The sequence below is a fragment of the Petromyzon marinus genome, chromosome 5 (genome assembly GCF_048934315.1).
Source record: "Petromyzon marinus isolate PM22_M1 ecotype Great Lakes invasive population chromosome 5, UKy_Petmar_22M1.pri1.0, whole genome shotgun sequence".
Classification (NCBI taxonomy): Eukaryota; Metazoa; Chordata; class Hyperoartia; order Petromyzontiformes; family Petromyzontidae; genus Petromyzon; species Petromyzon marinus.
In genome coordinates, this window is record NC_133671.1 from 13,466,553 (window position 1) to 13,672,452 (window position 205,900).

The 205,900-nt window shown below is 47.4% G+C and overlaps 4 protein-coding genes across 11 annotated transcripts; 1 reads left to right on the top strand and 3 right to left on the bottom strand.

Moving 5' to 3' along the window:
- Nucleotides 1–20,775: 20,775 nt before the first annotated feature.
- PPM1F (protein phosphatase, Mg2+/Mn2+ dependent 1F) lies at nt 20,776–58,046 on the bottom strand. 2 transcript variants are annotated; one of them, XM_076061649.1, is made up of 8 exons: nt 57,908–58,046; nt 57,031–57,376; nt 34,189–34,310; nt 31,751–31,950; nt 30,245–30,445; nt 29,843–29,986; nt 27,474–27,567; nt 20,776–26,881 (listed from the first exon to the last, which is right to left on the bottom strand). In XM_076061649.1, the coding sequence occupies exons 2-8, from the start codon at nt 57,267–57,269 to the stop codon at nt 26,367–26,369; spliced, it is 1,515 nt and encodes a 504-aa protein (XP_075917764.1). In that variant the 5' UTR covers nt 57,270–57,376; nt 57,908–58,046; the 3' UTR covers nt 20,776–26,366. The 2 variants fall into 2 exon arrangements, with proteins under 2 accessions (XP_075917764.1, XP_075917755.1); XM_076061640.1 differs by having other exon boundaries at nt 57,031–57,382.
- A 24,643-nt stretch (nt 58,047–82,689) lies between these two features.
- Nucleotides 82,690–137,248, bottom strand: TLCD3B (TLC domain containing 3B). Its single transcript, XM_032946989.2, has 6 exons — nt 137,029–137,248; nt 135,265–136,021; nt 124,856–124,942; nt 92,108–92,384; nt 89,131–89,226; nt 82,690–86,111 (listed from the first exon to the last, which is right to left on the bottom strand). The coding sequence occupies exons 2-6, from the start codon at nt 135,381–135,383 to the stop codon at nt 85,689–85,691; spliced, it is 1,002 nt and encodes a 333-aa protein (XP_032802880.1). The 5' UTR covers nt 135,384–136,021; nt 137,029–137,248; the 3' UTR covers nt 82,690–85,688.
- Nucleotides 137,249–141,333: 4,085 nt separating this feature from the next.
- On the bottom strand, nt 141,334–179,730 carry LOC116939080 (polymerase delta-interacting protein 2-like). Of its 3 annotated transcripts, none has more exons than XM_032946997.2 (11): nt 179,507–179,730; nt 174,756–174,837; nt 170,086–170,183; nt 168,264–168,363; nt 166,319–166,388; nt 164,841–164,948; nt 162,230–162,366; nt 159,275–159,301; nt 156,074–156,199; nt 151,015–151,094; nt 141,334–142,810 (listed from the first exon to the last, which is right to left on the bottom strand). In XM_032946997.2, exons 1-11 carry the CDS (start codon nt 179,698–179,700, stop codon nt 142,696–142,698), a joined length of 1,137 nt encoding a protein of 378 aa, XP_032802888.1. In that variant the 5' UTR covers nt 179,701–179,730; the 3' UTR covers nt 141,334–142,695. The 3 variants fall into 3 exon arrangements, with proteins under 3 accessions (XP_032802888.1, XP_032802887.1, XP_032802889.1); XM_032946996.2 differs by having other exon boundaries at nt 162,194–162,366; XM_032946998.2 differs by lacking the exons at nt 170,086–170,183; nt 174,756–174,837; nt 179,507–179,730 and adding an exon at nt 169,559–170,026 and having other exon boundaries at nt 162,194–162,366.
- On the top strand, nt 179,557–205,195 carry LOC116939079 (aldehyde dehydrogenase family 3 member A2-like). 5 transcript variants are annotated; one of them, XM_032946993.2, is made up of 10 exons: nt 179,557–179,664; nt 188,766–188,952; nt 189,510–189,741; nt 191,515–191,600; nt 192,417–192,625; nt 192,930–193,047; nt 196,269–196,410; nt 197,488–197,654; nt 198,498–198,597; nt 199,112–201,472. In XM_032946993.2, exons 2-10 carry the CDS (start codon nt 188,791–188,793, stop codon nt 199,405–199,407), a joined length of 1,512 nt encoding a protein of 503 aa, XP_032802884.1. In that variant the 5' UTR covers nt 179,557–179,664; nt 188,766–188,790; the 3' UTR covers nt 199,408–201,472. The 5 variants fall into 5 exon arrangements, with proteins under 5 accessions (XP_032802884.1, XP_032802883.1, XP_032802882.1 ...); XM_032946992.2 differs by lacking the exon at nt 179,557–179,664 and adding an exon at nt 185,288–185,467; XM_032946991.2 differs by lacking the exon at nt 179,557–179,664 and adding an exon at nt 185,289–185,483.
- Nucleotides 205,196–205,900: the final 705 nt, after the last annotated feature.

Consider the following 205,900-nt stretch of genomic DNA (forward strand, 5'->3'; position numbering starts at 1 on the left):
CTGTCTCTCTCCTCGCTGTCTCTCCCCTCGATATCTCTCTCCCCTCGCTGTCTCTCTCCTCGCTGTCTCTCTCCTTGCTGTCTCTCTCCTTGCTGTCTCTCCCCTCGATGTCTCTCTCCCCTCGCTGTCTCTCCCCTCGATGTCTCTCTCCTCGCTGTCTCTCCCCTCGCTGTCTCTCCCCTCGATATCTCTCTCCCCTCGCTGTCTCTCCCTTCGCTGTCTCTCTCCTTGCTGTCTCTCCCCTCGATGTCTCTCTCCTCGCTGTCTCTCCCCTCGCTGTCTCTCTCCTGTCTCTCCCCTCGCTGTCTCTCTCCTCGCTGTCTCTCCCCTCGCTGTCTCTCCCCTCGATGTCTCTCTCCCCTCGCTGTCTCTCTCTTCGCTGTCTCTCTCCCCTCGCTGTCTCTCCCCTCGCTGTCTCTCTCTTCGCTGTCTCTCCCCTCGCTGTCTCTCTCTCTTCCTCGCTGAACCTTAGGAGGATGTTTCTCAGGACCTTGAACAACGAGTCCAGGCTCTTGCACTTCACGTATTGGTGCGCCACCGTCTCCACTTTACCGCAGACCCGGCACTCCGGGGACGTGTCGGTGAAGCGCGCCAGGGAGGCGTTGGTGGTGACGGTGCCGTGGGCGATGCTCCAGCTGAGGTCGCCGATGCGGTTGTACGTCGGGCTGGGGTAGAGTTGCCTCCAGCGAGGCCTCTCCGGAGAGATGCAGGGCAGGACTTTCCTCCAGGCATGGTCCTTGTGACTCCTCAGGGTGTCCTGTTGGTGAAACCGGACCATGTAGGAGTAGAGCACCTTCCTCTTTACATTTGCGAAGGCCACCTCCGGCAGGTCTTCCAGATGTCTCTCTCTCTTTCTCGATGTCTCTCTCCTCTCACTGTCTCTTGCTTTCTCGATGTCTCTCTCCTCTCGCTGTCTCTCTATTTCTCGATGTCTCTCTCTTATCGATGTCTCTCTCTTTCTCGCTGTCTCTCTCCTCTCACTGTCTCTCTCCCCTTGCTGTTTCTCGCCTCTCGATGTCTCTCTCCTCTCGCTGTCTCTCTATTTCTCGATGTCTCTCTCCCCTCGCTGTCTCTCGCCTCTCGATGTCTCTCTACCCTCGCTGTCTCTCTCCTCTCACTGTCTCTCGCTTTCTCGATGTCTCTCTCCTCTCACTGTCTCTCTCTTTCTCGATGTCTCTCTCTTTCTCGATGTCTCTCTCCCCTCGCTGTCTCTCTCTTATCGATGTCTCTCGCCTCTCGATGTCTCTCTCTTCTCAATGTCTCTCTCCTCTCACTGTCTCTCTTCTCAATGTATCTCTATTTCTCGATGTCTCTCCCCTCGCTGTCTCTCGCCTCTCGATGTCTCCCTCCTCTCACTGTCTCTCTTCTCAATGTCTCTCTCTTTCTCGATGTCTCTCCCCTCGCTGTCTCTCTTTCTCGATGTCTCTCTCCCCTCGCTGTCTCTCTCTTATCGATGTCTCTCTCCTCTCACTGTCTCTCTCTCTTTCTCGCTGTCTCTCTCCCCTCGCTGTCTCTCTCCCCTTGCTGTCTCTCTTTCTAGATGTCTCTCTCCTCTCGCTGTCTCTCTCTTATCGATGTCTCTCTCCTCTCGATGTCTCTCTCCCCTTGCTGTCTCTCTTTCTCGATGTCTCTCTCCCCTCGCTGTCTCTTATCGATGTCTCTCTCCTCTCACTGTCTCTCCCCTCGCTGTCTCTCTTTCTCGATGTCTCGCTCCCCTCGCTGTCTCTCTCTTATCGATGTCTCTCTCCTCTCGCTGTCTCTCTCTTATCGATGTCTCTCTCCTCTCGCTGTCTCTCTCTTATCGATGTCTCTCTCCTCTCGCTGTCTCTCTTCTCAATGTCTCTCTCTTTCTCGATGTCTCTCTCCCCTCGCTGTCTCTCTTTCTCGATGTCTCTCTCCCCTTGCTGTCTCTCTTTCTCGATGTCTCTCTCCTCTCGCTGTCTCTCTCTTTCTCGCTGTCTGTCTCCCCTCGCTGTCTCTCTCCCCTTGCTGTCTCTATTTCTCCATGTCTCTCTCCTCTCGCTGTCTCTCTCTTATCGATGTCTCTCTCCTCTCGCTGTTTCTCTCCCCTCGCTGTCTCTCTCCTCTCGCTGTCTCTCTCTTATCGATGTCTCTCTCCTCTCGCTGTCTCTCTCCCACGTCTATTTTCTTCTCTCCACACCTCACAGCCGTCCTCCTCTTTTATTTTCTCTCTCGCTTATCAGACGAACTTCAATTTGGATAAATTAACTTCATTCAATAAAAAACACGTAACCAAAGTTTCCGTCGAAATTACAAAACGACTCGCCCAAATGAATGAGTTTGTGAAATGTGTTTATGTTACGCTCTTTTTGAAATTAGGTGCGTTCATTGTTCAAGTAACGATTTCCAAATAAGGTTGCAAGCATTAGCGCGATAACTCTCGAAAGGATGATCGAATTTGAAATAAAGTCGATTACAAAGTAGCTCTGATCTTACAGACTTTAGGTCGATGTTAAAGCAACCGAGGCAAACGCATCATTACATTTAATGTGCTATGAAGGACCATAGCCCGAAACGTCGCTTATTTCATATTTGTTTTCATTTCAGGGCCACGGTGCTATTGACGATTGCGTTACATTTTATCAACGGATTATTTTAAAACTCGGCAAAAAAAATGGAATCCAAGCCGCGTCCCATTAACTTTATGCAAATTGGATGACGTCACAGCGCCCGTGACGTCACCGCACGGCAGGCCCGGTGCCCCCGACACCCAGGCCTGCCTCGCCTGGTTGTCCTCGCCGGGATCCCCGCGCCTCCACCGGGCAAGCGAATCTAGGAGAGCGGCGGGGCGGGGGGGGGTGGCGGTATACCAACGCCGCCTCTTTATTTCTATACCCAACTTGACGTCTCTGAGGCGCGTCTGTTGCCTCATCCCTGAGTGCGTTGCAATGCTATATATTGTAAAAAAAAACTAAACACGACCCCTTGCATGTATCATCATGCCTCTTATCCACTGCTACAGGGCGATCTCTCGTCCACGTGGCCGCCACGTGCCGCCTCTTCTCGCTCTCTCGACGTTCGCTGCATTCGCCCACGAACGTTTTGGGTTAAGTGGCGACGCTTTCGGTCGCGGGCTGAACGATTTCGCTAAAAAAATTAAACCACGCGGTGTGGATCCGTTGGCAGACGAGGCCCTTCTCTTCCAAGCACAGTGGCCAAAAAGGATGCCCTTTTTATCGTTGATAAAAGATTCGCCTTTTCAAACGTACACCGCAAATCCGCACTCAGTCTGCGCCTATTTAACGTCTGTCCACCTTCAGCGTAACTCGCTCTGTGGGTTGTTTCTCGCTCTTAGTTTTGTCTTACAGTCGCTATGTCCGGTGTCCGATGCGCTATGTGTGCCATAAAATATCACCGCGAGGATGGAGTAACGCATTTGTAATCTTGTGATTTGGTTGCAATGCTTTTTGGTACTTTCGGCAAAGTCACGTAGGTATAACATTAAATAAATCACGACGTGATTCGATCGCAACACACAAGCGGTTCCAACTGCTGGATTATATTTTTTCGAAAGAACCAAAGAGTATGGATGGATTCCTGCAGTCACCAAAAGCTACAGATCAAGATTTTGGTTTCAACTTCACACTCGTTAGCACGGTTAGGTGAAGGTGGGATGCGCGTACACGCGGGTGCATAGAAGTACGGTATGACAACGTCTTTAATTTTGACGCAATGCCCTCTGTTGCCCACCACATAACTCCGTGCTTATTCAAATAACATCCGAGGTTTTTCGAATTTAAGACTTGAATAGGACGACTTGGATGAGTGGCTATTGAAAAACAGCCACGCAGAATCACTAATTGGCGCGTTGCAATGGGAGCATCATGTCGAACGGCGACAATAAGCCACATGCAAATAAAATATATATTGTAGTCAATCTTGATTTGAAGCTTTCGTGACTGAAGGAATCCATACTCTTTGGTTCTTTCGGTCAAGTCACGTAGATAGAAAAATAATAGTTCACGATGTTTCGATCGCAACGCAAGCGACCGTCATCAGGCGGGACAAACACAGCAGGCAAACTGCTGACGCTGGAGTGTTACGATCGAAACATCGTGATCTATTAATTTACTATCTACGTGACTTTACCGAAAGAACCAAAGAGTATATATTGTAGTCCATCAGCCTATTTGGCTTTTTTTTTAGACGAACTGTAATTTTATCAAGCAGAATGTGTCTAAGCAAGCCAAACGTGGGACCTATTTTGCTGGTGAGACCCGGAATGTTGAAACCGGTCCAGAGTTTTGCTTGCTTAACCCCCCCCCCCCCCTACAAACGCTGCTTCACGTTTGGAAAGCCAATAATAGTCCGACGGACTGAGAACTATGTGCACGTGGAGACAGAATATGGGAGCCCTGTTTGTATTTGGCTAAAAACAGCCCACGGAACGCGTCACCCTGAAGCATTGCGCACTTTGGGCGAACAGTGGACAGGACGATGAATCTAGGAGGCGTTTCTGCCCTCATTGAGAGAGCTGGGAAGAAATGAAAACCTTTTTTTGTTAAGTGGTAGGAATTTGAAGAAGCGGCCCCCCCACCCCACCCCACCTCATCCACCTCCCCACACTCCCCACGCACACGCGAACTTAATTTACGAGCTGGGTGGGAACCGCGCATTCCGCTCGGGTCAGGCGAGCCGCGTTCGCCCGGTGCAGCGAGAGGAGCACGTTGCATTGATTGGGGGGAAGGTGGAGAGATTAAAAAGCACAGCCCTGCAATTGCTTGCTCATGCCACACTGCTGGTGGAAGGGCTTCCGCCAGACGGAGCATCTCCAGAGAGAGTCCGCGTCGGGAAACCGAAATGGCGACCTCTGGATTTGCAAGTCCAACGTGCGCACCGTTGCTGCACCACGGCATCATTATCATCATCATGATGAGTGGCGAGAATGTGCCCGACAGGATGTATGCATGTTGAATTTCTTTCGCGCCGTACGTTACCAACCGTCTTGACCGGAGGTGCGGGGGAAGGACAACAAACTAAAACTTTCAAAAAGCAGTTCTAAAGAAATGGAGTTTTCAATTTAAATTATTTAAAAGCGCACAGCTTTAGTGACGAGCTAATATCGGAAGGAAGAGCGTTCCAGACGGCCGCGGAAGTGCACCTAAAAGCGCGCGCGACGCAGTGACCTGTTTGTTCGATGGCTTGATGACCACCACGGAGATGGAGGGATGAGTTCAGCTCGCGTGCTGGAGCGAGACGGATTGTGGCGAGGATCCCCAGACGCGGTGGGAGAGGCATTTTCCCATCAGTGGATAGACCGTGACTGATGACGACGCGCATCATCATCATCATCATCTCTTCCTGAACCTTTGTGTAATTCCGAGCATGCATCTCTCCATATTTCTCTGCACGCTTTTGAGCTCGTAGGATCACTGCGCCCCACCGCACTGGCCCACTGTAATGATCGTGTAATCCTTACAGCTTTTACGGATATACCGTGAAGCGACAAAAGTTACGCGGATGTCCATCGACTGCGGCGTGATAATTAAAACATACAACGTGCGATGCATTTGCCCAGGAAAGTCTCACCCGTCCCAATATTCATTTTGAGGAGCAGCCCGCGTTGGAATGTTTCACCATATTTTTTTCCCGGAGGTTTGTGCTTACGCGACCCCCACTTTCAACGAAACTTGAGTGTAAAGTTGCGTTGCTAGGAAGGACTCATCCGAGAACGAACCGGCCACATTTTGATTAAAGTTTGAGTTTATTGTATTTGTTACATGGATGATCCAGTTTTTTTGCCAGTTGCTCGTCTATTTTACAAGGGAGATTCGTGGTGCGTGAGCACAGCATCAACAAAAGAACGTTAGTTAGTATTGCAGAGAACGAGTACGTGGTCATATTCTTTCGGTAAAGTCACATACAGTGAGGGAAAAAAGTATTTGATCACCTTTTGATTTTGTACGTTTGCCCACTGACAAACAAATTATCAGTCTATAATTTTAATGGTTGGTTTATTTGAACAGTGAGAGACTGAATAACAACAACAAAATCCAGAAAAACGCATATCAAAAATGTTATAAATTTACAGCATTAGACCTCCTTTGCCAGTACGAAAATATAATAATAAGGTTTTTCCCCTTTTTTCTGGCAACAAAACTGAAACCTTTTGGCGTCATCTGGTCGAGCACCAATTGGGTCGAGGCTCAAAAGAAAGCCGTCCCTTGGTGTGGACCAATCAGTTTCAAGGACAATGCATATATTATCATAGTATGTTTTTTGTTTGCATTTTGACTGCAGGTATTGTGGTTAATGCAGACATGAATCCTTGTAAAAAGGTTTCAGTTTTGTTGCCAGAAAAAAAAGGGGAAAAACCTTATTATTATGTTATAAATTGATTTGCATTTTAATGAGGGAAATAAGTATTTGACCCGCTCTCAATCAGAAATATTTCTGGCTCCCAGGTGTCTTTTATACAGGTAACGAGCTGAGATTAGGAGCACACTCTTAAAGGGAGTGCTCCTAATCTAAGCTTGTTACCTGTATAAAAGACACCTGTGCACAGAAGCAATCAATCAATCAGATTCCAAACTCTCCACCATGGCCAAGACCAAAGAGCTCTCCAAGGATGTTAGGGACAAGATTGTAGACCTACACAAGGCTGGAATGGGCTACAATACCATTGCCAAGCAGCTTGGTGAGAAGGTGACAACAGTTGGTGCGATTATTCGCAAATGGAAGAAACACAAAAGAACTGTCAATCTCCCTCGGCCTGGGGCTCCATGCAAGATCTCACCTCGTGGAGTTGCAATGATCATGAGAACGGTGAGGAATCAGCCCAGCACTACACGGGAGGATCTTGTCAATGATCTCAAGGCAGCTGGGACCATAGTCACCAAGAAAACAATTGGTAACACACTACGCCGTGAAGGACTGAAATCCTGCAGCGCCCGCAAGGTCCCCCTGCTCAAGAAAGCACATATACATGCTCGTCTGAAGTTTGCCAATGAACATCTGAATGATTCAGAGGACAACTGGGTGAAAGTGTTGTGGTCAGGTGAGACCAAAATGGAGCTCTTTGGCATCAACTCAATTCGCCGTGTTTGGAGGAGGAGGACTGCTGCCTATGACCCCAAGAACACCATCCCCACCGTCAAACATGGAGGTGGAAACATTATGCTTTGGGGGTGTTTTTCTGCTAAGGGGACAGGACAACTTCACCGCATCAAAGGGACGATGGACGGGGCCATGTACCGTCAAATCTTGGGTGAGAACCTCCTTCCCTCAGCCAGGGCATTGAAAATGGGTCGTGGATGGGTATTCCAGCATGACAATGACCCAACACACACGGCCAAGGCAACAAAGGAGTGGCTCAAGAAGCACATTAAGGTCCTGGAGTGGCCTAGCCAGTCTCCAGACCTTAATCCCATAGAAAATATATGGAGGGAGCTGAAGGTTCGAGTTGCCAAACGTCAGCCTCGAAACCTTAATGAAAAGAGGAGTGGGACAAAATCCCTCCTGAGATGTGTGCAAACCTGGTGGCCAACTACAAGAAACGTCTGACCTCTGTGATTGCCAACAAGGGTTTTGCCACCAAGTACTAAGTCATGTTTTGCAGAGGGGTCAAATACTTATTTCCCTCATTAAAATGCAAATCAATTTGTAACATTTTTGACATGCGTTTTTCTGGATTTTTTGTTGTTATTCTGTCTCTCACTGTTCAAATAAACCTACCATTAAAATTATGGACTGATAATTTCTTTGCCAGTGGGCAAACGTACAAAATCAGCAGGGGATCAAATACTTTTTTTACCTCACTGTAGATAGGTGCAAAGAAAATAACAAAAAAAAACCTCCGACGTTTCGATCACAATACAAGCGATCGTTATTAGGAAAAAAATATGACGATCGCTTATGTTGTGATCAAAAGGTCGTAGTTTTTTGTTATTTTTTTGTTATTGTCTTTGAACCTATCCACGTGACTTTACCGAAAGACCCAGAGAATATTAATTCCTGCAGTCACGAAAGCTTTAAGTCAAGATTTGAGTACTTGGTCCTGAAGGAATATTGCACGACGATTCAAACGAGGTACAGTATTTAACGGTCGTAAATAAAACTCACACGCAAAAAAAACCGATGCACACACAATGTGGTGCTAGCAAGAGCACCCGGAGGAAAAAAAAAAGTTAGATACATTTGCAAGTAAGATATGTGTTTTGGTTTAATGCGGAAATAATGAGCGGGAGTGAACCGAGCGGCCATGGGTATTCCAGAAACGTGGAGCAAACAACGTTTTTTCGAATGGAATGTTAAGCAGGACTACTGAGACACTTGTGAGGCTACGGGATGGAGGAGTTGGAGGAACACAGAGAGTGTGTCTTCCGCGACCTCCACGGCAGAGCAACGATCCGAACCTCGGTTGTCTCATCGCGGCCTCTGGATGTAACCGCTTTGTTGCGTGAGCGCCTCCGTTATTCCGGCTGATTAAATTCATCCAGGGGACGCACGCTTGGTTGGACAGCGCTATGGGATAACTGGCACAGTTTTGATTCGCGAATTCCAAAGTACCCGGCCACGTGCGACTCACCGCGCGTGCGAGGAGATATAAATACATCATCTCCGCACACATAGATTCAAGAATCCATTCGCTACACTGCTATCTCCTGGCCACCTCGCGGCGAGGTAGTGATGGAGGGAGGAGGAAAGAGCAGGAAGGGGAAGAATTAATTATGGAGAGAGTGATAGCGGGAGAGATCATGGAGGAATGGAGTGTGGGATGGGGTGATGATTGTGGGGGATGAGGCTTGTGTGATTTTTGTGTGTTTAGTCTCTCGTAATTCCCCCCCCCGCACCTCCGATTAGCACGGTTGGCTACGTGCGATGCGAAAGAAGTTCAACGTACGTACATACCCAAAGGCTGTACCGGCTGGCCCTGAGGTTCCATGTTGGCTCTGGGTCTCGGCTACTTCGTCCCGGGCTGTGCTCTTTCTCTCTGCCGCGTTCCAGTGCCTGATCGCCCCCCACCAAACACCGCTTCCTATCCCCACACTCCCCCACACACTTCTAGCCCTAATGCAGTTTTTCTTTCATTTTTGTGAAGCGGCTTGAGATGCGATTGCATTTAGACGCTATATAAATTCAAATTGCTGTTGTTGATGGTGATGGGGTGAGCATTGCGGGAGTGATGATGGAGTGACTGAGGGATGGGGTGATGGAGTGCTGATGCAGTGATAATATAGTGATGATGGTGGTGGATAATGGAAATGATGTAGTGATGATGATGGTGACGTAGTTATTACGATGGAGTGATGTTATTAATCTACCGATGATGATGTTAGCAATGATGTAATATAGTGATGATGATTATCATATAGTGACGATGACAGCGATATATTTCTGTTCGTGGTCTAGTAGTAGTAATAATAATGATATAGTGATGAGGTTAGTGATAGTGATTATGATTATAGTGGCATTATGACGGCGATGATGGTGATAGCATATTCTTGGTTCTTTCGGTTAAGTCACGTAGCTATAAAATCAAAATCAAAATTGTCGTGGGTTTTTTTTGCTTTTAATTTACATTTTGGTTTTCTATCTACGTGACTTTACCGAAAGAACCAATAATATGAATTCCAGCAGTCACGAAAGTTTTAAGTCTATGGTGAGAGCAATTTAGAGATAATAATGATGATGATGATGCTGGTGATAGTGTTATCGGGATGATGGTGATGATGGTGACGATGATGGTGATAGCAATATAGGAATAATGAGTATGATGAGAGTGATACAGGAATGATGATAATGGTGGTGATGATGATGATGATTATGATAGTAATATATGGATAATGGTGGTTGTGGTGAGAGTTGTATAGGAATGATGATGATGGTGGTGACGACGGTGGTGGTGGTGGTGATGATGGTGGTGATGATGGTGGGAGATTGCTCGCCTGCTCTCCACACGGCGCGGGTGGCCTCCCCAGCGGAATGCTTCTTTTCAACCCCGAGATAAATGAACGCGCCGGGCCCCGCCCGGGGAACAGGGTCGCGTCCAGGGGCCACAGGGGCAGGGCCCCGGGTTACTGTGGGGGAAGGGTAGGGAGACGATGGCGGGGTGGAAGGAGGAGGAGGAGGGGGGGGCGTTAAGAGTTCGGAAAGGACGAGAGCGGTGGGGGCCGTGATGGGTGGTGGGTGATGTGGTGCGACGGGCGAGCGGGGGAGACACAGGACACTGGGATTCAGAAGACGAGCTCTTGGAATGCGCGCACTTCAAACGATGTCTTCGACTCGGAAGATTTGTGCGTCCTCCGTTGTGGATTTTTAAGGAGTCCACAAGGGATGATGGGGCGATGGGGGGGGGGAGGCGCGGGAATGGTGGGAGAGAGGTTGGTGGTGGTGGTGGTGGAGTGGGGAGCGGTGGTGTAGCGGTTTGCACACCGCGTTTACGGGCTCGGCCACCCGAGTTCGATTCCCACTCACAGGCAACACCGGCGACGATTATCTGAACCGGTCCTGGGCCTCCCCTAGGTCGACTCAGACTCAAATGAGTACCTGGTGCGGTGTGTAAACATCGCCACCGGGGAGACAAAGGTGACCCGGCGTGGTTGCTGGCCACCCACCCCCTCGTGTGCCGTGCCGGCCTTCATAGGTGCTACTCGCTAACAGCCCTTGCCCCAACAGTCTGTTAAGGCTACACGTGGGATCTTTTTTGCCTTTGGTGGCGGTTGAGATGGTGGTTGTAATGATGGCTTGTGGGGGGTGGTGGTTGTGATGGGTGTTGGAGATGAAGGCGCTTGCCCGGGTGCACGCATCACGGGTTGTGGTTTTCTTTCATTTCAAAGTTCCCTCCGCGAATCGCAATTGGCGAGGATGGATTTGTTTTACGCGTGGAATTGGGGGCGAGACTAACCAAATATAAAAAAAAAAACTCGGACGAGATCGCATCGGTGATAGCGGAACCTACACAGCACGACATAGCTCAATTACTCTGTAATACAAATATAAATAGTCCCCCTATAGCCTTCACAGACTGTTGGGGCAAGTGCTGTTAGCGAGCACCTGTGAAGGCCGACACGACACACGATGGGGTGGGTGGCGAGCAACCACGCCCGTCCGCCTTTGTCTCATCCAGTGGCGATGTTTACACACCTCACCAGGTACTCATTTAAGTCTGAGTTGACATAGGGTAGACCCAGGACCGGTTCAAATACTCTAACACACACACACCAACTACAGACGCGTAGGGGCAGATCGATGCACAGAGATGAGATTGAGGCCTCCAACACGGTAATCAATATTTTATACAAATCACAGCACAGCTTAATAAGTATTATTATATATTACACACAATACACTGGTTAACGGTTTCAACCACATGCCAGTGTTGACTCAACGTTGACTCAACGTTGGCATGTTTCCTGGGTATTTAATAATCCGAATGTTTTCCTATTTATTACTGGAGGAATCCGATGAGCGATCGAGCTCTTTTTCACAGCTGTCCGGTAAAAAAAACACGTCCTTTTTGACAAACCAGAATATCATTTTTTTTGTTTATCCGCAAACCATCTCCGAGTAGGCGTCACTTGAAGGCATGGGATGTGTAGATTATGCGAAGTGGAGATTACGATTTTATTTTAATGTAACGCCAACTCGATCATCCCACCACTCTTTCGGCCTCGGCGCTTGCTCGTCTGCTCTCCAACATCCCTGCCCGTGACGCGAACCTCCGATGAAGAATCAATACAACGGATGTGTTCGAGCGCAGCGTTTCATCTCAGCCCTTGTGATTGATCGATGGCTGAATTACAATAATTTAAGCGAACCGCACCACGCGTTGCGTTTGGTTTGTTTCATTTAATAATTGTTCTGTTGTTGATTTAATTACGTGTGAGTTTTTTTCTTTTCTCATATAATTATATAATTATAATAATCGTGAATAGAGCAAAGGCGTGAGAGCTCACTGTTGCCTATTAGCCAATAGGCAACAGTGAGCTCTACACTGTAGCCTATTAGCCAATAGGCTACAGTGAGCTCTACACTGTAGGCTATTGGCTAATAGGCAAGTGAGCTCTGTAGCCTATTGGCTAATAGGTTACAGAGCTCACTGTTGCCTATTAGCCAATAGCCTACAGAGCTCACTGTTGCCTATTAGCCAATAGCCTACAGAGCTCACTGTTGCCTATTAGCCAATAGCCTACAGAGCTCACTGTTGCGTATTAGCCAATAGGCTACAGAGCTCACTGTTGCCTATTAGCCAATAGCCTACAGAGCTCACTGTTGCCTATTAGCCAATAGCCTACAGAGCTCACTGTTGCCTATTAGCCAATAGCCTACAGAGCTCACTGTTGCCTATTAGCCAATAGCCTACAGAGCTCACTGTTGCCTATTAGCCAATAGCCTACAGAGCTCACTGTTGCATATTAGCCAATAGCCTACAGAGCTCACTGTTGCCTATTAGCCAATAGCCTACAGAGCTCACTGTTGCCTATTAGCCAATAGCCTACAGAGCTCACTGTTGCCTATTAGCCAATAGCCTACAGAGCTCACTGTTGCCTATTAGCCAATAGCCTACAGAGCTCACTGTTGCCTATTAGCCAATAGCCTACAGAGCTCACTGTTGCCTATTAGCCAATAGGCTACACAGCTCACTGTTGCCTATTAGCCAATAGGCTACAGAGCTCACTGTTGCCTATTAGCCAATAGGCTACAGAGCTCACTGTTGCCTATTAGCCAATAGGCTACAGAGCTCACTGTTGCCTATTAGCCAATAGGCTACAGAGCTCACTGTTGCCTATTAGCCAATAGGCTACAGAGCTCACTGTTGCCTATTAGCCAATAGGCTACAGAGCTCACTGTTGCCTATTAGCCAATAGGCTACAGAGCTCACTGTTGCCTATTAGCCAATAGGCTACAGAGCTCACTGTTGCCTATTAGCCAATAGGCTACAGAGCTCACTGCGGCCTATTAGCCAATAGGCTACAGAGCTCACTGCGGCCTATTAGCCAATAGGCTACAGAGCTCACTGCGGCCTATTAGCCAATAGGCTACAGAGCTCACTGCGGCCTATTAGCCAATAGGCTACAGAGCTCACTGCGGCCTATTAGCCAATAGGCTACAGAGCTCACTGCGGCCTATTAGCCAATAGGCTACAGAGCTCACTGCGGCCTATTAGCCAATAGGCTACGGAGCTCACTGCGGCCTATTAGCCAATAGGCTACGGAGCTCACTGTGGCCTATTAGCCAATAGACTACAGAGCTCACTGTGGCATATTAGCCAATAGACTACAGAGCTCACTGTGGCATATTAGCCAATAGGCTACAGAGCTCACTGTGGCCTATTAGCCAATAGGCTACAGAGCTCACTGCGGCCTATTAGCCAATAGGCTACAGAGCTCACTGTTGCCTATTAGCCAATAGGCTACAGAGCTCACTGCGGCCTATTAGCCAATAGGCTACAGAGCTCACTGTTGCCTATTAGCCAATAGGCTACAGTGAGCTCACTGTGGCCTATTAGCCAATAGGCTACAGAGCTCACTGTTGCCTATTAGCCAATAGGCTACAGTGAGCTCACTGTAGCTCACTGTTGCCTATTAGCCAATAGGCTACAGTGAGCTCACTGTGGCCTATTAGCCAATAGGCTACAGAGCTCACTGTTGCCTATTAGCCAATAGGCTACAGTGTGGCCTATTAGCCAATAGGCTACAGAGCTCACTGTTGCCTATTAGCCAATACCCAATAGGCTACAGTGAGCTCTGCGCAAAAGGGCCGACGATAAATATTTTGTGACCGTGTTTTATTTAGTTTGTACGATTAAATAAAAAATGTAGCCAAGATATCTTCTTGAATAAATATACGTAAAAAGCAAGGATAGACACAGAGTACGTACAAATAATAGGCAGAGTCATGTCGATGGGGGGGGGGGAGGTGGGGGTTCATAAGGTGAGAGAAATTAACACGGGAGATGTGTTCATTTGCAAAAATGGTAATGCGTGAAACAGGCGGAGTAACAACGGGAGCAGAAGTGACATGGGACAGCAGCGGGAGCAAATACAGAAAGTTATCACTGAAGGCCAACGAAAGAGAAACACCAAAGGGCCCACAAGGATCTTAATGCGGCCCACACTACGGAGTTACAGATTCATCCTCCGACCGTTTCACGAATTTTTCGCGTTTTGATTCAACTCTTTTTTAAAATAAGCATCGTGACAAATTCAGCGGCCTCTAGTGGCTGCATGGGGCGCGTGAAAGTGCTACCTATACGTATTGTAACGACACCAACAAAAAACACTCTAAGCATTCGTCAATAACACCTCATTAAAAAGGAGGATATATGAAATGCGACGTTTCGGGCAACGCCCCTTCTTTATAGCACAGACGCAGCCAAAACAATAACGCGTGCACAGGACTGAAGATCGGCCCTGCCACAGCGCCTCGCTTTCCAAGCGATAACTCCGAACCTGCGTGTGTAATGCACGCAGCTCGACATGAGTCTCCAGTTGTTAAAAATCTATGTTTTTCATTCCTGGCAACCGATTTTTTTTAAGGTAAATAACGGTTACCGGTTCGCCACACATGTTGAGAGACGTCCAGCAACACACGTAATTGATTATTTCATTTTTTTACTAAGAAACTAAAGGGGGGGTGGGGGAGCTGGCGATTTTTTTTGGAAAGTGAAATTCAACTGGATGTGTGTTGTTGAATCTCATTTTTGTTCGGGCGCGGCGCGTTGAAACAATGGAGCGAGTTTCTGACGTCTCCCCCCCACGCCTCTCTCCGCCCAGCAGCAGCAGCAGCGTAAACACCGCAGTCATCATCATCGGTCGATCGCGCGTGGTGAGGTTAAGGCGTGGGTCGTCCCACACCTCTTCCGAGACATCTGTTCGGCGCAGGAGGAGCAGACCAATTTGGCCTCCATGACTGCCTGCAGTGCCCCCCATCGAGTGGAAATCCTACCGCCAGCAAGTGGTTACCGGTTTGCTGGTTATCGTTCGACAACTCCGTCCGAGACGATCAAGCTTCAACATTGCGGCCATATCTTAAGTCGCGTTTGGGCTGGGGAAAAAAAACAAACGCTTTCGACCAGTTTTTCACCATTGTTAGGAATCATCAGCACAGCATGGCCATAATTGCCGCCTTGTTTTAGACAACCAACTCAAAAAGAGTACAAATTGTTGCCACTTCAACTCTCATTATGCAACTTCGTGTGCACGATTCTCGAGAGACGCCGCTGCCACGTAATGTTACGTAACAAGGGGGGAGAGGGGCCGGGAAGGAGGGGGAGGGGATAGATGGGTGCAGAAGGGTCGAGAGGAGTAGATGGGGGCGGGTGGGGGAAGAAGAGGCGTGGACGGACGCATGGTTGGTTGGGGGGTGGGGTAGAAGGATGGTGAGGAAGAAGGGGGTGGGTGGATGGAGGAGGGTGACGAGGATGAGGAGAAAGAGGAGAGGATGGGTGGGTGGCGTGTGGGGGGAGGATGGCGAGCAGGAGATGAGTGGGTGGTGTGGGGGGAGGATGGCGAGGAGGAGGAGGGGCGGTGAGTGGCGCCGTTTTGAGTTTCTGGAGAATGGACAGCTCAATGGTGGAGTTGCCTCCCCCTCCACGCACACCACGCACACACACACATTGCCCCTCCCCACGCACACACACACACTGCCCCCTCCCCCACACACACACACACATTGCCCCTCCCCACACACACACATTGCCCCTCCCCCCACACACACACTGCCCCCTCCCCACACACACACACATTGCCCCTCCCCACACACACACACATTGCCCCTCCCCACACACACACACATTGCCCCTCCCCACACACACATTGCCCCCTCCCCACACACACACACACATTGCCCCTCCCCACACACACACACATTGCCTCTCCCCACACACACATTGCCCCCTCCCCACACACACACACACACATTGTCCCTCCCCACACACACACATTGCCCCTCCCCACACACACATTGCCTCCTCCCCCCACACACACACACATTGCCCCTCCCCACACACACACACACATTGCCCCCTCCCCCCACACACACACACACATTGCCCCTCCCCCCACACACACACATTGCCCCTCCCCACACACACATTGCCCCCTCCCCCCACACACACACACATTGCCCCTCCCCCCACACACACACACATTGCCCCTCCCCACACACACACACATTGCCCCCTCCCCCCACACACACACACATTGCCCCTCCCCACACACACATTGCCCCCTCCCCACACACACACACACATTGCCCCCTCCCCCCACACACACACACACATTGCCCCTCCCCACACACACACACATTGCCCCTCCCCACACACACACACACATTGCCCCTCCCCCCACACACACACATTGCCCCCTCCCCACACACACACACACATTGCCCCCTCCCCCCACACACACACACACATTGCCCCTCCCCCCACACACACACATTGCCCCTCCCCACACACACATTGCCCCCTCCCCCCACACACACACACATTGCCCCTCCCCCCACACACACACACATTGCCCCTCCCCACACACACACACATTGCCCCCTCCCCCCACACACACACACATTGCCCCTCCCCACACACACATTGCCCCCTCCCCACACACACACACACATTGCCCCCTCCCCCCACACACACACACACATTGCCCCTCCCCACACACACACACATTGCCCCTCCCCACACACACATTGCCCCCTCCCCCCACACACATTGCCCCTCCCCCCACACACACACACATTGCCCCTCCCCACACACACACACACATTGCCCCCTCCCCCCACACACACACACACATTGCCCCTCCCCACACACACATTGCCCCCTCCCCACACACACACACACATTGCCCCTCCCCACACACACACACACATTGCCCCTCCCCACACACACACACACATTGCCCCTCCCCCCACACACACACATTGCCCCCTCCCCACACCCCACACATTGCCCCACACCCCCCACACACACACACACTGCCCCCTCCCCCCACACACACACATTGCCCCACACCCCACACACACACACATTGCCCCTCTCCACACACACACACATTGCCCCTCCCCACACACACACACTGCCCCCTCCCCACACACACATTGCCCCTCCCCACACACCTCAGCGTGCACCCCTCGGCCTCGCACAGAGACAAACGATACCCGTGTAGCCTACGCTGCGTTGTGTTGTTCGCGAGTACCTATTAAGGCTAACACGGCGCACGAGCGTGGTCGTGTCGTCGGTAATCACCACCCCGGCCGCCTTTGTCTCTCCAGTGTTAACGTTTAGCGCAAAAGGCACCAGCTACTCATTTAAGGCTGAGTCGACCTACGGGGGGGGGGGGGGTGAGGCGGGGTGGAGAGATCCAGAACCGGTTCAGATCAACGCCACTTTATAATGTAAGCAACCGGCTGGAAATCGAATTGGATACTCCGGGTCCGCAGGAGCGCAGCGCGAGGACCACGAGGCCCACCGCTCCCCCGTGCCACGCACTCCCCACCTCCACCTCCTCCTCGCCTCGCGAGCCGGTGGAGCTGTACGGGGGGCCTTTGTCTTTGTGGCGGCACGTGGAGACCGCGTGCTCGGGGGTCTGGCTGTGAAAAATCTGGGCGAGCGCGCCCTCTGCTGACGATAGCAGCAGCAGAAGCAGCAGCAGAAGCCATGATTAATCCACTGCTGGATGAAGGCATCTCCGAGCCTGTGTGGCACTATCCCATGGTCCCGCGAGGCAACAGCACCGACAACAGCCGCCAGGTGCAACAACAAAGACAAAGATCCCCCGTGGAGCCTGAACAGACTGTTGGGGAAAGTGCTGTTAGCGAGCGCCTATGAAGGTCGGTTACGGCACACGAGGGGGTGGGTGGGCCAGCACCATACACGCACGGCCGCCTTTGTCTCCCCAGTGGAGATGTTTTTACACACACCGCGCCAGGCACTCAGGCACTCATTTGTGGAGTAGTGGTAAGATAACCACTACTCCACAGCACCCCCCCCCCCCCCCCCACACACGAGATGGTTGCATTTCCAGTATTGCATCTCTCCTTTAATGCTTCCTTGCGCACATTCCAGCGTGTGTTCCATTCTCTTTGTCAAGGAGCGATACACGCCACAGCATGTAAGAAGAGAGCATTGGCTGTTTGCTTGCCGGCTGGGTTCCGAGTTTATGCGATGCCTTGTGTGATTGTTCCTCCGCGCACACAGGAGCTAGACATGTGCATGTGGAGCGCTCTATCAAGCCACTGCTAGAACAGGGTCTCTTTCCCCCACGCATTGAAGCCGGCGAGGGTTGTTTGCCCATACTTCACCACAAGGCCGTAGCCATGGAGTCAATATTGGGGGGGACCAAATCTTCCAGGGGGTCTGGGGGTCCCAACCCACATTTTTTTTTTCAAAACTCATTTCCTGCCTAAAATATTAAAAAATTCACTAACACATGGGATGGACTTTTAATTATTTTTTTACAATAATGTCTAATAGTTTATTGTATTACATTGCTCTGTTTTTACTTGTTTACCATTTATTGTTTCATTGTATGTAATGTTTGAGATGAGGGATTAATAAAGTACAACCATAACCACAATCATATAAACAGAAATCTATGCATTGATTTATACGAAGACAAGTCCAGATATTGTGGCCAAGGTTTAGCAAATTGTTGTTTTTATTTACATAGCATAACAATTATCATTAATTTTTTATTTCTTACAGCAATATATTGGGGGGGGGGGATTTTGAGAACATTTGAATATAAATGATAATTACGGCCTTGCTTCACCACGCTGGTCAGTGCGGGTTGCATTGCAGAAAGCGAGTGCTTGAGAGGGTCGTAGACCACGCGTGGAAGTTACGACAATGGCTTTTAGCTGCACTGCTGCCCTCTACTGGTCATCGCCCGGGGGGGGGTCTGCGTGGCGGCTGGAAGAATAACCCGCGGCACACTGCGCCCTCCGACGACAAGATTCGGTACAGAGCCAAATGCCCCGTTCAACAACGTGCACACAAGGGTCCCTTTCGCTTGCCCAGTTGTGCGCATTTGTTAGAGAGTAAAAAAGATGGGTTGGAAAGTTAATGGCATCATCAATATCGTCATCGTTTTGCCATCGTCTCATCTGCTTCTGAATCGTGGCATCCCCAAACCGGTCCCGCAGTTGGTGGGCAGTGGCTTGCCCCCCCCCCCCCCACCCACCAAGACTCGTGTTTTTATCACAAGGGACATACTTTTTTTTTTACACGTTTGAGCCAAATGAACTCTCCTGCCCCGGTCTCCCTTTGGGTCTCTTCGTACGAAAATTTGCTACCGCACAATGTTTTTTCCTATTCAAGAACATTTTCGGCGATAAATCAGTGTGCTTTTGCACGGCATGGGGAATTAAAAAAGAACGGCACATGTTTGTTTTATTCACTTAAGCGCAGGGACGAGGGCCAAAGATTAATTTCAAATACCGTTGCCAGGCCACATTAACAAACACACACACACAACGCGTCACATTTGCCACTGCCAGACACAATTCAGTAACACAAGCGATTGGTAAAGGTACAGCCCTGAAATTACTCGCTTTACACCAACGCTAGCGGAAGGGCCTCCACTTGATAGAGCGCCACTAGAGGGTAACTGCGAAATGTGGGAGTACCCACACTTTACCCCACGACGCACCCTCACAATCAACAGTAGAATTGACCCGAGCGCATTTTAGAAGTGTTGCCAGGACTAAAATGTTCCCTTCGAGTATTCTAGTACCCCGTGAGACCAGCTCAGATGCTTGGTTCGACAGATCGTTTGCGGGCCGGTTTTAAGTGGCCGGTCTCGTGGGTCATAGCCACTCTGCGGTATTCCGGGTTCCACACCTCCTGATTGAACGGTAATTGGCACTTTAACGAACCGAGACGCGTTTGTGGTCAATGTTTCTTTAGGGTGGAGCGATGGCCCCCTGGTTGGCACATTGTTCTATAAACCCAGTTGACACGAGTTTGATTGCCGGCCAAGGCTTGCACCAGTGGCGAGTTTTATGCGAACGAGCGCGTCCTGATACGGGGCCCCCAATGTCGTTCCAACCTCTTCTCTTCAGAGCCTGGCGCCTGGGCCCAGGGGCAGTTCAAGAGACCCTGCACACCGCAGCGAGCTACGTCACTCACTGCCCCACTGTCCAAACTCGAATTTCATCCTGGGCGTGGGGGATACATCGACCATCGCAAAGCCTTCGGATTCATATTCTTGGTTCTTTCTGTAAAGCAGCGTAGCTGGAGAATAAAAGATAATACATTTAAATAAATAAAAATTGAAAATAACAAGCGGTCTTCATCAAGAAGACCGCTTGTGTTGCGATCGAAACGTCTTGTTTTTTTTGCTTTATTTTCAATTCATTTAATTATCTTTCATTTCTATTTTCTATCTACGTGACTTTACCGAAATAACCAAGAATATTAATTCCTGCAGTCACGAAAAAGTTAAGCCTTCCGATTCCTGCCTCGTGTGCAGGCCAGCACTCAGCACCCAGCACCGAGTAAACGTGACGGGCCACGAACACCCTCTTCACGGCATGCCGTCGCGTCCGCCAGTCATTGTTGCGGAAGGTCAACGTCAGTCAATAACCCCCGCACAGATCCTCGTCACAGGATATGGAGGAGGGGGGGGGGACTTGTACGAATGAGCCACGGGAGATGTATTCTCATTCTACGTGACTTTACCGAAAGAACCAAAGAAGATGAATCACACGGCTGTTGAATCGGCACGTAAGACCTTAATTGGGGGGGGGGGGGGCGCAGACACCAGCGACAACTCACGCAGCGAGGACACAACAACGCGGGTCCCAAGTTTCATATACATCGTTTATTTGTAGGAATTGAAGGTAATACTGTGAAGAACTTAAGCTCAGACCAGCAGAGGTGTTAAGGAGGACTCGTTTTAAGGAGTACAGTGAGTGACCCACTAGAAAAATACAAATAGGAAAACAGTAACCCCATGATTGAACAGGACTAAAAAAAAGGACAGCACTTGAAATTTAGGCTTGTTTATGTTTTTTGGTAAATAAATAATTCAACATAAATAAGCTTGTGTTTTTTTTTAATTAAACACCCGCTGCCACTAATGTACTATAGCATATTGATAATTCTCAAACTCTTCCCAAAAAAGCCAACATGCACCATGCTCTATTATTATTATTCTTACTAGTACACAAAAACAAGCAAGCAGTCACAAGCATCATTTGGCCATTTTCAGAAACAGACCTCACAGTGGGTGCATTTTAAACCAAACTTTCCCGTTCTAAATCGGTAGAATAGTTTTGCATTTAACACATAAATTCCAACCCCAAAAGCTTCATTGTAATGAACATCAAGTATAAAAATCATATATCCAAGGGAAATGATAAAGGTTATGCAATATAAGCTTAGTGTTGTGCTTCATGTACATAAGTTGGATGGACTATTGAGCAAGAAACTATTCAGTGGTACAGCTCTACGGGCAAAACCACTCCAGATTATAGTTGGTAGTCAAGATGAGAACACGTTTACTACTCTGGCATTCGCAGACGTGGTGGCACGTGAATGTTCATGGCGTTGTCACAACCGCAGCACCAAGATAGTTTCACATTTGAGGCCGAATTATACAAATCGGGGGATAAGAAGCCACAACCAATAATTTCATTAAACTTTTATTTTTCTCCCCAGTTAATTTTCACATCAAAATTCAAGTTTATTCAAGGAGATGAAAAAAACCCCACCTCCAACAGCAATAAAAACGATTATGGCCATATTATTGGGGGGGGGGGGGCAAAGACACTGGGAGGGCAATTCATTCCCGACAATTTAATCCACGCGGCGAGGGTGAAGTGCATGGACGACAAACTGGGCACAAAACGCCGCCTCCAACCCCACAAGGGTGGCCACGTTGGGATGTTGGTGCCTCAATTACGAAGAAGCGCAGACCGTTGACACACGGCAACGGGCGGCGCAGGACTATACACGCTCGTTAAGACGCTGATAAAAGCACAAACAAGGACCAGGCGATGCTGTCATTTCAGGCAAGATAAGGTCACAAGGCACAGGTGGACAGGCGCGTATTGGGTAACGATAAACCTTGCACGCGTTAACGCTTCTTACGTCCTGAAACCTTGGATGCAGTACAACTCGTTACCTCGAATGAACTCCCGGCTTCAGCAGCTCAATGTGTCCTGCAATGGACGTCTACAGAAGGTAATCCGTGCAAGATGTTCGCCGGAGCAAGAGAGCGTAACACTGAAACCGAAGCACCATAGTTCCTCAAAGGTCGGCCCCACGTGCGTGCACAAACACCAGGAACAGCTTATCGAAAGAGACCGAATTCTTACCACAGAGGTTGCGTGAAACAGACAAACGTTGCTGTAGTCTAGTGCTCAATTCTCCCGACTTTTGAAATTCGAAATGAAACTCTCAACCTTAAATAAACACGAAAATACTGCGTAGCATAATAAGACAACGGTATGTATTTTTTTTTTACAAATGGCAAAACGGTCATAATAATAATAAGAACGAATCCATTCCGCGAACCCATCAGCGATGGCGAACATCAATACCACAGCCTGCACACTGTAACAGAAGTCTCCCTTTTGAGATGCAAACAAACAAATATGAATATTTTGTTTTACTATTTTTTTTGTTATTTGACCAGGTAAGGGCCCATGGAGCTATGTAGCTCTTTTTCCAAAGCGACCCGACCACAAGTGATAGCTCAAGGAATTGGCTTACATGGAAATTTTTAGCAGCCAATTACTCTGAACGCATGTTTCTAAATGTGGAGGAAAGTCACCGGAAGACCTGGAGAAAAATCCACACGACCACAGGGAGAACATGCAAACTCCAAATATACAGCAGGCGTCAGGGGTTGAGATCGAACCTACGACCTCCCGTATACCAGGCGAGGTAGTTAACATCTCACCGCGGTGGCGCTCATATATAGTCAAAAAGCATGCAATTAAATGTGAACATCCACACACGCATCACCTCCTCCCTTCCATCCTCCACACCCGACCTAACAAGTTATTTTGGTTAACAAACTTGCACCGTTGTGTGGTCTGCACACCGCACTTGTCTTCTTATGTACACCATTTTACACTAACTCACTTTTATACATGTAGCTGCACTTGTTTACAAAAACACTCGCTTTCACCCCGACACAAACGTAGGAGGGCAATTTCAGTTTATCATGTTTCTGTAAGCCCATTAAACCCGACTCCTCTACAACTAAGCCCTTGTGTAACTTGGCAGGTAAAACATTATTATTCCTGCACAATGCAAAATCTGCACAAAAACTAAACAAACTTCTAGAACCACGCTCCCTGCTCATTTAAATCTGCAAGCAGTTTCGTTGATTCGCGTTAATTGGCAAAGTCGGCAAGGTTTACATCGTCATGGTGATAATAATGCCACTTGTTTCAAAAATGCGCAGATATTTACAGAGCGGCTACACCCTACCTACCCAAGTCATCCACGGTATTGTCAAAATGTAGCAGGTGTGCTCTGCTACATTTTTCCTAAAATATAAAGTATCCCTCTAATGCATTGCTGAAAACATTCACCGAAAAACGTTTTTTTTCTTAACTTTGGTTTGTTTTATGAAGGAAAGTAGTTTTTTTTTAAAAGGCGCAATAAGTGACGTTGGTAGCTTACGTTCAACTCGCCTTAAAGTCGGCGACAGCCCGAGACGGACACCGACGGAAAAAAAAATCCCCAACACTGACGAGCGTGCAGCCGTTAGCAGCGAAGCGAGAAATATTTTCTTCAGCTTCGATGAAAAGTAAAAGGCAGTAGTGAACTTATGCCACCAAAATTCAATCCGTCGGTCCTGCCAGCCAACTGCATAACATTGCATTTGTAGGTTTGCCAACGACCTGCATGGCTAGCCATCACCCAGCTGTCTAATGATACGTCATCTACAGCTATTGTATTCAAGTTTACCCCTCGCATAAAAAAAAGAAATATACCGTGTGCGACTTAAAGCTTTCAAGTCAATAAACGGGAAGTGGTGTCATGCTTTAAAGAGAAATGGCAGTCGTGTGCCCCGATGCCACCAAATGGAAGGACAGGTAACTGTTCTGTGTTCTGCAAATCACTTATTGCACCTTTTAAGTGTCAGGGGTGGCACTAGTAAATGTCATAGATTTAGTTATGGGGGGGGGGGGTCCAGGAAAGCTGGTTAGAGTTGGGAATGGGGCAGAAACGGCCATGCTTACACACACACACATCACCGTGATGGCGAAATGTGCGACAGCTGAACAGTTAAATGTATATCAGGGTCTGGACTCCCAATTTGACATCCTAGTACCATCCCCAAGACTGGAGACCTGTACCAGCAGAAGAAGTAATAGTCGTCGACTAAAGAGATGGCTCGATTGTGCTATCCCCAGAGAGAGCCTGAGTGCACGTCCGACGATTGTAGTTACACTTCCGCTAATGGCAGTCAAGAGCGCGTGTGTGCGTGTGTGCGTGTGTGTGTGTGTGCGTGCGTGCGTGCGTGCGCGCACGCATGCACTTGAAAAGGGATTTGCCGTGCACGACGTGGGCTGTCAACTTATTCCAAAATCCTCACGTCGCACGGAGGTGCGCGATCACTCCAAAGTAACTCTCACCAGCGAGCATCGTAGAGAGCGACTCAAAACACTGCACTGTCCCACGCGTGGGCTCGAATGTGTGTCTGCGACGTGCCAATAGCGGTGTTAGCGGCAGTGTGGGATTTGCTCCCGACTCTGCATCCTGAGACAAATCAACAATTAGAAAGGAAAAAAAAAAGTCCTCACCGATCACCAAGCTCGCGTCAAGTAGGGCCGTGCCGACATGCAACCTGCAAGGCGTCGGAGGTCTACGGATCGCATAGACAGGCAGCACGGCAACAGAGCAAGTAGGTTGCTCACGGAGGGCGAGTTATCGCCACGCATGGGTGGGTGTTCTCCGGGCACAATGGTTTGTCTCCCACATGCGCACAAAAAAAAATACTCGAGAAATACAGTCTAACGTCCCTAAGCAGGGTCTCTCTTGAAAATTAATATTGCTTGAAGGACTTGGGCTTTCCTTGGCAAGTCGTCACATTATTCTTATCCACCGCCGGTCACGCATTACATGATTTGAATAAAATTTTAAAGCCTATCGGAGACCCCAAGTTAAAATGTTCACACCATACATCGATAGAGACTTAATTATTATTTTCATGCCTGCCCCACCCCCAAACTGAGGGCAATTATAAATTCATTTAAGTGCTCCGTTTGCAATCACGCCAAGCTCGCAACGTGTACTGGAAACTGACCAATCGAAAGTCCTGCCGTTAACTCTCGCTAGCGCTGTAATTGCACAGGAAGGCCATCTCAAGTGCTGGTTTTCCCCATTCCCAAGCGGGCCACAAATTATTTCTACAGAGACCCGAGTCGCGCTGCTCACAACAATTCCTTTTAAGTGGCTGACCGCACTTCCTCCACCACTTTTGGCAAATGAAAGCGTGAGTATTTCTAACGGAGAGCTTCACAGAAACTTAGGAAAACTGCCAACGGCACCGATTAACGTTAAGTGCGAGACTCCCTGTGCAGGCTTTGATAAACTGGACACGTTACTAACCAGCGAGTCGATCCCCCACACCCCCGGCCCATCAATTGTTTCATCGAATGCGCAGAGTGCAGATTAACCTCCGATTAGCACCGTTGGATATGTACGGTGCGTAAGATGTTTGACGTACATACAAGCTGCACGTGGTGGGGGGGGGGGGGGGGTGGGGACTGATCAGAAAAAATCTAGAAGGCTATTCGAACTCCATTCTCGACCAGGCACAGCCCTAGCAAGCAACTGCTCCCATCCCCAAAACCGTTTCAAAGCTGCACCCTAGGAAAACGATTTCTGTCACCACCATGAAGTCAAAAGTTGCAGTAACCCTTGTTGTCCGTGGTCATCTTTCAAGATGGCCCACTGCCTGGAGAATAAGAAGGCAACGGCCCATTTCATTGAGCGACTGCAAAACTTAATGAAGAGGTGATATGGTCGGTTATTTGCAAAAAAAGGCACGAATGATTTCGCTTGACGCCGTAAGTGCATTACACTCAATTTAGGGAGAAAAAAAAACACGTAACTAAACCTTACTCTTAACGATGAAAACTAAGAAAATAATCAAACTACCAGCAGAAACGATGCTCTTCTTAGTGTTAGTCACTGCAGACAAAGATGCCCGAATTGCATCCCAACATCTTTTTTAGTAGGCCTGTCCCCAAAACACCCACCATTATAACACACAAAACTACTGTCCAATGTATCTTCTCTGCTGCACATGGGGTACTGCTGGTGTTTATTGCCCTGCCGTAAAAGAAAAGAAAAACAATGGGGCGAGCCTGGGGTAGTGCTCACGATTCATCCCCACGACCCGACCTCCGCTCGTGCCCTCGGGCTTTTACTCGCAGGCGCCAAGCGGAGCTGGGCCGCCACCGCTGCCCCCCTCGGACTCGGAGGTTCTCCGCGCCTCGTGGGCGACCATCCCCTTCTCTGCCTCGCGCGGTTCCTTCACCACCGCCATCTCCTCCTCCTCCTCCTCCTCTTCACCGCTGCCACTGCCACCACGGCACGGCTTCACTCCGTCCGAGTGGCCCGGGCCCGCCACGTCCACCACGACGGTGCCGGGATCGCGTAGGAACAGCACGATGACGGTGATGTTGTCACCGGAGCCGGCGTCACGAGCGGCCGTGACGAGACGTTGCGCCAGGCCGGCGGGCCGGCAGCCTTCGTCCTCCGCTGTGCCGGCATCCCGGCACTTGCGCAGGTGAGCGGCGGCCACGGAAACCGCCTCGTCGGGCCGCACCGTGTCGAAGAAGCCATCGCACGCGAGCAGCAGGTAGTCCTCCGTGCCGTCGAGACGCACCGATGCACTCTCGGCGTCGCCGCAGATGTACGGCTTGTAGTCCGCGTCGCCTGCGCACGAGGTGGAGACGCGCCCACAGGTATAGTTATTTGAAGGTTTGTGTTGCACCGCTGGTATTTTGTACGGTGTCGAACGTCGTTACGCATGCGTTTTTTGCACGTGCCAATTGATAATTTCATTTTGTATACTTGCAGTAATCGATTGAGAAATTCTCTTTCCCCCCCAAATGTATTCATGTTTGTTTCATGTACTTTGTTTTAATATTAGATGCTTAGCGCAGGCCTATTGGCATCTAGCAAAATATATGATGAGGATAATAACCATCCCCCCCCTTTGGTTGATCAACCTTGGATGAAGGCCTCTCCATGCCCTATTGGTCACAGGGGTTGTTTGACCATACTTCACCGAAACAGGTTGTTGAAGGAGGGCCGTGGACCGGTTAACGTTAGCCACACACGACAGATGCAAATTGAAAACGTACGCTAATTACGAGCACAATTCGATGCAGGTATGGTGAGAGCATCCGAATCTATTTTTCCATCGATGCATCATTGCAGACTTATCAGAATTTGTATTTATTTATATATGCGAGTGAAACATTTCTATTTTGTGTCTCCGTGCGGGAGTCGACGCCGAACTGACCGATAGCCCTGGACACAGAGAGGGTGCCATTGACTCGCCAGGCCCCGAACCACACCACGCACCCTCCTAGCGCTTCAATTCGCTTCTTCTCGTCCTGCACACAAACCACACAATGGGGCAAAACCCCCACACGGCGGTGAGACCTGCGACAACGCCGTGCGGAAGAGGTCACCGCGCAACAGGTCACAACCCCGGATCAAACGCAACCGATCCCAGCCACCCCAAGCGAATGGGCGGACTGATCCGCTGGCGGTGTGTCCATCTCACTGTGGGTGCTAACAAAAAAAATTGAATCTACCTGTAGGCGGATACAAAGTCAATGGTTTCATAGCTTCATTATGAGTGTTCATAGTCATCCCCCCCCATCTCTCATTCCAATTCTATCACTTCCATGGTTCCTACCCACTGCAATCAGGGTTCATCGTTCTCGTGAACTCCAGTCTCTCACTATCGTTCTGTTACCTCATTGTCACTCTTTTGTGGTTACTACAACTGTTACCAGGGTCAATGTTCTTGTTGGGGCGAGGCCATACGCCAGGCCATCGTGAATCGATGCAGACCCCCATCTGTCAAAGTGGGATCGACACGCTAACAGACTCGCCCACATAAATGCTCTACTGGGGAGGCGTGTCAAGCTTCTCGCGAGTACTAAATAAACTAAATTAAGTCTTTCCCTCGAAGGGATACAAAGTGCATTGCTTCACATAGTTTTAGCGCACGGGTTCGCCGATTCACGGCACTCTGTTGTTCAGTTGCTTCCTTGTCACGCTTTCACAGCCACTACAAATATTATTCTCAAACTTCATGCCTCTGGTGATGTGGTAATGTCAAAGACTCATGCTACCAAACCGATTCCTCTCGACTCTATGCTCAAACGATATATTGTGAACCCATTTTTCTCCTTCTTCCTTCATTGCTAGAGAGCGGCCTAACCTTGGAACTCCCCTCCCAGCGGCCCTTTTTCACAAGTTCCTATAACCTCGCTCGATTTCACGCTCGTAAACTCTTATCCTTTATCCCATCGTTGACAAGAGCGTTGCAAACAGCTCATGTCCAGATGCTGGGAACATGACAGATGGCAACACCTGGGGAAGACCATCGTCCAGCAGTGGATTGATCATGGCCGATGAGGAGGATATATTATAATGAGTGTTCTTAGTCACTGGCCGCCTTGCGTTACGGGCCAGCGGGCCTGTACCCGCTATCGGTGATGAATATTAAAAAAAGGGTACATGAAGCAAAACGCGGTGATTTTAAGCAGCGTACGCCATGAGCACGTACTTAAGTCATGCACAAGCACGTGTACAGTGCTTGCGTGGCTGGTCCTGGGTAGTCGGGCTGAGGTCCGGAGTAGACAGGATATGGGTGGCAGCAGATGAAGAGGGGGTTGCTGGCTTGAGTGGTAACATTAGCCCTGTTACACTAAACGCCAATATAAATAAGGGCTGTTTAGTTGGCAAAAACAAAGGCTGGCAGCCTTCCATTGCGCGCTGTTAAATGCTGACGGTGCACCAAAAACTGCATCCCAGACGGCAAGTAACTCGTCGATGCAAACTTTCATCCTCAACGGTAGACGTTTTTCCTTTCAGAGCAGGGTTGTACAATATGCATAACGAGCCGTCGTGGTGAATTGGGTTCTAAACAATATATATTTTTTAAACACCTGGGCAATTGATGCATTGTTAGATGCATGGTTACCACCCACTGAGCGGAGGAAGTACATTTATAAACACGCAACTCGTCTAACCTAGGTTATCATAAGTGCGCAACATTCATACATTGTGAGCTCTATTGAACAGTTCTATCTCGCATTTTCTACTGAACCGGTTAAGTGTCTGTAAAGTCTCGAACATCGTGCAACAGCAGCGGATTCCAAGCCTATGGACTCCTGAGTAGGCGAGTGGGCGAGTGGACGGATAGACGAGTTCCAGACGGATGGACCGCTGATCACGAAGCTTCGAATTCCAAATCTCGCTGTCCGAGTGTGCGGAAACGATCAAGGTCAAAAGAGCTGCTGAACGAATATGTCGACGATTAACAATGGAGAATACCCGGCACACACACGTGTCTGGGTTTGTGCGTGTGTGTACCGGCACACACGCATCCATCAGATAGCATGGACAAAATTGGTGTAAACACACGTATACGAATGTGCACAGCTTGTAATCAAATCTTTTGTTTAATTGGCAGCCAGTGAAGGACATCACAAATGGTCGGTGTGATTTGGTCGCATTTCCCTTCTTGCACAATCAGACGTGCAGCCGAGTTCGGAGATGAACCGCTGAAAGAGACTACGCCGTGCCGGCGAGACCGTCTTGCAGAGTGAACGCACAACGCGAAAATTGGCGATGTCGGTTTAGCAGCGTCACCTCTCGCTCGGGCTTGTGCGGAGTCATGATCTCGACGGGGCAGCCGTCCCTGACAAGCAGGGCCTGCGAGTCCCCGAGCCACGCCACGTGTAGCATGTCCCCGCGCACCAGCGCCACCACGCCCGTCGTGCCGCTGCGCAGGTTCTGTGCGCCACGCAACAGAAATGCACGGTTTCATCGCAATCGCACTCTCGGGCATCATTTGGGTTCACGGGACGTGGAATCCCGGAGCGGCAACAACGCTTCGTGTAGGTCAACGACCCACGGAAAGGAATACCACAGAGCTACATCGGAGATTCCTGAAAGTGACCCAATCCATCAGGCTCGAATGCAAATGGACGTTTAACAAGCGTCGGGGCCATCGTTGGTCACACGACGCTGGTGGCGGCGGGTGGCGGTTACCTCTCGGACGGCCTTCTGCACAAAGTTGCGGTCGGTGAGGCTGAAGGCCTCCCGGAGGGCACGAGCCGGGTCCCGCGCCAGCATCTCCTGCTGCAAGAGGTTCACGTGCAGGTGCGTGGCCGCGTACACTGCGGCCTCCACCCCGCCGTGGCCGTCAAACACGGCGAGGTACGTCTGCTGCTGCTGCTGCTCCTCTGCGTCCTGCACGCGCGGTGGGCCAGGGCACGGGCGCAGCGAGTGCAATAACACAGACGTGACGCGACTCATCGACGACATCCCCCCGAGGCTCACAAGACACTCGGTGCATCGCACGTGTGAGAACGGATTGTTTACACAATTCACACGATTGCCCGATTTGAAAATCCCGGCCATACCCCTTGCGCAGCAAGTGACATCTGAACAAGCCATAAGTCAACCGTGCCATTCGTTAGTTTAGCACGGTTGGCTAAGTACGGTGCGAAAGAAGAAGGTCCAACCCGCGCTGACGAGCGTGGGTGAAATACGGTCAATCAAATGGCAATGACCGACAGGGTATGGGGGAGAGGCTTCCAGCAGCAGATTGACAAAGGTGCTATTTTAATAAGAATTGTGATACATGTTGTAAAAAGTACGAGGCCCATCCAAAATTCACAAACCTGCACCGACTATCATGAAAGCGTCATAAAACAACCCCCAAATATGAACAGATAATTTTAGACGTCGGTTAACGGTACATATGAAAACTGTAGTAAAAACAGGACCGACATTTTAACAAAAATCTATTGTTTTAATCGAATCACAACCAATGAATGACGATAACTCATTACATTGCGAGAGAAGGGAGAACCGTTACAAGAATAATACAGTCGAGCAAGCGAGTTCATATTATTAGTGCGAATCATTGCGATAGCCATCGAATATCGATCCAGAGCCGAGCTGCAGTGCACTGACATAAATTTGGATTGCTGAACATGTCAAGTACTTGAGAAATTACCATCGAAGCCTCTTAATAAAGCTAATACCGCGATATCCTTTATGTTTACAAATGTATGTTTATATCTGGGAAACAACCAAATTGGGGGTGTTTACATTGGCATAAAATATTAAAGAAGCCAGTGATTTGCATCTCAAATGCATGATTAGCGCCGGCATGAAGACTGCATTGGCGTGGCTTAATTTATTTTAGCCTATTAAGTAATAAAAAAGGCCATTAATGAGAAACTAAATATTAACCATTGGCAAGCAAGATCGGTAATGCCAGTTTGATAACTTATTGCTCAACCACTTTCAATATTTTTTCGTTCATCGTGTATTCCACACTGATGATTTTTTGCAACATCAAGAGAAAAAAAACCTTAATAGCCAAATTCCCCATTATGTCAGTAACGGTTTTAAGCCAATTGATAAGGCATGTTCAGTCCTTGGCCAATCGACTGGTGGATGAAGGGCTTTCCAATGCTATGTTCAAGAATCAATCCGAATGGCACAAACCACTAGGCAGCTAACGTAGACGATGGAGAAACTCACTTCCAGGCCCAACAGGGCATTCAAGTCGGGCAGCACGACGTGCCGGTCTTCCATCTTGCGCCGGCTGTTCTTGACGGCGTGCAGTGACGTTTGGAAGTGGCGTGGCGATGTGCGCAATGGTGGGAGGTCGTCCAGCCAGGCTTCACACACCTCCCGCACGCAGTTGCACACCACACGCGCGAGCTTGTACGCGTCATACTCTGCAGGGGGAAGAAATTCGCAAGAGGGCGCTTTGTTAACCAGAAAAATAACGAAAGAGAAAACAGACTATTGCGGTAGCACAGTGCAATTATTAGCTTAGACTTTCAAGAACTAGATGGCTGGCCAAGCCGCTGAGCTGGCATTAATGAGATCCTGGATTCAAATCCAGGAAACCGCCTGAGATTAAAATGGGTTTCTCGAGTTTAGCGAGATTATGATCTCAGCCCGGTTCAACCAATGAGTGCACGAAGGAAACAATGTTATATTTAGTTCTAGATTTAATTGGCCAAATCTCTAACTCTGATAATTTAAATATACGAGTTTGTCACGTGGCAAACATTACTCTCTTATATGGCAGAGCAGCTGCAAAATAGCTGCCCCCTGTGTGTACCAGAGGTCACTTAAAAGGGAATCTCTGAGATAGCTTTGCGATATTTTCACTTCCGCGAGCTGTTCTCCGACATGAAAAGGGTTGCAGTTCTCCGTTAGACATCCGATTGATAATTTCTTCTCATTACTTTGTTGCCAATAGCACAATTAGGATCAAAATTGGGGGAAAGAAGTGTGAAAAGCAGTTATCTAATGATTGATGAGCCTTGAAGTTAATTAACGTTCCGACAAAAAGTCCAAGAACAGTATTCAACTATACATTTTATCCAAAAGTACTGTCGACTTTGTTACGCTTACGTTTGCTATGCTTCTTTATACGAACCAAGTTGCGCATTTTTCCGCGGACATTTTCTGCAAAAATGAAATCAGCAATCTTGTGACTCTGCCAACAGTAGGAAGAAATTAATGTGCGTTTTTCACTAATTATAGCCCAATCGGCCACATCCTGAATGCAGAAACGCATCATTACTCAATTTGAGGATCCCCTGTGGACTGCAAGACAGCTTTGCCTTAAATGATAAGAGACCAGGAAAGATGGATGCACTGCAAGCTTACACACACTCTTGGGGAGGCTCTCCACAGGCCTCGCTTACCCACCACACAAGACACAAGGGTCTTTTAGCTGGGGTGAGGAATGTTGCAATTTGCTCCGTGTCAGTCACCGGTTCAATTGAACCTCGGCGCTGGCTACAAGCAAAGTGGGCGCCATTACCAAGGTTTGCCATGGGATTTTTTTTACGATCATCAGGGGGGGCGCCCCGTGCCGAGACCGTCGAATTTGCTGCAAATGAAAACCCCTTTCATGTCCTTCTACCGCAAACGGCAAGACGGGAGCTCGAATCGGGAATTTCGGATGCGGCAGAGCAAATCGATACGTCAACGAGAATGACCCCCGCCTGTTTAACATCATCATCATTATTATTGTATTGGTCGAGTTTAAGATGATTTCTTTAACCAGATGAGAACTCAAGAAACCAGGTTTGTCTCATTTGTCAAAGTGAGCTGGGTCACCAAAAAGTAAGTTAAACTAATAAAGTACAGCAATGAGGCAAACAGATAAGAGCAAAAAGAAAACCTCACATGGGATATTTAAAATATTTGCACAACCATAAATCACTGTTAAATAATACATTCCCTGTAGCGCAAGTAAACTTGGGCAGATCATTTTTTTTATACTGATCATAGTAACATTACATTTAAGTTAAAGAAATATTCATTAAAAGTATGGTGACCATTGTACAAATATGTAAATTCGTAAGGATATATGTGAACCCATTATAGCTGGGGTTGCCGTGCTATGGTATATCGCAGAGAATAGGTCCACGAGAATTGTACTATCATTTTAGCAAAAGATAATAAATTGTGATTATCTTTACTCCAAAAGTGTTTTATAGCCCAAAAAATATTTATTAAAAAACAGAAAATGCCATAATTATGATTAAAAAAACTATTACCCATTAAATTTGTACTTTGAAGGACTAATAGACGGTATAATGGTTATATCACATTCGAATTTTTCTCGTCATTAGATTTTTTTAAATTATTCCTTGCATCACCACCAGCACTCAATTTCTAAGTGGCGCAGATTGTAAAGTCGCAGCAACACAAAGAACCTACGGCAGCTCACGTCGAGTGAACCCGTAACCGGAAGCATGTTCGTGTAACCTGCACTCCGACCTGTCAAGGTACAGCTAAGTGCCGACACGGGACCCCCCCCCCCCCCCAAAAAAAAAAAAAACCGGGGATCTAAAAAAACATACCGTCAAAGTTACAAGACACCGCTATCGCAAACGGTCACGTATAAAACAAAAAATCGCCCCCGGTTCGCGAGCGACGCGTTCACGTACGCCGGGGCTCTCCCTCTCCGTCGCACTCCCTGGCCTCGCGCTGGTGAGGGCCGAGGTCCTGCTGCGGCACCCTCTCGGCTGCGGCTCGAGCGATCGCCAGCGCCAACGCAAACGGCGCTTTGCTGCAAGCGACACGGACACACGGTGCTGCGTTAGCGACGCCGTCGCGTTGGATGTGGCGCACCGAGCGGCTTTTCCCAGCTAATTCATTACAGACAATACGGGTCCCGACTGAAAAGAAAAATCATATCGATTCTCGTACATTCCGATACAATGCATCCATGGTGGCGAGCATTTGGAAGCTATTTCAACTTCTGTTTTCAATGCGTCGTCGCACACACCGGCCTGCACGCGTAACAATCACGGTCTCGCACACCAGATGGCGCTGTGCTGAGATTGTGCATGTGCTGGACTTCATGTGAACCTTACGGCGGGACCCAGTGGTCCCCATAAGGTCCCCGGGCACTCGCACGAACCGCGTTGCGAAGTCATTTTACGTCTGCTGAAGGCTAAACATACGGCAATCTATTCCCCTCGACGAGCTCTACACGATGCGCTAATCAAAGATTCAAAGTTTTGTTTCTTCTGCGCATTCGTCCAAGCGGCGCGTGATGCGCGCCAGGTGGGTCACGGCGTTTATGTGCGCGGTGGGACAAGTCGCCAAAAATAAATTACGATTTTGACTTCCGTTTATTCGGGACCCCGGGGTCCCACCATGACGTTCATATGCATAAAATACACGTGTACTGTATATAAATTGTAACAATATTAGAAGTGTACAATATACTGAAGTAGAGCATCAAAACATTAAATTGCCCAAAGATATTTCTCCGGTGAAAACTCAACCACTGCCATCATTTTATGCTACTGTGCATTTTGCTTGACTTGAATTTGTACTACTTTTTTTTATCTAACTGCATTCTTACTCGGTGTGTTAACGATACAGATTCATGAATTTCAGTTCTTATAAGGACGATAAACACACTGAATCACGCAAGAATAAATTATTTTCAATGTGTGTACGTTGTGTGTAAACACTGGGTTCACGTGCCACTACTGGACGCTACATTTGCCACTTAACACAATCCAATTTATTCTCCAAATCAACTCTCAACTCCGAATCGGTTTATCGAATCGATAAATCGCACATGCACTGCAAACTAGCTGAGAAACAATGAATACCGTTTTCAAACAAACTCGATTATTGCTTCCAAGGAATCTAGAGTTCCAAGGAATCTACAGTCCCAAGTGAAATTTTGGCAAGAACTGTAAAAAAAACCCACAAGCCTCCTGAACATATGAAACAAAAACTGAAAGCGAATCGTTTGGCGTATTTTTTATGCTAAACATAGGCCTCGCTTAATTTACAGGTCTCAAAGGTCGGCTTGGCAAGGATGCGATTCTGTTAGAGAGAGAGAGAGTAAAAGGTTACAGTGCAACAGTAATAAAAAGCATGCTGGCAGCGCCGTGGCAGGATGCACGTTTTTCCGTGCAGCTGGAAAAGGCTTCTAACGGTACCACCCAAGCCTCCCGGTTGAGCGAGGGCACTGCGCTCGATTCCCAAGTGGGTTGTGGGACTTTAATCTGGACTATGCGAATTTATGGGTCTCGATGCACGCCCATGTACATCTCTCCATGCGAGGCAAAACGTGTATCTAAAACCGTGGACCACAGTGACGGCACTGCCCTGATTGTTTCACAACTCCTGAACCGGTCCACTGGCCCACTAACTCACCAAGTTCGACATTAAAATATACACATTGCTCATCAACTCGACATTAAAATATACACATTGCTTATCAACTCCCCACCGTACGAAGGACCCTTCTGATCCCCCCCCGTTCACCCCCCACCTCCGTTCACCCCCCCCCCCTCCGTTCACCCCCCCTCACCACCCCCCCCTTCACCCGTACAATCCCATCCTCACAGAATCGCTGCTTCCAGGAGGAAGAATACACGCGCGCGGCTATACGAGGTCACAGCTGTCAGCCATCACTCACGGGCCCTCTCCAGCACGGTGAAGAAAGGGGTGTGGTGGTGGTGGTGGTATGGTGGGGAAGGGGGGAGTTGCGGGGAGAGGGCAACACAAGAGCCTTCATTATAACAAAAAAAATCCTGACAGTAAATCTGACTTTTCCCTATTCCAGATATGGCACAAAAGCAGCTCTGTGACTGTGCCCAAGAAAGGCAGCTTCATGCCGGGGCCCTTTCAACAGAAAATTGCTTCTCAGTGCACGGGTGGCATTTCACGAAAATAATATTAACGAAAATGATCGCTCTTGAGATCTATATATATAAAATAAGATAGTGCATGCTCCGATTGCAGATTTTGCCAGAGCCGTAAATTAGGCCCAGTGTACATTTGCAGTGCTTTTCATTCACTCTCCGTGCTGGAGGAAGTATGACCATACTTCACCACGCTCGTCGGCGCACGTTAGCGAAGGAGGGGAGCATAGAATTACAGTATAACAACGGATTTCTGCACTGCCCTCTGCTGCCCACACAACGTAGCCCTGCACCGTATTCTATATGAGCCTATAGGGCGTCCAAGGACGGGTGTATTGAAGTAAATCTGAAACTTGCAAGCGAAAAGCAGACCGTGACGTGATATTCATTGCATCAATGCGTGTGCAATTTGTAAGGGCGCGGTGACACAGACCTATTTTATTTTAAGGTTATAATCCCTTGTTCATCATGACGCCCTTTTTACTTTGATGTCTCAACAGCGTCACGGAGATCACGTGACGTGAGGGTTCTGCCTTTTGTAGTGAGGGTTGTGAGTTGACGCTGAGGAGGGGGGAGGAGGCGCCCCCCCCCCCACCCCCATGTGGAGTGACGTCACCCGCTCATGATTATTAATGAGGGAAGGGGTGCGGCATGTGGAGTGACGTCACGCACGTTACACACAGACATTCTTGGCTCATATTAGTAATAATCTAGTCAATCCAAGCACTATCCAGGCTCAAGCCTGCTTGGCTTCTGAGATCTGACGAGATCGAGAGCAGTCGATGTGCTGTGGTCAAAGGCTGTAGTTATGCGCAATGTAGTAATACAAATGTAATTATAAATATTGAGTAACTTTCGTTCTTAAGCTCATGACTTTGGATGTAAAGATTCACCCCACCTTGAAAATAATGCAATGTCACAGTCCCATTGAGGAGACCATTTAAGAAATCGGTCTTTTTTTTTAAACCAATACAGCGGCAGCTACAATCACCACAATATTCAACGAAATATATCTCGTCCTGAATCAAATCGTGGAAATGTATTGAACCATGAGGTCAAGGCAAATCATGGAACTTCTGGTAACATTTAGCACCATAATTTGGTAACAAACCATAACGTCTGCTGCCGATATCGTCTTCGCCCTGCTGTGGCTATCGAGTGTACAGGCAGTGCAAATGCACCGGGGTCCTAGGCAGTAGGGACCCAGGCATCGGGCTACAAAAGCAGTGGTGGTGGCGGTGGGGGGGGGGAATGGGACACAATTCCATGCACCAGGGCCAGTGCCAATCGCGCTATACCCCTGCATCTTTGATCCTCACTTTGCCAGCTTTTACAACACACAAAGCTCACAATGTGCCGTCAGTGAGCCAGCAGCCACACCTATGGCAGACGCAATCGCCTGTCTGGAGCCGAGCTAAGGTGCAATACGATAAGGGAATGTTCCCACTATTTAAACCAGGGTACTTCAAAAGACGAATGATCTCAGTCAACCGCAATAAACCCATGCAACTGACAAGCGGTTTCATTATGATGTAAAGATTATAAGAATTAGAATGGCATTAAAAAAATGGGGTTGTTGTGGTGACCCAGGCTGAGACCATCGACTTGCTACCATTGGGCTGCTGCTGTGTGGATTCGAAAAGCCAAGCTCTCGGTATTGCTGGCCGAGAGCCTGGCTTTCGTGAATGATGAATACTTTTTTTTAAGCAAGCTCCATTGCAATGACACAGAATTGGCTTAATAAAAAAATTAACCGCCACCGTCGAACATCTCAATGGGCACAAAGCAGAATTGTCCTGCAAGACACCAAGTTGGTTCGGTTTTCACCTGCGAGTGTATACATATTTAATGCAGACAGATGTTGGAATGCTCTTGCGTTAAAAGCACACACGAATGGGGTTTCCAACGTGTGTTGCGAGACAGAAACTATTCACGTGCACCTTCATAACCAAACATTACGTTTGTTTAGCGTCAACATGAACGGGCGGACCGGGTCACTATTTCTACGTTTACCCAACAATGCGCTCCTAAAATGGTTCTCCGAATAATAAAAAAAAATTCATGCGGAACACGCTTTCGCAACAACGCTGCAATTTAATCATCACCAGAAGTGGAGAGGGAGGGGGGGGTGGGGGAACTCGCTGTTAAATACGATTGGCCCAAAAAAATACGACATTCAATGCGAACTTAGCCGGCAGCTTCCAGCTCAGTTAAGCAACAGACAATTTAATTATTTGCTGGGGACACGGCGACCAATGAAACAACTAAATACGGTAAACGCCGCGTGTCGCGCGCCAAAGCATTCGGACAAAACCAGAAACTGCTGCGTTGCATGGGCTCGCCTCTTTTTTTTTTGCCGAGCTCAACACGCTTGCAAACACATAAGGGAAGGGAATCAAGCAAGGTCACACGCTCGCCGCACACACACACACAAAACGCAAGCGAGGAACATGGCGCGTGTAGACCTGCCGCTTGTGCACGCACACGCGCGGCAGCGCGGCTTTTCTGCACGCTACGATCGCATTTCCTCTTTCGCTTGGCCACAGCCGTGTACAGTGCTCGACGGGCCGAGGGTTTCCTCTGGAAAAGGAAACTGGAGGGGAGGGAGTACGGCAGATTGTGACCCAGGGCTCAATCTCTCCCCCGCCGCCACCACCACCCTCCAACACCCTCCCCGCTCCCCCTCTTCCCTGCCTCGGCCAAATTGCGTTGATAAATGCTTGCACGCTACCCGGTCTATCGTCGGAGAGAGGTTTTGGACGAAGCGATTTATTAACTTGTAGATGGAGCACAATGTTTTTTTTTAAATAAATGTCCGAAATATGTCAGTGGGGTTCCGAGCTCATCGTAATCTCTCACGTGGGTTATCTTTCACCGTAAAAACCAGAAAGTGCGTTAAGACGTGCCCGGCGGAAGAAGAAAAAAAATAATCATTCCATCTGCTCAAAAAATAAACACCGATACAGCAGTGCGTGCAGTCGTGACAACTCGGGCAAATCTCTAACCATCCAAAGATCAACACGCAAACAAGGATTTTAATTGAGCAAACGCAACCCACTGCGGGCCAAAACGAACGCACGCACGCACGCGGAAGCTCGGTCACGGCTGATTGGATGGAGAAAAAAAGAGCCTGCACGGGGCTCATCGCAAACATCTCAAAACCACGACCGCAAAGAGTGGACCCCGTGGCGGGGAAGATTCCGTGCATACCAAAGCCTCCACCGCACCCCTCCCCCTCCCACGAAACGCACACACGCGCTCCCAAAACCTCGCTCGCCTGCTTTAAACGTTCACCGTGAAGATTGTTCAATGCAGAACCCCCAACCACTATTATTTAGGCAGAACAAACTTTTAATTTACAGGTTTAACCGACAGTCCCCCCTACCCCCCACTCCCAAGGTGTTGTTTATGAGACTTTTACAAAGCGAATCTCCATTTCCACCGCCCCCCCCCCAACTCACTGCTCCCACCACCCTTCCACTCCCATCCATTTAAAAACGGTACAAAAAACACACAAAGATCCGCCGTATATCCTTAGACTGTTGGGGCAAGTGCTGTTTGCGAGCACCTACTAAGGCTGCAACTGTACACGAGGGGGTGGGTGGCCAGAACCACGCCCGACCGCCTTCGTCTCCCCAGCGGCAATGTTTACACACCGCACCCAGGTACTCATTTGAGGCAGTCGACTTACGGACGGTCCAGGACCGGTTCATATAATCGTCACTGGGGTTTGGCCGTGAGCGGGAATCGAACTCGGGACGCCGGGTTCGTAGCGCAGCGCGTTGACTGCTACACTGACTCCCCATTTAAAAAGGGCACACAGTGAGAGAGTCAGTGATAAGACCTCGGCATTTCCTGGACACGATGAGTAAGCAGCCAACATGTGCGGCCAGATGCACTTGTCATTACGGTTATTTAAAAAAAAACACGCTGCAAGACAGAATTGCCCTAAATGCACCCGATCTTATTGAATCTCGGAGGATATGCGCAGGGTTGAGCCTGATTAGTAAATTGGATGGGTGACCTGGCGTTGTGGGCGTGCGGCCGCAAGACTGCCAGGAAATGGCAGTGTTAAGTTTGATCAATTACATGCATGATCAACCCGATTTAGGTAGGTCCCCTCCTGAAAACGACCCTTGGTTGGCATTGGACGAGCTTTCCCGATTAAATGAATAGCATAGTTACGCGGATAACTAATTTCTATATTCGAACAGGAGGCTTTATTATAATTTCTATATGTCAACGCATTCTGTAGGCGATTGCCAATTAAGGCCAACTTTACGGCAAGAACTGGCCCCTTACCATCAGATCGGTGCTTCGCAAATCCGCGGGGTGCCGCGGCACACACAAGTCCCCGGGTGAGCCGTGGTATTTTAGAGAATTATAAGGGGTAGGAAAGATCCTCGCACCGTTTGCCGGCGAGAGCAGGCGAACTTCACCGTGCTGTTTCAGTGGCCAACCCAGCACCCATCTCCCCCGGCCCTCCCCCCCAATTGGTTGCGGCGCAGTCCGCCAGACAGCCATCAGCTTTCCCAACCTCAACCGCATGGGCCGAACAGCGAGTTTTGGTTTTGTGCGCCAGGAAGATAAGCAAGCTCTGACGTGTGCACCGTGGCACGAAGAACGTTGAAGGGGCGCTGCATGGGACGGATGTTTAAAGTTACAAATATCGTCAAGTAAGGATGTACAAAAAGGGTATCGCATGTTCATAATGCAAATAAATATCCGACCAATTTTCGACTCGAAAACGGAGCAAGAACTTCAAGGGGGTGGTGCGACACGGACGTACGATTACACTGCGGTGTGATATTTACAGCACGTTCGAATATGACTGCAAGGGATCTGCAAAGCCATCCTCGCGCACATCGCACCATGCAGACGTCAAATCTCCGCACTCATCGTAGTACACACCAATCACACGCACGGGAATACACTAGACGGGGGGTCAAGGGTTAAAGGGCACCGACGTCACACGGACTCTGCGTGCGAGACCAGGAGGATGCGAATTGGGAACGAGGGCGGAGATGGAGAGTTTAAAAAGGGGCTGCGGGACGCCGTCTTCAGGGTTGGTTTTGGGAACGAGTGTGTGGCTGTGGACTAAAGAATAAACAAGTGCGTAACCAGTCGCAGACTCCTCTTCATAACTATCAAACATCGCATCGAACATTTTTTTTTAAAATGGCAGCCAATTGTAAAATATTTAATGGGGAAGAAAAACCATGCGCACGCATGGATTCTGCAAAGCTTCCCAACATGCGTTTGACCTCATGCAGCAATTGCTTCATAGAAGCGTTACTCGGAGCTGACGAACAAGACAAGGTCACACGGCGCATGACATCATGTGATGTCATGTGATGTCATGTAATGAGGACATGGGAGAGCGACATACATGCGGAGACCCTAGCACGAAACGGACAAGTCAGAGAGCCTCATCGTAGACTTAATGCTGGTTTTACCCTTTCACTAATTTGTCTATATTTTTCTGCGGGAAAGTCCCTAATATAAGCCAACGCAGCTTTACTAAAATTTCATTAATATCGGATCATCCTCACAAAGTTAAAGTGACCCCCCCCCCATATTACAGACAAGACAGACAGAAGGAATGCATTAAACGCATTCTATTTTAGTGGACTCTTTAACAACTTTAGTTGGAAAGCGCTAAAAAGAATACGCAGAATGGGCAAATGTACGAACAAAAGAAACCCAACTCGTAGAAAAACAACCCGCGGAGAATGAAAGCATCATCTGGATTTCATACGGCAGTTGCCGCAGCCATACAAGTGGCGTTATAAGCCCAGGGAGAGAGAGAGAGAGAGAAAAAGTTAAAACGCTCGTGTCAAAAGTTGGGAAACGCCAGCACAGCTGAGCACGCTTGAGACCGGGGGAGAAGCGGCCAGGCTTTAACGACCAGCGCCGGCTTCTGTTACAATCCGTGGGACGGCCCGCGCAGCTGAGAAAATCCGCCACAATTTGTACATGAAAGGAGACAGGTGTCAAGGAAATAAACGACCATTTGAAAACGCTGACCCAGGCGTGTCACTCAGCTTCACGGTGGTATCGATGTGCTGGCATTAGCAGGATCCTACCACCTGCAAGCCATTAAAAAAAAGAGTCGAGCGCTACCCCCTCCTCTCCTCTGCGATGGAAACTACTGGATGCAAACTTTCCCATGAGCGTTATTTTCAAAATGCGCATGCTGTGGTAATCTGGCGCTGTATCCAATTGTGAAGTCCATGCCATGTTTTATTCTTGGAGATCCCTGATTGTGAGAGGTGCCATGACGGAGATTCACCCATTAGCACTCTTAACTTCGCGATACAGGCATCGAATGTCATTGCGCGTGGGAACTTTAGGGTTTAATGCTAATTACGTGTGAATACAACAAGCAGCCGACAAAGGAGCACGTAACCCTATGGAAACGAGACTGAACGAGGCTGGAAAAACATGTCTTAAATAGCATCGCAACCCCAAGTCGCATCAGTTCACCATATCACACCCGCGCCGAATGCAACTGCTTCACACATCACTCCTGCAGGCCCAACATCAGGGGTCGGGCAACCCGCGGCTCTGGAGCAGCACGAAGCTCTTTAAGGACTGCTTCGTGACGTTACTTATTAAAAGGACCACTTGTATTCACATACATTGCGGCTCTTGAAATGGAGGGTTTCTTTGACTGAACTCAAAAAAATAAATGGCTCGTTATTTTTCTTGCCCACCCCCCTACCCCCAAGGAGGATCCACTGCCAAAAACCACAACGTTAAAAACATAAATCGGTTCTTGAAAAGAATCATAACTGTGAACTGCTACGATTCATTTAATTGCATAGTGGCAGGGTGGGGAGTGGGGGGGGGGCGGAGAAATGGTTACTGCTTCCGTAGTCAGAAGAAGTAAATTTATGCTCTTGGAAGCAGTTGGTGACCACACATTGTAGCGCTTCCTGTACGACGTGCAGCAGCAGAGCATGTGTACGTATGTTGAACTTTTTTTCACACCATATGTAGCCAACAGTGCTAATCGGAGGTGCAGAGCAACAGAAAGAGAGCGAGAGAGAGGGACCCAGAAGACACAGGCTGCCAACGGCCGGGCAGTTCGGACATTTGACACTTTGGAGATAAGGCAGATGGAAAGGCCACTTCTGGAGTTCAAAACATCGCTGCCAAAACACAATGTTCGGGGAAACCGATGTAATAACAACAAAACAGGCTGCGCAAAGGGCAGGCCGTCAGGAATAGGACATAACAGCTGCCCTCCATAAATCTTTACTGCCTCTCCCACTAGCCATGCGACCATCTTCCCACCCAACCATCCACTCGCCAACCCAAACACCCGTCCACAACTCCATCAGGCGCCTCACGTGGCACATAGGAGTGGGTCTCTCTGCTGCCATTTCCCGGGTGGCTTAAACCAAAAATGTTTGGGCACAAACACAGCATGAACCCTGCGTGGAAATGATCTGATGAAGATATCGTGGACTCTGTCGACTGCCAGGCACTCGAGTCATGACAACTGTGTGGACACTGGGATGCGTAGCACTGGTGGAGTGGGGTGGGAGTGGTGGAGGGGTGCCGTGGTGGTGAGATGTTAACTCCCTCTCTTGGTATGCAGGTTGGTCGTGGGTTCAGTCCCGACGACTCTATATTTGGAGTTTGCGTGTCTCTCCCTGTGGTTGCGTGGCTTTTTATACAGGTTCCCCCCCCCCCCCCAGTTTTTCCCTCTACATTTAGCATCAAGCACGCGTTTAGAGGATTTGTCTGCTTTACATTTTCCACATGCTAAGCCACTCGTTGATTTATCATTTGTGGGCAGGTCACATCTGAAAAATAGCTATGAAGCTCATTTGGCCATACCTGGTAAAATAAGTAGTATTGTAGAACACTCATTTTGCAGTGCGGCCAGAAGAATGTTTAAAATCCTTCGTCAAGTTCACACCCAATGCAAAAAAAGAATTAAGGGAATTGGCTGTAGATTGCAATTTACGATAGTCATTAAAAATGCATGAAGCTCGTAAGGCATTCCTGACTGAAGGACTTATCGTGATATTCCGCAAACGATTAAAATGTCAGAAGCCTTGGTGTAAAACACAAATCAAAATAACTCGCCATGTTTTTCATTAACACTGCCTTATAACAGAATAATTGAAAGCTATACAACTACATAGGCCCAAAATATTAGTGTATTACATATATTTCCATTTCAAGGCAATCTTAATGATGAATGTGGATACTGTATAGTTTTGTTGAGCAAAACACATTTTAATGCCTGCTTGATTACAGACAATGAGTAATATAGTGGGATAATTAAGAACAAAATCACAGTACATAGTTATATTGAAAAATGCTACATGTGAATAACAGTTATAAATTACACAAATTTGACTATTTGCCCTTTGATTTAATTTTTCTCCCAATTATAGTCCAACTGTGCCATCAGCATTAATCACACGATGCAAAGAACATTCCGTTCAGAACTCTTGCATGGAGCACACACACCAGAAGATAACTTCACACATCTTGTCAAAGTAAAGTCACGTCGGTAGGAAAAAATTAATAGATCCCGACGTTTCGATCGCCACACAAGATATCGTCTTCAGGTGAGAGAGAGTGAGAGACTGGCTGCTGAAACAAGTCCTTATATATGTAGAGCCGAGAGGGGGGGGCTAGAGATTGTGCCTAAGCGAGTGGGAAATCCAAAGATGGGAACCGAGATAGGGGGGGGGGATGACCTCCACGACGACGACGAGCTGAGGAGGTGGCCATTGTATCGTGAGAGATTAGCATGTCAATGTAAAGGAACCAACGCAACAGTGGCTGTGCTAGTGAGACATCCAGCTCGTTAGAAAACGAGGGAAACAAACGAGAGAACATCACATCGAGGGAAGGAGAGAGAGACACACAGAGAGAGACACAAAGAGAGGCACACCTAGGGAAACACACAGAGAGACACACAGAAAGACACACCCATACACAGAGAGAGAGACACACACAAAGTGACAGAGAGAGAGATGGACATAGAGATACAAAGAGAGACACACAGGGAGACACAAACAGAGACACACACAAAGAGACACAGAGACGTCGTGATCTATTATTTTTGCTACCTACGTGACTTTACCGAAATAACTAAAGAGTATGAATTCCTGCAGTCACGAAAGCTTCACATCAAGATTGACATCTTGTCAAGTCACTTCAAATCGGCCTTTAATCCTCAAGGAGGTGCTACAACACTGATTTGCCCTGCTCAGAGTTTTGCATTTGCCTGCCAATTCATCCATATTTTTTATAATTCGAAATTTAAAAAGTCAACCAAAGAGACAAACCAGTCATTGGTGACAGGGCTCAGACTATTGACTCCCTGCCCATGAGAAACCGGTTTAATAATAACACCCTCCGGCATGCGAAATTCCCACTAATTGAAGGGATAGTGACCATAACTGAAATACAAAGGTTGGTCATGACTCGCAGGGTTGATGCTGCAGCTGAGAGTTCAAATGGGGAAAAAAGGGTCAACGTTTAAATGTTCCAACTCTTTAGGGAAAGATCGGATTAACCAAAAGTTAAATATGGACGTATTACAAACACATGCTTGGACTTGTGCATTGACTATTCACACTGCTCTACGAACCCATCGACCTGAGTTTGATTTCTTGCCATGGCTAACATCAGTGGCGAGTGCTATCCGACCCTTTCCTGCCCTCCCCCCATCTTTACCAAAACACGTGCCATAATTGCAAAATGTTCAAGCAATCCCTATGACCGGTACGGAGTGGGGAGGGGGGGGGGCTTCATCCAGCAGTGGATTGATAAAGGGCTGTACATTACATTCATTACACACACACACACGAGAACACGCAGTACCAAATTGTAATCCTATCAATCGATTAAAATCAATGTTCATGCTCGCGCTACATTCTCATCCCAGCGATAACACCGACAGAGCGGCAGCAAAGAGGGAACGGACCAAGGAGGACATCCACTGCAGAAATGAAGCAATGAAATTCTCTCGTGTGCAGGTTGCTTCATGGGTCGTTGCATCGCTCGCCTGCGAGAGATGGCGGTGGTTTGGGGGAAGGGGGGGGGTGGCCTTCATCCAGTAGTGGACATGGCTGACGATAATAAAAAACCACACGAGGAAAAAGTTTTAAGTTGGTATCATTTCTGTCACACGTCATTAGCGCTTAGAACATAAATAGCAACGGGTGTGGTTTTGGAAAACCTGCTGCGAGCAAGTTCGATGGTATATATCGATGTGCTGATTAGGAGGTCACAGCGGGGCCGAAACGGACGTGGCACTTTTAACACAATGGTGCAGGTGGGAAAAAAAGACGTGCCCTGCGATCAAGTGCTTTGCATTTCAATTGGATAAGTGCACAGTTGTACTTTAGAATAAGATTTATTGCCATATTTACTACTCCGATGTTTTCGGGTTGTCACCGCGTGTTGTTCGGCATGCCCGACGTTTCATTCCACGCCCTGGGAGATTCTTCAGCAAATTAACTGAAGTTCGCAGCACACGGAGTGAAGGAGAGTAAATATTGTCTCAGCCTGGTCAGCAATGGCTGCACGTGTTAAACTTGGTTCGTCACTTAGTTTGGCTTATTCCATTTCAGAGAATAAAAAAAAAACGGATTTGAACATCATGCGGTACCACTATAAAAACCCATCGGAGATAAATTCCCTACTTGTCCTACTCTGCCAAAGAGTGTGGCTAACGTTAGCGATGGCACATGTATCGCAGTGCCCATTTCCTGAGAACCATGTGGCCAATTATTGAACACCATTCCAGCGAGAACTGTTGCAAAGCGTGGCTCAGCGTTTCATAGAGACTGGGGGCAGGGAACCCACAACTTAATTCCATATGGCAAGCGGTCACGTGAGGCCTACCGCTTAGAAATGGCCCACAAATAATAATTATCCACCATCATTAGTCTTTAGCCACACTACTTTGGATATGCCACACGACAAAGCGCTTGTGAAAGGAAAATCGGTTTAAGGCATCACATCAGTGTGGTATAAGGCGAGTCCTCAATTTTCACTTTATTATTGGAAGATGCAGAAGGTGGTTCCCAATGTGGCCACCAATGGAATTCGAAACTAGTACTTGGCCCACAGTAAGGGAAAAGTTTCCAGCCCGCTAAGAGACAAATCCTCCAAAATGGCAACATTTGTTGCGTCACGTTGCATGCGAGCAAGCTACTAATTGTAATGAGAAATTGCAACGGGATTGTACAATTGGTGAAAATTACATGGCAATTTTTTTGTGTGTACCGTGGAGCCAAACGCAAAAAAAATCTTCCGTGCAATTACCACTAAAATAAATGTGGATGACAGCGTACAGCGGCAAGCAGGCCATAACAGTACACAACACCGTAACATTAGTGGTCTTTCTACCTAAATATGCACAGAGCACATTCAAGTATGAAATACAAATAAGCTCAAAACATAATAGAAATATGATGTCAATTAACCTTTCCCCGTAACATAGATAATGTAAATTTTGATTTAAAGCTTTCGTGACTGCAGTAATTCATATTCTTAGTTTTTTCGGTAAAGTCACGTTGAAGAGAAACAACAAAATAACAAAATATATATAAATAAATAAATATGCCGTTTTCAAAATAAATTTATGCAAACCGACACACCTGATGATGACCGTTTGAGTTATGGTCGAAACGTCGTGAGAATTTTTATTGTTTTATATATATTTTGTTATTTTGTTGTTTCTCTTCAACGTGACTTTACCGAAAAAACTAAGAATATAGATAATGTAGTTAATTTTTTCAATTTTGTTTTAAAAAAACGGGCTCAAGAACCCTTGCATGAGCACGAGTGATCTTTGACACAAGAGCAAAGCGAACAACTGGCGTGAAGATCAATCGGGGGATGGTGTTTTTGGGCGGTGGTAAATTAAGAAAAAAAACGCATTTAAAAAAAAACCTGTGCGTGCAATCAAGAGATGGGGCCCCACGTCATCTTGCTGAAAATTGATGGCTTCATTAGCATTCCCTGCCAACCGATGATGACCTTACCGCTCATCATGGCCCCACGTACGGAAAAGGAAACAATCGGGAAGCCACTAACCGAATTAGTGTGCGCCCAAATTAAACTGGCCCTTATTCCGGCCCGCGTCCAAACCGCTGTGAATTTCACCGAGGGAAGTGCAGCGCCCAGTTGTAATTCAACGTGAACAGCGGCATATGCGGGTCCTCGAAATGTGCTCAAATAATATCGGAGGTGCACGTAACAACCTCGGTTTGCGTCGGGGACGCTGTTCCTGAAAAGGTGCGACGAGGAATAGATACGATGTAAATCGGAGCGATTCACGGGGGGTTGGTGGGAGAAAAGCCGAGAGGTGACGGATGCAAGAAGACCGACGATGCTGTCAGCGACACAAGTGTGTGTGTGTGGCTTGAGGTGACGTATTTGCGAAACGATGTAAAATCTGGGCACCACTGTGAGACACATCGCCTCGGCAAATTTTATAAAGTGTTGCGATCTAGGATCACGAAACAATTCAAGAATTCATTAGGGTTTTATGTTATGGTTTTTTTTAGTTGTGTTTGCTCTAGGCAGGCACAATATTACATCGTTAGCGATTTTGCATAAAACTTGCATATAGAATAAACAATGCTGACACGCACTACAGCATTTGATAATATGCAGGTATTGCGAACACACAAATCTTTTTTAATCCATCAAATAATGCATCATTACATGGCTAGTCAATAGGGGTGTAAATATGCATTCATTTCAAATTTAATTGTTTTCATTCACGACTCAAGCATCGAAACCTGCATTTGAGAATCAATTGTTATGATTTGCATACCTTGTATGCAATGGGTGAATGTGATTCCTGCAGCTGCTTAGGGAAGCTGTCCACCAATAAGAGACAAGAACTGATTCCTTGAATCGAATGGTTTTCCTGAATAGTGACAATTCACCTCGTCACTGGTGGGGATGGCAATAGCTGGAGTAGATTGAATCGTTAAACCTCTACAATCCAAGTTTACTTTGAATCCCAATTTTGTAAATCGATGAAGCCACATTACCGAGGGTCACTAAAATGTGTATCACGTTGTGAGACGTCATCAGTGGAAATATTAATTATCGGCTTGGCGGTGATAAAATGTCACTCGGGACCTCAAACATCATGGGCTTGACCTCCGCCCAATGCGATGACCGTGGCTTTGAATCGGTAACCTTTATCGACGGAACTGCCCAACACCCAGCAACAACGCAATGCATAATCTATGCTTATGGTTAAACCAACTTTTGACCTTTCTCTGCTCACCACACCTTCAAGGAGAGAGCCAATGAACAACAATGGGACGCGTAACAAACACAGCAGGTGGCGGCCAGCGATACTGTTCGGTCAATTTTAATGCGAGTGGGTGTGGGTGGGCAGGAAAAACAAGCCCAAAGATAAAGTTGAACCAATGGACATGGCCAATCCCCTGCACTTGTGGCTTACAAACTCAATTTGTATTTTTTTTCGCGTGGCCCACGGTGGCGAGATGTTAACTACCTCTCCTGGTATACAAGAGGTTCATGGGTTCGATCCTGACAGCTGTATATATGGAGTTTGCATGTCCTTCCACGTGGTCGCTTGTATTTTTTCTTCGGGTCCTCCGGTTAGTCCCCCTCTACATTTAGAAACGTGCATTTAGAGTATTTGGCCGCTAGAAAGTTCCACATGAGAAGCCACTTTGTTGAGCTATAATTCGTGGCCAAATCGCTGCTGAAAAAGATCTATAGCTCAGTGGGCCTTACCTGGTGAAATACAAAGTCCCACATGTGCAATTATTAAAATTCCATTTTGGCTCCGTTTAAAAATGGGGGATTAACATAAGTAACAATTATATTCTTAGTTTTTTCGGTAAAGTCACGTTGAAGAGAAACAACAAAATAACAAAATATATATATAAAACAATATTTTGTTGTTTCTCTTCAACGTGACTTTACCGAAAAAACTAAGAATATGAATTACTGCAGTCACGAAAGCTTTAAATCAAAATATAAGTAACAATTGTTTACGTTTTAACAGGACGGAATTGGGGTTATACATTTGCATTTCGATGACATCTATAAAGGGCTTTGGCATTTAAGGTTTTATCAGGGTTCTGGTTTAAAAATGTTAAATATTCACTTCCTATGAAAACGCCACAGGATGGGGCCCCCACTGCTCTGAAACTCCCAAATATATTGGTACCCCCCGCCTGCCAATGCTTGAAGCTACTACATACCTTTACACAAATCTAACAATATTTTACATCCATTTGTAAAAACATTGCTAGATGAAGGCCTCATCATAACGGAGGTTGACTTTACCGTACTTGACCACATCGCTCGGCGTGGGTTGGTGTAGGGGGGAAACCAGGACTGGTTTGGGTATCACTAAACACTTACGTTAGCCACGGCTCGGCATCAAACTCTCAAGTTGCCAGGTTCATAGCACGATGGATGACCAGACTGCGTCCATAACATGTGTTAAATGTCCATTTATCACATCGAACAGTATGGCCATTTTATGTACGACATTTTCGTCAATGTATTTTAAAGAAAACTATTCACGTTTGCTGGCTCCTCACCACGTCTTAATTATACAATGACCCTGCATCAAATGATTAACATTTATTCTTAAAACTCATGACATTCATTAGCATACGTAAGAATCCATGTTCTGAAATTCATACACGTACGACATGCAGCCACCAATAACTACATTCACAAGGTAACCAAAATATTGTTCAATTGAATGACCCCGAATCCCGTCAATTCATCTAATTGGTGGGTCAAGATGAGTGGTGGTGGCGGAGTGAATTGTTGCACCCTTATAGCCCAACAGTTTGTGAGTTTACATCCTTAATTGGGTAATACTTGAAACAATCATATGTTTAGGGTCAATACAACTATAACTGCTTAGTGGGATTCGGGAGGAAATTGGTTTGTTATTTATTACATATTACTGTGACGTAATGCATTGTAAAGGAGTTGGGATCTATTTCGAATTCAGAGGCCGTGGAGTCGATGTCAAAAACCCGGGGTTAAGAAGTGAGCCATGAAGTTTAAGCGATTAGAATTCAGGGCTAGTGGGGGCAAAGGCTTGGCAAGTGCGAGGGAGGAGGGGGGTGCGTTCTCAGTCAAGGGCTCAGGGTTAAGAGGTCAATCAGGGCTTCAGTGAAAAGGGGCCAACCCTCCTCCTCCTCATCGTCCTCCTTTTCCACAGCAAAAAAAACCACCGGCCACAAAGCCACTCTGGGCACAACGAACTTTTGTGTCCGAAAATTTACACTTCGAGAGACAGAGCAACGTAAGCCTATCGAGATCAAGATGTCATCATCATGGCCACAGCCACTTATGCCACTACACCTTGCCATTGCTTGCTTCCCTCTGCCAGCTCCCGCAGCTGCTTCTCAGTAGACGCGGGACCTCCCAGCTCTGCCCTAACGGTATGTCAACAAATGCCAGCTTACAAGGGCTACTCATTTATATGTATAGCCATATCTGTCAAACCAGCACTGAATGATTACCTCCCCACGACAGGCATGTTCGTTGGAATAATTCGACGACCCCTTCACCCTGCTAGTTGGTGCAAGTTGATGATGGCAGAGAGCACAGACTGACAGCGGAGTACAGTAACAAAGGATTGTACCACATCGCCCCCTCCGCTGCTCAAAATGTAGCACCGCAAACAGCCTATAGCAACCTGTTTGGTGCATGTGGCTGCTCATCCAAGCTCTATCCTGGTAATTGCCGATTCTTGCTTAGTTTGAGATGGGAAGAGATTGGGCGCATTCTGGGCGGTTTTGGTCAAAGGCGAAGGACGACTCATGTAAACACAATAGCTCACGGACAGAGCGGTACAATCATGAAGGAAAACACACCGAATGTCTTCGAGGCTTTCCTGGGTAAAAAAAAAAAGTTAATTCTCACTGCGTAAAAGCAATTTACACGAGCATCCTGTACTGCTGTCATTGTCAATAACACCGATGCAAATCGCTAAGTAATGGCTTCGTAATCTATTCGATTTTACATGCAAGATTTGTTTTGTACTGCACTTGTGTTCCCACGTCTATGCTCCCCCGTGCCACAACCCCCTTCCTTTCCCACCTTCACCAACTCGCACTGACAAGTGTGGTGATGTGTGGTCAAATAACCACCACAAACTGCGCAGCGTGGGAAGGTTCTCTTCCTACAGAGGATTGACAATGGAGCTGTACACACACACAATGAGTAATTTTTTTTCCGTAAACTGCGCAGCATAAGTAAACATTCCGACTCGTGTGCGTTTAATACAAAATAAACCACATTCAACAGACAAGGGGACCTGCTATGGATTTAAATAGGGTGCTTAGGAGCTGTGAACTTGCAGAGACAAGTCCTCCCGGACTAAGATGCAGCAGATAGAAAGAGCGACGTTCCAATTAACACATGGCCACAAGCTTATTTTATGTAATATGAAGCTGGCAATTCTTATGTTGATAGGATACTATTGCAATGCATTTGAGAATCAATTATGCTAATGCATTGATTATGAAAGATTTGTTCAAGATGGTAATTATAATAATTCTACAGTATGATAAGACTACTACGACTACAGTAATGCCCTTTAATGCTTTCATTTTCCAGGAAAGGAACACAGAGTCAATACTTTTTCATGAAGGTCCCGCATTGGGAGGTTTCACCAATTACGTTAATGAGCATTTGGCGTAAAGGAGGAAATTGGAGTACCTAAATTTTAAAAACCCATGTATACGTGGCGACCCTTAAGAGGTCCGTACAGACCGACTCAAGAATCTACTGCTGGACTGCCATCTCCAGGCCACCTCTAGGGCCGAGGCGCCAACACTTCACACTCCAAGGCAGCCTCCAATCTAAATGCTCACGAGGTTCAACCCATCTTGGCTTCCAAGACCTGACGAGATCGAATGCAGTCGAGGTTGATTTGGTCGCGATGGTGATCATCGTGTTCTTTAAAAGATTGTCGACGTAAAAATTGATGTTGTACCGTATCGCACTGTAGTTGAAGATAAAGCAACAGACCCCAGCAGTGGTGGTTGTACCATGGTTGTTGATGGTAGGTCCTGGCTGTTACGATGGTGGTTGTTGATGGTAGTTAAGATGGCAATTGTTGTCAGTGGTGTTGAAATTGGTGAATGATTGTTGGTAATTATAATTAATTGGTCATGCTTGTCACAGGTGGTGGTTACTATATTTTGCTTGTATTGGTAGATGTATTGGTTGATGTATCATTGGTGGCTAATGCTGTTTATTTTTGGTAATACTTGTTTGGTGGCACCGATGATTTTTGGTAGTTGATACTGGTGGACGTGGAAGATTACTGTTTGTTGGCAGTGGTGGTTATATTATTGTTAGTAGCAGGGAATGGTTTTTGTTGATTGTTTATCGGCTATTGTTAATACCTACTGTTGGGTACAAGTCGAGTACTGTAGTAGTTACAGGATGATACAATGGGATGGTTATTGTTGTTACTACTGCATTGCCCTTCATGTCACCCACTGCCTACCACCACTATCTGGGCCACTAACACAACGACCATCAATACAAATGGCAAAACCAAAAACACCAATGCTTATGACATCACAACCACCACTCACGACCAAGTTGACCAATAACCTCTATCCACACCACTTACTACAGCCACCACCCATTGCAAACCCTGACATCACCACCCATGCTACAAACTTCATAACCACCAACATCACGAGCACCACTACAACATTACCACCACCAACCACATTATCAACACCATCAACATCGCAACCAGCACACTGGCTAATGCCATCACCCTCATCAGGTACACCACAAACACTACAAAAATCACCATCAACCATGCACTTGCATACACTTACCACCACACACTAATACTACCACGAAAAGTAACAACCGCCACCACACAGCATACCACCATCCATACAAATACCACCACCACTAACACCACCATAACCTTCAACACACCTCCTACCACCACTACAATTATACCACGGTTAAAAGTGTACCACTATCAAAACCACCACTAACCACACACGACCACAAACCTCTACTACGGTACTTATACCAGCCAGTGCCGGATTATCCTCGTAGCAAAAGTAGCTACATATGCTACGGGCCCCGCACTTTCAAGGGCCCCGCGCTAAATGCTTTCAAGCTTTCAATTCCGGTTCAGTGATTCTGCACTTGCTCCATCACTATAGTACTATACCGTCTTCAACTTTTATGAACGACTGGGTGTTTAAGGTTAGCGATTTGTCGTATTATATGGCTGTACAGCAAATTAAAAAAATACAATTACTTTACTATGCAATTTAAAAATGTGTTTAATATTTACGTGTTTTTTTTTTATTTAGGGCCCCTTTATAACAGATGCTACAGACTCCACACTAGCTTAATCCGGCACTGATACCACCACCTTCACCAAATACTATTATTTATACCACACTATAAATAGTATTATTTATACCAAATACAGATCCTCTGGAAAGCCTGAACAGACTGTTGGAGTTAAGTGACGGGCCGCATGTTGCCCCAGTATTGGCGTTTCCACATCTCACCAGGGAGTTATTTGAGGCCGAGACGATCTAGGGGAGGGCCCACAAACGATTCAGAAATATCGTCACTTGTGTTGGTCGTGAGCGGGAATCGAACTCCCGTCACCGGGTAGATTGCAGAGCGTGCCAACCTGCTACACCACCGCTTCCACAATACGAATTATTATTGTTGTTGTTGTACTGCACCACCACGGTCACATAGAAAGACAAAAAATCTCCCCCCCCCCTGCCGTAACAGACTGTTGGGGCAAGTGAAGTGCTGTTAGCGAGCAGCAGCACCTGTGAAGGCCGGCACGGCAACACGAGGGGGTGGGTGGCCGACACCACTCCCGGCCGCCTTTGTCTCCCAAGTGGCGATGTTTTTAACACACTGCACCAGATTCTCATTTGCGGCCGAGTCGACCTCGGTGAGGCCCAGGACCGGCTCAGATAATCGCCACCGGTGTTGGCCGTCAGCGGGTTTCGAACTCGGCTGGCCGGGTTGTGTAGTGCAGCGCGCTAAGCGCGACACAACCCCACCACCTCACAACCACACACCACCACCATCACCACCTCACACCATCACCACACCACCTCACAACCACACACCACCATCACCACCTCACACCATCACCACCATCACCACCTCACACCATCACCACCATACACCACCACCACCATCACCACCTCACACCGTCACCACCACCTCACAACCACACACCACCACCTCACACCATCACCATCACCACCTCACACCATCACCACCACCACCTCACACCATCACAACCACCACCACCTCACAACCACACACCACCACCATCACCACCTCACACCATCACCACCACCTCACACCATGACCACCACCTCACACCATGACCACCACCTCACAACCACACACCACCACCTCACAATCACACACCACCACCATCACCACCACCTCACACCATCGCCACCACCTCACAACCACACATCACCACCGCTTCACAACCACACAACACACCATCAACACCACCACACCACCACCTCACAACCACACACCACTACCGCCACACCATCATCACCGCCACACCACGATGGCCATCACCGTCACCACCACACCATGAGCACCATCATCACCGCCACCACCACCACACCATCACCCATCTCCATCTCCACCACACCATCACCCATCACCATCGCCACCACACCATCACCAACCACCATCTCCACCACACCATCTCCACCACACCACCACCATCTCCACCACACCATCACCCATCACCATCTCCACCACACCATCACCATCTCCACCACACCATCTCCACCACACACCATCACCCATCACCATCTCCACCACACACCATCACCCATCACCATCTCCACCACACCATCACCCATCACCATCTCCACCACACCATCACCATCTCCACCACACCATCTCCACCACACACCATCACCCATCACCATCTCCACCACACCATCACCCATCACCATCTCCACCACACCATCACCATCTCCACCACACCATCACCCATCACCATCTCCACTACACCATCACCCATCACCATCTCCACCACACCATCACCATCTCCACCATCTCCACCACACCATCACCATCACCATCTCCACCACACCACACCATCTCCACCACACCATCACCATCTCCACCACACCACCACCATCTCCACCACACCATCACCACCTCCACCACACCATCACCATCTCCACCACACCACACCATCTCCACCACACCACCACCATCTCCACCACACCATCACCATCTCCACCACACCATCTCCACCACACCACCACACCATCACCATCTCCACCACACCACCACCATCTCCACCACACCATCACCATCTCCACCACACCACCACCATCTCCACCACACCACCACACCATCACCATCTCCACCACACCATCTCCACCACACCACCACACCACCACCATCTCCACCACACCATCTCCACCACACCACCACACCACCACCATCTCCACCACACCACACCATCTCCACCACACCACCACACCACCACCATCTCCACCACACCACCACCAACCACGCGCTGCCCCGCAGTCCCGCACTCACTGTTTGGCGGCGAGCAGCTGCAGGGCCGTGTCGAGGCTCTCTCCCCGGAGCTCGCCGTCCGTCACCCAGCCCGAACAGCCGGGCCTCACGGGCATGGTCGCCTCGTCTCCCAGGGGCGGGCCGAACTCCTCCAAGAAGCGGCGGAGGAACGAGGCGACGGCGGCCGACGAAGCCGAGGCGGCGCTGGTGGTGGTCGATGAGGTGACGGAGTGGGCCCCGCGTTCCGGACTCCCCGCCATGGCGGCCGGGCATACCCGGGGCCAAGCGAGCAGCGAGCGGCAGCCCCCTGATGCTGACCACAGCCCCCTGATGCTGACCACAGCCCCCTGATGCTGACCACAGCCCCCTGATGCTGACCACAGCAGCCGGGGGGGGGGGGGGGTGGTCGTCTTCTTAACTGCACCTTAGCCCGGCCAACGCCGCACACCGTCTTTTAAACCACACCGGCGGCCCGGTCTAACCACTCTAATTGGAGGGGGGGGGGGGGGGGTATAGCCACGGGCACAGCCCAAGCCAGATCGCGGTCTAAACCGCGATCAATGTAAAGCAGCACGCGAGCCCGGTCTAACCACACTCACGACTCGGACCTACACCTGAACTAGCCACGCGCTGGCTGGCTGCCTGGCTGCCTGGCTCGGTTGGTTGGTTGATTTGTCGGGTGAACTGTTGAGCCGACCGAACGGGATATCAGATTGGTTTGGTTTCTCCTCTAAACCCCCCTCCCCTCCACAACCAAACACGCGGCAAAGTCTTTAAGTAGGGCAGGCCCACCGGCTAGCTGGCTCGGTTGAGTACTGGAGTTGTTGCTGCTGCTGGGTGATGTGTCTCTCTCTCTCTCTAATTGTGATGGGGTGTGGAGGAAATAGGAGGGCTTTACCGTACAGCTCGGCGAGACCGCCGACGCTGCTGCTGCTGCCCCTACTACCGCTGGAATCCGCCCCGTGGTCTCCACGCCGCCGCCTCCACCACGCGGCCTTTGAGCTACGAGGCCACGCCCCGGACAGGTTGTACCACGCCCTTAACCACGCCCACGTCGTCCCAAACCGCGCCCACGTTACCCTGAACCGCGCCCACGTCGCTCTTAACCACGCCCACGTCGTCCCAAACCGCGCCCACGTTACCCTGAACCGCGCCCACGTCGCCCTTAACCACGCCCACGTCGCCCCAAACCGCGCCCACGTTTATCCGTAACCACGCCCGCGTTTACCCGTAACCACGCCCGCTCCTGATCCTGACATTACCACCACCACATTTCACCCAGAATCTGAATATTTATTTAGACTGGAGGAATCCGACGAGCTATCAAATAGTATTTGGTTCTTTCGGTAAAGTGGAAAATAATAGATCACGACGTTTCGATCACAACACAAGCAATCGTCATCAGGTGGGACAACCACAGCAAGACAAAAACTGCTGAAGTAAGCAGTCGGCCTACTGCTGAAGTAAGTCTACTTCAGTAGTTTTTCAGGCTGAAGTAGGCCTACAGCTGAAGAAAGTCTACTTCAGTAGTTTTTCAGGCTGAAGTAGGCCTACAGCTGAAATAAGTCTACTTCAGTAGTTTTTCAGGCTGAAGTAGGCCTACTACTGAAGGAAGTCTACTTCAGTAGTTTTTCAGGCTGAAGTAGGCCTACTACTGAAGGAAGTCTACTTCAGTAGTTTTTCAGGCTGAAGTAGGCCTACTACTGAAGTAAGTAAGTCTACTTCAGTAGTTTTTCAGGCTGGAGTAGGCCTACTACTGAAGGAAGTCTACTTCAGTAGTTTTTCAGGCTGAAGTAGGCCTACTGCTGAAGTAAGTCTACTTCAGTAGTTTTTCAGGCTGAAGTAGGCCTACAGCTGAAATAAGTCTACTTCAGTAGTTTTTCAGGCTGAAGTAGGCCTACTACTGAAGTAAGTAAGTCTACTTCAGTAGTTTTTCAGGCTGAAGTAGGCCTACAGCTGAAATAAGTCTACTTCAGTAGTTTTTCAGGCTGAAGTAGGCCTACTACTGAAGTAAGTCTACTTCAGTAGTTTTTCAGGCTGAAGTAGGCCTACTACTGAAGGAAGTCTACTTCAGTAGTTTTTCAGGCTGAAGTAGGCCTACAGCTGAAATAAGTCTACTTCAGTAGTTTTTCAGGCTGAAGTAGGCCTACTGCTGAAGTAAGTTTACTTCAGTAGTTTTTCAGGCTGAAGTAGGCCTACTACTGAAATAAGTCTACTTCAGTAGTTTTTCAGGCTGAAGTAGGCCTGCTGAAGTAAGTCTACTTCAGTAGTTTTTTTTCAGGCTGAAGTAGGCCTACTGCTGAAGTAAGTTTACTTCAGTAGTTTTTCAGGCTGAAGTAGGCCTACTGCTGAAGTAAGTCTACTTCAGTAGTTTTTTTCAGGCTGAAGTCGGCCTACTACTGAAGTAAGTCTACTTCAGTAGTTTTTTTCAGGCTGAAGTAGGCCTACTACTGAAGTAAGTCTACTTAAGTAGTTTTTTTTTCAGGCTGAAGTAGGCCTACTGCTGAAGTAAGTCTACTTCAGTAGTTTTTCAGGCTGAAGTAGGCCTACTACTGAAGTAAGTCTACTTCAGTAGTTTTTCAGGCTGAAGTAGGCCTACTGCTGAAGTATGCCGACTTCAGTTTTTTCTTGCTGTGGTTGTCCCACCTGATGACAATTGCTTGTGTTGCGATCGAAACGTCATGATATATCATTTTTCTACTTACATGATTTTACCGAAAGTACCAAAGAGTATGGCTTCCTGCAGTCACGAAAGCTTTAAATCAAGATTGAGCTATAAAATCTTTTGTTGTCTTTTTCTTTCACAGATGTTCAATAGGGGCAGGTCAGAATGTTGCAACAACAAACAATATAAAAGCACGATAGTATAGGAAATGTAAACACATCACTTTAAAAATATCTATGTACAAATACAAACAAAAAATTTTTCATCTTACCAGGTAAATCCCACTGAGCTATTAGCTTATTTTTCGGAAGCCACCTGGCCACAAATGATAATCCACCACGCACCCACACTGGCTGTGAAGCCATGACATTGAATAACACATTGTATGGGGATACCACTGCGTTGGCATCAGTGCACAAGCACACGCAAAAACCTTAACATTTACCACAGTGTTCCTTAAAAGCCAAACTTATATCATGTGCTATGAAGGGTAGGCCATTGTATTTCATTTTAAGGCCTCAGTGTTATTGACTATTGTGTCGAGTTTTTTTATTAGAAGTCGGCATGTAACAATTCACTGGAGTAATGGCGGAAATATTGATTGCGTCAATTAAATTCAAGCAAGAATCCATCACTTGTGTTTGTTTTTGCTGTCTAGTTCTGCACTATGCCGCATTCATTGACCCGAACAAGGCTTTTGACACAGTCAGTCGTGATGGTCTCTGGAGAATACCTTCCAAACGGGGCTGCCCTCCCAAGTTCCGTACCATGGTACACGTCGGACAGACAGGCCACGGGTCAAATACAAAGGAAGCATCTCAGACAGCTTCCACATCAACAATGGGGTCAAGCAAGGTTGCGGACTGGCACCTTACACTCTTCGCCATATTCTTCAACCTGATGCTCCAGGAGGCAAAGGAGGGGCTAACAGAGGGCCTCGACATCCGATTCCGGACCGATGGCAATATTTTCAATCTTCGAAATCTCTTTGCCAATAACAAAACCACAGAGCAATATGTTTTAAAACTGCTGTGTTGCAGATGACTGTGCACTTCTTGCACACACGAAGAAGGCCCTATACAGCTCATTGTGAACTGTTTATCTGAGGCAGCTAATGCTTTTGACCACTGACTTCGCCTCACCACAAAGATAAAGGTATACAGCGCAGTTGTGGTAACAACCCTTCTTTACGGCTCAGAATCCTGGGTCCTGTACAGGAAACAGCTTAGGCTGCTGGAGCATTTCCACCAGCGCTGCCTGCGTTTCATCATGAACGTCAGATGGCAGAACTATGTCACAAACAACATAGTCCTGGAGAAAGAGCTTAGACACCCAGCATTGAATCCATCTTGCTGCCTCATCAGCTACGCCGGGCTAGCGACGTCTCGTGCATGGAGAACAAGAGGATGCCCAAAGCGGTCCTCTACAGCGAGCTGTGTCATGGGAAGCGAGACAGTAGACCTTGCAGACGCTTCAAGGACCAGCTCAAACAGCAACCGACCACTGCGGGTATCGACACCCGAAGCTGGGGTCTCAGGGCATGCGGACACAGAACACTTGCGCTCCACAGCACAAGGAAGCGACTAAAATGGAGGACCGAACGAGGCATACAGCCTCAACAGAAAAACGGAGGCGCAGAAAGACTACCACCACGGACATGTCCCCCAAATGCACCACCTGCCACGAAATTTTCAAGTCAAGGATTGTCTTGTACAGTCTGTACAGCCACCAGCGCGCCTGCCAACTACACGGATCTTCGCAAGCGAAGAACCAGCCGCCGACGACGAGTTTTGCGCTATTCAGCTTCTTTTGTTACAATAGCCTAAATTTACATTTTCAGATGGCAATGTGTTCAGGAGCTAATTAACAGCAACATGACAAGATGTGTTCTTAAAATTGGAATGGTTAAAGACATAATAGCGAATATTTTTTTAAACCACCTCACATGCTGATAATTATAATAACCAATGGAAAGGACATGATACATGTATGGAAGAACCTAATAAAAAGGTTGCAATGTTGGCTCCATGATGAATGATACGCTATAAACAAAAGTAAGTGAAAATAGTTTGCTAAACCATTGAAAATCTATTGGTTGGGCACTCCTAGAAAACATCGGAGTTTTATACCTGGGGCACTTATTGACGGCGGACTGCGATGTAAATGGTAAGAGGAGGACACGAGAGCATATATAAGACCGTACTTGATCATGAAAAGCAACTTACCAATGTGCCTATATAACAAGTTTGTTATCAGTGGAAATGAGTGTTGTAATATGGATCAGCAGAAACGTAGACACTTACGAAGTAAATGGACCATACATAGGAACGTGAGGATCAGGGAACGTACCCAGGTCAGAGACGTACAATTGACTTAAGAAAATTAGGCTTGGGAAGGGCACATCGCTCGGAGAGGTGATGGCCGGTGGTTGAGTGTAAAATGACGAGACTGGAGATGAACACCGCATGAGATGGGGCGATGTACAGTACGTGTATATGTTTGTTGAACAACTTTCGCACCTGACGTGGCCAACCGTCATCTTAGGTGCAGCGGGGGGGGGGGGGTAAATTGTACATACAAAAAGTTATTTAACTAAATATTACCTTATTAAGAATTAACATTATCAGCCATCGGAATCAGAATCTTTTATATCCTGGAGAAATCCGATGAGCTATGCAGCTCTTTTTCACAGATGTCCTGTAGGGGTGGGTCATAAGGTTACAACAACAAAATAAAAATAAACAATATGGGTGCAAAGTACGCACACAAACAGCGATGATATAAGCTCGTGGATTGTTAACATCGTGTGACAGGTATGTAATCGCCAGGACCCTCAATCTGGAAGTGGATTGACCAAAGGGTTGTACACACATGGACGTTGGTATAGGGTATGGCATTTGCATGGCTTAAAACTACGCAGGTAACGAGTCATTTATTAAAATGTATTCTTAAACTGAAGTTAAACGGTTCAGTTGTCCGCGTTACTCTTGCTATATTTTTGTATTTTAACCTCGGTCTACAGCACCGAAAGCAGACTCTTCTACAGAGGAGTAGCTCTCAAAGTGTGGGCCCCGGACGGGCCTCCAGGTGGTTCTTGATGGGCCTCCACGTGGTTCCGGACGGGCCTCCACGTGGTCTTCAGCCTGTGATGCCAATGCAGGTTGATTAGTAAAGAATGACAACGTTAATATATTTTGGTTAGGACGTTAATAAAAAAAATATATATACTAATAACATTTAATGTGAAAATGAGGATAGGTAAACTGCCCTTATTAAACTACCCTAACACTGAGATCTAAATGCCACCACTTAAAAAAACGTAAGGCTACGTCAACATTTTTTTATGTTCCGGTAACATGAATAATGTTCTATTAGTGGTATTTCGAGACAGAAGTAAATGCGTTTTGTCACCACGGCTGGGTGGTCCGCGATTCAAAAAAGTTTAAGAAACACTGCACTACAGCGTGATCCAGATGTCTTGTGACCCTCGTTTCATTCTCTAAAACGTTTTTTAAAATTCCATCACAAAGCAGAGACACAAACAAATATAGACGTATTGGAAAGGCTGTACGCTGTATGGACTTAAAAACTACATTTCCTTGTACAAGAATACGGGTAAACCGGATGAGTTGACACGGTATGCGGTTATTTGACCATACTTCACCACGCGGGGGGGGGGGGGGGATAGACGTGTGAGGCTGAGTCGACCTAGGGGAGGCCCAGGACCAGTTCAGATAATCGCCACTGTTGTTGGCCGTGAGCGCTAATCGAACTCGGGTGGCTGGGTTTCGTAGTCCAGTGCGCCAATTACTACACTACCGCTCCCCACACCATGATCACAGCAACAACAACAGCCGTTATTCCCCACTAAGTGGCCTGTGCCAGGCCAGGTGCACACTGAGGCCACGTGAAGTGCCGAAGGCTCCGCTGACAGGAGGTCACGGGACAGACCCAGGAGCCATGGGTTGACTGACTGAGATGACTGGCCGATGCACCAGCCGTGTCCCCTGCTGTGCCAAATTGCCGTATTTTAACTGCCCGGCGCTCCGCTCGTTGTTGTGAGCGTCGCTCCTCGGTTGCTTGTTGTTGGAGGGCGACTGCCTACAACTGCCTGGTAGCGTCCTTCACACACGAGCCTCTTCCTTCATAGCCTCCTCCACACGCTGACACGCACGCATGAACACCCGACAACACCGCCTCACCCCTCTGCCATTAACCCCGCAACCCCACCCATCCCGTATCTCCCCCTCTCTCCCGAGGCAGACTCCCCCACCCCCACCGCGGCAGCAGCGGGCCCCATCCTCCCCGTGTCCCCCCACACACGCACAGACACCCACCCTCCCTGACGGCGGCCAAGTTCAGGAATGTGCGTGCGCGTGTTTGTGACCGGGGTGGGTCGTACCGCGGCGTCTGTGGGGAGCGGTGGCGCAGCGGTTAGCGCGCTGCACCACAGACCAGGCCACACGAGTTCGATCGCCATCTCACGGTCAACACCAGTGACGATTATCTGAACCGGTCCTGGGCCTCCCTTAGGGAGACTCAGCCTCGAATGAGTGCCTTGTGCGGTGTGTAAGATTATCGCCACTGGGGAGACAAAGGCGGTCGGGCGTGGTTGTGGCCACTCACCCCCTCGTGTACATGTTCAGGCCTTCATAGGTGCTCGCTAACAGCACTTGCCCCAACAGTCTGTTAAAATGCTATACGGGGGATCTTTGTCTTTGTGTGTATGTCTGTGGGGAGCGAGTGTGCAGCGGTTAGCGCGCTGCACTACGAACCCGGCCACCTGATTTAGAATCCCGCTCACGGCCAACAGCAGTGAAGAGTGATATCTGAACCGGTTCGGCGCCTCCTCTATTTATGCTCAGCCTTAAATGAGTAGACGATGCGGTGTTCTTTGTCTTTAGTTCGTGTGTGTGTGCGCGCGTGTACGTTTTGGTGCGCTGAGTTCATCACGGTTGCCGAGCACAGGTCCAAATGCTCAAAACTCCCGAAGCGGCCAGCAGCAAACAACACTCGTAAAAGTTAGAATGGATACGCGTTAAACTGTTTTAACAACTTGAAGATGAATAAGGGGGCAACTGACCACCCGGTGTGCGAGTGACTGGAGCGCATCTGATGTGTAATCATTTAATTCACACAAGTTGAATTCTATCGCGTGCGATGGGGGCGGCAAAGGATTCCAACTTCGGATGAATATGTGCTTTGTGTAGCAACAATAATACTGTAATTGTTCGGAGTTAAAGACGAAGGCTTCGGCATGGAAAAGAGAAGCAAACTTCCCTGATGCTTCATTAATCAGATTAGTAATACAGCCGTGAATGAGATTGTTGTGCCTAGCAAATTCGTGGTTTTACTACGGATCAGAATATAATTGTTACATATGATGGGAGGAAACGGTGGAGTTGCCAGTCTTACGTGATATTGTAAAAAAAAAATCCCTTGCTGTGGTTGTCACACCTGATGATGATTGCTTGTTTTGCAATCGAAACGTCGTGATTTTTCGTTTCACCTACGTGACTTTACCGAAAGAACCAAAGAGTATAAGTTACGTGATATATTATTGACTGGAGGTTTGTTAGAGTTGAACGTGACCAGGCTTTTTGTTGCCCCATCAGAAGTGGCATTCAAGTAATTGGTGACTGATGGTGAAGTATCCTGCGCGTTGGACAGCCAAGTCTATCACTTTCAGCTTGCGATTTAAATAACAGCAAAAAAATGTTCGAAGTGATTATCTACATTTCTGTTGAGCAGTAAACACGGCAGAGGAATGTAACGGAGGAAGGGAGAAACGGAGACGCTATCTCTGGTGAAATACACAAACTCCACCTTTGAACCAGAAAGAGTGAACAAGGGCTGTATGCTGGGGACATTAAAAGTGCATGAGGTCACATGATGGTGAAATTTGAGTTTCTGTGAGATACTGTCATTGGGAAGTAGGGTTATTTTTTAAGGTTATGATGAATTGATGTGATGTTACAGTTGATACTACGGATGTTGCGGTAATTCATATTGAAATAACTATGATTATTGGAAATTGGGAGCTTTCCTGTTCGCCGCAGTAGCCACAATCATGAACTGGTGCATCAGATGACGCCAGATTATCACGCCTGCTTATACACTTGCTGATAAGGCAGCCCTCCCCAAAGCGTGTCCTAAGGGTTTGGGTCGTAAGCCTGCGGAAAGCCGTTTCACTGGGGAACGCTCATAACTGGTGCATGGAGCTACCATGGGAGTACACGCTGATTACAGGCTACAACTACAGAGCAAAACAAATGCTGGATCAAGTGCCGGCCTGCAACCTCAACCAGGTATCCAAGCAGGGCGGTGTCCCTTCGGAATACCTGCAGTGAGGTGGTGGTACTCTCCCACTCAGCCTTTTAAGACACCTACCACCAAACATGTGTGTACATGTTTGAGGCTGGATGAGGGTGTGTGTGTCACTGTGTGTGTTTGTGTGGGTTTGTATGTGGGGAGCGGTAGTGTAGCGGTTGGCGCGCTGCGCTACAAACCTGGCGACCCGGGTTGGATTCCCGCTCACGGCCAACACCGGTGACGATTATTTGGTCCTGGGCCCTCCCCTAGGTCGACTCAGCCTTAAATATTTGTTGTGTGTACGTAAGCGATGTGTAAACATCAGCACGGGAGATACAAAAGCGACCGGGCGTGGTACCTAGCCACACCACTCCCACGCATCGCACCGTATGACTTTAATAGGCACTCACAGCAAACGCCCCAGCAATTAAGATGTCCTCAATGCGGGGTCATTCGGCGATTATTGCGTTCGGCAGTGGTAAACAAACACAAAGAAAATAAAGTTCAACACATTTATCAATAATACTGCCCTTAAGAAGGGCCATTGCCCGAAACGTTGCCTATTTTTTTTCCCTTTGTCTATACGGGGGTTCTTTGTCGTGGCTGTGAGTAGTTCGAGTATTGTGCAGTTGGAGGGGGATGGACGTTGTGCATTGTTCGGATGGCCGTTTGATGTTATTTTATTCCGCGTATACAGTTTTGTATATAGTTTTTATGGCTTTTTGGAATGTTATTTAGTTGCAATGATTTATTTTCAATCCAACACATTCGTCAATAACACTGTGACTTTAATGGAAAAATGTATAGAATCGGCGACGTTTCGGGTATTGACTCTTCTTCGTAGCACATACAATGTTGCTTGTTGTGCCACTGTCAACACAGCATCACCAAATAAACATGTGTTAAATCGTGAGCAAAAAAAAACCCAATTGATTTCCAAACATTTTTAAAATGTAGATGTAAATAAAAAAAATCGTCACTGATTTTATGACCCCCCCCCCTCACTGCCTCTAAATACATCTTTGTAGGATGTTTCGTTCTGACACAAGGAAGAATGCGATGGCGAGATGTGGTGGCATTAGCACTCGTAACAAAGCACGTGTTTACGTTAACTACATTTTATATACATTTTCTGTAAGTAGAGAATGATCATCAATGACTACTCTTTTTGTTACATTTACATTACTGTATATACAGAACTAGCCTTTTGCCCGTCTAAGGACGGGTGTATTGCAGTAAATCTGAAGCTTGCAAGCGAAAATCAGAGCACGACGTCAAATTCATTGCATCCATTCGTGTGCAATTTGTAAGGGCGCGGTGACACAGACTTATTGCATTTTAATGTTATAATCCCTTGTTCATCATGACGTCCTTTTTACCTTGACGTCCTAACAGCGTTACGGAGATCACGTGACGTAAGGGTTCTGCCTTTGTAGTGAGGGTTGTGAGTTGACGCCCAGGAGGGGGGAGGAGGCGCCTCGCCCCCCCCCCCCATGTGGAGTGACGTCAGCCGCTAATTATTATGAAGGGTGTCCATTTGGAGAACGTCATCTTATAATGATTATTAATTAGGGGGGCTATTCTATGTGGGGTTACGTCACCTGCTCATGATTATTGATGAGGGAGGCTGGTCGATGTGGAGTGACGTCACGAGCGCTCAGGACAGACATTCGTAAGTATACCCTTTATATTATTATTATTATGCTCACCCTTTGATTATTCAGAAAAGCCCCACTTAGTATCAACTCTTTTCTTCCATTCGGATAGTGCCCCGTTTTCACACGAGGAATGCCTTTTTGCTACGTTAACACCAGCTACGTAGATTGTGTATATATATATTTGCTATTTATTCTACCTATCAGAATGGAGTAAGAGGTGGCAAGGTGTGGGTCGCATCAAGGGCACGAGTTATTGTACCTTAATAAGCCTCCCGTGTGTGTACGGAGTGTAAATTGTTGACATATTACCTAAACATTTTTTTATTAGGGTAAGGTTTCGAAAAACGCAGGTCATCTCGACCTACCAGAGTGTCATCTCGCCTTTCTTGTTTACCAAATAGAGATGAGGTCGCCCCACGCTGCAAGCGCCTCATTAGTGCTAAACAATATTACCACGTGCAGTAAGGGCCTTGGTACAGATCGTATTCGCGTGTCCCACGTGCTAGAAGAGAACGCCGAGTCAATTCAAGATAGACTTGATTTGTGCGTAACTGTGCGTATGTGGGGAGCGCTCGTGTAGCGGTGAGCGCACTGCGATACGAACCCGGCGAACCGAGTTCGATTCCCCGTTCACGGCCAACGCCGGTCCTGGGCCTCCCTTAGGTCGACTCAGCCACAAATGAGTACCCGGTGCGGTGTGTAAACATCGCCGCTGGGGAGACAAAGGCGGCCGGGCGTGGTGTTGACCAGGAACGTGTGGTCAGGGGAGACAGAGCCTCACCTGTCATACTCCAATAAAAATAGCTGGTACGAAAAGTAAAAAAAAGAATAATAAAATAAATATTAAGATTTTCCCACTGATCTGTGTTATAAATGTCATTTCTGTACGATTCCAATCATTTTTTAAGTCAAAATAGCCAAATTTACGGAGCTCCGCTGCAAATACAGAAAAAGACGAGAGGTGAGGCAGCGACACGCTCAGCCTCCCCTCTGATTGCGCAACCCCTCAGTAGCTGGATGGAGCACGGGCAATAAGCGCGTGCCTTTTACTATCTCAGTATGTCACCAATGTAATGTTTGTAGACCCCTTCATTTCATGTCCTCGCCTTCCATACTCCAGGTAACTTATTTCACGTATGTGTATAAAGATATTTAGGCTCGCTGGTCTCGTCATGAAACTGCAATGCAAAACCACCAGGGGAGGCAGCTATCACATCTGCCTCACTGAGGAGCACGTGTCTAACACGCCCCCCTCAGTGAGGCCACGCCCCCCCGTGAGGCCACGCTACCTCCGTCAGGCCACGCCCCCCTCAGTGTGTGAACCTGGCTCTGACACTAGCCAGTGCCTCCCCAGCCATTGACCTCACCGCACGTCACTCGTGTTGACCACCCACCCTCTCGTGCGCCGTAGCGGCATTCGCAGGTGCTTGCTAACAGCACTTGCCCCAAAAATGTTTTGAGGCTATGGGTGGGGGAATCTTTGTTTGTGTCCCAACTGAACGCAGGGAGCGTACAATTTGAATATCTTGAATGTGATCTCTACGCCACGTGAAGCTATGTATTATAATAAATAGGCGCGCAAAGCGTGCAATGAATACACGTGCGTGGAAAGGCGGACCGTGGTGGGTCGTGAGGACTGGAGATTCGTAAACCCTTGGCGCTTTAACTTATTGCATTGCAGTTCTTATTTTATCACGGACATGCCTTGTTTTTGTGATACAGTACTACAGAAATTATGGACACACGAAAAACAATGTGTTTGATAGCAACTCCACTCTCGCGTGAGCAGAGCTGCTGCTAATCTCCAGCGAAACGTCGTGCAAATTTGTCAACATCTTGCTAGAAAATTTATTTTTGGCATTTTTACCCACGTGGTAACTCGAGTTGATTGGCTCTATCGGATGTCGGAGGGTATAGCTTGAACATTGGCGTTGTACCCACACGGTCAAATGCAAAAGTATATTGGTGATACTCTTTGGTTCTATTCGGTAAAGTCACGTAGGTAAAAAATAAAACAACAAAAATCACGACGTTTCGGCCACAACACAAGCGGCCTTGTTGTTTTATTTTTTACCTACGTGACTTTACCGAATAGAACCAAAGAGTATGGATCCTTGCAGTCACGAAAGCTTCAAATCTAGAATATATTGGGGATATCGCTAAATTCTCCTGTTTGATGAGTACTAGGTGCCTCGGTGAATGTATATACTCTGACTTTAACATAGCTATTTCTGTGACCAGTTACTAGCTAATCACTCAGTTATTTCAATGCTAAATTCGATGCTAATTCCTTTGTCAAGGGGCACCTCTGCGGATGTGTATACTTTAACTTAGCTATTTCAATGAGCCATTTCAATGCTAAATTATATGCTAATTCATTTGTCAAAGCCCGTGGTCTTCTTCTTCTCACACAGCTTAAATGTCGTGATCTAAGCGTGGCTTCTTCCACTCCAGCGCTGTCCTCCAGACAGGCTCGTCCCTTCACCTGATGAAGGCCGCTTGTGTTGTGGCCGAAACGTCGTGATTTTTTGTTATTTTAATTTCACCTACGTGACTTTACCCAATAGAACCAAAGAGTATGGATCCTAGCAGTCACGAAAGCTTTAAATCTAGAATTGGTTATGAAAGCTTGGAGTGTGAAATTGCAGTCGACCTCAGTTCACAATGCCTCCTATGTCAGAGTCAGAATATTTATTTATACTGGAGGAATCCGATGAGCTATAACGCTATTTTTCACAGACGTCCCACCAGCGAGGCTCTTTGATTCATGCAAGTTACGTAAAATCCACCAGGATACGTTATATAGTGTGCAATGTACGTACACACATTGGAATACCATTATGGAGGATACACTGTAATGTGCACATTGAAAGCAATGTCATTCAGTAATACCCCGATTTACGACGTACTATATTTTCGTTTCAAAAATACGTCGCCGCATTATTAACACCACTCCATGATTTGCGTCGCTCACAGAACCATCTGCCACTTCTCGTATCCGTCACCTCTCAGCCTTCGCCTCCACCTACTACCCTGCACATTGCTTTGATTCGCGTCGTTTCGACATTCGTCGTCGTCGCCCCTCGCAGGAACGCATCGCCAACCTAAACCGTGCTATGTGTCGGGTGCCAAAAAAGAAGTTCAAGATGCGCGCATACGTGACCACGCCTGCGACCACGTGCAAGCTTGCCTGGGCTGACTCGTGCGGGCAGACGCGCCAGGAGGGGAGGGGAGTTTCCCATCTGATCAACCGCGCTTGTCCGATACGACACCTCGACCGCAACAGCAACAACAACAAAATGCAGAACGCGCGCCCACGCGCTCGCTCGTCGCACGCGGCTCACGAGCGCAGCTCCATTTCGTTGCGCACCACGGTGACCGACGCTACTGCACGCGTTCACCCGCAGCGTTTCAGATATTTATAAGGCGTGTATGTGTTCGTGTGTGAGATAGTCTATGGGTGTATAAACTAGTCTATGAAACCAACCACTACCACGTGAGTCTATAAACCATAGACAAAGATCCCCCGTATAGCCTTAACAGACTGTTGGGGCAAGTGCTGTTAGCGAGTAGCACCGATGTTTACACACCGCACCACGTACTCATTTAAAGCTGAGTCGACATAGGGGAGGTCCAGGGCCCGGTTCAGATAATCGTCACTGGCGTCGGTCGTGAGCGATGACTACACTACTGTTCCCCATGTTTGACACACACACACGTGCATACACGCCGTGCACTTTCATTTGAGTCAGCGTCACGTGGTGCCTGTTTAGCCGTAATCAGGTGCATGCAGTGTGTAACTTAACGCATACTGTTTGGAATACAAATTTGATATCACACTTTTTGAAAACTCGATTTATTGCAGATACTTTGGGGATGAGTGTAACGATAAGGCCGATAATAAGTTGGATTTGCCAGAGGTAGCTGAGTGTGTCACATGCTCAATAAGGTGAGCTGACACAACCACTGGGTACTCTAGTGTAGAGTAGTGTGTTGATGGCCTCAGCCTGGTCACCAATGACTCCACCAAAAAAGCAAACTCGTATCATTAAATGTGGCTTTTCATTTAGATCAATTACAACTTTGGAAATGAATAATATTGCTTTGACTATCACAAGAATGCTCTGAGTGGCAGATTGAGAAAGTGCTGCCCCCTATTATGTGGACTAGAGATAATTGTAATTAATTTTAGGGGTAGTTCTGTGATATCTGCTTCTCTACTTCATCACACGAAACAATTCCGAGAACACAAAGTTGGTTAACCTTCGGGGGAAGGATGAAAAAAATATTAATTTGTCCAAAACTCACTACAAATTACGAGCAGGCGAAAGCTATGCAAACCACAAGGGGTTATTCATTATGTTCACTGCTAGGCTGGATTGGAGTCGCGATTAGTGACGTGCGGTACTGCCACCAGAGTAGACGGGTAGGCCTGTACTAACCCACAATTATTGTGCCCCACATTTCCACCGCTGCGGCATCATGGGGATAATTTTAGGCGAGATGGAAGTGGCTTCGTGCCAACATGATTCCCGAAAAAGCATCGCCGACCGTTCCAGGTGACATTAAGCACTTGCAACGATGACAGACGAGAATGTTACAAGGAGAGGGCTGTTTATTAAGATTATTTGGGGAGGGGGATTTAAATCCGTTTTTTAACATACGATAACCACTACGACAATTCAGTACAGCAAAGAACAGCAGTTTTTTCCCCCCTTGATATAGTCACAAATATTGCACAGCCTCAAGTCTTCGACAAGTAAAACAGCCGTTGTCCACGCTTCACAAATAAACGATTGCGCAAAAAAGGTTTATAAACAAACACAAAATTTGTTCTCTCTTTTGTTTTTACATACTGTGTATATCTAAAATAACTGCAAAAATCTCAAATAAAACACGTCTTCCACCGGCAGCACCTAGCCTTGCAATGACGAGCATTGCGTCACTTCCAGCTCACGAAGGTGTAAAATCCTCAACAGAGAAGGCTGCCCGAACATCGTCGTCTCTCTGACTTCCTTTCCATTCGAATGAGAAAGATAACAAATAAAGCGTGGCACATTCGCCACGGAAAATGTCAAAGGACGTGTGCGTAACGTTGCAAGAGTTGCTCTTATAAATGAATTAGGACACGACCGGAAATAGAATTGTGTGTTACATTGTCAGCCAACATTTTTAGATGCATCTATTTATCTCCTAATTCATGCACCTCTATGGGTTTAATGCCTGTGATTTTTTTGCAATTAGGTCCCATTTTGGGGAGAGGCACCTTAAGGGCTAAGTTGCGGAAAGTGCAGCAAAATTGGTTGTACTCTCTATGCGCCCGCGTTTATTATGCTACCCAGCATTCACCAACCCGCACTGACCAGCGAGGTGTCGCGTGGTAGTCAAATAACCCCCACGACCAGCACACCATGGGTGGGGGGGGGGGGGGCCCTCATCCAGCAGTGGACTGACAAATGGTCCCAGAGATGTACCTGTACCTTCAGAACATCGTAATAAATTATCAGAACGATCCATCCTTGCGTAGTCATGATCCAGATTTCATGAAGGAGACGGGGTAATGGGCTTGACCCGAGTTGACATCCCTTTGTCGTGGCTATTTGCCCGTCTGTTCTGGTTGCTTGCTGACCCCACTACTGGTGGTAGGGCCTCCACGAGACAAAGTTCAAGAGAGCTGTCTCTACAATCCAGAAGGTGATTTGGCCTACTTTTCCACGCTGGTCAGAAATCTTGGAAGAGGTGGTCAAGTGTCCACATTTTACCCCGCCGAACGAAATCTGCCGGTAGACTCACTATGGTGCCCCCCCCTCCCCCCACTTTGTTTTGCTGCTGCTGGGTGGACAGAGGCGCGTGTAGGGGTAAAGCAAGTGACCCAATCTTCTGCTCACACTTCCACATTTCACTCTGACAGTGACACCGTCACAGATCACTCAATGTACCATGTCACGTGTTTAACATTGTGGCATTCCCTTATCGAGCGATTCTTCATTTTAGGTGTGTGTGGTTTGGATAGTAGAAAACTGTTTTTTTTCTCTCTCTCTCTCAAATTGCGAATTTGTGGCTCTAGCTCACCGATGTGTTTCCGGGTAGTTGCCGCGTGTTTGTGCCACCGGCGGTGTCCTGACGCTTTGCTCCGCATGCCGGGCGAGCAGGAACCGTAACCGAGCTCCATGAAAAACACATCGTAGGGCTGTGTGCGGCACAACCACGGAAGACCCATATACGCAGTCGTACGAGTTGTGTCTCTGATTAAAATCCAATTCGAGCATCTTTATAGCGACGGCGGTGTCGTCGTGATTCGTTTGGTTTTAATAAAAAAAAAACAGAATAAAACAAATATGCGACAAACTAAAAACCTGACATCATCCGTAGACCTTGTTTTTGTTTCGATACACGTCGTTGGGCACCCATTGGTATTCTTGTTGGTGATCTACCAGCGAACTACGAACTTCCGGGTTTCGAGTCCTGGTTTTGGGTTAGGGCTAGAATGTTGTCATGCCCAGGTACAAAATTTCTCACTGAATATTTTCCGGCTCTCTAGTAAATCGGAGGTGGCACGTGACGAGTATCCACAGCCACGGCGAGACGTATACTGGACGTGGTGTGCCGGGTGCGGAAATATTTTCCTATGCTGCTTACCCAGATGGACGCGGCTGAAGTTTAGCCCTGGTAATGAACACGGCGAGGAACATGCGTACTTATCATACAAAGCTCGCAGATCACGATGCGCACAGCAGTATATCACTGACGAGAGTTATGCTTATACTTGTGTAGCTTTGTTTAAAAAAAAATCCTCTTGTTGTGTATTATGTATAGCCTACACAGCACTTATAATGTATGTACAACCCACAGTTTATGTTCCCTGCGCTCTGCTACATGCAGTACAGATCATTTCACAGAGTTGAAATGCTCGTGACAGCAAGCATTAGTCGTCGGGTTATTTAAGTATTCGGTAAGCTGCAGAAAAGTGACTCAAAGCACGCATTTGAAACAATGACAGTAGAAGCCAGACATACGCACACCTTATATAAGCACAGGTCTAGTGTAAGCAACGCATCTTTACATTACACAGGTGGGGGAGGTAGAAAATGGGCAACTTCTGATACAAGCACAGTTCAGAAATCTGATTAGCACAGTTGGCTACGTATGGTGCGAAAAGATCAACACACACACAACCATATCTTGTGGCCGGTTGCACAATACACCTTCAGCGAAAACCTCCCTTAATTGGCACCGATTTACACAGGAGTTAAGGGAATGTTGTACTCAAGTTATTTGATACATCTGACTTCTGACCTTAGCTCCCAATGGTCGTGCTTATATCGACCTTCAACTGAATCGCATTTGGATAACCTCACTTTAAAAAAAGGAAATATGGGATATTGCGCATTACCCACAGCTTCCTTAGTGGATTAACGTAACTCATAACCCCATATGCCCCAAAACAATTCAGTTAATAACACGTAGTCGGACATACACCGTTACCGTTAAAGGGCCGTGAACTATGTTAATGCTGCTCGTGGGAAAACAGTATTTCCGTGCAATTTTTCTACATAACGCTCATATTTCTATGTGATTTGAAACAACAACAAAAACAACTACGTTACCTGTTCAAGGTCTACTCCGGAGGCAAGACACAATGCATTGTGGGTTTTTATTTTATTTTATACATTTGCAGTTCCAATATATGACTTCAAAGCATCGGCTCGAACATTTAGTTGCTTTCGCAAATAAGTAAATACTGTATTAAAGTTACTGTCGTCAAAGTTGGTCGGAAAGCTAGCAACCGCAAAAAAAGAATGCGATTTTGAAACTTGCTTAAAATATTTTTTTGAAGGCTGGCAGAGGCATGCAGAGTAAGTACACAGACAGTGGTTATTTAAGGTGGGGGGGGGGGGAGGGGGGTCGGTGGCGTAGTGGTTAGCGTGCTGCAATATAAACCCGGCGACCTGAGTTGGATTCCCAACAACGGTAAGCATCGTTGGCGAGTGATAATCTGAACCGATCCTGCACGCCTCCCCCAACCACTTTGCCAACCTGCTCTCACCAGCGTGGTGAAGTATGGTAAAATAAACTCCCATGACCAACACGGCATAGGGGGGAGGCTTTCGCCTAGCAGTGGGTTGACAAAGGGCTTATACATTACTGTTTGAGATATTTGTTGGATGAACTTTCCATGACATGATATAATGTATGAATCTGACTTAGAAATGTCAGCTGGTGCATATATGCATTTCAATATATGCATATGGTACGTACAAACAATTCCAAAAAAGAAAATGTAATCAAGAATACTCATGGAACAGCTTCTCATATCTCAACACTGAGGCCTTACAAATAAGCCATAAAAAAAACATCAGTATATCGGACTTGCTAAAACATGGCGTTCCCAAACTTCCAAATGGACATAACTCGCATCATTACTTTAAGCCAACCGATACGAATACCTCATCACGCAGTATGGTAATGTCACGGTGACATGCAAGGCATGATCGGGCGATCGATCCTACGGTCATAATCGTGCCTATCGCCATCGAGAAAATCACCTCTGCGTCATTCCTGTCTTGAGAATGTGGAATTGGCAGAATCCACGTGGCCAATACGGAATCAAAGATTTATCACAAATCACGTCACGTGCTGTATTTTTTTTGTCTGGGGGGATAGTTTCAGAAACACCGTTAACTGTACGGACAGTTCTCTTTTCAAAGATACATTAAAATAAGTGTATATACAATACACACTGCACACAAATGCACATGCACGTTTACGGCTCATATTCGGTCATCCTTCCATGAAAAATAATATCCACAAAAACCCCTTTCTAGGAACTTCTCTCAGCATCGGGAGCAGATCCAGGGTCTGTGGTGGAGAAATTCAAGGGAGACGGTTTTTCAGAATCATAAATTAACTGCAAGCCACTCAGTCCCCAGAGATAAATCGGCTAGGACATTCTGTGTGTGTGACAAACAGACACGTAGCTCGTTCATCACTCCCCATGCGACCTCGCTGCCAAGCCCACCAGCTGTTCCTGGATTAGTGGACAATGTGCAGTGTGACTGGTCCTGTGTGTATGGTGTGTGCACAGCGGTGTTGCCAACTTCGTGATTTTGTCCCTAGACCCAGATGATTTTTTTGGAGTTTCCACAGCGATAAAATGTCGTCAAAACGACAAACCTAGTGATTTTTTTTTGGAACAAGAACATTGTGCACATTTAGGGGTGATTTCGGTTGTACGTAAGGAGCCTTGCATCAGTTTACTGTTCGTGACACTTGGACAATTGTCGAGTGACATGCATTTGATGACTTTGGAAGGTCGATATAGCGAATTTTAAGAATAATTTGGGGACTTTATTTTGCTTAACCGGGGTGAGCGCTCGAGAGACAAGGATGGTCTCATTTGCAAGCGTGACCAGGGCGGCTGTCCGCTTCCAGGAGCTGGCAACTCTGGTGAACGGCGCGGTCATCTCTAAGACCAGGTCGCAAGCGTGGTGCGGCGGTCTGGAACGTGGCGATTTGCAGACCGTGAGGACCGGGGAGGGGGGGGGGAAGGGGGGTGTCGAGATGTCAGGGCTACAAAGCTGTGCGCAAGTCGGGGAAACGTTTCCCCACCACTGTTGTACATCGTGGAGACGAGAGTAGCGAGCGATACGCGCTACGGCTGTCCGTCCGTCTGTATGTCTTGTTTGTCCTGTCGGGTTAGAGCGGGTCACACGACCCAGACACAGCCGTTGGATCTGCACCCAGCTCGCGATGTCCACGTCACAGCGTCCTTACGCGATTAGGCAACGGATATGATACAGTGGTCATTTTTTTTTTGCATTCATGCATTTATAACGTGACGCATCTCGAGTATAGCGCGGGCAGTGACACAGCGCGGCCTTTTTGTACCCCTGTAAAGCTACACATTATTGCAGATACAGCTGCACGTGTACACACGTCCGTGCACGCTGCTGGTTCTCGAGTTCAAATATTTTTTATATATATAGGCTATCATACAGTAAGTATATACGTGATCACTACCGGATTATACACAAAAAAGGTGTCAATACTGTGAGTTGGCAATTGTGTGCAACAATGCAGGCGGGCCTCAGCAGGTCTGCCCCACGCTGGGCCAGGATTTTCACGATCAGCGCGCTGGGATATTCTCGTTGTGAGAGCTGTTGAGCATCCACGCGTCACAGCAGGATACGGCCTCTAAGTAGGATTGCATATTTTGTACGGGTTGGAAACACGGACACCAGTGATAATACCGAGTGAACCCTGAATGTGAACAACGGAGAAGCCAGTTTAACACGTAGGCTTTCGCGACCAATATCATCCATAATAGAGGTTTTTTTGGGGGGGATGGGGGTTTAGATCGCGTAAATAATATATAAACGTCGTACTCTGATTGTAAATGTTGTGGCTTGGCTCTCCAATACACCGGTGTTGCTGTACTAGTGACAAACTGGCCACGCTCTGTTTACGTGACAACCCTTACTAGTTGGCCGTGTCGGGTGGTGGCGGGCTTTAACGACACAACATTTATATATTTACGCGATCTAACCCCCCCAATATAAAACACCTCTACAACGGAGAAACCGACGGTTGGTGCAGTGGCGGAGCATGGTTGGTTGGCATGGGCCCTGGCGCAAATAATTAAATGGGGCACTCACCCTGTCCAACATCTCCCCCTTTCTTAGCAACTGGCAACCTGTTACCCCCCCCCCCCCTTACCTAACCGCCACCCTGCCTCCCCTCTGAGCCGTAGACCCTGGTGCAGTTGCACTGCCTGCACACTCGACAGACACGCCGCTGGGTAGGTGCGCGAAGCGACGTGGGTATTTTGCGAGGTCTGGTGGGCTCTTTCACTCAAAACTGTCGCGAGACCACCCGCCCCAGGCGAACAGCCAACAACTCTCTCAGTCCGCATGCAGGCAACGCTCGCTATGGACGTACGAGAGATAGACAGAGGGACACGTGGATTCGAGACTACAGTACTGTATACGCAAGGTAAAAACGTCACGTTGACCCTCGAACCGGGGTGATTGGCCTTGGATAGGGCACTTAAACGACCCTGGCCGTTGGTCAAGGCAAATGAACGGAGCTGCGTCCAAAAGAGGCGATGAAATCCGCTCACGTGCAGAATCTCGATGGATTATTGCATCACAAGACCAATACGGATGGAGGCAGCTTCGGGGAGGGTCTTCGCCCAACAGTGGATGATTGATCGTGGCTGAAGATGATGGTGAATGCCAATTAAACCAGATTCTACAACTTTGCACCGAGCAGCGCAATGATAATCCAGATCAGCTGCATCGCTCGACCTTGCAGACTCTCCGGTATTTCAAACAGAATCGTGGATGAAGCAGATCGCCAGCATTACCGAACGCAATCGATGTAACAACAATATTCCAAAATGTAATCCAAGTAGCGCTGTTGTTACGCGATATTTTCTGGTTTAATTTGTCAGTGATGTCGGCCTTACTATAGATTTAATTTGGCTTCAACCAGATGTTGGCTTAAAGCAGTTGGGGGCTGGTCGGCGAGTGTTGCCATGGTCAGCATGCAGCACCATGAACCTGACGATCTGAGTTTTGTTGTCAGGCCACGGCAAACATCAGTGGCGAGCGGTCTTGGGCACACCCACTCCCAACCCTTCACCCCTTCCTAAAACCGCCAAGTATGGCGAAGTAATGGTCAAACCAACCCCCCCCCCCCCCTTTTACCGACACGGCATGGGTCCTTCATCCAGCAGTGGATCGACAAAGGGTTGTCCATTACCAGCATTGACACCAAAATTGTTCCTTTTAACCCCTTTGATTGGCAAACTTCTGGGTCACAATTCGATTCGAGGATGATTTACGTTCCGTCTCCTTTGTTTAACGTCGCATTTGTATTCTTCCTCGGTTTGTGTCGTCCCTTTAGCTCCATCACAGCCTACGCGCCCACGCTTAGCATTTCGACGTGCATACATTGCAAACCGGTGTACGATTACGCGTGCAAGAATCGACGTTCATCCAGGGAGTAGTTGCATACCCCGTAGAACGCCATCTGCGCAGAATTCCACGAGAAGTTAACCCAAGCCCATGTACGCAGCACAGGCTCGCGAAGGTCAATTGCATGATCGTTCACTCACGGTGAAGGCTTCTGGTGTGTCAAGATGATGTTTATCCACCGCATACATTTCGCACGCAATTATACACTTGGTACGCATGAGCTGTGGTCCAAAAGCGTGGTTTGGAATGCGTTACCAAAAACGTAAACATTGAGCCAAATGTACGGCACTAATTAGTTGTGCACAACAGTGTGTATACTGTGTTGTTTTTTTTAACAATGGCTGTGGAGCTCCGCGGGGGGGGGGGCAGCAGAGGGCAGTGCGGTAAAAATGCAGTTGTACAGGAGTATCTATGGTCCCACGTCCGCTCACCCGCCCTCACCAACCCGCACTGACCAGCGTGGTGAAGTATGGTGAAAATAACTCCCGCGACCCGCATGGCGCTGGGGAGATCATCATCCAGCAGTAGATTGACAAAAAGTCTACGACACGTGCGTATCAGGCAGTGACGAGCACAACAACACAACTGCGATCTTTTGTTAAGGGTCCTCTTTGTTAGCGATGCTTGCACGTGAACGGACTGTGGTTGGTCACAGCACTGTTGCATGGCTTTGGGAGGTGCTGAATGGACTAATGTCGTGGCAAGTTAATAATAAATCACCCTCCGAAAGTTAGGATGAGTATTTGCATATATTAAGGTGTTTAAATGTCACGGTAAGTGAAATGTGGTCGGTGGTTGTTGTCATCCACCGGTGTAAAAGCGATCCGCACAAGGGACACAACGTCCAAGAAACGTCCGATGCTTCTGTAGCCTGCCCACCCTGTCTCCCTCCTGTCGGTGATCGTAACCAGAGAACAGTCTGGCTTAAAACGACAACAACAACATTCGGTGTACGAATGATGTTCAGTTGCGTTGTGTTCTGGACGCCCCCCCCCCCCGTCTCGTTATGATCACAGGGCAGGAGGACTGAAGAGACAGGACCGGTCGCTGGGAGCAGCCTCGCTCACATTCGCAACGTCGCTCGCATAAAAAAAAAAACCTCATCCGGCTCGCCAACCTCGACGTCAACACTGAACGCTGCGAATCGCCCCGCCACACGCAGAAGAAGCAACTCAGAGCGCATGGGCTCCACAACTTATCCCTTGCAATGCCCCCTTCCGTCGTCTTGCCACGAGGTGTACACGGCACCGACTTGTTAGTGGGCATACGATCTGCCAGTTAAGTGGGGAAAGTTCTCACTCATAGGTCTCCAATCCCGCCCTTCGCCGATGTTGTTTTAGAAGCCGTGGAAAGTCGACGCAAACGCTCTGCGGTAGCATTCGCAGAACGTGCTCACCGTCCCTCTGATGCACGGACAGCGAAACCTCGATTCGACGTTGTGTCACGGGGGAAGCCAAATCAAATGTAACGTGAGGGGAAATGGTCAGTTGGAGCAGGTTGAGAGTGATCGTTGTCATTGGAAAGTGTGGACATTTGTCCAACATTTTAGGTTTTGGTTAAGAATGCATGGATATATAGCCTCACGTGCAAAGCAACATACGGCGGAACAAATAATTCAAGGGAAACACACGAAAGCAATTGGAGACACGGCTCGTGGAGGTGAATTTATAAATTCGCTTCGACGGGCGCTCAGACGCGGGGAGGAAGGGAAGACATTTTGGCTGCGATGATGATGACGACGATGGCCGTGAACACAATTGTAAAATATTCATCCATTCTAGCCTCACCAGCCCCGCCCGCATCTCAATGTAAAAATCCCAACGGACAGAATTGCTGCCGGATCACGACACACGCACAGACAATCGCGCCGCACTAACACCACCGGCTCTACGTGTCCCTCCTTTGTCTCCACGCACGCGAGAAGCTCGTAAGGGGTTGCCACCTCCCCTTGTTTTGTCCCGGGATAGTTCTCTTTTTTGTGGGGGGGGGGGGGTGGGGTGGTGGTGTAGGTGGAATGGGGGGTCCCTGTCTTGGGAAATCTTGTCAAGTCTTGTCGGGGACATTAGAGTCCCATATTTTACTGTCAGGTGCTGAACAAAAAAAAAGATCACTATACACAGACAACGCACAGTACATGCACTTCTCCCTTGGCAACGGAGCGATAATCTTGGTGTGCGCGCGACCTGTCTGTGTGGCTTGTTGCACCTCGCGGGTGGCAACCCCTCCCCCAGGGATCGATCGAGGAACTCGCGAGCACGGGCAGGGGCAGGAAGGCCTCTTGGGGCATCAGGTGTGCCAGCTGTGGTGGTCGTGGCGATGATTGGTGGTGGTGGTGGTGGCACACGCCCTTTTTTACTGCTGCGCCTCTCGCAACAATGGGGCAGCTGCGTCTGGGCCGGTGACCAGACTCGCTTACGAGAGGCAACGTTTTTTTTTTACTTTACAACTACCGTTGAAAGTGTGTGTGCGTTTTTGGTCCGTCTGTCCTTTCGTTATGGGAAGGGGCGGCACAATCACTCTCCGAATTATCCAACATGAAGGGACTTACCCAATTGAAAATCGTCCAAATTAATCACAGGATGAGACACAAAACTTTGGAGACCCAAACCGCTGCAAAAAAAATTCACAATTTTCAAAGGCATTTTTCCTTGGCAGCCACCCGCCCCGCTTCCGAACTGCGAATAAAACACACCCGAAGACACGTGTAGTCTCCACGATTTCCCCAACTCGTTTTGATTTAACTTCAAGACCTAATGCACGAGTCGGTACCAGCCTGTCATACGATGGGATGAATTCACTATTGTTTTACCTATCTTCTGGGTTCTTTCCGTAAAGTCACGTAAAATGGAGATAAAACAATAAAAATAATAACAGAATATAATTCTCACGACGTTTCGGCCACAACACAAGTAGCCTTCCTCAGGTGAAAAAACAGGACTGTCCGGAAGACAGCGCTGTCCGGAAGACAGCGCTGTCTTCAGCGCTGTCTTCCGGACAGTCCTGTTTCTTCACCTGAGGAAGGCTACTTGTGTTGTGGCCGAAACATCGTGAGAATTATATTCTGTTATTATTATTTTTATTATTTTATCTCCATTCTACGTGACTTTACCGAAAGAACCCAGAAGATGAATCCCTGCAGTCACGAAAGCTTTAAATTGTTTTACCTATGTCAAAGGTCATACATAGCTTATCATCATCATTATCATACGTTTCTGGATTCTTACAGTCAGAATGAGCCCTTAATCGATTCTGCGTGACATAAATTACTCGAGTACTGTGACTCGCGAGACAAACTCGCAAATGAACGAATTCATGGCTCTTACAAATGTACATGATAATAATCATCATCATAACGACGCTTTAATGCGTACTCAAGGAAAGCCTCACAGTCTCAAGTCTTACTTTTACGACGGTGTTGGGAATCGGCCGCTCGGTCAGTTTTCTTCCCATTAAACAAACGGCTTTCGTGCGGGGGAAGGTGACACGGCAGAGGCTGGAGAAAGCCCACGGACATCCGATTAGCACGCTCGTCTACATACTGTGCAAAGGAAGTTGAACGCACATAACACGACCCACCTCCCACACGCATGGCTCAAACGCCGACTCGCTCGGCAAGGGATCGGGCGTCTTGCTTCACGAGACGGCTCCGTCTCTGCGTGCTCCGCCAACCCTACACCCCATGCTGCTCTCCTTATCACAAACGTGCATGGACCACGTGCTTGACCGTAGACCGTAGCACGGAAATGTAACGGAGTGTAACGGCACGTAAGCGCGCGACGCTGTCCGGACCATGCACAGTAGAGCCATACGTACACGTGTACTGTATCTATATATGTGCGCATTTACGCGTAATCTATGTACAATGCATGTTGCGGCGAACATCACAGTCACTTCTGCACGGCGCACATTTCTGTTTCATCAGTCCTCGCTTTTCTTCTGCTCGTAGCGGGACACTCCGGACGTATCTTCTCGTTATTGTCAAGTGTCCAGTGATGGCGAAGTGACTCCCGTGTTTTTTAGTGTGTGTGTGTATATGTGTACCATAAGCCAAGCCAAGCTAATCCAAGCAAGCTGTCTTCCTTCTGAATATTTTCCGTTTCAATGCTGGAGGAGACAGCCAGATCGAGCACTTGCACGCGAAATGAACGTAAGCCATTCCCTCGCTTTAAAGGGGTGCCACAGTGAAAATATGTTAACTACTTCGCCTGGTGTACAGGAGGTCGTGGGTTTGATCCTGACCCCGACGTCTGTATATTTGTAGTTTCCATGGTCTTCCCGTGGTCCCGTGGATTTTCTCCGGGTCCTCCGGTTTTCCCCTCCACATTGAGAATCAACATGCGTTTAGGGTGTTTGGCTGCTTTAAATTTCCACGTGATAAGCCACCTTGTTCAGCTTCTGAAAAGGAACTATGTAGCTCAGTGGGCCTTTACCTGGTAAAATAAAAATAGTTCGTTTGTAGTTAGACAAAATCGTCCACGCCATAGTTTCGTCAGCCTGGAGATGTACATCCCACCCACAGGCCGGTGTAGAGTTGGCCTTGTGCCGCACAGGGACAGCTGACGCTGGGGGTGCCCCCCTCCCTCGACCCCCCCCCCCCTCACCAGCTATAGGCTGCCGCAGGGCACCTGAAGATGAGCTGCATGGGAGGCGCGATATGAATAGCGGTAAGTGGCGGTGACTGTGGGATCACAGCGGTGAGCAGCACCGATGAGTTGACCAGTCCACCAGGGTGAAGTCGCAGCTCGGTGGGACGCAGATGACCCCATGTTTCTTCATCAATCCGAAGCAAACAAACAAACGAAGAGGCCAATAAACCACACACGACATTACCCAGGGAATCATTTCTCACCGAATATAATCCGGATCGCTCGTAGACTGGAGTTGGTGGCACATGACGAGCAGCCTGAAGCCGTAGCGAGATGTATACTGGACGTGGTGTGCCGGGTGCGAAAATATGTTTCGTGTCGCCGACCCAGACTGGCTTGGTTTTAAAAAAAAAACAAAACAACGTAAAGCCCTGAACAAACCAGATACACGACCCAACTCAAGAGAACGACCACCTAAAACATCCTCCCATATTCGCACGATGCCATCCACGAGCCGTCGAAGCTCGTGGCTTCGTGGCGTGGGGCCGAGGGACGCTGGCGCCCCCTGCGTGAGAGACGAGTCGGCCTCGCCACTCGGCGGCGCGTTTCACCGTTCGGATGAGGGGGGGGGGTGGGGGACACGCGCGGTTCACCGTGACGGCAAGCGAGGGGCTCGCTCACATTGAGCGGGCGCGGTGCTGTGCTCGTCCACGACAGAGAGAGAGAGAGAGGGAGCCCAAACCGAGCAGGTAAATAAATATAAATAGGACGCGAAACACGCAGGCGTAGTGGTTTGTGTAAATAAAGAAAAAGAAACGCCGAATTATCCCGACGGCCGGTCGCCAAGAGTAACGATGGTGTGGCCGCCGCCAAGGGACGTTCAGCCACCGCTGCACAGACCGAGCGATGAAAAATCGGCGTGCGCGCAGTGAGAAGACGGAGATGGCATGGCGGAGGACTTCATCCAGCAGTGGATCGACCATGGCTGGCGATGAATATTCAAAAACAAAAAAAATTTATTCACGAAAATCGCACGAACCCCTCGATCATCTTACCCCGTGACGCCACCTTGCCGCAGACTAGGTCATCCTCAACTCCACCACGTCAAGGCTGCCATCACAGCCGCATCCACCACTTGCTCACTAGCCCACCAGCCAGTCAACCCACCAACCCACTGACCCTCCGACCAGCCGATCGACTATTTCACCAACCCATCCACCAGCCAACCTGTCAGCCAGTCAACCTACCAACCAACCAGAAAACCAACCAGACAAACCTCCACGCCAGTCGGTCAACCCACCAATCCGCCACCAGGCCAGCCAACCTGCCCACCAGCCGACCCACCAACCAGCGCTCTAACCCACCAGCTCGTCAATCCACCAAATCAACCGACCGGCCAGCAAGTCAACCCCACATCCCGCCCGGCGCGAGCGTGCCGACGCCACAGGCGCCGTCCGTCGGGCCAACCTCGGCCCGCCCGTTAGTCCATCGCCTCCTTGGCCTTGTGGCCGCACGGCCTCGGCACCTCCTCGGGCCGCTTGTCAGGACCGTTGGCGGCGGCGGCCCCCTCCCACGAGTCGGCGGGGGCCCCCCACGAGGCCCCGTCGGGGTCGACGGCGCCGGCGGGGGGCGGGGGCGGCGGGGGCCCCCGGAAGCCCTTGCCCTTGCGGGAGGCCGCGGCGCGGCAGATGAGGATGAACCAGTAGAGCTGCGGCGCCAGCAGCAGCGTGGCGGCGACGTTGCAGACGAGCGGCAGCGAGAAGGGCACGGCCCAGACGGAGAGGCCCACGCGCCGCCCGTACTCCCAGTACATGTAGGGGAAGACGAGCAGGCGGAAGAGGAAGAAGGTGGCGAGCATGAGCGCGCCGTTCAGCTTGAAGAGCAGCGTGCCCTGCTGCTTGAACTGCGCGCACGCGGAGCAGGGCGGGGGGAGACACACGAGGCAACGGCGGCGTTGTTATCGTCGGCGGCGTTGTCTTTACCTGCATCGACTACGGTTACTGTCGCCGTCCTCGTTGCTATGGTCACGGCGGTCCTCCGTTGCTATGGTCACGGCGGTCCTCGTTGCTATGGTCACGGCGGTCCTCGTCGTCATCGTCGCCATTGCCATCGTTGTTATGCCCATCGTCGTCATCGTGCATAAATTATCGTGAATGGAGTTGGCCGAACATCCCCAATATAGGACCGCAGAGCTTGGGTAAAATGTTGGCGACATTTTTCGGCTGCTTTCACACTTCACTGTGGTTTTTCCACGCAATTCCCCCCCCCCTCCCCTCACCCAGCCGTGTGAAAATATTGAAGCCTGTGGCGTTTTGAGATGCAGTTTTCATGAATGATGTTATGTATTTAAGAAAAATTATAATCAATTATCATCATCATCACGGCCATCATTATCATTGCAAATTCATCATTATCATAATCATTGATCACTGTTATCATCACCAACCATTAGTTGTTCCCCATAACTGAGCTGTAAGCCAGCATTGCCTCGCTGCACAAAGGCATTATCAAGGCTGTAACAGTATTGGTCGGGTTAGATGCCAATGGAAGTGAGTTCCAGTTTATCTGTGCCATGTTCTTTTGAACAACGCACGCGCAGTCTTTAGATGCATAATAATTCATCGATGCATATATTTATACCGATTGCCCAGGCTCACAAAACACACGCTGAATATTGCACACGTAAGAATAAGTTGTGTTACGATTCACGTGGCGTTGCATGTGACGGGTTCATGTGACCCCGGGCAGCCACTAGTGGCGCTACCTTTCAGTGCAATAAAACAATTATTCTAGAATTGAACCATGGCCTTGAGTGGCCTGCACTTTTGTGGATGACCTCGAGGGTTCTCCAACGTCCGCTGGGAACCAGAAGGGCACGTATTTTCACAATTCCTACACCCGCGGTTCTAAACGGGGTTGGGTGGGGGCAGGGCCAGATTAAGATTCTGTAGGCCCCTGGGCTACAGGTACTGTGAGCCCCCCCCCCCCAGTAATATTTTCAAAAGTAAAACAAAGTTAAAGAAAAAAATAAATGTATTTTTTACAAGGCTAACAACAAATACAATTCAGCATTCACAACTGAAATAACTTTTCACTTAATTCTCTGGAGGCCCTCCAGCTGGCAGAGGGCCCCTGGGCTCTAGCCCCTAAAGCCCCTCCGTGCCTTAACCCGGCCCTGGGAGGGAGGGGGGAGGGGTGGCAAGCCGCTGGCTTCGAACCGTGAAGCTCTCTGCAACAAACGGAGAACGCGCCACCGCTAGGCCATGTTACCGCAAAAGCCCGGGCAGTATTAACCTCGTGCATCAGAGCTCTCGGCTTTGGCACAGGCCGGCGTGGGCGGGGAGAGGGTTAGGGTTGCATGCTGCAAACAGCTCGCATCTGCTGACCGCGGTAGCTCGTGGCGGTGGTGTTTTGAGACGGCTGGGTCATGCCCCGTTCTTTTGCATCAGATTGCAAGTCGATGATTCCAATTACGGCATTTTGTACCCTCACCACTCGCTCGGCGTGCGCCATAGGCTAGAACTCTCTCTCTCTGCCTGCGAAGGGAATATGAGCTCGAGAATGCAATTATTAAATTTCCGGACGCGAAAATCGCGTTGGAAGGGGTCAATTTCACGGCGAATTGTTGCGTGTTTTTTTTTCGCAAGACGCGAGCAGCGGGGCAAGCGCATAACAAAATAAAACGACAAGCGGCAAACCCGCGGCTACAGCAGCAACAATGCTTGCGGTATGCGCTACGGGGCAAAAGACTAACTTCACCACGACCACGGGATGAAGGCATCGCCCCCCTTGAGCCAGTGGTCGGTCATCGGGGCTGTTTTTGCCACACTCCACCGCATTCGTTATTTACGGGCTGGTGAAGGGGGGTGCCAAGGACGGGTTCCGGATATCGCTCACCGCCGATGTTCGCCGTGGCTGTGACTCGGGGGCAGTTCACTGGGTTCAGAGCTCGTAGTCACCGTTCTCTACGCCACTGTTCCACCGATGTCAACGTGACATGACGATGATTATATACATCTCGTATTATCTGTGGCTTATTGGTTGGTACGCGTGCCCATGGACAATGAATTCAACATTTAACATGAAAGCTCATCCCCGTGATAATTATCTCAGGGTGAAATATTGTCCGAAAAGATCAGTCACTAGTCTAGAGGTGGCAAGATAAAATAGGGGGTCAGAACATTGAGCCGACAATGCTGAGATTTTTGTGTTTTAATCCGGTGATTAAACTGGGTTCTCAAGCTTAGCTAGATGATGGTTCCTGCCCGGTCACTGATGACTGCACACAAATAAAAGCCAGCACGCATCAACATTGGTTTCGATGTCCAAGCAAATATTTATCTCCGTCGCGGGATACGTGGGAAAGTCTGCCCCCTGGCGTGTGGGCAAGAAAAGGGTCACACGTGACGTGATCTCAGAAAACGTTCTGTGAAGCCAACTTGTGGGGGCTGTTCTCTGACACACGGGGTGGCGTTCACTGCTCTCCGACAGTTCTAAACAGACGCTTCTTGTTGGGACGCGATGCCGACGGGCACGATTGGAATATAATCGGGGAGAAGCACGAAAGAAGAATAAGAATAAAAAAGGCCATGTTCACTTCCCAGTTTGGTACCCATACAGTTTGGTACCCATACAGTTTGGTACCCATACAGTTTGGTACCCATACAGTTTGGTACCCATACAGTTTGGTACCCATACAGTTTGGTACCCATACAGTTTGGTACCCATACAGTTTGGTACCCATACAGTTTGGTACCCATACAGTTTGGTACCCATACAGTTTGGTACCCATACAGTTTGGTACCCATACAGTTTGGTACCCATACAGTTTGGTACCCATACAGTTTGGTACCCATACACAAACCAACGGCGACAGTGGGACAACGCGCGCCGACAAACGGGGCGAGGGGTGCGTCCAGTACCTGCAGCAAAATCTTGCCGAAGCACACGAATGGCGTGCTGACCTCGGCCATGAAGAGGCAGCCCTGGAAGAAGTCCCCGAGCTCTCCCCTCATCATCTGCGGGGCGACGCGGGGGAGTTCGCGGTTAACGCCGTTCGCTCTGCCACGCCGTTCGCTCTGCCACGCCGTTGATTGAGGATGACGGACGGAACGGGGTGAGAGGAGAGACGTTTTTGGGGACCTTGGCCGAACGGCGGCTGCCTGCGAGCGCAAGGCCGTGGTTTCTTGCAAATTTGGGGTTACGGTTGTCCCAGAGGAGCGTCATGTGAGACCCGCGGGGACTCGTAAAAATAAAAGAGAATTGCTGGGTTGTATTCACGCCAGTGCGGGCGCGAGGCACATGCGAACAAAGTCAACAGCTTAGGGCCCCAAGCATCCCAAGGGCCCTCCGCGTTCATGAAAATATATGGGTGCACAAAATGTCACCTCTAATTAAGATCCTCATTAACATAACACGCTAGTTAGCATAGCAATCGGATGAACCTCTTCTCATCTCAGCATCTGCCTTTAATAATCTCACGACACCCTAATATTGGTCTGCATCTCTCTTAACTCACGACTCCCGCATCTCTTATCTAAGTATACATCTCTTGTGTCATCTCACGAGGATTTGTGCGCTTTGGGCCCCCGCTGGGCCAGCGAAACCACCGATTATCTGCCCGCTGCCGGCAGAGACGGCTAGGCGGCGAATGGCACTCGCAAGGGGTTCCGCACGGCAGCGCACTGCTAGAGTGCGCAATTTGCTCCAGAAACGGACTCTTTATTTTGGTCAATATATTTGTTTTATTCCAACTCAACGTGAGCCTGATACAAAGCACCGATCACTAAACGGAGGGCGGGGGGGGGCGAACAGAAATTCCGTGAACAGCAGCCCGGGTTCGACGCGACAGGGCCCAGTGTCGGGGGAAAAAACTGGGCTCACTGCTCCGCAGTAGGGCTGAACAATTAATCGATTTCAAATCGCAATCGCCATTTGAAACAATGCGATTAGCAAATCGCAAAGGCTGCGATTTTTTTACGATTTGAAAAGTCCTATTACTTTCTTATTGGAATTTTTTTATTATTATAACCGTATTTATTTAACTTAACAATTATTCTATGTTTGATTGTTTTATTTAAAACTATTTTTTTAATAAATACATGTTGTGGAAGCAATTCATATCTTTCAAGTTCTCATCCTTGCATTAGAATATATGGAGCAGTTCATATTTGATGTTATCACGTGGTAATGCTCCATCACGTGTTTTAAATCTATCACAGTGAATATTGAACTGAAGCTTGACTTAAAATGTGTTTATCGCAAATCGAATCGCAATATCTGTCAGAAAAATCGCAAATTCGATATTTTCCCCAAATCGTTCAGCCCTACAGTCCGCACCCAGGCTGGGGACCACCAGCGTGGACGTGAAAGTTTATATGGCGAGGGTAAAAGGGTAAGGGGTGAGATAATTTACATACTGGGAGAAAGATAGGGACAGGGGAGAGGAGGGGATTGGAGGAACTGAAGCGGTGGGGGGGTGGGGGGGGGCAGTAGACTCCTAAAGGTATATTATTTTTGCCAAAAATGTCTATCATGTGCCGTAGATAGACTGAGTGGATGGAAAGGCGTTGCGTCTCTCTCGCTTTCGGTTCTCTCAATTAGCCCCGACATGTCTCCTTGAGTTTTTACTCCCAGTGGCCAATGGTATACAGCACCACCACACCCCCCCGCCCCCGAGCCCCCCGATTTACGTCTCACCCTTTTACGTCGCTTCGCGAGTAAGTCGTCAATGAATACCATCGCCCCGAATTGCGGCATCTCAACCCACACTTACGTCGCTGACAGCATCGTCCGTCCTTTCTCGGTATCCGTCGCCTGAGCCTTCGCCATCCACCCACCCTGGACATGAGCTACTTTTGATTTCAAGCTTTCGTGACTGCAGTGATTCATATTCTTAGTTCTTTCGGTAAAGTCACGTTGAAGGGATAATAATAAAATAATAAAATATATATAAAACAATAAAAAAAATTCTCACGACGTTTCGCGAGTCGAAACGTCGTGAGAATTTTTTCGGTAAAGTCACGTTGAAGGGAAACAATAAAATAATAAAATATATATAAAACAATAAAAAAAAAATTCACGACGTTTCGACTCACGAAACGTCGTGAGAATTGCACGTTGAAGGGAAACAATAAAATAATAAATAAATAATTCTTGTAATATATATATATATAAAACAATAAACAAACAATAAACAACAACAAAATTCTCAACGTGACTTTACCGAAAGAGCTAAGAATATGAGCTACTTTGCGTCGCGCATAAAGAAATGTAAAGTAGTGCGTCGTACAGTATGATGCGTTATTTAACGAACAGAATGTTGGCGATTGCTTTGATTTACGTCGTTTCGATTAGTCTTCGCGCCTTTCAGGAGTGCATCCCCGACGTATTATTGTGTTTCTTAAATTTCCTGAAGTACAGCACGTCGTGCACCGTGTCCTAAAAGGCGCTTTATAAATGCAACATCTTCTTGTTCTTAAAACATGGGCGGGGAACCTCCTCTCCGTTAGCGAGGGTCAAATCGGCCTTTCAAATACCTTCGGCGGGGCCACGCATTAACACGCATACACACACCTCAGCGACGTCTGTCACCACGAGAGGCCACTGCAGCGACCGAAGTGACTTGGCACAGTGGTCAAAAACATGCCCCTCTAGCGCCCGATTAGTGCGGCGGTGATGCCCGCGGCGGACGGACGGACGGACATCGTTTTGTGCGGGCCGCTGCAAAACCGTAGACCTCGCGTGGTCCGCGGGCCGTACGGAATGAAATATCGTGCCTGTGGAGGTGGGGGCGGTCGTAGGTTCGCCACCCACGGCACAACAACAACGACGACAACGACTTTCTCGTGGCTATAACGCGCGGCGTCGCGGGGGTCAAGGCGCGCGGTGGTCACGTACCGTGGACACGGGGAAGCAGAGCATGCACACCCCAACGTGGTGCATCACCATGAGCGTCTCCTTGGCCAGGAACTGCCGCGCCGTCTGCACCAGCTGATCCCACAGCAGGGCTCGGGACTTGGTCCGCCCGCCTCCGTCTGGTCCAGGGCCGTTACCGCGCGCGGCGCCGGCGCCCTCCCGCATGGCTCGCCGGTGCCAGTGGCACAGGAACATCGCGCAGACGTCGTAGAGGAAGTAGGGGGTGGCGAACCACACGTACCACGTCGCCAGCCAGTGCCTGACTCGCGCACAGCGACAGCGACAGTTCGATTTCGGGCTTTGGGGCCGTCCATAATTGACGTCACGCGATTTTGGACGATTTTTTGACCTCCCCCCCCCCACCCACCTCGTCACACGGCGTCACAAAAAGTCAGACCCCCCCCCCCCTCAAATATGACGTCACAAAGCTCTGCCCCACCCCCCCGCTCAAAACCATCTTTACATTTTGAAAATAAAGCATGCTTCAAAGCGCTTTAAACTATTGTCAATGTAGTGCGTGTTTAATGTGGCGCTGCACTCTGATATGTTGTAGGAGTGTTGTTATAACAATTCTATATTGATTTAAAGTTGCGCATTTTGATGTGACGTCACATTTCTCAAACCCCCCCCCCCCCCCTCGTCACACATCGTCACACATCGTCACAAATGTCTGACCCCCCCCTCCCTTCTAGGTGCGTGACGTCATTTATGGACGGCCCCTATCTTTCAGCAAATCTGACTATTTATTTACGCTGGAAGAATCCGATGAGCTGTAAAGCTCTTTTTCACAGTTGTTCAGTCGGGGCGGGTCAGAAAGTTAGAACAGCAAACAATACGAACACGCGATTGGAGTGTAGAGTATAGGAAAGTTAAGCAAATCACTAAAAAGACATACCTATTTTAATTTTACAAGGTAAAGCCCACTGTGCCATTGAGTTATTTTTCAGAAGCGACCTGGCCACAAATGACAGTTCAATGAAGTGGCTTATCACGTGGACATTTATAATAGCCAAATCATATACATAATAATCTAAACATTTATGGTCCGTGGGTCAAGGGCAAATATTTTACTTGGGATGGCAAAACTCGAGTTGTACCAAAATTGAGTGTTGAGTTTATTGCGATTTGTTATACGGATGATCCCCTTTAGCCAGTTGTTGCCCGGATACTTTTTTTTTACACGAGAGATCCGTGGTCCGCGAGCACAGCAGCAGCAGCAGCAACACAAAACAAAAACATTGGGTTCTTTAGCAATATTGCACAGCTTACAAACGGGGCATTTTTTTGTACGGTCGTAAGAGAAACACGTGAATTAATGAACACAAAAAAACCCTGCAAATATAATGAGAGCAAAGAGGTTCCAGTAAAGGTTAGTCTTAGAGTGATATGAACACACATGCGTCAAACAAGAGATTGCAAACATGTGGGAGGAAGAGGCGCCAATGAATGTAAATTATGCAATAACCCATAATTAACAAATATGTTGTCGCATAATCCACTTGTATCAGCCACATTGACAAAATAATCATTCGCATTTATTTGTAAGGCGCCTTCCACTAACCCCTTGAGACATTTGTGGTATCGATCAATATTTGCCATCACAGCGCGGTACTGAATTCTGCTGTGGCCCATGGATTAATTGTTGTTGCGTGCCAGCGATGCCAAATCGATGTCCGCACTTCTGCGCAAGTGTTCACGGCCGTGGCTCTCCGATGCGTTTTTCAGGGTCGTACCACGTGTTATCCACATGTTTGATGAAGAGCGAATTTAGTTGAGCAATCGAAATCGGATTTAGAAGAAGTTCCCGGCACGTGGAGTGAAACGTCGCACATCATCAGACATCATGCCGAGCAACGCGCAGTACAGGCCCACCCAGTTATATTAACGAGTGCTCTGTGGCAATCCAATGGGCAGATCCTGTAGTATCTCACTGAATCATGCATCTTATCGGTAACTGACAAAAGTCCGTTAATATTTTGTTGCGTACGGTTTAATCATCTTGTAGTTTGAGTTAGTGACGTTAAACCTCCAGCAACCGAGGCGTTATATTGGAACCCGAAATGAACCTTGGCAGGTCACTGTTTCTCCTCTGTTGCCCTGCGCCTGTCCCCCAGACATCCATGCTGTCGACTCCACCATGCCCCTGTTCCTGTCCTGACTCAAGAGCTGCCTCTTCTCCGCTGCATACGACTGACTGCCTCTCCTCTACAAAACATACCGTCTATACATATATAGCTACACCTCACGAGCATGGTGTACACATTTTACCGTGAAATGCGGGGCAGATATCCACGCCGCAATTTGGATTTACGCTTCATCAATCCAAATTGTATCAGACGAGGTAAATTACATGAAGCCATTTCAACCAACAGAACAAATAGCTCTGGCGGATTTGCACGACCCTGGCCGCTGTAATTGACTAAAGGGTAATAATAATTTGATATTTGAAGCTCAGCCGATCGCTATTTTTTTTGCGCGGACTTCCAACGGGAAGAACAAACGACGCTTTGAGCTCCCGTCGTGAGATTTTCTGCCGGTCTCGTGGATGAACGCCGGATGAAGGAGATTACGGCTCCAGCCCGCTATGTCTCACACCACGATGCCGGTGGCACACCGCGTGACGCCTTCGATGCATCAGGGGCACACATGTAAAGTTTACATCGGAGCATCGCCAAGGGCTCCACGTCAGATTTTATATAAATTATTACCAGGTCCCTTCAGATTGTTTATTCTTCTTCTCGAAAGGGAAGTTGTTTTTCCGTAGCGTCCATGGGTTCCGCCAATAGTCAGTTGCCCATGTTTTTATTTAGATATTTTTGGTTTTATTGTATTATGACTGGGTTTTTACTGGTGTGTCAGTGTTTTACTTCAATAAGATTTTTTTTTTACCTCTGATGTGCAGCGCTTTTAGAATACCAATTTGAAAAGTGCTCTATAAAACTGAGCTTATCTTTATTTTTGAAACAAACGTTATTTTTCCGACAAGGCTTTATCAGACCAGTGTGTTTTGAAATATGTGCAATCAGATATGGTGAACGCGCGCGTGCTCGCTCGCACGCTCGCACGTGCGTGCTCGCTCGCCCCACACAATACACAGAGCACAAATCAACACGCTGCAAAACGTCTGATTCCGTTACCGCAGTGGATCTGCCCCTCTGCTGTGTTTAAATGCCCATGCTCTATGGGGAGCGGCAGTGTAGCAGTTAGCTCGCTGTGCTACGAACCCGGGGACCCGAGTTCAATTCCCACTCATAGCCAAGCCCAATGAGTACCTGGTACAGTGTGTCAAAATTGCCACTAGGGAGACAAAGGCGGCCCCAGCAGTCTGTTAAGGCTACACGGGGGATCTTTGTCTTTGTACACGTGGGATGGTGGGTAGTGCTGCAAAATGCATTGCTGTACCGTGATTCTGTGTTCCCACAGCTATGCTCCACAGTCTTCATCAACCCATGCTGGCCAGCATCAGAATATTATTAATATTAAGAGAAGTGGTGTGACGATGTGTTGATTACTTAATTGATATCGATTCTCAAGGCTCATGATACACCCGTCAAATCGCATGTTCAAGTTGCACCAGTGCATTATTTCCAAATGCAAGCTTGGGCAAGGCAGCAAAACAACCACAACAAACCTCGACCACACCAAGATTAACACGGTTGTCTATGTACGTTGCGAAAGAAGTTCAACATACATACAATGTTTAAAGGTGCCTTTATGATTAATGCAAATCAAAGGCTAATTTTACATTTAGGCTGTCAGCACGAATTAAACTGCACAAATCAGACAGAAGAGAGCAATAACAGATCCAAACTCGATGGTAAAAACGAGGCGAAAAGTCGATTATTAAACCACATCATAGCCTTGATTTGTGTAAATTCATTGAATGGGAGATGGGTGTGAGCGGAGGGCGCAGAGGGGGTGTAAATTGTCGCACCCCTATGTTGATATTAACAAACAAAAAAAACTCAACACGTTCGGCTATAACAGCGTGGCCTTAACATAAAGAAAAAAACCCCCACATAGACTAGGCAACGCTACGGGAAATTTCCCTTCCTCGCGTGAACTATGAAGAAGGGGGCATTGCCCTAAAACATCGCTTCACGAAAATCAAAAATATATATTTCATTTTAACGCCAAATGATTTGCCCGATTTAGAAAGGGGGCATGTTCACAGCTGCACCAGCGTGCGGAGTGGAACGCGGTGGATGCGACTGATTGTTTGTATTTAGCTCCACACAGCCCCGCTCGATATCGAACCCTGCGCAAGCGACCCACTTGCCATTCACCCGTGAAAAAACAACGAAACAACCCCCACCACAACTCATGAATCAATAAACCCGGTTATGGTTGGGTTTAGGGTTAGAGTTTTGAGTTAGGGTTAGAGTTTAGGTAAGGGTTTATGTTTAGGGTTCGAGTTAAGAGTATGAGTTCGAGTTTAGCTTAGGGGTTCAGGTTGGGTTAGGGTTAGAGTTAGACGCAGGGGTCGGGAACCTTTTTGACTAAGAGAGCCATGAAAGCAAAAAATTTGGAAATTTATTTCAGTGAGAGCCATATAATATATTTTAAAAGTGAATTCAACTAAATGTCAGTATAATAAGCCTCTGAATTTATTCTTTTAAATAATGTTGTTATAACACTCACCATTAATGCGACTTCTGGTGCTGCATGGATTTGCTGATGTCTTTGTAGTCGGGTTGGTACTTGGTGAGGTTAAGCTTCATGCAAGCGTTGAGGCTTTCATCCGTTAAACGTGATCGTAGGTTGGACTTGATGTTTTTAAGATGTGAGAATGACTGCTCACATGCATACGTAGATCCAAACATGGTCAATACAGCAATACTCACACGCTGCAGTGTGTGGTATGTGACAGGAAGCGCGTTCCAAGTTTTGAGAATCAGCTGGTCTTCGGGTTGGAGTTTTTTCATTTCTGTCCACATGTGCTTGCTCGCCAACTCCGCTTTCTGTCGTGTGATTCTTTCCAAATCTTCATTCAGTGACTTGAACTTATTCACCCACATGTCTGAGGCCTTCAGGTCAGCCACTTCTGCTTCAAAATCTCTGACGGAGACACCAGGGATGTAATTCAGGTCGGCTGTGTTCAGTGAACACTCGTTTGGATGGGTGATGAACTTAAAAAGACGAGTGTGCTCACGAAATTCTCCAAAGCGTGCTTTGAAGGACTGTAGGAGACTGGATGTGCAGCCAGCTAGCTGGTGGAGATCAAGGTTTTGAATGGGCTCACTTGCTGTGCATGCATCTTTAAATTGGCTCAGTTTTTCAAAATGTAGTAAACGACCTGTTTCAAGATCCGTGATGAAAAGCTCCAGCTTGTTTTCAAAAGCAAATACAGCTTGTTGAAGGGATAACACTGTATTTCCAATGCCTTGCATTTTCACGTTGAGCTGGTTCAGATGTTCAGTCAGATCTACGAGATAGTAAAACTTGAGGAGCCACTCGGTGTCGGCTAGCTCAGGATGCCCGACGCCTTTCATTTCAAGGAAAGTCCGGATTTCGTTCAGGCAAGCCGCAAAACGGCTAAGCACCTTCCCTCTTGACAACCAACGCACATTGCTGTGCAAAAGCAGACCAGGATAGTTATTTACAACTTCATCCAGCAGTGTTTTAAACTGGCGATCATTTAAGGCTGGGGCAACAATAAAGTTGATCACACGAATGACCAGCGACATCACTTCGCCAAACTGCCTGTCACACATCTGAGCACAAAGTGCCTCCTGGTGTATAATGCAATGGAAACTTAGGATGGGTCTATTTTCATGTTCACGGAGAAGCGCCACAAATCCTTTGTTTTTCCCCACCATACACGGAGCACCATCAGTACACACTGAGATAAGTTTATCCATAGGTAGACTTTTTTCTTGAGCAAACTCCATGAAAGACTTGAATAAATCCTCACCTCTTGTGGACCCTTTTAATGGCAGAACAGCAAGACTTTCTTCGCGCAGTGTGTCACCAACAGCATATCTTGCAATCACGCTGAACTGCGACAAATGGCTCACGTCTGTTGACTCATCCAAAGCCAGAGAAAAGAACGGCGCTGCATTTATGTCCTTCACTTGCGTTTCCTCCACTTTGTTTGCCATCACGATGGTACGATCATGAACAGTTCTTGCCGACAGAGGCATGTCTTGTATCCGTTTGATTATCTTGTCTTTGTTCGGAAGATCATCAAAAAGTTCATTGGCTACATCCAGCATGAACGTTTTAGCATACTCGCCATCTGTGAATGGTTTTCCGTTCCTCACTATTGCTAAAGAACCAGCAAAGCTAGCCGAATTATAGTCACCTTGCCGGGTCCATACGCGGAATTGCTGCTGGCTAGCTTGCACCCTGCTCAGAAGCTCTTGGCACGCTTTCTTTCTGCTGTCTCCCGCAGGGTATTTTGATGCAAAGGTAGCATGGCGCGTGTCGAAGTGCCGCTTTACATTCGACCGTTTCAACGATGTAATTTTGTCATTGCAAATTAGACACACCGCAGAACCCGCTCTCTCCACAAAGGCGAATTCTTCGGTCCATTCGTCCTGAAATGTACGATACTCGTCGTCTTTTTTTCTTTTCGCCATCTTCTTCGTCGAAGGGTTAGCTTTGAGCTAATGACCGAGCAGACGCAGTCTCAGACTGATTCAAAAGGGGGCGTTTACCTGTTTTACCCAGCAACGGCAAACGTAGGCCAGTATCATCCAATTAAAATAATGGACAATTGCTCCTGCAGCCCTGAACAGGACATGCGCAGTGAAAAATCGATGGATGGATTAAAACAAGTGAGAATATTTTGTTTTATCTGCGAGCCATATGCAATCATCAAAAGAGCCACATCTGGCTCGCGAGCCATAGGTTCCCGACCCCTGTTAGAGGTTTGGGTTAGAGTTAGGGCACGGTCCTCGTGTCTACAAAGCACAAGGGGAGACAGAGAGAGACAGAGATGGTGGTTACGATGACAGTTAGATTTAGGGTCGGGTTTAGAAGGCATGTTGCTTGAACCGCACAGGGAGACATGGAGAAGGAAGATTTTGGGTTGGGGTTATTGTGTTAGGGCAGAGCGACAGCCGAACACAGAAAGGGATGGACAGCGATAGAGGGGGGGGGCGGGAGGGAGGTGGTTGAGGATTCGGCCATTCGGGCACGGCTCTTTGCACACCGAGAGAGAGAGAGACAGCGAGAGACAGGCTGCGGGAGAGGGGGATGCCCGAACTGTTCATCGCGCAGGACGTGCTCTGAACGACAAATAACCCAGCCCCGGCGATGCCACAGATCCTCTCGACCCACCGAGGCGATCTTCCCTCGTGACGACGCGAGGCCTGCTGAGGTGCAGCTGCTCGCAGTGGCTTTCCCATCGTCGGAATTAAACGAAAGCGAAGAATGATGCATGTACGCTGAACATCTTTCGCGCCGTGCTTAGCCAACCTTTGCTCATGCAGTGGCACACCGCTGGATATCTACGAGAGAAAAAAAATATCGTCACAGCCCATCAGAATCCTCCAGTATAAAATGTTGCGATTCTGGTAGCGTGGTGCAATTACGCAAATTAAATTAATTGGGCCCCCCCCCCACCCCTGTTACCCACGTGACAAGGGGGGGGGCCCTATTGTTGGCGAGCGCCTATTAAAAGGCCGGCACCGCGCACACGAGCGGACGGTGTGGCCAGCGCCATCGCTTGCGGCCACCTTCGATTCGTAGCACCACACCGGTAAAGAGGGTAACCATTTAAGGCTGAGTCGACCTACGGGAATCGTGATAATGGGATCGTGATCCTCGGTCGAGTTAATCGAACCGTGATAATCGAATCGCGTTGGGGGGGGGGGGGGAGGGATTGTTGTTTGGCTCAGAGCGTGCGTCGCTCTCAATGGCTGAGCACCTTCAACGACGCCAATTTCAACCCCCCCCCCCCCCAACTCCGATAAATATTGGAGAGCTGAATGGAGTTCAAAAGGACTCACAAAGAATATGTATTTAAACTGAAGGAATCCGATGAGCTATAAAGCTCTTATTCACAGACGTCCAGTAGGGGCGGGTAAGAACGTGACGACAACAAAAGACCAAACGCAGAAGATCCCCAAGGTTTGATCTTCCACGAAGATCCCCAAGGTTTGATCTTCCACGAAGCTCCCCAAGGTTTGATCTTCCACGAAGATCCCCAAGGTTTGATCTTCCACGAAGCTCCCCAAGGTTTGATCTTCCACGAAGCTCCCCAAGGTTTAATCTTCCACGAAGCTCCCCAAGGTTTGATCTTCCACGAAGCTCCCCAAGGTTTGATCTTCCACGAAGCTCCCCAAGGTTTGATCTTCCACGAAGCTCCCCAAGGTTTGATCTTCCACGAAGCTCCCCAAGGTTTGATCTTCCACGAAGCTCCCCAAGGTTTGATCTTCCACGAAGCTCCCCAAGGTTTGATCTTCCACGAAGCTCCCCAAGGTTTGATCTTCCACGAAGCTCCCCAAGGTTTGATCTTCCACGAAGCTCCCCAAGGTTTGATCTTCCACGAAGCTCCCCAAGGTTTGATCTTCCACGAAGCTCCCCAAGGTGTGATCTTCCACGAAGCTCCCCAAGGTTTGATCTTCCACGAAGCTCCCCAAGGTTTGATCTTCCACGAAGCTCCCCAAGGTTTGATCTTCCACGAAGCTCCCCAAGGTTTGATCTTCCACGAAGCTCCCCAAGGTTTGATCTTCCACGAAGCTCCCCAAGGTTTGATCTTCCACGAAGCTCCCCAAGGTTTGATCTTCCACGAAGCTCCCCAAGGTTTGATCTTCCACGAAGCTCCCCAAGGTTTGATCTTCCACGAAGCTCCCCAAGGTTTGATCTTCCACGAAGCTCCCCAAGGTTTGATCTTCCACGAAGCTCCCCAAGGTTTGATCTTCCACGAAGCTCCCCAAGGTGTGATCTTCCACGAAGCTCCCCAAGGTTTGATCTTCCACGAAGCTCGTGGGCCACCCTAAGATGCATCCACTGCGCAAACCATGGCAGCAGATGCGGATACCCTGATGATGCACAAATGAAAAACATTGAAAACTCTCCAGTGGTTGTGTGCGACTGTGGCCATCCGGAACAGACCGTGCGACGTAGAAACGACGAAATTGCCCGATCCACAAACACGACAGCGGACGACACCTGGCGCGGTTGTCTGGCTGGTCCACCTGAATGTGCGCTGGTAGCTCTGTTGCTCTGCGTCTACGTGAGCCGTGCGAAAGAAAGAGGACAATATTGAATGAGCGAATGATAAAGCCGCGCGGTGCGTTTCCTCGACCGGAACTGCTGTTGCTGCTTAATGTTCTCACTCGTAAGCGCTTTGTAGATTATTTTTCTATTCTTCTAGGACAAAAGAGCGCTATAACGAATCAACGTTTCACGGGGTCACACTAAGCGAGGTTTGCCTAGCCCTAACCCTACATATGTCTCTCCACACTGATGCGAATTATTATTTTGTGTTAAGTAGTTTTCAATTCACTTCTTCATTCGAGTAAGTGCAATTATATATAATACGAAGGTCGTTTGTTTAGTTTCATGTACGTGTAACAGCTCTTGTGTCAATCCACTGCTGGATGACAGCCTCCCCACGCTGTGCAGGTTATGGAGGTTTTTTTATTAAAACATACTTCACCATGATGGTCTGCCCGAGTTGGAAAATTATATTTCCCTGTACTGCCCTCTGCTGCCCACAATGTATTACCGCAGCAGCCTAAAAGACGTGCTCTATGCACTGCGCTGACTCATTGAAACACTTATCCAGGCCATCCGGGCTCAACGCTGCTATAACATATATGTTGTGCGGGAAGGGGCCTTGTCTGAAACATCGCCGATTATAGGTTTATTTTTAAGACCGCACACTGTTGGTTTTTTTATGTTTGTGTTTATTGTGCTTGCGTACCACTCCCAACGCAGCAGCGGCATCATCACCTACCAATTCTCCGTGACATGGATCAGACACGCCGCCACTGGCAGAGAAAATTGAACAAACGCATGCTGAGAATGACACTGAGAAACACAATGCAGAACGCATGGATCAGGGAACAAACGCTGAGTATATCCATCGAATCGACTACATGTATGTATGTATGTTGAATGTCTTTCGCACCGTACGTAGCCAACCGTGCTAATCGGAGGTGCGGGGGAAGGACAGCAAACTCATGGACGAGACTCGTGATGCAACGGCAGCCAATTAAAAAAAAAACAAGCGGGAATAATATCAGCTGATGTGCGGCGTCGGTTATTAATTTCAGCTGCAAACAGTCCGGAACGCCGTTCCAGATAGTATTTTGGGACACCATATAAAGCTTCCCTTATCTTGTCCTAAACCTGTGCATATGAAAATAAAGGTTCAATATTAATATTGGAATACTATCTATAGGCGCGCCTTATATTGTAGTGGTAGTGCCTTATGCCAATAACCTCCAAAAATCCCAGCCCAGACTCAAGCAGCACCAGCTTTCTGGAAAATATTGCGTGACAAATGAAACTCTATTCACGAGTTAAATGGATTGTGGCATTTTTGAACTGGTAGCATGAGGGTTGGTGGGAGGGGCTGGGGGGGGGGGGAAACCTTCATCCAGCACAGCAACGGAGATAATTTCTACCCCGTGACCTTGGTACTGCATATGAGTTCAAGGGTAAAGCCACCACACACAGTCAATTTGAATATAAGTCAAATCCCTTCAGAGGAGGCCAATCCTGCAACTTAAACTCGGCTCAGCTGCAGAGCGATGCCCCCCCCCCCCCCCCGGGCAGAGACATACAGCGGTGTCGTTTGGGGAAACAGGTCCGAGTGTCTAGCAGACAACATCATCAATTGTAACCCTCAAGGCAGCGGCGGATTCGCCGTCACCTTCACACGCACGCGCGTGCATGTGCAGGAGGGAACATTTGTCTTTTGCTTTTGTTGGCAGCGGTACCGTGGTAGTTGGCGCAATGGGCTACGAGCCGGGCCACCCGAGTTCGATACCTGAACACAACCAGCATCGGTGACGAATATCTGAACAGGTCATGGGCCTTCCTTACATCGGTAGTGTGCTAATTCACATACACTAGTAGGAAGTACTTTCTCTCTCTTTTATTCCGGCCTTCACAGCCTTAGGGGATAACCACATACCGGGTCGGGACAGCCAACATGCTGCCAGACCCACAGCTTGAAGAGGGCGAAGATCATCAACGACGACGGCACGAAGAGTTCCACTCCAGATCACAGCAGCCCCAAAGGTGAGTCGGAGCTCGCCTTTCGTCCCGCCCAGCCTGGCCAGGCTCCGCCCTCGGCCCCTCACCCCTCTGGATCACCCAGAGGGCCCCGTGCCTTGCCCACAGGTCCACGTGGTAGAACGCGCTGCTACCCCTAACTCCATTGTCTACCAATCTCCCAGCGGCACGCGCTACAGTGACTCATTTCACGTCACTACACATCGACTCGGCCTTCAAGGAGTAGTGTAGCTGCTGTGCGCGTGTGTAAGCATCAGTATTGGGGAGATTAATGGTGGTGGCATTAATAGGTTATCGCTAATAGCACTTTCTCCAACAGTCTATGTAAGCTACTACGGGGAATTGTCTTTGTGGAGTAGGTGGGGGCGGCGGGGAGGGTGACTTTCTGTACTGCGCACTGAACACGCCAGGCTCACCAATGCAGAACCTGGGGCCGATGGTGCAGCACCACAATCATGTAATCCATGCAGATTTGGTTAAAATTGAATTCACGAAACGGTTACAAATGCAATTAGCTGTGAGAAGCAGATTTGCGATTTATTTATTTGCAAAGTAATTAATATTACCAATTATGCACTTGCTGGGGACATGACATTTATTTAGAATTTATTTATATAAAAAATGTGTTAAACTTTCCACGTAGAAGAAAATGTTACGTTAATCTCAATGTGATATTTACAACATAGCCTTTTCACCATCGTAGGTATCGTTTGACTCGACGGTGTCCTCTTAGGGCTAAGCTGCACATTCCTATTTTTAGGAGAACGCAATTTGCTGGAGGTGACTCAGAGGGTAGAGCACTGACCTGGCACCACTGACAACCGAGGTTCGAACCCAGGTAGTTAAGCCACCTGTGATTATTCCGGCCTCTCAAGTGTGGTGAGGCAATGCGCGCGGCCTGGTCGTCAATTGATAACTCGCATAGAGAACCACATACGTAGAGACTCAAAGATCGACACACTCATATACTCACGTAGTGACGCACGTACGGAGAAAACCCCATGGCATGACATAGATACCCATATACTGCACTCACACAGCGGGCCATATTCTTCCATAAAAACCCATAGACTCGTATAGAGACCCACATGCTTATATAAACACCCATAGACTCACATCGAGACGCGTAGACTTCGATATATACACTAGGTTGTCATTAAACCAGGTTCTCAAATGTAGCGAATGGATGGTCTCAACTGGCCACTAATGACTGCTCATCATATTACATTTGGTGCGTCACTTAATTTGACAAAATTCCTGCTTTGAGAAATTAAAAAAAAAACCTGTTTATTGTTGTGCAACGTGCGCTCATTGCAAATCATACAAAAGGTGCCCCTAGTGTGGATAATACAATTAATCATCCTGAAGTGACTTCAGGCGGAGTTTTAAAATCTTAATGTACCGTATTCCGAAGCTGTTCTCTCAACACGGCAGGGTAGCGCCTTGCACTGCTCCCTGGGAGAATTTCACAAGGCTATGCCTGCATGTGACAAACAATTGGAGTACTGCACATAACTGGAATGTAAATTGCAACACGTGTGTACGCGCGTGGGAATCAGAAGGGACGCAAACATCTCGTTAATTTATCGTAGCGACTGGGTTGCAGGCCCTTGCACAGCAGCTGCGCCACTCACGTTGATTAATCGTTCATCTTCCAGACCCGCGATCAACACTGCCGGGCTGCCAGCTGAACGTCCCTCGTGACAAACCGCGCACTCCGCTGAAATTGCGCGTTCCACGGTTTTCGTGGTTTAACGCCGCCCGCTCACGTGATTTTGGGGAGGAGGATCTAAAAGATACTTCACAACCGTGTCATTTTTCCGTCTGGCTGGTTCATTGCACGAATCACTTCGCGATCACGTTTGGGGAAAATGTCAGCATCTCCTCCCACTGGATCTCACAGCAACGACAACAACAACAATCCTATTCACCAGGGATTCATTTTAGCCGGGCATGTTCGCATCGACTACACAATACTCTTTCAGAACCCAGCACACCACATCCAGTATCTCTCTCTCTCGTTGCGGTTGTGGCGAAAAGGTTACCAGCGGTCCTGGTTTTCCCAGGATTGTCCTCCTTTGGAAAATATAAAAGTCTTTACTTGGACCTTAAAAGTTCCAGGTTTTGTCAGTTGCATAATAATAATGTACAAATACACCGCTGTAGACAATGCATTCATGATTCATAACTGATTTTTGGGATCAGATCGCGTAAGTAAAATGTGTGTTGTAAACCCTCCTACACCCTACACGGCCAATTAATAAAGTTGTCACGCGATCAAATGTGACAACGTGTCACAGCTTCAGCACTCCGTGTGTTGCTGGACAGCGATCTCACAACATTTAACGATTGGGTTACGGGCGTTTGGCTGAAAGTTACAACCAACATCGTCAGGCAGTTTCCACAATTCTGGCAACTTTATTCATTGGCTGTGTCGGGTGGAGGAGGGTGTACGACACACATTTTACTTTAGCGATCTGACCAAAAAAAGATTATGAATGATATTGTTCGCGAAAACCTTCCAGCTTTGTGAGATAGTTTATGGGTTTGTGAGATCGTCCTCTTCCCATAATACCAACAAAAAAAAACCCCTTCACGGTTCCCATATGTACAGGTGGTTTTTATTGCTACCGCAGAGGCACCACGTGATTATTATTATTATTGATATCTACCACCTAGTCCGTGAGAAATGAAGCCGTGCCGCTGCGATATTTGGCGCGGCTCCGAGAGCCTCTGCACTGGCATTCACCGCGGCCTGCGGTTCCTGATTAGGGCCAGGAGTGCGGCACGCGGCCATGGGGGCCCTACCAACACAATCTCCTCTCCCGCCAATAACTCTTCCCCCCTAGGCGCTGCCGTCCTCCCACACCTTCTGCTCCTCCACCTCCACCGGGGGGAGCCGCTGGCTGCCCACGCGACGTAAATCACGGACGAGGGGTTGCAGCACCCACGCCCAGCAAGCTAGCGCATGCCCCACAAGACAAAAAAAACCCCACGCTTATATATATAGAATTATAGATACATTATAACACATGCATATATATGTGTGATCCTGTGTATATTTCAATTGTCTGATATTTGCGGTGCAATTTGAACACGTGTTTCTCTGGTGTGGGACTGTAAGATGATGATGATGATGATAATTCACTCGCCCTGGTGTCTCTCTCCGCATGTCTCCCGTGCCCTGTTGTCTCACTCTCCCCGTGCCTCCCTCACTCACCCAGCGACGCTCACCCCTAGCTCACGAGGAAGAGGGGGATAGCGGGAGGGCGTCTGGGTGAGCGACGCGTGGCTGCCGCGTGACACACCGCGGCTTGATTTACTCCGGCGTGATTCATTTACTCGGTTTAATGTCGACGCGACGAAGGCATGACACGCGGGCAAACTGCTTACCTCTGGTGTCGTTGATGAGATTAGAAGACGCTTATTATAGACGTTGGCGAGAGACGAAGGACGCGCATCAAAAGGTGACTCCCCCCCCCTCCCCCGGCCCGAGAATTAATTACCTACGATGGGATGTAGCCAGTATGCAAATGAGCGTCAGCTGGAGAACCATTGGCTGATAGGAAAACGCGGTCGGGAATCGGTGCGGCCGGAATGGAGTAGGTTCAAGGCATTCCCCGAATTTTAAATGTTATTCCGCCCGCCGAATTTAACCGCGTTACACACCAAAGCAAGAGCGCAGAGAAGAGGCAATTTATTCTGTCTTGATAAATTATTCGGCGTGATCAGCAGTTGCGGCAGCCAAGGAGCAAATCCACTGCCGGATTAAGTATGGCCTGTCCAATAATAAATTTTAGTTTATCAGCATATTATATTTATTGATGTTCCACAGACGTATGCTAACTAGACAACATTTTTTTAAGCAAGAAAACTTCTGCACCGGGTTCGCCCTCCTGCGAGTCGCGTGTGCTAAATAAACGCTGCAGGACCTGTCAGGACTTAATAATAGGGTTTTTTTCCCATATTCTTGGTTCCTTCGGTAAAGTCACGTTGAAGGGAAACAATAAAATAATAAAATATATATAAAACAATACAATTCTCACGACGTTTCGACTGCAACACAAACAGTCATCATCAGGTGTGAAAAAACCAACGGCAAGAAGCATTTGAAAGAAGTGGCGGTTTGTATTTATTAATTTATTTTCAAGCGTTGTTTGTATTCATTTATTTTAAAACGGTTTTGTATTTATTTATTTTAAAAAACGTTGGCACCACGGATAGCGATTTGACAGTTTGTTTAGAAGGACGAGTCCATCTATGTTCGGAAAAGAGGAGGGGGGAGACCAAAATTTAATGTATGCTGTCTGAAAGCCACCGTAAGCATGAACAATCAATTAAGACCCGAAATGGTTTAACAAATCCTTCCAATGATTGCTAAGCCAGAATCCATCTTCTCGGTTGAAATTGTTTCTGTGTTTGTATATGTGGATAGCTTCATGAACGAATCTCTCATGGTAGCCCGATGGCTTGCAAAGAACCTCTGTCTTGGAGAAGTCAATGTCATGTGAGCCTACTGAATTATAACAGTGATCTGCCACGGCCGAGGTGTTGGTCCTACCGTGTTTAAGGTCTGCTTTGTGTTCACGAATGCGGTCCGAGACATGTCGTTTGGTTTCTCCAATGTAACTACTACCACAGAGGCAACTTAGTTTGTAGACACCAGGGTACTGTATGTCCGGAATCACATCTTTTACAGACGGAACCAGATCACGGATTTTATGTAATGTGTTGAAACGGATCTGGATCTTGTGTTTATTCAAGATTTTGGAGATCTTTTTTGTGATCCCCGCAATGTAAGGTAAAGTGATGGTTTTGAACGGCTCCTCAAGAGGGTCCTTTTTCATGGTTTGAGTGATAGCTTTGTGGATTGTATAGTTGGAGTAACCATTAGCCTTAAGAGCTTGGTGTACGTGCTTGAATTCACTGCCTATGTGTTCCTGGTTGGATATGCATTGGGCTCTATGGTGCAGAGTCTTGATGAGAGAATTCTTCTGTGATGGATGGTAGTGGGAATCCGGTTTCAGATAAATATCCATATGGGTAGCTTTCCTGTAGACAGAGTGGCTCATTGAACCATCAGGTCTCTTTTTTATTAGGACATCCAAAAAAAGTAGCTTGCCATCTTTTTCGACTTCCATGGTAAATCTGATGGCTGGGTGTATGGAATTGATGTGGTCGAAGAATTGGTCTAAAGCAGGCCGGCCATGTGGCCAGATGACAAAAGTGTCATCCACGTACCTCTTCCATAAGGTTTGGCGCAGAGTGGCAGTCTGGATGGCGTCAGTCTCAAATTTCTCCATGAAAATGTTGGCTACAACTGGAGATAGGGGGGAGCCCATCAGTTTGTTTGTAGAAAGTTCCATTCCAAGTGAAGTATGTATTGGTTAAGCAGTGTCTCACCAGGGGGGGTACCTCAGTGTTTAGTCCTTGATGAACCAAGTCTTCAATGATTGCGATGGTGTCAGGTACAGGAACTTTGGTGAATAAGGAAACTACATCAAAACTGACAAGCAGGTCGTCTGGGGACAGGAAAATACCCTTGATTGTCGATACTAGGTGAGTATAATTTTGTACCGCAGAGGTGGTTTTTCCAGTGAAAGGCCGCAGGATTTCAGACAGAAAACGAGCCAGTTTGTAGGTGGGGGAGTTGATAGTAGAGACGATGGAACGAAGGGGTGTATCTACTTTATGTATTTTTGGTAAGCCGTATAATCTTGGTGGCCTGGCAGCAGAAGGTTTCAACGAAAACTGTTTAGTTTGATCAATTAATGCGGTTGAATCAGAAATTATTTTGTTGGTTTGTGTGACGAGGCTGTCGGTGGGATCTCTTTTTTTATTTTTGTATAGCTGCCATCGTCGAGTAATTCTTTAATTTTGTTGTTATATTCTATTTTATCCATGATGACAGCAGCATTGCCCTTGTCGGCTGAGAGGATTACAATGTCATCCCTCTTTTTTAATTTATATAATTAAAAACGCTCATCTTTGCTGAGCGGACATACAGTACCCTGGTGTCTACAAACTAAGTTGCCTCTGTGGTAGTAATTACATTGGTGAAACCAAACGACATGTCTCGGACCGCATTCGTGAACACAAAGCAGACCTTAAACACGGTAGGCCCAACACCTCGGCCGTGGCAGATCACTGTTATAATTCAGTAGGCTCACATGACATTGACTTCTCCAAGACAGAGGTTCTTTGCAAGCCATCGGGCTACCATGAGAGATTCGTTCATGAGGCTATCCACATATACAAACACAGAAACAATTTCAACCGAGAAGATGGATTCTGGCTTAGCAATCATTGGAAGGATTTGTTAAACCATTTCGGGTCTTAATTGATTGTTCACGCTTACGGTGGTTTTCAGACAGCACATTAAATTTTGGTCTCCCCCCTCCTCTTTTCCGAACATAGATGGACTCGTCCTTCTAAACAAACTGTCAAATCACTATCCGTGGTGCCAACGTTTTTTTAAAATAAATAAATACAAAAACGTTTGAAAATAAATTAATAAATACAAACCGCCACTTCTTTCAAATGCTTCTTGCCGTTGGTTTTTTCACACCTGATGATGACTGTGTTGCAGTCGAAAACGTCGTGTTGCAGTCGAAACGTCGTGTGAATTTTATTGTTTTATATATATTTTATTATTTTATTGTTTCCCTTCAGCGTGACTTTACCGAAAGAACCAATAATATGAATCACTGCAGTCACGAAAGCTTTAAATCAGGATTTTCCCCCTCTTTTCTGGCAACAAAACTGAAACCTTTTTACAAGGATTCATGTCAGGACTTATTGGTAGGTGGCCTCTCTCAACACTACGGGCTCTCAGCGCGATCAATAAGTAAATACTCACTAAGTACTCCAGTGTAGCGTTCCGTGTAACACAATAAATAATGTACGTATTTAATGTAATTACAGTGTGTGTGGGGGGGGAGGGGTACTGGAGAGCGGTGGCACAACGGTTAGCGCACTACGCAAATAAACCTGACGACCTGAGTACGCACGTGCCGTTTAAATGGCTACTGTGGCCAACCTCATCAGCGGCGAGCGATATCTGCACCAGCTCAAGACACCACCTTCACCAACCTGCACTACTAATGACCAGCGCGACGACGCACTGCCTGGTCGAACGACAACAACGCGCCCCGTGACTGACGCGGCACGGGGGAGGCCTTCATCCAGCAGTGGACAGACAGGTGTCCGCTAATGCGTGGGGCTCGCAACCAACCCGACCCACGCGGCCACGCAGAGCACGAACCGGTGGCACCGCAATCAGCCGAGACGACATTGGGGCATTCGCATCTCGGCACGAAGGGAGGGAAGAGAGGACAATCATCCCTCAATGACCTCTCGTGGCACCACCCATGATAAGCTCCAAACGCCCACAGCTCGTGAAGGTTCACGCCCCTTGGGTGTCAAGCTTGGGGGAGGGTGCGCTGCCAGTTACAGGCGTGGTTACCACCACCACCACGCCTGTCTGTTAATGTGGGAACGCAGGAGGTGAGCCCAAGCCTCCAGCCTGAACGCTGCCTCCACCACGTGTTTATCAATAAAAAGCCCTCCCTCCTCCCCCTGTTCAAATCCATTCTATCCTTGCGCATGTTGGCAGCAGCAATATCCTCGATAGCCAGGTGCCGATGTCGAGGTCTGCGAGTCACCACGAGAGGGCTTCGGGAGGGAGTTGTAGTTTTGCCATTTCTCCGTGGTAGACACCTACTGCGGTGCGCCACGTGGTCCATATTTTGGGTTGCATTGCCACGGTCGCTCTCCCGTGGCTTGTGGCTTTAATTTTCCATCCATGAGGGAGATGTTGCACATCGGGCATGTCGATGTTTTGATGCGGTTGATGGTTACACCGCCGGTGCCTTCGATCAATTGCGGAGACAGGATTTTCAGGTGGGTGGGGGGGGGCAACCCCTCCAGCAATGAAAAATTATCGAGGAGTTGTTAGTAAATAAGGAGTTGTTAGTAATAAGTAAGGACTGGTCCCTTGCTTTTTATTAGACGCGTGTGCGGCGATGGCGTAGCCATCGATCGAGGGTCGAATTCGAACCGCGCTGTGTGATCGGCATCACGCTCGCTGAAGGTGAATGCCTTCAGGGAAGTCGTGTCCTGTATACGCAACTGCGCACAATTCTGTGAGTCACTTATAACTGCTTTGCCGTTACTTATTGCCAATTATGGCCTCAGACTATTGTCCTATCATCTCATAGAGTCCCTGGCCACGTAATAATATGCTACACAGTGGCAATGGGGGTCGCAAAATGCCGATTTATTACTAATAAACCCCAATGATCCGATCGAAATTAGGGATTTCGATGCGATCATTGGGGGGGGGGGCACGTACCACCCCACCGCCCCCCCCCCCACCACCCCACTGGCTCCGCCAGTGCCTTCGATGAATGTCACCGTCTGGAGGTTGCGATGTTTGGGTCTCGAATGAGGAGTTTAATTCCGGACCTCCGCGTTTTTTCCACTCTGTTCGCCGTCCGCGTTCTTGCTGATGTGGCAGTGATTCTAGGACGATGGCTGCACTGCTGGAAGAAAGCCTCCCCCCCCCCGCCCCCCCCCCCCCCCCCCACGCTGTGTATGCTCGTGCGGGGCTGGCTGATCGATCTTCACGACGCTGGCCGATGAAGGTGGGGGAAGAGCGGCTACGTCTCAGTATTTCAAGACGGGAGACGCGATTGGTCTCAATGGCGGTAGTAACCGTCGTGGTGTGCACATATCAGCACTGGGGATACAAAGGCGGTCCGGACGTGGTGCTGGCACAACAACCACCACCACCCCTTTGTTACTCCGCGCCGGCCTTCACAGGTGCTCGCTCACAGCGCTTACAGTCTGTTAAGGTCATATGAGGGAGGCGGGGATTTTTGTATTCGTCCGTAGGAGCTGCGGGAGGTGTGAATTGTTACACCTCGAGTCGCCGTATGGGGAAAAGAAGGTGGAGCGCTGTGACAATGACCCTTTCCTTCCACGGCCACGCGGCGAGATTCGCACGTCGATGCCACGGACAAACCGCACGGGGAACACCGATGCCACCCGGGGTCCGCTGTGTTCCACGGGGCTGGGATTCAGGCAAACAGTGGAGGGAGACCATTGGCCCAGGGACAAAAACCTCATGCAGAGTGGCCCATGACACAGAAACAAAGACAAACCAACATGACATTTCCTCGTTACGTCAGTTGATTGTATCGTCATTAAGTGACGTTTAATTAGCCTGCCTTAATCCCGTCTGGATGGATGTTTACCCTGGGAGGCCATGAGCGATGGGAGACGGCTTTGGGGGAGGTCTTCATCCAACAGTGGAGAGTGGATCGATCATGGCAAGCGATGATAAAGATGATCGCTATGATGGGTGTACCTCTCTGGTATGAAGTACTTCCCCCGTTGGCTGCCACCCCATGGAATGCCTGCATCTCATAATCTCACATGACACTCGTAGCACAAATATAAAATAATTGAGAATAAAAAATATATATATTTCTAAAAAACACATTCAAAACGTAGAGATAAGTGACACATGTGGTCTTATTGGAAGCAAAATGACCGTCGAAGAGTTATAGGAACGTCAAATCGCTTCATTGACTTGAGCCTTTGATGTACTGCATATTCAACTTGAAAATAATGATGCATAGCTTCAAGAAAGGGTCCTTGGCCTATGCAGTAATTGGTTGTCCGGTCACCACCAATGATTCAAGCAATTAACCCTGTCTCTGCTGATAAGACACTGGACGTCTAAACCCAGGTCACTCTTGTAAATTAGAGCATTCTGGCTTAATTAGTTTTCACACCTACAGTTATAGTCCACACACTTGAAACTTGAAACCGCTCCAGAGTTTGTGTGGAATAAATATTGCTGAAATGTTGTGTGCATGCTTGTTGAACTGTGTTTCGCATCGTGCGTAGCCAACAGTGCTAATCAGAGGTGCAAAGGACGCAGGGGCAATGGATTGTGTAAGGATACTTTTATATTTCGTATGGAGAAATAAACATTTGAAGTAGAGATATTGTCTGATTATATAAAATATGCTCGTTGCACTCCCTAGCATTAGAATTGTTTAGTTAACCATTTAATTAATGGCTTCATTCACTGCCGAGTTTCTAACTATAGATGCCTTTCCAATTCTAGAAGCAAATATATTGTGAGTTATCATGCCGCTATTGATTTACTCAAAGATGTTTGTCTAACATCCTGAGAACTAAAATAGTATAACGATGAGAAATTACGAGAAACCTACACATACACATTTTTTAAAAAAAATGCATGTTTGTCCTTTGTGATAGAGCAGCCAACAATGTTTAATGATGAGAACTAAACAGCTGGCAACCACCACCTCACTGCCATCTGCGAGTCGCATAGCAACAAATCTTGAACTAATAATACCCAGAGAGTGTACAGCAGTGCGTTGTTTGATCAAGGAGAAGATGACAGAACCGGGCTAGCAGGCCAGTCGTCCTTCCAGTGCGGCGAATGGACGACACCTGCGGATAGGTCCGAGGTGAGCAGACTGGCAAATCTGCAAATCTCCTGGGCCGTGAAACAGTCGCAGTTGTTTGTCAAATGCACAATCCTACGCCACTCGAGACAATGCATTTGCACGTCGCGTTCAGCGATGCTACTGCGTTGTGCGGTGGCGCACAAGAGCAACTAGGACAAAAAGAAACACTATCTCACGTAAAACTGTTTTTAAACGTCAAAAAAATAATGCAATGGGCAACGTTCAGGGCAATGGCTCTTCTTCAAAGCACACACCAATGTTCAGGTGTTGTCATTTCAACAGAGCTCTCTCTTTCACCCCCCCCCCCCCCCCGTCTTCTGGTTTCGTGAGACGTTATTCTTCCCAGCAAAATGTCCCTGCGTTGTTGGACCTTCGGAGGTGGTGCAGGGCTCAAAACGGCTGCGCCGCAGCCGCCGCCGCCGATCGATGCCAAGACGCCCGCCGAGTGAAGCGTCAGCGAGACGATTCAGTTGCAGGCCTTTTGCACGGCTGTGGAGAACAAACTCGCGCGAGTGGCGATTTGTCGCGAGATCTACCGGTTATTATTTGGTTTTAACGCGTCGGCCTTCGCGGCCAATATTATTCACATTAACGGGGTTTTTTTTTTTGGGGGGGGGGGGGGTTAGATCGCTTAAATATAAATGTGTCGTACCCCTCCACCGCCCAGATACAGCCGGTAAACAACGCGCCAATTAATGACTACTTCAGCCCACCGGCGGTGTGTTGGAGAGCAAATCCACAACATTTACAATTTGAGCACGACGTTTCGCTGGTAACTACATCCAGCACCATCGGGCGATTTGGCAGAACGGTTATTTATTTATTTATCTCATGGGGGGCAATGGGGGGCGTTGGGAAGGTTCAAGCTAAAGAAACACGAAGTAACAAACTTGATTTGAAGCGTTCGTGGCTGCAGGAATTACTCTTTGGTTCTTTCGGTAAAGTCACGTAGAAAGAAAGTAAATTAAACAATAGAATAGGACGTTTCGATTGCAACACAAGCAGTCGTCATCAGGTAGAACTAAATTTTGAGAGAGAGACAAAACACAGACACGGAGACACAGACAGACACACAAGCAGAGAGAGACACACACATAGACACACAGAGAGAGACACACACACAGACACACAGAGACTCAATGCGTCTGTGTCGTGGCCTTAAATATATATCTGTGTGTCTCCGTGTCTGTGTTTTGTCTCTCTCTCAAATTTAGTTCTACCTGATGACGACTGCTTGTGTTGCAATCGAAACGTCGTATTCTATTATGTAATTTATTTTCTTTCTACGTAACCCTAACAGAGTAACAAACCCATCGTTCTGCGACAAAGACAACGGTGCGAATCTGGGAGCGATTCCATCTCTGCATAAACCTTGCCGCGGTGAGCGAGATGTTGACTACCTCGCCTGGTATGCAGGAGGTTCGTGGGTTCGATCCCGACCCTGACGCCTGCTGTACATTTGGAGTGTGCATGTGTATCTCTCTCTCTCCTCCCCCCGTGGTTGCGTGAATTTTTTTTCTCCGGGTCCTTCCGGTTTTTTTCCCTTCACATTTAGAATAAAGCGTTTCGACCGTATTTGGCTGCTATACATTTCCGCACGGTAAGCCACTTTGTTGAACTGCCATTTGTGGTCAGGCCGCTTCTGAAAAAAATAACTATACAGCTCAGTGGGCATTACTTGGTAAAACAAAACAAGTAACGTAGTTAAAAGTTGAACAGGAGCTGTAATCCGATTTACTTGTGCGTGATATTCGGTAAATCGCCCAGCGACAACATTTAAGGAGTTGGTGACTTTGTCGAGGACCCGGTGAGTCCAAATGCGATCCGTAATCTGACACAGACGTCCTCCAAAGACAAAGATCCCCCGTGTAGCCTGAACAGATTGTCGGGGCAAGTGCTGTTAGCGAGCACCTATGAAGGCCGGCATGGAACACGAGGGGGGTGGGTGGCCAGCACCACGCCCGACCGCCTTTGTCTCCCCGGTGGCGATGTTTGCTACACACCGCACCAGGTACTCATTTGTGGCCGAGTCGACCTAGTGGAGGCCCAGGACCGGTTCAGATAATTGTCACCGGTGTTGGCCGTGAGCGGGAATCGAACCCGGAGGCGCCGGGTTCGAAAGCGCAGCGTAGCGCTAACCGCTACGTCACCGCTCCCGACGACGACTCCAATGCGATCCGTAATTTGACACACACGACCTCCACGCACGCACGCACACACACACGACGACACACACGCGCGCTGCGAGTATATCTCACATTGTGGCCTGTATAAATAACGCACCCGTTCACTGTAACACTCCTGGCATATCTAAAACACGTAATGGGGGAGCGGAGACTTTCAGATGCATTAAGGCAACAGCGTTTGCGTGCTTGTGCGTGTCACTGTTGACTCGTTGGAATGCCCAGGGGCGAATTAAAAACGAGCGATATTGAGGCCAGTGGCGCGCAGTGTGTGTCTGTGTCTCTTTGTTCTGGCGGAGGGAGCGTAATGTAGCGCTGTGAACCCGGCAAACCCCAGTTCGATTCCCGTTCACGGCCAACATCGGTGACGCTGATCTGAACCGTTCCTCGGCCTGCCATAGGTCGACTCAGCCTCAAATGAGTACCTGGTGGAGTGTGTAAACATTGCCACTCGGGAGACAAAAGCGACTGGGCGTGGTGCTGGCCACCCAACTCCTCGTGTGCCGTGCCGGCCTTCATAGGTGCTCGCTAACAGCACTTGCCCCAGTAGTCTGTTAAGGCTATACAGGGATCTTTGTATTTATACACAGGGATGGTGGGTAGTGCTGCAAAATTCATTGTTGTACTGTGATGCTATGTTCCCACATCTATGCTCCACAGTCTTCAACAACCCATACTGGCCAGCATCAGAATCAGAATATTTAATTATACGAGAGGAATCTGATGAGCTCTTAAGCTCTTTTTCACAGATGTCCAGTAGGGGTGGGTCAGCAAGGCGGAGGTTGCGGGGGGGGGGGCACGGGAGGGCAACCCCCCCCCCAAACTCCGATCGAAATCCCTCATTTCGATCGGATCATTGTGGTTTATTAGTAATAAATCGGCATTTTGCGACCCCCACTGCCACTGTGTAGCATATAATTACGTGCCAGGGACTCTATGAGATGATAGGACAATAGTCTGAGTCCATAATTGGCAATAAATAACGGCAAAGCAGTTATAAGTGACTCAGAATTGTGCGCAGTTGCGTATACAGGACACGACTTCCCTGAAGGCGTTCACCTTCAGTGAGCGCGATGCCGTTCACACAACGCGGTTCCAATTCGACCCTCGATCGATGGCTGCGACATCGCCGCACACGCGTCCAATAAAAAGCAAGGGACAAGTCCTTACTTATTACTAACAACTCCTCGATCATTTTTCATTGCTACCTGAAAATCCTGGCTCCGCCATTGCTTGAGCGGTGACCTTTGAGTGGGCAAACGATGGGGCGCAACGCAAACGTCGATTCACTGATGCTCAGCTCACGATGCCGGGGTAAGGATCAGCAAGCTCTTGACATCGCTCGCCGGCCCAGCTTCGTCTGCATGTGTCAGTGTGACAACAACGTGCTCTCGCCAGACCGAGCGCTCGTAGATCAGCGCCACCGTGTCCTGAAGCGAACAGGTCACCCTGACTCGGGTCGCTGAGCATCGCACAATTCGAGGAGAGGTGCGTATATGACACGGATTATGCTCACGTGTGCATCGCACGCTAACATTAATTGACCCTTTAAAACCGTCTGCCTCAGCAGCAGACCACGCTTTCCCTCCTTGATGATGGACGCTTGTGTTGCGCCCGAAACGTCGTGATTTATTTTATTTTATACCTACGTGACTTTACCGAAAGAACCAAAGAGTGTGGATTCCTGCAGTCACGAAAGTTTCAAATCAAGATCCCTTATTCATCCCAAAAGATGATTCAGCCGCGTGATGTACCTCGAGTATTTACAGGGGAGATCTGCACGCAGTCGTCACACAGTGACGCAGCTATCACGAGTTTAGTACGTGGCAGGCTTTCGCGACCAATATCGTCCATAATAGAGGTTTTTTTGGGTTAGATCGCGTAAATATATAAATGTGTCGTTAAAACCCGCCACCACCCGACACAGCCAACTAGTAAGGGTTGTCGCGTAAACAGAACGTGGCCAATTCGTCACTGGTACAGCAACACCGGTGTGTTGGAGAGCCAAGCCACAACATTTACAATCTGAGTACGACGTTTCCCCAGTAATTACAACTAGCTTCATCAGGTGACAGACAGATTTGTGGAGAAGTCCACCTGTTTCGGTCCTTATATAGAGGCGTCGATGTGGTGACCACGCTTCTGCGCTCTTGTGCAAGGGGTGGGGGGGGGTGATGAGTCAACGTACATCACGCGAGCCCTTTGATCTTGTCTTTGTGTTTAGGTCACGGTTAACCGTGGCCCAAACCTATGAGTTATCACTTCGTATGCAGGGCTTTGTCAATCCACTGTTTGACCATACTTCTTCACCGCCGGTCAGTGCTGATTGGTAAAGTTGGGGGGGGGGGAGTCCCTGTGCGCCCCCCCTCCCCCCACGTCTGTCGGAGTACCCCCCTCTCATCACCGTTGGGGGGGGGGGGGGGGCACTGACCGTGCTGGTCTCTCCACGTGCAAGCGCTGGGAAGCTCCCCCCTCCCTTTCTCCCTCGCGGTGTTTCTGTCCCCCCCCCCTCCCCCAGAACAATGCACCCAGCGCGTTGTACCGGACGTGTGTGTCTGTGTGTGTACATACCTCAATAAAGAATTGCTACAGTATACGTATGTACTGTAGGCGAGCGAGGAAGGGGGTGCTGAAACTCGTTCAGGTATCACTCGCCGCTGAGGTTAACCATGGCCGGAAACCAAACTTAGGATACCGAGTTCACAGCGCAGTGCGCTAACCACTGCACCACCGCTCCCCAGACGTTGGCGTTTGGGTGACGGCAGCATCTCAAAGTGCTTCGTTGTCACTTTTTTTTGGCACGTTTCGTCACGGTCACTGCAAGATCCGACCGTGTCCGTCAAGTGCTCGCTGCGCTGCATTGGCTTCCGGTCGCTGAACGAATACAGTACGTTATTATTCGTAGCTCTTTCGATAAAGTCACGTTGAAGGGAAACAATGAAATAATAATATAATAATATAATATACAATAATAAATAATATATAATAAATAATAATGACATAATAATTATGTAAATAATTATATATAATTGTTATGCATAATTATATATTTATTTATATATAACGAAAGCTTTAGATCAAAATTTCAGTACGTTATTATGAGGTCGCACTCATTAAACGCAAAGTGCTTGCCACAGATGAACCACAACACCTTGCTTGCTGATCTCGTCAAGGAGCATAAACCATCACGTGGACTCTCACGGTCATCCTCGCAGCAGCAGCGGTTTCTGGCTGCAAGCCATCGAACAAAGGCGGTGGTCGCCGCATCGCGCGCTTTCAGATGCGCTTCCGCGGCCGTCTGGAACGCTCTTCCTTCCGATAGTAGGAGGCCACTGGAGCTGTGCACTTTTAAAGTTGGATTGAAAAATAATTTCTTTAGAACTGCTTGCTGTGTTTAGTTTTGTTGTCCTTCCCCCGCATCTCCGACGAGCACGGCTGGTTACGCGCGGTGCGAAATGCGCTCAACGCACGCACGCACGAACGCGATCTCCGCTGTCCACCTTACAGGAGACAAACTAGCGCGGCGTCTTTGCCATGGGCCCTGGTGCAAGGAATTAAATGAAGTGGAGGTGGGGGGGGTGCCGGGTCCAATCTCCACACCTCCCACCCCACCCCCCAGCTCAGCCCCATCTCCTTGGCCCGGCACCTGAGCCCCGGCACAGCCGCTCCCGCCTGCCACCCCACGGGGCTCGCACGACATCGAGAGCGCTGCCTGGGAAACCACCGCGCAAGGCGGCGGCGGGGGGGGGGGGTCCTCCGTGCGTCGCGACGGCGTTGAACTTGGGGTGTTTGAAGAGGCGACGCGCTTGCCGTCGGCAGCAGTAGCCGCAGCCGCAGCAGCAGCGCGTAAGGCGCCCCCCCTCTCTCTCCCCTCCCACGACGCGCGTAAGGCCCCCCCCTCTCCCCTCCCACAACGCGCGTAAGGCGCGCCCCCCCCCCCCTGTAAGGCGCGCAGTGCGCGTCTCGTGCCGCCCGTCTCGCCCCCCCCCCCATACTGAGACCGCACGTAGACAACACGGATACCGGCACGATTCTGTGCTTGCGTCTGGCCGCTTAATTGTCGCGATGTGAATGCCAGCGTCGAGGGCTGCCAGCCACGACGAGAGGGGGCTTCGGGCGAGAGTTGCGGCTGCGCCGTTCCTCGGCCCGCCGATGGAGCACGGGGCGACAACCAGCGTGTGTTGAACTTCTCTCGCACCGTACGTAGCCAACCGCCACGAGTCGGAGGTGCGGGTAGAGGGGACAACAAACTAAACACCGTGGTTCACGACAACGGATGTGATAAACAATCTCCCCCCCCCACCCCCTCGGGCAGTCAAACGGCCACCACCAGCAGCAACAACAACAACAACGGCGACAACTTTCCGAAGCGAAGGTCGCCGAGAGGAGGTCAAGGGTGGCCATAACGCGGTCCCCGTTAGATGTACTCCGTGCCGCTCCACCACCACCTCCACCACCACCACCACCTCCTCCTCCTCCACCACCACCTCCACCACCACCACCTCCACCACCACCTCCTCCTCCTCCACCGTCACCCCCACCACCACCTCCACCACCACCACCACCACCTCCACCACCACCACCACCACCTCCTCCTCCTCCACCACCACCTCCACCACCACCACCTCCACCACCACCACCTCCTCCTCCTCCACCGTCACCCCCACCACCACCACCACCACCACCTCCACCACCACCTCCACCACTACCTCCACCACCACCACCACCACCACCTCCACCACCACCACCACCTCCACCACTACCTCCACCACCTCCACCACCACCTCCACCACCACCTCCACCACCACCTCCTCCACCACCACCTCCACCACCTCCACCACCACCACCTCCACCACCACCATCACCACCACCACCTCCACAACCACCTCCACCTCCACCACCACCACCACCTCCTCCTCCACCACCACCTCCACCACCACCACCTCCACCTCCACCTCCACCACCACCACCACCACCACCACCACCTCCACCACTACCTCCACCACCACCACCTCCACCACCACCACCACCACCACCTCCACCACTACCTCCACCACCTCCACCACCACCACCACCTCCACCACCACCACCTCCTCCACCACCACCTCCACCACCTCCACCACCACCTCCACCACCACCATCACCACCACCAACTCCACCACCACCTCCACCACCACCTCCACCACCACCACCACCACCACCACCTCTACCACCTCCACCACCACCACCTCCTTCTCCTCCCCGTGAACAAAGAGAGGCTGGGATGTGAAGACGTCGAGGGGGGCCTCTGAGGAATTCGCCTCCAGCGCCTCGCTCTACTGGATCCCAGCGTTCGTTCAGAGGAAGAAGGTTGTTAACCCCGGCTACGTTTGTTCATTTTTTACGCGGCTGTTCAATCGGTTGTTAGGAATGAGGAGTCGAAAAGTGAACCGCGCGGCGTGAACCGCGCGGCGTGAACCGCGGTTGCGGTGACGTTGAAGGTTTGGCGATAACGAAATAAATGTATCAGGGGGTGGGGGGGTAGGGGGGTGGAATGAAATGTAAACATCGATATTTTTGCCATGAAGTCTGCAGGTAAATGAATGACGGTGAATGACGTATGTAACGACCAATCGATTCAGACATTAATATTGATTTGTTATTGATAATTGCTCTCACAAAGCACACGTTTAATGCCGTCTGCGAGAATGTATTATTTAAGATTCGTGAAAATGAGATGTTTCAAACAAAAACATACCCTCGCGGTACATGCAGAGTCACGGAGCGAGCCGAGAGTTGTAGACAGGGCAGGGGGGAATAAAAAAAAACGATAAACGATACAAACGAGACGATGGAAAGCCGAGATGAAGAATCGAATCATAAAACCCCTTCGATAAATGACAATTCATTGGAACCTCTCGGAGTGGGCGTTGAGTGCGTTACTTGTCGACTGTGATGACAGCGCCTCGTTTGCTCCACTCAACCGGGAGAAATATCAGCATTCTGCAGATGGGCGAGGCTAGGAGGTGTAGTGACACTGTGTAGATGGGCTAGGCTAGGAGTTGAAGTGATTCTACAGATGGGCTAGACTGAGAGGTGTAGTGACACTTTGTAGATGGGCTAGGCTAGGAGTTGAAGTGATTCTGCAGATGGGCTAGACTGGGAGGTGTAGTGACACTTTATAGATGGGCTAGGCTAGGAGTTGTAGTGACACTTTGTAGATGGGCTAGGCTAGGAGTTGTAGTGACAATTTGTAGATGGGCTAGGCTAGGAGTTGAAGTGATTCTGCAGATGAGCTAGACTGGGAGTTGTAGTGACAATCTGTAGATGGGCTAGGCTAGGAGTTGTAGTGACACTCTGTAGATGGGCTAGACTGGGAGTTGTAGTGACACTCTGCAGATGGGCTAGACTGGGAGTTGTAGTGACACTCTGTAGATGGGCTAGGCTAGGAGTTAAAGTGATTCTGCAGATAGGCTGGGAGGTGTAGTCACACTGGAGACGGGCTAGTCGCCCCATGATGGCTGAGAACCCATAATGAAAGCTCGCGTATTAATGCACTTGCAAGGCCGTGTGGAAAACGAAAACAGCTGAGCAGCGCTCCGAACGCCTTTGCGTGAGTGTAGCTAATGGCTTGGGCAAAGAGGCGATCAAGAATTGTCATCATTATCGCGCGCAACTCGCGTGGGACCTCTCCCTTCACTCCCATCCCGCTCCAAAGTACCCGCACGGAAGACTCCGAAAGCAGAAAATAACATCGCCAGCTCCACGCCACCGCACGACAGACAGCCGCCACAGGGCTGCGCACCACACGCTATCGAGGCGTCGTTGACAAATTGTCCGATTTGTTGTTGCTGTTGCTGCTGCTGCATCGCCAACAAAGGGGGATATCTCCGTTGAGCCATTGAGCCGGCGAAGCCGAGTTTCGATTCCCAGCCAGTGGTGAGAGAACGTGTCTCGGACTCAGCCCCGGGACTGGACTCTCACCAAGCCACCAGCGTGGTAAAAGTGCGCTCGGACAACCGCCACGGCCGACGCAGCACCGCAAGGGAGGAGGCCTTCATCCAGCAGTCCATTGACGCTCCATAAATCAAAATTGTCCATGATACAGGGTTTTTTTTTGGGTTAGATGGTGTAAATATATAATTGCGTCGTTAAACCCGCCACCACCCGACACAGCCAACTAGTAAGGGTTGTAACGTAAACAGAACGTGGCCAAATTCGTCACTAGTACAGCGACACTGGTGTGTTGGAGAGTAAAGCCACAACATTTACAATCTTAGTACGACGTTTCGCAGTAATTACAACTAGCTTCATCAGGCGACAGCCAGATTTGTGGAGAAGTCGCGAAAACCTACGTGTTAAACCAATACATATGATATTGCGTTTATATGGCATTGTATGTACGTGTGTGTGTGCTGAACTTCCTTCACACCGTACGTTGCCGGGCATGCTCGTCACACTCGGAGAGACCGGGAGTATTTATTTTATAAGAGGTAAAGAGGCAGTGAGTCATTGGCAGAGGGAAAATAGATCTTGACGAGGGGCAGGTAAATCTTGACTTAAAGCTTTCGTGACTGCAGGAATTCATATTCTTGGGTCTTTCGGTAAAGTCACGCAGATAGGTTCAAAGAAAATAACAAAAAAATACATTTTTAAAAACTACGACGTTTCGATCGCAACACAAGCGATCGCCTCTCCTGATGACGATTGCTTGTGTCGCGATCGAAACGTGGTAGTTTTTTTGTTCGTTATTTTTCTTGTTATTTTCTTTGAGCCTATCTACGTGACTTCACTGAAAGACCAAAACGAATATGAGGGGGGCAGGTAGTCAACAGCACGGACGGCTGGGGGGGACGGGAGCTCTGTGGGGGGGGGGGGGGTGGTGGTGGGGGGTAGCGGCGTAGGAGAATGAGCGACCTTCAACGGAACCATGGGACAAACTCATGGGGAGAGAGAAAGAGAGAGAGCACGCGTCCGAGATTCGTATAAACGAACCACACGCGACGCTCACATCGCCAGCTCCTTGCACTTGTGGCAAGGCAGACGGAAAATCCAGACTGAGTGGGGCGAGCGGGCGGGCGGGCGGGGACCGAGAAAGATTTCGCCTAGGGACGCATCAGCTCACACTCACCCGAGATTCAATGAATTTTTGGGTCCCCAATCTGGACCGCGATTCAAGTCAAAGGGTTGATTTGTGTCGTCGTCGTCTTCTTCGTCGTTCAGCCTCGTTCGTACAGTGCTGTCTCTTCCACACTTTGACACCGTCACACAATTTGCATCTCATTTACATAGAGTGCAAGAAAACCAATTTGCACCACGTGCATTGTTCGTTGCGTGCATGCAGAGGGTAAATAAATTAATTTCATCAACTCAATTGAAGCGTGGGTGTGAAGCGGTGGTGCAGTGGTTCGCGCACTGCGCTGCTAACCCGGCGACCTGAGTTCTATTCCCGGCCACAGCGACCGTCAGTGGCGAGTGATATACCAGAACCGGTCTGGTGTCTCTCCCGCTCGTCACCAATCCGCATTGACCAGCGCGGTGAAGTATGGTCAAATAACCCTTCATTACCGACATGGCATGCGGTGACCTTCGTGTAGCAGAGAACTGACAACAGGCTGTAAATTGTTATAGAAAGTATTAGTTTCATGTAATCGATGCATCATCGGGTGCCCAAGAGGTTTATGTGGGACAGGAGTCAGTGGCGGGGAGACCGACACGGTGGCGCTGGGAATTGATGGGCGGTGGGAAGTGTGGAGGAGATGAGAGGGGACAGGACAGGGTCACGGAGCAGGCAGGGGGTTGGGAGGCAAGAGGAGAGGAAGGGGTCACGGGTCACGGGTCACGGTGTGGGGGTGACCTCTCACCGGTCATAGAGGACGTCCTCTTGGCACATGCACACGATGATGTATCCGGACGCACTGGCCATCAGAGCCTGCACCACGGACACCAGCCTGGGCACAACAACAACAACAACGGCATCATCAACATTGTAACCATCATCATTAATCGTCATCAGCATCAACAACATTGTCACCGTCATCATTATTCTCATTGTCCATCATTGTTTACTTCTTTAGCATCATCGTCAATATCATCATCCTCATCACCAGCACTGTTCTTATTCTCGATCGTCGTCGTCGTCATCATCATTACAACCGCCCACGGAACGGTCCGGCACTCTCTCACAGCCGTTCTTAAAGCGCACGCTTCCAGATCCAAATTTCTACAAAATCTCCGGTAAAAAATTTTTTTGTTCGAACCATGCGTCCATCAGCGTATAAGCGAACTCACCAGTTCATCATGACTACGGCCTTATACCCAAACGCTGCATTGTTCACTGAATTTCCAGGTCGCTGGGAGATTGGAGTAGGTGTCACCACTGGCACGTAACTATAAATCCACGGCCATTGTGAGGAGGACACCACGGTGGGCGAGATGTTAACTACCTCGCCTGGTATACAGGAGGTTGTAGGTTCGATATTTGTAGTTTGCGTGTCTCTTTCCCTGTAGTCGTGCGGATTTTTTTTTACCAGTCCTCGAGTTTTTTCCCCCCCCACATTTAGAAACACGCGTTTAGAGTGTTTGGTTGCTATACATTTCCACACGATAGGCCACTTAGTTGAGCTATCGCGTGTGGCCTGGTCGATTAAAAACAAAAGCTATATAGCTCAGTGGGGCTTACCTGGTAAAAATTTTAAAAAATAGTTTGGTATACTGGACGGATATATATATATATTTTCCGGGACACGGACAGTGACAGACCCAACTGAAATGAAGTCGTGTTGCTTGTAACAGAAACATTTTAGAAACAACATCAGAAAGGCTACGGACGAGCGGGCGGCTCCTTGGTCCATTTAGCTCGCGATGGGCCAGAAAGCACAGTGAAGGCGGAAGGCAGCCAGACACCTGGCGCCAGCAGTTGCTGGAAATATGTCTCTGACGTTTTGGGCAATGGTCCTTCTTCAGCGAAGAGTGAAAGAGTGAAAGAGAGATGCACCGTGGGGCCATGGGAAAAAAAAAACTTGGGAGATCTTAATAAAAGTGCGAAATGTTCTTGATAACTTTTTGACATTTTAAGGAATGTTAATAACCACGCTCGTTTTGATTCAAAGCTTTCGTGACTGCAAGGATTCACATTCTTGGTTCTTTCGGTAAAGTCACATAGAAGATAAAAAAATAAAATATATTTTTATTATTTCATTTAATATATATTTTTATCTTCTACGTGACTTTACCGAAAGAACAAAGAATATGAACCAAACTCGTCTCAGGGGGAAGAATCTGCCACCCCCCCCCCCCCCCCCCATTAGCCCAGCATCTCGAGATGGTTCACGTTTGGACAATTTATAAACACCGGAGTTCTATCGAACGGGGGATATTGCGTTAATGTACGCTGACAAAGGAGCGGTTCAGAATTGACATATGAGCAGTTTCCTATGAATAGACAATGATCGAATAGGCACGAAGATGCGCACTGCGGAGATGGAGAGAAGAGGTAGGCTCTCCTGTGCACGTGCTGGGGGAAATTGTTGCATCGCACGACTCTGATGGAATGGCGACGGCTTGGTGGGGCGTTCATCCAGCAGTGGATTGATCATAGCTGATGGTGATGATGATGATCAAATAAACCCTCATTATAGAGTACAAATTAACACATAACCCAGTTTGAATGGGGGCGCCGCGGTGGCGAGATGTCAATTCCCTCGCCTGGTATGCAGGAGGTCGTGGGTTCGACACTGACGCCTGCTGTATATTTGGAGTTTGCATGTTCTCCCCGGTGGTCGCGTGGATTTTTCTCCGGGTCCTCCATCCACATTTAGACACATGCGTGTCGAGTATTTCGCTGCTACAAATTTCCACGTAATAAGCCACTTCGTTGAGCTACCATTTGTGGCCAGGTCGCTTATCAAAAAAGAGCCATATTGCTCATTGGACCGTACCTGGCAAAACACCAAAAGTTGTTTCATTAATCGTAATTAAAAAAAATATATAATGTAGAGCAGCATCGTTACGTCGATGTCGCGTCTACCTGTGCGAAGCCAAACCCAATGATCTTTAGCATCCGAATATTGTGGTGCTGTAATGTGCTTCCGGTGATTGATGATGCACACGCCGATGAGGATCAATACAAGCAGCCGGCTGCACTGCAGGGGTTAAGATCGAAGGAACAAGATTTGAAAGCCTCGAGCGGTATTCGTTTCATTGTCCATCCACTCTCCCCTGCACCCTCACTGGCACAGCACTAACCGGCGTGTTGGAGAGCCAAGCCACAACATTTGAAATCTGAGTACGACGTTTCGCCAGTAATTACAACCAGCTTCATCAGGCGACAGCCACATTTGTGAAGAAGTCTAACTGTTTCGTTCCTTATATAGAGGCGTAGATGTGTTGACCACGCTTCTGCGCTCTTGCACAATGATGGGGGGGAGGGGGGGATTACTGAGGCAACGTGCATGATGCATTATGCGAGCCCTTTGAACTTGTCCTTCCTGACTATTGTGTTTATTAAAATAGCCCTATACATGCGTCGTTTTAAATGTGTCGCTTTAACTACACATTTATATATTTACGCGATCTCACCCAAAAACCTCTATTATGGATGATATTTGGTCGCGAAAGCCTGCGTGTTAAACTGATCACAATTAATTCTGCACACACGCACTGAGACCAGCACTTTGCTCCGCATTGAAAACGTTGCTTTAACCGCTATCGTGCAACCGCAATGTACGGTGTTGTTAATTCTTAATAATTTTATGACACATAATTATAAACGTCTCCCATTTCAAGTACTAAACCAGACTGGGCTCTGCTTTGCTGCCGAGATCCGACACATTCAGGTTCATTCGGTCGTAAGCCAACAGTCGAAGGCATTGCACGCTGTGTCCGCAATATGTTCAGTGTATTATTGTCTTCGTGAATATTATCATTATGCTGCTATGGGAGCTGTTGCACTGGTATAAGAAAGAGCGCGGTGTCTGCAGCTGAGTTAAAGTCAAAGTCTTTCAACGCGGCATTCACGTCACTGCGAGGATACCCACGCTTTGCCCCACCACGCGCGATCCATCAAATCCAGTGACTACAAAGCACTTATTGCTGGAGTGGACAAACGCATGGGTTGATGAATAAATTAGAGGTGTAATAAATCACCCCTACACTCCGGCGATACTATGAGTTATTAGATTCAAGGAGTAGGTTATTATACTATTTACATCTTAGTGAATAGAGCGGCCTCTAATACCTGGGATAGAACCCACACCAGCATGCACGTGTTGCTAATCCCGGAGAAGAGGGCAGTGTTTCCATGCAGAAGCGAATATGGCTCACGATCAGATATGTTTTGCAGTCAAAATCATTCTCATTCTGGGATTTGCAAGATTTTTTTTTTGGGGGGGGGAATTTGTTATTATAATTTTTAAACAACTTTGTAATTATCTTAATTTGCCTGTGATCCGCATAACTCAATCTTATTTCTGGATGTGAAAAAGAGCTTCAGAGCTTATCAGATTCCTCCAGGATCAATATTCTGATCTTGATCATTAAACCAGCACATAATCCACATCACTCACTCTCTTCGCGTGCAGCCCTTTGTCGATTCACTGCCGGATAAAAGCCTCTCCAGTCCCCACGCTCTATTGGTCGTGGGGGTCGTTGCCCATACTTCACCGTGCTGGTCGGTCTGGGGGTGTTGAATGGGGGGGGGGGGGGGCGGCCCGGAACCGGTTCAGTTTTTACTCACGGCCAGAAATTGAACTCATGTTGCCAAGTTCACAGGAGAGTGCGCGAACCACCCCCGACCCACATCACTCAAAGGCTCGCACTGATCGTTACTCTTCTAGCAGATCCAAACGTCGTATGGCAACACACAGGCATTATGGGGGGCAGGAAGGTCGGCTGCCTTCACTGTCACGAGGGTAGAAATCCATATTCTATGCCCCCTTTATGGGCCCTCTTGAGCTACTCCTTTAAGTTGTGTCATATTGGACCACCCCAACAGTGTCTCGGACCCCGGTACAAAGACCTCCGGCTCGCGGGCCACGCCTGCACACTCAACAGCTACGACATCGTCGCCCAGTGCCACGTGACCACCCTCTAACCTTCACAATCGCTCCCACGCGCCCCACAGCCGTCAGCTTCCACACAACCACTGGGGGAGCCAGTGGGGGGGTGGCATGTGCCCCCCCTCCCCCCCAATGATCCGATCGAAATCCCTAATTTCGATCGGATCATTGGGGTTTTTTGCGACCCCCACTGCCACTGTGTAGCATATTATTACGTGCCAGGGACTCTATGAGATGATAGGACAATAGTCTGAGTTCATAATTGGCAATAAATAACGGCAAAGCGGTTATAAGTGACTCAGAATTGTGCGCAGTTGCGTATACAGAGTCCACGACTTCCCTGAAGGCATTCACCTTCAGTGAGCGCGATGCCGATCACACAACGCGGTTCGAATTCGACCCTCGATCGATAGCTGCGCCATCGCCGCACACGCGTCCAATAAAAAGCAAGGGACAAGTCCTTACTTATTACTAACAACTCCTTACTAACAACTCCTTACTTACTAACAACTCCTTACTTACTAACAACTCCTCTATCATTTTTCATTGCTGGAGGGGTTGCCCCCCCACCTTACCTGAAAATCCTGGCTCCGCAATTGCATTGCCCTCCACGAGCCTCCACCGCAATTGGCAGGTTGGCCACACACTGGCCCTGCGAGAACGTGGTCTGCGAGTGTGGGCGCTGCGATGACCGCCGCGCGATGAATAACGACACGGCCGGTGCCCACCACGCCGGGGCTGGCTGGCCGGCACGAGTGCCTTGGTGAGCCATAAACTCGACAACGCACGCGCTCAGCACTCATCACTGGACGGGCATCACGTGTGGTTTTTACAGGACCCTCTCTCGCTCGCTCTCGCTGTGCAGATTAAATAGATGGAGGGGCTTCGCTCGTGGGTAGTTCCACTATCTCGGACGTGTGCTTTTTGTTTTTTTTTATTGTTAGATCTGAGATGCTCAGCTGCTCTCTCCGTGCGATGTGAAGTTTGGTTTGATGTCGCGTGTAGACCCAGGTGGACCTTGTAACAGAGACTCGGAGTCTCGGTGAGTTCTCACCTGGGTTGGTTCTCACCTGGGTTCATTAAGGCTATGCGATGATTCAACCACTCTCTCTCTTTCTCTCTGTCTCTCGCAGTTCCATACATTTGCATAATTGAAGGTCACGTTTCGATTCCAGAACCGACGATCGTTTTAAATTGCGGCCAAACTTAGAAACCTCCTGCTCGTGCGTGTTCCACGTGAACTCAGTACGTGGACACGTGCACGATTCCGTATATACGGAGCAGACACTTGAAAAGATGCAGGCGACCATCAGTATAATTGTAAGTTGCTTGTGCACTCGGTCGTTGTATGTGTCAACCAATTGGGACTGAAATTATTCAGATATAAATAATAATGTCATCCTCCTTGAAAAGTGAGACAATACATCATCAGACAATACACCTCCTTCCCGTATCTGTCTCCCTACATGAATAGATTATTTATTTTTCACATCCCATCATCCACACGGCTTTTCTGAGAGTCCATAATCAGAATATTTATTTAGACTGGAGGAATCTGATTAACTATAAGGCTCTTTCGCACAGATGGGCAATAGGGATGGGTCAGCAAGTTGCATACACAATTTATAAAAAAAAATGATACAAGAGTAAGACGTAAAGAAGTTAAGCAAGTCAACCAATATATATAGATGTAGCATGGAAGAATACATTATAGTCGTACATAAATTTGAGCAGATGTGTCAAGATCAAATATAAGCTTGGGCAAGGCATCAACACAGCAATAACATCAATCGAAGACCAGCAGCAGTGGTTCAACACAAGCAAACCTGTGGGGCCCGTTTCGACATTCAGTGTCTCATCAGCAGGGGACTCAGGCTGATTATTTGGATGAGTTTGATAAGAGAGAAACTGACCTTTTCATCCACACTGCGATGGGTGAACGTTGCATTTCAGCTTTTTGTTTGCTGTCACAACAATGACACGTTTCACAAGCGAGCCACAATTGAACCGGACTTCCCAAATTTGTGAACTGTTCTTGTGTCTCGACCGTTTGTCGTGCAAACGATTTCTGATTCTCGAGCCAACCAACGATTTGCGTGCATCGAATGGCGTCGAGAGTCGACAGCTCTCTGCTTCGTGTACAAAACTAAACTAAACTATATATTTTTTTAACCAGGTAAGGCCCACTGAGCTAGAAGCGACCTGACCACAAATGATAGCTCAACGAAGTGGCTTATCATGTGGAAATTTACAGCAGCGAAATACCCGAAACGCATGTGTCTAAATGTTGATGGAGGACCCAGAGAAAAATACACGCGACCACGGGGAGGACACGCAAATTCCAAATATACAGCAGGCATCAGGGTCGATATTGAACCAACGACCTCCTGTATACCAGGCGAGGTCGTTAACATCTCCTAGCCACCGTTATGATGATGAGAGAGAGAGAGACACGCAAACTCCAAATATACAGCTGGCATCAGGGTCGATATTGAACCAACGACCTCCTGTAACCCTGGCGAGGTAGTTAAAATATCTACGGGGAGAGAGAGAGAGACGCAAACTCCAAATATACAGCAGGCGTCAGGGTCGGGGTCGAATCCACGACCTCCTGTGTACCAGGCGAGGGAGTTAACATCTCTGCTTCCCTCGCACTGCTCCACTTAGAACTCCCTACTCCCACCACCGTCTTTTTCCCCCGAGCTCTCACAGTCACCTCGCTGAATCCCAGAAGCGCGTTAACTCTCGTCAATGTACAACATTGATCGTGCTGTGTATCAATGTCCGCTTGACGTTTTGGGCCTCTGAAGCCTGTGCTGGGTAACTTTGTTCTAATAAGCCAAAACACAGCGACCCTCGACAACCTCGGCTCGGCCCAGTGTCCACCACGGCACGATGTAGATCCCATCACGTCGACGAGGACGATGTTCATGATAATGTTGATGATGATGTTGATAATGTTGATGATTATGATGACGATGTTGATAATGTTGATGATGATGATTATGATGTTCATGATGATGATTTTGATCATAATGACGTTGATGATTTTCATGATAATGATGTTGATGCCAGCTGCGGGCTTGGGTTCGCTCCACGGCACGTGCGCTCTCGCGCTGAGCCGCTTACCCCGCAGCGGTAATCTGCGCTCATCCCCGCGTGGTTATTTCGGGAAGGGGGGGGGGGAGGTCCGTGAGCTCCCTTACAAAAACCAGAGACGCGGTGGAGGGGCCGGTGGAGGAGCAGCCGCGCTGGCTGTGGTGACTCGACCAAGACCATCTTCCAGTCTCGGCATCAGCGCGACTTGTTTACGAGCCGGAGGAGGAGTGGGGGGGGTGGGGGGTCCCAGGGACAGCGAATTCGCTCGCAGTGCGACCGTTTTGTCCACACCTTAAGCGAGCGGTTGCGCAACGAGGCAATGAAACGGCGCCTTCACGATGGCGAGGAGCAAATCATAGCTCGCAAGTGAGCAGCACGGGTTGAAATGCGTGGCTACATGAAATCGCTTGGCAGACAGCGTGACAGCAAGTCTGTTTCCAGACAGCGCAAATTTGCACTCGAGTGTTATTGCCGTACGTCGATGACACCTTCTGGCAAGCCCAGGCGAGCGGCGTTCTGGAAAAAAATATCGAGTGAAAAATTCAGCCCTTGTCCTGCTCCAGCGAGTTGTTTGAGTTGATTAGTGCATACACGTGCAACAAAAATTAAGGTCTCCCGTATAGCCTTTAACAGGCTGCTGGGCCAAGTGCCGTTAGCGAGCGCCTATCAAGGCCGGCACGGCAACGCTTGGCCACCTTCGTCTCCCCGGTGGCGATGTTTAACGCACCGCACAAAGTGTACTCATTTGAGGCCGAGTCGACCTTGGGGAGGCCCAGGACCGGTTCAAAGATTCGCCGCTGTTATTGGTCGTGATGGGGATTTGAACTCGGGTCGCCGACAAAGATACCCCGTCTAGCCTGTGCCAGACTGTTGGGGCAAGCGCTGTTAGCGAGCACCTAATGAAGGCCGGCACGGCACACTAGGGGATGAGTGGCAAAACACCATGCCCGGCCGCCTTTGTCTCTCTCCCCAGTGGCGATGTTTACGCAACGCACCAGGTACTCATTTGAGGCCGAGTCGACCTTGGGGAGGCCCAGGACCGGTTCAGATAATCGTCACTGGGTGTTGGCCGTGAGCGGGAATCGAACCCGGGGCGATCAGGTTCGTAGCGCAGCGTAGCGCTAACCGCTACACCACCGCCACCACACACAACACAACACGAATTCATAAACACACCGCAAGCCTGCGTGTGTGTACACATCGTTAGCTCGGCGGTAACGGAATTACAGTCGGTACGCTGGGCACGGGAGCATGCCAAGTCGCAACACTTAATATACAATGATGTAGAGGCATCGTTGGGGGTGCGGGGGAGGTGAATTAGAGAAGCGACTTTCATTTCCGTGTCTACGCTTGTTCCACATCGTGCGAGCGAGCACAGCACGCGTGCGTAATTCCGTTGCCGCGGAGTCGCCCCTTTGACTTTAAAGAGCGCGCGCGGCATGAATCAGACGTATCGCGCGAATGAAACAAGACACATGCACGTGATGTCATCTGATACACACTCGTGTTACCCCTCACACACGCGCGCGCGTGTACATTCGCAGACACGCACGCACGGGTCGACACATACATACACACGGGCAGGCACACACACACACACGCACGCGTTATCACACACACACGCACGCGTTATCACACACACGCACGCGCGCTTGTGCACATGATTACATACAAAGGCACACAGGGGGCTGGTATCCATACACACGCAAAAATCCCCAGTATAGCCTTAACAGACTGTAGGGGCAAGTACTATTGCTATTATCACCTATGAAGGCCGGCACGATACACGAGGGGGTGGGTGGCCAACACCACGCCCGGCCGCCTTTGTCTCGTCAGTGGCGCTGTACACACACACACACCGCACCGGGTACTCATTTGAGGCCGAGTCGACCCAGGGGAGGCCCATGACCGGTTCAGATCATCTCCACCGGTGTTGGCCGAGAGCGGTAATCGAACTTGGGTGGCCGGGTTCGGAGCGCAGCGTAGCGCTAACCGCGGCACCACAGCTCCCCACAATTCACATGCAACAAAGCTCCCCCTGGAGACTACACAGGCTCTTGGGGCAAGTGCTCTCGGCGAGTACCGATGAAAGGCCGGAAAAACGAGCGGTTGGCGTCGCCGGCACGACTCCCAGCCCGTCTTCGTCTCCCCGGCACCGACATTGACACACCGCGTCAGGCAATTGTCAAGGCCGAGTCGACCTTAAAAGAGAGCCAAGACCGGTTCGGACAATCGTCGCCGATGTTGGCCGCGAGCCGGAATGGAACTCCGCTCGCCGGGGCTCGTAGCGCAGGGCGCTGCCCACGACGCGCGCCTCTGTCGTGCCACCCGTAAGCGCAACGACCCAGACGCTCGCCGCCGCTGAGCGGTGCCACGTGAAGCGTCGAAGGTTTCCGCCGCTTCGATTTGACCGAAATGACAAAGATCCGCCATGCAGCCTTGAACAGGCTGTTTAGGGCAAGTGCTGCTAGCGAGCGCCTACGAAGGCCGGCACGGCACGCGAGGTGGGTGGGTGGCTAACACCACGCCCGACCGCCTTTGCCTCCCCGGTGCTGATGTTTACCACATCGCACCAGGTATTCCTTTGAGTCTGAGTTGACCTCGGGGAGGTCCAGGACCGGTTCAGATAATGGTCACTGGTATTGGCCGTGAACAGGAATCGAACTTGGGTGGCCGGGTTCGTCGAGCAGTGCGCTAACCACTGCGCCACTGCTCCCCAAAGACACACACAGGTTAAATTGAGCCTTGCACGCATACACAAGTCGCTCGTGTGATCACTACATCAGTTAACTGCATTTGTTTTTGCTTGCGTAGGACAGGGCCCCCATAGTTAAGATGGAGTGCCCTTACCAATACCATCTGGGCAACCCGGCAACATTTAACAACCATGATACTGCTGATGACACATCGAAGGTGGATACCGGTACCAAGCACGCTTGATTATACGAACACTGTCGATTCATATGGCTGCTGAAGGGTCAATATTCCGACGCACTAAAAACGTTAAATTCACGGATACGCGGAGGTACGGAACGGAGGTCCGTTTTCAGCGTGTTTCTACTTCGCCGGGGGACAATGCCAAGCGGCTGCGGTGATGTTGTGTGCAGCAGCCTCACCTGGCGCTCAGAATCACCGCCTCGCCCCGTCCGCATCCCAGCTGCTGCTGGAGCCAGCCCCGCAGCGCCACGAAAAGCCCCGGGAAGAAGGCACATCCCAGGAGGAACACGCCGATCATGATGCCTCCTCCTCCTCTCCTTCTTCTGTTTCTCTCTGATCTCCTCTTCTCAGCGGCTCCCTTCACCCACCGCCCTCTCTCCCCTCCTCTTTCTTCTCTCTTCCTAGCGACTCTCCCGGTGGCGTATGAGATGCGTCTCTCTTAGCGCGTCAATCACTGTCGTGCAACGTGTGTGATGGTGTGCCCGTCTGTGTGTGTGTGTGCGCGCGAGTGTATGTGCCCGCGTATGCCTGTCTAGTAAACGCCTGTGTGTCTGTGTGCCAGTGTGTGTGTATGTGTTCGTGTGTTTGCCGGTTTGTGTATGCCCGTGTGTGTGTGTGTCTGCCCGTGTGTGTGTGTTCGTGTGTTTGCTGGTGTGTGTGCGGGCGTGTGTGTTAGCGTGTCCCTGCGGTGTGGATGTGCGCGCCGTGTATGTGTACGTTCTTGTATGTATTTAAGTCTGCTCGTGTGTGTGTGTAACCGTGGGTGTATGTATGCACGTGCGCGCGCGCGTGCGCGTGTGTTGCTCGCCGATGTGTGTGCGAACACCGATCTCAAAATAAGAATGTAATTAATAAAATCCTGCAAGCCACGTCCCCTTGCCTCCTTCACACGCTGCTGCGGCCAAGTCCAATCCTCTTGCCCACACCGCAGTCGCCCTTCATAATCACGCGTACGAACCGGGGATGAAACGGGAGCACAGGATTGAACGAATAATGAATGAATGGATGACGCGCGCGTGCGTGCGTGCGTGCGCTCCGAGACGCGCTATTGTGCAGCGTCTACAGCGGTGACATCCACGAGCCGACTGACGCGCGCACACAGCAGCAGCAGCAGCCTCCTCCTACACCGAGGATCCCGCCTCCCGAGCAGCCTCCGCTATGCGCACTCTCGCAGCGGCCAGCGCATTACGTATACAGTGCGTGCCGTAGTGCGCTTTCACGATACGCGGGCACTGCCAGGCTTGCGAGCTAAATATACCCGGCAAGCGCCCACTGTACAGTACTGCAGATTGAGCCTTTATCAGAGCCGGCCGGACGGCAGCGTTCAATCATTCTCCGAGTCGCACCCCAATGTCCATCCACCGCAGCACTCCCGTCAACCGCCCGCCCCTCCTGCCCGCCCAGCCACGCTTCTCTCACTGGCACCACCAGACGCCGCTCGCTCGATCCGTCCCTCCGCAACCACAACTGACATCTCCCATCCCGGGGGCATGAGCGCTTGCGAAAAATGTCCCCCGAACCCCACCACCACCACCCACCACCACCCACCACCACCCACCACCACCACCCACCACCACCACCCACCACCACCACCCACCACCACCACCAGCCACCACCACCACCCACCACCACCCACCACCACCCACCACCACCCACCACCACCCACCACCACCCACCACCACCCACCACCACCCACCACCACCCACCACCACCCACCACCACCCACCACCACCCACCACCACCCACCACCACCCACCACCACCCACCACCACCCACCACCACCCACCACCACCCACCACCACCACCCACCACCCACCACCACCACCCACCACCACCACCCACCACCACCACCACCCACCACCACCACCACCCACCACCACCACCCACCACCACCACCACCCACCACCACCACCACCCACCACCACCCACCACCCCTTGCCCACGTTTGTTGCAGCCGCCGTCGAACCGCCTCGTCTCGCCGTGGCCCCTTTCCCAGATGCGGCCCTCCCTTTGTTATTTGTGGAGCGGCGATTGCTTTGTTGCCATATCTAAATCCAGGGGGGTACGGGGGGGGGGAAGCTTTTCAATCAGCGCCGTGTGCTGGGGTGACCGTGCACCACGATGTTGAGGAAGCTCTTTGTCCTTCAGTTGGAAACGTTCATATTATAACCGCCACCTCCAACGGCCCCCTCCACTTACACACCGTTAAACCGCTCACACACCCCCCCCCTCCCTCCCCCCCACGAAAACCAACGTCTATTTTACAATTCGTGAATAAATTGGATCAATGTAACGGTTCCGTCCAATGACAGCGATCGGCCGAGGCATCGGTTGTGACGAGGGGGCTGCGCGTGGGACGGCCTCGGCCCGGGTGCATTGTCCCGTGTGCAGGAGGGAAATTGGAATGTGCGGGTCCCATCTGGCTACGCTGTCGACACACGCGGTTGAAGGAGGAGGGCTGGTGACCCTCAAGCGAGTGGATGCACACGCAGCTGATACGGCCACGTTGTGCACAGTGGTCAGCTCGCAAAATAAACAATGAAACTAGACCAAGCGGAGTAGCTTCACGGCTACAACAACGGCATGCACACGCCACTCTTTACAACAATCCGCACGACGAGTGAGCTCGCTCCTCCGCGCATCCACCCACACTTTAACCTTGAGGATTCACACGCGATATCCTGACTGCGACTTGAGCCCAACGATGGGCGTAATGCTCCAAGGTGAATGTGCACGCGTGTTACATTGCATTTGTGCGGTGCTGTGTATGTGTTATGTCGCGTGTGTTGTCGTTATCTCTGCGTTGCTTTTGTACTGTTTCTTACAACGCACTGCATCGTGCGTTTGTGGTGCGTCGTTTTTTTTTATATATACCATGTGTGTATATATATGCTGCATTGTGCATTCCTTCCGCGTTTCTGTGTTGCGCTTATTTTGCGCTGTTATGTACCCCGAGTATAATACTGTGTATTTTATACCGGGGTGAGTGTTCTTCATCTCGGGGAAATGCAAATCGTACGCGTGCAATGTCTGCCACAAGCCCCAGGGGGCTTTGAGACGCGGTGCTTGGCGGGCGCTGTTCATTTCAGCACCCGGCACCGCCGCTGAATCGGACGCCTCTTGTATCCGCAGTGCTTACAACATTCGGTGGCGATGGTTGTGTGGGGGGGGGGGGCACCGGGGACGCAGGGTAAGATAGTGTAGGTTTAGATTGGTGTGTGTGTGTGTGTTGGAAGAGGGGAGGGTGAGCCTTGGCTGTGAATGAAGGACGGTCACGCTCGCATGTGTTGAAAAAAAAATCGCAAGCTAAGCTCATGACGCGGGTTCCCGCATTAATATTTAACGCGGCCAAATTAAATGGCGCAGGCTCTTCCGAGGCGCGGGGCGACCGGCAGAGGGCTGCGTCGCTCGTTGTGCCCGGGCACTCCTCCCAACATCACCGCGGCGACTACAACAGTGGTCTTTTGCGCCGTCAGCGTGATGTGTTTTCCACACAGATAAAAAAGGGATAACGATGCAGTACGATACACATCCTGTAAACTGGTGCGGGTCAGCGATTGTTTCTGACACTGCAAGGTCTACAGAGAGCAAGGCTGGCTGGCGGGCGGTGGGGGAGGGAGGTGGAGATGTTGGGTGTATGGGCGCCCCCTGATAACGGCACGCGGCTGCCAAGCAGCACGGCGCACAATGCGACCCGGCACACCACTCGGCCCTTTCTTCCTCCCACTATCACCGCCCAGACACGTCGCCGCCGCGCAAATACAACGCGTGGTTGTAAATCCTGAAGCACGTGCCCGTTGCCACCCGGGTGGCGGAGATACTGAGTGTGTAGGCGGTGCAATCGCCCCGGAGCCCGCGGGCCGTGCGAGGTTGGGGGGGGGGGGCAGGTGTCGAGATAGGAGGAGAGGGATCAGCGGACAGCCCCTGACATCACCCCCCCCCCTCTCCCCCATTTTATTCCTTGCACCACGGCCCATGCCAAAAGCACGCTACGCCACTGATTGTCACGACTGTATTCTTGTAATCTAGGAGTATAACGTGACTATTATGGAATGTTTAAAGCTCACTTCTGTCACGACGGCAGTAATGATTAGGGCCATCACGCGTACTTAGGTGAAATGTTTTAAAATATAGAGGGCTGCAATAAAAAACAACCGATTAAAATGTATTCAAAAATCTGTAATGTCAATCGGCCGAGTACAGTGCTATATTGCCAGCCTGAGAGTTTGCGATCTTAAACTACAGCATGAATAAATATTGCAAGCGGGATTCTTTTTTTTTGTTATTGGCTTTAACGTTACAACCCATGGGAGGAATTACTTCGTTGACCGATTACAGGAATTGTACGTTTGTAAATATTTGAGTACGAGACTAGAAGCAACGTAGAACTTGACGCCCATCCTGCCAAAGGAGTGAAACACCGGGGTCGTAATTTTGTGGGAGCATAAATTCGAAAATGTACGATTTCTGATTTGTTTTGAGTTATAAATGACAGACTCGACAATATTAGTGCTAAACATATGTTCTCTAGTCTTCCTAGAACATCCCTGAAATTAGACTTCAGTGATGGTTATAAAATGTGGCATATGCAAAACTGTACTACACTGCTCTGTCCTGATAGAATAAAACACTTTGTTGTAGGGACCTGACTGGAGATCGAAACCGATTTTAAATACCTATGGAAAGAATTTAACGCAGATGGGGATCAACTACGTGGAATTGGTCATTTATTTTACGGATAATTGTTACACTTCTGTGGTCGCAACATTCCAAATTGAGACTTTGACTACGACATATGATGGAGGAGTGATTGGCATGGGCCGTAGCGCAAGGAATGTCCAATTCCACCCCCCCCCCCCCCCCCGGTAGCCTGGGTCCCCTCTGACCTATGGGCCTCGGTGCAGTTGCACCGCCTGCATACCCGATAGCTACACCACCAGACTCTGCGCCAAACAGGAAGAGTGTGTTCACACACTCCACGACGCCATTTACAAAAACGAAACCCACCCACAGCCGCCTTACGGTTATTTGACGCATAATGTTCGAGGACAGCAAACAAAGGCATTCAATGTGGGAACTGCACCAGTATTGGGTTTCATCGTTGTATGCGCCAACCAACGGCGCTAGAATCAATCCCGATGAGCCCTTTAAAAGGTCACGGCAGCCCTGCGGCGACACCGACTTTTAAACGAACCAGGACACCTCACAACCCTCGTCCGCTGCCTTGTGAACGCGCGACCCGGAAGATTCCCGCACACAGCAAACTCGCACGACGCTTCATCCATCGCAAGCCGTGCTCACAACAACCAGGCAATGACGGACGACTCTGCAGGTGCTGCTGCTGCGGCTGCTGCTGCAGTGTCAAACTGAGAGGGACTAGAAGGCAAAGGCTTGGCAGGGCTTTGCTGGATTGTACGTCTACATGCACAGCTGTTTGGTCAATCCACTGCCGGATGATGACCTCTTCACGGTGTGCGGGTCGCCGGGGGCTATTTTACCGTACTTCACTACACTGGGCAGTGTAGGTTGTCGACGGTTAGGGGAATAGACACGGGAGCACAAAAAAACTGTACATCAATGGCATTGCCCTTTGCTGTCCACCACAGAGCACCACAAAAGCATAATTACAACCTGTCTGTGCATGGTGGTCACCGACCCGAGCATTATCCAGGCCCAAACCTGCGTGACTTCTGATATACGGTGAGATCGGCTGCATTCTGGGTGTTTGGGTTATAGGCTGGGCAGGTTTACCCTGGGTTTTTGTTTTCTTGCTTGCTTGAAAAATGCATCAACCTTATCTGATGGGATCTGCTAATGGACACTGGGGAGACCTTTTAGTGTGTTGACCCTTGACACGCATTCATTAACCAAGTATGACGTGTAGAGGAGGGCCAACCAATGAATCTACGAGGGTTGTCCATGCAATTGACAATTTTATGCAAAGTTCGGTAAATGCATTGTGCATATGTAGGCACGTGGCGATCTTAATCGGTCCTAAACCTCCCCCGAGATAAGACTCGGTTACCTTGTGGAGTGTGTCAAACATTATCACTGCAGAGACAAAGGCGGCCGGGCATGGTGCTGGCTACATCACACACTCATGTGCCATGCTGGCCTTCCTCGGCGTTCGCCAGCAGCTCCGAGAGTAGAAGTAGACTATACGGGGCATCTCTCTTCTTTGTTTTACAATACACAGTTTATACAGCACAATAGATGCAATGACAAATGAATGAGAAAAAAAACACACGTTACAAAGTACAGTATTGTATTTCGGTCTTTTGTTTTGCTCTACACATTTACACAGTGGCCCAACAGCTGCTATTGTGTGTGGTCATACATGTAGCGAGGTGGAGAGGTTTATTCCCCAGTCTAGGGAGGGTAATTTCCCAGGATGGTTGGGTTTAATTATCGGGCTGGGTCGGGGTAAATTCCCCAGTCTGGGGAAGGCTCTGCTCAGAAGCTCTATAAGAGCGGCACACGGAGGGGAGTGGCAGAAGTGGAGGGCTGTACATTTGACAGTTGCTGTGCAAACCACACGATAAGGTGGTAGAGTGGAGGGTGAGCAGTGGGCAGAGGTATAGGGGGAGGGGGGGATGCCACCTCAGGAGGAGGCACGTAACAATGAAGTTATTAATATTGATAATCGATTCTTGCGCTGATGATTCGTTCATTCCAACGACGCACAAGGAAACAATTATTTGGTGTAACGGGAAAAAGACAATCTAACAAACCAGGTAGACAAACACGAATTAGACGGTACGAATGTGACACACAGAATTGAACACGTGACCCTGAATCGTGGGACTTTGTCAAATCGGATGGGAGTGGATGGATGGGACGGCCAAGGGATATTCACTGCATAACTCATAGAATAAGCTCCTTTCATCAAACTAAAGGAGACGCATTTTAAACATCTTCCCGTGCGATGAACCGTTACACCGATTCGTAATGCCCACAAGAAACCGAAGCAGGTAGTGTCAGCTCCACCTGTCACATAAATGCAAGAGGGACCAAGCTCCATTTTCATGCAAAAAGTACGCAGGCTCTAGAAATCACAAAAAACGATTAGCAGTGAGTGTCCTTCAACTCTTAAAACTAGTCACCATAATCAAGATACCGTCTTCCAACCAATAACAAGAATCCCCATTAGCTGGATATTACAATAACTTAATTACTAACAAAAACCACAATCATAATTTTTAGGTGGAGCTGACACTTTGTTCTTACATAAAAGGGGTATTTATGTGTTGCACTGTGTCAGGGAGACCCATGAGTGTGGGGTGGGGGGGGAGTGGCAGGGAATACTCACAGCCTTGGCTAAACATCTGTATCACCCAGGGCTTAGAAGCTTCCAAAGAGCATTGACGACAGCAATCAGTGACGATGACGGTGAAAATTTTGGAAGGCAAAAGGCTCTTTCGTGACATTAAGGGGAACATTTTTATCGTACCCACGATGCAGTTGAATACAACACGGGTAACTCATTCATACCGTGGAGATCCGGTGGGCGGTCAGTAACATTCGGTCTTTTAGTAGGGAGCTCGCCACGAGTGTATTGTGGGAGTTGTTCGATGCACTATGACGGCACCCGCCTCTCTGGCGGTGCCCATCTACCCAGGGTTCCCCGAGCCACCGCCCTTGGGACCTTTGCTGCTCTCCAAGGAGAAGGGAGGGATGCGCGCGTCAAACATCTTCCCGTCCGACCTCTCGAAGCGGAAGGTTCCCCTGTGGGCGAGAGCGACGGAAGGGGAGCAAGCAGGGGCAACACGGTGAAGGGTGAACAGCCGCTGCGCCTGCATGCCCTGGCAGACACGTGTCCACACAGTTAACAGAGAAGGCGGACTTTAAAATCGATGAGAACTTACTTCCTAAAATCACGTCAATCTCGGACCGTCAATCGTCGTCGGTGGCATCTATCCTTCCCGTAAGACGATGGTGTCGGCGCCAGAGTGGTGGTGGTGGTGGCAGTGGGTAATGGTCAGTTTAACACGTAGGCTTTCGCGACCAATATTATTCATAATAAAGGTTTTTGGGTTAGATCGCGTTATCTATAAATGTGTCGTAACCCTTCACCACCCGACACGGCCAATCAGCAAAAAAGTGTCACGTTGACAAAAGACAAATAGTTCACTACTTTAGCCCACCGGTGTGTTGAAGAGTGAATCCACAACATTTACAGTTTGAGTACGACGTTTCGTTGGTAATTACATTCAGCATCATCGGGCAATTCGCCAGAATGGTAAAGCCCTCACTTGCTCCCGGTCTTAAATAGAGCAGCAGGGTGACGTCATCATTTAACTAATTTCAGGTGCAGTGATTTGAGGTGGAGGGGGGGTATTGTAATTATATAATCGATTGGTAATCAGTGAATGGTTATGATTAGTAATGAGTTGTAGATTAGTAATTAGTTGTAAAGTGTGTTATTGTGATTATATGCTACATTAGTAATCCGTTAATTAATGTGTTTCCCCTATAAGAAATTGTAATATGTATTATTTTATAATACGCTTCCAAGCCGCACTAAGCCTATAGCTATCAGAACGATTAAAGTTATTTCTGTTTCTCTCAATTTCAATGGATTCTCTAATTAGTCTTTGCCAGCAATAATTAGTTTTACACAACACTTCAACGTTATCAAAATCAATTGAGTGTCCTTGTTGACGAGCATGTTCTGCCACTGCCGACAGTTGTGTTTGAGATAATTTAATATTTCTTTGGTGTTCTTTTAGTCTTATGCTGATGTTACGTCCCGTCTGTCCAATATAGCATCTGCCACATAAACAATTAATCCGATATACACCTTCTGTTGATAATTTAGGAAATTCGTCTTTAGTGCAAGATACTAGTTTTTGAATTTTGTGTACTGTACCAAATCTTACTGTAATGTTTTGCTTTTGCAAAACACGGGATAATTTGTCAGTTACTCCTGAAATATATGGAATTTTTATTGTTTTAAGAATCTGATCGCTTTCAGCAGTGTTGCTTTGCGATCGTGATTTGGCATTCAGTGCTCTGTTAATTTGAGTATTATTGAAGCCATTCTGTCGTAATGCTTCTTTAACGTGTTTGATCTCTCTCACTAGACTTTCACCATCTGACACTGTTTTAGCCCGATGTATGAGCGTCTTGATAAGAGAGGATTTCTGAGCTGGATGATGATGCGAATCTGCATTCAGATAGGCATCAGTGTGCGTTTGCTTTCTGTAAACGCTGTGTGTTATTTTACCGTTTATGCCATGTCCAAGCAAAATATCTAGGAACGGGAGTGTGTTATTCACTTCCATTTCCATGGTGAACTGGATGGCCGGGTTTTGTGTATTGAGATTATTTAGAAAATCATTAAGTGTATGTTTACCATGTGGCTAGACAACCAAAGTGTCATCCACATATCTAAACCAAAAAGATGGTTTTAATGTGCTCGAGGCAAGTAGTCTTATTTCAAAGTTTTCCATGTACAGATTTGCTATAGCAGGAGATAAAGCCGAGCCCATTGCTGCTCCTTCCTTTTGTTTAAAGAAATCCCCTCTCCATAAGAAGTAAGTGTTATTTAAACAATGGTCAGCAAGTGAGTGGGTAATGGTGCTTAGTCGTTAGTGGGCGGCAAAGATGGTGGGTGGTGGTGATTGGAGCGAGTCACGGTTGCCTTACAGTGTCGCAAAGAGACCAAATATAAATTTGCAAACCCTGGCACACAACGTGCAGACATACAATCCGGCACCAGGGGAAAATCGAGCTCTGGTATTGCTCAAGGTTTGTGACACTTTTTCTCAGACCACTACACCACAAGCATCCCGCAAGAGCCAAATGAGAATTCGCAAAGTGCACTGAACACAAGGCAACACATACAATGTGTGGGAACACAGACGTGCTGAGATGCAAGATCACCTGCAAGAAACCAGCATAACATTCTACAGGTAACACAAATACCCAGAAGGTGAATTGTTGCGTTTCCTCATCGAGACATCATCAGAGACAGTTTCATCCATTTGCCTGTGTGTTTTGTGGGCAGCTGTGGTTACACCGTACAGCAAGAAGTTGCATATATTCTGGTTGCCATTATAGGTGGGAGAAGGCGCCTCAACGAGTGAAAATGAAACGGAGGGACATCAAAAGCCAAGGCTTGCTATTCCACTCAAGGGTGGCACAGAGAAACAACAGAGACCCACAACAGCAACTTAAGCCTCGCTTGATATGGTGGCAACCCGCTGGGACACGACACGGCACAACTTTGTAAAGGCTTCACCAGGTGTTGACGGTTGCCAGCTTCAGCAGATGTGAGACTTCACGTTTAATTCGGGTCTCTCTCTACCCCAATGGGCTCCAAGCAAATGTGGTGCTGGCACCGAAACACTTTTTGCCAAAACAAGTGGGAGGATGGCGTTTATGGCGATTTGCACCGCACTATCAAGAGATATATTTGCATCAACTTCGACCGATCTATCGTTGTCCGTATGTTCCCACATAACGTACACATATGATTATTGCATAAATAGAAGGGACTGTAAATAAACACACGGGGGAATGCTCCCTGAAGCCATTCCTGACGCTACGGGCAGAAATGGTTCTGTGGATTAGAGAGCAGATGTCGCAGCAGTCAGTAAACATGGGGACGAATGGACGGGCACTTGTGGAAGATGAGCAGAAAGACGGAACAATGTAGCCCACCGATCCTGCCCGCGGGGGCAATAGCATCTATTTCAAAAGGAATGTTTCCATTGCAGTGGAGGAACATGACTGCACATAAACACGCTTCTGCCAAAAATGCTGTTCGAATGCTTAGTTATTAAAACGACCAAGTGACCTATTGGTTGACGAATGCGACTTGACGGCGTGATGCCGTGAGAACATTTTCACTCGCAATTGAATTTGCTGGAATAGGTGTCACGTTAACCTCAACTCGGTTTAAAATAAAAAGATATTAATTTGCATTTATATTCATGGGAGAAATATAATTTGGTGTTTCAATGCATTTTCTTTTTACGTGTATTCACAATGTCACTTCGCTGTTTATGATTTATTTATGTGGCTGCAGGCAGAAGAGTTATTAAACATTGGATGCATGCGCAGTGACGCAAGGAAGGCGACCACCACACTTCTTTTATGAATGAGCAGCACCTTTCATTTCCTGAGGTCATGCGCCATTCCTTCGCTCTTATCCCAGGTTATCTCTGATCCTCTTTCCAATCTCGACGGCTCTTGCTATCACACTTCTCTCCCCGAGTACTGCTTCTCCTCATCATCATCAGCCATGATCAGTTCGCTGCTGGATGAAGGCCTCTCCAGGCTGATACCATCTCTTCGACATTGAGAATGAAAATGCAATTGACCATTGTCTTCCATCTCATACAGTAATTATTTCGTGAACACTATCGATTTGCGTTTACATTGTCGAATGTTTACTTGGCACGTCTCAATTATGGGTATATTTGTGGCAATGGCATTTTTGCTGTTGATGTTTTTGTCTTGTGCCCCCATAGTCTGGAACTCTCTTCCCCCAGCCATCCGTGCTGTCAACTCCCTTTCACCATTCAAGTCCCGGTTCAAAACCTGACATTCTTCCTCTGCCTATGACCGACTGCCTCTCTCTGTACAGTATCTTGAGATGCAACTGCATTAAGATGATGTTTAAATCCAAATCGTGTTGAGGTTTTGCAACTGTACTGGGTTTTCTTTCTTTCTGTATGCACTTCGGAATTTTAATTTTGTAACACAGGCCTCCCTGGAAAAATGCGCGGTCTCAGTGGGCTCCCACGAGGTTATTAATAGAATAGCGATTCACGGCTATCTTCTGTTACTATCTTAGATACCTTTGGTTAACCACCTAATTCAATTGCCTCTTTTCTATTTTCACTTTTTCCAAAATTAGCTCAGCTGCCCTCCTCTTTTATTCCGTTAGTCATCACGTGACAGCTGACAGATGAGGCTGGATCAACTTCTTCCACTCCTTCCAATTCCTGGCTACAGCAGTCGCTTCCTGTAGGCCGACGCTTGTCCCCGTTACAAGTCCTCCACCTTCGTGGACGACCTCCAACCTCCCGCGCCGTCTTTGCCCTCCTTGCCAGCCAGGAAACGTGGAGCGAGTGCTTGAAGCACTGCATTTCCAACGACTCCAATATCCCCTGCTTCATCAGCCTTCTTCACCGCCCACGATTCGCATCCGTGAATCAGCATCCACATCGGCCATTGTCTATCCACTGCCGGTTGAAGGCCGCCCCATGCCGTCACCATCCTGCGATGCCACAACCCATCTGACACCTGCACGTGAACTGATCTCATCTCCTTGGGGCTCACCCTCTCGGGAACAATTCCTCCTTTGTACATCTATGCAATGCTTACCAAATTACATGGTCTGCATCGGAGCTCTCTCCGCGAGTCAGAGCAACGAGACCCTGAGGCCAGTGGTGAATCGGCATTCGCTCCAAATGTGAAGCCCTCAACTTTACATTAGTTATTATGCCGTGAATTGGCTGCTTGCGTAAGTTCTAAGCTACTCTGGGAGACACGCATTGTGGTTTGTCCTGGAAACAAACTTGGACACAAAGTATTGGTTTGTCGAGAGCATGTGCATGAAGTGGATCAGGTGAGTAAATTATACAAAATAGTTGTTTGCACTGACAGGGGCGCCATCATTGAGGGGTTAGTGCTCTTACCCATAACGATAATGAATCATTGAAAGCCCTTCGTCAATCCACTGCCGTACTAAGGCCTCCCCACACCGTGTCTGTTGTGGGGGATTTCTGACCATACTTCACCACGCTGGTCAGTGCAGGTTGGTGAAGGGCCATTGGCTCAGGACATATCTTTAACTGTTGTATAAGACACAGAATTGTGGTTCAACTGCAAAAACCAAAAGACTCGGCAACTTTTGAACATTACAGAGAACACTGTGACGGGACAACAAGCGGCAAAGCAATAAAAAAGAGAATGAATAAGTGATGTCAAAAGTGGGGGGGGTTTACGACACGAACGTACAGCGTATATATTTAGCAGCACTCATGGCACACGCGCATATGCACACGTGGTTGATTAAGTCAGCATTTCCAAATCCAGCGGAGTAATAATCCCGCTCGCAGGGCCATCCGCGCTGGCTTTGAGCGGGGGCGGGCTTAAGGTCCCCTCCCCCACTCATTAAAAATTTAAGCGTTTTATTCAGCGTGCATGTACTCCTTTTGCTCGTGGTCCTCCGGACGTCTAATGTCGGGAACACGGACACACCGGGGAGCATTGATTGGGCCTGCACTAGACTTCGGATGCAGCTAAGGATGCTTCCCGTCAAGGTCACCTTCACGGAAGCTGTGCGCCGCGCGACATGAACCGCTGCTTCGGGTAACGCAGCGCTCTCAGCGCGGTCACTTGCAATCGCTCAGGGTCTGCTTAAAGTGACGTGCATTTAGGTAAAGGTACGGACCTGCAAATGCCCCACAAGAGAGAGAGAGCTCGAGAGCGACCCCCCCCCCCCCTCCAGAGGGTATTTTGGCCTACTCTTTCAGGCGAGCCATACTTCTTTGGGAGTCCCCCCCCCACACTTTACCCCGACCACGCGTGACCTGCTCGTCGAGTAACTGTGGTGAACCCATTTGTATTGTAGAGGGGGGGGGCAGTGGCAGGAGGGGAATTAAGAAACTTACCACACTGTTTCAACTGCTGTCACGGGAGATTGAATTTAACCGGGGACCTCCGGATTTTGCAAGTCCATTTTGCCAACCTTTACACCATGGCAGCATCCATATGTATATTAAGGCAGAATATACATCCCCACCCAGTGAATGGGCCTTATCCATCAGTGGATATACAATGGATGATGCACAGCCCTTTGTCAATCCATTTTTGGATGACGGGTTTTAATAATAATAATTTCAACTTATAATGCACACAGTATTTGCTCACTCTCCAAGAGAGAGGACGACTTAAGAGGCATGATGAACCAGAGACGAGTGGGCAAGGCAGCCACGTGGGTGAGCCGACACCAAATTCCCACAAAAGCTGTGGTCCTCAACATATAAAGGTGTTATTGTCCAATTAATGAGTTCTTACGTGCGGAAAGAAACCAGTGCAGCCAGAGTAATCTCGCGCGTGCAAGGGGACAACACTCCATTCCTTACAGATGGCAAAGTTGGAGTCCCCACTCGCTGTACTGCCTGATCCTGGCAAGCCAAGGTATGGCACCTCGACGCTCATGGGAAAGAGTTTCATGACATCTGTACGATCCACCAACCCCCCACCTCCACAGCGCTTGATTACAAGCGTAGGGGTTTATTTGACCATAAGGTGTCACTTGAAAGCTCATAAAATGTAATTTATTCAAACGAGGTCAAAATGATGAGAACAAATGTGACTTGAGACCAGATTATTTGGATAATTTGGCTTTTTTGTTTTGTTTTGGGCTCCTGAGTTGTTGATCGGCTCGACCATTTACAATCGCCCGGTGCATTACAATAACCCCCGTTCCAAAATCACGACAATGAAGAGGCATCTGCGGTTGGGGCAGGGTGCACATGGGCAGGGGGAGTTCGCGGGGGCTTGGGCTAGCTGACGCGAGGCCCTCAAAGTACTTTATCACCATTGAATATATGTATCGCTGGGCTTCTTAATTAGACGGGAAACGGTGGAATAGTAATTGGTGCAATGTTAATCTTAACACGAGAATAAATTATGAACAATTTATAATAAAATAAAACACTAATAAATACAATAAAACAAATCACTGTGATTTGTTTTATTTTATTTATAACTACGTGACGTTACCAAAAGAACCAAAGAGTATGGATTCCTGCAGTCACGAAAGCTTTAAATCACGATATGAACAATTTATATAAATAATCCAATCATATGGTAATCACACATTTAGACTAACAGAATGAACAAACATAAATGTATAAATTTAATGAACGAATTAAATAAAATGCAAATGAGACTACAAATTAGAAGAAAAAAAAGAGATTCAACTACTGAATCAACTTGTGACCCCTATAACGTGCAAATTTGTTGAAGATCTGGCAGCCAAAGGAGAGAACATGTCCATGAGAATGAACACTGCGGAGACGGAGCGATGAGATCAGTTCACGTGCAGGAGTGAGATGAATGGAAACAGCACTGGTCCGTGAGGGTGCTGGTGACGGAATGAGGACTTCATCCAGCAGTGGATAGACAATGGTTGATGAGGAATATATACAACTAGGATGGCTCCACTTGGTGCGATGCAGTTATCCAGGAGGCCCCAATGTATTTACATGTCCCCCTAGTTACGTCCACGTGCATGAGATAGCAAATGTACTCGCCGCCAGCATTAAACACGTGTGTTGTATCAGAGTTGAAACACATCACATAACACCACAGACATATCCAAAACAAGAATGCAATGAGATGGCGGGTGGGGGGGGGGGAGTGAAATATTACCCACAAAAGGTGGCACACGCCATTTGGTCAGCAATCAAAACACTCAACTCATGCACAGACAAGGATTCCCCGATAGCTGTAGACACCTGTTGGGCCAAGTTCTGTTGGCGAGCGCCTATTCATTTTGGCACAATAAAGCAGGCGAAGGGGTGCTGTGGCTTGCACAATGCCTCTAGACGCCTTTGTTTGCCCAGTAATGAGGTTTCACGCATCGTATCAAGTAGCCCCTTAAGAGTGAGTGGACTGAGGGGAGACCTAACCAATACACTACACTCTCAAATGCATCATAAGGATACACACATGCACACACCCTACACACACAAAGATCTGCCGTGTAGCCTACAATACCCACGCATGCACATGCACACATGCATACACACACGTGCGCCCTGCACAACGGATTGGTGACTTGTTTGTTTGCAGCTGCTAACCGTGTCATGCTTTGTGGTGATATGAGAATTTTGGGGGGGGGGGGAGGAGAGTGTGGGGAGGGCGGTGCAGCAGTGGACAGCGTGCGGTTGACTGCCACTCACCACATGTGTCCGCTGGGTGCCTGGAGAGACACGTGACTGCTGTATTGAAATGCCGGCTGCTCCTTGGAAAGCAGGGGCTCCTGCCGGGGAAAACCAAAACAAACAGAGAGCCGTGACCCTCTCGGCGAGACTTGCAGTGCGGTCACAAGCGTTCACTGGGCACAACCGTTCACTGGGCACAACTGGTCAGAGGGTACAAGCGTTCAATGGGCACAAACCTTCGCTGGGCACAACCGTTCAGAGGAAAAAAAAACGTTCACTTGGCACAACCATTTAAAGAGACGGATTTACAAGCAAAGCGCTCTGCCACTGCATCCCACCTGGCTTTTGTGGCAGTGCTACAATAATTGTAGTTTGTATATAGTTTATAATGAATGTGTTCGTAGAGCCATATAGGTGATAGTAGTACTGTGATTAGAATATCAAACTCATGAAAAATTTGGCTGCTTTTAGTCTCTGATAAAATTCGTTAAAAAAAGTTAAATCCTGAGCAGGTTGATTAGACACACACATCTAAAGTCACATCATAGGAGTAATTATAATACTGCAATTACTCAGGAAAGCCTTCCTGAGTTTCAAGAATCTCTTTTAGGAAGGTCTGTATTGGTATATGGGGGCAATTCCATGAATCAGTCTTTGTTAAAAGTACCCTAATTAACTCACGAAACACTCAAAACTCCACACGGCCAGATTCAAGAATCCATTGATGTAGTGCCATCTAGTTAACATTCTCCCAAGTACTAACGAGGCTCAACCTCGCTCAGCCTAGGAGATCTGACAGGAATCGGAAAGTTTAGTGCGATTTAGTCACAGATCTCAGAGGTTTGGCTAATCCACTGGAGGAACTGTACCCACTCTTGCCATTACAGTACCACTCTAGAGCACGTGTTATTTATTTACACATTTTATTTCATTTTTTTTTCTGACACGCACACTTGCCATCACAATGGAACACTGCGTGCTATCTGGCATACATCTCTGACGCACAAAGAAGCTAGACAAAGCATGCGGGCGCAACCATTGGCCCTATTTACTAATTGGACCGAGCTTGAGCCAAGGGCTGATTAGCTCATCTTCGGAAGGAGGCCCCAAGCACAAAGTATATTTTTATAAAGCCCGGTTGGTCTGTGCATGTCATCGAATTCCGGATGAACCCGTCAGTTTATGCTTCATACATACATCTGTCAAACAGCCGTTGTGTTTCTTGGGGTTAATCGACACGTGTGTTTGTGTGTGTGTTTATAAATGCACCTCTCATTAATGCGGCTGACCAGGCGCGCAGAGCTGTGGTGCTGAGAAAAATGCGCCACTATCTGGCAACCTGAGTTTGATTTGAACACAACACCGGTTGGGTCCACTATCGGAAGTTATTCTGGGTGACCGCGAGATCAGCTTAGCCTAAACATCGTGATGTGTGTCAACATCATGGCTGGAGAGACACAGGCGGCCGGATGTGGCTATGATCATACCACGGTCCACGTGTTGCTCCGTCAAACCTTTAATAGGTGTTAATTGACAAGAGCGTCAGCTAAGTAATTAAATATTAGCCATGTAACAATGCAATAATTCACTAATTAGCCTATTTCTTAGACGGAAGATAAATGCATCAATGAACGTGTGCGAGAATCCGATATGCATGATTTATGAAAATTATATGTAAATTCAATTTCTCATGTTACACTCAGTTTTTTCAGTTTATTTATTTTGCTATAGCCCTGTGAACCATTCGGCTCTTGAATCGGGTGCACCACAACAAATAAAAAAAACACGAACAAGAAAAACATCTTAAAGTGACTATGTGACTGTGCAAACAGAAAATCCAATAAAAAAACAGCAAAATATTCCTGAAAAAAGCACCGTACACCAACGCTGTGTGCAAAAAAATCCCAGTGGGATGCAAGTCAACAATAACAACCACAAGAAAACTTAGATTAAGGCCATCAGTCTAACTCCGTACTACAACAAAACAAACATGTCGAAACCAAAATTTTTTTTCCAAATCCCCAAAAAATAAAGTCATAATTGCAACGTAACAGTGATCACAGGGACTGACCGAATTTTTACTAGTGGATGGAAACAAAACTGTACAAATAATTATAAAAAAATGGGACAATATAAACAGCATGGTGAAAATGAGCCGAGTCTACGGTTGAATTGACTCCCCATCACGAACTAAGACATTCATAGAGTTGGTGGGGGGTGGGGGACGGAGGAGTTGAATCGTTCAATAGTTTCAGCGATCGGTGGTGATTACTGAACCGGTCATGGGCCTCCCCCCCACCTTCACAAACCTACACTGAGCAGCATGGTGAAGTATTGTTGAATATACACGATCCACCCGACATCGGGAGGCCTTCATCCAGCAGTGGATTGACAGAAGGCTGGAAATGTCTTTAGTGTTCATATTATTCTTTGTTCAAGTTTTTTTCTTAATCTTTTATCAAAGTACCACACTGTTGCATATACAGACGGAAAAAAAGTATTTGATTCTCTGCTGATTTTGTACGTTTACCCACTGACAGAGAAATGATCATTCTATAATTTTAATGGTAGGTTTATTTGAACAGTGAGAGACAGAATAACAAAAAAATCAAGAAAAACGCATGTCAAAAATGTTATAAATTTATTTGCATTTTAATGAGGGAAATAAATATTTGACCCCTCTGACGTTTGGTAACTCGAACCTTCAGCTCCCTCCACAGATTTTCTATGGGATTAAGGTCTGGAGACTGGCTAGGCCACTCCAGGACCTTAATGTGCTTCTTCTTGAGCCACTCCTTTGTTGCCTTGGCCGTGTGTTTTGGGTCATTGTCATGCTGGAATACCCATCCACGACTCATTTTCAATGCTCTGGCTGAGGGAAGGAGGTTCTCACCCAAGATTTGACGGTACATGGCCCCGTCCATCGTCCCTTTGATGCGGTGAAGTTGTCCTGTCCCCTTAGCAGAAGAACGCCCCCAAAGCATAATGTTTCCACCTCCATGTTTGATGGTGGGGATGGTGTTCTTGGGGTCATAGGCAGCATTGCTCCTCCTCCAAACACGGCGAGTTGAGTTGATGCCAAAGAGCTCCATTTTGGTCTCATCTGACCACAACACTTTCACCCAGTTGTCCTCTGAATCATTCAGATGTTCATTGGCAAACTTCAGACGGACATGTATATGTGCTTTCTTGAGCAGGGGGACCTTGCGGGCGCTGCAGGATTTCAGTCCTTCACGGCATAGTGTGTCACCAATTGTTTTCTTGGTGACTATTGGTCCCAGCTGCCTTGAGATCATTGACAAGATCCTCCCGTGTAGTTCTGGGCTGATTCCTCACCGTTCTCATGATCACTGCAACTCCACGAGGGGAGATCTTGCATGGAGCCCCAGGCCGAGGAAGATTGACAGTTCTTTTGTGTTTCTTCCATTCCAACTGTTGTCACCTTCTCACCAAGCTGCTTGGCAATGGTCTTGTAGCCCATTCCTGCCTTGTCCCTGACATCCTTGGAGAGCTCTTTAGTCTTGGCCATGGTGGAGAGTTTGGAATCTGATTGATTGATTGCTTCTGTGGACAGGTGTCTTTTATACAGGTAACAAGCTGAGATTAGGAGCACTCCATTTAAGAGTGTGCGCCTAATCTCAGCTCGTTACCTGTATAAAAGACACATGGGAGCCAGAAATCTTTCTGATTGAGAGGGGTCAAATACTTATTTCCCTCATTAAAATGCAAATCAATTTTTAACATTTCTGACATGCGTTTTTCTGGATTTTGTTGTTGTTATTCTGTCTCTCACTGTTCAAATAAACCTACCATTAAAATTATAGACTGATCACTTTCTTTGTCAGTGGGCAAACGTACAAAATCAGCAGTTGGATCAAATACTTTCTTCCCTCACTGTACGTATATTGTGAACTTGCCCGAGAGGAATTCTGCGACCGTTTGTGTGTCAAAGGGACAGAAGGCCACGTCCATGCAAACCCAGCCCTGTGGCTGGCTAAAAAGGTCCCTGTCAAACACTCGATACCGCGTCGTAACATTTCACATCGGGGGCCACTCAGCACGAAGCGTGGGCTGGAGAAGTTTAAGGGTCAGCGGGGGGGGGGGGGGGGGAAGGGGAGGTGTTGCTTGATGGTAACGGGTAAATATAATGAAAACATTGACGTTTAATAATAGCCCAGCCAAACGCAGTGGAACACATGCTTTTAACATAAGGTCATTACAACTTTGCAATGCACTACGGTGGTAATCAGATCGGGGCCGGCGTGTAACATTGCCTGGATTCGCCAAGTAAAAACGAGTCTCTGCTTATGATACATGCATAGATAATACAATTACAATCTTTTCGATTCGTGTATGTTGCAGGTACGTAAAATATCATTTCTTGCTCACATCTGCTCGCAGGTGCTCCATTAGAAGGAACTCTACAGCGCCCTTCTAGAGGCTATTTAGGCCAACTCTTTCACACTGGCCATCTAGGAAGAGGTGGGAGTACCACCCACAATTTACCCCCCCCCCCCCGCCCCACATGCGACCTGCCACTCAACTAACTTCAAAATATCCATTTATACTCCCATGCCAGGTGATCAAATGGGTGACGTCTGTAGTCAAGTAAGTTAATAATTACACCATTAGCAGCGTCCCAAGGTATGCATCCAGGTTGTATAGAATTGGCAATTGTAAATAATAATGGCCTGTAGCTAAGAGGTGGCTACATTCACCACAAAGCAAAACAAAATGAAGGTGAATTCTTGATACGAATCCTGACAATTGACTGAAATTCCAGAGGGGGTGAATCAATTTGTGGCAAGTTAGCACAATTCATTCCGTAAAATTATAGATAGGTGACCTTTAAAACCAGATAAGAGCCCATGAACATCAGGACTCTTATTCAATGACACACATATACATTGTTTGAAAAATGTTACAACACAATCATTAATACAAATCAAATAAAAAAAAAACATTTACACTCATGGAGCGAACGAAACGGTACGAGACCAAGAAATCAGTAACGATAAAAACGAGACTCGGCCCGAATCAAATCTCTGAATCGAATCGTGACCTCGACGCTCCTCACCCGGCCCACGACGCCACGTCCCCGCACGGTCTCCAGCGTCCCCGAGAGGCTGAAGATTCTCCAGTGTCGCTCCCGCAGCTGGATTGCTCCGTCGCCCAGGTTCTCCAAACGCACGCTGTAGCGCCACTGAACGTCCGCTCGCAGCGTGCGGATGAGAGAAGCCGCGTTTATTAGAACAAGTTGGGAAAAGTCATGCACAAGACGTGGATTACGCAACGCTTTCCAACGAGCCGCTGTCTGCAGGAAGTCATGAATCAGCAGCACGGAAGCAGACAAGGGGCCGGTGTCGGGGCAATTAGTTTGCGTATTTGCAAACAGTGCATTACTGCTCTAGTTACAGGTTCGCTCATCTTTATGAGAATTATAAATTGATTGTTGTACTGCACAGAACTAATGCAGAAACGCATTGAACATTCGTTGAATAACTGTTAAAAAGTGCAAGTATTATCAGTGATAATAATAGTAATAATTTACCACACTTGAGAATCTGCTGCTGGATTGAAGGCTTCCCCATGCTGTGCCTATCACGGAAAAGGTTTCACCATACACCACCTCTCTGGTCAGCGTAGGTAGAGCATTGGTGCAGTGGTTTTGCCATGACGCAATAAACCCAACTACCCATTTTCAAATCCGAGCTCCAACGACAAAATATGAACCGGTCCTGGCCATTCCCACCATTCAGAGTGGTTAAGCGGGTGAAAGGGGTAGGCATCCGTGCCAGTTCAGATATTGCTCGCGACTGATGTTGGCCAAGGCAGGGAATCAAACTCAGGTCACTGAGTTCTGAGTGTAAAGTGTGAACCACTGTATCAGGAAAATATTTATTTATAATAAAGGTTTTTGGGTTAGATCGCGTTTATTTATAAATGTGTCGTAACCCTCCACCACCCGACACGGCCAATCAGCAAAAAAAAGTGTCACGTTGACAAAAGACAAATAATTCACTACTTCAGCCCACCGGTGTGTTGAAGAGTTAATCCACATTTACAGTTTGAGTACGACGTTTCGCTGGTAAATACTTCCAGCATCATCGGGCAATTCGCCAGAATGGTAAAGCCCTCGCTTGCTCCCGGTTTTATATAGAGCAGCAGGGTGACGTCATCACTTAACTCATCAGGTGCAGTGATTAGAGGCGGAGGGGGGGTAATGTAATTATATAATCGATTAGTAATCAGTCATTGGTTATGATTAGTAATGAGTTGTAGATTAGTAATTCTTTAAACCGGGAGCAAGCGAGGGCTTTACCATTCTGGCGAATTGCCCGATGATGCTGGAAGTATTTACCAGCGAAACGTCGTACTCAAACTGTAAATGTGGATTAACTCTTCAACACACCGGTGGGCTGAAGTAGTGAATTATTTGTCTTTTGTCAACGTGACACTTTTTTTGCTGATTGGCCGTGTCGGGTGGTGGAGGGTTACGACACATTTATAAATAAACGCGATCTAACCCAAAAACCTTTATTATGAATAATATTGGTCGCGAAAGCCTACGTGTTAAACCAAAATATTTATTTATTTACTGTTATCATGGGGTAGGTAGGCGTCAGCCTCAGAGCCCGTCAGTTCACCCGAAACATCTCTTGATAGATGGCTAAAGTGCAGTCAGTATTTGGCACCATGATCACTATAACTTTCACCCTTGTGTGTACGTACGATACGATGATGTGTCCTATGGTTTTGGCTTTTGCTTACTGACACTGTCGACGTGTTTTACGAGTGTCTACTCTGCATACTCTTAGAATAGTTTTCTGCTTTTTAAATTGCTTACAATTCAGAACAAGTCTTGTGGTTTGCGGGGGAAAAAAATGCCATAGGTTTGTACATAGTTATTACATTTGTTTTGCATACACTCAATGGTGGAGCCAGGATTTTCAGGTAGGGGGGGGGGGCAACCCCTCCAGCAATGAAAAATTATCGAGGAGTTGTTAGTAAGTAAGGACTTGTCACTCTTTGGTTCTTTCGGTAAAGTCATGCAGAAAGAAAATAAATTAAATAACAAAACACGATGTTTCGATTGCAACACAAGCAATCGTCATCAGGTAGAAAACAAACCTAGTAAACTTAGAAATACAATGCAAAACAACACACATTTAGCAATCTTTGAAAGAACGTAATCAACCAGGTAGGGTGTTCACTGTTGTGTTAGTCGACTCTCTGTGTTGTATTGTATTTCTAAGTTCACTAGGTTTGTTTTCTACCTGATGACGATTGGTTGTGTTGCAATCGAAACGTCGTATTCTATTATTTAATTTATCTTCTTTCTACGCGACTTACCGAAAGAACCAAGGAGTAATTCCTGCAGTCACGAAAGCTTCAAATAAAGTTTTAAGGACTCGTCCCCTGCTTTATATTCGACGCATGCGCGGCGATGGCGCAACCATCGACCGAGGGTCGAATTCGAACCGTGTATGATCGGCATCGCGCTCGCTGAAGGTATTCCGCCTTCAGGGAAGTCGTGGACTGTGTACGCAACTGCGCACAATTCTGTGAGTCACTTATAACTGCTTTGCCATTACATATTGCCAATTATGGACTCAGACTATTGTCCTATCATCTCATAGAGTCCCTGGCACATAATAATGTACCACACAGTAGCAGTGGGGGTCGCAAAATGCCGATTTATTATTAATAAACCCCAATGATCCGATCGAAATTAGAGATTTCGATTGGATCATTGGGGGGGGGGCACGTGCCACCCCACCCCCCCGCGGGCTCCGCGAGTGCATATACTCTCCTGGCCAAACAAGCTACCCATAAGCATAATGGGGTACCTTAAGGAATCGTTCCATTATTTTTTAAAACATTAGCGATGCAAGGCCTTGATGCTCATAAAAAACTAAATCTATATGTGAAAGCCGATTACATCACTTTTAAAGCGGCCTATTTGAGGGTGAACACATCACCCAATCTCATTATATCTCAGAAGCTCAGGATGTTTGAGCCTGAATAGCGCTTGGATGGATGATCGCCATGCATAACCGGTGTTATAAGCTGTGGGGCTAGATTGGCGGGTGGTGGACAGCGGTGCAACAAAAATCCGTTGTTGTAAAGCACTTCTATGTTCCCCGCGTTCAGCAGCGCACACCGACTAGCATGGTGAAGCATTGTTAAATAATTCCAAAAGAACCAGCACGGCCCTCATCTAGTGCTGTACCAAAAAATGGCTGTGCATGTACATTAGAGGATGAACATTGCTTACCCAGTAAACATTTGAGTTTTGAGCCTCCTGCACCACACACAAACACACACAGGCACAACCACACAAAAACAGAGTTAAAAATACTTTGCAATTTTCATTCCTGTACAATTGCATCATAACTGAACAAGAGACTAAAATAGTGTTTTAAACTATCCACTTTCAAATATCTGATGGCAGGCCACTCTAAAAAGGTTTCGTATGCATTTTCTTCAAGCACTCTAAGAGGCTTTTCATTTCGTGATTTCAATACACAAACATTAGGTTACAAATAACGAATTACGGAGTCTGCCCACAGTTAGTTACGTTGCCCAATAATATATACACTCCGCAAGAAGCAGGGTCATTGTTGAGAATTGGGTTTCAGAAAAAAATGTAACATTATAGATTGGGTTGCATAATTACAACACCAACGATAAACCTAAGTGCATATCTTCAAATTGGGAATGACAGCGCCACTTAGTTTACCAACCAACGGACATTCTGCGTACGGGGATAAACAGTAATTACAGTGAAAGTGACTCGCAAAAAAGCCTGATAATAATAATAACAATGTGCGGACTACAGAGAGGTATTGCGGTGCCAGAAAATTACGACATTCAAGATTATAACAGGGAATATGTGTACCTGCTAATACCTGAGGTATAGGAAGCGTTGAAAGGTAGGGTTGTGGATTTGGAAAAGAACAGACACAGGATGTGACTAATGGAGAGGTGATGTGGTCTGGTTAGCCTATGAGTCCGACTAGCCATGATTCAAACTAAAATCTACGTACAAAAAACGAAATGCATGTGTATTAACTACTATATGTACCCAAGACGTCACTCCACGTCGACCAGCCCCCCTCATTAATAATCATGAACAGGTGACGTCCTCCAAATGGACACCCCCCCCCCCCCCCCCAATTAATAATAATTAGCGGGTGACGTAACTCCACATGGGGGGGCCCTTTGCCCGTCCAAGGACGGGTGCATTGCAATAAATCTGAAACTTGCAAGCGAAAAAAGCAGACCGCGACGTGATATTCACTGCATTAATACGTGTACAATTTGTAAGGGCGCGGTGACACATACCTAATTAATTTTAAGGTTATAATCGCTTGTTCATCACGACGTCCTTTTTACTTTGATGTCTCAACAACAGCGTCACGGAGATCACGTGATGACGTGAGGGTTCTGCCTTTGTAGTGAGGGTTGTGAGTTGACGCCGAGGAGAGGAGGCGCCTCGCCCCCCCCCATGTGGAGTGACGTCACCCACTAATTATTATGAATGGTGAGAGGGGGGGTGTCCATTTGGAGGACGTCACCTTATGATTATTATTGAGGGGGGCTGTTCGATGTGGAGTGACGTCACCTGCTCATGATTATTAATGAAGGGGGGGGTCCATGTGGAGGATGTAACATGTTCATGATTATTAATGAAGGGGGGGGGGGGGGGGTCCATGTGGAGGACGTAACATGTTCATGATTATTAATGAGGGGGGCTGGTCGACGTGGAGTGACGTCACGAGCGTTGCACACAGACATTCTTGGCTCATTATAGTAGGTAATAATAATGAGGGGGTGTCCATTTGGAGGACGTCACCTGCTCATGATTATTAATGAGGGGGGTTGGTCGACGTGGAGTGACGTCACTTGCACATGATTATTAGTGGGGGGGGGGGGGGGGGGAGTACTCCATATTGAATGATGTCACCCGCTCATGATTATTAATGAGGGGTGGGGGGGGTGTCCATTTGGAGGATGTCACCTGCTCATAAATATTAATGAGGGGGGCTGGTCGATGTGGAGTGACGTCACGAGCATTAGGGACAGACATTCATGGGTGATTATAGTAGGTATAAGTCTGTGTCACCGCGGCCTTACAAATTCCACACGCATTGATGCAATTAACATCACGTCGCGGTCTCCTATTCGCTTGCAAGTTTCAGATTTACTGCAATACACCCGTCCTTGGACGAGCAAAAGGCTAGTTATAAATAGACACACACGTACTATACAGTATATAAGTATATGTAATACATACATTAGTGTGTGTAGTCTACGCGAGTTCGTGTACAGACACAATAATTAAAAGTACTTACAGCATGTGTGCATGCTGTACATTATAGTCCTTATGTCTATATCATGCCACGTTAAACTTTTAAACAATTTTTTGGCCCACTGAGCTAAATATTTTTCAGAAGCGACCTGGCCACAACCGATAGCTCAAGGAATTGGGATTCTCACGTGGAAATTTATAGCAGCCAAATACTCTAAACATCATGTCACTCAGGCTCAAAAACCGACCACATCCAATCTTGATTAAATTTGACGCAGTTGTAGGTACCATGGAGGCATAACATTCTAAATTGGAGGTCAGTGAATCAAACAGCTTCAACGTTTTACATCATTGGATATTTGACCTTTTTTGGGTGGCCAAAAGGGTCAAGTTCTACATTAAAACCCATAACTCCTTTAATTTTTCGCCGATATAGAGAAAAACTAAAACATCGTTGTAAAGCTCTTATTCAGCCCTTTCAACCTTGTAAAATATAAGAGAGTGCATGTAATGTTCATGATTATTTTTCAGAAAGTTTGGTGACCTTGTCCCCGACGAAATAAGATTATTCAGAGGCTGGGAAAAGTGGGTACAAAAAAATCAAGTTGGGCACTTTGCGCAGTTGGCTACGTATGGTGCGAATGAAGTTCAATATACATCCATAACGTTCGTATAATTTAAACAACCAATTATTAATAAGTATGTTCGCGCATTATTCATGGTGGCTACTTGAGACAGCCGACAGGAACCGACAGTGACGTTTCTGTGCAACGCCACTGACCAGTAAGGCTGATCGCGACTGACCGCTTGATAGATGCGTGTATCGTGAGAGTAAGAACCGCCAGCAATCGATATTTGATCGATGCACCGCAACATGCCTACCGCAGAGGGCTCCGTGTTGGGGCTCGGTCTGCTCACCCGGGTGCCCATGTAGAAGGGGATGACAGTGACGCGCACGCCCTCTGTGGTCTCACGGTGCACGTCCGACAGCTCGAGCCATGGGTGGTTCTTCTCCTGCCACGTCTGCAGCGTCTCCTGCGCCACGAAGGCAGGCGCTGCACGCGGTAAATAAGGCAGCGACATTCACAGCCATCACAGCCTTCAAAGATTAGACCGTTTGGCTAAGTATGGTGAGAAAAAAGTTCAACGTACGTGCGTACAGGGTTACCGCCACTGTCGTGCTTTAGAAGTTCATATGTCGCGAAAATAACTGAAAATATGTCGACTTTATTTTTGCCGTCATATAATAATTATCATTTGTAATAGTGGTAGCATTATTGGCCAAGGAGGGAACACACGCCCGAGAGGAAGTCTGTCGAGAAGATGCAGCGGTGAAATCAGCTCGTGTAAAGGTACCAGATGGATTTATATATAGCAGGACAGTGACAGGTGGTGATGGCTCTGGGAGTCCTTCATCCAGTAGGATCAAGGACTAGTAATGATGAGTACTGGCATTCATACATAATCATAATAACGCTATTTGATCAATAATGAAACCCTTAAGTCTCAAGACACACATTCAGTACGGTGATATAAACAGCTCTAAAGAACCCCCTAAATTGGAAACTCATTTACTTAGAACTGCTTTTTGTGTTTAGTTTGTTGACCTTCCCCCACACCTCCGATTACCATGGTTGGCTACGTACGGTGTGAAAGAAGTTAAAAATACATACATACAAACCCAGAGTACCCAGTGAAAACCCGCACATACAAGGGGATAACACTCAAGGCTCTGCATAAATAGATAGAACCAATCTACTGAATCATCTAAGGACTTAACCCATTGCTCTACTGCCATCTCTTGGCCACCTCACCACCCCACACTTACAAACTCTGGTAGGCACTGGCGGCCACGCACCAAAGGATGAACCACGATTAAACCTGTCGAGCTTCCGAGATCTGATGCGATCAATTGGGTACATTTCTAGTGAAAGTCAGAAGCTGGAAGTAAAGCCCATTGAGCTATACAGCTTTTTTTCAACAGGTGACAACAGCGACAGCAAAGTGTTACATCGTGACACCATCCTGAAGTAGGGAGTTTGTATGTATGTTGAACTTCTTTCGCACCGTACATAGCCAACCGTTATAATCCGACAGGTGGAAATGATGAATTTCCATGCACAAGAACCAATGCCAACCCACGTCACCACCCTGATGCAGAACATTTTGAAATGAATAAATGTTTCAAGAGGGGAAACGCATGAGCTGGAAAACAAAAAAATAAGAGACCAGACATTAAACCAAAAATGGCATCACAACCAAAGTGGGGGCCTGATGGATATAACTGGAGATGGGACTCCCGCCAAAAGGGCAGACACTCACGAGGGGCCTCAGCAATGAGAAGCTGGCGTGATGAAATTAGAGCACACGTGACACACAAATTACATGTGCAAAGTACTTGAAAGTGGCGGTGTCAACAGACATCCACTTAGCAGGGAAGCAAGAAGGGATTGTCATGTTGTCCTGTTTACGTTTGAGAGTCATCAATAACAATAATTAGAAGGATTCCAATTCTTCCTCTTTGGTTCTTTCGGTGAAGTCATGTAGAATGAGAATAAAATAATAAAATAATATATTTTATTCTCATTCTACGTGACTTTACCGAAAGAACCAAAGAAGATGAATCCTTGCAGTCACGAAAGCTTTAAATCGAGATTCACATTCTCCCCTGCTGTCCCCAAGGTCTGGAACTCTCTTTCCCCCAAGCCATACGTGCTGTCAACTATCTCCCTGCCCCTTTTGCAGTCAAGGCTCAAGAACTACATTTTTTGCTCTGCCTATTCCAAACCGGCTCAGAAACAAAATAAATGTGCCCACTGTTTCTGTACAGCATCTTGAGATGCAGCGGTGAAATACTGTAAACTGTAATTAAAAATATTGCTGCTACAGCCAACTCTTGATAATCTGGCGTAATGGGGCAGGGGTGGGGGGGAGAGATGGCCTGGATAAAACACAAACATGGATAATGCAAAGAAAATGTAATTAAGTATAAAAACAAATTCATAGTAAAATAGGGGAGAAGATGTAAAATGTAATATTTGTGTTTTTTTTAATGCCACTTAAAGTAAACGGTTAATTAGTCAACATGTTTGGGGTTAAGTGGACACTGAGTTAGCAACGCAGGAGTGAGGAGCAGCAAGTAATAGAACTAGGGTGCGAGTAAAAACAAAAACGGTAAAGGCACAGCCCTGCAATTTGTTGCTTACGCCACTGCTGGCTTACGCGCCTCCACTATAAGGGAGATCTAGAGAGACTATGTAGAGGGTATTTGGCCCACACTTGCACGCTGGCCAGACGTTTTGGAAGAGTTTTGAGTACGACAACTCTACCCCAGCGCATTTGACTTTCCGACTGCTTAACTGCAGTGTATTCATTCATCCTGCGGAGTGGACAGACACGGCGGCGGGGGCGGGGGGGGGCATTTAAGAAACTTGCCCCCTTGTTTCAACTACTGAGCCAGGAGAACAAAGCGGCGACCTCTGGATTGACAACAAGAAAAAGAGGGCTGGCTGGGGTACGTGAGACTCACTGTGTCCTGGCTGATGCTGCAGGAACTTGTGGAAGAGCTCGTGCTGCAGAGGGGTCGGGCTGGAAGACATGTAGGGCAGCACGTCCTCGTGGCCTACATAGTCCAGCCCTGCGACACACCGGCACATCGCCCCGTCGATTTTAAATCACACGCACGTGCACGATACTGACCGTGAGGACCAACAACAACAACCACCACCACCGCACCAACAAGCAATTAAATTCACTTTTCGAGGAACCATTATTACACTAACGTGGTTAAAGGGGCGTCGAAGACGTTTGGTATTCTTCTTTACGTCAATGCCTTCTTGACCCCTATAAATTAGCATACATCTCCTTCATATATCTGTTCATCCGCATGGAAACATTTTAAGTATTTTTTTCCACCTCCCATCAAACACAATGCCTTCTGACAGTGCTTCTTCACCTCTGATTAGTCATTTGTACATTTGCAGACGTATGGTTCACAACGTTTTATGAACCCTGTACCACTGTGCATAAACAATAATTTAGTTAATCCACCGCTGAATGACGGCCATCTCATGCCGTATGAGTCATGGGAGTTTTTTTTACCACATTGTCGGTGAAGATGGGGAGTACATATACATGGGAGCACAAAAGTGCAATACAACAATGGAGTTTGCTGCACGGACATCTGCTGCCTACAACAAAGCCCATCAGGCTATGTATCGGAGTCCCCATCCAAGCACTGTCCAAGGTGCTAATCTTCGAAGATATGGCAGGCGCATACTATGTGAATTGCTTATTATTTATTGTTATTTTAGTGTCATAAGTGCTCTCTATTGCTGGCCGCTTCGGGTTGTAGGTTTTGCAATTGTGATTAACAAAAACCAAAGCAAAACTATGAACTTGCATGCAGTTTTCCTGACGGTGGATCTTGAGCTCCAGTCCTCATGCCTGTGCCCGTCCGCGCTCCATGTCCTCCCAATCAACAACGGTACAACGGCGTGCAACGTACATCACACAGTGGATTGGCTATTGAGTGTGCAGGCAGTTAAGCTGCACCAGTGCTCTCAGGCCGAAGAGGCTCAGGAGCGAGACTACAAAGAGCGGGAAGGCAGACAGGGGACCCCGCCCCATTTCATTCCTTGCAAGCTACACGCCACCGGTACATCATACGATTCGTATGAATGACATCTGAATGGGAAGCACGGAAAATATGGAATGCTACGGCGCTGCATGCGTAATGCAAGCATGGGCTAAAAACAGAACAGGTGACTGACTCATCACCGGGTGTCCTGGTTTAAGTTGAGCTCAACCAAGCGGCTGAAAGCGGCGGTGCCCTTTAATTAGACAAAGTCTCTCCCTATGAACGTACCTGACCTAAATAATGTAATGTTCACGCGGCTCAAAACTTGAGTGCCGCCGGTGTCAAAAAGCAAGCTCAACTCAACACGACACTTCCGAGCACTAGCTGCCGTGATGGGCGATTAATTTTTCAAAGACTTTTGTGTTTACCGGGGATTGCGTAGAGCACCCTGCTGTCGTCGTGGCTTCCCAGAAATGTCACCGCTTCGGTCTGTGCTCTCTGCCGGGAGATAAATACAGCCGTGAGCATACAGAACCATTTGATGCTTACACATATCCATCCCCAGCGACAGAGGTGTCTGTGTGGCTTGGAGGTCAGAGCACTGCCATGGCACCACTGAGATCATACGTTCTAATCCAGGTGGTCGCTCGTGACTCAAGTATAGCGAGCTGATGGTGTCAGCCTGGTCACCAATGACCGTAACAAAAGAGCCACAACATGAAATTTGGTTCCGCATTTAAGTTAGCTATATACTAGCTCTGAAGATAAACATTTCAATTTGACCGTCATAAAACAAACATTCATACTCGTTGGTTTTATTCGGTTAAGTCACGTAGGTAAAAAAAAACAAATTAAAAATTAAATGAAAGAAACAATTAAAACAAACATTCTTCTGAAGTACTGCACTATACTGTGTGGGTCAGAGATCACTGGAAGGGATCTCTGAGGTAGCTCCCTTGTATCCACTTGTGGGCCGTATTCTAACAAAAATGTGTTGTACTGCTCCAAATGATATAATTGGGAGGTTACTGTAAAAACAAGTAACATGACATCAGCAGTGGCTGTACAACAGAAAAAATATCAGTTTGGTAAACTGTAAATTACATATTGGTAATTAGCGCACTGCATTATGAACCCAGGTATCCAAGTTTAATTCCCAGCCATGGCTAACATCTGGCAAGCGATAGCTGAACTGGTCCTGGGTTCCCCTTCATCACCCATATTGACCGGCATGGTGAAGTACAGCAAAAACGACCCCCATAACCGACACGATGTGATTAGACAATTCATCCAAAGACAAAAGACAAAGATCCTCCGTATAGCCTTAACAGACTGTAGGGGCAAGTGCTGTTAGTGAGCACCTATGAAGGCCGGAACGGTATACGAGGGGGTGGGTGGCCAGCACCACGCCCGACCGCCTTTGCCTCCCCAGTGGCGGTGTTTACACACCGCACCAGGTACTCATTTGAGGCTGAGTCGACCTCGGGGAGGCCCAGGACCGGTTCAGATAATCGTCACTGGTGTTGGCCATGAGCGGGAATCGAACCCGGGTCGCCAGGTTCATAGCGCAGCGCGCGCTAACCGCTACACTACCGCTCATCCAGTAATGGATTCACACAAGACCATACATGAGTTCAGTTATTTCTTCTACATACTATTGCCAAATCATTGAGTGTCAAGCAAAGTTTAATGTCTCATGGACCGTATTTACGAGTCAATGTCCCAGCAGAACATTATCAAAGGGTGGAAAGTGGCCTCAAAGATGCAAACCGTGAACCCCAGAGAGAAATGCTCCAACCAGTAAGAAGAAGCACATAGGCCGGCCAGCCAGCCACCCAAGTCGCGTTAAGCACTTTACTTGATCTTACTTATGTTTTAAAGGAAACAACTGTAAAGGACTCAATGTCATGTGAGCTCACGCTGTTTCCAGGAACACCGTGGCGAAAACACGCACGAACATGAGACGGAAGGGAACGGGAGAGTTGTCTCTCTCGTGGCGGCCCATTAGCGCGGAGGGACAATGCGTCTAAATGCAGCAACTTGGCAAAGGACTTCAATAATTTACACAGATGGACACTCAACGATAGAGCAAAAACAACCTACAAAACAGCTGACTGGCTTGGAGATGCCAAAGAGAACTGAACAAAGTGAAAAATGTCTAAAGAGTCATTAATTTTTAATAGGTTCATTGATTAAAAATCAATTATCACGCTCACGACACATGCATAAAATTGCGCGTGTAAGTATTGATTTTTTAATGATTTATGAAAAACTATATTTTTATGCCATCGAACAAATAAGTTCAAGAGACGGAAAAACAAACAATAAGGCAATTCTACAATCGGGAAGTTTGTCCGTAGCGCGTGAACTCACAATGTGGGGGCAGTCTCTCGAGTCGATGAGGACCTGGTAGTACGTCTGGGTTTTTCCTGACACCTCCTTTGCGCTAGGAGTGTCGACCTCCTCCTTCTTACTGTAACAGAGCGAACATAAGCAGGTCAGTCGAGCAACTCAGAGGGTGGGAGAATTAATGCATGATTAAACGCATTGTACAGAAGGCGTGTGACAACTATTTTCCTGGATGAACATTTGTGAGGTAAGAAGGGAAAGAACAGAATAGGTACCGCTGCAATTTTAAGATCTACATGTAGAAAATGTAGTTTTTCCGTCCGTGAGCCAGTCTGACAGTCACAGCATTATCTTGAGTATTTTTCATGATGCTCGGTTGACTCAGAGCTCATTATGAGCAAAACGAAGCAGGAACTCATGGTAATAATGACCTATGTACAATCGATGAACTTTTGATTTAGGTAATAAAAAACGAAATCCGTCACCTTGCCAAATCTGGCAACGATTTAGAAATGTATAAACTGTCTCCCCACTCCTTTAATTGTTGGAGCTGTGCCATTCATAGGATAGGCTGGTATCAGTTTGTTATACACAACAGAACTGTAGTCTATCCACTGAATAGGCTACCGAGGCTGCCCTTGGTGCCGCCTATGGTAGTCAACAGAATTGTAGTCTATCCACCACTGAACAGGCTGCCCTTGGTGCCACCTACTGGCATTCGTTGAGCTGCTCTTGAGCTCATATAACCAAAGCGTTCCACAATTTCCTTGACGGGTGTTGCGGAAATTTCATATCACCTCTCGCCTCCTGCCCTTGAAACTTATTCAAAAAAAGATAGTTTTAATCTTATCCCCAATGTTGCCTTAATTGTGTTATCAGCCTCATCATGAGAGAGTATCCATGCAGATCTCTCACAGAGAATGCATATCTTCATGCTCGAGAATGGCCCACAAAAGTGGCCATCACACAACTGTATCCGAGATCCTTTGAAATAACCTCTGTTCTACGCAGCAGGGGGCAGCATTTTCCACACCCACGAAGCTAATTAGAGCAATGTCCATAGAATACCAGTAAAAATTGTAATAAAAAATTATCAGTCACAATTTAGCCCCAATTAAGTAAAATCCAACTTTACTGTGACTTATTTTTTTAAGTTCGAGGTTAAGAGGATGAGACCATCAATTCCCTCCACTTGGGTACCCAGTTTAATCTAAGGCAACTGCTCGGATTGAAATCGAGAATCTCACTTTTGAGCCACTCGTTCATCTTTGTCCCTGCAACCTTTGTGACTTTAGCATCTCACCATGTGCGATTCTCACCTGATGCCCATGCTGGAAGGGACATCACGATCGTAGAGACGAGCCAACCATGGTACCCAGTTTAATTTCAGGCAACTGCTTGGATTGAAATCGAGAATCTCACTTCTGAGTCATTCGTTCATCTTTGTCCCTGCAACCTTTGTGACTTTAGCATCTCACCATGTGCGATTCTCACCTGATGCCCATGCTGGAAGGGACATCACGATCGTAGAGACGAGCCAACCATGGTACCCAGTTTAATTTCAGGCAACTGCTTGGATTGAAATCGAGAATCTCACTTCTGAGTCATTCGTTCATCTTTGTCCCTGCAACCTTTGTGACTTTAAGCATCTCACCATGTGCGATTCTCACCTGATGCCCATGCTGGAAGGGACATCACGATCGTAGAGACGAGCCAACCATGGTACCCAGTTTAATTTCAGGCAACTGCTTGGATTGAAATCGAGAATCTCACTTCTGAGCCACTCGTTCATCTTTGTCCCTGCAACCTTTGTGACTTTAAGCATCTCACCATGTGCGATTCTCACCTGATGCCCATGCTGGAAGGGACATCACGATCGTAGAGACGAGCCAACCATGGGAACAGTATGACGCCGCGATACCCAAACACGCGGTGAAGGAACAGCTGAGCGACAGACGAACAGGGAAAACCATGGAAATGAGCCGTTAAGATGTAAACAACATTAACAATGCTTTTCAACTCCAAGCCCTATGACGCCTAATGATTATCTTTTCGTGTATATAAACTAACAAGCACTGCCAATGAGTTTTGTAAGTTTTGTACGTGGAAAGGTATGGAAAAAATTTCATACTTTCTGAAACTGTCATGTGACAAAAATCTGAAGATCACTGACAGATGTAAACCAGTCCTGTTTTTCCAGTTTGATGGGATAAGATGTGGCAACAGATGAACGCCTGTGAAGTACAGTGCACAACACTACAACGTAACAGTAATGGAAATAAATTCACCAAATTAGTTACCAGTAAAGCTGGAAAAAGTTCAGCATAAAAAACCTATACAACCTAAAACCGAACTAGTCGAGTTGAGAAAACACCATTCACCACCCAAATTTTTTTTCTGAAAATGCATAACATGCACATGTGGATAATTATGCACATTATATTCTTCTTTGTCAGAAACATGTTCAGGAGCTAAATGCCAATGTTAAGCCACAAGAAGGCTTAGGGACAGAGTTTGTAAACTTTCGTTAGTCCTCCTCCGTTTGAGGAGCAGACAAGTGTTTTTTTTTTCTATATGATCCATAGTTTGGGTTGCATGGTCACAATCACAACTGTGCCTTTCTTTAAATTTTCATTCAAAAGGAGATGCGCCCATCGGCGTGTTAATGTACTGATATGGTTGATGGTTCCACCAGTGTGTTCAATGAATGTCAAAGCCAGGAGGTGTGCAATGTTTTGGGTCCCAAATGAGTTATTTATTGTGGACGTCTGCGTTGTTCCACTGTTCACCAGCATTCTTCCAGATCTGGGTAATATTCTAGGATGGCAAGTGTGATCCCAGGAGGAGAATTGTGCACTTCAGTCGACAGCGAGGTACATTGTTGAGGTGTTGACTGATGGGTATGTAAACACCCTTTCAGTTTGCATGTCTCTGAGCATATTTGGTGGCAGAATGTTCACCTCTACAGGGAGCCAGGGGCTTCAATGTCCCGGTTATGATGCGCATTGCATGATTTAATTGTGCATCTGGCTGTTTTCTGTCTGAGCTCCTGGATCAGGCTGAAGCAAAATGAGAGGGTGTTGGTTTGCAGCACGTCACCTGAGGCACCCCAGGTTGTTCCTGCAAGTTTCTGGGGCTTGAAGTTCAGGCTTCTTTCCATGACAGCCCCTATATATATTGGGTGTTGAGTCAAGTGCATTGAGCTACCACAGAAGGACACATCGAGAGTGTTATCTGCTGCATGAATATGAATGTTCAGGTGAAAAGTGCTTGTGGTGGTTTTTGAAGGATTTGGTCATAGTCTCCAGGGATGGAAATATCCCCCCAATAAAATCAGCTCATCTGTTAAGAGTATTGGTAATGTTCTTGAGGTTTGCACCCTGTAAAGCAAGAGCTATGGCATCTGCATATGTGAACTTGCAAAGATGATGTACATGGTAGGTCACTTATGTTAAAAAGCGACGGTGCTAGTACCGAGCCTTGAAGGAGGCCATTATTTATAATTCTCTTGTAGCTGTGTGTTTATCAGCGAGGTGTACCCTAAAAGTACAGTTGCTGAGCATCGCATCGATTAGCTGTACCAGTCGAACAACATCTGATGATTTTGGCCAAATTCAGTAGCAGGCTGCTAAACATGACGCCAGTGTCGTAGGCAACAGAGAAGTCAATCAATGCTGTGCCAGTTTTTCCTGTTGACGGTGGAAACCAGCTTCTAGGAGAGTGGTGAAGGCAACGGTCAGTTCGCAGAAAATACAGCCAGTTCGAAATCATGCATAGTTCGGGAGGGAGTTGGGAGTTGATAATGGGGAAAATCTTGCGAAGCATTACTAATTCGACTTCACCCAGAGATCAGATAGGGGGATAATATAGGTTGATAGGGAGTTTAAATGGGTTTGGATTATAATAAGGGCACGAAGGAGGGGGAGGGAGGCAGATAAAGTGTAGAAGAGGAAATATAGGCCAGCTGTGAGTCGTTCTTTTTGGTTTCCTCAACGAGTAATAATTAAAAGAGTGGGAATTAGAGTAGTTTCGAAGGACGATATAAAATATAAGTAGGTTGGAAGCTCCGAAGGTAATACATAGAAGGATTTGAATAAGTAGGGAAATTATTGTTTTTTTGTCGTGTAATTGGTTCAGTCTTTATGTGTGCTTGGCTGGCTATAATAGTCAGGGGGAGAAGTCAACAGAACAATATGATTAATGGGCATGAAAATTGGTCAATGCTTAAAAGGGAGTTGGCTGAATTGTGTTCAGCTACATCTATATTTAATATGAGTGTTGACAGAGTGCAATTAAAAAGCTGAAGGAGGTTGTAGCAGTTCATAGCAGATTTTTTTTGTTAATTAAAAAGGTTATTGGGACTAGTATAATCGAGGGGAAAATGAGTTTTAGCATTTTAGTAGGTTTAGGGCTTTTAGTTGGTCAGTATTATGAGTATGAGCTGTTGCGATTATTAGGGATAAACCTATACCAGCTTCACAGGCTGAGAAGGTTAAAATGATAAGTAGTGCTGCTATAATTGGGAGCGAGGTATTGTTTAAGGCTCATAGTGCACATTCCATCAGCTTGGAGGTTGAGGACAAGAGGGATAGTGGCTTGTAGCTGGAGTGCAAGCTTTGTGGCTTTCTGGATTTCAGAATGGCGATAACTTTGGCTTAATTCCATTATTTTGGGATTTCTCTGTCCTGTGTATGACAGTGAAAAGGTTTCCAAGATATTTGTCCATATAGAGGACACAGGCTATCATATCCCGGTGCCTTGTTTGACTTTGTGGCCCAAAGGGCCGCTTCCACTGAAGGTCAGTTCAAACAGAGCACTGAAGGGCAGCGCAAACTCTGTGACATCTGTGTGTTCGGTGCATCAACTCCCCGTGAAAATTCCATGAAGTATCATGATTCAGGATGATGATTTGTTGCAAGTGGAGAGGAGTAGTGTGAGCAACCATGAGGGAGCGAACAGAGGGAGGTGCGAGCGAGTTGACAGCCGAGGATGACGTCATGTCACGGGTGCAGTAAGGGGGTACCTTCGGGAACAAAGGCGGGTTCCGAGCTAGGGGAAGGAGCCGCCAAGGGGGGTAATTAAGAGGGACACCGTGACGAAGGCGTGGTCCTTGTGGGGAGCCAGGCGGTGTTGTATGAACCCTCGTTCCATGCAGACGAGTGGGAGAGCGAAGGGGATAGCCGAGAGCAGGGCTCCGAGTATTGAGTAAGAACCGGCTGAGAGAGAGGGTTCTTTCTCCTCGTCGCCGGGCGGTGTTGGATGAACCCCCGTCCCGTGCAGACGAGCGAGAGAGCCCCAAGGGATAGCCGAGGGTAGGATAATATAGAGTTCGGGGGTCCAGGGTAACGACCAAGAATAGAGAGCACCTACCTCTGGTGTGAGTTACAGTGTCGTGTGAACAGTGTTAATAAATGGCATCAGCCCTTAAAGTGAATTCCATCTCCGCGTGGTCGTTCTGCACAACACAAGTATGAATGTGTTTTGTGTTACGCTGTGGTGTGTGTAATGATCCCTAATAATAATTATAATTCAATGGAGATTAAACGTGGTAACCATTGCTGTGTACTCTGTAAAACTTGACAGGACTTTCCTGACAAACGGTCACAGCACTCCAGTGAGGCTTCCCTGAGTAAACAAGCTTCGTACTAACAATGGCCAAGTGAGCTCATTGCATAAATGTAGGCATTGAAAAACAGCATTTATTATGCATGATATTGCATGCATGACCATGGAGGTTAACAATCAATATTAATCAATAAAAATTACACACTGTTACACGCCTAGCATTAACCAACTGAAAAAAAATACCCATGACAAATATTTAACTTTCTCATGTATTAAATTGACTGTAAGATTTTTTTTATTGAGAAAATATATATTGTACTTGGCCATATGCATAGACTTAACAAGTGACAAATAAAGTGTGTTGAAAAGCCCCGCATCCAACAGAAAATATTGGTCATCTCATTGCAGCTAAGCACTTGCACTTAAGTAATGGGGCCTCTTTAACCAAATCACCCGGAATGCCCCAACCTCACGTGATCACAGAAGCTAAACTTGAGTGAGCCTGCAAAGTGCGTGGATGGGTTACTGCCATGGGTAGTGTTATGTGTGCTAGGAGGCCACGTTGTGAGCTGGAAGGTGCAGTGCAGCAAAGTCTGTTTTTGTAATGTACTTCTATGAATGTATGTTGAACTTCGATCGCACCGTACATAGCCAAACGTGCTAATCGGAGGTTATCTCATGTATATGTTCTCCTGCCTTCACCATTCTGCATTGGAGTGTTGTAGTAAAATATAAAACCCACTACTCACACGGCACAGGGAGAATCTCATCCAGTAGCAACTTTACAAAAGGGCTATGTATGTGCGCACACATGTACATGAGTAATGGAGGTTACACAAGTAAAAAGGCACAGATCTAAAGCAAACAAAGCCCTGTGCAATGATCAGCATGTGGCCTTTGATCTCTGCTCCACATACCAGAACCCCTTTAAAAGTATTCTGATGTTCTCACCTGTCCTGTCTCATATCTTCCTTGCAGCTTTGGTGTTTCAAACACCCCCACTGGCTCCAGCACCTTTCCCGCTGGCCTGTTTCTGTAAAAGGAAATAATTATACTTAGTCTCTCAAAACATACCAAATACAACATAGGTTATCAAACCTTACAGTTATTTGTAGTGTTTTTTTTGCCATATATCTTTGTAGTAATGACAGGATAAATGGAGTACAATAGTCATTATTCAACCCTGCAGATTTAAATTCATCAAGATAAATGTTGCCCATATGATATAATGACTCATGCCTATAACCAAAGAACATAACATGTGCCCAATCGCATTAACTTAGATGGGCAATCACCAAGCACAGCAGGCTTTTCTAGGCTATGGAGCAATGTGGTGGGCAACAGAGGGCAGTGCAGAAAAATCCACTGCTGTATGTACTGTACTTCAACAACCCAAATTGACCAGCACGGTGCAATACGGTCAAATAATTCCCACAACTACACGTCATGGACAGGCCCTCTTCCAGTAGCGGACCGACTAAATGGCTCTACGTGTACTTATAGTATCGCAAAGGGATAATGATTTGTTTTTGATGTAGCGCCCTACATCAAAGAACGCTTTGCATCACATCTCATTGCAACCATTTAAAAGGGGTCCTTTAGTGGCAGCTCTCCATGTGGCCATAAGGATGACACAGCCCTTGGCCTGAAATCATGCACGAGACTCCCATTAGGGGGCGATGATTGGCATGTGTAATCCCAATAGAGCAGTTTGAAATTAATTTTCAGCAAATTGGGACCATTATGCTGACACAATGGGCTACCCTTGCGAATTACATTGCTGGATCTTGAATGGCCACTTTGGAGTTGACGGCAAGGGTTTTTATAAACACACCCGAAGCATTGATCGTGGTGGCCGCTGGATTCGAACCACGAACCTCTTCAACAAGCGGCGACCGCGCGACCACAAGGTAATGTCAACCCCCCCAGTCGTCCAAACAATCCGCTTAACCCAATCAGTAACATTATCTTCTGGCGCAGCACATTAGGAAAATATTAATAAAATGACAAAATCAACAAAATGATACATATTACATCCAAAAACGTTTGAAAGTCAATTTGAAAAAATAGGACACCAAAAACATTATAGTATTGTCCAATAAAATACATTACGTACCTTTATTTATGGCATGTACATTTAGTGTTCGTCAAACCTTTGTTTTAATTTAAACTAGCTTTACTACCCGGCTTCGTCCGGGACATGGATTCACCACGCCCGGCCGCCTTTGTCTCCCCAGTGGCAATGTTCACACACCACACCAATAACTCGTTTGAGGCTAGGGGAGACCCAGGCGCGGTTAAAATAATCATCACCGGTGGTGGCTATGAGCGGGAATCGAACTTGGGTCGCCAGGTTTGTAGCGCAGCGCGCTAACCACTACACTACAATGCGTTACGCTTCCACATGCGCGGGTCACATGACAGATTTGACGTCAAAGCTCACTTGCCGTGCAAAAAATATATGCATTATTGAGCTACCCCTACCCCCACAAAAAAAAACACAAGTGTATTTTTAGAATTTTTGCATGGTGTACAGTCTGGAAAGTACCCACATGGCAAATTTCAAGTTTGTTGCATGTCGGGAAGTATACTAAACATTTTGAACAGACACACATACTCACAACTTTGCCTTTTATATATATGGAGATGAGTGCATGTTGGAAGACAGCCTCCGAAAAAGGGATATCAGAGAACTACTTCTGACATCCCTTCAACTGACCTTTTAAAAACTCACATCCTAGGCTGGGATATATTTTCCTACTGCTACAGAGATACGTTTGCTGTTTAGCCAATATTTTAAAATTTCGATTTAAAGCTTTCGTGACTGCAAGGATTCATCTTATTTGGTTCTTTCGGTAAAGTCACGTAGAATGAGAATAAAATAATAAAATAACACAAGAAAATTCTCACGACGTTTCGGCCACAACACAAGCGGTCTTCTTCAGGTGAAAGGAACAAACCTGTTGGGACGACAGAGCTTCAATGATGTTATTTTATTATTTTATTCTCATTCCACGTGACTTTACCGAAAGAACCAAAGAAGACCAATATTTTTAATTTACAGTATCTTAAAAAATGTGCTAACTTAACGTGAAAAGCCAAATATGTGATGGAATTTTCGTGCAGTTATTGGCGACTGAGTGGAGGTAATAATGTTTTGTGTTTGTACATAAAGGGCTCCACAAGCTGCAGCTGCACTGCACCTCGCTTGTCAGTGCAGGTTGGTGAAGGCAGGCAGCAATACCATGGAAGCATATACAGTACAGGCAGTCCTTGAGATGCGAACGCGTGTCCTTGTGAACAAACCGCCAGAAGAAGTTATTATTTTTAACCATCCAACTTGTCAACGTTCGGTCGCACTTACGAACCAAAACACGTAACTAATTTGTTCGAGGAAATGTAATGGGTCCCAACATCCTCCTAAAAATGTCCCTATACCGACAAGCAAGCCAGCATCAGAACTCAAGGGAATTTTCTTTTCATTTTCATGTGACTCTATGTTATGCTATGTTTTATTTACTACAGTATTTATTATTGTATTCCGTGAAAATGTACAATATTTCTTACTTACTTATGCGTTTCACAATGCTTCCCTTTTTGTTGAACCATAACACATTTCATAACACTAACCGTATAAGATTTTAGATTCCTATATGTTGAATGTATGCACCATCCTGCCAAAGTAAATTCCGTGTCGGTGTGAACTTTCATGGCGAATAAAACCCTTTCTGATTCTGATAGCTAAAATCACACACAGCAACGAGGAGCATGCGACGTGTAGCTGCACGTTGTCTTGTGGCCTCAATACCGGAGCAGCAATCGAACGCACACACGAACCAGAATGGAACATTTTTCATATACAGTCCTGTTGGTTCAATAGTCACAACGAGCAGGAAATCGACATATTGAAATGCTGCATTGATACATGTTTAATCAATTTTAACATTTTAATACCTCTTTATTTGATGATTTCCTATGTTGCCGAAAAGTGTGAATACATACAAAAAATATTAAAATGTTGACAATTGAGGATAAACTGATTAACTTGTTGATTACATTGGCGAAAATCAAATCAACTAAAAAATATCATGCCGTAGGTGAACACGCTTGAAATTAATTTTCTCAAGGACAAAGTTTAAGACTGATGCAGGGCAGTCTGGGACAGTTTTGGTGTATCGTGGTGTCTAACAGTCGTGTCTCTGTCTGATAGTCAGTCTTTCTGACAATCGTGGTGTCTCCGAAAGTGATGGTGTCTGTCTGAAAGTCGTGGTGTCTACCGTGTGACAGTCACGGTGTCTCAGTCTAACAGTCGCAAAGTCTCCGAGTCATGGCATCTCTGTCCTTCTATTTGACAGTCAAATATCTCACGGTCATTGAAATCTGTTTGAGAGTGTATTCATAGCTGTTCTCCACTGCCGGTGGTGTTCCTCTGTGTCAAGAAAGACCGTGACTCTGACATGCCCATAACTTAAGACACAACCGCACCATTCTCCACTAATTGGCGGTGACGTCCCCACGGCGCTTGTGCCAGGCTAGGTGCACGTTGAGGCCACGTGAAGTGTCAAAACGCCCGCTGGCAAGTCACGGGGCAGACCCAGGTGCCACGGTTCGACTGAGATGACTGAGATGACTGACCGATGCACCACCTGTGCCCCCTACTGTGCCAACTTGTTCATTGTTGTGAGCGTCGCTCCTCCGCCCTCCGTTGTTGTTGGAGGGCGACTGCCTCCAACTGCCCAGTAGCGTCCTTCACGAGCCTCCTCCAGAGGCCGATCTTGACACCGCTAGTACCAGTCATCGGCAAGTCCACTCAGCTCCACGTCCTCCTGTACCACATCACTCCATCTCTTCTCTAGCCCCGTGCCTCCTGTACCACATCACTCCATCTCTTCTCTAGCCCCGTGCCTCCTGTACCACATCACTCCATCTCTTCTCTAGCTCCGTGCCTCCTGTACCACGTCACTCCATCTCTTCTCTAGCCCCGTGCCTCCTGTACCACATCACTCCATCTCTTCTCTAGCCCGTGCCTCCTGTACCACATCACTCCATCTCTTCACTAGCCCGTGCCTCCTGTACCACATCACTCCATCTCTTCTCTAGCCCCGTGCCTCTTGTACCACGTCACTCCATCTCTTCTCTAGCCCCGTGCCTCCTGTACCACATCACTCCATCTCTTCTCTAGCCCCGTGCCTCCTGTACCACATCACTCCATCTCTTCTCTAGCCCCGTGCCTCCTGTACCACATCACTCCATCTCTTCTCTAGCCCCGTGTCTCCTGTACCACATCACTCCATCTCTTCTCTAGCCCGTGCCTCCTGTACCACATCACTCCATCTCTTCTCTAGCCCCGTGCCTCCTGTACCACGTCACTCCATCTCTTCTCTAGCCCGTGCCGCGCCCGTTTAGCCCCCTCTATTCGGCCGAACAGAAGCTGTTTAGGCATGCGGTGTCTGTGCATGGGGGCTACATGGCCCAACCTGAAGACAACTTAAGACACGCGCGCTGCTGTATCAGCATTGCGACCCGGTGACCCTCGCTTTACATTTCACTCTTCGAATACGCGGCACGTGCGCTTAACTCGCCACCTCATTGGCCACCTCGCACCGCAACTCCACCCCACCCGGACCAATCGGCGCCCGCGTCCTTGACGGGGGGGGCCGCCTATCCGCGGTGGGAAATCAAACGGCGGGCCGCGGCCTCACCTGGACGAGGCGTGCCGCACTCGCGGGAGGCCCGCGCCGCTCGGCGGGCCCGGCCAGCGGAGCGGCGCCGACGCCGAGGCGAGCGGGGAGAGAGGAGAGAGCGAGGAGGAGAGCGGGGAGAGCGAAGAAGCGAGCAGCCGAGAGCAGCGACCTCCGAGGTATCCCGAGCACAAACGCGCCGCGGCAGCCGCCATCGCCGCGCGCGGGCTGATTGGCCCGCGCGAGTCACGCGGTCGGGAAGGAGGGGGGGGGCTCCTCGTGGGTGGGCGGGGCTTCTATGTAAGTCCAGGGACTCCTCTACTTACGGACGTTCGACTTACGAACGTTCAGAGATACGAACAAAACCTGGTCCTCTTGATTTAAAGCTTTCGTGACTGCAGCAATTCATATTCTTAGCTCTTTCGGTAAAGTCACGTTGAAGGGAAACAATATATTTTATTATTTTATTGTTTCCCTTCAACGTGACTTTACCGAAAGAGCTAAGAATATAAAAACCTGGTCCGTACGTCCAGTTGCCTGTTCGGAACGAGAGTCCGTAAGTTCAACCGCCAGCGCAATAGATGGCGGTGGTGGCATCGACATCAGCAGAACGTGCAGAACCTGTGGCATCTACGTCTACAGGAGATTGTATAACTTTTAAAGCCATCGGCCGTGTTTAGTGTACATGCCGTACAACATGTTTGGAATCGACAGGAGTAAAGTTTGAACTTACGAACAAACGACTTACGAACATATATCCGGAACCTAACTTGTTCATAAGTAGGAGCCAATGTAAAGCAATGTTTCTAGTAATATGCCTTCTCTAGGGCACATGTTTACACGTGTCATTTTACACATAGCAACAGTTGTCAGTGTTATCAAGAACGGCCATTGCCCGAAACGTCGCTTTTTTTCTTGCGGGGGGGGGGGGGGGTTACAAATCAGAATCTTTATTCAGACTGGAGGGATCCGATAAGCTATGAAGCTCTTTTTCATAGATAGCCAGTAGGGGGTGGGTCAGAAAGCTACAACAACAATACAAAACTATAGGATTGCAAAAGTAGAGAAAAGGTCACTACTGCATATGAGCACAAATCCCATAAGTTTATAGTGTATAAGAAGTGGAACCTCAGCTCTTTGCGGCGTTGACTTTGCTCATGATAAGGAGTTTGAAGCTGCGAGGCCCGAGGTGGGGACGAAGAGTGCCGTGACCTTGACGGGTGGGGGATGAAGAGTCATGTGACCTTGGCGGGTGCGGGATGAAGAGTCATGTGACCTTGACGGGTGGGGGACGAAGAGTCATGTGACCTTGACGGGTGGGGGACGAAGAGTCATGTGACCTTGACGGGTGGGGGACGAAGAGTCATGTGACCTTGACGGGTGGGGGACGAAGAGTCATGTGACCTTGACGGGTGGGGGACGAAGAGTGCCGTGGCCTTGACGGGTGGGAGACGAAGAGTGTCGTGACCTTGACGGGTGGGGGACGAAGAGTGCCGTGACCTTGACGGGTGGGGGACGAAGAGTGCCGTAGATGAAAATTTGAAGAAAAAAACGCCACTTTTTTCAAAATTTCTTGCTGTGGTTTTCACACCTGATGATGATTGCTTGTGTTGCAATTGAAACGTCGTGAGAATGTTAATGTTTTTTGTATTCTTTTATTATTTCCCTTCTACGTGACTTTACCGAAAGAACCAAGAATATCACGGAAAGTTATTCTACTGGATAAGGGTCTCCCCATATAGTTGGGTCACGAGGGTTATATGATATGAATTGCTACTTAAGTGCAGGTTGGTGAAGCTGTGGAGAATGGGCGTGGGGATATAGAAGTACAGTACCATAATGGGTGTTTCTGCAATTCCCACTCCAGCCCATAACGTAGTCTCCCAAAGCCCTCAGCTGAACGTCCTACGCCAATAATAAACAATGAATTGCCCTGGAACTTGACACAGTGCTGTCGGTATAGAGCACGACAGCAAAAGCCCACATACAGGTTTATTGCCTTTTTTGCAACTTAATACATTGCGTTCCGTGCATTTGTGTAATTAAATTTGGTCCTATGACATAACCACGATCTATGACCACACCCCTGGGTGTAAAACTCAAAATACGTTGCAATAAATCTTGACTTAAAGCTTTCGTGACTGCAGGAATTTATATTCCTTGGGTCTTTCGGTAAAGGCACGTCGATAGGTTCAAAGAAAATAACAAACAAAAAACTTCGACGTTTCGATCGCAACACAAGCGGTGGTCATCAGGAAAGATTTTTTTTTTACAATATTACCGTCCTTTGCAAACCATATACAGTAAATCACCTGGCACGGCGAAAGGTGCTAAGGGTCCTCATCCATCATCATCAGCCATCATAACTCCACTGCTGGATGAAGGCATCTCCAACCTGTTGCAATCTCTCATGCCTCGCTTTTGTTTGTGGCGTGCATATCTTTGCATGCCACCTCCTAGGAGAGTTTAGTGCGCTTGTATTTCATTGTGCAATTTGTCAACCCTGCAGAGGTTGGCACGAATGCGTTTTCAAAGTCCACTTAGCAGCAAACAACACACATTGACTTTTCATCTACAAAAATAACTTGCGTTGCCAAAATAAAAGTCTCTGGTGGTGCAGTGATGCAACAGTTCACACACTGCACTGCACCCGGTTACCTGAATTTGCTCATACAGTATAACTTTCAAGGTCAACCTCTCACATTCTCAATTCTCAAAAAACCTTTAAGTCGGTTCAACAGTATATTCTTAGTTCTTTCGGTAAAGTCACGTTGAAGGGAAACAATAAAATAATAAAATATATATAAAACAATAACAATTCTCACGACGTTTCGACCATAACACAAACGGTCGTCATCAGGTGTGTCGGTTTGCATAAATTTATTTATTTTTAAACGGTGTATTTATTTTGATTTAAAGCTTTCGTGACTGCAGTAATTCATATTCTTAGTTCTTTCGGTAAAGTCACGTTGAAGGGAAATAATAAAATAATAAAAAATATATAAAACAATAAAAATTCTCACGACGTTTCGACCATTTATTTATTATAAAAAAAACGTTAGCGCCACGCGCAGCGATTTGTCAGTTTATTTAGAAGGACGAGTCCATCTATGTTCTGAAAAGAGGAGGGGGGAGACGACAAATTTAATGTATGCTGTCTGAAAGCCACTGTAAGCGTGAACAATCAATTAAGACCTGAAATGGTTTATCAAATCTTTCCAATGATTGCTAAGCCAGAATCCATCTTCTCGGTTGAAATTGTCTCTGTGCTTGTATATGTGGATAGCCTCATGAACTAATCTCTCATGGTAGCCAGATGGCTTACAAAGAACCTCTGTCTTGGAAAAGTCAATGTCATGTGAGCCTACTGAATTATAACAATGATCTGCCACGGCCGAGGTGTTCGTCCTACCGTGTTTAAGGTCTGCTTTGTGTTCACGAATGCGGTCCGAGACATGGCGTTTGGTTTCTCCAATGTAACTACTACCACAGAGGCAACTTAGTTTGTAGACACCAGGGTATTGTATGTCCGGAATCACATCTTTTACAGACGGAACCAGATCACGGATTTTTATGCAAAACGACACACCTGATGACGACCGTTTGTGTTATGGTCGAAACGTCGTGAGAATTTTTATTGTTTTATATATATTTTATTATTTTATTGTTTCCCTTCAACGTGACTTTACCGAAACAACAAAGAATATGAATTACTGCAGTCACGAAAGCTTTAAATCGGTTCAACATTGTTAATGTGTCAAATTCAAAACTACTGTATTTTAATGCTCCCTGTAAAGTGCGACCTCCAACTACAAACTCAGTCAATGTCTCTGCCCTGTCTGCTCTGAAAGACCATTGCCGGCAGCTTTAGCCGATATATATAGCGATGAATGTGGTTTATTGTTTACATCTGTACTCGTGCACCACTGCCAATGTCAGTCCCTTTAAAAGTTTTCCAATCTGACCTTTCACCGTTTAAGGTCGAAAGTCTTAACTTTGCAGAGCGTGCACTGCACTGTGCGTGCCTGCGATATCGCATCTGGTTTGAACTGCAATCACAGATCTAAATCGAGCACCACGCATGCATGGTTGGTGTACTTTCACCAAGCTGCACTGGCCAGCTTAAACAAAAGTTCGAACAATCCCCCCCCCACCAACACCCACAGGGCCTGGGAAAGCTCTCATGCAGTAGCCGATTTGAAATTAAAAAAATGGTTGTACATGTGCATGATTTCCAACTACATTACGTGTGAATTCCTAAACCACATGAGTACTCATTTGGAGAGTACTGTGGAAGGGATACCTGTATGTGTAATGACACATATATGGAGATGTATTGGCTGCTCGTCTATTTTTGCTTCTATTCTCCACAACGATGCCAGCGATTATTTTAAAGGTGCTAATTTTAAACAAACTGGAATGGATGACTTGAAAGGAGGCCTTCATCCAGCAGTGGCTCGATAAGACGATGGTGGTTGCTACTGCTGTTTTTGATGTAGTGCTGTAACACGGCTTCGCATCAGCCCTGCAAGCCCACCAGAAGCACAAGTTTGCTTTTTTTTCTCTAGTCTCGCGTACGGTATGGGGGCAGCAATAAGTTCGGAAACTAAATGAACCAATATTCGAGGTCCGCGAACCAACGAGAGGAGGGGGAGAGCCCTTCGGTCGTGACAGTCGGTGTAGTTCTCCTCTCGCCGCTCCGTTTGAAGGTAGCGGCATCCCCACGGTGGTTTACCGTCGTCGATTCCGTGGCCACGACCACACTCCGTGGGCTTCGTCTCGTGCGCGTCTCTTCTCTATTCAACGGTTTTTACTTAACTTGATTCCTCTGTTTGACTGGGTCAAATGTTGTAGTCAAAATTTAGTCCGCTTCCCGTTGTCCAATCAATTCCACATTTTGCACAAGTACTCAGATCCGGTGACAATGCATGCCTGTATCAAAATCGGCGTCAATTAATCAATTAATTCGCTACTTTAAAGCAATGCACATTTTGCATGGACGCCTTATTATTATTTTATATATATTTGTGTGTGTAGGTCAAAAACGCCGCGGTCCTTAAATTGTGGAATTGCCTCGCCCAAGAAGCAGGCGCCACGTGTCTCAGCCGCGCCTGCTCCGTGTCAACGAGCTACGGGCACCATCACTCCACATACTCAAACAAAGGAAGTTCTACATTGAAGATTCATTTATAAAATCACCAATTTCTTCAAGTAAGCGTTGATGTGGGAGCAGGCGCCGCATCATTGACGTACTTCTCGACCGTGAGTTAAACGAAGTTGTTAATAAAACCGTTGTTTAAAAAAAAAACTTTTTTTTAAAGGAGTTTATTTTTTTAAATTCTCCTAAATTCCGAAGATCTTGGATGTCATGTGTTCCATTATCACTGTTACATTGCATTTATGGCTTTATTTTGGTGATTTCGAAAAGTTTTTTTGGTTTGGCCATGTTTGTTTGTTGTAGTACGGAGTTAGACTGATGGCCTTAATCTAAGTTGTCTTGTTGTTGTTGTTTGACTTGTATCCCACTGGGATTTTTGCACACAGCGTTGGTGTACGGTGCTTTTTCAGGAATATTTTCCCGTTTTTTTTCCTGGATTTTCCGTTTGCACAAAGTCACACATAAAGTCACATTAAGATGTTTTTTTTCTTGTTCATGTTTTAGTTTGTTTGTTTGTTGCGGTTGCACCCGATTCGATAGCCGAATGTCTCACAGGGGCTATACCAAAATAGATGAAAACTGAACTGCAATGTTGCGTGCGACCGTTCACTCGCAGTTGCACGGGGCCCGCCAGCAGGGGGCGTGCTCACGCGTGCCCACCCACCCACCCCCCTGCTGCGGGCTTGACGAGGCGACCTGGGTACGGGGCTTTTATTTTGAAAGGCACTCGAGCACCCCTCCACCACCACCACCACCACTGCTCCTTCGTCGTCGCAGAGTGCCTCTGCACGACGAGCAGCTTGCGCGGGCGGAGTGCGCGCCAGGTGATCGATCCTCTCGGTTGGTGATCCCCCGTCAACATCACTCGTGTCGGTGTGTGTGCGTGTCGGCCTGTGTAGTCTATCGTGTGACACACAAGCAGAGTGTGGTGGGTGTGTGTCGGTGTGTGCGTGTCGGCCTGTGCACTCTATCGTGTGACACACAAGCAAAGTGTGTCGTGTGTGTGCGTGTCGGCCTGTGTAGTCTATCGTGTGACACACAATCAGAGTGAGTGTGTGTCGTGTGTGTGTACTCTATCGTGTGACACACAAGCAGAGTGAGTGTGTGTCGTGAGTGTCGTGTGTGTGTGTAGTCTATCGTGTGACACACAAGCAGAGTGAGTGTGTGTGTGTAGTCTATCGTGTGACACACAAGCAGAGTGAGTGTGTGTCGTGAGTGTCGTGTGTGTGTGTAGTCTATCGTGTGACACACAGGCAGAGTGAGTGTGTGTCGTGTGTCTGAGTGTCGTGTGAGTGTGTAGTCTATCGTGTGACACACAAGCAGAGTGAGTGAGTGTGTGTAGTCTATCGTGTGACACACAAGCAGAGTGAGTGTGTGTCGTGTGTGTGAGTGTCGTGTGAGTGTGTAGTCTATCGTGTGACACACAAGCAGAGTGAGTGTGTGTCGTGTGTGTGTGTCGTGGGTACAGTGCATGCCTGTCGTGACACGTGCGCGTGTGTCGAACATCGCCGCCGGAGAGACAAAGGCGGCCGGGCGTGCTACTACTTGGCCACCCACCTTCGTAGGTTCTATTCGCTAACAGTACTTGCCCCAACGCTCTGTTGTTACAGGCTGTACGGGGCTGGGGGTATCTTTGTGTGTGTGTCTGTACTGTTCTGTGCATGGGGGTGGGTGGGGGTTGTCGCTGCCACGGCCGACGTGAGCGGTGATTACCCGAACCGAGAGCGACGCAAGCCACGTGCGTTGTTGTTGCTGCTGCTGCTGTTGTTGTTCTAGCCCGTGATAGGTGCTCGCTAACAGTGCACATCAAAGTACAGCATGGCAGGCAATTTCCGATCTCGGGAACACTTTCTTTTTTGCGCGCTACAAGCTGCTTTGACGACATTTCCTGGTATTAAAGTAACAAAAACCGCGTGGCAATTTTGTGACGCGGTTTGCAGCAAGTCTGTTGGCTGGCCGGCACTTCCATCCAGCGGTGGATAGAGAACGTCTTGTGGCTGCTTAGAATCAACAACCGCATGCGCTGCTTTGTTAAGCACCGATGCACACCGCGTAGCTTCTGTAACAAGTGCTCTTACGCCGTTGCTGCTAAAGCAAATTAATACAATTTAGCAAAAAAAAACGAAACAATTCTCACGACGTTTCGATTGCAACACAAGCTAATCATCAGCAGCATCATCATCATAAGGTGTGAAAACCACAGCAAGAAAATTTTGTTATTTTAAAAAATATATATTTTATTATTTCACTTTCCAAGTGGCTTTACCGTAAGAACCAAGAATATGAATCCCTGCAGTCACGAAAGCTTTAAAATCGAAATTTTACTAAAGCAAAGTTGCATATATTTTTTTTCTCAAATTTCTTCCCTTGATTGAAGATATTTTTGCGTTATTATCAAGTTACCCGCCAGTGTGCCTTGAATGGGTAGCGTGTCTATGAATGTTGTGTTTGCTACTCACTATCTGCAATGTTATGATCTATTTGCTGCCCTAACTTACTTTGTTTTCACAAAGGTACTCGGCTGGTCATTTTTGTGAATCGGTTTAATAATCTGAATGTATCCTACCCCGCAATAAACAAATACAATCAATCACAAATCAAAAGTTGCCACAGTGGTAAAAGTTGTACTTGTAAATGTTATTATTGCCCTTATTGATAAACATCTTTCTACTGGAGCAGTGTAGCCTCTGAATACAAAAGTCAAAATGGAACTGATTTCTTTTGAGGGTGGAGTGAGAATGGACAGTGAATGGGATTCATGGTCCGTGTCAAGGGCAGTGCAAATCCTCTAGTTGACAAGTTAACTAGTTAAGGGTCAGACGCAGAGGCTACGGTTTGATTACCCAGTCCAAAGTTAGCAAGCCCTCTCCCTGTCTTCCCATGTTATTGACTGCGCTTTCACTGGATACCGCTTTGTAAGAGAACAAGAGAGATTAGCCTAGGTGTAAAGAAAAGCACATCTAATATCGGAGTGATGTTGGTACTACGTACGCGTATGGATGAGAGCTGGGTCCTGATTATAGAACGACTTAAGCTTTCATAGAAATTGCACGAGGAAAAGCTGCCTTAGCTCTATATTCATAAGAAAGTTAACACAATGAAGCATCGTAGTTTCAAGTTTATGTTGTTTAACCCTGGCGAGAACTAAAAAGAGACCAGAGGATAGTCTGCAAGAGTTGCATGGGTCACCGAAATGAAAAAAAATGAGAAATAAATAACTGAAAATCATAACGAAAACAACTTTTTTCACGTGAGGTATTGAAAATATGGCAAACATACCTCCCTGCAGCGCATATCGGCTTGGGCAGGTGAAGTGAAGTTAGGAGAGAACCTAGAGATGGTCAGGACCACTCGTACGTCAATTGTCAAAGTAAAAAAAAAGGTTTATCCGATAATTAATAAAATCATGAATGACATTGATATTAATAACACTTAATAGTAATCACAAACTTGAATACTAGCATTAATAACCAACATTAAAAACAAATGTTATTCCATGAAACGCACAGCGAGGATGTTCTGCTGGCAGTGTTGCATGGGTGAGTTCGTGGTGGTCATGTCGGATGGGAGTTGCCTACCTGGCAGCTGATTAGTTGGTGCAGTGGGATTGATATAATGTAATCCTGAGCAACTGCTGCCATGCCCACAGTGTTGCAATACCACTCGGATATGCTGATATTACAGCATTTTTGTAGGTTTTTTCAAACAGCATTCTGGAACTTGCTACAATCTGCTGTTTTTTTTTCTGAGCGCTTTCTGCACTCGGGCCTGCGGACTCAAAGCAATAAAAAAGGATTACCATTTAAGCAAAGGTGGCTGAGACGGACGCTGGGAAAGATAGGATAAGGATTGTGGAAGTGATGAAAATCTTATGAGGCCAAAAATGTTGCACTGCAAAGGACATGTGCACAGGAAGGAGAGCCATTTATTTAAAAAGACATTGGAATGGTTTTCATGAGGCCCGCAACTAAAATCTGATAGTATAGGATATCGTTAGGGCAGATCTTGGAGGTCATGTGTCCAATATGCAGCAGTAGAAGGTAGAAAAGTGTTGGTTACGTGTGGGGGCATCAACGCCTTTGGCCGTGGTCACATTTTAATTTCGATCTTTCGCTCTTTCAGTGTTAATAAAGGCCATCCAGCAACAATGGGAGACTTCCAAGAGGTGGTGTCGCGGGCCCGGCAAGCATTCCGAACGGGTCGCAGCCGCGACATAGCATTCCGTGAGGAGCAGCTTCGGGCTCTCAACCAGCTCATGGAGGAAAACGAGAAGGAGCTGTGTCAGAGTTTGTACGAGGACCTGCACAAGGTCGGCTTGCTTGCACTGAGCTACAACCACCTTAACATATTGTGGGATTGAATACCCTCTTCTTGTATCCTGCTTTATACCCTGTTATGCCTTGCACTAGTCATCATCGTAATTACTGTGAGCCACAGTCTATCAAATTCTCCCTGTCTCACAATGCCGCAATCTGGCATGCTCAATTCGCATGACCTGATCACATGTGTTGCCTTCATGTTTACTGCCCTCTGGGGTGTGTTCATTCATTTGGCTGCCACTTTGTTACCAGTCTTGTACATTGGCTGCCTTCCCTTATACGTGTCCTGGCCAAGCCCACTTACTTTCCTTAGCAGTCATTATGATGTCTCTCACTTTTGATCTATGGGTTCCTCTCTCATAATTCCCATCATGTATTGTTCCAGTCTTCTTTGTACACTTTTCAGCATTTGCATTTTCTTTGTCAATGTCCATGTTTCTGATGCATACATGATATCTCCTGACAAATTACCTGCTCATTATGCAGATAATTTATCAAACACACTCTGTCCATCTTCGTCTTTCTCTCCCTATCTGGTGCCCGGCAGTGCAAGTTTGAAGTGATTTTGCACGAGTTGGTGCCCGCCAAGAACGACATGGCGTTTATTGTGAGCAATCTGCGCGAGTGGATGAAGCCACAACCGGTGTCACGCTCCCTGATTACCCTGGCCGACACTGTGTACATTGAGCCTCAGCCCCTGGGCGTGTGCCTCATCATGGGGGCCTGGAACTACCCAGGTGGACTTGTGTTTCAACCGCTCGCCGGAGCCATCGCTGCAGGTGCGAACGCAGGGCAGGCGAGGGAGTTTTTGCTGCCACCCATGATTCGTGATTCGTGAGGTCACGACTCGATTCGAGAAGGGATGCGTTGTTTTGTTGTCTCTGGTATATTGTTTGTCTGGTTTGCATTGTGTGTGCATTATTTGTATTGTGTCTCTTGTATCTGATGTCTCTTGTATTTGTTGTTTGTGACTCGTTTGCTGTTCGTCTCATATTGTCCGTCTCATTTGTATCGTGTTTGTCTCATTTGTGTTTCTCTCGTATGAATGTAATGTGCGTCTCGTTTGTGATGCCTGGCTTGTTTGTATTATCTCTTGATGCATTGTCTATCGTATAACTGATGTGTGTGTGTCACGTTTGTACTTTCATTCTGTAGTGTCTGCCCTGTTCACCCCTTTAGCCCAAACGTCACATTTACATATACAGGAATTTTCATAAGTTATAAACATTTGATTCTTATATGCCAGATTTAATGCCTGTATGGTGAGTGAAATAATTAAACTAATTCATTAATGTATCGTTACTTGCTTAGCACACAGACAACAGCTGGTCCATCCACCCCGACCATGCCCAGGCTCGAGAGCCTGTTGTCCTTTGGATTTATTTATTGATTGTTTTACCTGCCTTTGGTGCGATCTGACCCATTCATTGTGAAGATAATGGCACAGAGTGGCAATCAACTCCTGTATAAGCAGGGCTTATCGTGTCTTTTGGTGGGAGACTGCATGCACTACAGATACACTTTTAGTGCCAGTTTGTGTCCCACAATCATTGCACAATGCATGGACCGCTTTGTCATGGGCTTTTTAATTTTCACACTCACTCCTTGGTTTTCACCATTTAAGTCAGATTCTCTTTGGTGAGGTCAGTGCTTTTTTGGTCAAAAGATTTTTACGTGTACTTATATATGAGTGAATGATGGTAGAACAGTGGTGGTTACGTGAAGGAATTTACAAGTAAAAAAAAACTCTAACCTGAATGAAATAGACTTTTTGTGCAGTCCATCCACTTATTAGGCAGCTGCCCTGATTTAAGGTGCATTGTGCCATTGCCCTGGGAGTGCAACTTTGCATGGGGAATTACCCCATTCTAAACCTGTCCAATGGACACAGTCTCTTTACAAATAAATAGATTTTTTAAAACAAGAGCCCATTGAGACCAAAGTCAAGGGAGATCCAAATGAGTTGCACTTAGCTCAGTTGAACAACTGATTTACAAACACAAGTAAAAAAATTGTTGGATAATTGCTCAACATGTAATGATTGCACGACATCCATCTTTCAGCTCACAAATACCTCTGGAATAATGTGTGTAAGAATCAATAATTTCAGATTCAGTTATGCAACTAATATGCTCACATTACATTTAGGGTCCACAAATGTGACAAAATTACAATCCCAAAACTTGACAATTCATCGCACTTCTGGGGCCTTGGGGGAAGGGGTGGGCTAGTGGTGCTGAACAATTTTACATCTAATAATTTCAATTACTTCATTCTAAAAGCTTGAGCATTGCAGACTGCTCTCCTTTATTTCCATATTAGTGTGCTGCGATTATAGTTGTGGGAGCTGTGTTATGCAGATTGGTAGAGATGGTGAGCAGAGGCGTAACATGGTTGGCATGGACCCTGCTGTAAGAAATGAAATGGGGGTTCCCCATTAATTTTCCCCTTCTCTCCATAGCTGGCATCTGGGCCCCTACAGCCTGTGGGTCCCTGTGCAGTTGCACTGCCTGCACTTTCGATAGCTATGCCACTGATTGTGTGGATTGTAGGAAATGCAGCCGTGATAAAGCCGTCTGAGCTGTCTGAGAACACGGCCAAGCTGTTGGCGAAGCTGTTTCCTCGCTACCTGGACAAGGTGAGTTTGGAGCGAGTGGTGGTGTCGATCTTGCAAAAACCACCGTACTGATAGCACTTGCATGTTAACATGGGAAACGGTTGCTTGTTAACAACGTTATACCTATTACACATACGGCACGTTTTTGTCAATCAACTACTGGATGAGGGTCATGTAGGCCATGAAGGATTATTTTGATTACTTAAATATGCTAGTTGAAGGTGAGAGAAATTCAGACTCAATTTTATTGCACGGCCCACAATCCCTGTTACATTGTTGTTTTTGGATGGTGGTGGTTACGCATTAACGTACGAATTGGGCGCAATCTTGCCTTATCTTCCGAGGTCTGATGAAAACGAGCACATTCCAGGTGATTTGGTCATGGGCATTTACTCTGTCATACCTCTGCCTTCCCCACATGGATAGATGCAAGAGATGTGGTCAGCCATGCAGAAAAAACTTGACCTAGAAACATAGATTTTAAAACATAGTAACCAACATGAAACATAGAAGGCAAAGAGTGGTGGAAGAAAACGGGTGGCAGAGGATAAACGAGAAAAATATGGACTGATGGAGTGGAAAAGGCACGAGAATGCAGAGGAATGGCAGGGGAATAGCAACAGATGTTATATAATAGTGGAAGACTCTTGCTGGAAGTTTGTGGACCCAGCGGCATCGGTAAAGGGGCTGAAGGGATGGGAAGAAAGACCTCCACCTTATGCAGATCTGCAGAACCGACTGCGTTTGTGTACAGGGTTAACCACGTCCGCATTGTCGACTCGCCAAAAAGCCTGGGCCGCCATCCCTCCCTCTCTTTCGTTGGCTCGCCGGTTACAGGACATGTACCAGGTGGTGTTGGGCGGGCCCGCCGAGACGACGGAGCTCCTGAAGCAGCGCTTCGACCACATCTTCTACACGGGCGGCCCGACGGTGGCGCGTATCGTGATGGCGGCAGCCGCCCCGCACCTCACGCCCGTCCTGCTGGAGCTCGGCGGCAAGAGCCCCTGCTTCGTGCACCGCGACTCCAACCTCCAACTGGCCGCACGGTAGGCGTGCGACGACGGTGGGCCTCCCACCAGCCAAGGCGGCAGCCAATGGCGGTTTTGTGGCCGTTGTTGATGCGCGTCAAGTCGGTCAACGTGTTGGAACCATTCTGTTGCGTGTCGAAAGTTGGTGTTTTGAGTTGCTTTGTGATTGGTTCTCGATAATGCGGATTTAGTCTTGTGATTTAAAAAAAAATATTCGTATTGGCTGTTCGCCATATATTACATATTAGTTCACAATGTAATATCGCTTGTGTAACCTTAAAACAAATCTTGTTGTTTAGTTTATTTTATCTCTTCCATTCAGCCGCATCACTTGGGGCCGATTCATCAATTCTGGACAGACGTGCATTGCGCCCGATTACGTGCTGTGTGAACCGTCGGTGCAGGAACCCCTTGTGGAAGCCATTCGTGTCACTCTCAAGGCAAGTGATGAGATCACTGAGATCTGAGTTTGTTTCCTGGCTAAAATCAGTGGGGGAGTGATATCTGAACCGATCCTGGGCACCCTCTTCACCAACCTGCACTGGCCAGTGTTGAGAAGTATGGTCAAACAAACCCCATGACTGACATGGTATGGGAATGCCTTCATCCAGCAGTGCATTGATAAAGGGGCTAAAATTGTATACTATTTGTATGTTGTATAGCTTTTCAACAAGTGTGATAGGTAAAACGATATTTTTAAACAAGCTAATCTACTATATTCTTGGTTCTTTCGGTAAAGTCACGTTGAAGGGAAACAATAAAATAATAAAATATATATAAAACAAAATTCTCACGACGTTTCGACTGCAACACAAGCAGTCATCATCAGGTGTGAAAACCAATGGCATGATGATGACTGCTTGTGTTGCAGTCGAAACGTCATGACAATTTTATTGTTTTATATATATTTTATTATTTTATTGTTTCCCTTCAACGTGACTTTACCGAAAGAACCAAGAATATGAATCACTGCAGTCACGAAAGCTTTAAATCAAAATTTAAGCTAATCTACTTTTAAGGTATAAGAATCTGTGAAAGGAATTTTAAAGATAATGTAGTGTGGTGATAGCACTGTGTAACAATTTTTTTGTTTGTTCCCGGGTAGTAAGTGTTATTTCCTAATTGCTTATGCCTCAAAAGTACAGAAAATGGCTATTATTCCCCACAAACTTTACTTTTCTGACCAGGACAGTGATATTTAGAAATTTACCTATTTTCCAGAACATTCCAGATAGATTCAGTGCTGAGTAAACTTGGAGTAAGTTCTAGAACATTCTAGAACTTTCCAGTAATGTAAATAGTAGTATAAATAAGTGGCCTTAAGCCCACCAGTTCAGTTTAGTTCCAGCTGCCTAAGTTTATACATATCTGCATTTTTCTGAGATGGCATTAAGAGGCTGCAGGCATCCGGCAGACGCATTTTGCTATGTCTGCGGCCAATTTATCAAGACAAGAGTGAAAAATTACTCTGTGGAAGCATCTGCTAAGATGTGTGAGGCCTACAAGGCATATTTTGGCATGCCTGTCTGGGATCAAGAAAAACCCTCGGCACCTCATTTCACCTGCGAGCAATGAAAAAAAAACTCTGGAAGGTAAAATTTGTAAAAAAAAAATTAAATTGTTAAAGTTTTTCATTTTAAAATGTTTTACAATTTTCAATGTTATTGAAAAAACATATCATATGAAAAATGTTGCAAAAATCTCTTACACACTAGTCATGGGTGAAGTAAAGTACAGAGGGGAAAAGAGAGCCATGAAGTTCGCTATCCCAAGAATTTGGCGGGAACCCACTGACCACTCAAGCAACTGCCACTTCTGCATGGTGGACCCTTCCAAACGTCAGACTGGCAAGAATGCACCTGCTATCACATATCCGGACCTTCCTTCATCCATCACCCTGGTGCCACACTGCCATGAGCTCCCCGCACCCACTCCTCCAGAGAGAGCAGCCGTCTTTAGAAGAGAGCAGCAAGTGAGAGAGCGAGGAAGACATTGTAGATCCAGATGACAATTTCAGAGGTGGAGCTGAGGAGAGAAACCCATACTATCCCAACCAAAAAGACCTCAACGACTTGATCAGAGACCATGGTCTCACCAAATCCAAATGCCGAGCTTTTGACGTCTCGGCTCAAGCAGTGGAACTTGTTGGATGAAAGTGTGCAAGTCGCAGATCAGAGAAAGCGTCACCAGCCTTTTTGCAGCTTCTTCACCCGTCAAGATGGGCTCTGCTTCTGCCACAATGTGACCAGTCTGTTCGAGGCAATTGGAATCGCCTGTAACCAGAATGAGTGACGCCTCTTCATTGGCAGCTCATCAAGGAGCCTCAAAGCCGTGCTGCTCCATAATGGTAACAAGTACCCATCTCTTCCCATGGCTCACTCGGTGCACCTCAAAGAGGATTACAACAGCATCAAGACCTTGCTGGACGCCTTGAAGTATGATGAGTACAGTTGGAAGGTCATCGGAGACTTCAAAATGGTGGCATTCCTGATGGGTCTCCAAGGCGGTTTTTGCCAAGTTTCCCTGCTATCTTTGCCTTAGGGACAGCAGGGACACCAAGGCGCACTACCACAGGTGGGACTGGCCACAGTGGACCGAGTTCTCTGTGGGGAGGAACAACGTCAAGTGGGAGCCACTGGTCGACCCCCGGAAGGTGCTGATGCCACCACTGCACGTAAAATTGGGCCTTATGAAACAATTTGTCAGAGCTGTAGATAAGGAGTCGGCAGCCTTAAAGTACCTTCGAGACATTTTACCTAAGCTCTCGGAAGCAAAGCTCAAAGCCGGTGTCTTCATCAGACCACAGATAAAGAAGATCCTGGAGTGCAATAAATTCCCCAAGAAGCTCACTAGTAAGGAGAAAGCGGCTTGGAACAGCTTTGTCATAGTGGTTCGTTGCTTCCTGGGCAATCACAAGGTCGAAAACTATGTGGAGCTGGTTGAGACTCTGGTGAAGAACTACGGCACAATGGGCTGCAGGATGTCCCTCAAAGTCCATATCCTTGATGCTCATCTTGATAAATTCAAGGAGAACATGGGAGCGTACTCGAAGGAGAAAGGCGAGCGCTTCCACCAGGATATACAGTACTGGACTTTGAACGCCGCTACCAAGGACAGTATAACGAGAACATGATGGGAGACTATATTTGGGGGCTGATTCGTGAAAGTGATTTACAGTATAATCGTAAATCTCAAAAAACTACTCACTTCTAAATCTTTTGTAGTAATTTTTGTATTAAATTTTGATTGATACATTGTTTTTTTCTTACTTTATGTGAAAGAAAGGACACAAATTTGCCCGTTTTCTCATTGAAAATAGGTAAATTAAAAAATATCACTGTTCTGGTCACAAAAGCAAAGTTTTTGGGGAATAATAGCCATTTTCTATTCCTTTTTAGGCATAAGTAATTACAAAATAACACTTACTACCCAGGAACAAAAATTGTGTAACATAGTGTAGTCTGTGCAAATGCAGTAAATCTGCAAATTAACCATTCATGAGCGGTTTGGTATTTGTCCGTAAGGTGCATAAAAAAACTATTTCGACAAATATTGAACACGTACACACACCCTTTTATATAAAATTAAATAATTACTGTAAACATAGACAAAACATACAATGTATAAGTTTAATCATTTTCTGTGGAACCTGCATGCATAGGAATACTATGGAGAGGACCCCAAAAAGTCACTGGACTATGGGCGTATCGTGAACAAGAGGCACTTTGACCGAGTGAAGGGCCTCATGGCCGGAGCAAAGGTCGCCATCGGAGGAGAGACTGACGAGGCTGAATTGTACATCGGTAGGAGTAAACACGGCATTACAAATATACTTTCTCTCGACTCCTCCAGTCCCCTTCATATGAAGGCTGCTAGTTCCATGAACCTCCGGCAGCAGTCCTCCACTGTTGCTGGTCATCATCATCATCCCATTTGTTTCCATCTCATTACTCTCTGTTCTAGTGCTTCTTTCACTCCATCAATCCATCTTTTTCTCATTCCTCTGTTGTTCTTCACGAGCATTGCCATTGCTTTTGCCGGATCCCTGTCGGTATTCTTCTGACGTGACTATACTTTACCAGTCTTCGTTGCTCAATTCTCTCTGAATACAGAGAGGCTGCTTAATCTATGACATGTGCAGAAATGCAGCCAAACAAGCTGATTACAGCTTGACTGGAATGCAAATTGACACAATCTTTTGAACATATGGCCTACAGCACTCTGCCCCAATAAGAATTGTTGGCCAGTATATTTGTAAATTGTTCCACTTTGTGTTGATTTAATAATCGTCAGCAGCAGCCATGTTCCTTCCACTGCTTTTACTTAATTTCATCATTTTGTAACCACTCATTATCCACAACTCGTATAATCTGCAGCCCGGAACTGATCCATGAAATATATTATTGAAGAATGGATATTTCCTATGATTAACATTATTTTTCATGAATAAGGGGTATATTCAAAATATATTTAGCCATGATAAAGATGAGTTATTTGCGAGTGGTCAGCATGGGTGCTCGTTTGATATTATCTACATTCTTTGTTGACAAGAGACATCACGCAGCAAATTCATCCTTTCCTATGTGTGGATAATTTTAGGGATAGTCATTTTTGGATATCCCCCCCACCCCTCTTTATAGCCCGGAATCTGGGAGCCCCTCCCCGGTGTAGTTGTTCCACCTGCATGCTCCATACCTATGCCACTACACTGCGCCAACAAAAAATCCATTATGCTTTTTGACTCGCAATGAATGGAGTGCGTACACATTTATCATAACTGAACAATTCAGGTTAGTTCAGACAATTGTTTTCTTATCGCTTTTGCTAAGTCCTCCTCTTCCTCCTCCTCTTGCTGCTGCGGCGGTGGTGCCGGCTTTCAGCCCCAACAGTGCTCACGGATGTGGATGCGTCCTCGGCGGCGATGCAGGAAGAAATCTTCGGCCCCATCCTGCCCATCATGACCGTGAATGGCGTCGATGATGCCATCACCTTCATCAACGATCGCGAGAAGCCGCTAGCGATCTACGTGTTCGCACTCGACAAGAAGGTGCTGGCCCTCCCACCCCAACCGCGCCCCCAACCCCCACAGCCCAAGTTATGCCCACCGTAGATGTAATGGAGTTGATGGCAGAGGCACAGCCACTTTAGGTGTCTGGACACCCGCAGAATGGTTAGATATGGCAATGAGACAGCTCACAACATTTTGGACAAAATTCACGGTATTTTGAGGATGCTTTTTTCCCACTCGAACAGAGGCGACGTAAATACTTTTTTTCTGCTGATGGTGAAACTTTGAAATTCAAATTAGCTCGTGGACAGTATGCTCAGCAATGAGTCGGGTCACCAGAAGTGGCAAAGATAAAAAAAAAATATTGTAAAGTAAGAGTCTTATTATCTGTGGCAAAGTGGGGAGCAAATTTTGCGGATCCTATTTGTAGCCTAAACAATAACCACCAGGCACCATGCACTAGTAGGACTCCCCCCAACTTACAAAGTGTGGCTGTGCTCCTCATTGATGGGACATGGTGTCGTTTTGATTTGTAAATAGGAATGCCATTTTGCCTGGCATAGATTGAAAATGTTGCCAAGGTTAAAATGTTGACATTTGTAAGATAAAATTAAAATAAAAGGGGCAGTGGTGTCACAGCTGTAGCTCACTAAAACTACGAACCCAGCGACCTGAGTTTGAGTTCTAAGCAATTGGCAGGCGGTATCAAAACTGTTCCTGGACTTTCCCTTCACCAACCTACACTGACCATCATGAAGATGTTTTACCATCATGAAAAAGTATGGTAAAACAAACCCAATGACCGATAAAGCATGGAAGAGACCTTCCACCAGTTAATTGACAAAGTGCTGTTACTGATAAGTAATGCTTTTTTTTTGGCAGGTGGTGAAACGTCTGGTGGATGAGACCAGCAGTGGAGGCTTCACATCCAATGACACCCTGTTCAACTACGCAGTCGAGGGCATGCCGTTTGGTGGCGTGGGTGAGTTCCCTACTCCCATGAGCAGCAGCAGTTGTTTTCCATCATATGGATAGTATTACAGTTATTATATGTAACTATTACTGTAAATAATGGTGGATCAACAGTGCAGTGATCCACGCCCATGGCTAACAATGTGTCGAATGATAGATGAATCCTGAGTGCCTCCTTTGCCAACCCACGTTGACCAGTTTGGAGATGTATGGTCGAACAACCCCTACGACTGACACAGTGTGGGGGAGGTCTTCGTCCAGCATGTACAACGTACATGAATTGAGAATAATAAATTACTGATGAATATATTGTGGGGGTGTAAGGATTGAATGGATGCAGCATTACATGTATAATATTGGACGATATTATTGACGTTAGGTTTAGAGTTGGGGTTTAAAAACTGAACTGCCGTATGCCTACTCTCCATCACAACCACGAATACGTACGTAGTATTTTATTTATTACTCTCTTTTTTTGCATACACCTGCACGATAATAAAGTAAAATTGTGTTTGACCACGCAGGCAACAGCGGAATGGGCTCCTACCATGGCAAGCACAGTTTCAACAGCTTCTCACACATGCGCGCCGTTGGCCTGAGAGGCCAGTCAATGGAGAGCGCCAACACCATTCGTTACCCACCATACAGCGACAAGAAGCTCTCCTGGTGCCAGTGGGCCATAGGCAAGAAGATGAGCAAGGGGGGCAGAGGAGGCCGGAGCACCATTCTGAGCATCGCCTTGCTGGGCTTGGCACTGGTCGGAGCCTTCGCCGCTCTTCTGACTAAGGTCAAAAATCAAAAGCCTAACCAAGCACTGTAGGGGACCCCGTTGATATTGATCAGGCCGAGAAGGTGGCTCTGAGGTCAGAGGGCTACGCCATCGTTGGTTTAAATCCACGATGAAACTGAAACTCACCACATTAATAAAAAAAACACTGCCCTAAACACTTACCTCGTAATGTAACAGCGACAGTGTTTGTGGCATTAGCCCCTCTTAAAAGTTATGAAGGGCCATTTCTCAAAATTATGTTTTTTTATATAATTTTCCCTCTTTAGGGCAGCGCTAATGATAAATGTGTTTCATTTTGTTAGTGCTTATGAACCAATACCCATGCAGCATCAAAGATTGTTGTGCAATTAAACTGTATTCTCAAGTGTAGTTGATGATGTGGTACCGTGGGTTCATGATAGTTTCTATATGACAAATGGCCAGATAGAAACAAATATTAAATTCAGGGTTTTTTTAACTTAATTTTCCAGCTCTGAGAAATGAAGGTGTGAGTTTCACTTCCAAACCACAGACAAATTCTGTATGTTCAGAACTTGGGGAAAGTGCACCCCCTTGTGTGGGCAAAATGAAAAAATTACTTGATGGCATCCTAGAAGACATTCCATTATATCTCACATTTCGTGAGCTGTTCTCTAACACATGGGGTGGTTGCACTGCCCTGCAAGAGTTGTGAATGGATTTCCCATCAGCCCATGACATGATGCTGAAAGCACAATTGTAGAATACAGTTGTCAAAAGAGAAACTATAAAAACAATAATCAATGAGACAAGCAAGTAGAGAATGTTTTAATATTATAAATACAGCAGATGAACATGCCAAGTGTGCATGTATTTCACTCTGGTGAAGAAGAGTCTTCCCTAAATAACAGTTTACTTCATGTAATACTTTTAATTAATTCGGTTTTCTGTTGGCAAATCTTAATTGCGTTCATACACCAGGGAGCGCTATTTTCTCTCAAGTTGGAACAGATTTTGCTTTAACACATGACATTTGCGTCATTTAAAATGCCATTTTAAATACCACCTTTGTGAGAATTTGACACCTACGTGATTGAGGTGTTGTTTCCTTTCAGAGAACCCATAACAATATAACATCTGTAAAAAAAAAGGTGCACAGTAATTTGCTTATGACTTAACTCAGGAATTCACACTGCTTTTTAGGTAAATTTGCTAACAGCCGTCCTTCGCAAATGTACTGTTAACTGATGTTTGATGTTAATGTTGTACTAGATTAGATCATGGCACTAACTGCCTCAGTCTTTCGTGATGATGCCGATGACGTAAATACATGTCCAGTTGAATTATTTGCCTTCTGCTTCATTGTTGGAAGTGTACTCTGTTAAACTTAAAAGAGGGCAAGAGTGACACTCACCTGATACCACTCACCAAGCACACTAATCAGTCTCCACTTGCCACTCACCACTCATGCACCATACACTTATAAGACCTCCCAACATTCACCAGGCACTCACTACCCACTATGTACCACATACTCACCAGGTACTCGCTGCACACCACACTCACCACTCACCAGACAGTCACTACTCACCACTGGTGGTGTCTATAACGAACCTATTTTACACAAGCAGCCACCAAATGTAACTATTTCATTTCCCTTTCCGACGTGTTTCCGAGTTGCACTGCATGTTGTTCGGAATGATGTTCGACATTTCTCTGCACGTGCTGGGAGCTTCTTGAACTTCAGTTCCGCAACCAGCTCCCAGCATGTGGAGCTATAAAACACAACCATGAAAGCCTGCACAGCACATTCGTTTCCCACTTCACTCATGGGTTCTTCCCGCTGCCGTTCCAGTGCCACCAGATTGAGTACACCGATTGTTCCAGCGTTTGGCAGTAGATTCGAATACATCCAATCGGGGGCTCACTATACGGGTCATATCACACCTTGAGTGATGATAGACTAACACGTGGGACCGTTCTTATTGCTCTGTGATAATGGACGAACTGTAGCACATTAAATAATGTTGTTTATAGTTTGTCCGATGCAAGTTTGCAGTGTTAAGAACCAAATGCTCAGCCACATTTACAAAAGGTGTTCGTCTGTAATCGAAATAAATGAATTAAAATACTGTAACTTGGTGTCTGTCCATTTCATTGCAGTTTGTGTTGGACCAGTGAATTACACCAGATAGCTGCAGCCCGAGCTCAACCAACAAATCGTGCTCGGCAGTAACTCACACCTCTGACTCATTTATGGCCCAAGGTAATTAAAATATTTTACATTTTCACGGTGGCTACCATGCCATATTTGGTGGTACATGCCAAGTAGAAACAATAGTTGTTGGTGATTTACATAAAATAACTAAAATATTATAGTTATAATTTGCAATGTGAATGACTTAATATTTCTTTACACTGTTGTTTTGCTGTTATTGCTGGACAATCGTAGCGTCTTAGCAGATTACGAGTGGACTTGCACAGGCTTGATGACAAGCACAGTTGTGGCTCTGTACCAGACCTGGGGTCAATTACAATAATGTTATTCATAATAAATGACAATCACAATTTAATTGTAATTTCAACTACGAATGCAGCTATAACTACAGTAATTACAATTGACCCCAGGTCTGTTGTATATAGCAGCACCTGTGCCGTGGACCGCATGTTTATCAGTCGAGTGCTAGGTGAGGGCCTCCTCATGCCATTCATATCGTGGGGTTTATTTGACCATACTTCACTATGGTGTTCATTGTGGGTTGGTGGAGTGGGGAAACAGATGTGGGAGTATAGAAGTACAGTACCACAATGGATTATCCTTTACTGCCCTCCGATTCCCACAATTTTTTTCCCACAACAGACTATAAAAACATGTTTATGCAAGGCGGTTGCCAATTAAAGAACTGGTCCAGGTTCCAACCTGCTTAACTTCTGAGGTCTGACGAGATAGTATGCATTATTGGTGATTTGGTCATGGACTCATTGCACAAGTATAGATCCCAATGCAGCAGTTTCTCTTCCATGTCGGGTGTTTGCCGCAGACTATTTTTGCAAAATAAACTTTACTAAATGGGGACTATAATTAAGCATTCATTCATGCGTTCAGATAGATCCTTATAATTGTGGTACATTTATACAATTTTGAGTGTAAAAATGTACCGTTTTGATCCGTACGTGTTTTCTGTACTGTAGCTTGTTCATGTGACCCTGCCACCAGAACAGGCATGACACGCACCACAATGTAGAGCTGGGACAAATAATCAACTTCTTTAATCGACTATATATATTTTTATTGTTGATCACTTGAGCCATTTAAAATGGTAGCCGCCTTAATATCCTGCATGCAAAGGCTGGAAACCCCCTACAAACCATACTCAGCGTGACGCAGCTGAAGATGTCAATAATGTCACCAAACCCCACCCATTATATCTTGTATAGCAGAACACGTAAGAACAGGGGCAAGTCTTTTTCAACAATTTTTGTATCGTCTGCTTAGTTGAGTAATCGAGTTGACAATAAGTTGAGTAATTAATTACTTCAAGAATCAAATTGCCTTAACTCTACCACAATGTGACAAATATATTGCGATGTGAATCGTAATAATTCATTGAATCGTAAGGAGAGCAAATCTTTACATGGCTAGTATCTATAATCCTGCTCTAAACTAAGTTGGTTATTTCAATGTGAATGTTACATTTTCAAGTACAGTATAATATCTGCACTTAATATATTTTATGTTATTTCAGACTCATCAATGTTTTATTCCACCACCGCTGTTCTTGTTGAGAAATATTGACGTATGACTTGTGTTGGTCAGGGGCAGAACCTTGTCCCACTGAGCCATCCCTTCGGTCAAGTTGTCCAGTATGTCGACGACACAGGAGTCCATTCACGTTTTTCATGCCGATCACTCTTCGGTTTCTCATATTACCCACCCCGGCTGTGATACAGGACGCTGAACATGAGATAAAGCCATGGCTGTAATTATTGACACTGCAATGGGTACAATGGTACACGACAGCCTGTTATGCCCGTATGCATGTCACGTCCGAGATAGTATTCGTTTACTTTTCAGTATGTAGCCTCTGTAAAATACCGTTAAAATTTTCATTCTAAAGTTGAATTAAGCTATGCACATGACCTTTCTGATCACAGGTTCCAAAGGCTCAAAACGCTCAGCTGCCAGCCGCAAACAGCACTGTTGAAGGTGTAGTGGATAAGGGTTAATTGACTTGAGAATAATTATAAAAACTTTGGAAGAGAGTTAATGGGAGGGAATTCAAAAGTTGACCTGCGTGAGAAAATAAACATGTTGATTCAGAGTCATGTGGTGAGTCCGGTACGTTTGGTAATCTGTTAATCATTTTGTAAACCTTAACGATCAGGACTGCGAAATAAAGAAGCATTAAAGCTATTCTATCAGCATAGTCGGGCATTAATAATATATAAAGCACTTAATGATGAACTGGACTCTTTTCAAGGCCCAATGCTCCAGATTGTCCTGGATTCAGGAATAAACTGGCTATGCATTTGTTGTAAAAGACGTAAATGTAAAAAAAAGGAACTGCTCTATTGCCCACCCAGTTCACAAGGGGAAAATACACGCCAATACAGTACAACGGCTGATATGCAATTCACTGGGGACTGTGACATTGGCGGGTATGTGAAAAGGTCAGATATGTGAACATCTATAGAATATAAAATGATAGTTGTACCGTGCACAATACAATACGCTGGGTCTGGGTGGTTTAATTGGTCAAGGCGGATATGTAATGGTCATCGCCGGAAATGGGAATAAATAATTTGGGGAACTCATAAATGCCCTTACCCCGCTAGACCAGGATCCCCTCCCCCCATCAGGACTATACCCTCCCCCAAGATCTGGATCTACAAACAGCCTGAATGCAAGGGGGCGGAGGACAGCGGACACCAGAATTGACGAATGCGTTAACTTTTTGTTCGCTTGTTTCAGCACAGTCAGTTTATAACAAAGCATATTCGCAGACCTTTGCATGTAGTTTTCCGTCAACTAATCTTTTCGAAGATCCAGATCGTGTCGGACGGACAGTTGCGAATTTTATATATATGGAGATATAGGCTTATGTAGACGTCCCGATCACTGCACTTGACCCTGGTTCTTTCCTGAACGACAGTAGGGTTAAAATATTCACACCTACCATGGCGCTCAAGCTCATTCTGGCCCATTTACACCCCTGATAATGGTTGGAAAAGCAACGTTGTACTCGTGGCCACCCACTTCCCTGCAATACCAGTAGAGCTGTTTACAAGTGAAATTAAGCATTTGGGCATTGCACACACCTGATCATGAGTAGAATAGGAAGTTTACATCATGGGGGGTGTTTGTAAGGAATGTTGTTTTGACTCATGTAGGTTTATGTATACAGTACTTCGATTGCCTCGAGGCTACACAATGCAAATTTTGTCTTACATGCTCCATCAATTCCACAGGAAGTTAATTAAAATGTGTATACAGCACCAGGATGTGCTGTTAAAAATGTACACAGCGTGCCCAGTTGTCGTTTGTAAGAAGGCGTTCGGCTCCTCAAAGGAGTTTGTGTTGCTAAATAAGACAGTTAACTAACTCGTTGCTTTTTCGCTTTGTGTGCATAATGATATATTTCTAACAACCACTCAACATGTGTACTGTATGTTGTTGAACTTCGGACCGTACGTAGCCGTCCGTGCTCGTCAGAGGTGCGGGGGAAGGACAAAACAAACGAAACAAACATAGCAACCTTGAGAAACGTGGCTTGTAATTAATGACAAGTGTAATTAATAATAGCATTAATTATAATCACGTGAATGTAAGTACGTATACAATAAATACGAATTGCTCATTGCTCTTGGTGATGTTATCATTGGAATGTCACGTGTGATCAACTTTGTGAAGTAATAATGCTTCAAATACATTTACATCCCCATTGCATAGTTTCTACAGGTTTTGCCCTATGGTTATGCAAATTACATTCGGATGCATTTCACGAAGCACAACGTACATTGGAAAATACAGCGCATGGCGTTCAGTAATAATGTCAAAAGCATTACAGGAAATACAAGTAGGTAAATCTCCAACAAGAACTGTTCGCTTCAATAGACAAGTCAAAATGATACTTAAAACCCTCCTTGTGAAACTATTTAGTTCATTTATATGGCTTGCCATTATCACCATAATCATCTATTGAATGCTGGATAAAGTGTGCCCCACACCACTACCATCCTTCATGCTCCTGCGATGCATTCATTTGGGTGTCAACCTATCAATTTTTATTTTACTTGCCAATATCACCCTCGCAATAAAAAAATAAGTATGTAGGCATCAGTGCGCATTTCAGCAGAACGCGAACAATACAGGGGGCACGGAGCAACAGGAACGGAAACAGAAACCCGGCACGACCCAAGCCTCTAACAGTGACTGAGCAAAATAAATTGCAACCGCACGCAAAATAATGTTTACGTGCACAGCGAGTAGCGTAAGAAAGGTGAGATTGTAAATAAAATAAAAAACAGGAAACGAGGTTTTTTTTTGTTAATTTCATCATTTTTT

What these genes read in the sequence shown, in the direction of transcription:
- PPM1F (XM_076061649.1), bottom strand. Translation starts at nt 57,269, where the DNA reads ATGGCGGGGAGTCCGGAACGCGGGGCCCACTCCGTCACCTCATCGACC. An exon ending in CAGCTGCTCGCCGCCAAACA is followed by an intron (nt 34,311 to 57,030) that starts GTGAGTGCGGGA and finishes TGTCGCTTGCAG; the next exon opens with CAAAGCGCCGTTTGCGTTGG. An exon ending in TGCAGAAGGCCGTCCGAGAG is followed by an intron (nt 29,987 to 30,244) that starts GTAACCGCCACC and finishes CGTGGCGCACAG; the next exon opens with AACCTGCGCAGCGGCACGAC.
- TLCD3B (XM_032946989.2), bottom strand. Translation starts at nt 135,383, where the DNA reads ATGATCGGCGTGTTCCTCCTGGGATGTGCCTTCTTCCCGGGGCTTTTC. An exon ending in GCGGTGATTCTGAGCGCCAG is followed by an intron (nt 124,943 to 135,264) that starts GTGAGGCTGCTG and finishes TGTTGTGCCCAG; the next exon opens with GCTGGTGTCCGTGGTGCAGG. An exon ending in GAGGACGTCCTCTATGACCG is followed by an intron (nt 92,385 to 124,855) that starts GTGAGAGGTCAC and finishes TGCGCGAGTCAG; the next exon opens with GCACTGGCTGGCGACGTGGT.
- LOC116939080 (XM_032946996.2), bottom strand. Translation starts at nt 179,700, where the DNA reads ATGGCGGCTGCCGCGGCGCGTTTGTGCTCGGGATACCTCGGAGGTCGC. An exon ending in GTGCGGCACGCCTCGTCCAG is followed by an intron (nt 174,838 to 179,506) that starts GTGAGGCCGCGG and finishes TTCCTTTTACAG; the next exon opens with AAACAGGCCAGCGGGAAAGG. An exon ending in CGAGAGACTGCCCCCACATT is followed by an intron (nt 166,389 to 168,263) that starts GTGAGTTCACGC and finishes ATCTCCCGGCAG; the next exon opens with AGAGCACAGACCGAAGCGGT.
- LOC116939079 (XM_032946993.2), top strand. Translation starts at nt 188,791, where the DNA reads ATGGGAGACTTCCAAGAGGTGGTGTCGCGGGCCCGGCAAGCATTCCGA. An exon ending in TTCCTCGCTACCTGGACAAG is followed by an intron (nt 191,601 to 192,416) that starts GTGAGTTTGGAG and finishes CGCCGGTTACAG; the next exon opens with GACATGTACCAGGTGGTGTT. An exon ending in CCATTCGTGTCACTCTCAAG is followed by an intron (nt 193,048 to 196,268) that starts GCAAGTGATGAG and finishes CTGCATGCATAG; the next exon opens with GAATACTATGGAGAGGACCC.